The 264,364-nt window shown below is 41.6% G+C and overlaps 13 protein-coding genes, 1 long non-coding RNA gene and 31 other non-coding genes across 61 annotated transcripts in view; 16 read left to right on the top strand and 29 right to left on the bottom strand.

Annotated features, from left to right (window-relative positions):
* The window catches only part of LOC131138174 (L-lactate dehydrogenase C chain-like), a 9,296-nt gene extending 4,092 nt beyond the window's left edge, over positions 1–5,204 (top strand). For 4 of the 8 annotated variants that reach the window (XR_009132063.1, XR_009132065.1, XR_009132059.1 and 1 more), the window contains 6 exons: positions 648–821; positions 893–1,010; positions 1,282–1,405; positions 1,482–2,038; positions 2,812–3,077; positions 4,161–5,204. Coding sequence is in view for 1 of the 8 variants with exons in the window: in XM_058086883.1 (XP_057942866.1) it covers positions 648–821; positions 893–1,010; positions 1,282–1,405; positions 1,482–1,649 (584 nt within the window). In the remaining 7 variants the exon portion in view is untranslated. Of the gene's footprint in view, positions 1–647; positions 822–892; positions 1,011–1,281; positions 1,406–1,481; positions 2,095–2,811; positions 3,078–4,160 lie in introns of those variants that run through there. The other 4 variants (XR_009132062.1, XR_009132061.1, XR_009132060.1 and 1 more) reach the window with 4 other exon arrangements.
* Positions 3,963–6,328, bottom strand: golt1bb (golgi transport 1Bb). Of its 2 annotated transcripts, none has more exons than XM_058086887.1 (5): positions 6,083–6,328; positions 5,089–5,180; positions 4,836–5,014; positions 4,679–4,760; positions 3,963–4,410 (listed from the first exon to the last, which is right to left on the bottom strand). In XM_058086887.1, exons 2-5 carry the CDS (start codon positions 5,170–5,172, stop codon positions 4,372–4,374), a joined length of 384 nt encoding a protein of 127 aa, XP_057942870.1. In that variant the 5' UTR covers positions 5,173–5,180; positions 6,083–6,328; the 3' UTR covers positions 3,963–4,371. The 2 variants fall into 2 exon arrangements, with proteins under 2 accessions (XP_057942870.1, XP_057942868.1); XM_058086885.1 differs by lacking the exon at positions 6,083–6,328 and adding an exon at positions 5,527–5,746.
* On the top strand, positions 6,203–15,035 carry slc35b4 (solute carrier family 35 member B4). Its single transcript, XM_058086884.1, has 10 exons — positions 6,203–6,351; positions 6,665–6,778; positions 6,862–6,964; positions 7,030–7,079; positions 7,157–7,238; positions 9,248–9,308; positions 9,401–9,510; positions 12,064–12,139; positions 14,532–14,607; positions 14,687–15,035. The coding sequence occupies exons 1-10, from the start codon at positions 6,275–6,277 to the stop codon at positions 14,931–14,933; spliced, it is 996 nt and encodes a 331-aa protein (XP_057942867.1). The 5' UTR covers positions 6,203–6,274; the 3' UTR covers positions 14,934–15,035.
* Positions 15,036–30,980: 15,945 nt separating this feature from the next.
* LOC131138629 (neuroepithelial cell-transforming gene 1 protein-like) lies at positions 30,981–36,599 on the top strand. The gene is made up of 12 exons (XM_058087721.1): positions 30,981–31,333; positions 31,636–31,702; positions 31,799–31,858; positions 34,233–34,340; positions 34,426–34,602; positions 34,687–34,749; positions 34,835–34,931; positions 35,000–35,076; positions 35,152–35,409; positions 35,731–35,901; positions 35,981–36,167; positions 36,240–36,599. The coding sequence occupies exons 1-12, from the start codon at positions 31,194–31,196 to the stop codon at positions 36,449–36,451; spliced, it is 1,617 nt and encodes a 538-aa protein (XP_057943704.1). The 5' UTR covers positions 30,981–31,193; the 3' UTR covers positions 36,452–36,599.
* A 1,031-nt stretch (positions 36,600–37,630) lies between these two features.
* Positions 37,631–40,610, top strand: LOC131138630 (kelch repeat and BTB domain-containing protein 13-like). Its single transcript, XM_058087722.1, has one exon. The coding sequence runs from the start codon at positions 38,885–38,887 to the stop codon at positions 40,301–40,303; it is 1,419 nt and encodes a 472-aa protein (XP_057943705.1). The 5' UTR covers positions 37,631–38,884; the 3' UTR covers positions 40,304–40,610.
* A 192-nt stretch (positions 40,611–40,802) lies between these two features.
* LOC131138631 (peroxisomal succinyl-coenzyme A thioesterase-like) lies at positions 40,803–43,522 on the top strand. The gene is made up of 11 exons (XM_058087723.1): positions 40,803–41,128; positions 41,196–41,409; positions 41,478–41,577; positions 41,668–41,858; positions 41,918–42,087; positions 42,179–42,298; positions 42,363–42,445; positions 42,534–42,627; positions 42,697–42,777; positions 42,860–43,001; positions 43,221–43,522. The coding sequence occupies exons 2-11, from the start codon at positions 41,214–41,216 to the stop codon at positions 43,325–43,327; spliced, it is 1,284 nt and encodes a 427-aa protein (XP_057943706.1). The 5' UTR covers positions 40,803–41,128; positions 41,196–41,213; the 3' UTR covers positions 43,328–43,522.
* Positions 43,523–45,590: 2,068 nt separating this feature from the next.
* On the bottom strand, positions 45,591–65,563 carry ctdspl2a (CTD (carboxy-terminal domain, RNA polymerase II, polypeptide A) small phosphatase like 2a). Of its 2 annotated transcripts, XM_058087323.1 has the most exons (13): positions 65,255–65,563; positions 56,291–56,511; positions 55,007–55,142; positions 54,788–54,934; positions 51,127–51,354; positions 50,924–51,017; positions 50,272–50,383; positions 50,113–50,199; positions 49,989–50,051; positions 49,815–49,894; positions 49,269–49,395; positions 49,108–49,203; positions 45,591–46,555 (listed from the first exon to the last, which is right to left on the bottom strand). In XM_058087323.1, exons 2-13 carry the CDS (start codon positions 56,483–56,485, stop codon positions 46,490–46,492), a joined length of 1,431 nt encoding a protein of 476 aa, XP_057943306.1. In that variant the 5' UTR covers positions 56,486–56,511; positions 65,255–65,563; the 3' UTR covers positions 45,591–46,489. The 2 variants fall into 2 exon arrangements, with proteins under 2 accessions (XP_057943306.1, XP_057943305.1); XM_058087322.1 differs by having other exon boundaries at positions 54,788–55,142.
* A 158-nt stretch (positions 65,564–65,721) lies between these two features.
* On the bottom strand, positions 65,722–76,222 carry sqor (sulfide quinone oxidoreductase). 4 transcript variants are annotated; one of them, XM_058087325.1, is made up of 12 exons: positions 76,033–76,190; positions 75,894–75,943; positions 75,086–75,269; positions 71,401–71,571; positions 71,273–71,326; positions 70,993–71,187; positions 69,436–69,645; positions 68,515–68,698; positions 67,012–67,079; positions 66,738–66,916; positions 66,552–66,654; positions 65,722–66,450 (listed from the first exon to the last, which is right to left on the bottom strand). In XM_058087325.1, the coding sequence occupies exons 2-11, from the start codon at positions 75,923–75,925 to the stop codon at positions 66,597–66,599; spliced, it is 1,335 nt and encodes a 444-aa protein (XP_057943308.1). In that variant the 5' UTR covers positions 75,926–75,943; positions 76,033–76,190; the 3' UTR covers positions 65,722–66,450; positions 66,552–66,596. The 4 variants fall into 4 exon arrangements, with proteins under 4 accessions (XP_057943308.1, XP_057943307.1, XP_057943310.1 ...); XM_058087324.1 differs by having other exon boundaries at positions 65,722–66,654; XM_058087327.1 differs by lacking the exon at positions 75,894–75,943 and having other exon boundaries at positions 65,722–66,654; positions 76,100–76,222.
* Positions 76,223–76,515: 293 nt separating this feature from the next.
* galk2 (galactokinase 2) lies at positions 76,516–86,675 on the bottom strand. 2 transcript variants are annotated; one of them, XM_058087353.1, is made up of 10 exons: positions 86,379–86,675; positions 86,223–86,311; positions 85,899–86,022; positions 83,699–83,792; positions 83,442–83,588; positions 83,273–83,371; positions 80,512–80,664; positions 78,908–79,118; positions 78,623–78,824; positions 76,516–77,168 (listed from the first exon to the last, which is right to left on the bottom strand). In XM_058087353.1, the coding sequence occupies exons 1-10, from the start codon at positions 86,426–86,428 to the stop codon at positions 76,961–76,963; spliced, it is 1,377 nt and encodes a 458-aa protein (XP_057943336.1). In that variant the 5' UTR covers positions 86,429–86,675; the 3' UTR covers positions 76,516–76,960. The 2 variants fall into 2 exon arrangements, with proteins under 2 accessions (XP_057943336.1, XP_057943337.1); XM_058087354.1 differs by lacking the exons at positions 83,699–83,792; positions 86,223–86,311; positions 86,379–86,675.
* On the top strand, positions 86,585–139,454 carry cep152 (centrosomal protein 152). Of its 3 annotated transcripts, none has more exons than XM_058087351.1 (27): positions 86,585–86,829; positions 87,448–87,550; positions 92,579–92,688; positions 92,844–92,904; positions 92,983–93,285; positions 96,932–97,070; positions 100,277–100,417; positions 100,591–100,730; positions 103,221–103,421; positions 107,376–107,523; positions 107,621–107,712; positions 109,517–109,671; positions 111,296–111,500; positions 111,581–111,685; positions 116,753–116,883; positions 118,510–118,638; positions 118,712–118,826; positions 122,363–122,548; positions 122,622–122,882; positions 123,372–123,503; positions 124,846–125,160; positions 125,238–125,313; positions 125,379–125,546; positions 125,616–125,700; positions 127,855–127,937; positions 130,588–130,744; positions 137,204–139,454. In XM_058087351.1, the coding sequence occupies exons 2-27, from the start codon at positions 87,464–87,466 to the stop codon at positions 137,913–137,915; spliced, it is 4,437 nt and encodes a 1,478-aa protein (XP_057943334.1). In that variant the 5' UTR covers positions 86,585–86,829; positions 87,448–87,463; the 3' UTR covers positions 137,916–139,454. The 3 variants fall into 3 exon arrangements, with proteins under 3 accessions (XP_057943334.1, XP_057943333.1, XP_057943335.1); XM_058087350.1 differs by having other exon boundaries at positions 86,590–87,092; positions 137,204–139,453; XM_058087352.1 differs by having other exon boundaries at positions 86,599–87,092; positions 130,588–130,728; positions 137,204–137,365.
* A 1,578-nt stretch (positions 139,455–141,032) lies between these two features.
* On the top strand, positions 141,033–151,431 carry LOC131138771 (long-chain fatty acid transport protein 2-like). The gene is made up of 10 exons (XM_058087987.1): positions 141,033–141,567; positions 142,960–143,169; positions 143,243–143,398; positions 144,496–144,620; positions 144,695–144,889; positions 144,950–145,040; positions 148,104–148,302; positions 148,379–148,476; positions 150,479–150,609; positions 150,689–151,431. Exons 1-10 carry the CDS (start codon positions 141,111–141,113, stop codon positions 150,863–150,865), a joined length of 1,839 nt encoding a protein of 612 aa, XP_057943970.1. The 5' UTR covers positions 141,033–141,110; the 3' UTR covers positions 150,866–151,431.
* Positions 151,432–160,987: 9,556 nt separating this feature from the next.
* On the top strand, positions 160,988–161,074 carry trnay-gua (transfer RNA tyrosine (anticodon GUA)). The gene is given in 2 exon segments: positions 160,988–161,024; positions 161,039–161,074. It is a non-coding gene; the product is annotated as a tRNA-Tyr (tRNA).
* Positions 161,075–162,533: 1,459 nt separating this feature from the next.
* trnav-uac (transfer RNA valine (anticodon UAC)) lies at positions 162,534–162,606 on the top strand. The gene has a single exon. It is a non-coding gene; the product is annotated as a tRNA-Val (tRNA).
* A 1,868-nt stretch (positions 162,607–164,474) lies between these two features.
* On the bottom strand, positions 164,475–164,546 carry trnac-gca (transfer RNA cysteine (anticodon GCA)). Its single transcript has one exon. It is a non-coding gene; the product is annotated as a tRNA-Cys (tRNA).
* A 2,783-nt stretch (positions 164,547–167,329) lies between these two features.
* trnaq-cug (transfer RNA glutamine (anticodon CUG)) lies at positions 167,330–167,401 on the bottom strand. Its single transcript has one exon. It is a non-coding gene; the product is annotated as a tRNA-Gln (tRNA).
* Positions 167,402–168,770: 1,369 nt separating this feature from the next.
* On the bottom strand, positions 168,771–168,852 carry trnal-cag (transfer RNA leucine (anticodon CAG)). The gene has a single exon. It is a non-coding gene; the product is annotated as a tRNA-Leu (tRNA).
* Positions 168,853–169,611: 759 nt separating this feature from the next.
* trnav-cac (transfer RNA valine (anticodon CAC)) lies at positions 169,612–169,684 on the bottom strand. Its single transcript has one exon. It is a non-coding gene; the product is annotated as a tRNA-Val (tRNA).
* Positions 169,685–171,784: 2,100 nt separating this feature from the next.
* On the bottom strand, positions 171,785–171,871 carry trnay-gua (transfer RNA tyrosine (anticodon GUA)). The gene is given in 2 exon segments: positions 171,785–171,820; positions 171,835–171,871. It is a non-coding gene; the product is annotated as a tRNA-Tyr (tRNA).
* A 625-nt stretch (positions 171,872–172,496) lies between these two features.
* trnal-cag (transfer RNA leucine (anticodon CAG)) lies at positions 172,497–172,578 on the bottom strand. Its single transcript has one exon. It is a non-coding gene; the product is annotated as a tRNA-Leu (tRNA).
* A 109-nt stretch (positions 172,579–172,687) lies between these two features.
* On the top strand, positions 172,688–172,760 carry trnak-cuu (transfer RNA lysine (anticodon CUU)). The gene has a single exon. It is a non-coding gene; the product is annotated as a tRNA-Lys (tRNA).
* Positions 172,761–173,009: 249 nt separating this feature from the next.
* Positions 173,010–173,082, bottom strand: trnav-uac (transfer RNA valine (anticodon UAC)). The gene has a single exon. It is a non-coding gene; the product is annotated as a tRNA-Val (tRNA).
* A 3,496-nt stretch (positions 173,083–176,578) lies between these two features.
* On the top strand, positions 176,579–176,651 carry trnak-cuu (transfer RNA lysine (anticodon CUU)). The gene has a single exon. It is a non-coding gene; the product is annotated as a tRNA-Lys (tRNA).
* Positions 176,652–176,900: 249 nt separating this feature from the next.
* trnav-uac (transfer RNA valine (anticodon UAC)) lies at positions 176,901–176,973 on the bottom strand. Its single transcript has one exon. It is a non-coding gene; the product is annotated as a tRNA-Val (tRNA).
* A 613-nt stretch (positions 176,974–177,586) lies between these two features.
* Positions 177,587–177,659, bottom strand: trnav-uac (transfer RNA valine (anticodon UAC)). The gene has a single exon. It is a non-coding gene; the product is annotated as a tRNA-Val (tRNA).
* Positions 177,660–179,604: 1,945 nt separating this feature from the next.
* Positions 179,605–179,691, bottom strand: trnay-gua (transfer RNA tyrosine (anticodon GUA)). Its single transcript is given in 2 exon segments — positions 179,605–179,640; positions 179,655–179,691. It is a non-coding gene; the product is annotated as a tRNA-Tyr (tRNA).
* Positions 179,692–180,294: 603 nt separating this feature from the next.
* Positions 180,295–180,376, bottom strand: trnal-cag (transfer RNA leucine (anticodon CAG)). Its single transcript has one exon. It is a non-coding gene; the product is annotated as a tRNA-Leu (tRNA).
* A 119-nt stretch (positions 180,377–180,495) lies between these two features.
* Positions 180,496–180,568, top strand: trnak-cuu (transfer RNA lysine (anticodon CUU)). The gene has a single exon. It is a non-coding gene; the product is annotated as a tRNA-Lys (tRNA).
* A 249-nt stretch (positions 180,569–180,817) lies between these two features.
* trnav-aac (transfer RNA valine (anticodon AAC)) lies at positions 180,818–180,890 on the bottom strand. Its single transcript has one exon. It is a non-coding gene; the product is annotated as a tRNA-Val (tRNA).
* A 3,927-nt stretch (positions 180,891–184,817) lies between these two features.
* trnav-cac (transfer RNA valine (anticodon CAC)) lies at positions 184,818–184,890 on the bottom strand. The gene has a single exon. It is a non-coding gene; the product is annotated as a tRNA-Val (tRNA).
* A 2,101-nt stretch (positions 184,891–186,991) lies between these two features.
* Positions 186,992–187,078, bottom strand: trnay-gua (transfer RNA tyrosine (anticodon GUA)). Its single transcript is given in 2 exon segments — positions 186,992–187,027; positions 187,042–187,078. It is a non-coding gene; the product is annotated as a tRNA-Tyr (tRNA).
* An 814-nt stretch (positions 187,079–187,892) lies between these two features.
* Positions 187,893–187,965, top strand: trnak-cuu (transfer RNA lysine (anticodon CUU)). Its single transcript has one exon. It is a non-coding gene; the product is annotated as a tRNA-Lys (tRNA).
* Positions 187,966–188,897: 932 nt separating this feature from the next.
* Positions 188,898–188,970, bottom strand: trnav-cac (transfer RNA valine (anticodon CAC)). Its single transcript has one exon. It is a non-coding gene; the product is annotated as a tRNA-Val (tRNA).
* A 540-nt stretch (positions 188,971–189,510) lies between these two features.
* LOC131138501 (uncharacterized) lies at positions 189,511–191,557 on the bottom strand. The gene is made up of 3 exons (XR_009132096.1): positions 190,726–191,557; positions 190,591–190,659; positions 189,511–190,516 (listed from the first exon to the last, which is right to left on the bottom strand). It is a non-coding gene; the product is annotated as an uncharacterized LOC131138501 (long non-coding RNA).
* On the bottom strand, positions 191,331–191,404 carry trnan-guu (transfer RNA asparagine (anticodon GUU)). Its single transcript has one exon. It is a non-coding gene; the product is annotated as a tRNA-Asn (tRNA).
* Positions 191,558–191,880: 323 nt separating the features above from the next.
* Positions 191,881–191,953, top strand: trnak-uuu (transfer RNA lysine (anticodon UUU)). Its single transcript has one exon. It is a non-coding gene; the product is annotated as a tRNA-Lys (tRNA).
* A 1,700-nt stretch (positions 191,954–193,653) lies between these two features.
* Positions 193,654–193,727, bottom strand: trnat-agu (transfer RNA threonine (anticodon AGU)). Its single transcript has one exon. It is a non-coding gene; the product is annotated as a tRNA-Thr (tRNA).
* Positions 193,728–193,825: 98 nt separating this feature from the next.
* Positions 193,826–193,899, bottom strand: trnan-guu (transfer RNA asparagine (anticodon GUU)). The gene has a single exon. It is a non-coding gene; the product is annotated as a tRNA-Asn (tRNA).
* Positions 193,900–194,069: 170 nt separating this feature from the next.
* trnag-gcc (transfer RNA glycine (anticodon GCC)) lies at positions 194,070–194,140 on the bottom strand. Its single transcript has one exon. It is a non-coding gene; the product is annotated as a tRNA-Gly (tRNA).
* Positions 194,141–195,328: 1,188 nt separating this feature from the next.
* trnas-uga (transfer RNA serine (anticodon UGA)) lies at positions 195,329–195,410 on the bottom strand. The gene has a single exon. It is a non-coding gene; the product is annotated as a tRNA-Ser (tRNA).
* A 779-nt stretch (positions 195,411–196,189) lies between these two features.
* On the bottom strand, positions 196,190–196,263 carry trnan-guu (transfer RNA asparagine (anticodon GUU)). Its single transcript has one exon. It is a non-coding gene; the product is annotated as a tRNA-Asn (tRNA).
* Positions 196,264–196,766: 503 nt separating this feature from the next.
* On the top strand, positions 196,767–196,839 carry trnak-uuu (transfer RNA lysine (anticodon UUU)). The gene has a single exon. It is a non-coding gene; the product is annotated as a tRNA-Lys (tRNA).
* A 1,692-nt stretch (positions 196,840–198,531) lies between these two features.
* Positions 198,532–198,605, bottom strand: trnat-agu (transfer RNA threonine (anticodon AGU)). Its single transcript has one exon. It is a non-coding gene; the product is annotated as a tRNA-Thr (tRNA).
* Positions 198,606–198,947: 342 nt separating this feature from the next.
* trnag-gcc (transfer RNA glycine (anticodon GCC)) lies at positions 198,948–199,018 on the bottom strand. Its single transcript has one exon. It is a non-coding gene; the product is annotated as a tRNA-Gly (tRNA).
* A 5,899-nt stretch (positions 199,019–204,917) lies between these two features.
* Positions 204,918–237,371, bottom strand: LOC131138406 (mitochondrial 10-formyltetrahydrofolate dehydrogenase-like). Of its 2 annotated transcripts, none has more exons than XM_058087294.1 (23): positions 236,475–236,636; positions 235,069–235,213; positions 232,910–233,144; positions 230,973–231,138; positions 229,534–229,635; positions 227,982–228,071; positions 226,588–226,722; positions 226,388–226,513; positions 226,185–226,276; positions 224,289–224,433; positions 221,909–222,028; positions 221,663–221,790; positions 217,937–218,087; positions 215,546–215,616; positions 215,350–215,455; positions 214,427–214,514; positions 214,242–214,335; positions 214,068–214,167; positions 210,819–210,917; positions 209,490–209,655; positions 208,513–208,618; positions 208,214–208,413; positions 204,918–206,523 (listed from the first exon to the last, which is right to left on the bottom strand). In XM_058087294.1, exons 2-23 carry the CDS (start codon positions 235,205–235,207, stop codon positions 206,468–206,470), a joined length of 2,715 nt encoding a protein of 904 aa, XP_057943277.1. In that variant the 5' UTR covers positions 235,208–235,213; positions 236,475–236,636; the 3' UTR covers positions 204,918–206,467. The 2 variants fall into 2 exon arrangements, with proteins under 2 accessions (XP_057943277.1, XP_057943276.1); XM_058087293.1 differs by lacking the exon at positions 236,475–236,636 and adding an exon at positions 237,203–237,371 and having other exon boundaries at positions 205,136–206,523.
* A 7,286-nt stretch (positions 237,372–244,657) lies between these two features.
* pard6a (par-6 family cell polarity regulator alpha) lies at positions 244,658–261,898 on the top strand. The gene is made up of 6 exons (XM_058087331.1): positions 244,658–244,985; positions 247,441–247,663; positions 250,567–250,856; positions 251,823–251,948; positions 258,538–258,737; positions 260,593–261,898. Exons 1-6 carry the CDS (start codon positions 244,881–244,883, stop codon positions 260,903–260,905), a joined length of 1,257 nt encoding a protein of 418 aa, XP_057943314.1. The 5' UTR covers positions 244,658–244,880; the 3' UTR covers positions 260,906–261,898.
* Positions 261,899–264,364: the final 2,466 nt, after the last annotated feature.

Raw genomic sequence — 264,364 nt, 5'->3', positions numbered from 1 at the left:
TAATAATCATAATAGTTATAATAATAATATAATAATTATTATTTTAATTTTTATTATTATTATGTGCTTGTGTCCCTTTTTTCAGGAGCACTTTGTAAACAACACACCATGTCAAACAACGAAATTGATACAACCATCAAAAGGTTGGCTCAGGCCATGATGCCAGGTTGTATGTTGAGTTTAAATTAAATACTTTTGAAAGATTGGGCGGGCCGTATTCAAACACTTGGCGGGCCGGATGTGGCCCCCGGGCCGTAGTTTGCCCACCCCTGGGCTAAATGTTATAAAAAGGTAAATTGAATAAAAAATAGAGGACATTTCTTTGTTTTTTTTAATGTAGTATAGTAGTGTAGAGACGGGACTTGGTATCAGGCCATATTTAAAAAAAAAACCCTAGTTTTTATGCTTTTATTTTGTATTTTTATATTGAAATTTCATTATTTTGTTCTGTTCATATGTACATTTGTTCTTATGTACATAATTTTATTTTTTTTTCTTTTGAGTGTGTCTGGTATTTTCTATACTGTTAATAGTAGTATTGTCCATATTATATAGTATGTATATATGAGGTATATATTGTCTGTGTTTTTCCAGTGTACCTTGAGGAGCAGTATTCCAAATGTGTGTTATGAAATAATCCTCCACAGTGGACGTGTTGACCTACGTGACCTGGCGGCTTAGCGGCCTCCCCAAGCACCGCATCATCGGCAGCGGCACCAACTTGGACTCGGCCCGATTCCGCTTCCTGATGGCCTCCCAGCTGGGCGTCCACGCCAGCAGCTTCAACGGGTGGATCCTCGGGGAGCACGGCGACACCAGCGGTGGGCTTTCAAAGGGACGGGTTCTGGTGCCGGGGGTGCGCGGAGTGGTGACCCGCTCGTGTCGTTTTCAGTGCCCGTGTGGAGCGGAGCCAACGTGGCCGGGGTCAACCTGCAGGCGTTGAACCCGGACATCGGCACTGACGGCGATGAGGAGAACTGGAGGGAGACGCACAAGATGGTGGTGGACAGGTGACACACGCTCAGACCGTTCCATTATCATCCATTGAAACAGTTCCTTTATACAGTCTTTTTCACTTTAAATTCAATGTTAAAGGGGACATTATGCTCATTGGCCGCCCCTTTGTTATGAGTGATGAGCAGCAGAGATTTTAGTTATTTATTTAGTGTTTGTTTGTGGGCCTTCTAAGCCAGGGATGTCCAAAGTGTGGCCCATAATTTATGGGCCTGCAAAGCTCCCATTGTACTTGTCTCATGTCTTAATGGCGTTTGTGCCTGGCAGCGCCTACGAGGTGATCAGGCTGAAGGGTTACACCAACTGGGCCATCGGCCTGAGCGTGGCCGACCTGACGGAGAGCATCCTGAGGAACTTGAACAGGATCCATCCCGTCTCCACCATGGTGCAGGTGAACATCTCAGCCTCTTTTGTAAAAGTCCCGACCACGAAACGATGATCTAGATGTGTCTGCCGGACATGTTCAGGGCATGTACGGCATCCATGAGCACGTCTACCTCAGCCTGCCGTGCGTGCTGAACGCCGGGGGCGTGGCCAGCGTGGTCAACGTCACGCTGACGGACGACGAGGTTTCCCAGCTGCAGGCCAGCGGTGCCACGCTGTGGGACATCCAGAAGGACCTGCAAGACATCTGAGGGGCCAGCAGGGGGAGCCGCAGCTACACGACACTGTTGTGTGCGAGCAGGAACGCTCACACAGTTCAGGCGCATGCGCCATGCAGTCTAGCTCATTTTAAACGGTAAATATTAGGGCTGTCAAAGTTAACTCGTTAATGGAAGTTCGATTCTTTGAACGTGGGCTCCTCCTGTTTGACCCTCGGCCCCCACCGTAGTTTGCTTGAAGCCACAAGCTGGAACAAATATTGATGGCAAATGGAGAAAGAAAAGAGTATTTAGATTGGTAAAGTTAGCTTCAAAGCCCTGGTAGATGGCTCTTGTGGCAAGACCAAAGTTATTTGGATCTACTGTCGCCGTGTTTGACTTATCCTGGATTCCATGGCCTGCCAGAGACCGGAGCAGTGCAGGTATTGTTTTTATTGTCATATACAGTGCTACCTTGGCATAAAAGTGGCCCAACTAACCAGTGTTTTTCTTATTTTGACATCTTTCTGATGATTTTTGCACTGAACTGCCCGCTAAATGGGAGTTACTGTCTATATTGGCGGGCCGTCAATGTGATGACTTGTAGCTGAAGTCCAGTGTTTTGCTAGCGTTAGCCAATTAGCATGGCCAAATTAGCTAGAGTAAGATACATTATAGCCATGTGGTTGATCCTATTTATGATGTATAAAGCTAGCAGGAACAACATCAAATGAGAAGCACTAAATTAAAACAAAGCCACCATCCCGCTTGGTGGGCTTTGTTTTTCAGAGAGGTTGTGTACCAACCAGAGACGTTGTGTACCGCAATGACGCAGTATTAGCTGTTAGTATTAGCTGCTAGTATTAGCACTCGGTCATCAAATGTGACCTTTTATGCATTCCCATATAGTTTCAGCATTTGGGAGCAAATATGATGTGAAGGAAAAAGGGGGGAAATGCACCCAAATACATGTTTGGGCATCGGAGAATGGTAGCTGGTGCGTTCAATGACCATCAGCCCGTGATTGATATGGTGGCTAAAGCCGTTAGCTAACAATTGCCTCACTGTGTAGTACTTGGTATAGTATTTGATATATGTATGGGCGGATGAAAAGGAAAGCTGTGGGACTAATAAATGCTTATATCATCATTACGTTGCATTAATTACAAATGTGATGTACCATCGTCTGTTTTATTGGGTTTTCATTTTGTTAAAGGGATAGATGGGAGCTTTTTTTGACAACATGACACATCATCAATGCAAGCATTAGAAGATGAGTAGGTCCAGCAAGATGGAGATCAAGTACCTTCCATGGATCATCCCCGCTTTGCTCAATCAGCTCCAGATACAAAGACGCTGATGCTGAAGACCTCCATGACAGTCTGTCGCTGGCCTGCTGGTTGCCGGTGTTGCTGCAGAGGTGAAATGGACGACCAGATAGATGCCAAGCCAAGTCATCTGGATCCTCTCAATGCCAATCAGGTCTGGTGCTTGTGTGTTTGGATACAGCCAAAGATGTATTTTAAAGCAGGGCGATAGTTAAATTGATATGCTTCTAGCTATGGGCTACATGGGCGGCGTTGCCCAGGGGCAATTGGGTCGTGGGTGGAATAAATTAAAACAGGAAATACAGCCGAATAGGTGCAGATTCTGGAAGATCCACAACTCCATACAATTGACATTTTGTTAGATACATTTTTTTGTCATTATTAATATATTTTTATAGTCTTTATTCTTCATTTTGGTAGTACCCTGGAAACCCCCTACACCAGGGGTGGGCAAACTTTTTGACTCGCGGGCCGCATTAATTTAACAAAATTGACGGGGGGGATTATGTAGTATTTTACACGTAACAGTCCATTTTTACACCTATATTTTTACACATATTTTACATGTAAAAGTGTCATGCAATCTGCTATATGTGCACTTTGAAATCATTTATTTGATGTAAAGTGTGTTATAAATGTATTATTATTATTGTTATTTTTATTAGAATTATTATTATTAGTTATAGTAATGTTATTATATTATTATTATTATTATTTTGTTAATAATAATAATATTACTACCATTATTATATTATTATTAACAACAATATTAATATAATAGTAGTATTATTATCATTGACAACATTATTATTATTATTATTATTATTATTATTATTATCAAAAAGTTGGCCCAAGCCACGATGCCAGGTTATGTGTTGAGTTTAAATGAAATACTTTGGAAAAAACAGGCGGGCCATATTGAAACACTTGGCGGGCCGGATGTGGCCCCCGGGCCGTAGTTTGCCCACCCCTGCCCTACACTATATTGCAGAGGGGGAAAGTTTTAAATAAGAGTGAACACAAAATTGTTTAAGTGTACGTGTTTTTTTTTTAAAAAGACAATTTATTTCAAGAATGTACTTAGAAAAATGACAGAGCTTGTTGATGACATGAATTCAACTTAACTTTTTACCACTTTCCAATGAAAAGCAACACAAGTTATTTTTGAACCAAAAATAAAAAAAGGTTTGGTTTTCACTGGCTAGTGTTGTCTCACAGATAATTGTTTTGTGTCCAGGCACAGAACATGGACGCATACAAAGTTCTGGACGTCTTGGTTCCATCAGTCCATTGGTCCCCAGTCCATCAATAGAAGACAGGAAGTCCACAGACAGGTAAAACAAAAAAACAAAACCGTTTCCTCCTCATAGAAAAAAAATGCTGTTCCGGAGTGGCAATGACCACATATGGACAAACGAGATAAATAGGAAAATGAAAGAATGCTGAGGTTATACCATGTTGTTGCTTTCTCCGATTTTATCCACCAGCTGAAAGAGAAGAAAAGGGTCAATAAAGACTAGAAGGGAACAAAACTGTATTCCTTTTTGTGGCTTTTTAAAACAGAGGAAATACAGCTGAATAGGTGCAGATTCTGGAAGATCAACAACTCAATACAATGGACTTTTTCTTGTTAGATACATTTTTTTTGTCATTAGTAATATATATTTTTTTATTCTTCATCTTCAACCCCCTGCACTATTTTGAAATGATTCTAAAACAAACATAACACTAGTTACACTAGTCATCCATACTTACATTTCTGATCCCTGGTAGGCTAAGCAAGGAGCCCAGCACCGGTACCCGTCTGATGAAGCCCACCGCAACCGGGAAGAATCCCCTGTTTTGGGGGAGAACATGACACTAGTTAACACAAACGCAGATTGATTGATTTCTTGTTTCCCCCTGAGCTGACCTAAATAAGAGGAAGAAGCCGTAGATCTCAAGAACGACGCCAATGATGGGCCAGCCGATCAGAACGACAAACACTCCTCCCAGGAAGAAGCTGGTGGCTTTGGCTTTATGCCTCTGGAAGAAGAATCTGAATGTTCTCTCCAGGCCGATGACAAAGGACAAACCCGAGACAAACAGAATCTGCCAAAAAAAGACACAAATGGAGGGGGGATGAGGACCTTGCTTCACTCTCTGACACTGCGAGGTCAGCTCACATTTCCAATGGCCAGGAGAGCTTTGTCGAAGAAGAGCATCATCCCGAAGAAGAGGAAAAACACCCCGAAGCCTGTCAGCCCCATACCAATTTCTGCAGGAAGCAAGGAAACAATATCATCAAAAAAAAGAAAACCTGTGACAAAATGGTAATGAAATCTTGAATACTTGAAAAACATGCTAAACATGTATGTTGTTGCAAAAACTAATGTGTAAAAAATACAGGATATGAACTAATTTTATTATTATTTAATAATATTTTATTATTATTTATTTAAATACAACAGTAACAACGGGATATCCTTTCCGCTTCCGCTTTTTATGAGACGTCACAACGCCTCTCAGCCAATAGCGTTTAAGCAGCTAGCCAAACAACAAATAGCTAAACCGGCTTTTCAGCACAAACACCAAAGAACCGCGTTCGAGGCGGTGGCTCTTACTTTGCGAGTCCGTGAGTGAAATCATGTTGGTGGCGACGCAGGGGCGTAGCTTACGATCCCGGTACCGATAATAACCCTGCAGCTATTTGACGATGGCGCCGGCTAAACTGTTGATTCTTCGGTGGCTGTGGGAGAGACGCTAAGCTAGCAAGCGGCGCTTTCAGTACGCCACGTCCTCCTCCTTGAGATCGTCTATTCTGGCATAAATCGGTGCACCCCACTCTGACGTAAGATCCTTAACTGGTGTTGAATATGTTTAAGATTTGTGTCACCTTGTATGTTTAAATGTATGTTTATAATGTGTTATTAAAAATATTACATCCGTGCAGGGAGTGATTTGGATCATGCTCTGACAAAATACTGCACTAATAGCAAAGTGAGAGGGCTTCGCGGTAATGTGTGGCGCATGCGTAAAAGAGCAGCCAGCATACGGTAAGCCTTATTTGTGCTTTCTCTACGTATGCTACTTCAATATCAGCAGTAGTTTCGCTTCTTTGTAAAAGTGATGTGCTTTATACATGCATTAAAAACACAGAAAACATGAAGTAATACTTGCATTGTTTTCCAAAAGAAACTCCAACTCCCGTCATCAACCGGAAAGGCGACACCAAAGGGACGTGTTTGCCGGAGTCGGTGTTGAAACAGGCAAGTGGATTGAAATAGCAGCTTGTTGTCCGGACACCATGCCATTTACCATCGAGGAAAGCAACATTTCCCAACACTAAATCGGTCCCTGAAGTGAGCAGCCATGAACACGGTATTCGCCGTTCTTCTGGTGTTTGTCGGCTGCTGCTCCAATGTGGTTTCCCTGGAGCTGCTGGTCAGGTGAGTGGCACGCATGCATTTTTATTCTTTGAAAATCACCACTTTTGACATTTTTCAACTGGTCTTAACATTTTCATCTGGAGTAGAAGCATGGGTGACCATTGCAGAACGTTGTACTTGTTCCTCTGCATGAATGCCTTAGTAGAACTACAGCAGTGTTTAGGGTCATTGTGTTGTTGGAAGTATCCACTGATAATTATTATTATTTTTACTTTTCATAAAATAAAAAAAAGGGATTTTATTAACGGCAAAAATTGTGCAAAGCTGTTTTTCTATGAAATAATACAAATTTTTGAATGTGGTGGTTCTCCAGGGACTTCCCAGGATGCGGTAACATTGTGACGTTTGCGCAGTTTGTGTTCATCGCTTTGGAGGGATTCATTTTTGAAGCCCGCTGCGGCAGGAAGAAGCCGGTCATCCCCGTCAGGTAGGAGTTTTCCAGACACCCTCGCTCCTCGAACACAACAGAGAAACACAACAGGGATTTTTTTTTTTATATTTCCCTCCCAGTAACTACGCCATCATGGTGAGCATGTTCTTCACAGTCAGCGTCATCAACAACTACGCTCTCAACTTCAACATCGCCATGCCGCTGCACATGATCTTCAGATCCGTAAGAGACGAACACTCGTGATTGGCGACACCACCGCAGCGTTTTACCTCTTAACCTTCTTGCAGGGGTCCCTCATCGCCAACATGGTCCTGGGGGTCATGCTTCTGAAGAAAAGGTCTCGGCGCTCACAGTTTCTCCTTCCAGCTCCCTTTTCTTGCCATCCTCTTACCTCCTCGTGTCGTCCTCCTGCAGATATTCACCCAGCAAATATTTATCCATCGCTCTAGTTTCATGCGGCATCTTCATCTGCACCATCATGTCAGCCAAGCAAGTGGTAAGTTGCTTTGTCAGCTTTAGGGCAGCCAATCACACCTCCTATCACCACACCTTGTAAAAAAAAAAAAAAAAAACTCCAAAAAGCACCAAGAAGGCTCAATTTCCCTAATGTGAGCTGCATACTAACCAAGCAGCAGCGACATAACTTGTTGCTGGATAAAAAGAGAGACAAATTCTCACTCATACTCCTATTATTATTATTATTATTTGTATTATTATTATGGTGTATGAAGGCCAAAGAAAGTACTTGTGTAACTAGGAAGATGTATGAAGATATGCTTGTGTAACTTGGACAGAAGATGGCACATTTCATTTTATTCAATCATTTTTCTTAACAATTTTTTGGTTTGAGGCGATTCCTTTTTTTGATAAATGTCAACAAGGGCCTCATCCAACTCTTGTTTTCTTGTGGATGATAAAAATATGTGATATTTCATTTGCACAATGAGAAACAGTGAAAATACAGGTTTTTGAAATGCAAACATATCATCTCCTTAATATTGTTGATTTGGCTTACTGATCAAGTCAAAATGTTTCCTCTTTCTAGCTGGCTCCATATCTTGTCTCTCTGACCTCCAAACTAACGTAACCGTAGTAACCAGACCCTCCAAAGCATCCACACTAGGCTGTGAAGCCCCGACACCTCCTCTAACATCGCTGGTTCCAGACCCGACACTGTTAAATCAATGTTTAGAACTGGAGTATTTTCATAATTCATAGCAGAGAAAACCTGTTTATGACTTTCTAAATACGCTTTTTAACATTATTAGAGCCCTGTAGACATGAAATAACACCCCTATAGTTACCTATTATTCTTTGTTTACGTCACATTGCCCAGGTTATGGGACTGCAGGGACATATAAGACAGGCCCTGCTAGCATAGCAAGCTAGTGAGCTAATTTGTTAGCCTCTCCAATGTACTTATTCTAAACTTGAGAAAGTGTTTCAAACAGAGTGGGCAAGAAGGGCAATGGGAGGAGAAGATTTTTTTCACTCTTATCTCGGCCACAGTGTGTCCGTCTTGGCCTTGGCATGTCTGTCTCGACCTTGGCATGTCCGTCTCAGCCACAGTGTGTCCGTCTCGGCCTTGGCACGTCTGTATTGGGCACAGTGTGTCCGTCTTGGCCTTGGCACGTCAGTCTCGGCCACAGTGTGTCCGTCTTGGCCTTGGCACGTACTTCTTGGCCACAGTGTGCCCGTCTCGGCCTTGGCATGTCAGTCTCGGCCACAGTGTGTCCGTCTCGGCCTTGGCACGTCAGTCTCGGCCACAGTGTGTCCGTCTTGGCCTTGGCATGTCCGTCTTGGCCACAGTGTGTCCGTCTCGGCCTTGGCATGTCCGTCTTGGCCTTGGCATGTCCGTCTCGGCCTTGGCATGTCCGTCTTGGCCACAGTGTGTCCGTCTCGGCCTTGGCACGTCCGTCTTGGCCACAGTGTGTCCGTCTCGGCCTTGGCACGTCCGTCTTGGCCACAGTGTGTCCGTCTCGGCCTTGGCACGTCCGTCTTGGCCACAGTGTGTCCGTCTCGGCCTTGGCATGTCCGTCTTGGCCACAGTGTGTCCGTCTCGGCACATCTGTCTCGGCCTTGGCACATCTGTCTCTGCTTTGGCATGTCCGTCTTGGCCACAGTGTGTCAGTCTCGGCCTTGGCACGTCTGTTTCGGCCTTGGCATGTGGGCTGGGCTGACCAGTCTCCATGCAGTGAGAAGGCATCAGTAATGTTATTGACTGAAGCCTGGTGACCACAATACTACAATACTACATAGAACTTGTCTTTGTGTATTTCTGGACTAATAACCGGCTGTAGTCAACCAACAAACAGCTATCGTTTATGAATTGTAATGAAAAAAGAACATGATGTCAGGAAGCGATACAGCGAGGGATGACAATATGAACATAAAGTAGCTCCTCTTAACCTGATTTTCATCATGGTTGATTTTAAATTCATCCATTCATCAGCTGGAAGCTGAGAATGGACGGAAGAAGTACTTTTACTTTCTCTCCTCCTGCAGAACGTGGCCAGGGACGGGTCTGAGGAACAAGGCTTCTACCCTGTCATTCGCTGGCTGGTGGGTGAGTTGATGCTGTGGACGTGCAAACATGAACTACGTGCAAACTACGTCAACTACGTCAACTACCATATTTCATACGCTCTTCTTTTTCAGGAATCGGCATGTTGACCTTCGCTTTGATCATGTCGGCCAGGATGGGAATTTTCCAGGAGACTCTGTACAAGAAGTATGGGAAGCATTCCAAGGAAGCTCTCTTTTATAATGTGAGTCAGTCGACCCCCACCCCCCCCACCCCACTGACCACAAAAGAATGGCTGCACCCATAAAAGCTCACACCTCATTTTACATTCATTCCACATTCATTCCACTTTCATTCCACTTTCATTGTACTTTCATTCCACTTTCATTCCACTTTCATTCTACATTCATTCCACTTTCATTCTACATTCATTCTACTTTCATTGTACATTCATTCCACTTTCATTGTACATTCATTCCACTTTCATTGTACATTCATTCCACTTTCATTGTACATTCATTCCACTTTCATTCCACATTCATTCCACATTCATTCCACTTTCATTCCACTTTCATTCTACTTTCATTCCACTTTCATTCCACTTTCATTCCACATTCATTCCACTTTCATTCTACTTTCATTGTACATTCATTCCACTTTCATTCAACTTTCATTGTACATTTATTCCACTTTCATTCCACTTTCATTCTACTTTCATTCTACTTTCATTGTACATTTATTCCACTTTCATTCTACTTTCATTCTACATTCATTCTAGTACTTTCATTGTACTTTCATTCCACTTTCATTCCACATTCATTCCACTTTCATTGTACATTCATTCCACATTCATTCCACTTTCATTCCATTTTCATTCCACTTTCATTCTACTTTCATTCTACATTCATTCCACTTTCATTCTACATTCATTGTACATTCATTCTACTTTCATTGTACATTCATTCCACATTCATTCCACTTTCATTCCACTTTCATTCCACATTCATTCCACTTTCATTCTACATTCATTGTACATTCATTCTACTTTCATTGTACATTCATTCTACTTTCATTGTACATTCATTCCACTTTCATTGTACATTCATTCCACTTTCATTGTACATTCATTCCACTTTCATTGTACATTCATTCCACTTTCATTCCACTTTCATTCTACATTCATTCCACTTTCATTCTACTTTCATTCTACATTCATTCCACTTTCATTCTACATTCATTGTACATTCATTCTACTTTCATTGTACATTCATTCTACTTTCATTGTACATTCATTCCACATTCATTGTACTTTCATTCCACTTTCATTCCACTTTCATTCCACTTTCATTCTACATTCATTGTACATTCATTCTACTTTCATTGTACATTCATTCCACTTTCATTGTACATTCATTCCACTTTCATTGTACATTCATTCCACTTTCATTGTACATTCATTCCACTTTCATTGTACATTCATTCCACTTTCATTCCACTTTCATTCCACTTTCATTCCACTTTCATTCCACATTCATTCCACTTTCATTCCACATTAATTCTACTTTCATTCCACTTTCATTCCACTTTCATTCTACATTCATTCTACATTCATTCCACATTCATTCTAGTACTTTCATTGTACTTTCATTCCACTTTCATTCCACTTTCATTCCACATTCATTCTACTTTCATTCTACTTTCATTGTACATTCATTCTAGTACTTTCATTCTACTTTCATTCTACATTCATTCTAGTACTTTCATTCTACTTTCATTCCACTTTCATTCTACTTTCATTGTACATTCATTCCACATTCATTCTAGTACTTTCATTCCACTTTCATTCCACTTTCATTCTACTTTCATTCCACTTTCATTCCACTTTCATTCTACTTTCATTCCACTTTCATTCTACATTCATTCCACTTTCATTCTACATTCATTCCACTTTCATTGTACATTCATTCTACTTTCATTGTACATTCATTCCACTTTCATTCCACTTTCATTCTACATTCATACGTTGTAGCTGTGAGGCCTGTGTGCTAACCACTCAACTGCCGTGTAGCCTGCCGCATTCTACAAATGTAATAAAAACTCCATCTATCATCTATCTATTAATATTATTATATTATTAGAAATTAATTTCAAAAATAAATAAATACAAATATTCTGATGTTTTCTTTTGAATTTCTCCAGCTATTTCAACATGATTGTATTTTCTTGTAATTTATTAAAATGTAAAATGTAAATATTAAAGAAAAAAAGATTTGATTTTATTTTTGAAGTGTTAATACTATGAGAAATAAACAAAACAACAAATAAAGTTGTTACATTTTTCTGCCAAATTAGGTTGGGGGAAAAGTTTTAATGTTACACAAATAAAATGATAATTTTATGGGAACAAAGTCATAATTGCGAGGTGAAGAAAGTTGAATTAGTTGGAAAGTAAAAAAAAAAAAACGGCACAAATTGGAGAATATTTTTACAAGAATGAAGTCAAATTATTGTACCCAAAAGGTCTCATTCTAACGAGGAAAAAAGTGTTAATATTATGAGAATAAAGTGGTAATATCAGGAAATTGTATTGTATCAACCGCTGAAGATACAACAGACAAATATTTAAGAACCATGAGAGCCCAAATGAAGGTAGAACAATAAGCCAATGACACCACTGGTCACTTGATCACATGATAATAAATGAACTTTGCCACGCCCCCTGGAGGCCAGTCAATCAAACTGCTCTTCCTTGGCCCGCCTTTCCCACTCACGCCCGTCTCTTTATTCTCCTTTCCAGCACTTCCTGCCTCTGCCGGGCTTCCTGCTGCTGTTCTCGGACATCTATGAGCACTGCGTCCACTTCAGTCAAAGCCGTGAGTGGTTTCCTCTTCCTGTTCCTCACCCGAGGACGCCGTGTCCTCATTCCGCTCCTCCACGCCAACATTGAGTCCTGTAAGCGCCTCAAGAGGACATCAGCAGCCTCCTGGTTATTTACACTTTCTCTAGGAAGTTAAGTCCAGGAATTGGGCTCTCGGAAATGGATCTGACAGGACTTTATCAGACACTTTCATTCCACATTCATTCTACTTTCATTCCACTTTCATTCTACATTTATTCCACTTTCATTCTACTTCCATTCTACATCCATTCCACTTTCATTCCACTTTCATTCTACTTTCATTCTACATTCATTTTACTTTCATTCCACATTCATTTTACATTCATTCTACTTTCATTCCACATTCATTCCACATTCATTGTACATTCATTCTACATTCATTCCACTTTCATTCTACATTCATTCCACTTTCATTCTACATTAATTCCACTTTCATTCTACATTCATTCCACTTTCATTCTACATTAATTCCACATTCATTCTACTTTCATTCCACATTCATTCCACATTCATTGTACATTCATTCCACATTCATTCCACTTTCATTCCACTTTCATTCTACATTCATTCCACTTTCATTCTACATTAATTCCACTTTCATTCTACATTCATTCCACATTCATTCTACTTTCATTCCACATTCATTCTACTTTCATTCCACATTCATTCTACTTTCATTCCACATTCATTCCACTTTCATTCTACTTTCATTTTACTTTCATTTTACATTCATTCCACATTCATTTTACATTCATTCCACATTCATTTTACATTCATTCCACATTCATTTTACATTCATTCCACATTCATTTTACATTCATTCCACTTTCATTTTACATTCATTCCACTTTCATTTTACATTCATTCTACTTTCATTTTACATTCATTCCACTTTCATTCTACATTCATTCCACTTTGATTCTACATTCATTCCACTTTGATTCTACATTCATTCCACTTTGATTCTACATTCATTCTACTTTCATTCCACATTCATTCTACTTTCATTCCACATTCATTCCACATTCATTCCACTTTCATTCTACATTCATTCCACTTTCATTCCACTTTCATTCCACTTTCATTCTACTTTCATTCCACTTTCATTCCACTTTCATTCCACTTTCATTCCACTTTCATTCCACTTTCATTCTACTTTCATTCTACATTCATTCCACTTTCATTCTACTTTCATAGGCAGGACTTTATCAGACACGCAACCATATGGAATGGGAATGGGAATGGTAATGGTTTTATTTCATTTGAACATGCATCAGATTCCAATTGAGTGCATCCCATAATCAGTTCCCAGTTCCACATGTCCAAAAGGAGTAGGAAGAAGCAAAGCTTATTAAATCCTACCCCTCCATCTGGTACTTTTCAGTATCAGTATCAATCGGTAACTGTTACATTTGTTCACTTCTTGCTTTCCTAATATAATTTAAGTTTTTCTTTTTAAGTTAATAATTTTTTTTAATATATTTATTTTATTTATTATATTTATTTATATCACATACCGAACTACAAAGTACTTTTTAGTACCTTTTTCAAGTCAACTACTACCTCATACCCAAAAAAAAGTATTAAAAGTTGGGCTTGAAGTATTCAATCTTAATGTATTTCTAAAACTTCTTCTTAAAGGGCCTGTGTTGGATAATATCATTTCTTAATAACTGGAGTATTTTCATAATTCATAGCGGAGAAAACCTGTGTATTACTGTATATTGTATAAGTATGCTTTTTAACATTATTAAAGCCCTGTAGACATGAAATAACACCCCTACATTACATTATCTATTGTTTACGTCACGCTGCACAGGTTACGGGATCACTGCAGGGACCGATCAGACGCGCCCTGCTAGCATAGCAAGCTAGTTAGCTAATTAGTTAGCCTCTTCAATGTACTTATTCTAAACTTGAGAAAGTGTTCCAAATAGATTGGGCAAGAAGGACATTCAGAGGAGAAGCTTTTTCACTTTCTCGGCCTCAGCGTGTTTGTGTCGGCCTTGGCACGTTCGTCTCGGCCTTGGCGTGTCCGTCTCGGCCTTGGCACGTTCGTCTCGGCCTTGGCACGTTCATCTCGGCCTTGGCGTGTCCGTCTCGGCCTTGGCACGTTCGTCTCGGCCTTGGCGTGTCCGTCTCGGCCTTGGCGTGTCCGTCTCGGCCTTGGCACGTTCATCTCGGCCTTGGCGTGTCCGTCTCGGCCTTGGCGTGTCCGTCTCGGCCTTGGCACGTTCGTCTCGGCCTTGGCGTGTCCGTCTCAGCCTTGGCACGTTCATCTCGGGCTGGGTGCAAAAAGAAGCGCATACTTTTATCATAGTGGTTTGTTTTTCAGGCAGAGATTGAAACCGGTATTGTCTTTCCAGCTCCGGTTCTTCTTCCGCTTGTCGAGCTGAGGGTTCCAAGCATGTGGTTCTACCTGCTCATCAACGTCATCACGCAGTATCCTTTTGTCACGTGATCATTGCACGCCTTGCCCGGTCACTGTCTTCCATGTTTGACCTTAACGCTGCCCTTCAAGGTACGTGTGTATCCGCGGCGTCTTCATCCTGACCACCGAGTGCGCCTCCCTCACAGTCACCCTGGTGGTGACGCTGAGGAAGTTCCTCAGCCTCATCTTCTCCATCATTTACTTCCAGAACCCGTTCACCATGCTGCACTGGGCGGGCACCGCCTTGGTCTTCGTGGGCACGCTGCTCTACACCGAGGTGTGGAACCTGCGGGCGGCGCCGCCGCCTCATCCCGACACCATAAAGAAGGCCCGGTGAGGACGCGTGGCGTCGACTTTTTAATGCACAACCTGAGCAAAGACGGGTCTTTTGAAAATATGAATATTGTTGCTCGTCTTCAGTAAACATCACATTCGTGTTCTCAGGAAGGTTCTTGTGTTCTACTGCAGGGCTTCTCTAATGGTCTCAACCAGAGACCATTGGTGACCAGTTTTAAAAATGGTCACTTTTAAGTCAGACCAAGGAAACTGTATTTTGAAACAAGATATAATTGTACTTTATGTCCACAATGCCTTTGAGTTTTATTCAAGAAATGAGTAAAAATAGGAAGCAAATACAGCATTAAAAAGGGCAGGCCCCAGTACAGAACCCTGGGGGACTCCTCTTTCCCAAAGGAAGCAAATACAGCATAAACCAGGCAGGCCCCAGAACAGAACCTGGGGGACTCCTCTTTCCCAAAGGAAGCAAATACAGCATAAACAGGGCAGGCCCCAGAACAGAACCCTGGGGGACTCCTCTTTCCCAAAGGAAGCAAATACAGCATAAACAGGGGAGGCCCCAGAACAGAACCCTGGGGGACTCCTCTTTCCCAAAGGAAGCAAATACAGCATAAACAGGGGAGGCCCCAGAACAGAACCCTGGGGGACTCCTCTTTCCCAAAGGAAGCAAATACAGCATTAAAAAGGGCAGGCCCCAGAACAGAACCCTGGGGGACTCCTCTTTCCCAAAGGAAGCAAATACAGCATTAAAAAGGGCAGGCCCCAGTACAGAACCCTGGGGGACTCCTCTTTCCCAAAGGAAGCAAATACAGCATTAAAAAGGGCAGGCCCCAGAACAGAACCCTGGGGGACTCCTCTTTCCCAAAGGAAGCAAATACAGCATAAACAGGGCAGGCCCCAGAACAGAACCCTGGGGGACTCCTCTTTCCCAAAGGAAGCAAATACATACAGCATAAACAGGGCAGTCCCCAGTACAGAACCCTGGGGGACTCCTCTTTCCCAAAGGAAGCAAATACAGCATTAAAAAGGGCAGGCCCCAGTACAGAACCCTGGGGGACTCCTCTTTCCCAAAGGAAGCAAATACAGCATAAACCAGGCAGGCCCCAGAACAGAACCTGGGGGACTCCTCTTTCCCAAAGGAAGCAAATACAGCATAAACAGGGCAGGCCCCAGAACAGAACCCTGGGGGACTCCTCTTTCCCAAAGGAAGCAAATACAGCATAAACAGGGGAGGCCCCAGAACAGAACCCTGGGGGACTCCTCTTTCCCAAAGGAAGCAAATACAGCATAAACAGGGGAGGCCCCAGAACAGAACCCTGGGGGACTCCTCTTTCCCAAAGGAAGCAAATACAGCATTAAAAAGGGCAGGCCCCAGAACAGAACCCTGGGGGACTCCTCTTTCCCAAAGGAAGCAAATACAGCATTAAAAAGGGCAGGCCCCAGTACAGAACCCTGGGGGACTCCTCTTTCCCAAAGGAAGCAAATACAGCATTAAAAAGGGCAGGCCCCAGAACAGAACCCTGGGGGACTCCTCTTTCCCAAAGGAAGCAAATACAGCATAAACAGGGCAGGCCCCAGAACAGAACCCTGGGGGACTCCTCTTTCCCAAAGGAAGCAAATACATACAGCATAAACAGGGCAGTCCCCAGTACAGAACCCTGGGGGACTCCTCTTTCCCAAAGGAAGCAAATACAGCATAAACAGGGCAGGCTCCAGAACGGAACCCTGGGGGACTCCTCTTTCCCAAAGGAAGCAAATACATACAGCATAAACAGGGCAGGCCCCAGTACAGAACCCTGGGGGACTCCTCTTTCCCAAAGGAAGCAAATACAGCATTAAAAAGGGCAGGCCCCAGAACAGAACCCTGGGGGACTCCTCTTTCCCAAAGGAAGCAAATACAGCATAAACCAGGCAGGCCCCAGAACAGAACCCTGGGGGACTCCTCTTTCCCAAAGGAAGCAAATACAGCATAAACAGGGCAGGCCCCAGAACAGAACCCTGGGGGACTCCTCTTTCCCAAAGGAAGCAAATACAGCATAAACAGGGGAGGCCCCAGAACAGAACCCTGGGGGACTCCTCTTTCCCAAAGGAAGCAAATACAGCATAAACCAGGCAGGCCCCAGTACAGAACCCTGGGGGACTCCTCTTTCCCAAAGGAAGCAAATACAGCATTAAAAAGGGCAGGCCCCAGTACAGAACCCTGGGGGACTCTTTCCCAAAGGAAGCAAATACAGCATAAACAGGGCAGGCCCCAGAACAGAACCCTGGGGGACTCCTCTTTCCCAAAGGAAGCAAATACAGCATAAACCAGGCAGGCCCCAGTACAGAACCCTGGGGGACTCCTCTTTCCCAAAGGAAGCAAATACAGCATAAAAAAGGGCAGGCCCCAGTACAGAACCCTGGGGGACTCCTCTTTCCCAAAGGAAGCAAATACAGCATTAAAAAGGGCAGGCCCCAGAACAGAACCCTGGGGGACTCCTCTTTCCCAAAGGAAGCAAATACAGCATAAACCAGGCAGGCCCCAGTACAGAACCCTGGGGGACTCCTCTTTCCCAAAGGAAGCAAATACAGCATAAAAAAGGGCAGGCCCCAGTACAGAACCCTGGGGGACTCCTCTTTCCCAAAGGAAGCAAATACAGCATTAAAAAGGGCAGGCCCCAGAACAGAACCCTGGGGGACTCCTCTTTCCCAAAGGAAGCAAATACAGCATAAACAGGGCAGGCCCCAGAACAGAACCCTGGGGGACTCCTCTTTCCCAAAGGAAGCAAATACAGCATTAAAAAGGGCAGGCCCCAGTACAGAACCCTGGGGGACTCCTCTTTCCCAAAGGAAGCAAATACAGCATTAAAAAGGGCAGGCCCCAGTACAGAACCCTGGGGGACTCCCACACAGCTGTTTGCTGAGTCAGACTCTACTTGGTTCGCTGTGACGCTAAAACTTTCCGTGGAGTGAAATTTCCGGACACCAGATTGGAAAAACCTCATCGGTCAAGATAACAACCACCTTTTCTAAGATCTTAGACAAGAACGGGAGCTTGGAAATCTGCTTGAACTTATTGGGGTCAGCCAGGGTATTGGGTAATAGGAGTGTAAAGGTGACCATAGGGGTGTTATTTCATGTCTAGAGAGCTCTAATAATGGTAAAACCCATATTTCTAAGGTGGTAAACAGGATTTATATGTCTTAGGTTTTCTCATGTCAACTAATAACTCCCTATAGGAGTTTGAAGGTGACTATAGGGGTGCTATTTGGCATTTAGAGAGCTCTAATAATGGTAAAGCCCATATTTCTAAGGTGGTAAACATGATTTCTATGTCTTAGGTTTTCTCATGTCAACTAATAACTCCCAATAGGAGTTTGAAGGTGACTATAGGGGTGCTATTTGGCATTTAGAGAGCTCTAATAATGGTAAAGCCCATATTTCTAAGGTGGTAAACATGATTTCTATGTCTTAGGTTTTCTCATGTCAACTAATAACTCCCAATAGGAGTTTGAAGGTGACTATAGGGGTGCTATTTGGCATTTAGAGAGCTCTAATAATGGTAAAGCCCATATTTCTAAGGTGGTAAACATGATTTCTATGTCTTAGGTTTTCTTATGTCAACTAATAACTCCCAATAGGAGTTTGAAGGTGACTATAGGGGTGCTATTTGGCATTTAGAGAGCTCTAATAATGGTAAAGCCCATATTTCTAAGGTGGTAAACATGATTTCTATGTCTTAGGTTTTCTTATGTCAACTAATAACTCCCAATAGGAGTTTGAAGGTGACTATAGGGGTGCTATTTGGCATTTAGAGAGCTCTAATAATGGTAAAACCCATATTTCTAAGGTGGTAAACAGGATTTATATGTCTTAGGTTTTCTCATGTCAACTAATAACTCCCAATAGGAGTTTGAAGGTGACTATAGGGGTGCTATTTGGCATTTAGAGAGCTCTAATAATGGTAAAGCCCATATTTCTAAGGTGGTAAACATGATTTCTATGTCTTAGGTTTTCTCATGTCAACTAATAACTCCCAATAGGAGTTTGAAGGTGACTATAGGGGTGCTATTTGGCATTTAGAAAGCTCTAACAATGGTAAAGCCCATATTTCTAAGGTGGTAAACATGATTTCTATGTCTTAGGTTTTCTTATGTCAACTAATAACTCCCAACAGGAGTGTAAACTGTAAAGGTAACTATAGGGGTGTTATATGACAAAACATATATAAAAAGCACATTATTGGAGCACATCAACATTTATACAGCAAGACTTATTTAAAAACATATGAATACATTTTATGTCCAAAATATATAATATTGAAACGGTTATTAAAGTAATAATATATATTATATATATATATATATCCTCCTGAAGTGCTGTACACAGAAAGGGTGTCAGTGCGATCATCTTTCTACAAATCCACCACATGGTGTCGCTGTTTGAGCCTGATTTGTAAGTGCCGTTATATTATATGCACTACTATGCGTTATTACATGCACTACTTGGTTTGGTCAGTAGAGGCTGCTAAGTACCCTGTTGGATTAGGAGAGATTTAGCAATCCACGGGTCCTTCGTCCTCTCCGCCTTACGCAGGCGCCGTCCTTCCCACGGCCAGCCACCCCAGGTGGGTGCAGGAGTAACATGCAATGCGTGGAAAAGGCCAAGAAAGTATGACTCGTATGCAAATATCTTTGGCTATTATGAGTAATATTCTACAGTAATACCCCCCCCCCCGTTTTACAGAGTAACTAATCACTGTAGGTTAATAATTCTGGAATAATACAGTATGCCGTGTGATTTGTGCCTTAAAAATGTAATAATATAATAATTTATATAATATATATAATATATAATAATATATAATAATATATAATATATTAATAATAATATAATTAATTTAATTTTCCTTTAATAATATAATAATAATATATATAATATAAATAATATATTAAAATAATATATATATATATTGCATTTTAATAGTTGATTCACTGCTCTGTATTGAATATAAAATAAAAAGCTAAGCCAAATGGGTCTTGTTATGGATACACCGTATTCACAAATGTTCATTATTATTGGTGAGAAATGAGAGTACAGAAACCCGTTGTGAGTATGGTAAACCGGATGTAGTTTATTGTGAAGGGCACGCAACAGGATGTGTTTTGTGTCCGCCGTGTTGCCTCATATAAACCTAAAAACATTTACCTTTATGTTGATGCTGCGTTGCAGCGTTCAATAAAAATAGAAATATTTACTTTCAGCAGCGCTTCACGGAAGTGTTTTTTGCCAACATTTTGGTGGCAAAAAACATAACCATCGCTGCTAATGACGTTTTTTAATAGCTTGAAATCCACGCCGACAGTAAGCGACGAAGAACTGGAGTCTGAGGCCGGGTGTTGAACTTAGCAGAGAACTTTATTCTTCGAATAAAGTTTATTCGAATAAAGTTTAATCGTTTAAAGAATAAATATTCTTCGAATATTAACTCACACTCCTCACTACGCGAGACATAACCGCACACCTTGCAACCATAACAGGAAGAGAACCCCTTTCCCTCGCGCCCAGCCCTCCGGGTGGCAACCACTCCACTATCGATGGTTCCGGGGTGAATTATGTACCGCTAACCTAGCACTACACCCTGATTGATTATTCCAAAGGAAAGAACTGAAGCTAGCGGGACGGCTGGCTTGATCCTCGTCTTTCATGGCGCCGGAGGTGGAGTTCTAGAGTGTTCTTGGACGCTTGACAAGTGGACCAAAGTGCATCCGACGTCGGCCGGGTGGGCAGTGAGTCACTTCCTGAGGCGTCCTCGCCAGGCTCCAAGAACAGGAAGAGAGGAGCAAGTCACCATGGCGGTCAGCTGACTCACCACACGGGAACGTGAAGCGGGAAGTGTGCGTGTGTGCACCACGCCCACCGTCCTTACCCTAAGTGTTTTTCATCATGACGGTCAACACTAAAAAATGCCGAGGTAGATTCCTGCTCCGTGAGTCGTGGCATCCGCGAAGGCATACTACTTCCGTCTCGGAATTTCCCGCTCTTGTGGGCGCCTCGTACGTCAATCACACACGAGCAAGCACTAAGCGCGGGAAAAACTCCCCTTCGAGAAGGTTCATGCTCAATGACTGCTGCTCCTCTGTCCTGTAGATGATCTTTGGCTAGTGTTTTTTTCTTGCAGAATATCTGTAAAAACTACAGAGCGCTCCTGTCACGTAAACAATCTTTGACTAGCTTTTTTCAATGCAGTAGATCCTTAAAAAAAGCAGAGCACTCCTTTGTCATTTAGAGGATCTCCGACCAGTGTTTTTTTAAGCATGTCCTAAAAACAACAGTGAGCTCCCGTCATACATAGAGGATCTTTGCCTAGCTTATAGGTTCTTAAAATAGTGGTATCTTGGACTTTCTTTTATTTGCACTATGTCCTTAAAAACAGCAAAGAACTCCTCTGACAAATAGAGGATCTTTGACTCTGATTTTGAGGGGGGTTTTCAGCAGTAGAGCCCTTTATGTCACATAGAGGATCTTTGACCATATCCTGGAAAACTGTGGACAACTACTCTCTCAAATACAGAATCTTTGACTAGCTTTTTTTTCAGAATGTGCCTAAAAATAGCAGAATTGTTTTTTTTGGCTGTTGTTTTTTTTTGCAGTATAGGTCCTTAAAAACAGCAGAGCGCTCCTCTGTCTATATATGATCTTTGGCTAGTGCTTTTTTTTTCTCGCAGAATATCTGTAAAAACAGCAGAGTGCTTCTGTCACGTAAACTATCTTTGACTAGCTCACATTTTGAGTTTTTTTTTTTTTCAGCAAGTTTTTAAAAGCAGCAGAACACTTCTATGTCACATAGAGGATCTTTGACCATATCCTGAAAAACTGCGGACAACTTCTCTGTCAAATACAGAATCTTTGACTAGCTTTTTTTTCAGAATGTCCCTAAAATAGCAATTGTTTTGTTTTTTTTGGTTGTTGTTTTTTTTTGCAGTAGGTGGAGCGCTCCCCTGTCCTATAGATGATCTTTGGATAGAGGATGGATGTTTGGATTTTTTTAATCCAAAAATATTTGTTTATATCAATTTTTTCCACAAAAATGTGTGTCTACATTCTCCTTCTTCATATTATTATTATTATTGTTATTATTGTTAATTTAACAACACGGTAGATGCCCACAAATGTTTATGTCTTTCTTCAAAATGTTTTGAAGTATCAAAGTCATACATTGTAAGTCCAAAATATTATTATTATTATTATGATTATTAATATCACAATCCATAGATCTCCCACATTGATGATTCAGCATGCATATAAATATAGCATATTTTTATGCTAACATGCAAGGACATAGAAGGAGAAGTTGGTGTGGAGCGAAAGGGAAAGTGGGTGTTGACTCACAGGCGGAGTGACAGATGCACACTCGCACCGGTGACGTAAAGATGAAGGAAAGAGGGAGGTAAAAGGGGGCGGTACCACGCCCCCCCACCCCTCCCCTGCCCTCCCCTCCCCTTGCCGTCACGCACACAAGATGAGCAAGAGGTGGCCTCTGCGTTCATTTGGACTTCCGACGTGGGACCTGACCTTCAGGTGGTGAGTGTTTGTCCGTTTCATCTCCAGTTCTGTCCTCTTCATGTGGGCAGGGGTTCCACAGGGCATGGCGTTCGGACCCCTCCGAGACCACCAAACCGACACGGGACAAACGGTATGTGGACCCGACAGACAAGATGGAATCGATCCAGAAGTTCCATGAAGTGATGGTGGAGGCTACACAACGCAGGTTCACTCCTGTCATAGAGAGGATCTTTGATAAGCATTTTCTGTATACGGTTAGCCCAAAAACAGCAAAGCACAATCGTCATACTTCGGATCTTTGACGAGCGCTCTTGCTATAGGTTCTCAAAAATAGCACACTGTCGTACTATAGAGGATCTTTGACCAGCATTGTCGCAGTATTGTCAAACACAGAATCTTTGACTCGCTTTTTTTTTCCACAATGTCCGTAAAAATAGCAGAATTGTTTTTTTGGCTGTTGTTGTTTTTTTGCAGTAGGTCCTTAAAAACAGCAGAGTGCTCCTCTGTCCTGCAGATGAAACGATCTTTGACTTGCTCACAGTTTGAGTTTTGTTTTTTTTTTTCAGTAAGTTTTTAAAAGCAGCAGCGCACTTCTATGTCACATAGAGGATCTTTGACCATATCCTGAAAAACTGCGGACAACTACTCTCTCAAATACAGAATCTTTGACTAGCTTTTTTTTTCCAGAATGTCCCTAAAAATAGCAGAATTGTTTTTTTTGGCTGTTGTTTTTTTGCAGTAGGTCCTTAAAAACAGCAGATCACTTTTATGTCACATAGAGGATCTTTGACCATATCTTGAAAAACTGCGGACAACTACTTTGTCAAATACAGAATCTTTGACTTTTTGTTTTTGTTCAGAATGTCCCTAAAAATAGCAGAATAGTTTTTTTTTGGCTGTTGTTGTTTTTTGCAGTAGGTCCTTAAAAGCAGCGGAGTGCTCCTCTGTCCTATAAATGATCTTTGGCTAGGGCTTTTTTTTCTTGCAGTAAAGACAACAGAGCGCTCCTGTGACGTAAACAATCTTTGATTAGTTGCACTTTATCCATACCCTTGAAAACTGCGGACAACTACTCTGTCAAATACAGAATCTTTGACTAGCTTTTTTTTTTTTTTTTTGCAGAATGTTCCTATTATAGCAGAATTGTTTTTTTGCAGTAGGTCCTTAAAAATAGCAGAGTGCTCCTCTGTCTAATAGATGATCTTTGGCTAGTGCATTTTTTTTCTTGCAGTATATCTGTAAAAACAGCAGAGCGCTCCTGTCACATAAACAATCTTTGAATAGCTTTTTTTGTAGAGGAATATAGAGGATCTTTGACTACTTGTTTTTTTTCACAGTAGGGCCTTCAGAGGATCTTTAACCGGGTTTCATTCATTTTTAAAATGACATTTGTAAAAGTGCGCCCCTGGTGGTGACTTGGAGTAAAAGTAATGCATGAGTTTCATCATCACACAAAGACCACCAGGTCTTTTCTTCTCATGTGCCATCTTCATGCCAGGTCGGCTGGTCTTTCTCTCAGGACATCAATCATCTGTGAGTCATTCTTAGAAAGGTTGCACTCATACCTAAGATCAAATTCTCTCATCTGCACTTCCAGGAAGGGAGATGTCAGATCTGCTTGAGGTTGAACTCCTCAAAGACTTGGAGATTACGAGCTCTCTTTCTTTTTGGCCTGCTTGCTTGCACGTATTCACGGATTCAAACCTGATATGAGCATCCAATGCCATAATGGGTACCATAGTAAGTGTCAATATAGTGATTTATATAGCAGTTTTACAATCAGTAACTGTTACATTTGTTCACTTCCTGCTTTCCTATTTAATTTAATTTAATTTAATTTAATTTTCTTTAATTTAATTTAATTTAATTTTCTTTAATTTAATTTTATTTAGTTTAGTTTAGTTTAGTTTAGTTTAGTTTAGTTTAGTTTAGTTTAGTTTAGTTTAGTTTAGTTTAGTTTAGTTTAGTTTAGTTTAGTTTAGTTTAGTTTTGTTTTGTTTTGTTTTGTTTTGTTTTGTTTTGTTTTGTTTTATTTTATTTTATTTTATTTTATTTTATTTTATTTTATTTTATTTTATTTTATTTTATTTTATTTTATTTTATTTTATTTTATTTTATTTTATTTTATTTTATTTTATTTTATTTTATTTTATTTTATTTTATTTTATTTTATTTTATTTTATTTTATTTTATTTTATTTTATTTTATTTTATTTTATTTTATTTTATTTTATTTTATTTTATTTTATTTTATTTTATTTTATTTTATTTTATTTTATTTTATTTTATTTTATTTTATTTTATTTTATTTTATTTTATTTTATTTTATTTTATTTTATTTTATTTTATTTTATTTTATTTTATTTTATTTTATTTTATTTTATTTTATTTTATTTTATTTTATTTTATTTTATTTTATTTTATTTTATTTTATTTTATTTTATTTTATTTTATTTTATTTTATTTTATTTTATTTTATTTTATTTTATTTTATTTTATTTTATTTTATTTTATTTTATTTTATTTTATTTTATTTTATTTTATTTTATTTTATTTTATTTTATTTTATTTTATTTTATTTTATTTTATTTTATTTTATTTTATTTTATTTTATTGGCTCATCGTTGTGCATTGTTTGACTTCCTTACTCAATCCATCCCATAGTTTGATTCCACATCCTGAAATGCTATGGCTAGCATAACGTAGTCCTAGCATAGAAGTGTTTCAAATGTACTTCTTCCCTGAGATCATATTTCTCCTCTCTTGTAGAGAAGTATTGGATGACATTTTTAGCTAATTGCTTATTTTTAGCCTTATGCATTATTTTAGCTGTTTGAACATGAACTATATCAGCAAGTTGAAGTATTTGTCATTTTACAAATAAGGAGTTAGTATGTTCTCTGTAGGCGCCATTATGAATTATCCTTACTGACCTTTTTTGCAGGACATTTAGCGAGTATTTTAGCGACTATATAACATTTGTTATTGTTCAGGTTCACTTCTGTGCCTGAGCTGAATGGAGGAATTGTCCTTGAAGGGCTGATGACTGTAGTGGATATCTTCCGCGCACTGTATGCACCTGAACGCATCGTGTTTTACCGCACACCAGCATCAATGGTCTCACAAGGACAACGTGATGGGAGTTTAGAGTTTGGAGTCACCAATTAACTTAACATGCATGTTTTTGCTAGCAGTGGGACTCTGAAGAGACGCCATTACAGAAGAAAGAATGTACAACGACAGGACATAATATATGTTAACAAGGATACAAAAAAGCTACAGTACAGCCAAACACACTAAAAGTGGACGTATTATACTTTTTTCCACTTTCCTGACCTTTAAATGTACTTCTAATGTAGTATTCTGGTGTTAAACCACGCCAAAGTTTCACATAATGACGTTTTCGTATTTGGAAGTGAGCCCTTGAAAGAAGTTTGGGATGGCTCAAAACGCTCTGTTTCAGAAGGTTGCGGTAAAAGTGTCCCGTTGTGATGTCACAGAGGAGCGGACTTCCTTATATGGGCGCGATAACGCTTGCCTACAGGGAGAGGGGTTGCTAATAGCCGTTTCCCATCACAATTAGTGGCCACATTAGACGTTACCCGTGCTGTAGAAAACGCTAAAATGCTAAATGCTACTTACCGTTAAGAGACGTCTCGAAGTAACTTTGGACTGTCCGGTTTCGACTTCCGATCGGATTCGGAATCCGACACATGTAGCTGGATGCTAATAGCCGACATTTTTAAAAGATCCGATTATTATCAACTTCTATAGCGTTCAAAGCTCGCGGCGCAAACCAGACGTCCTTCTAAGCCAGGGGTGGGCAAACTACGGCCCGGGGGCCACATCCGGCCCGCCAAGTGTTTCAATATGGCCCGCCTGTTTTTTCCAAAGTATTTCATTTAAACTCAACATGCAACCTGGCATCATGGCTTGGACCAACTTTTTGATGGTTGAGGTAGCTGCTTTATCAATTTCCTTATTTGATGTGGTCTGTTGTTTACAAAATGCATGCAAAGGATGCATGCAAAGGAGCACAAGCACAATAATAATAATAATAATACTAATAATAATACTAATAATAATAATAATAATAATGTTGTCAATAATGATAATAATACTATTATTATATGAATATTGTTGTTAATAATCTTAATATAATAATGGTAGTAATATTATTATTATTAACAAAATAATAATAATATAATAACATTACTATAACTAATAATAATAATAATTCTAATAAAAATAACAATAATAATAATAATAATAATAATAATAATAATAATAATAATGTCAAAAATGATAATAATACTACTATTATATGAATATTGTTGTTAATAATATTAATATAATAATGGTAGTAATATTATTATTATTAACAAAATAATAATAATATAATAACATTACTATAACTAATAATAATAATAATTCTAATAAAAATAACAATAATAATAATAATAATAATAATAATAATGTCAATAATGATAATAATACTACTATTATATGAATATTGTTGTTAATAATATTAATATAATAATGGTAGTAATATTATTATTATTAACAAAATAATAATAATATAATAACATTACTATAACTAATAATAATAATAATTCTAATAAAAATAACAATAATAATAATAATAATAATAATAATAATAATAATACATTGAGAAACACACTTTACATCAAATAAATGATTTCAAAGTGCACATATAGCAGATTGCATGACACTTTTACATGTAAAATATGTGTAAAAATATAGGTGTAAAAATGGACTGTTACGTGTAAAATACTACCGTGTAAAATACTACATAATCCCCCCCCCCCCCCCCCCCCCGTCAATTTTGTTAAATGAATGCGGCCCGCGAGTCAAAAAGTTTGCCCACCCCTGGTCTAAGCCAACCACAGTGGAGTGACACGTCCCTGGAGGCGGGGCAGGAGGTGGAATAAATTAAAACATTTTTTAATTTTTGCAGGAACATTGAAATCCAAAGAAATAGGTGCAGATTCTGGAAGAACTAGAAAGCTTTATGTGTTGGTTATTGTGTGTAGCTGCTCTATAGGACTCCACAACTCAATACAAAAGTTACTGTGCACCATTTAGCCATGGCCAGAACAAATGAAAATCAAATTATTTTTATGACAGGGTTTTGCATATGCAATGCTAATTGCAATGCTAATTAATTAAGCACCAAAACTTACTGTATCATAAACAAAATAAAATAAAATAAATAAATAAAGAGCTACCAGACTGGCAAAGATGTTTTCCATCCTGGACTGCACTCAGAAGCTGATTTCATTTGGCGGCGTAGATGTTGTTCTCCAGTCTCTAGCACCACATGAAATCAGTGTTGTGGGATGCGGACTCTCTCGGACGGTCCATGAACACACCACACCTCACCCCAACATGACCGAGAAGATCTGGTTCTCCTCAAGTGATGCGTTCAAGTGCTGTACGAGCCAACATGCAAGTGAAAAATAAAGAAGTCATCGTCAGGGTTGTGAATGGCGTTGTTTGACTTGATGTCTTCCTGTCCTTTTTCCGCCTAGCAACAGGAGCCCAGGAAACAGTTGCATGTTTGAAATACGGGATGGTCGTGTTTGCGACTACACGCCGCTTGTCACATGTCACATTCATCATGGAACTGACAGCCAACTCAGGTGATCATGAAGGAAGGACGCTGCTGAAGAATCATCATCATCATCATCGCTCTTTGAAGGTCAGTCAGGTCATCCGAGAGGGGAAGTGACAAAAGGCAATAACATCCATGCTGCTTTGTCAAAATAAGAATAAATATTAAACATGAGAAAGGCTGAGTGCGTGGGGTCTTTTTTTACAGCTTTTTTTAACATTATTAGAGCTCTTTAGACATGAAATAACACCCCTATAGTCACCTTTACACTCCTATTACTCAATATAGTAAACATCATGAAAGTCAGATATGGAAAACCTATTTCCCACCTTCTAAATAAACTTTTTAACATAATTAGAGCCCTGAAGAAATGAAATAACACCCCTATAGTCACATTACACTAATTACACAATTTTTTACTCAAACATAACTAAACACAAGAGAAAGTAAGACATAAAAAGCTTGTTTACCACCTTCTAAATACACATTTTTAACATTTTAGAGCTTTCTAGACATGACATAACACCCCTATATTCACCTTTACACTTATATTACTCAATATTGTGAACATAATAAAAAAACAAAGATATGGAAAACCCATTTACCACCTTCTAAATACACTTTTTAACATGATTAGAGCCCTAGAGACATGAAATAACACCCCTATAGTCACCTTTGCACTGCTATTACTCAATATAGTAGACATAAGAGAAAGTAAGACATAAAAAACTTGTTTACCACCTTCTAAATACGCGTTTTTAACATTGTGAGAGCTCTCTAGACCTGAAATAACACCCCTATAGTCACCTTTACACTCGTATTACTCAATATAGTGAACATAATAAAAAAACGAAATATATGGAAAACCTATTTACCACCTTCTAAATACACTTTTTAACAGAATTTGAGCCCTGAAGACATGAAATAACACCCCTATAGTCACCTTTACCCTCCTATTACTCATAGTAAACATAATAAAAACTTGTTTACCACCTTCTAAATACACGTTCTTAACATTGTCAGAGCTCTCTAGACATGAAATAACATCCCTATAGTCACATTACACTAATTTTACTCATAACTAAAGATAACTAAACATAAGAAAAAGTAAGTCATAAAAAGGTTGTTTACCACCTTCTAAATACTCATTTTTAACATTTTAGAGCTCTCTAGACCTGAAATAACACCCCTAGAGTCACATGACACTAATTTTACTCAAACATAACTAAACATAAGAGAAAGTAAGACATAAAAAGGTCGTTTACCACCTTCTAAATACACATTTTTAACATTTTAGAGCTCTCTAGACCTGAAATAACACCCCTAGAGTCACATGACACTAATTTTACTCAAACATAACTAAACATAAGAGAAAATAAGACATAAAAAGGTTGTTTACCACCTTCTAAATACACATTTTTAACACTTTAGAGCTCTCTAGACCTGAAATAACACCCCTAGAGTCACATGACACTAATTTTACTCAAACATAACTAAACATAAGAGAAAATAAGACATAAAAAGGTTGTTTACCACCTTCTAAATACTCATTTTTAACATTTTAGAGCTCCCTAGACCTGAAATAACACCCCTAGAGTCACATGACACTAATTTTACTCAAACATAACTAAACATAAGAGAAAGTAAGACATAAAAAGGTCGTTTACCACCTTCTAAATACACATTTTTAACATTTTAGAGCTCTCTAGACCTGAAATAACACCCCTAGAGTCACATGACACTAATTTTACTCAAACATAACTAAGCATAAGAGAAAGTAAGACATAAAAAGGTCGTTTACCACCTTCTAAATACACATTTTTAACATTTTAGAGCTCTCTAGACCTGAAATAACACCCCTAGAGTCACATGACACTAGTTTTACTCAAACATAACTAAACATAAGAGAAAGTAAGACATAAAAAGGTCGTTTACCACCTTCTAAATACTCATTTTTAACATTTTAGAGCTCTCTAGACCTGAAATAACACCCCTATAGTCACCTTTACAATCAATATAGCACTAATGTACCCAATATAGCAGATATAATCAGATCAAATAGACATATGGCATAGGAAACCTTCATAGGATCACCTTATAAATACATTTTTAACATTATTAGAAGCCTGCAGACTGAAATAGGAAGTAAACATAATAAGAGACAATAAGACATAATTCAGACTGGCACATGTTAGCAAAGGGGGAGTTTGTGTTGTCACGTGAGTGTAAGGTTTACTGACACCTAGTGACCATTGTACAATACTACACATCACAACATAGCCTTGTATTTTACTTCATTTAGCCATTGTTGTGCTTGAAAATGCTTCTCTGAGGCAATAACATACATACGGTTTGCTTAAATATGCATATTTTTATTTTAATTATAGGCCATCATTGACAACAAAACAGCCCGTATTGTAGTTTTTCAGAAAGTAATGAATAAATGATGGCCGTTTGGTGGTAGACTATAGTCTATTATTAGGCCAAACATATGTAAATATAATGTAAATATAAATGGCCACTGGTTGGCAGTAATGACCGAAAACAGCGGGATATTACCTTATATGGCATTACTTTAACACTGCATGAAGTTAATCAATTAAATAGAAATAAAACCGACTGATTAGCTCGCTAACTAGCTAGCTTGCGAGCTCGCTAGCTTGCGTTTGTCTCAACTTCCTGTGACGTAAGAGTTGCAATGTGGCGTAAACAAAAAATAATAGGAGTGCAGAGGTAACTATAGGGGTGTCATTTCATGTATATATGTATCTAATAATATATTTTTTAATGATTTAGAAAGTCATAAACAGGTTTTCTATGCTCTAACTATTCTATATTACGAGTCTGGTAACAAGTAAAGCACATAAATGACAACGGAAGGGGTTCCTTCTTGACCCCGCCCACATTCATTGTCTCCTAGCAGCGAGCCTCGAGCTATTTGCTGATTGGTCCATTTCCAACAATCCGCCATTTTCAAACTTCCGCAGTAGTGTGTTTGTGTGTGTGTGTGAATGTGCTCTGTTGTCATCGAGTGGATTTCTTTTACGATCATCATCGATTCCATAATTGGCCCCGCAAATCTGTCGTCGAGAGCGATTTTAAACTAAAGTCTGCCGGAAAAATGGAAGAAAACGAGGAAGTAAACGGGGGAACGTTGGGAAAGAAACCCAAACTCCGTCGGACGTCATCGAGGTTGTCCACCATCAGTGTCATCAGTGCAGCTTCGTCGCCACAAAGTCTACGGAGAAATAACTCCAAAAAGTACGTATGCACCTTTAAATTAAAAAAAATAAATTAACGCGCAACATGTACCGGGTTATAGAGGCGAACAACTAATACTATTTAGGTAATGGCGGTTTTCACGTTTGCTGAATGGTAAACGATGCGTTCAAGTACGTCCGGAAACTACAAAAAAATGTGATCACATGCTAACTAACGCCTGGGCGTTGCTTCTTTTGAAGTACCTTTGTATACATTTTGCATACATGTACACATTGAAAAGTAGACTTTAAACAGACTACGTTGTACCGTAACTCACAGTAATAACATTTTTTTTACTGTAGACCTCCATTGCAGAGAGGCAGCTCCTTCACCTTTCTCACTCCAGGGACACCTTGGGACTTCAGTATGGTGAGCTCATGTAGAGGATGATAGTAATAAATAAATAATAATAATAAATAATAATGAAATAACCCTCACTGACTAATTGTTGTCATTGTTGGGCAGAAGAGAAAACGCAAAGAGAAGGACGACGACACGGTCAGCTTGTCCAGTTTCGACCTGAAGGTGGGTGTCCAGACATCTCGTCTTTGCCCTTGACGGTGTCGACAAGTCAAATCCTTCCTCCCAAATTATAGCCGCGTTATTCCAGTAATCCCACTCTCCACTATCTCTTATGTCGACTGGCTAATACAAGTGTAAAGGTCACGCCCTTTTATGAAAAGTGAATATTAAAGAAGGATTCTTTATTTATAAATACAATATCTTCATAGTTATAAAAAATAGAAAACCTGTTTACTACATTTACACTCCTATTATTCAAAATAGTCGACATAATAGAAAGGAAGACCTAAAAACTTATTTACCACCTTCTAAATACACATTTTTAACATTTTAGAGCCCTCTAGACATGGAATAGCACCCCTATAGTCACCTTTACACTCACATTACTCAATATAGTGAACATAATAAAAGAACGAAAGATATGGAAAACCTATTTACCATCTTTTAACATGATTAGAGCCCTCTAGACATGGAATAGCACCCCTATAGTCACCTTTACACTCACATTACTCAATATAGTGAACATAATAAAAGAACGAAAGATATGGAAAACCTATTTACCATCTTTTAACATGATTAGAGCCCTCTAGACATGGAATAGCACCCCTATAGTCACCTTTACACTCACATTACTCAATATAGTGAACATAATAAAAGAACGAAAGATATGGAAAACCTATTTACCATCTTTTAACATGATTAGAGCCCTCTAGACATGGAATAGCACCCCTATAGTCACCTTTACACTCACATTACTCAATATAGTGAACATAATAAAAGAACGAAAGATATGGAAAACCTATTTACCACCTTTTAACATGATTAGAGCCCTAGATACATGAAATAACACCCCTATAGTCACCTTTACACTCCTCTTAGCTAATATAGTAGCTATAATAAGACATGGAAAACCTGTCTACCACTTTCAAAATAGTTGTTTAAATTGTTAGAGCCCTTTAGACATGAAATAGCACCCCTATAGTCAGAGTTACACTACTATTACCCAATATAGTAGACATAATAAGAGAAAATGAGACATAAATACACTTTGTAACATTATTAGAGCCATCTAGAATTAATACTCCTCGTACCCAGGAGTACTATTGTACTTCCTGTGGTGGCCATTGTCTCATCAATGTAACATTACTGACACCCGGTGGCCAGTGTAAGGTACTACAGATAAACACAACCTAGTCTGAATGCCTTATATTTGTTTATTACTTCATTTAGCGATTTTTTATATTATATTTATGACAATACAGCTATTTATGATATATATTGTAAAATTAATTATTATTTTTATTTTATTAATTTTATTATTATTAAATTAGTCATTATAAGTATTATTTACAGTATTTTTTTTCAAAATATCTATATATAACGAAAGACATTTGCTAATCTACACAATGTAATATTATTTTAATGAAGTACTAGTGTTCCTTTGGAGGGAAAAGAGTTTTGTTGAAGTATTTTTGTCAAAAATACTTCTTTCTAGAATATTATTTTGCATATTCTAGTCATTAAGGTGAATATTCCGGTTTCTAAAACATTGGGAATAACCCGTTTCCAAGCCTGGGGGTTATAACAATTCCTGTATCCATGGTAACTGTAAACAATGACATGCATTGTTAGCTAGCACATATTAACTCGTTTTCTTGCTTTATTCATGCACACAAAAGTATTTGTCCATGTTTCACATTAGGAATGGGAATAATAATAATAAACATTTATAATAATAATAAACATTTATAATAATAATAATAAACATTTATAATAATAATAAACATTTATAATAATAATAACAAATTATAGTAATAATAATAAACATTTATAATAATAATAAACATTTATAATAATAATAAAAAATTATAATAATAATAATAAACATTTATAATAATAATAATAAACATTTATAATAATAATAATACACATTTATAATAATAATAATAAACATTTATAATAATAATAAACATTTATAATAATAATAAACATTTATAATAATAATAATAAACCTTTATAATAATAATAATAAACCTTTATAATAATAATAATAAACCTTTATAATAATAATAATAAACATTTATAATAATAATAAACATTTATAATAATAATAATAAACATTTATAATAATAATAATAAGCATTTATTATAATAATAATAAACATTTATAATAATAATAATAAACATTTATAATAATAATAAACATTTATAATAATAATAATAAGCATTTATTATAATAATAATAAACATTTATAATAATAATAATAAACATTTATAATAATAATAATAAACATTTATAATAAAATAATAAAACAGTGCACTTCCCCTTTAACTGAAGATATATTTTTTTTCGGGGGGGGGGGCTTGATTTTGTCAGGAACCCACAACCAAGCGAGGAAGACCGCTAGCACGAGTGTCCTCTCTCGTCAACTTCATGTCTCCTTCCAAGAACGGGGCGGTGCGACGTTTCGGTCAGACCATCCAGGTAACGCCCCCCCCCCCCCCCCCCCCCCCCCCCCCCCCCCATCAACCCACCCGGAAGGAGACTTGATGAGGACGTTTATTTGCAGTCCATGTCGCTGCGTAGCGACTCCAAGTCTCCCGGCGCGTCCCTCAAAGGCGGCGGCGGCAGCAGCAAGATGGCCGCCCCGACCCCCACCAAGCGGAGGAGCAGCACCTTGTGGTCCGAGACGCTGGATGTTCACCAGAAGAGGTCCTTCTCCTCCAAGGAGATCAAGAGACAGGAGGTAGCGTGTTTGCGCCGAGGTCAGCAGCTAAGTCTGAGAGGTCACCCCCCCCCCCAACCCCCACCCCTCTTTCTTCTTCTCCAGGCTATTCATGAGCTCTTCAGAGGAGAGCAGGATCTCATCGAAGATCTCCAACTTGCACGAAAGGTTGTTTTTTTTCCCGTGATGTGTTCAAAGCCACCGTACATTGGCCTTTCCGTGTTGTGTTGACGATCTTGGCCGCTTTGTTCAGGCGTACCACGACCCCATGCTCAAGCTCTCCATCATGACGGAGGAGGAACTGGCCCACATCTTTGGAGACCTGGATGCATACATCCCCTTGCATGAAGGTCAGGAACCGCGGGTGAAAAAGTGCAGGAAAACGTTCCATTCTCATGGAAGTCCTTGTCCCTTGTAGATCTTCTGAGGAAGCTAACGGAGGGGACGGGTTCTGACGGGACGGTGGCTGAGATAGGCCAGATGGTGATGGACTGGGTAAGCATGGAAAGCAGCACCTTCTCTCACGTGGCACCCCCCCCCCCCCCCCACATCACATGACGCCGTGTCCAGCTTCCAGGCCTGAACGCCTACAAGAACTACTGCAGCAACCAGCTGGCCGCCAAAGCCCTGCTGGACCAGAAGAAGCAGGACCGGCGGGTCCAGGACTTCCTGCAGCGCTGCCTGGAGTCGCCCTTCAGCAGGAAGTTGGACCTGTGGAGCTTCCTGGACGTCCCGCGCTCGCGTCTGGTCAAATACCCGCTGCTGCTCAGAGAGATCCTCCGACACACTCCTGATGACCACCCCGACTTCGCCGCCCTGGGGCGAGCCGTACGAGCGCTCGCCTTCTCATCGCCTTCCTTCTCATCGCCTTCCTTCTCATCGCCTTCCTTCTCATCGCCTTCCTTCTCATCGCCTTCCTTCTCATCGCCTTCCTTCTCATCGCCTTCCTTCTCATCGCCTTCCTTCTCATCGCCTTCCTTCTCATCACCTTCTCATCACCTTCCTTCTCATCGCCTTCCTTCTCATCGCCTTCCTTCTCCTCTCATCGCCTTCCTTCTCCTTTATATATCCATATATATATATGTTTAAATACATCATAAAATAAATAGAAATAAATGAATCTAATATTTGGATATTTTTGTGATCCAGATGATCATAATCCAGGAGGTTCTGTCGGACATCAACGTGAGGAAGGGCGAGTCCGAGTGCCGCTACTACATCGATAAGCTGGAGTACTTGGACCAAAAGCAGCGGGACCCTTTGATCCATGACTGCAAGAACCTTCTGTGTCACGGGGAGCTGAGGACCAAGAGCGGCTCGGTAAGGACGGCCATCATTGTGTCGTCATCATCATCATCATCATCATCATCGCCACGGTAACGCATGGCGTTCACCACAGAGGCTGCACGTGTTCCTGTTCTCCGAGCTGCTGATTCTGACACGTCCAGTGACTCGGAACGACAGGAGCTGCTTCCAGGTCTACAGGCAGCCCATGCCGGTTCGGGACTTGGAGCTGGAAGACCTGCAGGACGGAGAGATTCGCATGGGGGGCTCCTTTCGGGGGGCTTTTACCAGTGGAGAGAAAGGTGGGCTCATTGGCGGCTATTTCGAAACCGTTTCCATAAAACCAGATTCCAAAATGTTGTTGTTCCCTCCAGCTAGGAATATTTTCCGTGTGCGTTCCACGGATGCTTCCCACACGCTGCACGTCAATGACGTCTACCACAAGCAGCAGTGGCTCAACTGCCTGCGTGCCGCCATCGCTCGCCACCGCTGCTCCGCACCTGGAGATGAAAACTGCCCGCCTGCACCCCAGGGACCGCAACTCAGGCCGCAGACGCTCTCCGAAAGGTCTGACGGAGTTCCCTAACCGGGAAGGTTAGGGAACCTTCCCGGTTCTTTTTTTTCTTTTGATATTGATTTCCGTCCATGATTGTGGAATTAGCTTTTACTTTGTTTTATCAGCAACTTTTGTCCTTCTGCAAATGATTCTTTAAAAAACGTTTCTGGAAAAAAAAGCAGTGATTTGATGTTAAAAGAGGACCAACTCTGACAAAAATAAAACATGTATTTCTTCTTTCAAGAAAGAAACAGCAGTTTGATTGATTTGTAGCGCAGGCCTAGACGAGCATTGGAACCGTGGCGAATGAGAGTAGCATGCTAACACCTAGCACAATAGTTGTTGATATGTATGTGTCGATGAAAATGACTAGAAATGCTGCTATGAAAATGCTATTCATAGCATGCTACCAGCATGCTACCAATTCTAACATTAGCATGCTAACACCTAGCCCAATAGTGCTAAGTGTTGATATGTATGTGTCTCCTATGAAAATGACTAGAAATGCTGCTATGCTAGTGTTAGCATGCTAACACCTAGCATGATAGTGCTAAGTGTTTATAAAATAGTCTATGAAAATGGCTAAACTGCTACTGTGCTAATGTCAGCATGCTACCAATGCTAACACTAGCATGCTAACACCGAGCACAATAGTGCCAAGTGTTGATATATATGTGTCTCCTATGAAAATGACTAGAAATGCTGCTATGCTACTGTTAGCATGCTAACAGCTAGCATGATAGTGCTAAGTGTTTATAAAATAGTGTATGAAAATGGCTACAAATGCTATTGTCAGCATGCCACCAATTCTAACATTAGCATGCTAACACCTAGCCCAATAGTGCCAAGTGTTGATATGTATGTGTCTCTTTGAAAATGACTAGAAATGCTGCTATGCTACTGTTAGCATGCTAACAGCTAGCACGATAGTGCTAAGTGTTTATAAAATAGTGTATGAAAATGGCTAAAAATGCTATTGTCAGCATGCCACCAATTCTAACATTAGCATGCTAACACCTAGCCCAATAGTGCTAAGTGTTGATATGTATGTGTCTCCTGTGAAAATGACTAGAAATGCTGCTATGCTAGTGTTAGCATGCTAACACTAGCATGATAGTGCTAAGTGTTTATAAAATAGTCTATGAAAATGGCTAAACTGCTACTGTGCTAATGTCAGCATGCTACCAATGCTAACGCTAGCATGCTAACACCGAGCACAATAGTGCCAAGTGTTGATATATATGTGTCTCCTATGAAAATGACTAGAAATGCTGCTATGCTACTGTTAGCATGCTAACAGCAAGCATGATAGTGCTAAGTGTTTATAAAATAGTGTATGAAAATGGCTACAAATGCTATTGTCAGCATGCCACCAATTCTAACATTAGCATGCTAACACCTAGCCCAATAGTGCTAAGTGTTGATATGTATGTGTCTCCTATGAAAATGACTAGAAATGCTGCTATGCTAGTGTTAGCATGCTAACACCTAGCATTATAGTGCTAAGTGTTTATAAAATAGTCTATGAAAATGGCTAAACTGCTACTGTGCTAATGTCAGCATGCTACCAATGCTAACACTAGCATGCTAACACCGAGCACAATAGTGCCAAGTGTTGATATGTATGTGTCTCTTTGAAAATGACTAGAAATGCTGCTATGCTACTGTTAGCATACTAACAGCTAGCATGATAGTGCTAAGTGTTTATAAAATAGTGTATGAAAATGGCTAAAAATGCTATTGTCAGCATGCCACCAATGCTAACATTAGCATGCTAACACCTAGCACAATAGTGGTAAGTGTTGATATGTACATATGTGTCTCCTATGAAAATGACTAGAAATGCTGCTGTGCATTGCTAGCATGCTAACAGCTAGCATGGTAGTGCTAAGTGTCTATAAAATAGTGTATGAAAATGGCTAAAAATGCTATTGTCAGCATGCCACCAATGCTAACATTAGCATGCTAACACCTAGCACAATAGTGCTAAGTGTTGATATGTACATATGTGTCTCCTATGAAAATGACTTGAAGGGCTGCTATGCTAATGTCAGGATGCTAACACCTAGCCTAATAGCACTCAGTGTTTGTATATAAGTGTAAGCGGACAGCGTAGTACGTAGCCTAGAGTACACCACGCATGCCGATGTTTTGGTTCTAAGTACTTTTCCAGAAATCCAAGGACACTGTGCGGTAAAAATATAACAACAGGTCACATGGTGTTGAAGGGGGTGTGGTCACAGGGGTGACGGTGACCTCCATGCGTGCCTTGATCTTTGGCGTCAACGAGACTCCACTCAGTTGTGGCGGCCTATCTTTAGCCGCTTCTATTTTAAAGGCGCTGAAAAACATGGAGTCTCCCGTCGGAGCGGAGCGACTCCTCTCCAGCTCCTGTCCAGGATTTAAGGAACGCTTTCGACCGCTGAAAGGATTTCCGTCTGGAATCACAGTGGGAGCGTTTCAATGTCGGAGTCAGAAGACCACATCAGCGGCATGGAGTCGAGGGAGAGTCGGCCGTGTTGTCCCGCCGCCGCGCTCCCAGCCAGACTGACGGTGGTGGTGGAGGACACGCCCTTCTCCGAGGACAAGACGTTCCTGGTGCGGAGCTGCGACTATTTCCGTGCGCTGTACCGCTCCGGAATGAGGGAATGTCGCCAGCAGGAGATCCACCTGAAGTCTCTGCGCGCTCGAGGCTTCTTCATCGCTTTGGCGGTCTTACGAGGCGAGGCGCCGGGCCTGGACGCGGACGACATCGTGGAGGCCATCCAGTGCGCCGCCTTCCTGCAGGTGGCGCCGCTCACAAAGCATCTGGTCAACATCGTGGACTCGGACAACTGCTTGCTCATGTTGCACACGGCTGCGACCTTTGGCCTTTTGGATCTCTACCACGCCGCCGCGTTGTTCATACGAAACATGTACTCAGACCTGGAAGTGGAGGTCAGAAGAACCTTGGCGCCCGACTTGATCTCCTTCGTGGAGTCGCTGACCCCGAGCGCTTTGGTCGCCGTCGGCGCCCACGTGACCTGCAGCGAGAGCGGAAGCGTCCACGCGGCGTCCAGGACCGTGTGCTCCCTGGATGAAAGCGGGAACAGCTGGAAAACGCTGACGGATCTTCCCCTGGAGGCCAGCACCTCCATGGCGGGCGTGGCCGTCCTGGACAACAAGCTCTACATCGTCGGCGGCGTCCACGGCGCCCACAAGGACGTCGTGGATGCCAGTTTCTGCTACGACGTTTCCGAGGACGGCTGGACCAAGCTGGCCGGTCCGCTGCAGCGGCGCTGCAACCTGAGTCTGGTGGGGCAAGATGGCCGCCTGTACGCCATCGGAGGCGAGCACGAGCGGGCGGTGATGTCGTCGGTGGAAATATTAGAACTCAAGTCCGGCCGATGGCGCTTCGCCGCTCACCTGCCTCGGCCGGCGGCGGGGGCGGCGTGCACCAAAACCATGGGAAGAATCTTCGTGTGCTTGTGGAGGCCCATGGAAACCACGGAGATCTACGAGTACGTCCCGCCTCGGGACGAGTGGCGTTTTGTCACCAGTCTGATCCGCCGCCAGAGCTACGGCCACTGCATGGTGGCCCACCGGGACGACCTCTACGTGATGAGGAACGGCCCGTCGGACGACTTCCTGAGGTGCGTGATGGACTGCTACAACCTGGGAACGGGCCAGTGGAGCGCTCTGCCGGGACACTTCGCCAACAGCAGGGGCTCGCTCTTCACCGCCGTCATCCGCGGCGACTCCGTCTTCACGCTCAACAGGAGCTCCACTCTGGAGTACGTCGTCGGCGGGAAGACGTGGAAACCCAGACGCCAGATGAAAGGATTCCCGCGAAGTGGATCGGTGTGGACGTTCCTGCTCCAGATACCGATGCGTCAAAAATGATACATTCACAAACAAACCATAAAAGTTTAACCGGACTCTTTAAGTTTGTTTGATGTTTTCGCCTTTTGATTCATCGTGCACGTGCTCGCTGCAAGCTGAGATGCGCATGCGCCTGTCGCCGATGAATTGTTGCTGCCCTCTAGTGTTCACGTGGTGCTAACGCATCCACGCACGGACGGAAACACAATGATTTTTTTCGGCTCTCTAAAAAGAGCCGGCTCTTTCAAGTCCCTAAATGGTCATATTACTTTTATTCCTTGAATCGATGAAATATTATTTATATGGAGCCAAATGTATTAAAAATGATAAAAACACAGGTTCTCTACATCCGATTGCGTGTATTATTCGTAAATTTCCTACTCTTTACAATGAATCAACAAAACATTCATCCATCCATTTTTTTATGCTGGTCATCCTCATTAAAAGAAGCAAACAGACGACAGATTGTTCACTTCGAAGAGTCGCGTCTAAGAGCCTTCTCGTTCGCGAACGACCCATCGCTCGTCCGAAGCTGAAGTAGAGCTAGCATACTAGCTACTTAGCACTGCAGCGACCAGCAAAGCGGACATTAAACCGCTCATTAAAGAGTTTAAAGGGCGGGTCAGGTGACTTGTTAAACAGGTCAGACTTCACAATGGAAGAATTACCGCTTTCGAAATGAACTTTTATGTCTTTTATGCCCTCGTGTGTAAAAGTAAGCCGTGTCATGGAGTCACGTGACAGGCATTCGCCTTTGTGCAAAGTGACCTTTGACACTTGCTTAATGTGTGACAAAACCGCCAGCGGACTTCACACGGAACCTCACCTGGATTCACCCGGCAGCAGGTAAGACCGGACTAACTTTGGGATCACATCTATTATTTACAAAGTTATTGTTTTTCATATTGATAAGCCGACATAAGACGACATAATGGACCTGAAGCATCATGCGGTCAAGTTGTCGGTCCATCCGTCCAGAGGACTGGTGGACGAGACGTTTGTGGTTGTGGTCCAGAACGGTCCTCCAGGAGTCCAACTCACCATCCACGCCTCCCACCACTGCGAGGACGGACACAGCTGGGAGGCGTTCGCCCACTACGTGGCGGACGCCAGCGGCTCCGTTAAAGGTACCCCCCCCCCCCCGCCCCCCATCCAAGAGACACACCTTGGACACTTTGTTGTGTTTTCTTTCCAGTGTCCCAGGATGCCAGCCTTGGGGGGACGTACTCTGGAGTGGAAGCTATGGGTCTCCTGTGGAGCCTCAGACCAGTTCCAGGCAGCAAACCTGGAATCAGGTAGACCAGCTGCAGAGACCGCAGATCAGCGATCTGTGACCGACCGCATCACATGATCACATCACATGCTTGCTGCATCTTCCTCATCAGGATGAGGAAGATGAACGTGCAGACCCCCATGGTGTTCACCGTCTCGGTGTATCGGGGTCACGGCACTGAGGGGTTCCTGGACCGGGTGGCTCTGGCCTCTCAGGTGGTGGAGCGCTGGTACATGGCGCCCGGCGTCCGCAGGATCCCCGTCACCCAGGACGACCTTTCGGCCACCCTGTTCCTGCCCCCAGGTAGTCCAGACCAGCCGTCGTGGAGGGTTCACATGATCAATAATACAAAGTGTCGCTAGGACCCGGACCGTTCCCGGCCATCGTGGACCTGTGGGGGGGTTCGGGCCAACTCGTGGAGTATCGGGCTGCGCTCCTCGCCTCCAACGGCTTCGCCGCATTAGCTCTCGACTACCTGACCCCTAAAATCACCCAGGAGACGGGCAAGATGGTGGACGACTCGTACATTGAGGTACTTTCAGGTTGTGTTCGTTGGCGGTTGTTGTTTTCAAGCTAGCTAGCTAACACATTGTGTGTGTTGGGGTTGGGGGGGGTGGGGGTAGAAGGCCGTTGGGTTCCTGCAGCAGCACCCGCAGGTCCTCGCCGGCCGCATCGCCATGTTGGGCCTCTCCTTCGGCTGCACCGTCACCCTCAGGATGGCGGCGTATTCGGACGTTGTGAAGGTAGCACATGATCCGCTGATGGCCCGCCGTCCACATGTTGACTGACTGTGTGGGTGTGTCTCAGCTCACCTGCGCGGTGTGCGTCAGTGGAAGTCACGTGCAGCCAATAGGAGCCAAGCAGGAGGACATCCTGGCTTTCTTTGATCAGTAAGATGATCCCAAACCGGAAGACTGATGGCGTCCCATCAAAGATGGCGTGTTGTTGATGTGGGCGTGTCTTCCGTGTACCAATCAGGTACGCAGACAAGATTCAAATCAATGACAAGAACCAGGCTATCATGAAAATGATCTTGCTGCCAATCACCGGTGACCCCGCCCTCAAAGTGGACGTGAGTCTTGCTTCTGGTGCTCGGTTCTCTGTTGGCTTTCACGGCGTCCATGACGGTGTCTCCCTGCAGGTGGGACGTGTGCGGTGCCCTCTGATGCTGGTGGTGGGCGAGGACGATCAGAACTGGCCCGCCCTTGAGTCGGCGCTGGACGTGAGTCGGCATCGCGTCCTGTATTGGACGCCATGGCGATGGCTTGATGGACGCGTCATGCAAATAAAGTTCTCTCCTCCAGATGAAGGAGATGATGGAGCGGGCGGGGAACGACCACCTGCTGAACATCCTGTCTTACCCTGACGCCGGTCACCTGATTGAGCCGCCGTACTCGCCGCACACTCAAGTCAGCACCTTCCGTTCCGTCAACACCCGGCAGAAGAGTAAGTTGTCCATGACAAAACGGTCCCGACACTTTGGGCTGAGGAGCCAAAAAAGAACAAGAGTTATGGGAATGGGGGGCAGGCCAACGGTTTGCTGGTCTGGCAAACACTCAGACATGGGAGGGGTTCCAGGAAGCCACGGAGAACCACTTGGTCCTTGTGGTGTTCCTAGGCTCCCCTTCCGGTGGTGAACTTTGTGGTCATGATGTTTGTTTGCAGTCACGGCTTTGTGGGGAGGACAATGTGTGGCCCACGCGTACGCTCAGGAAGACTCCTGGAAGAAGATGCTGGCCTTCTTCCGCCACAATCTTTACACCAACCACTAGCCCCCCCCGCCCCGCCGCCCCCGGGACCCCGCTCACGGCAGCAGAGGACAAGCATGGAATTGGATCAAGATGGATCAAGCAATAAGATTTTGGTGTAAAATAGATCAAAGCAAATTAAATCCTACCCCTCCTTTTACAATCACTGTTACATTTGTTCACTTCCTGCTTTCATAATATAGTTTAATTTTTTTTATTTATTAGATTAGATTGGACAGATATAACCAGAAGCTCCAAATTGTAAACTTGCCAGATTTCCACAAAAAAAAATGCTAACCCAGGGGTGGGCAAACTACGGCCCGGGGGCCACATCCGGCTCGCCAAGTGTTTCAATATGGCACGCCTGTTTTTTTCCCAAATATTTCATTTGAACTCAACATACAACCTGGCATCGTTTCGTTATTTCATGTGGTCTGTTACAAAATGCTCCTGTAAAAAGGGACACAAGCACATAATAATAATCATAATAATCATAATAATAATGTTGTCAATAATGATAATAATACTACTATTATATTCATATTGTTGTTAATAATATTAATATAATAATGGTAGTAATATCACAAAATGCTCCTGTAAAAAGGGACACAAGCACATAATAATAATCATAATAATAATAATAATAATAATGTTGTCAATAATGATAATACTACTATTATATTAATATTGTTGTTAATAATATTAATATAATAATGGTAGTAATATCACAAAATGCTCCTGTAAAAAGGGACACAAGCACATCATAATAATCATAATAATAATAATAATGTTGTCAATAATGATAATAATACTACTATTATATTAATATTGTTGTTAATAATATTAATATAATAATGGTAGTAATATCACAAAATGCTCCTGTAAAAAGGGACACAAGCACATAATAATAATCATAATAATAATAATAATGTTGTCAATAATGATAATACTACTATTATATTAATATTGTTGTTAATAATATTAATATAATAATGGTAGTAATATCACAAAATGCTCCTGTAAAAAGGGACACAAGCACATAATAATAATCATAATAATAATAATAATGTTGTCAATAATGATAATACTACTATTATATTAATATTGTTGTTAATAATATTAATATAATAATGGTAGTAATATCACAAAATGCTCCTGTAAAAAGGGACACAAGCACATAATAATAATCATAATAATAATAATAATAATAATAATAATGTTGTCAATAATGATAATACTACTATTATATTAATATTGTTGTTAATAATATTAATATAATAATGGTAGTAATATCACAAAATGCTCCTGTAAAAAGGGACACAAGCACATAATAATAATAATAATAATAATAATGTTGTCAATAATGATAATAATACTACTATTATATTAATATTGTTGTTAATAATATTAATATAATAATGGTAGTAATATCACAAAATGCTCCTGTAAAAAGGGACACAAGCACATCATAATAATCATAATAATAATGTTGTCAATAATGATAATAATACTACTATTATATTAATATTGTTGTTAATAATATTAATATAATAATGGTAGTAATATTACAAAATACTCCTGGAAAAAGGAGCACAAGCACAATAATAGTAATACAAATAATGATAATAATACTACTATTATATTAATATTGTTGTTAATATTAATATAATAATGGTAGTAATATTATTATTATAACAAAATAATAATATAATATAATAACATTACTATAACTAATAATAATTCTAATAAAAATAATAATAATAATACATTGAGAAACACACTTTACATCAAATAAATGATTTGAAAGTGCACATATAGCAGATTGCATGACACTTTTACATGTAAAATATGTGTAAAAATATAGGTGTAAAAATGGACTGTTACGTGTAAAATACTACATAATCCCCCCCGTCAATTTTGTTAAATGAATGCGGCCCCTGTGCTAACCCTATGAATCCAGTAATCAGCGCCTCTTACTGGCCATACTGGGATCTACTTCCTACTGTTCCCATCCAAACAGGCCAGAAGATGGAAGAGCGGATACTGGGAACTTAACTACCTTATGAAACAATATATGATACTGTTATCATGAGTGTAGCGTTACTACACACTTGGATATAAAAGCATAAAAACGTACTGCTGAAGATGATGTGTTCAGGGTACATCCAACCGGGGAGGGGCCTCAGGGAAGGAGTCCTATCTCAGGACTCGGTAGGACTGCCGCCACCATGACCCGACCTCAGATAAGCCAAAGAAGAGAATAGATTTAGTGTGAACGCTGCAAAGATTCATATAAAAATGATTTATTTTCAAGGAAACCATTGAAGAACACGGAATACAACAGGATTGATCATTCAATAGTCCAGAAAACTTGAAACATCAGAAAAGATCTCACAAACGTGACGTGTCAGAAACCAGGAATCCAAAACACTGGCTGGTGCTACAAGGGCTTTTTTTTCCCTCCTACGTCCTCAAACTTGAGATGACAACGTAGAAAAGTGACAGGGTTTGACATCGTCTTCCAAAAAGGGCAGGATGTCAATGTGCAAGATGCCTTCAGGTGCCTGAAGCCGCCCCTTCTTCATCTTACCATCATGGACCAGCACGCTTGGCTTTGTATTCATTTAGTCTATTCTAGCTGACATGACAGAACCTTAAAATATTGTTTTAGAAAAAAACCTTTGTTAACGGCACCTTATTACAGACAACTGCATGTAATGGAGTAAAGCATCACAGGAGTAAAGCAGGCATACTGCAAACAAAACACACTAACATATTCCTTTCTTTAAAAAAAAACTAACAATTCATACTAAAATCCCCCAAAATAACATGACTTAAAAAGCTTAAAAAGGAAAAAACCAACCTGTACATACAGTATATTTACAAGAATAGTCACTAATAATAATAATAATAATCCAGGTTTGACTGGCCGTTGTGGAAACGTTCCATAGAACCCAACATTCAGTTTTGTCCACCCAAAGTGGTGGACAAAACACCTTCACAGAGGCCGTGTTCAATCACGTCTGAGTGCTTCTGCACGAAACATCTCATTTTGCATTTTTTTTTATATTAAAAAATGAAGAACGTCAATGTGAAATTTGTGTATCGATCCACGGAATACACCCTTGTGGGAGACCCAGGGGTCTTGCGTTTTCCAACGTTGATCCATCGGCGAGCTCTGCGCGCTCAGTCGGACGGCAAGAGGTCGTGCAAACGAAAGCGCTCTCTGATGTGTGGTCTGACGTCTTCATTCTGATGGCCGGAAAACACGCAGTTCAGCCAATTAGCGTGTGGAAAATATAGTATAAAATATAGTATATACCAACAAAAGCACTCCAAGAGTCAGGCATGCTAACATTCGCATACTAGCACTTAGCATGATAAGTGGCTAACTACAAAAACAGCTAAACATGCTACTATGCTAATATTAGCATGCTAGCAAATCTAACATTAGCATTCTAACTATGTATATGTGTCTACCTATAGGTATATACCTATATATATATACATACATATATATGTATATATATATATATATATATACATACCTATATATACCTACATATATATATATACCTACCTATATATATATATATATATATATATATACACACCTACCTATATATATACATATATATATATACACCTACCTATATATATATACCTACCTATATATATATATATACCTACCTATATATATATACCTACCTATATATATATACCTACCTATATATATACCTACCTATATATACCTACCTATATATATATATACACCTATATATATACCTATATATACGTATATACACACATATATATATATACACCTATATATATATACACCTATATATATATACACCTATATATATATATATATATACACCTATATATATATACTTATATATATATATACCTATACCTATATATATACCTATATATACATATATATATACAGTATGTCACAAAAGTGAGTACACCCCTCACATTTCTGCAAATATTTTATTATATCTTTTCATGGGACAACACTGAAGAAATGAAACTTTGCTACAATGTAAAGTAGTCAGTGTACAGCTTGTATAACAGTGTAAATTTACTGTCCCCTCAAAATAACTCAATACACAGACCTTAATGTCTAAACTGCAGGCAACAAAAGTGAATACACCCCTAAGTGAAAATGTCCAAATTGGGCCAAAAGTGTCAATATTTTGTGTGGCCACCATTATTTTCCAGCACTGCCTTAACCCTCTTGGGCATGGAGTTCACCAGAGCTTCACAGGTTGCCACTGGAATCCTCTTCCACTCCTCCATGACGACATCACGGAACTGGTGGATGTTAGAGACCTTGTGCTCCTTCACCTTCAGTTTGAGGATGCCCCACAGATGCTCAATAGGATTTAGGTCCGGAGACATGCTTGGCCAGTCCATCACATTCACCCTTAACTTCTTTAGCAAAGCAGTGGGTGTCTTGGAGGTGTGTTTGGGGTCGTTGTCATGTTGGAATACTGCCCTGCGGCCCAGTTTCCAAAGGGAGGGGATCATGCTCTGCTTCAGGATGTCACAGTACATGCTGGCATTCATGGTTCCCTCAATGAACTGTAGCTCCCCAGTGCCGGCAGCACTCATGCAGCCCCAGACCATGACACTCCCACCACCATGTTTGACTGTAGGTAAAACACACTCGTCTTTGTACTCCTCACCTGGTTTCCGCCACACACGCTTGACACCATCTGAACCAAATAAGCTTGTCTTGGTCTCATCAGACCACAGGACATGGTTCCAGTAATCCATGTCTTTAGTCTGCTTATCTTCAGCAAACTGTTTGTGGGCTTTCTTATGCATCATCTTTAGAAGAGGCTTCTTTCTGGGATGACAGCCATGCAGACCAATTTGATGCAGAGTGCGCCGTATGGTCTGAGCACTGACAGGTTGACCACCCATCCCTTCAACCTCTGCAGCAATGCTGGCAGCGCTCAGGCGTCTATTTTCCAAAGACAACCCCTGGATATGACGCTGGGCACGTGCACTCAACTTCTTTGGTCGACCATGGCGAGGCCTGTTCTGAGTGGAACCTGTGATGTTAAACCGCTGTATGGTCTTGGCCACCGTGCTGCTGCTCAGTTTCAGAGTGTTGGCAATCTTCTTATAGCCTAAGCCATCTTCGTGTAGCGCAGCAATTCTTTTTTTCAGATCCTCAGAGAGTTCTTTGCCATGAGGTGCCATGTTAAACTTCCAGTGACCAGTATGAGAGAGTGTGAGAGTGATAAAACCAAATTTAACACACATGCTCCCCATTCAGACCTGAGACCTTGTAACACTAATGGGTCACATGACACTGGGGAAAGAAAATGGCTAATTGGGCCCAATTTGGACATTTTCACTTAGGGGTGTATTCACTTTTGTTGCCTGCAGTTTAGACATTAAGGTCTGTGTATTGAGTTATTTTGAGGGGACAGTAAATTTACACTGTTATACAAGCTGTACACTGACTACTTTACATTGTAGCAAAGTTTCATTTCTTCAGTGTTGTCCCATGAAAAGATATAATAAAATATTTGCAGAAATGTGAGGGGTGTACTCACTTTTATGACATACTGTATATATATATATATATAGGTGTATTTTGCATCCAAGATGTTGAGCAACTTGTCGGCATACACCTACACTATATATATATATATATATATATATATATATATATATATATATATATATATATATATATATATATATATATATATATATATGGCATTGGCATGCTGTGATGAAATGGATGGACTTTGTGCTTCGTCATTGGTGTGAACACCTACCAGCTCCACCAGCTTCTCCAGGAAAGGAACCAGCTTGAGAAGCTCGCTGTCATTCCGATCCACAAACCAACTCTCAATAGGGATCCCATTGGACAGCTGGTTAGAAGAACAACCCGCCTATTAAAACAAACATAAAAAGCTCATTAAACAGCACTTCTTACCTGATAGGCGAAGGCTTGTGGCGAGTTGTCGATGATTATCGTCTTGGAAAGATCTCGTCCCAAAATGTTGAGGTCTTTGATGTAATTTCCTTGAATGCAGACACAGTGCTCACGAAAGAGACGATGTCTGAACGACACACAAGAACACGCAGATTAGAAAAGACGTGGATGGTAAGCACCACGACGTATGGGGTTGGTGCCAAACAAACATCTATTATTTGGGGTAAGACGTCGGCCCGGGCGTACGGCACAAAATCTAATCAACTTTATTTGTAGCGCACAAATGAACAGCAATACAACAAGAAGAAGATGTTTGGTTTTGTGGTGGTGTCTTTGCTGAAACTGTTGGACACTCTACGGAGTATTCCTTTCTGCTCATGGTTGGACAGCTTCAATCCCAAGAAAATGATGGATGCTGCACCTTGTTCACTTTCAATGCACTGACGATGGTCCCCAAACTGTGGCTCTCAGTTTTGCGAGCCACACCTTGATGGCGGTCATGGATGCATTGTCTTGAAAGGACAACAAAATAAATATGTGACTGACCTGACCAGCTGCTTTTTTGGATCCAAGATGTTGAGCAACTTGTCGGCATACACCTTCTTGGATGCCGTGAAGAGGATGATCTGTGGCATGAAAGAGGAAGAGAAGATATCAAGCATGACCCCAGTGTGGCGTCAGATAAGCACAGGTCATATTGCAGTCAGTGAAGAAACTCACCTCGTACATTTGAGACATGCGCTCAAGAAACTCTCGGAAAAAGGGCCTCAAGCGCACGTAGACCTGAGACAGGAAGAATAGGAATGTAAAGAGGAAGGGGGAATATGGCCGCCAAAGCCACTACCTGGTATATTACGTCCTGGAAGAGCACAGGAAAGGTCAGTGCGGCGTCTTCCAGCTCATTCAAACTGCAGTGGACCAGAGTTTCATCCTGAGAAGGTAGCAATCAGTCAAATACCAAACATCTACTCAACACCCAGCCGACAAATCCCTGGCTGCTTACCAAATCGAGGACTAGGGAAAACTCCGGCGTGCTGCGGGTTTTCAAAGGTAACGCCGGTTTGCGTGTCAGCTGCTCCTCTGTCAGAGGCGGCACGTGCTTAATGAAGAAGTACCTTCAAAGCACAAACACGCAAACATGGCGACAATCAGTGTGGATTTACAGCGTACTGCAACATGGAGAAGCTAATTGCTGATGCTGGTTAGCCGGGTCCTGTTAAGGCAGGGGTGGGCAAACCTTTTGACTTGTGGGCCGCGTTGAGTTAACAAAATTATGCGGGGGGCCAGAGCATATATTTAACACACACACACTATTTTACGCTCATAATTCTAACAGTCCGCCTTGAATTATTTGTCTAATTTTATTTGTAAAAGTGTCATACTATCAGCGATATGTCCTCATTTCCCTCAAATTACAAAATGTTATTTTACATTTTTTTTTAACTGACCAAGACATATTAAAAGTTCTCTGAAAGTAACTGGCGGGCCGGATTGAAACACTTGGTGGGCCGCATGTGGCCCCCGGGCCGTAGTTTGCCCACCCCTGTGTTAAGGAGATACCATAGGAGATGTTCCACATACTGCTATTGGGTGATTTATTTTACATTCCAGCTCATCAGTCACCGAGGGGACAGTCAGGATTTGGGTCTACTTACGGGTCAAACACCTCCCAGTCTTCCTCGTATGATGGCTCTGCGGGGGCCGAGGGTAAAGAGTTTGGATAGCTGCCATCTGGCAAACAACCAGGATCTGTTCATGGAAAATAATAATAATAATAAATGTGCAATTGTTCAAGTCTCGTGTACATATAAGAGAAGGTTGGAGGTCTGTAGGCCTCAGTGCGGTGAGAGGGTGTTACCTGTTAATGAGGGCATGTCTGTTTCAGTGACAATCTCTGCATCTTCCACGATGGAGTCTGACGTCATCGGCGGCCTCTGTGGGAACACGGGGGCGCCGTGACAAACGGCGATGCCCTCGGAGTAGGTGAGCGTGCTGCTTGGCATCTCCTCTGCTTGCTCCATGTCCAGTTGCTTCATGATCTCCTCCGCCTCCATCGCTTGGCCGGGAGAGTCCGAACCAGGGGTGGCTGAAATGAAGAACACAACATCAACAATAGTCACGTTTACATGACTCTTTTGTCTTTCCGAATGGAATCTTTGACTTTTCCAAAAAACAATGGTATACATGGAAAGGAATATTCCAATATGTGGAATGTGTCCAGTGCTGAATGCATTTTTAAAACGGAGGAACGTCTCCAGCTGTCATGTCACGTCATATCTGAGCATACGCTGAAAGAACCCGGGATACATTTCAACAGGAAAACATTCAATTCAATCTTATTCATTTCACAATTAAACTCGGGATATGTTTTAAGAAAAAGTGGAATTATGAATGAATGATAGGAGGGTTTAGATCAGGGGTGGGCAAACTTTTTGACTTGTGGGCCGCATTGATTTAACAACATTGACGGGGGGGGGGGGGGGGGGGGGCAGACTATATAATATTTTACACGTAACGGTCAATTTTACACATATATTTTACACACGTTTTACATGTAAAAGTGTCATGCAATCTGCTATATGTGCACTTTGAGATTATTTATTTGATATAAAGTGTGTTGTAAATTAAGTGTATAATAATAATGATGATTATTATTGTTATTTAATAATTATTTTTAATTTAATATTATTATTAATATTAATAATAATAATACTAAATAAAAACAATTATTAAATAACAATAATATTAATTAATAATTAATAATTATTTTTAATTTAATATTATTATTAATATTAATAATAATAATACTAAATAAAAATAATTATTAATATCAATAATAATAATACTAAATAAAAATAATTATTAAATAACAATAATAATCATCATTATTATTATTGTTAATTTTTAATTAATTATTTTTAATTTAATATTATTATTAATTATTATTTTAATTTATTATTAGTTAATATTATCAATGACAATAATTAATAATATTATATTGATTATATTATTAATACAATTATTATTTATTTAATATTATTGGAAAAGATATATTTTTTATATTTATTATTATTATTATTATTATGTGCTTGTGTCCCTTTTTTTAGGAGCATTTTGTAAACAACAGACCACATCAAATAACGAAATTGATAAACCAGCTACTTCAACCATCAAATAATGATGATTATTATTGTTATTTAATAATTATTTTTATTTAGTATTATTATTATTAATATTAATAATTGTTTTAATTTAATATTATTATTAATATTAATAATTATTTTAATTTATTATTATTAGTTAATATTATCAATGACAATAATTAATAATATTATATTGATTATATTATTAATACAATTATTATTTATTTAATATTATTGGAAAATATATATTTTTTTATATTTATTATTATTATTATGTGCTTGTGTCCCTTTTTTTAGGAGCATTTTGTAAACAACAGACCACATCAAATAACGAAATTGATAAACCAGCTACTTCAACCATCAAATAATGATGATTATTATTGTTATTTAATAATTATTTTTATTTAGTATTATTATTATTAATATTAATAATTGTTTTAATTTAATATTATTATTAATATTAATAATTATTTTAATTTATTATTATTAGTTAATATTATCAATGACAATAATTAATAATATTATATTGATTATATTATTAATACAATTATTATTTATTTAATATTATTGGAAAATATATATTTTTTTATATTTATTATTATTATTATGTGCTTGTGTCCCTTTTTTTAGGAGCATTTTGTAAACAACAGACCACATCAAATAACGAAATTGATAAACCAGCTACTTCAACCATCAAATAATGATGATTATTATTGTTATTTAATAATTATTTTTATTTAGTATTATTATTATTATTATTAATATTAATAATTGTTTTTAATTTAATATTATTATTAATAATAATTATTTTAATTTATTATTATTAGTTAATATTATCAATGACAATAATTAATAATATTATATTGATTATATTATTAATACAATTATTATTTATTTAATATTATTGGAAAATATATATTTTTTATATTTATTATTATTATTATTATGTGCTTGTGTCCCTTTTTTTAGGAGCATTTTGTAAACAACAGACCACATCAAATAACGAAATTGATAAACCAGCTACTTCAACCATCAAATAATGATGATTATTATTGTTATTTAATAATTATTTTTATTTAGTATTATTATTAATATTAATAATTGTTTTTAATTTAATATTATTATTAATATTAATAATTATTTTAATTTATTATTAGTTAATATTATCAATGACAATAATTAATATTATATTGATTATATTATTAATACAATTATTTATTTAATATTATTGGAAAATATATATTTTTTATATTTATTATTATTATTATGTGCTTGTGTCCCTTTTTTTAGGAGCATTTTGTAAACAACAGACCACATCAAATAACGAAATTGATAAACCAATTGATTCAACCATCAAAAGGTTGGCTCAAGCCATGATGCCAGGTTGTATGTTGAGTTTAAATGAAATACTTTGGAAAGAACAGGCGGGGCGTATTCAAGCACTTGGCGGGCCGGATGTGGCCCCCGGGCCGTAGTTTGCCCACCCCTGGTTTAGATTGTGTTCCACACCCCTGTTCAGAAGGTGGCGCTAATGCACACCGAAATAATCAGAAGAAGAAGAAGAACGCACCCTGACAACTTTCCATTTGAGTGGTTACATGACATGTCAATCGGATTGGGAAAAGGAATATTCCACCCCTGTCAATCCAATGATATGCTCATTCCGATTGGCACTTTTCCTTCAGAATGAGGTGTATACAGAGGTTCCAGTCTTTCCGTTTGAGCAAATAAACCGAATGCAAGCGGAATCTAGTCTCTGCAGCCAAGTTAGCGCCATTAGCGCTTCCATCTCACGTTCCCCGTGATGACAAACTGTAAACATGGTTTTCATTCTTCGCTCCCGCTACTCTGACTTGCAACCTCCATATTTCTGCGGGGATATCTGATCATTGGACGTAGCAAAGGGATGCTAACAGCTTCCCCACGAGTGTCAACAACGGTGCAAGCGGCAAGATACAAACGTAATAAGATGAACATCCATCGCTGCACACTTGCCATCTTCAAACATGAGACCTCCACATCAAATCTATATCAATATGAATATGATATGCTTGTTTTTGATATCGTGCTTAACAGAAATATCATTTTTTTTTTTTTAAATATGAATATATGCCTCCCGGACGCCTCCCTGGGGAGGTGTTCCGGGCATGCCCAGCCGGGAAAAGGCCCCGGGGCAGACCTAGGACATGCTGGAGGGACTATGTCTCACAGCTGGCCTGGGAACGCCTTGGTGTCCTCCCGGTGGAGCTGGAGGAGGTGGCCGGGGACCGGGAAGTCTGGGCTTCCCTTCTAAGACTGCTGCCCCCGCGACCCGGACCCGGATAAGCGGAGGAAAATGGATGGATGGATGAATATATGTCTTCTACATTATTTTACCAGTTTTGGTTGCTGGTGAGAAGAAGTTGAAGACTGGAGAAAAGATGGTTCCCAGCAGGGTGGTGCGGGGCGGACTGCTCGCTGCCTCAACGGGGGCTTCTAGCTTGCCGTTTGGCTTTAAGGGTTTGGCGTTGCAAGTCATCGTATCTAAAGAGACAGACAAAATGGAAGATATGGAAGTATTGCTCCACGAGGTTTCAAAGTTCAAGGAAAATGTACCTTTGACTGGACTCTTTCTGCAAACCCGAGAGACTGACTTGCTGGCAAGGCCTCGTGTTTGTGGTGTTGAAGAGATGAGGTCGCTTTCAGAGCTGCAATCAACACGGCTCCTCTTGGCGGGAATATCTGGCTCCACCTGCCAAATCAAAACTATATCAAAACCGCCTTTTGCTGCCCTTGTAATGAGGGTTAACCCCCCCCCCCACCCAAGGAGAAATTAAACACTCAAAAGGTTGTCGAAGTGGTGCAGGACATGGATGAGGACTGGAAGACAGGGGGAAGATGAGGTTCAAGAGTTCAAGGTGGAGGTGGGACTGCATCAGGGATCAGCTCCGAGCCCCTTCCTGTTTGCTATGGTGATGGACAGGCTGACAGACGAGCCTAGACAAGAATCTCCATGGACTATGATGTTTGCAGATGACATTTGTGGGATTTGGAGTGAGAGTAGGGAACAGGTGGAGGAGATGCTGGAAGAGTGGAGGTTTGCCGTGGAAAGGAGAGGAACGAAGATTAGCCGCAGCACGACGGAGTATATGTGCGGGAATGAGAGGGACCCAAGTGGAAGAGTGAGGTTACAGGGAGAAGAGATACAAAAGGTGGAGAATTTGAAGTACTTGGACGGAGATTGTGAAAAGGAGGTGAAGAAGCTTGTGCAGGCAGGATGGACGGGTGGAGAAAAGTGTCAGTGTCAGTGTCAGTGTGGTGAGACCAGCCATGTTGGTCTAGTTTGGTCGAGAGACAGCGCCACTGAGGGAAAAGTAGCAGAGATGAGGATGCTGAGGTTCACATTGGGAGTGACCAGGATGGATAGGATCAGGAAGGGGTACATCACATGTCAGAGAGGCCAGACTGAGATGGTTGGGACATGTCCAGAGGAGATACTGAGTAGATAGAAGGATGCTGCCAGGTAGGAGGCGTAGAGGAAGACCAAAGAGGAGCTTTATGGATGTAGTGAAGGAGAGAGAGAGACAGATGCAGAAGACAGGGTTGGATGGAGGATATTGATTTGCTGTGGCAAGGTCTGAAGGGAAAAGCCCAAAAGAGGAAGAAGAATTCATTGACACCAGTTCGACTCCCTCAGGGACCTTTGTCCTTTGAACAAATGATTGATGATCTATAAATGAAACCATTACTTAGTTCAATGTTTGATTTTGAACTTTTGAATTTGGTTTGGAGGGGGCAGGTAGGCATTTTCAGGGGTAAAGCTGACCCAAGGCTTGGAACCGCCAACAATCATCTCATTAGGTACGAGTTGTGAATGTGTACGTATCTCCTCAGGCTTACCTTGACAGAACTCCCTCGAATGAATTTCTTGATGGTGGAGACGAGACCCATTTCATTCTTCTGCATTTTGCCTCGTGGTCCTCCTCTCAGTGGTGACACTTCCACCGCACAGTGCTTCCTTTTGGCCTGAGACGTGACGTGGACTTGGCGGCCTAAGGTTGGCTGCTGAGGAGCTTTACGGGCTCTCAGCCGCATCGTGCTCTGGCATCACATAGAAGAATCTGAGGAGCAGACAACAGGTTCACACTTGAATTGAACTGAATTGGAGTGAAGGTGTCTTAAACACAATGACAGACGTTCAACACCAAGCATAATACTCACACTTTGTTTTTATACTGTGCTTTCCTTCTTTATTTAAGGACACAAATGACATTTATACCCCTTTGCAATTTACGACCAATTCTCCGACGGCCACATCTCTCATTACAAAGTCAAACCTCGGTTTTCCAACACCAGTTTTTCCGAGGATTCAAACTGAATCAATATTGCCCCAGTTATGATACAATATTGTACGTAGCAAGTCCGCTTGTCCAGTTAGCATGCTGCTAAGGCCTGTCACTATAATCACTAAATCAGGGGTGGGCAAACTACGGCTCGGGGGCCACATCCGGCCCGCCAAGTGTTTCAATATGGCCCGCCTATTTTTTCAAGTATTTCATTTAAACTCAACACATAACCTGGCATCGTGGCTTGTGCCAACTTTTTGATGGTTGAGGTAGCTGCTTCATCAATTTCGTTATTTGATGTGGTCTGTTGTTTACAAAATACTCCTGGAAAAAGGAGCACAAGCACAATAATAATAATAATAATAATAATAATAATAATAATAATAATAATGTTGTCAATAATGATAATAATACTACTATTATATTAATATTGTTGTTAATAATATTAATATAATAATGGTAGTAATATTATTATTATTAACAAAATAATAATAATAATATAATAACATTACTATAACTAATAATGATAATAATTCTAATAAAAATAACAACAATAATAATAATAATACATTTATAACACACTTTACATCAAATAAATTATTTCAAAGTGCACATATAGCAGATTGCATGACACTTTTACATGTAAAATATGTGTAAAAATATAGGTGTAAAAATGGACTGTTACGTGTAAAATACTACATAATCCCCCCGTCAATTTTGTTAAATTAATGCGGCCCGCGAGTCAAAAAGTTTGCCCACCCCTGCACTAAATCAATGAACTGCTAGGCCTGTCAGCATAAAAAAAAATTTTTTTGTTTTTTTTTTTGGAGACAAATAACTAAATAACTATAAAAGCAATCTTCACTGACTAAATGTCCTGCAAAAAAGGTCAGTAAGGATAATTCATAATGCCGCCTACAGAGAACATACTAACTCCTTATTTGTAAAATGACAAATACTTCAACTTGCTGATATAGTTCATGTTCAAACGGCTCAAATAATGCATAAGGCTAAAAATAAGCAATTAGCTAAAAATGTCATCCAATACTTCTCTACAAGAGAGGAGAAATATGATCTCAGGGAAGAAGTACATTTGAAACACTTCTATGCTAGGACTATGTTATGCTAGCCATAGCATTTCAGTATGTGGAATCAAACTATGGAATGGATTGAGTAAGGAAGTCAAACAATGCAGTTGATGTTTGCTAAATACAAGGATGAAGAGTCACAGCAGATCTTTTTTTGATCCGCATACTAATCTTTGGCTTGAGCCCTTTATATTCCGGATACCGATGATGGTTACTAGTAGAGATTCGAACCCAGGGCATCCGCTCCAAGGTCCAGAACACTAACCACTACACCACGGCGGGCTCAATCAAGTTATCAGGAAAATAATAATGAAGGGTGAGGTGAGTTTGAGGCTGGTGATGTGACCATCCGTCAGGCAGCAGTTATAAAGTAAAATTTGGGGGTGAGATGAGTTCTTGATATTCTCGTTTGTTTTTTTATGGTAGTACCTGTATATGGCTTAAGGCAGGGGTGCTCACACTTTTTCAGCATGCGAGCTACTTTTAAAATGACCGAGTCAAAATGATCTACCCACTACAAAAATGCAAAACATCTATTTATTTTCAAATGTATTGAGGATTATTTGTACGTACAATGTATGTTGATGTACCTTACATAACCAAATGAGCCAATATTGCAAAACACACATAATTAACTATTAACATTTTTTGTAATTACCTGAGTTTACTTTGATGACTTGCACTGAATTGAACCAGCCAGGGATGCATAGTCCGGACAGTAGCTGCTGATAGCCAGCCTCAAGCACACTTCCAAATGTTTATCAGTCATGGATAATATCCGTATCATAATATCCGTATAATATTCCATATCCGTATGGAAGTGATATGTTTTTGCCTTTTTACTTGGTCCAGCTCCTTCACTCATTTTAGTGACCATAAACTTTAGCAAGGGCTTAAAATCTGACGCAATTCGCCGACTAGCTTAGCACTTTGCATCGTTGTTTACGCATGAGCGGTGACCTAAAGGTCAAAATTCAGTTGTCATCTGACTGGTTGTCCTGTATGTCAATCAAGTAACGGGGATGGATGATAGGCTGACATCGTAAGTTCTGCTGCACTTAGAGACGTTGTTTGATTTGATTGGTCGCCCGAAGGGCAACATTCAGTTGTCATCTGAATGGCTGCCCTGTATATCAATCAAGTGACGGCATTGATGCTAGGATGATATTTTTTTAATGTCGATCGCTGGTCGATCGCGGCGTGACCAGTACCACCTCCGCGATCGACCGGTCGCTCGCGATCGACTTAATGAGCACCCCTGGCTTAAGGTTTGTAGCTATTTATACAAACCTCTGCTGAAATTCAATTATATATTGTTTTATATCGTCGTATTGTGATACATCTTAAAAATATTGTGATATAGCTAAGGTCCATATCGCCCAACAATAATACATATAAAGAGCTTGCAACCAAAAGGCACTAAATCCATTTTGGTGACGGTGACAAAAATCATCTCATTCCAAACTCTTTACATTGTATGTTTTTTAGTACAAGTAAAATAATGTTTCTCATGAAAGTTGGAGGTGTCAAGGTAGAGACATGCCTTTTATGGCGTAAAAAAAAACTTCCATGTTACAGAATACTGTAAAAACACAATTTGTGTTCTCCTGAATTGCATAACATACTGTACCTATCATACGTGTACTTAATGTACACAAACAAAACAGGATGCGCACTGATACTGGCTTTCTGTATGTGCAGTGACAATTGTATTCTTCTCTCTGATTGGTCAGATTATCAATAGATGGGAAACTTGGGCCAATCAGGATAAAGAATAAAGAAAGGGATTTAGCTCCTTTTGGTTGAAATCTGAAATGGAAATAGCGCCTTTTGGTTGAAAGCATCACTTTTTTCATATTTTTTAAAATGATTTCAAGACCAAAATATGTGATTTGGATACACATGACAGAGGTCTATTAAACTCATGAAAAACATGCAACTTAGTGGAAAGTGGATTTAGCGCCTTTTGGTTGCAAGCTCTTCATATATATATATTTACATATACATACAGTGCATTCGGAAAGTATTCACAGCCTTGTACCAAAATTGATTAAATTCATATTTTTCTCAAAAATTCTACACACAACACCCCATAGCGGCAATGTTTTTTTATTGTTGCAAATGTATTGCTAATAAAAAAATGAATAATCACATTTAAATAAGTACTCACAGCCTTTGCCGTGAAGCTAAATAAAATGAGCTGGCCACCATCTAAGCTGAGTGATCGGGGAAGGTGACCAATAACCCAGCGGTCACTGTCAGAGCTCCAGCGTTCTTCTGTGGAGAGAGGAGAACCTTCCAGTAGGACAACTACCTCTGCATCCATCCACCAATCAGGCCTGTATGGTAGAGTGGCCAGAAGGAAGCCACTCCTTAGTAAAAAGGAACATGGTAGCCCGTCTCAGACCATGAGAAACAAAGTTCTCTGGTCTGATGAGACAAACTCTTTGAGTGAATGGCAGGCGTTACATTTGGAGAAAACAGGGAACTGCTCATCACCAGGCCAACACCATCCCTACAGTGAAGCCTAGTGGTTGGTTTTCAGCAGCAGGAACTGGGAGACGAGTCAGGATGGAGGGAAAATGAGCTCTTGACCTCAGACCGGGGCAAGGGTTCATCGTTGAGCAGGACAATGACCCTAAACACACAGCTAAAATATCAAAGTGGCTTCAGAAGCACTCTGTGAATGTCCAGACCTGAATCCAATTGAACATTGAACATCTGGAATTGGCTGCGCACCAACGCTTCCCATCCAACCTGATGGAGCTTGAGAGGTACTATAAAGAGGAACGGGCAACACTAGCCAAAGATGGGTGTGCCAAGCTTGTGGCATCAGCTTCAAAACAACCCGAGGCTGTAATTGCAACCATAAGGGCATCAACAAACGCTAAGGCTGTGAATATGTGTTCATGTCATTTGGCACTTTTTTATTTTTAATAAATTGGCAACAATTTATTAAAAAATGACATTGTCGTTACGGGGTAGAATTTTTGACAAAAAAAAATGGAATCCATTTTGGAATACAATCACCCAGCCCTACAATAAAGTCAGAAATTTACTGGAATAAAGTCGGAATATTATGAGAATAAAGTCATAAATCAACAAGAATACATTTATGGTAATGGTTTTATTTCATTTGAACATTCATCAGATTCCAATTGAGTGCATCCCATAATCAGTTCCCAGTTCCACATGTCCAAAAGGAGTAGGAAGAAGCAAAGCTTATTAAATCCTACCCCTCCATCTGGTACTTTTACAATCACTAACTCTTACATTTGTTCACTTCCTGCTTTCCTAATGTAGTTGAAGTTTTTTAAATTTTGTTTACATTTTTTATCACGTACCAAAGTACTAGTAATTGGCTCATCGTTGTGCATTGTTTGATTCCCTTACTCAATCCATTCCATAGTTTGATTCCACATACTGATACTTTATTCTCACAAATTTACAAGAAAATATATTCTACAATTAAAGTCGTAAATTTACGAGACAAAAGTGGTATGATTGCGTATCATATGCGTCGGAGGGAAAATGGAGCATAGTGGTTCAGGATAAAGAAGGGAAACTTTGCTTTTATTTATATAACAGAACAGATGTTGACGCGATAGCTAGCCTTTTAGACAGGAAGTTCTTGTAAACATTAGCTGTATGGAAGTTACGATACCGACTTCCCGCCGAAAAGCGAGCTGAGAAAGAGAAAGGTGAATGAACTAAAATCCCATTTGACAGGACAGCAGTCGTTTTTCACACAACATACTTCAAAAGCGAAGGCGGCCACCAAAGCATCTTTCCGGGTGTGTCACGCCATTGTTAAAAACAAGAAGTCCTTCCAAGACGGAGAGATGGTAAAAGAGGCATTCGTTGAAGCAGCTGACTCATTGGTCCGGGACTTTAAAAATAAGGCAGATATATTATCTTCACCAACAAGCGTTAAGCGCTAAAACGCTCAACATGAAAGAGATCATGGATGTGGCAACGAAGATCGCGTGTTCTATTCGAGCCAGATCTCTTCAAAGACGGTTATTCCGCGCACATCTGGAGAAGGCTGACTGTGAGTTGCGACCACTGTGAGTTGTTGCTACATACTGACGCGAGATGGCTTAGTCGTGGGGAAATTCCTCCAAAGATTTCGAGAGCTCTGTCCGGAGATGAAGGAGTTTTTCCCGTGTATCTGGACATGCAGAATACAAGCAGCTAAATGACGGTCAGTGGCTGTTAGACTTGGCATTTTTAACCGATCTGACAAACTTGTTGAGTGACCTTAATCTTAAGCTGCAAGGAAAAGACCAAACAGTGACAAATATGATCAGCTCAGTTAACGCTTTCCAGGGCTGGACAATAACGTTGTACCGATGGCCCGGGGCAAGTTAAAACAAAATTGGGGCAAGTAAATCCAATCATTAATATTCCCGTAGGGCAAGTGCACTTTAGCATGCCGTACTGCCAAGAGTTTTTTTTAAAGCGGTTCTTGTTGGGTGTTGGTAAAACACGGACTGCGTAATTCCGCTGGTAATTTGCAAACTAATCCTTGCAAATCTTGAAATGGACCAATCAGAATCGTTTATTTAGACCGCGGTCCGTAATCCACAGTCCGCGTTTTACCCACATCCGTTCTTGTTCGCGATCAACCAATCAGTGATCGCTTGGCTACGAAAACATCCGTCATGGCGGCGCTGCCAACATGGTCTAATTCTGAAGCAAACAGCAAAAAGTGATGAAACAGTGCCTCCTAAACAAGTATTTTATTAGCGGTTAGCAAATCAAATGATGGCACAGGTGAGTGAATCACATTGCTGTGACAATTTGAAGTGGTCACAATGAAACACCACCCATTAGATCCAATACCAAGTGCTGATTTTGCACAAGCTACAAAATCTAGCGCTTCCATTTCTCTGTGGATTTTTCTCACCTTTGCTTCACAAATTATTGTTTGACCATTGAGCATTTTTTTCTGGATTAAAAACACTTTACTAGTACACAAATGTGTCAAATGTTTCATTGTGGTGCACAACTTCTAAATATCACTGCTTACTACGACTACCATGTGTGAGGTAGTATGGTAGTACTCTCATTTTATCTTTATTTGAGATTCTCATGTGATGCCACAAAAAATTAGATGATATCATTATGGCAGTCTTTTCATTTTACATGGGGCAAGTTCGGGCAAGTAGTTCTCACCTTAAGGATTCCCCATGGGCAAGTCATTTTGGTTTTTAATGTAGAGCCCTGCACAGGTTGATTCACTCGCATCAAACATTGCATCACTGTTTCACATGAACTCTTCCGGAGTGGAAGATGAGATCTTGACTCTACAAACCGACATTGAGCTGAAGTCGAGAGCTCATGGACAGTTCTGGAACTTAGTCACGGAGGAAAAGTACCCCAACATGAGGAAATGTGCTATCTCTTTGACTGCATTATTCATGTGAGTCAGCCTTTTCTTACATGAAGATCATTAAGTCCAAATACCGTTCCACCGTGACTGATGAACATTTGGAAGTGTGCGTGAGACTGGCTATCAGCAGCTACTGTTCGGACTATGCATCCCTGGCTGGTTCAATTCAGTGCAAGTCATCAAAGTAAACAAAATGTTAATAGTTAATTATGTGTGTTTTACAATATTGGCTCGTTTGGTTATGTAAGGTACATCAACATACATTGTACGTACAAATAATCCTCAATACATTTGACAATAAATAGATCAGGGGTGCTCATTAAGTCGATCGCGAGCTACCGGTCGATCGCGGAGGTGGTACTGGTCGATCGCTGGTCGATCGCGGCGTGACATTAAAAAAATATCATCCCAGCATCAATGCAGTCACTTGATTGACATACAGGGCAGCCATTCAGATGACAACTGAATGTTGCCCTTCGGGCGACCAATCAAATCAAACAACGTCTCTAAGTGCAGCAGAACTTACGATGTCAGCCTATCATCCATCCCCGTTACTTGATTGACATACAGGACAACCAGTCAGATGACAACTGAATTTTGACCTTTAGGTCACCGCTCATGCGTAAACAGCGATGCAAAGTGCTAAGCTAGTCGGCGAATTGCGAGATTTTAAGCCCTCGCTAAAGTTTATGGTCACTAAAATGAGTGAAGGAGCTGGACCAAGTAAAAAGGCAAAAACTGGACCAAGTAAAAAGGCAAAAAACATATCACTTCCATACGGATATGGAATATTATACGGATATTATGATACGGATATTATCCATGACTGATAAACATTTGGAAGTGTGCTTGAGGCTGGCTATCAGCAGCTACTGTCTGGACTATGCATCCCTGGCTGGTTCAATTCAGTGCAAGTCATCAAAGTAAACTCAGGTAATTACAAAAAATGTTAATAGTTAATTATGTGTGTTTTGCAATATTGGCTCATTTGGTTATGTAAGGTACATCAACATACATTGTACGTACAAATAATCCTCAATACATTTGAAAATAAATAGATGTTTTGCATTTTTGTAGTGGGTAGATCATTTTGACTCGGTCATTTTAAAAGTAGCTCGCATGCTGAAAAAGTGTGAGCACCCCTGGTGTAAATCATCACAGTAACCATGAGGATGATGATGATGATATCAGAGTGCTCCTGCGTCTGGGGAGTCAACTCAACAAAATCTAAAAGAAAATGTGTGAAATCTACAAAAAAATGCAGCCATTTCGGTCTGCATTTGTGTGTGTCATGCTGCAAGTGTTGTGCATTATGCCTGCAAAACAACAGTGATCACGTGGCGCCATTCCCGTGTGTGGATTCGGATGCAAAGAAGGTGAGCAGCGGGATGACAACATTCCCTCATATGGCTACCGTTCTCTTAACCGGTGCGTCTCATGCTAACCGCACGCCACGCCACGCCACGCCACGCCACGCCAGCGTGTTGCTTTAAGTTGCGGCCGTGTGACTTACACAACATGTCCAAAAATGTGTGTTCACAACACAACACTCGCCCTGTAACCACAGACAGCGATTGTTGATGTTAGCCCGCTGCTGGCTAACTTGACACAGACATGAACTACTCCTGAAACGGGACGCCGGCACCCGACGGGACTGTGAGTGTGTCATTAAATAGCAGTCAGCGGCTTCTTTTGTCTGCTGTGGATTTAAAAAATTGACACGATTCATTTCGTTGCTAACGTCGGTAGCTAGTTAGCATACAAGCTAACACAACGCGATCCATATAAAAAGAAAAAGTAATATTATCGGTAATATTATATTATCCAATTGAGACACAAGGGAGCCCCAAACACGACAGTAACGATGTCATCCTTTTCTCCAGCTAAGATCCGGTGTTGTTTTAATTCCCTCCATGACTATTTTCAGCCATTAGACTACGCCCCCTTCGTAGGCTAACCGCTAGCTAGCATGGAAGCTAAACGCAGGAGGGGTGAGACCAAACATTTCTTATTCACATGTCGTCCTTTTACTCACATAAAATGGAGGAAGGGCTTCCAAACGTCCGGTGGTCTTTTCAGCTAGCTGGCCGACCCGTGACGACCACCCGCTCCGACAGAGGTCGGGCCGTGCATGTAGCGGCAAGCTGCGGCGTCCGTCGCTGTCGACAGGCAGTCACAGATCCGCCATGTCCGAGGACGCCATTTCCCGCCTCCTCATCACAAACACACGCTGGTGCGCGCGAGAGTGCCGACACGCGCGCGAATCAACGTGGCTTCGTCGACAGGAAAGCACGCGGCTGGACACGCAACTTCCTAGAATGCTCACATTGGAAAGAACACATATTTCATACATTCGTGGGTTTCACGATCAAACAGCTTCGCTGAGATTTACATTATATTATATTATATTTATTACATTACATTTGATTATATTATATTTTATATGATAATAATTACATTATATTGTATTATATTTTATTGTATTGACACACAAGCAACAGATTTGATGTGTTTAACGACAGACTTTTATTATGAATTATGTTGCAATCGGAGTGCAAAGCAATATATCGTCTCAAAATATCGCAGTAGAATAATCATTTGTTGTGGAATGTAAACGCGTCGCTCACCCGTGTAGCGTTCACAGCCGCTCGTCCCGGCCGGTGTGCATGATTTACTACACGATGACGATGGGTTTCGCCAGTGCGGCCGCAGCCTCTCGCTCAGATGTCACCGAGCGACAACATGGGAGCTGCACTACGTGAACAACGAAAGGTTGTACGAGACAAGTAGATTTATATACACATGCACAACAATTTGACTCTACTTTTGTTCACTTTGTGAGGACTTATTTCAGGAGATTCTGGAAGATCTAGAAAGGTTTCTGCGCTGATAGCCGCTCTATAGGAGCAATACGGGCCCAGAATGAGCAACGGTCAATGGTCAGACCTCATGAATCGCATTGCTTCGAAATCGTGCAAAAGCTAGCGTTTGCTAGCCATGACCACAACAGGAGATTATTGACAATGGGCTGGAGACCAGACCAGGGTGTACACCGCCTCTGACCTGAAGACGGCTGGGATAGGCTCCCAGAAATGAATGAACGGTCTGCAGACAGAAGAGAGAGCGAGTCACCGCGGCCTCATTGTAAAGCATAGAACCAAAACACTCATCTTCCCACAATGCAACTCTTCTTAAAAAGGGCCGGGCTCGACCTGTGACAGCGTTCATACGCTGTAAAAACAACAACAACAAAAAAATGAGTGAAAAGTGAACCAGGATAGCGTCCAGGATTACATTCAGCGTTAATTCATTCTTTAGCAACATGAAATCACCATCTTGCACGTCTTCTCGGTTTCCAAAGCAAAATGACCTTTCTGTCATTTCATTCCAAGATGCAGTAGTTTCCTGTAGGGTGCGGGGCCCCCCCACAAGCCCCTGCAGAGGACACAAAGAAAGGAGAATCCAAAAGGTGACCACATTCCAATATCAATACACAGAAGATATCCAAGTGTCCGTACCTGACCAGTCCATGCCAGTAAAGGTGAGGCATCACGTCAGCTTTCATGTGATACATGAGTCTGCTCTCCTTGGCTTGGTTCATGGGGAACGTTTCCAGAGGTTGGCCGTTGTAGTCGAACTCGGCCAGAATGACCGTGTTGTAGCTGGTAACCAGCGGACAGGAAGTGTAGCCGTCATACTAGAAATGAGATGGAGGGCATTAGGGATGCTGTGATGGAGGATGTTGTTGAGGATATGCTTTCATAAGAGATCATTGAAATGATCCCATCACACCTTTTTATCAGGTTTCTCCTTTTTCAATATCCTTTTGATGCTCCGGTGTAGAACAGCAGACTGTGCGGCTGAAACAAGGAAACAAATGTCACATTATTGTTATTGTCAAGAAAATTATGCTACAAATAATAACATATCTTCATGTTCATGGGACAATTATTTGTTATCACAGACATGAGCGACTGGCCGCTTGCCAGTCAGATACACCCCTTGTTGAAAATTAATCATGACCTCTGATTCATTTTTACTTTCAAAAGTAATGGTAATGGTAATGTAATGGTAATTGTAATGGTAATGGTAATGGTAATGTAATGGTAATGGTAATGTAATGGCAATGGTAATGTCATGGTACTGGTAATGGTAATGTAATGTAATGTAATGGTAATGGTAATGGTACTGGTAATGTAATGGTAATGGTAATGGTAATGGTAATGGTAATGTAATGGAATGGTAATGGTAATGGTAATGTAATGGTAATGGTAATGGTAATGGTAATGTAATGGTAATGGCAATGGTAATGGTAATGTAATGGCAATGGTAATGTCATGGTAATGGTAATGGTAATGGTAATGTAATGGTAATGGTAATGGCAATGGCAATGGCAATGGTAATGGTAATGGCAATGGCAATGGCAATGGTAATGTAATGGTAATGTAATGGTAATGGCAATGGCAATGGCAATGGTAATGGCAATGGTAATGGCAATGGCAATGGTAATGGTAATGGTAATGGTAATGGTAATGGTTTGATTTCATTTGAACATGCATCAGATTCCAATTGAGTGCATCCCATAATCAGTTCCCAGTTCCACATGTCCAAAAGGAGTAGGAAGAAGCAAAGCTTATTAAATCCTACCCCTCCATCTGGTACTTTTACAATCACTAACTCTTACATTTGTTCACTTCCTGCTTTCATAATATAGTTTAAGTTTTTTTTTTTTGTTGTTTTTTTTTTTTAAATTTTTGTCCCATACGGAAGTACTGGGTGATATGAGCATCCAATGCCATAATGGGTACCATAGTAAGTGTCAATATAGTGATATATATAGCACATCATGACTGGTTCAAGACAGTTAAAAGCTGTGGTTTTGTGTATACATATATATATATATAAATATATATAAATATATATATATATATATATATATATACACACACACACATATATACATACATACATATATACATTTGTTCACTTCCTGCTTTCATAATATAGTTTTTTAAATTTGTTATATAATTAAAACTATATTTTTCTAATTATAATATTTTTATTATAATATATTATATTTATATAAATATGAAGTTTGTTTTAGTTTAAATGTTTCATTTTTTTTTAATTTAGTTAATATTTTTTTACCACGTACAGAAGTAGTAGGCAAGTAGGAGGTGTTCAAATCCAGGCAAGGCTTTTGGTAAATGGATTCCAAATGCTATGGCTAGCATAACGTAGTCCTAGCATAACGTAGTCCTAGCATAGAAGTAGCAATAAAATAGAAAGACTTACCAACAGCAGCAGCGGTTTTGGCAGTGGGCAGGTTAGTACAGTCCCCGATGCCAAAGACGTCGGGGTACCTCTTATGTTGGAGGTTGTCTTTGTCCACGTCCAACCAGCCGGCCTCGTCCGCTAGCGGGCTGCCTTTAATCACCGGGTTGGGTCCCATTGGTGGGGTGACATGAAGCATGTCGTACTAAAGAGCAGAAGGTGAACAGTTACTCGGGGTGGCCGGTTCCGCTCTAATGGCGTTCCCTGGAAAGAGTTTAGTTGGAAGTTCACTCAAGGACACATTTGGAAGGCAACGTCCGCATTTTAGGGTTGCTCCACCCAGACTGCATACGGTCAGTGAAGTTGCGTCATGCGCGGCTTACGTTATTATTAAACTGTTATTACCAAATGCCCGCAAGGCATGCTGGGTAGCTGCAAAGTGAAATTCGAAGATTAACACATTGGATATGAAGGCTGTTAGCTTGTTCACTTCTCTTCAATGTATTTTGCAATCTGGCAAAAAAAAGCAGGAAAATGTTGGCGAAAGAGTCCCAGCATGCCTTGCGGCAGGGAAATACGGGTGTTTTTTTGGCATGGGTATTGCATGTCGATGTTTGTTTGTATGCCCACATCAACCGACCGCCTTTCCTCCTCTGAACAACTTTGATGCCCCCAAATTAACCTCCACATCTGACAGCCAATGAAAGGCTTGGAGACCCTGATGTGGCCCACCGCTGCTATGGGTGCCTTAATTGCTGACTTCTAATTGGATTTATATTACTCACGTATGTCAATGAATATGCTGTTCAGCTTGTTTCGGTAAGAATAAAACGTTTTTGGACCGTTGCGATATCGTTTAAGCACCATCACTGTACCAAATCAGCACCAGTATCGGCTAACCATCGGTCAACCGTACCGTACCCGACCCTGCGTGCCCGTTACCTCCAACACTGTGGTCTCCTCCGGTTTATCAAGATTTTCAAACACAGCTTCCTGTTTGTCCGCCCGCACTTCAATCAGGTTCTGCCTCAGGTTGACTTTTAGGTCGCGTTCCTTCACGACGTCCCAGAGTGAGTCAGCATATTTCTTGATGCCAAACAGCACCGGCAGAGACGTGTTGTAAATGATGTTGGCCTTTGACCTCTTCCCTGTCTGGAGATAAAACAATAAGCATTCAATCATTCACAGGTGGAATCATCCTTAAATCCACCACCAATTAAAATACGCTGGCACTGCCCAAACCAACAAAGGTCTACATCAGGGCTCTCAAACTCATGGCCCGCGGGCCCCCCGTCTTGATTTGAAAGTTTAATGTTAGTTCCATATGGATGCATTATGGTATCATGTGCCCACAAATGACAGCTTAAAGCTGTTGATTGGGCGAGTTACCACGCTGCTCCCAGATGCTAACAATGCTAACTTGCTAATTGGGTAAAATTTCATTAAGGTTAAATAACTGTTAATACTGTTCATTTCAATCTACCCACCGACTATTTGCTGTTTTATTATTATAATTAGCAATTAGCTAAAAATGTCATCCAATACTTCTCTACAAGAGAGGAGAAATATGATCTCAGGGAAGAAGTACATTTGAAACACTTCTATGCTAGGACTACGTTATGCTAGCCATAGCATTTCAGTATGTGGAATCAAACTATGGAATGTCATCATGTGCTATATATATATATCACTATAAAAATGAAATTATATTAAATTAAAATAAAAAAACTTAAACTATATTATGGAAAGCAGGAAGTGAACAAATGTAAGAGTTAGTGATTGTAAAAGTACCAGATGGAGGGGTAGGATTTAATAAGCTTTGCTTCTTCCTACTCCTTTTGGACATGTGGAACTGGGATTATTATTATTATTTTTATGTATTTATTACTGATTGATTTTTTTTCTTTATTTTTATTGATATAATTTTTCATCTTATTTTGTGTAGTAAATAAAAATGAAGATATTTGAGAACAGTGGAATGTTTTATCAGAGCACTGAAAAAGTATCAAAGAGGCAGAAGCAAAAAAGTTTTTATATTGATTTTTTTTCTGTTTTTAATAAATGCATTTTTTTTTTTGGAAAACCCGATGCGGCCCAGCCCCACCCAGACCCTAGCTCCAGTGGTCCCCGGGTAAAGTGAGTTTGGGCCCCCTGCTGTAAAGTGAAGAATCAGTCCAAAATCTTGCCATGGATTGTGGAAACCCACCCCGGGTATCAGGACAGAAGCACATCCTTGTCTTGGAAACATGCGAGACCTTCAGGTTGGAAGGATTTCCACGCATGACTGAAGACCAGAATGGCAGCCATCAACATATCGGTTTCAACTTAACGAGCGGCAGAGATGTTGGGAAGACAATGAATTTCCTGCATCAAAGCCAGCCTGCTAATCAGATATCACGACAATCACGACGAGAACCGGAGCACAGAGTGGGAGGAGCCACAGCGATGTCTTCCTCGGAACGTGAATATTTCCGAGAAGCTTCCAGGAAAGCAACATACCTTTCTGAGGAACGCGTCTGTGAGGTACATTATCTTCTGCGGAGCTCCAGCACATTTAACTGGAGTGTTTGGGAATGAGAAGACAGCGTTGCCTCTTTCAAAGTTCTGCAGTGCCGTCCATGTTTTCTCCACCGTTTGCACGGAGTAGTTGGATCCAATCTTTGGATGTTCGAATCCCTCAGGCAGCCCTTTGATCTTTTCAATCAGAATACAAAAAAACCTTCAGTGAGATGTTTCTGAAAAGAGCGTAGATGTTCTACCAACACGGCACGGTCCTCACCTTTTCAAAGTGGAGCTGCAAGCCCAGGGCCACAATCAGATACTCATAGGAGATCTGTGATGGGATCATTGAAGACGTTTCAGGGCCATAAAACACACGCAGGATCGGCCGCAGTAAAGCAAACGTACTTTGGTGCCGTCTTCGGTGCGTATGGTCTTTGTCTCCGGGTTGATTTCCTCAACTTTGGATTTCACCCATTTCACACCCGATGGCATCACACTTGATGTGGGCCTTCCCGATGAAGCGACGGTTTTCGCACCGGCACCCACCAGAGTCCAAAGAGGCTGATAGTAGTGCATCTAAAAAGGAGAAGAGTTACTTTGATGCATCACGATCTATGTGTGTGTGTGTGTGTGTGTGTGTGTGGAGAATGTGTTTTCACGGCCAAAAAATAAACATGCTCGTCATACGTGGTGAAAAATGACACGCAACCACACGAACGTGCTAAACTAATGACTAATTACTTGACCGGAAGTCTTGAACTACTGAAATTTCGGAAGCGAGGGTCTCTGTTTTTTATAGTGATATAGTGATATTTTATAGTGATAACAGTGATACTGTTTATAATTTATATAATCTGCAATAACCATACTATACTCTAGTCACTTCACTGCAATACTGTACATATTACTGCTATTATATATTGTCATATCCATACTGTTTATAATCTGTATAATCTACAATAGCCATATTATAGTCATTTCCATACCCTAGTCCAGGGGTGGGCAAACTTTTTGACTCGCGGGCCGCATTGATATAACAACATTTCCGGGGGGGGGGGGGGGGGGCAGACTATATATTTTACACGTAACAGTCCACCTGGTATTATTGTATCTGTAAAATTGTCATGCAATCTGCTATTATTATTTATTATCTTATATTTATATTTAAATATTTTAAAAATAATAAAATTATATAATAATTAAAATAAAATTAAAAGAATAATTATTGTAGTATTATTATGTAAAATATGCAAATATAACAATATTATTATATATATTAATATAATAATTAGCATTAATATAATCAATATAATAATCATAATAGTTCTAATAATAATATAATAATTATTATTTTAATTTTTATTATTATTATGTGCTTGTGTCTCTTTTTTCAGGAGCACTTTGTAAACAACACACCATGTCAAAAAACGAAATTGATACAACCATCAAAAGGTTGGCTCAGGCCATGATGCCAGCTTGTATGTTGACTTTAAATTAAATACTTTTGAAAGATTGGGCGGGCCGTATTCAAACACTTGGCGGGCCGGATGTGGCCCCCGGGCCGTAGTTTGCCCACCCCTGCCCTAGTCACTCCATTGCAATACTGTATATATTACTGTTATTATATATTGTCATACCCATACTGTTTATAATCTGTATAATCTACAATAGCCATATTATAGTCATTTATATCCCTGTACATATCCTCACTGTATTATAGTCATAGCCTGTATAGTTTTATTTACATAGATCCGTCCATACTAATGTACTTATAAAACTGCATTTTGTTGCCCTGTACAAGTGACATGAGCAATAACAATAAAGTTGAATCTAATCTAATCTAATATACAAGTCATTGTGGTAACCATGGCGACCACATCACTGCAGCTCCGGAAACTTAGTCCAAGTTTCATTAACCCTTGTATTATGTTGCGGGTCAATTTGACCCGTTTCAGTTAAGGTTAACAAGGTTAACTAGCATGATTTGTTAACCCTTGTATTATGTTGCGGGTCAATTTGACCCGTTTCAGTTAAGGTTAACAAGGTTAACTAGCATGATTTGTTAACCCTTGTATTATGTTGCGGGTCAATTTGACCCGTTTCAGTTAAGGTTAACAAGGTTAACTAGCATGATTTGTTAACAAATCATGCTAGCATCATGGTAGTTAACCCTTGCATTATGTTACGGGTCAATTTGACCTGTTTCAGTTTTTGTGTTAATGACCCTAGATGAGGAAAAGTCACAAAATTTCGTGAAGAAAAAGAAAGGATAACCAGTACTTTGGTCAACACAAAAACTGAAACGGGTCTAATTGACCCGTAACATAATACAAGGGTTAACAAATCATGCTAGTTAACCTTGTATTATGTTACGGATCAATTTGACCCGTTTCAGTTTTTGTGTTCATGACCCTAGATGAGGAAAAGTCACAAAATTTCATGAAGAAAAAGAAAGGATAACCAGTACTTTGGTCAACACAAAAACTGAAACGGGTCAAATTGACCCGTAAAATAATACAAGGGTTAATGTGACATTTCACTTATGAATTGATGATTCATGTAATTAATCAACAATTATTTTGGGATTTGAGTCATCATTTTATCCTTATTACTGTACTCTGTGTTTTAGGCAAAACCCGTTTTAAAGTGGACCTGTTATGATTTTCCCACTTTTCTGAACTATAAAGATTGTTGAAACGTAGTATTTTGGGCTTAAACCAAAGCCAAAGTTTCAGATAATGAACTTTGTGCATTAGGAAGTGAGCCCTGAAACAAGTTTGGGACGGCCCAAACGCTCCCCTTTCAGAGGGTGTTGGTAAAACTGTTCTTTTGTGATGTCACAAAGGAGCGTGGCTGTAGGCGAGATACGCTTTCTGCCCTCCCCCGAGCTTTGCTTCTCCGTTTACGTGGCAAGCTCGGACAGTCGCTTAGAAGATGCTGACTACCTGTCAACATCGTTTCCCCACAGGACTGTTTTGGTGAACACGAACATGAAATATCCGCCACCGACACCAGCAGTGCATGACAAAGTGTGTCCGAACGAGTGCTCCTTCTCGGGGTAGGGAGGTCGGATGCAGCGCTCCACCACTCCACCGCTCTTTGACTTCATACACGGTCCATCAGGGGTCTTCAGCCAGTAGATCATGAACTGCCGGTTGCTCCTAACCACTTCTGAATGACCCCTCCAAAGGCTTTATTCATTTGTTATGAACTCCTATACCCACTAAATTAGAAAGCGGGATTCGCAGTAGTCAGGAAGTACTTTGGGAGTGTGACCAATCACAGCAGAGTGGGCCTACCTGGAAGCGGAATAGGTGCAGATTCTAGAAGATCTAGGAAGTTTTCCGTTTGGTTATTGTGTGTAGCTGCTCTACAGGAGTCCACAACTCAATACAAAGGGTGGTGGAAAAATGAGCATAAAAGGTTCCCTTTTACTGAGAGTGATAGAAGTTTTATTAGCCACAAATCACTTTCTTGGCTGCATGGCGGTAGAGTGGTTAGCGCACCGGCCACACAGCTAGGAGACCAGAGTTCAATTCCACCCACGGCCATCTCTGTGTGGAGTTTGCATGTTCTTATCTGTTGTTTTTACTATTTAGTACAGCAATTTGGGATCACTCATTCATTTTCTACCGCTTATCCTCACAAGGGTCGTGGGGGGTGCTGGAGGCGGGGTACACCCTGGACTGGTGGCCAGCCAATCCCAGGGCACATATAGACAAACAACCATTCACACTCACGTTCATACCTATGGACAATAGGTAGCTAATTAACCTAGCGTGTTTTTTTTGGAAGGTGGGAGGAAACCGGAAAACCCGGAGAACATGCAAACTCCACACAGAGATGGCCGAGGGTGGAATTGAACCCTGGTCTCCTAGATGTGAGGTCTGCGTGCTAACCACTCGGTCGCCATGCAGCCCCACTTTGGAATCAGTGTTTATAAAATGTGCTATATAAATAAATTGGATTGGATGACCGCCATTCGCTGACGGTCCTGGTTCATAACTAGTTAACTAATAGCCAGGATCTTTTGTGGTTTGATGCCGGTTGCAACCGCGACCATGTTGAGTGTCATCATTGGTGGACTTACCTCACTGGGCTCCACAATAGCCACATTCTCAGCGCCTAGCATCCTTTTCATGCGTGCACCCATTGCCATCCCCCCGCTTCCTCCTCCGAGCACCAGCATTTTGTAATGTTGCGTGGCAGCGGCACGGCTACTTGTGTGGAGACGACAGGCGCCAGAGCCTGCATAGCGACAGAGGGCAGCCATGCTGCGTGCCAGGGAAACAAACAGGGACAAATGATGACTGACAATATTTTGGTGTTTAAACACAAATCTTCTTCAGTATGCTGTTGCTGACTTTGTTTATGCGCGTGGCTAGTGGTGGGCAAACCGTTCATTTCGTTCATTTCTGTCAATAGGTCTTTAGCCTGAGATAGACTCGGTCAGCCGAGTCGAGTCAGTCCGTTCACTCATGTTCAGGTTCGTTCGACTCAACAGCTCAACAACACGTGATGACTAGTTGTGTGTCGGTCATGAACGAACGGGTCAAATGAATTAATTCTTTTCGTGAACGGAATGAACGAGGTCACCGACAGTGTCGGTCAATCTCTCGGTCTTTCGGTCATCTAACCCCACCCACCCACAAAGCGAGGCGCGACGATAGGATAAGGTCAACTGACTTTCCAGCCAATCAAAACAAAAACAAAAAAGCAATTGAAACTGGACAGACCCGAACGGGTATTTTAGGGGCAGTGACTTCGTTCATTCCGTTCACAAAAAAGAACTCGTTATTTTGACTCGTTCGTTCATGACCGACACACCACTCTGTGTGGCTAATTTAAGGGACTGCACTTCCTTCGGCTCCAAAATAAACCAAACCTACAAGACGTACATTTTAACCTTATCTGTTTGCTGGTTCTTCATATGAAACGCCACTCGGAGCTATAACATAACAACATAACCGTACGCATTAATTATTATGTACGCTTTGACACTGTCAAGTCCGCTAAACATGTTTAGAGTACTCTTACCTCGATCGGAAAAACAGGTACTACGGTGTTACAGGACAAATAAGCACTTCCTAAACAACGTAGTTACCCAATATGAACTTGAACCAAGATCTACTAAGGCCAGACGTTCGGAGGCCGCGAAACAGCCGCGAAACAGCCTTGTGAAATCAGACGGCCGAATCACTTCCTGGTTGTGTCACGTGGTCTCGTGTTTACAACAGAAGTACCTTCCTTGAATCGCGAGAGTTAAGTAACAAAGTTATTTAAATGAGGGACGAAATGTTATTCTTCTACAGATCTATCCTCAGCTCGCAGCTAAATTAATAAACAGTAGTAATATTCATTCAATATTCATCCTTAATACATTTTCATCACAAAAATGCTTCCTAAAAAAATCAGACCTAAAAATCATTTGATTCATCGATTATCGCGACAGGGCTATTAATTGTAATGACTGCAACGGTAAAAAGGCACAACCTTGTACAACAGACAAAAACACTTTAATTAAAATGGCTGTTGAGAACTTTATAAAAAAATGCGCAAATATCAGATGATGCTGTTTATTCTACGGCACACGTTAACTCCGTGTGGTTGGTGAATAGCACACCCTTCTGGTGAATATGTGTAATAGCAACTGGTTTATCAATTACCGAAGCATTTACCCCAACAATTGAAAGATAATCCACTTCATTGTACTAATAAAGAGTAGCAAGACGGAGCAAAAAGTGCTCCTGTAAATGAATTATGAAGTTAATATTGGTGCATAAACATGAGACTGGCTGGAGTGCTAGTGCTAGCGCTATAAGGGGTCATGGATTCTGTGCGCTGTTACGAGGACATCTGGGAGAAGAAGACAAGCCTTCATTCATGTATTCTTTTCATACGCATCTTTTTATGAGCGTGAATGAATGTGTAATGTCCTTGGACCACCCGTCTCCAACAATACAGATCATTCTTGAAGATAAATTGCAGCTCCGCCTCCAGGCTTCGATACAAACAAACTGTGTTTCTCCATGGCTGCTCGACATGAATCAGGCAGGTAGTAGGCTTCCCTCACTGCTCGCTGGAAAGACTGGACTTTGTCACTTGGAACCATGGACACAGCACAGCCCCCCCAGCCTGCCCCCGTCAGCCGAGAGCCCACGGCTCCGGACTTCCTGTCAGCGGAATAAAGTGTATATTAGAATACATTGCAAAGGTCTTCATAATACATCATCATCATGATCATGTGTCAGTAGTGATGTGCATTGCGCGTTTGGACGTGAGCCCTGAAAGAAGTTTGGGATGGCTCAAAGGGCGTGGTAAAACTGCCCCTTTGTGACATCACAGATGGGCGGACTTCCCAGAGGAGTGGGCATGCCGTGGGTGGAATACATTTAAACAACCCTTTTGGCAGGAAGCACAAATCAAAAGGAAATGCAGCTGGAATAGGCGCAGATTCTGGAAGATCTAACGCACACACCCATGTTATGTTATGACTTGTTCGGTTGTGCTGTTCGTGCTATAATGGACTTGTGACTCCATTTATTGTTGCGTGACTGAGTGACTAGTGATGTCATTGGCTTCGTTTTTTGTTGTGTTACCTTCATTTCGGCTATGTTATTTTTATGCTTTTTATTTGAACATGCATCAGATTCCAATCGAGTGCATCCCATAATCAGTTCCCAGTTCCACATGTCCAAAAGGAGTAGGAAGAAGCAAAGCTTATTAAATCCTACCCCTCCATCTGGTACTTTTACAATCACTAACTGTTACATTTGTTCACTTCCTGCTTTCATTTTATAGTTGAATTTTTTTTTTTTAATTAATTTATTTTATTATTTATTTGTTTATTTATCTTTGTCATGTACGGAAGTACTGGGTGATATGAGCATCCAATGCCATAATGGGTACTATAGTAAGTGTCAATATAGTGATATATATAGCACATCATGACTGGTTCAAGACAGTTAAAAGCTGTGGTTTTGTATATATATATATATATATATATATATACACACACACACACATATTATTATTATTATTTCTTAAATGGACATAGTACATAGTATGGGTGGTGGCTATGTATATATATATATATATGTATATATATATATATATATATGTATGTATGTATGTATACATAACCACCACCCACACTATGTACTATGTTCATTTAAGAAATAACACACTCCATCATCTCAATCATTCAACCAATTGGTCCTTCATGAACCAAATTTTTTATTTTTTTCTTGAGAATTTATTATTTCTCTAAACAAGCAAAAATCTGTTTTATCCGATTACCCGATTAATCGACAAACATTTCTGTAGGATACTGGATTACTAAAATATTCAATAGTTGCACCCCGACTTCTTCCAATTGCTCATCATGTTTATTTTATTAGGTATTACAAGTACAAAGGTGACTATAGGGGTGTTATTTCATGTCGATAGGGCTCTAATGATTAGAAGGTCGTAAACTGGTTTTCTAAGCTCTACTTCTAACGATATTCAATTGATTCTGGTAGTTATCACGTTTGGGGCTGGAAGCGATTGCGTTAAAGGAGGGACATCAGGATGTATTGTACAACATTGTGTTCCATGGGGAGCTACAATGAGATGTTCCACTCACAGGCAGATTTCCACCAGTTGGTCCAGTTCAGGGCAGCTGCACTCATACAGGTCTCTGCAGCTAGCATGGCTCTGGTTCATCAGGTCTCCCAGGAGCTGGATGGACTCAGCGGGTCCAGAATCACACACTCCCTTGAAGCGCAGAACACGTGCTGCTTCTCCGTAAACGTGCTTAGCTCTCTGGTGCAGCTTGAAATGTTTCACTGCCAGGAAGAACATGAAGAAGTTTTTTTTTTTTTTTTATTGCACGGCTCCCCGATGCGTTTGGATTTGTTTTTGTGCTCACCATCTTGAGTGTTGGCACTCAGCAGCTCGCTGGAAAACTGCTCGGAGGTGATGGCCAGAACCTTGCAGATCTCCTCACGGCTGTACGGCTCAGGATGCAGAACCTCATCCACCAGAGACACCATGTCCTCCAGAGATGCTCGGAGCTCCGTCTGCACCTGCGCCAGCTTCAACAAGCCGTTGGATCTCAACCCCCGCGCATGGGCCAGCATCTGAATGCACACCATGACAGACAAGCCAATGGAACGCTCCGTTGATGCCTTTGTACATAGGACACCACAGGTCACCATAGGACACCATAGGACATCACAGGACACCATAGGACACCATAGGACATCACAGGACACCATAGGACACCATAGGACACCATAGGACACCATAGGACACCATAGGACACCATAGGACACCACAGGTCACCATAGGACACCATAGGACACCATAGGACATCACAGGTCACCATAGGACACCATAGGACACCATAGGACACCATAGGACACCATAGGTCACCATAGGTCACCATAGGACACCATAGGACACCATAGGACACCATAGGACACCATAGGACACCATAGGACACCATAGGACACCATAGGACACCATAGGACATCACAGGTCACCATAGGACACCATAGGACACCATAGGTCACCATAGGACACCATAGGACACCATAGGACACCATAGGACACCATAGGACACCATAGGTCACCATAGGACACCATAGGACACCATAGGACACTATAGGTCACCATAGGACACCATAGGACACCATAGGACACCATAGGTCACCATAGGACGTCATAGGACGTCATAGGACGTCATAGGACGTCATAGGACGCCATAGGTCACCACAGGACACCACAGGACACCACAGGACACCACAGGACACCACAGGACACCACAGGACATCACAGGACACCACAGGACACCACAGGACACCACAGGACGCCACAGGACGCCATAGGACGCCACAGGACGCCACAGGACGCCACAGGACGCCACAGGACGCCATAGGACACCACAGGACACCACAGGTCACCACAGGACACCACAGGACACCACAGGTCACCACAGGACGCCATAGGACACCACAGGACACCACAGGACGCCATAGGACACCATAGGACGCCATAGGACGCCATAGGACGCCACAGGACACCACAGGACGCCATAGGACACCACAGGACGCCATAGGACACCACAGGTCACCACAGGTCACCACAGGTCACCACAGGACACCATAGGTCACCATAGGACACCATAGGACACCATAGGACGTCATAGGACGTCATAGGACGTCATAGGACGTCATAGGACGTCATAGGTCACCACAGGACATCACAGGACACCACAGGACACCACAGGACACCACAGGAAACCACAGGAAACCACAGGACACCATAGGACACCATAGGACACCATAGGACACCACAGGACGCCATAGGACACCATAGGTCACCATAGGACACCATAGGTCACCACAGGACGCCATAGGTCACCATAAGACACCATAGGTCACCATAGGACACCATAGGACACCACAGGACACCATAGGACACCACAGGTCACCATTACAGGAGAACTGTGCCCCCCCTTGCAGTTTGTACCTTAGTCGCTATCCGACACTCGACCACACGGATGTTGTAATGAGAAGAGGCGGCTTTATTCATGTGGACACAGCAGTTGGAAATGACAAACACAGCACCGTCTGGGAGTTTGACATCAGTGGCTCTCAAAGGCTCAAACTCAATCAGCTTTGCCTGTTGGGGACAGAAGACAAATTCACTAGCGATGGCATTTGCTCACTCGATTTACATGAAAAAATGACGATGATAACAAATATTCCAGGTCTCAAGTTGAAACAAATATTTATTGAAATGTAAACACTAGGGATCGACCGATATGGTTTTTTTTTCCAGCCGATACCGATTTTTTTTCCATCACCCTTAGCCGATGGCCGATTTTTGCTTGGGACGATATTTGTGGCCGATACTGCTTTTGATCCTACTGAACACAGTAGGATTCAGCTTTCTTAAACACACATTTCAACGCCATTATCAACTTTAAAAGGAACTAGAAAATTCCTGCGGAAATTTTGATGGACTGGCCACCTGTGCTGTGAACCTCGGGCCCGGTGTGCCAACGGCTACCGCGGTAGCACCTAGCAAGAAAGCCTCAAGTACGGAAAAGGTTGATGCAGTCCCATAGTGTCCCCACATCATGTGTGTATTTGCCTTTAAACTTGAGTAAATTAGCTAAAATGCTAACATGCTAACGGCTACCATGCTAGCACCTAGCAAGATGGCCTCAAGTTTAGAAACTACAAAGGTTGTCCTATAACCTCCCTATATCATGCCATAAGTGTATTTGCCTTTAAACGTGAGTAAATTAGCTTAAATGTTAACATGCTAACAGTTATCATGCTAGCACCTAGCAAGAGAGCCTCAAGTTTAGAAAGTGCCAAGGTTGTCCTATAACCTCCCTATATCATGCCATGTGTGTATTTGCCTTTAAATGTGAGTAAATTAGCTTAAATGCTAACATGCTAACAGTCGTCATGCTAGCATCTAGCAAGAGAGCCTCAAGTTTAGAAAGTGCCAAGGTTGTCCTATAACCTCCCTACATCATGCCATGTGTGTATTTGCCTTTAAATGTAAGTAAATTAGCTTAAATGCTAACATGCTAACAGTCGTCATGCTAGCACCTAGCAAGAGGGCCTCAACTTTAGAAAGTGCCAAGGTTGTCCTATAACCTCCCTATATCATGCCATGTGTGTATTTGCCTTTAAATGTGAGTAAATTAGCTTAAATGCTAACATGCTAACAGTCGTCATGCTAGCACCTAGCAAGAGAGCCTCAAGTTTAGAAAGTGCCAAGGTTGTCCTATAACCTCCCTACATCATGCCATGTGTGTATTTGCCTTTAAATGTAAGTAAATTAGCTTAAATGCTAACATGCTAACAGTCGTCATGCTAGCACCTAGCAAGAGGGCCTCAACTTTAGAAAGTGCCAAGGTTGTCCTATAACCTCCCTACATCATGCCATGTGTGTATTTGCCTTTAAATGTAAGTAAATTAGCTTAAATGCTAACATGCTAACAGTTGTCATGCTAGCACCTAGCAAGAGAGCCTCAAGTTTAGAAAGTGCCAAGGTTGTCCTATAACCTCCCTACATCATGCCATGTGTGTATTTGCCTTTAGACATGAGTAAATTAGCTTAAATGCTAACATGCTAACAGTCGTCATGCTAGCACCTAGCAAGAGAGCCTCAAGTTTAGAAAGTGCCAAGGTTGTCCTATAACCTCCCTACATCATGCCATGTGTGTATTTGCCTTTAAATGTAAGTAAATTAGCTTAAATGCTAACATGCTAACAGTCGTCATGCTAGCACCTAGCAAGAGGGCCTCAACTTTAGAAAGTGCCAAGGTTGTCCTATAACCTCCCTATATCATGCCATGTGTGTATTTGCCTTTAAATGTAAGTAAATTAGCTTAAATGCTAACATGCTAACAGTCGTCATGCTAGCACCTAGCAAGAGGGCGTCAACTTTAGAAAGTGCCAAGGTTGTCCTATAACCTCCCGACATCATGCCATGTGTGTATTTGCCTTTAGACATGAGTAAATTAGCTTAAATGCTAACATGCTAACATGCTAGTAATTAGCATTTAGCCACAGAGAGAGTTCAGACGTTTATCTCAAAAATGAGCCATCAATCACGTTTCTACGTGGCCGTATGGCTGAGCTAAGGCTGTGAAAAGTCTGTAAATTCTCGTTTTCTATGTGCTGTTCTAATAATAGAACAGCGTGTCCCTAATCTAGTGGCCCATTTTTGAACGTTTTCGTTAATAGCGTCGCCAACTTGCGTCGCCTACTTGCAGTAGCAGTCTATGGGCTGGCTACTGAGCCAGTCCATAATAAATATTCAACATGTGCAAAACATTTCTGTCGTAGTTTAGGTTTTATCTAGCATCCATGTGATGACTGCTTCCATGGACATCGGCGAACTCACGTGCTTATCGGCCGATACCGATTCAAGTAACGAAGGCAAATATTGGCCCGAAATATCAGCCGATGTATCAGTCGATCCTTAGTTGTTATGTACATATTACAAGGATATTAGTAAGGATTGTAGGTGGAATATGAACCCACCCGTGCAGAGTTTATTATGAGCTCTGACTTTGTAGGGTTTAATAACATTTTGAGCAATGCAATGTTAATGCTAATGCTAAACGACGGTTCTCATAAAGGGAAAATACCGGGTAATATCGGGTGGATAATATTGTAATAATAGCTCTCATATCAAACTATAAAAATGGGACTATTTGAGTCCAAATAAGGAACTAGAATAAATGAATTATTTGACCACATACACTTCCTTTTTCTGCCAGGAATGATATGGACTGGTCCATTCCTCCTCCCTCTGTTCCGACGTAGCGCTCACTTTTGGCACATATCTCTGCAAGAGCCACCTAAAACAGGAGAGGAACTTGAGAAGTATTTTTTTTAGGGGGGGGGGGAATGATTGACCAGACATTTTACTTTGGAGAGGGACTTCTTATTTGCCTCCATCGTTGCCAGCCCAGCACAACACACTAAGGCACTCGAACTGGACAGGCCGGAGCTTGGTGGAACGTTTCCGTCCACAACACATGACATTCCCGCTAAATGTGGAATGCCAAACTTCTCCTGTACGGAGAACAAAAGAAGGGTAATTCCATAATTCCATAAATGATAGCAATGTGATTTGAATATAAAATATGGAGGCGTGTGCATCCGCCATTGTACCCAAGTCCTACCTGAATGCCTTTAACGCCACAGAGGAAATAATAAAACCACTTTGGGTTAGCTCTATCAATGGCTATATCCCCCGAGCACGACACTGTGGCGTCCCTGCAGGAATAAAAACAGCCATCATCTGCGTACACATGATGAGTACAGCTGGGATAGGCTCCAGCACCCCCGCCATAGAAAGTGAATGAATGACCTTGTATCTGCATTACTGACACCGTTTCTGAAAGGGGACCTACTCATTTTTGGCCCTTTGTATTGAGTTTTTGACTCCTATAGAGCAGCTACACACAATAGTCTAGACCAGGGGTCGGCAACCTTTACTATGAAAAGAGCCATTTCACCCACTTGCCCACTAAAGAAAAATAGCCTGGAGCCGCAAAACGTTGTATGTTTAAAACAACATTGGAGGGAAAAAAAAAAGACGAGTTGGAGTACTCTTGCTAGTACTGGAGATAAACTTTTGTTTTTAAATGAGCTCTAATTTATTTTTTCAGAATTGTCAAATAACTCATTAATAATAATTAATAATTAATAACTCAAATAACTCAAAGTATTACTCATTTCCCTTCATGTTAACCTGTCAGAGAGAATTGGATAGCATCCTGTCTGCTCATTCAGTCACCAGTCAGAACTCAGTCAGGATGCATTCATGGTCTCACACAAAGTTGGATTTTTGTAAACTCATAACGAAGATGTGCATTTTCACCACTCGGGTGCTTAAAAAATATTCAAGCATTGCAAAGGGAGCCGCAACAAAGAGACTGGAGAGCCACATGCGGCTCTGGAGCCGCGGGTTGCTGACCCCTGGTCTAGACCTTCCAGAATCTGCACCTATTCAGCTGGGTTTTGTTGGATTTCATGGTTCCCGCAAAAATGGTCTGTTTGAATGCATTTAATGCATCAATCCACGGCCCGCCTCCAGGCACGCCCACTCTGCTGTGGTTGGTCACGCTGCAGAGTGCATAGAAACACTGTACACGGAGTGGGTGTTGATCATAAACGGTGCCCGGTGCATATAAAGACTTACGGTTTTGTGCCGCTAACTTTAAAGGAGTTAAGTTGACAAAAAAAAAAAAAAAACGTCAATTTATTTTTTTTAACATACAGCCATATGTGTTGGATCCCAAATCCGATCCGGGAGTAGATATCTCAATGGCAAGTAGCTTTAGCATCTTAGCATTAGGTTTTCTAAAGCATCAGTAACGTCCAATGTGTTTTGCAGGACTGCAGGATTGGAGGTACGATTTTTTCACTGCAAGGTGGCATCAAATCCACTCCCAGTTTAACAAGCTAATTAATTCATCATGATTAATAACATGAAAAAATGTGATAGTCACAAAGATTTTTATTAAACCTATCCTAAATTTTGCTAATAATTCATGGAATAAATCAAGCAAGAAAAAAACGTAAAGGCTTAAGGCAGGCTTATTAATAAAAAAGACCAATATTTAGATTTTACTTTTAACAAAAAAGGGAGTCAGAATAAAAATAAATAAAATCTATCAATCAATAAAAAAAGGTAGTGATAAAATAAATACATTTAAAATAATATTTTAAAATTCAATAAATAAATGACAATATACAAAAATGTAATGCAATGAATTAAATAAATACGTTACTGCTATTAACGTGCCATTTTGACAGTCCTGCTTATTATCAATACTTTGTTTACGTTACATTGCTCAACACTGATGCTCAGGCTACGGCATCCCTGCAGGGACATAAGACACGGCTGCTGCTCAAAGCATATGGCAAGCAACCGAGCTAACTGGATAGCCTCCAATGTATTTATTCTAAACTAAAGACACATAGTGGGAAAACGTACCACTTCCACACTAATTGGGAGAACTTTTTTTTCCCCACTCATGTTGAAGATGTCATGGCCATCATTTATTAAGTCGTTTGTTTTTGCAAGGGAGCGATGGTCAAACTGGGATGTAGCGAGGGATGACTGTATGTGGAAAAAGGAGTACACAAGAGCACCTTTTAAGCCACACCCCTACGCAACTCATTAGCTAATTTGCATTAAAGTTACAGGCACACAAAACTGTGTATTCCCAGTACGGCTGAGTAAAGTGATTACATTCCAGCATCCTGGTAATTTTGACCTAACAACTTCTAATACACAAGTGTGGCTTCCTCTGAGACATATTTAAAATGACTGAAAAAATAGCATGGGACTTGTGTAAAGATTCAGGGTCTTACTCGTATGCTGTATTTGTGTTGGTCAGCTGGATTGTCTCCGACTTGTTCATTGAGACGGCCACAAGGATATTCTGTTCAATAGCCATTGGAAGAACAGAGTAGCCGCAGTAATCAATATGCTCGCCTTTAAGATGGGATAAAGACAAAAAACTAAATCAAATGGAGAGACATGTTCACTGCTCAAGCCAGAGTTGCCGCAGAAAAGCAAAATGAGTTTGTTTTTTTTTTTAAATCGCACTGGCGGTATTCATTTATGAGAATGACAGTCTAACACAACCAACCAATGTATCTCTTGTGTCAAATATACGTTACAAATAAAGTTACCTATGAGATTGACTCTTCCTGGTGCACATGCGTAGAAGAGAGGTGCTCCTCCATACTTGAGTTCGAACGTTTCTTTCACGATTTGGAGCCTATAAAGAAGGAATAAGACAATACATTTCTTCATCCGTCAGCATCTCCGTGGTTGTAAATACTCACCGTTTACTATTAATGACCGCAGCTTCTAATTTGGGAGGGTCAGAGGGCATTTTTAAATGTTTAAATAAATGTTAAAACTCTGAAAGCACTAGTTTCCTCAAACAGTAGAGCTCAGAGTTATGAGGACATCCGGGCCGCGAATCACTTGATTGTCACATGATCCCGGATGCTGATTACCTGAATAGGAATCAGCTCTTCACCAGGAATTTAGGATCAATGTGTGTACATTGACATCCGATAAACTGACTCTGGAACAGTGGAAAAGATGATCCGAGCACACACGGAAGCGCGATGAAGGAGTTGGAGGCGGGACCGACCAATCACAAGGAGAAACGTGATACGGTTAAATCACGTGGTCACACAGTACTACAACAATGGTGGTGGACTACACTACCCGACTCGTTGCCATGGGGATGTGGTTTATTTCTCTTAGGACGAAATAAAACATACGGTAACTACAAATATCCTGATTAATATTTGTTTTTTAGTCTAGTATAGAACGAGAGTAGGATTGCGTTAGTAAAATAATGACATTAACGCACTAGTCACTCAAACAGCATTTGGCGCTGTCAATGCGCGCGACTTTTCAAAGTGGGCGAGTCATAAAAGGATACAAGAAGTCGGTTAGCTAGTGCCATGCTAACATGCTTCCTTGTACCGGGACGTAAATCGCTACTCCAAGTGACAACAACAGCTGAGTTCAACTAACAACAGGTCAGTGAATATTCATAATCCACCCAGCCGGATATGCATTTATTAAAACAAGCCTAGTGCTTAACATTTTTTAAAGGCATGCCTTTGATAATGCTAGTTAGCCAGCCTCACTAGCTACCCTGGAAACAACAAAGTGGCTAGCACTTAACAAACGTTAGTAAATAGTCTAGACAGAACTCTTCGAAAAGGTTAGTAATTTGTTTGCAACCACAGTGAAGTGCAGCACTGTCATAGCGAGAACTCACATTGTTTGTTTGTTTATCCGATCGCTTTTAGGCCGCTTCATTGCCGTCATACATTTGCTGCATGCATCATAAATATGAATATAAATATGGTATTCTGCTGTCATTCCCAGCGCTCCCTACACCGTCATGTCTATTGATTTTGACAGTGCTGCTCTTCAAACGCAGCACGATGATGAAGATTACGATGAAGAGGACTATGCAAGAGAGCAAGAGGTAAAACGCATCATGCACAAACCACCAGGTTGTCTGACTTGATGGGTTTTGTTGTACAACAAATCAAATCTATATCAAATGTGACACTTTTGAAAAGTCACTTGACTCCAATGTACTGCAAAAATAATGCAAATAATTGCATTATGCAGTTTGCATTTGAGGAAATGCCTTGTTCACAGTTCAGCAGGTACACATAGTTAGGACTCATCCCAGCAACTTTGTGTAGCCGGTCTGGACTGACACTGCCTGAAATTGAACTCTGCATTGTGTTCTTTTGGTAAATAGACCAGGTGGGAGGCTGCAATTTCTTCGCCGACTAGAAGAGGGCGTTTATCAACGTTTATTTCTGTGCACAACAAACAAAATGTACAGCAGCTTTAGCACACTTGCACAAGTTTCCTCGTCGTCAGCAGTCCAAAAGGTGACCGACGAGACTCTTTGCAAATTAAATGAAACAATAATGGACCTACATACCTGTGCACAACAAACAAAATGTACAGCAGCTTTAGCACACTTGCACAAGTTTCCTACAGAAAAGAAAAGTACATTAAAAAACTAATTCCTTAAACCTAACTCGTACAACAAAGGTGCCTTTACATGCCGTATATAATACAAGCACATACTGGGGGGGGTGAAGCGTGTAACATATTAATATTTTATATACGCATGGGTTACATCTGCACTGTAAGATTGTGTTGCTTGTTATTGGTCTTCTTTCTGGTTGGTCAGGTTGAAACTATGTGCCATGGCATTGGCCTACTTTCACACTATGAATGCGGTTATTTAGTGCACCATGACACTATACTATACAGAAAGCTGAAGAAAAACAACAGGACTGTTTTAATGTTATTGATTGCCGACTGTTGTTTTCCTTCCCTGATGGATCCTGTGCATCGCAGTCTCACCAAATGGAAAATGTGGAATGTTTCTGCTCCATTTAGCTTTGCTATATGTTTTGTCCCAACAATGCTTTTCCTTTTGGAGCAAAATGCACAAGTTCTGAGTGGAGCCGACGACATTCCAGACACTCTTTGGTTGTTTTCCAATTGGATTTCCTGTTGAAGCAGACATTTCCTTGCTCAATGTGTCGATGGCTTAATATGGTTGAGGATACGGTGCAAGATTTTGAGAGCATTCAACAGTCCTTGTGGGAAGTAAGTCCAGCTGGTTTTATTTGTCCAGCAAAGTCATGTAAGTCTGTTACATAGAAAGAAGTTTTGATAGTGTTTTAAATCAGCAAAATACGGCAAGATAATGCAACTATTGTTATCATCAGTGTACATGTTAATGCATGACCACAGAATGTTTATCAAATGATGCAACGTTGTTTATTGTTTTTAGAGGCCTTCATAGTCAAAATAGGTGTATCCCAATGACGAGGGTTTCAATTTAATTCTGATTCTTTTCAGAGGGAGGGTCATAAAAAGGTTGCATGGTTGACCAAAGTTCTTGGATGAAATGTCTGTCATGTTTTTTTTTTTTTAATCATATGACCTTTTTATGAATGACTTATTAATTAGCATGAATTTCTGCAAGGACTATTAATAACGATCATATAAGTATCAAACCATTGAACATGATGTAGCCTATGTAGGTGTACACGCTCACCAATAATGAGTATTTTTAAACAGCTTATGAAAAACCAATGGCACATATGTTGTTGTTTACGTGTTGGAGAATAGACAAAGTGTAACTTAACTTAATGTTAGTTCCTACTAAAGTGTGTTTGAGGAAGTCAGTGCTGTGATTTAGAATATATTGCTTTTTAACGCAATAGTCATTTATTGACTGTCCGGAGTAGGAGCGGGACCTACATAGCAACAGCGCTATCACTGTTGCTAGGGAGCCATATGTCCCAACTGCCAACTGGAATCAACAGTGACAGAGATGAATATGGGCATACCTGGAACACTAACTTCACCATGGTAAACAAGTAAAGTGAATAGAGTTAACGTGCGGTTTGGTCAACTTCCTGGCTAAAGTTAGCATTAACATCAGGTAAAATACACAGCATTAGTTAGGTGGATATTTGAATTAGCCACCTATTCACAGTATAACAAACTTTTTGACTCGCGGGCAACTTTGATTTAACAAAATTGTCCCGGGAGGGGGGGGCAGAATATATATTTAATACACACTATTTTACGCTGATAATTCTGACAGTCCGCATTGAATTATTAGTCTAATTTTATCTGTAAAAGTGTCATACTATCAGCTGTCACTATCAGACCACAGCAAATTACGAAATTTAATTTTACAGTTTTGTTTTTTCTGAATCAAACATCCGACTTGACTTATGTTGCCAGCTGTTGTTAAAATTGTTAAAATTTGAAATATTTAGAAGCAGTTGATGTTTGCTAAATAATCACTAATAAATACAATAAATACAATAAATCATTGACAGTTACTATGGTACCCATTATGCCATGGTATGGTCATATCACCTCATACTTCGGTAGGTGACAAAAAAAAACAAAAAAAACCTTTAACCATATTAGGAAAGCAGGAAGTGATCAAATTATTATGTCATTGTATTATGTCATCGTACTTCGGTACGAGGTACATTGTTAAAAAAAAACAACAAAAAAACCTTAAACTGTAGTATGGAAAGCAGGAAGTGAACAAATGTAACAGTGACTGATTGTAAAAGCACCAGATGGAGGGGTAGGATTTAATAAGATTTGCTTCTTCCTACTCCTTTTGGACATGTGGAACTGGGAACTGATTATGTGATGCATTCAATTGTAATCTGATGCATGTTCAAATGAAATAAAACCATTACCATTACTATAGAAAGCAACTGGCGGGCCGGATTCAAACGCTTAGTGGGCCGCATGTGGCCCCCGGGCCGTAGTTTGCCCACCCCTGGTATAACGTATCATTTGTTTGCTGCTTCAATACTGGCATAGGATCCACCTCATTTATTGTTTTGCGTACCTGATTGGTTGAACGAAGTCCCGCGTAGTCCGTCAAAAATCAAGTGCGGTTGCACGCTGTCAATGGTTGAAATTGATGAACGCAAACATTCACTCACCGGCTCTTTTGGTTTGTTATGCCGCTGGCCAATCACCGATCGTAGGCACCAGAAGTTAAAAACTTGAACGGGAGAATCGGAATGTCAGAACCGGTTCCAAACGATGCTCCAATGACAGCATTGTAAGCTAGCTGAAATGAACTGTTTTTCTCATGTTACAATGCAAAAAAAAGGGAATAAATATGTGTTCGTGTTTCACATTAGGATTGACAATGATGGGCAAAATTCCCAAACAAGTCCAGTTCCCCTTTAAGGTTTGTCGATTTTTATACAGGACTCTGCTGAATTCAAATTTTACATTGTTTTATATTGCCATATCGTGATACATCCTAAAAATATCCATATGGTTTCATACCGCTTAGCCCTAATTTTTAATGTTTGCTAAACTCGGTGCTAACCTGTAGTAGGACAATCACTGTGGATAATGCTACGTAATTGGTTGAAACGCAAGTCAATCAATGAATAGAAATATGAATTAATTGTGTAATGATCTGTATTGCCGTATCTTCCTGACTACTAGTAGTTCAAATCATTCACTCTCTGCGACTGGCTCCAGGACTTTGTCGGGATTGGTAACGGGACATCAGCCAGCATCACCACCGACATAGCAAGTGTTCTTGTTAAGGAAGATGTAGTCACCCATGCAATTCCTACTGCATATATAAGATATATTTTATGACACTCTCATTTTGTTTGGGCAGACCTGGAGCAAATTGCCCTCTTATTTTGAAGGACGGCCAGGACAGGAAGTATGTCCTGTGTGTGTGTGTAGAATGTGCTTGTGGGTCTGTCACAGTCACAAATTTTGCTGGTCGGTATTTGTGCTATTAATTATCAACAATACTTTACTTTATTTAGGGGGTTGAATATCGATATACGATGTATATATCCCGGTATTTTTTTCCCCACTAAGTGAGTTTAGACGAAATCGAACCCAAAATGTGCGTGTCAAATTCAATCCATCCATCTGTTTTCTATGCCGCTTATCATCACTAGAGTTGCTTGAGCCTATCCCAGCTGTCTTTGGGTGGACTGCTGAGTGTACAGCGTGAGAAGCCGCCGGCCGTGGCCACACAGGGTACATTAATACAAGCGGTTAGTGCGCAGACCTCAGAGCTAGGGTTCAATTCCACCCTCGGCCATCTCTGTGTGGAGTTTGCATGTTCTCCCCGTGCATGCGTGGGTTTTCTCCGGGTACTCCGGTTTCCTCCCACATTCCAAAAACATGCTAGGTTAATTAGCCACTCCAAATTGTCCATAGGTATGAATATGAGTGTGAATGGTTGTTTGTCTGTATGTGCCCTGTGATTGGCTGGCCACCAGTCCGGGGTGTACCCTGCCTCTTGCGCGAAGACAGCTGGGATAGGCTCCAGTACCCCCTGCGACCCTCGTGAGGAACAAAGCGGTGGAAAATGAATGAATGAACTAGTGTGTAGTGGCGTCTTACAAAGAACACAAAAGTCATCACACAGCAACTTAACACTCAGATTTGCACCTCAGAAATAGACAATCCAGTATGAGTTTAGGATGGGGGGGAGATACATCATTTTCAAGTTTTCCCATGATGCATTTCATTTGAGAAAAACATTTCATAGAAAGCATAGAACATGGTGGATGGTGCCTCTGACCACCAGAGGGAGGCAGACGTCATTGCAGAGCCCCAATGAATGCATTGCTCAGACACGCAATGCCTTATGGGAAAACTTTAAAATGTTTGTTTGACTTTTCATTTGAAATTCATTCTTTAAATTCTGGTATATGTTTGTATGTTTATCAGGCATACATTTTGATTAAGTTGCTGTGTGATGAGTTCAGTGTTCTTTGTAAGATGACACCGTGGAGTCAGAATGTTGTTGATTTATATTTTGATGACCAAAAATCAGCGCGAAAATGCGCAAGGCTACGCCGTACCGCCATTTTTTTTGTAAAATTGACTTTATTAGCCTGTTGCTGCACAACCATGACGACTCATTGCCATGTGTTGTTTTCATCAGCTCCACAAACTGCTCACCGACCTGCCAGATGACATGCTTGAGGATAGCCGAGACTCCTCCTCTCCAGAGATGGAGACCTCCGGCTGCAGCAACAAAAACATGACAAACAGGTAACACACACACACAAAGCGATGCCATGTTTTTCTGAAAAGGCGGGAAGGGCAAGAGTTGGGGCGGGGGCACGTTGAAAGTATAAGGACCCATGTTGCGTTAACACGACTGGCTTTGCCTAATGGAGTGTTCTATTTCTACATGATCTACACAGCCCACCGCCCGAATGGACTCAGCAGTGGTCAGACCATCCCATACCCACCTCTCATCAGCAGGCACGGTGTTTCTTTTTACTCTTCCATTTTTGGGGGGGAAGAATAATAACAACTACTGTTTATTTTGTGTATTTAAAGGCTTATGATCAAAGCAGTCGTGGGTTTCCTTATGACAATAAAGACGTTCGGATCAATGGTCATCCGCATCACGCTCAAAATCAACCTCTGGCTCTCATGTGGAGCAACAAGCAATTACAAGATCCAGACTTCACCCAGGAAGACTACACAGAAACCGGCACAGTAGCGGTCGAATGCACAGATCTAACCTACGAGTCGACGATGCACCCCGGAGGCGCTAACAATCGTGTGAAATATAACGGCGACGGAGGAGGCGGTGATAATGACTACGGTGACCGCCACAATCCCAGAGTGCATTTTCAAGTAAGTACAATTCTTTGTTTGCGTACAGATCAGCAACAGCAGCCTCACAGCCGAGGTCCTTAACCCTTGTATTATGTTGCGGGTCAATTTGACCCGTTTCAGTTAAGGTTAACAAGGTTAACTAGCATGATTTGTTAACCCTTGTATTATGTTGCGGATCAATTTGACCCGTTTCAGTTAAGGTTAACAAGGTTAACTAGCATGATTTGTTAACAAATCATGCTAGCATCATGGTAGTTAACCCTTGCATTATGTTACGGGTCAATTTGACCTGTTTCAGTTTTTGTGTTAATGACCCTAGATGAGGAAAAGTCACAAAATTCCGTGAAGAAAAAGAAAGGATAACCAGTACTTTGGTCAACACAAAAACTGAAACGGGTCTAATTGACCCGTAACATAATACAAGGGTTAACAAATCATGCTAGTTAACCTTGTATTATGTTACGGATCAATTTGACCCGTTTCAGTTTTTGTGTTCATGACCCTAGATGAGGAAAAGTCACAAAATTTCATGAAGAAAAAGAAAGGATAACCAGTACTTTGGTCAACACAAAAACTGAAACGGGTCAAATTGACCCGTAACATAATACAAGGGTTAAAGGGGAACTGCGCCTTTTTTGGAATTTTGCCCATCATTCACAATCCTTATGTGGAAAAAACAACCAACATTTCTTTCCTTTTTCTTTGCATTATAATGTGAGAAAACAAGTTAATATGAGCTAGCTAAGAATGCACGTCTATTTCGACTATGAAGCCTTCAAAAAAATCAACAACGTTGCATCATTTGATATACATGCTATGTTCGTGTATTAAAGGGGACCTATTATGCTCATTTTTTGGCCCTTTGTATCAAGTCGTGGACTAACACTATAGAGCAGCTACACACAATAACAAGTACACAAAGCATTCTAGTTCTTCCACAATCTGCACCTATACAGCTGTATTTTTTTGCATTTTGGGGTTACCGCGAAAATGGTCTGTTTTAATGTATTGAGTGTATTCCGCCCACGTTCCTGCCTCCAGGCGCCCACTCTGCTGGTCCCAAACATGTAAGGGCACCTATGATGCTTTTTTCCACTTTCCTGACCTGTAAATGTAGTTAGAATGTAGTATTCTGGTGTTAAACCATGCCAAAGTTTCACATAATGAGGTTTGTGCATTTGGAAGTGAGCCCTGAAAGAAGTTTGGGATGGCTCAAAATGCTCCGTTTTAAAAGGCGTGGTTAAACCGTTTCTTTGTGACATCACAGAGGGGCGGACTTCCTTGCCACCATCAGGCACAAGTGCTTGGAGTTCCTGGTTCAGCTTTTACAATCACAGTAAAATTCATTACATAAGGATAATTACATAAGGATCCATACAAGACAATTTCAAGGTAACTTAACCTACGTGTTGCATTAAATGGGCCCGAGAGCCAAAGTTGTCCAAAGCAACATATTAAAATACATGTGAATCAAGTACAATTGTGCAAAAAGAACATTTCACATACCCCAAAATAGTTCTATCATCCTCACTTATCCCAGCTTTTTTTTTTTTTTAATAAAGCAAAAGGCACTCTTAGCTACTGCTAATCAACATGTGCTTTATGCTAATGTACTAACATTTGGACAGCTCAGCAGGGCTTTACGTTAAAAACCAAAATGACTTGCCCATGGGGAATCCTTAAGGTGAGAACTACTTGCCCGAACTTGCCCCATGTAAAATGAAAAGACTGCCATAATGATATCATATATCAATATATGCTGATAATTCATCAGATAATAGTACTGATGCATTGTATTTGGAGGAATGTCTGCAAAATTGTGTAGATGTATGTTAACATGGCAAGCCATGCTACCTTACACATGGTAGTCGTAGTAAGCAGTGATATTTAGAAGTTGTGCACCACAATGAAACATTATTGAATAGACACATTTGTGTACTAGTAAAGTGTTTTTAATCCAGAAAAAAATGCTCAATGGTCAAACAATAATTTGTGAAGCAAAGGTGAGAAAAATACACAGATAAATGAAACCGCTAGGTTTTGTAGCTTGTGCAAAATCAGCACTTGGTATCGGATCTAATGGGTGGTGTTTCATTGTGACCACTTCAAATTGTCACAGCAATGTGATTCACTCACCTGTGCCATCATTTGATTTGCTAACCGCTAATAAAATACTTGTTTAGGAGGCACTGCTTCATCACTTTTTGCTGTTTTCCTTCACAAGTTGTTGAAGAATTAGACCATGTTGGCAGGGACGCCATGATAGATGTTTTCCTAGTAAAACAGGGGTCGGGAACCTTTTTGTATCTGTGAGAGCCATATACATTTTTTTAAACGTTGAATGCAATAAAATGTGTGCATTTTTATGTAAGACCAACAGTTTTAGATATAATGGGCTCTAATTACGTAGACCAGGCACACTACCCCACGCCAATGGGGTGTGGCCAGCACACTTTCGTGAGCAGCGCAGTGTCTAATAATAAATCTAATACTTGTTGCCATTAATACAACTTCTGCTGCTGCATAATTTTGCACCATGCTCTGTATATTTCATTCTTTTGGCCATCTTCGTCAGAAGGCTTGGTTCTGTAGCTTTAGCTATTTGACCAAAGGAGGAAAGTCTACATTTACATGTTGACATCTTAATGACCGAGGTAGACTACCGCATTACCCAGTAATAATCCAGTTTTGGTGTTTGACCTGGAAAATATCTTCAAGAAAGATGGATATGGTCGGCCGTATTGCAGTAGAAAATAGATGGACGGATTAAAATGCATAAGAAAGTTGTTGATTTTTAATATTTTTAACAGTCATTTCTGTGATGTTTACTTTAAAATGTTAGCAAAAATACATTTTTATTGTGGTAAGAAACGCTTGAGAGCCAGATACAGTCATCAAAAGAGCCCTACCTGGCTCCCGAGCCATAGGTTCCCTACCTCTGTAGTCAAACGATCGCTGATTGGTTGATCGCCAACAAGAACGGGTGTGGGTAAAACGCGGATTGTGGATTACGGACCGCGGTCTAAATAAAGGATTCTGATTGGTCCATTTCAAGATTTGCGAGGATTGGTTTGCGAATTACCATCGGAATTACGCAGTCCGTGTTTTACCAACACCCAACAAGAACCGCTTTAAAAAAAACTCTTGGCAGTACGGCATGCTAAAGTGAACTTGCCCGACGGGAATATTAATGATTGGATTTACTTTCCCCAATTTTGTTTTAACTTGCCCCGGGCCATCGGTACATCGTTATTGTCGAGCCCTGGGTTATCTGACTCTTCGAGGGATAGTTCAGATGTTTTGGACGTGAAGTTGTATGACACCTTCATAAAACAGCAACTCACTCCCTGCTTCGTGTCCTGAGCAGAGTTCTGGTCAGATCCAGCTAGTTGCTGGGGACAGTTAAGTAAAAAGTTTGGCTTCTCACCACGATATACGTTCAAAAGCGTAATACATTTGCATCACAAAAATGTGTGAATTTGGATGAAACCAACTTTTTCTAACTTTCTTGCCTCAAACATTATGAAGCAACTGTAGGCTCCAACATTGCCCCCCAGTAACAACAAGCGACATAGAAAATAGATGCATGAGCAGATGTGTACAGTGTAGTCAATAAATACACATACTGTACTTTCTTAATCTCAGCGTTCCCGTATTTGTTTAGAATCCACAGGCTGGAGTGCAAAGTGTGGACAAGTACACAGCCACTTCCAATCCTCCCCATCAGATGTTCAGCTCAACGGCCACACACCAAGATCATGTGTTGGACCATCTACAGAGGGAACTGCTTGACTCAACACAACGTAAGTCTCACAACCATGTTACCATGTTACCATGCCCCCCCCCCGAGTGGAGCACCCCTAGTGAACACATATTTCTTTCCCATTTCTGTGCATTATAACACCAGAAAACAAGTTAATATGAGCTAGATAACAATGCACCTCATTGGGACACACCTATTTCGACTATGAAAAAACCTCTCAGTGTTTTATGGTTTGATATACATGCTGTGGTCATGCAAGAAAAACTACATTGATGATAACATGTCATATTTACAGTGTCTTGCTGTATTTTGATGATTTAAAACATTACCCAAACTTCTTTCCCCGGCGCATTGATTTCATTTAGTGGAAGCATTTAGCTTCCACTTTTCCCGTCAATAACAGCAGCATAGATACAGCAACAACACTTACAATGTCCACTCTCCTTGGGATGGCTGTGTCTTCCAGCACAAGACCTGTGCTCCAGTCCTCGGGTAAAAAAAAACGCTGACAGCAAACGAGCATCTTGTTGAGCCTTTTTGTGTAAATATCGTTTTCCGTGTTAGCTGCTACAATGACAATAGTGCTGTAGCTTTTTAATATACAAGTCTGTTATGAAATAGAACATTGTTGGAGTTTTTGTGTTTTTTTTTTTTTATGAGGGCTTTCCCATTACATCCATTGTTAGCTAGCTCATATTAACTCGTTTTCTTACACCAGAATGCACAGAAAAGGGAAATAATAATTTGTTAATGTTTCACATAAGGATGATGAAATTACGAAAAAAGAGCACTACTCCTTTAAGGCGAGCTGAATTTAGTGAGGAAATCAGATTTGTACGTATAGTTGTGTGTGTGAAAGTCAGGACCCCCCCTCGTTAAAAACAGCATATATATATATATATATATATATATAATTTTAAATAACATTTCTAAAAATATGTTAAAAATTATATATTAAAAAAATATTCATATTTATCGTGCAGACCTACCAACATGTACAAATTTATAGTACCCAACAGACAATTTGTTATATTTTCCAGGTTTCACTTTCAACTTCAGTCTGTACAGTACGGCTAAATGAATACATATTATTAATATTAGGTTCTCTAGTATTTCATATCGCTGGGGGGTGTACCTGGAAAAAAAAATTCTGTCCCATGGCGGGAGGGGGCGCATGACAGGAAATAATTGAGAAGAACTGATGTAATGTGAAAACAGTGTATTCCACACCACATTTGGATTTGCAAACGAGCTACCGTCTGCATTGACACACAATCAATATTCACACAGTAATGAAAGTGACACTGATTCACCATCAGAAATATGGGATTTTTAATTTGTTAATTATTTTAATTTCATTATTTAATTTAATTGTGTTATTTTTGGATCTCAAACTAATAAAATAATATTATCAGCAATAATTTTTAGGACAATTATCACCCAGCAGAATGTGTTATTGTGACAAACCTAGTTATGGTTAGTCATGTGTCAGTCATGGAACAAAAGCGCTCGTCCGTGTACACACTGGTAGTCCTGCAAAAAACATGACATGTTACAGATGCTGTAGAGCAGGGGTGCTCACACTTTTTCAGCATGCGAGCTACTTTTAAAATGACCGAGTCAAAATGATCTACCCACTACAAAAATGCAAAACATCTATTTATTTTCAAATGTATTGAGGATTATTTGTACGTACAATGTATGTTGATGTACCTTACATAACCAAATGAGCCAATATTGCAAAACACACATAATTAACTATTAACATTTTTTGTAATTACCTGAGTTTACTTTGATGACTTGCACTGAATTGAACCAGCCAGGGATGCATAGTCCGGACAGTAGCTGCTGATAGCCAGCCTCAAGCACACTTCCAAATGTTTATCAGTCATGGATAATATCCGTATCATAATATCCGTATAATATTCCATATCCGTATGGAAGTGATATGTTTTTTGCCTTTTTACTTGGTCCAGTTTTTTGCCTTTTTACTTGGTCCAGCTCCTTCACTCATTTTAGTGACCATAAACTTTAGCGAGGGCTTAAAATCTCGCAATTCGCCGACTAGCTTAGCACTTTGCATCGTTGTTTACGCATGAGCGGTGACCTAAAGGTCAAAATTCAGTTGTCATCTGACTGGTTGTCCTGTATGTCAATCAAGTAACGGGGATGGATGATAGGCTGACATCGTAAGTTCTGCTGCACTTAGAGACGTTGTTTGATTTGATTGGTCGCCCGAAGGGCAACATTCAGTTGTCATCTGAATGGCTGCCCTGTATGTCAATCAAGTGACGGCATTGATGCTGGGATGATATTTTTGTAATGTCACGCCGCGATCGACCAGCGATCGACCAGTACCACCTCCGCGATCGACCGGTAGCTCGCGATCGACTTAATGAGCACCCCTGCTGTAGAAAAACGCTAAACTGATAAAGCTACTTACCATTGTCTTTTCTTTAGAAAGTCGGGACTGTACAGTCTCCACTTCCGGATTGGATTCGGGATCCAACACAAACACTGTTTGTTAAAAGCGGACATTTTGAAAAGATAAATGGCCATTTACTGTATTTTCCGGACTATAAGTCGAACTTTTTTTCATAGGTTGGCTGTTCCTGCGACTTATACTCCAGAGCGACTTATAAATGAAAAAAATGTTTATGTTCCATAAACACTGGACACCTTTTGTGTTCATGTGTATTATTGTGTAGCTGAATAAGCGTTGTGTTAGCATATCTTACACCTATTCAGCCTGTTCTCTATTCTTTTATTGTTACAACTTGCCTTCCAAGATGGCGTAATGTCTGTTTTGGTCAAGTAGTTTGGAAAATAAATTACCCTAAAAAAAAACACTTATACTCCAGTGCGACTTAGGCATGTTTTTTTACTACCTAATGATGCATTTTTGGCCTTGTGCGACTTATAGTCCAGAAAATATGGTATTATCCTGTTAGCTGCACCAACTAGAAGTGTTTCTATGCCGTGCCTGGAGGCGAACCGTGGGTGGAATACATTAAAACAGACCGTTTTGGCGGGAAGCACGAAATCCAAAGAAATCCATCTGAATAGGTGCAGGTTCTGGAAGAACTTGAACGCTTTCTGTGTTGGTTATTGTGTGTAGCTGCTCTGTAGGAGTCCACAACTCAATACAAAGGACCGAAAAATGACCATAAAGGTCACCTTTAAAGGAGTCCATGACTGAAGTCTTTTTCTGAAGTTCTGAGGTTTTTTTTTTTTTTGCAATTTTAGAAACTGCTGACAAGGAGCAACTTGCCCAACTACAGATTTTAAACAAGGCTCAACATCGGCAAATTGAGGGCATGGAGCAGAAACTTGAGGACTCAAAGCGCCACGTGAGATCCCTTGAGCATCAGTTAGTCATTCTAAAAGGTATTTTTTCTTTTCAGTACTTTCATTTGAATTTTGTACTGTATATTCATATTGTTGATATAGTGTGTAGCAATCTTGGGCTTGGTTTTAAATGGGAAGACAACACTTTGATGGATTCTGCAGATGTAACGGGGCACTACCCTATGCTGAAGTCCGAGCTCATTTCTGTTTAGATGAGAAGGGTGGCTTTGCAGTGAGCCTTCAGGAGTCAAATCGACTGCTGGGTGAGGCCAACGATCGAGAGGCTGAAATGCAAAGCAAACTGAAGCTGATGGAGCAGCAAATACAGACCTTGAATGAAAGAGACCAGGAGGTGAGATGTGCAGTAGAGGTTTTCGTAAAGCGGTCTTTGCGCTTTACACTTGCACACATTTGCACACGTCTCAAAAGCGTGAAGACTAGTTTGGGCACTGATTGTCTTCTGTTTATGCATAAATTACACACTTGGCATGCAATTTGTGACTGAAAATGCTGTGCATTGGACCAAAATCACCAACTTATTTTCGCCTAAATAAAACTAAAATCATGCTGTTTGCTAACAGCAGAAAGGACACGCACCAGCAAATACAAATAGACGGTGTAGACATTGAAAGGGTGAAGGAAAATACATTTCTGGGGATCACAATAGATGAAAATATGAGCTGGAAACCTCATATTACAAATATACAACATAAGGTGGACAGAAATATTTCAATATTGAACAAAGCTAAATTTGTTCTCAATCAGAAATCACTCCACACTCTTTATTGCTCTCTGCTTCTACCATATCTTACTTATTGTGTGGAAATATGGGATAATAACTATAAAAGCAATCTTCACTGGCTAAATGTACTGCAAAAAAGGCCAGTAAGGATAATTCATAATGCCATAATACAAGGATGAAGAGTCTTGAACCAGTCATGATGTGCTATATATATCACTATATTGACACTTACTATGGTACACATTTTGGCATTGGATGCTCATATCACCGAGTACTTCCGTACGGGACAAAAAATTAAAAAAATTTTAGTAAGTAATTTTTTTTTTTAAATAAACTATATTATGAAAGCAGGAAGTGAACAAATGTAAGAGTTAGTGATTGTAAAAGTACCAGATGGAGGGGTAGGATTTAATAAGCTTTGCTTCTTCCTACTCCTTTTGGACATGTGGAACTGGGAACTGATTATGGGATGCACTCAATTGGAATCTGATGCATGTTCAAATGAAATTAAACCATTACCATTACCATTACCTTGTGGAGTGTTGTTTACGTCTAGTGCGTGACAATTGTTCCTGTTGACCATCATTGGGTCACGCTGAGTCAGCATATCAAATTTAATTTAATTTAATGTTTGTCCCGTACGGAAGTACTGGGTGATATGAGCATCCAATGCCATAATGTGTACCATAGTGCGTGTCAATATAGTGATATATATAGCACATCATGACTGGTTCAAGACTCTTCATCCTTGGATTTAGCAAACATCAACTGCTTGTATTGTTTCTTGAATTGGCTCATCGTTGTGCATTGTTTGATTTCCTTACTCAATCCATTCCATAGTTTGATTCCACATACTGAAATGCTATGGCTTTTTATAAATATAAATAAATCTAGAAAGAGTTGAATATAATGTTCAATCATTACAAGCACGCTGCAGTCACGGTCGTCTCTCTGCAGCCGGGTTAGCACCGTTAGCGCTTCTGTCTTGCGTTCCCCGTGATAACCGATGGTAAATACTGTATAGACCAGGGGTCGGGAACCTTTTTGGCTATAAGAGCCATGAAGGCCAGATATTTTAAAATGTGTATCTGTGAGAGCCATATACATTTTTTTAAATATTGAATGCAATAAAATGTGTGCATTTTTATGTAAGACCAACAGTTTTAGATATAATGGGCTCTAATTACATAGACCAGGCACACTACCCCACGCCAATGGGGTGTGGCCAGCACACTTTCGTGAGCGGTGCAGTGTCTAATAATAAATCTAATACTTGTTGCCATTAATACAACTTCTTCTGCTGCATAGTTTTGCACCATACTTTATTATTTATGTATATTTCATTCTTTTGGCCATCTTCGTCAGAAGGCTTGGTTCTGCAGCTTTAGCTAGGCGACTATTTGACTAAAGGAGGAATGTCTACATTTACATGTTGACATCTCAATGACCGAGGTAGACTACCGCATTATCCAATAATAATCGAGTTTTGGTGTTTGACCTGGAAAATATCATCAGGAAAGATAGATATGGTCAGCCGTATTGCAGTAGAAAATAGATGGACGGATTAAAATGCATAAGAAAGTTGTTAATTTTGAATATTATTTTTAACAGTAATTTCAGTGATGGTTTACTTTAAAATGTTAGCAAAAATAATTTTTTATTGTGGTAAGAAATGCTTGAGAGCCAGATACAGTCATCAAAAGAGCCCTACCTGGCTCCCGAGCCATAGGTTCCCTACCTCTGGTATAGACCAATGTGGTCCGCAAGTAAAAAAAAATGCTGAGTTGGATTCATTTTCGGTACAAAAAATGGCTTAAAATGGTATCAGAACTTTTTTTAATCAATAAAAGTGACCTATTTGGGTGATATTTCTAAAAGAGTTTTTTTTTTTAAATGATGCTATTTGTCACACCTGCAAACTACTAGCCTTCCTTCCCCTCACCCCCTCAGCCAGTGGGGTCCGACACTCACACTGCGGGCTAAAACGTGTGTATACATAAGTATAAACAAGGCTGAAGTTTCTCTTAGCTGTGCTGCATTGCGGTCATCATACAGCGTCCACAGACAGGACTTGAACATGATGTGATGATGTCATTCCAGAACACCAAGAAGCAGAGGGTGGCTGAGGCCGCTGTAGACAGCATGAAGCAGCAGATGTCGGAACTGTGTCGCTCGGACACTCTGTCCAAAACACGGGAGCAGCACGACCGAGACGTGGCGGCCATCAAGGAAAAGCACGAGGCTGCGGTCTTGGCCTTACAACACAAGCTTGATTCCATGTCTCAGGCTCTGAGTGAACAGGTTGGTCGTGTTATTGAGTTATTAATGTCGCGGTCATGTATTTGGGAGATGAGGTGAGGAGTACTCTTCCCCAAATATTCTCTGGTTGAGCTCAGACGGTCTGAAAACCCTTAGAGTGGGGTGTGTTTTTCCACTCACAACAACATTTGGTTCATCCTTTGCTCTGCTTTTTTTAGGACAGAGTTGTTTGTTGTAAAAGTTCTATTGTAAACATCCCAGGTGTCAAAGTCGTAAACATCCCAGGTGTCAAAGTCGTAAACATCCCGGATGTCAAAGTCGTAAACATCCCAGGTGTCAAAGTCGTAAACATCCCGGATGTCAAAGTCGTAAACATCCCAGGTGTCAAAGTCGTAAACATCCCAGGTGTCAAAGTCGTAGACATCCCAGGTGTCAAAGTCGTAAACATCCCGGATGTCAAAGTCGTAAACATCCCGGATGTCAAAGTCGTAGACATCCCAGATGTCAAAGTCGTAGACATCCCGGGTGTCAAAGTCGTAAACATCCCGGGTGTCAAAGTCGTAAACATCCCGGGTGTCAAAGTCGTAAACATCCCGGATGTCAAAGTCGTAAACGTCCCAGGTGTCAAAGTCGTAGACATCCCAGGTGTCAAAGTCGTAAACGTCCCAGGTGTCAAAGTCGTAAACATCCCAGGTGTCAAAGTCGTAAACATCCCAGGTGTCAAAGTCGTAAACATCCCAGGTGTCAAAGTCGTAAACGTCCCAGGTGTCAAAGTCGTAGACATCCCAGGTGTCAAAGTCGTAGACATCCCGGGTGTCAAAGTCGTAAACATCCCGGGTGTCAAAGTCGTAAACATCCCGGGTGTCAAAGTCGTAAACGTCCCGGGTGTCAAAGTCGTAAACGTCCCGGGTGTCAAAGTCGTAAACGTCCCGGGTGTCAAAGTCGTAAACGTCCCAGGTGTCAAAGTCGTAAACGTCCCGGGTGTCAAAGTCGTAAACGTCCCGGGTGTCAAAGTCGTAAACATCCCGGGTGTCAAAGTCGTAAACATCCCGGGTGTCAAAGTCGTAAACATCCCGGGTGTCAAAGTCGTAAACATCCCGGGTGTCAAAGTCGTAAACATCCCGGGTGTCAAAGTCGTAGACGTCCCGGGTGTCAAAGTCGTAGACGTCCCGGGTGTCAAAGTCGTAGACATCCCGGGTGTCAAAGTCGTAGACATCCCGGGTGTCAAAGTCGTAAACATCCCGGGTGTCAAAGTCGTAAACATCCCGGGTGTCAAAGTCGTAAACATCCCGGGTGTCAAAGTCAATCACACACGGGACCAAAACTGACCTGGGTTGTGGGCTGAAGAGGATAAATAAAATGAACGTGCAACATGTAATAGAGTCAATGAATGATCAATATAATCGATATGGACAATTGGCATTATTAAATAAGCTCTGCTTCTTCCAACCCCTTTTTGGACATGTTGAATTGTGTAAATGTAACCACGGAATGTTCCGGGTGATATAGCAATATTTAAAAAATATCAGTACACTTTAATGACACCTATTATGCTCGTTTGTGCCCCCTTGTATTCAGTTTTGGACTCCTATAGAGCAGCTGCACACAATAACCCACACATAAAGCTTTCGAAATCTTCCAGAATCTGCACCTTTTCCAGCGATATTTCCTTAGATTTCCAAAACAAAATGCTTCAGGATACCAAAAAAGTACTCACGCTAACAACTCATCCACCATCATACCATGTTTTTGTAATTTATTCATGCATTTGTGTGTCTTGTTAGCAATAGTAAGAATAAGTAGAATGGTACTGCATGTGTGCAGTTGATGAAGAATACATTCCCAATCATCATACCCTAAGATTGACTAGTGACCAATGCAGGGTGTACCGCATGTTTAACACCATCCATGTTTAACCTTCCTGTTATATCAAGATCCATGAAAACTTGTTTTTTTTTTCAGGATGAAACGTCTTCTGTTTGCCTTAATTAGTGTCATCAACATATAAAATGGAAATGGTTTATCTCCCATATTTGCAACAACCCCCTGCATCTTATGTATATCACATACAGCCCCTGACAAACCAAACCATCCCCAAACCATGATTTTTCCTCCACCAAACTTGACTGTTTTCTGGGTGAATCTTGGGTCCATGCGGGTTCCAACAGGTCTTCTGCAGTATTTGCGGCGATTGGGATGCAGTTCAATGGATGATTCTGCCACTTTTCCACTGTCCATCCTTTCTGCAATCTGTGGGCCTTGGCAAATGCAACACCATTTTTTTGTTGTCTTCTGTTTAATGCTGGTTTCTTAGCACTAATTCGGCCATGGAGACCACCGCGTGAAATAATTCGACAAACAGTTCTAGTAGATACAGGGGTTTCTGGTGACCAGTTCTCATGTAGCTCCGCTGCAGTTGAAAAAGGGCTGGCCCTGGACTGTCGAAGCAACAAACGGTCCTCTCGAACAGTTGTTTTACGGGGTCTGCCTGACCTGGGCTTGTCATGAACATCACCGGTTTCTTCAAATCTTTTTTTTATCCTCTCCCCTTGACGTTTGGACACATTAAAGATGTCTGCCACCTCAGCAGCAGACTTGGTCTTCAGGCTCTTGATGATCAGCACTTTGGTCTGTGGTTGAATCTTTGGCATGTTGTCAGAGGCCAGGTTGCACTTCACATGAAGGTCTGGTGTGCCAGGGATCTTTTTATACACACCTGGGAATGTGTTACTTACAGTATTTGTCACAGGTGAAGCTCTAATCCAGGGGTGTCAAACATACGGCCCGCGGGCCGGATCCGGCCCGTCTGGTGGTTTGGTACGGCCCGGGGAAGAAAGCTGCATTGTATAAAAAAAATATGAATTTAATTTAAAAATTGTAGTTCTTGTATTATCCGCTAGGGGGCGCATTTTCCCTGTTTAAAAGATATGTCCGCAGCAAGCGTTAATTCTGACGTGAAACGGTACAAAGAGAAGATTTCAGGGCTGTTGATGGAGTTTGAGAAAAGATTTCAGGTTTTTAGCGAACTCGAAACAGATTTTGCAGTTTTTCGCTCAACAGTGAAGGTTATTCATTTGTTCAAATTGCTTTCCAGATGTTGAAAAACAGTGTTTTTAAGTTCCACAAGGCTGGTATAAATGTTTTTGGAACATTGTTACTAATTCTGTGATCAGTTTTATGTACAACACACTTTAATATATGTTTAACTGTGTAAAAGTGTTGTTAAAATTGCACATACTTTATTTATGTTCTTATGTTATTCTCTTGTTCATAATATATTGTTCATAATGTAAAAAGAAAATTCTGTTAATAAACATTTTGATAATTTACTCATTCTTTGCACAAATTATTAGTATTAGTGACTAATACAAAGGAAAAAAGTGGGCTTATTGTTAGTTCTATGTCATTTTGCAATGAGTTTACTGGTCCGGCCCGCTTGATCTCAAATTAAGCTGTATTCGGCCCGCAGACCAAAGGGAGTTTGACACCCCTGCTCTAATCTGTGACTGGTTGAATCATTTAAAGATACGACAAGACTTTTGTCCTTGCAAAAACACATGTTATGGGCTTTAACAAGCTGTGAACATCACTACACTCTTTGATGATTTCATTTTTCACCCAGTTATTAATGTGAAAGCCCTTGACATTAAAATGATCCATTTATTGAAACAATTGATTGATTAGAAATAAAGTTATATGCTATTTAAGTTACTATGTCCTTATGCGACAAGACTTTTGTCAGGGACTGTAGACACCGTTGGGGTCAATTTCACTGAGCAGCCAAACTGACACGTAAAAGCGTGTCGGAATATTTATTTCTTTGCAACTGTAAGAGCATTCCATATATACACACAGAAACACGGGTACAGGCGTTATGACTTTGGGATTGGGGCGCCGATTGGCATCTAATTAAAAATGCACATCATTGCTGTTCCTGACAAGTGAACATAACAGGCTTAATTTGTACTTCTTCCTCTTGTCATGCTGTACTTTCAGGTGGATATGGGTCAAAGGTTACGTGAGCAGGTGAAGCATTTGGAGCGGCAACGAGAAGAAGAGCAACTGGAGAGAGCACGAGTGGTCAATGCGCTCACTCGCCAACTGGAGGAGAGTCAGCAGCAGTGTGCCAAGCTGCTGCAGACGGGTCAGCCAAACATCCCATAACCACACGCAGTCATATTCAATGTTGCAATATCTTCCCATTCATTTTTTTTCCGCTGTTGTGTTTGCGTATTCTCCAGGTTGTGTACAGGAAATGGGTCAAATCCAGATCAAATTACAGCACGCTCATGCGGCCAAGGCGCTCAGTGAAGACATGAACAGAGTCCTGCAGGTTTGCTTTTTTTGTCTCAAGATGGAATGCAGACCTGCCAACATGTACACATTTTCACTGCTCTCTGGGGGCCTTATTTATAAAAATATACGTTTATTCCATTGTAACCAGGGGGCTTGGGAGACACTGTTCACAGGATGAGACCATACACAAGATTGGGTCTATGAGAATGAGACAAAACGTCACTTAAAAAATGAATGACAAATATATTGCATATTGGCTTTAAGTGCTAATGTGCATCATTGTGGTAGTTCCATGCTAAATGGCTAACGCTAGCGCAGGGGTCGGGAACCTTTTTGGCTACGAGAGCCATGAAGGCCAGATATTTTAAAATGTGTATCTGTGAGAGCTATATACATTTTTTTAAACATTGAATGCAATAAAATGTGTGCATTTTTATGTAAGACCAACAGTTTTAGATATAATGGGCTCTAATTACGTAGACCAGGCACACTACCCCACGCCAATGGGGTGTGGCCAGCACACTTTCGTGAGCAGCGCAGTGTCTAATAATAAATCAAATACTTGTTGCCATTAATACAACTTCTGCTGCTGCATGGTTTTGCACCATACTTTATTATTTATGTATATTTCATTCTTTTGGCCATCTTCGTCAGAAGGCTTGGTTCTGCAGCTTTAGCTAGGCGACTATTTGACTAAAGGAGGAAAGTTTATATTTACATGTTGACATCTCAATGACCGAGGTAGACTACCGCATTACCCAGTAATAATCCAGTTTTGGTGTTTGACCTGGAAAATATCATCAGGAAAGATTGATATTGTCGGCCGTATTGCAGTAGAAAATAAATCAGGGGTCAGCAACCTACGGCTCCAGAGCCGCATGTGGCTCTTCAGCCTCTTTGTTGTGGCTCCCTTTGCAATGCTCAAATATTTGTTTTAACACCCAAATGAGGAAAATATGCATCTTTGTAATTACTTTTGAAAAAAATGGGACTTTCTGTGAGACCGTATACTAGCAAGAGTACTTGATCAACTCCGCTTTTTCTCCTCTGAACTACTTTGATACCCCAAAATTCCCTCCAAATCTGGCAGTCAATCAAAATCTTGGGAGACTCGCAATTTGCTCTGGATGTGAGCATGTTGCTACACATTTCTTGCACGGGGAGAACATGCAAACTCCACACAGAGATAGCTGAGGGTGGGATTGAACTCGGGTCTCCTAGCTGTGAGGTCTGCGCGCTAATCACTCGACCGCTATGCAGCCCCTATATTCTGCTGTTAAATTATGTTTCGCGGCTCCATTCTATTTTTCTTCAGTGAGCGAGGGGGTAAAATGGCTCTTTTGATAGTAAAGGTTGCCGACCCCTGAAATAAATGGACGCATTAAAATGCATAAGAAAGTTGTTTGATTTTGAATATTATTTTTAACAGTCATTTCCGTGATGTTTACTTTAAAATGTTAGCAAAAATACATTTTTATTGTGGTAAGAAACGCTTGAGAGCCAGATACAGTCATCAAAAGAGCCCCACCTGGCTCCCGAGCCGTAGGTTCCCTACCTCTGCGCTAGCGTAACGCTGGACTTCAGCCACGGTCATCACATTGACAGCCCGTCAATAGCAGCTGGAAGTCCAATTTAGCCAAAATCATCAGAGAAAAGCACTGATTAGTTGGGCCACTCGTATGGAATGGCTGATCCCAACAACCTCCATTTAGAAAGGAACATCTTGCGGAGTACTCGTAGAATTCCTTCAAGGTTGGCGGGTCTGGAAATGCATGTCTACTACCGACAAATAAATAAGCACTTCAACATGTTTTAATCATGCTTTGTTTTTTATCTTGAAGGAGGATCTGGCCGAGTTAAAGGAGCAGATTAATCTGTATGAATCTGCATTAAAACTTGGAGTTATTGCATTTGATGCGACGGGTGACTGGGAGAACCAACTGTCTGAATCCTGTTTGGATTTAGGATTGAAGAAAACCAACCGGAAAAATGTCAGGTACTTGACAGGTACTTCCTCTGAACCCCCCCGGGCTCACGCTGAATCCATCACGGGTCCATTTGGAACACTGCTGATTGACATCCCTGTTGGAGGCTCACACTTAGCGCCGTGCCGTGCAGCTCTGGCTTCGGCGGCCGTATGGCACAACGGAATCTGTTTGGACCGCCGCCGCAAATGATTCAGTGTGAGCCCAGGGAGAAGGAAACTTAGAATTTTGCCCCATCATCCACAATCCTTATAAACGTGAGTAGGGGGTGTGTATTGGCAAGAATCTGGCCATACGATACGTATCGCGATACTAGGCTCATGATACCATATATCACCATACTTTTTTTTTGTTTTTCTTGTAGTTAAAACTGAATGACACCCGCAATATGCACTTACTAAACATATTTTTATTCCATTAGAACAGTATGTTATGCTGTATCACTAACTTTACACTAACACAAGTGTAGCATTTGGATAAATAAAGCTTTAACATCCTGCTTTAAATTGACTAAAAAACTAATAAATGAATAAAATAAAATGCAGAGTATACAGTCCCTGACTTATCCACCATCAGAACAGTATTTGTGTGGAACAAAGTAACTAACATCAGTAAAAAATCATTTTAGCATGCTTGAAATAAGCATTAATTAACTAAATAGTGATATCAATTAGAAAAACAAAATACCTGCAATATCACAGTACTACTTTTGTAGTATACAAAAGGACCTTGGCATTGCTTGCTAGCGGCAGGTCCTCATGGTGTCTCGCTAAGCGGACTCGCAAATTTGTAGTGTTCCCAAATACTTTTATTCGGGAAACATGACACATTTTCCAAACGGCCATGAACGTCAATCTCCTTCAACGTCCTTGCCTGATTGGCTACGGAAGTCCTGCCACCTAACCATCCCAGCTTTACATTCAAATCACAAATCAACCTTTGAATAAATACCATATACAGTCTATGATAAATATCCATATCATACTTTTTAATATCGATGCAGTATCGTGGAACAAAGTATCGCAATATTTCGCCAAAACGATATATTCTTACACCCCATGTGGGCTAATACTACTCCTACTCCTTGTTTTGTCTTGTTTTGGACACGCCTCATGACGCCAGGCATCCATCTTAGCTTCTACAATGACAATATAGCTTGCTTTATATACTGGTCTGTCTGTAAATACAACTTTGTAATGGTAATGGTAATGGTAATGGTTTGATTTCATTTGAACATGCATCCCATAATCAGTTCCCAGTTCCACATGTCCAAAAGGAGTAGGAAGAAGCAAAGCTTATTAAATCCTACCCCTCCATCTGGTACTTTTACAATCACTAACTCTTACATTTGTTCACTTCCTGCTTTCATAATATAGTTAAAAAAAATTGTAATTTTTATATTTTAATTTTATTTAATTATTATTTTTTTTTTATTTAATTACATTTTTGTCACATACTGAACTATATCAGCAAGTTGAAGTATTTGTCATTTTACAAATAAGGAGTAAGCCATTTTTTTTTACGTGTTGTCATGTTTCACATACGGCTTGTGGATTCCAAAATAAGTGCACTTTTCCTTTCAAGTCTCTTTTTAAAATGAATATCCTCTCCAATTGTCTTCTTCTGCATGACCAGCACGGCCATTGCCGACCTCCAGACCGACTCCAAGCCGCCCAGGGATGAAGCTCTGCGACTGCTGCGAGTGGAGATGCAGCGCTGCTTAGGGATGCTGAAGGTGAAACGTGAGAAAATCACTCAACTGCAGGATGAATTGCAACAGCGTCGGGTCCGAGAGAACGAGCTGCAGACCCAATTAGACGACGCCAAGCTCAGCTCATCGGTGAGGCCTGTGACTAGAACCTTCAACGCGGCTCTGAGATGAAGTGGCTCCAGTTTTAATTCAAGCATCGATGTCCACAGGTTAGAGAGTGCAGCCACATCAAACCTCTAAACTTGACTGGAGGGGAACAGAATGAGTTAGTTCAACTACGGGAAGACAAACGACGCTTGCTGGACCAAGTGGAGGTTGGTTATCCACCATTTTAAATGGCTCCTGTTGTGTCCCAAAATTTTTCATACCACTGTACTTAGCTGACTTAGCGGAAGTAATAGGTAAAGCTAGGAGAACACACATCTGCAAGTTTAAATATTACTTGTGGAGTACCCCAGGGGTCAACCTTGGGGGTACTACCAATTAATGACCTCTGGGGTACTACTGGGACCAGAACTGTTCAACTCCATCAAAGTTACAAAAGACTTAAAGCTGGTATTATTTGCAGATGATACCACTGGCTTTTGTTCTGGGGGGAGCACAGAATAAATCTTTAAATAGGTCAGAGATGAAATGCTCATATTAAAATCATGCTTTGATAATAATAGATTGTCCTTGTCCTTGAAGTAAACTAAAATCATGCTGTTTGGTAGCAGTAGAACAGACACCTACCAGCACATACAAATAGACGGGGTACACACAAAATACTAAATATTAATACCAATATTATAAATATACAACATAAGATGGCCAGAAATATTTCAATATTGAACAAAGCAACATTTGTTCTCAATCAGAAATCACTCCACACTCTTTATTGCTCTCTGCTTCTACCATATCTTACTTATTGTGTGGAAATATGTTATAATAACTATAAAAGCAATCTTCACTGGCTAAATGTACTGCAAAAAAGGCCAGTAAGGATAATTCATAATGCCGCCTACAGAGAACATACTAACTCCTTATTTGTAAAATGACAAATACTTCAACTTGCTGATATAGTTCATGTTCAGAAATATGATCTCAGGGAAGAAGTACATTTGAAACGCTTCTATGCTAGGACTACGTTATGCTAGCCATAGCATTTCAGGATGTGGAATCAAACTATGGAATGGATTGAGTAAGGAAGTCGATGAGCCAATTCAAGAAACAATACAAGGGCAGCAGCTATGGAATATTTTAGTCATCAAATATTCGACCAAAATTTTGTCGATTGATGTGAAAAAATATATTTTTGCTTCTTTAATAGAAATAATCGATGCGCAAGAAAAAAATTTCAGTAAGTAATGAGGAGCGATTATTTGAATTATTTAATATTTCATTATATAATTAGAATTAAGAAATAATAATTTATATATATATATATATATTGTTTAGTAATAATAATTATAATAATACATTTTATTTGTATAGCGCTTTTCAGAGTACTCAAAGACGCTTTACAGTAGAGAAAAAAAAATAGAGTTGATTAAAAACAGAGTAGGGCGGCACGGCGGTCTAGTGGTTAGCGCGCAGACCTCACAGCTAGGAGACCAGGGTTCAATTCCACCCTCGGCCATCTCTGTGTGGAGTTTGCATGTTCTCCCCGTGCATGCGTGGGTTTACTACGGGTACTCCGGTTTCCTCCCACATTCCAAAAACATGCTAGGTTAATTAGCCACTCCAAATTGTCCATAGGTATGAATGTGAGTGTGAATGGTTGTTTGTCTATATGTGCCCTGTGATTGGCTGGCCACCAGTCCAGGGTGTACCCCGCCTCTCGCCCGAAGACAGCTGGGATAGGCTCCAGCACCCCCCGCGACCCTCGTGAGGAAAAAGCGGTAGAAAATGAATGAATGAAAAACAGAGTAAAAGATGCATTAAAATACAATAACCATACATTCATTCAGAGCTAAAACAAGGCTAACGGCGGGGCGGGGCAGGGCGGGGCGGAGCGGAGCGGGTGGCCACAGTATAAAAAGTTAGACATTAAAAACAGATTTAAAGAGGTGGATTTTTTAGTTATTTTTTGAAGATGGGAAGGTCAGGGCAAGCACGGAGCGAATGGGGCAAAGAGTTCCGGATTGTGGGGGGCTAGAGGTCGACACGGAGCGGCTGGCCCCACGGCTGGCAGGACTCCTCGGCTAACGGGGCGGGGAGGGCTGAAGAAATCTCAAGAACATGGCACGGCTGTGGCCACGGCTATGGAAAACTAATATAAAAAATATCGATAGCCTCCTGGAGGACGGGGGTAATGTGTTGACGGGAGCGGGTGGAGGTGAGGTTGTGAATATATTTTATTTTGTTGAGGGTTTTGGATGGTGTACCGTAGAGAATACTGTTCCAGTAGTCCATTCTGGATGTGATAAACATGTGGATCAGGGATTCAGCGGCAGAGAATGGAAGTGATGGACAGAGTCGGGCTATGTTCTTAAGATGGAAGAATGCAGTCCGGGTTAACTGTTTGATGAAAGGGTGGGGGTCCAGGAGGATGCCGAGGTTGGAATGAGGGTGGCGCTGTCGAGTTTGAGACAGATGCTGTGATGTTTTTGGACCAGTGATGATAATATCTGTTTTGTCACTATTAACTTTGAGGAAATTGGGTTCCATCCAGGTTTTGATGTCAGTTAAACAGTTGTTATTATTTAGTGCTTTATTTCTGAAATGGACATTGTGTATATATACTATATATCAGGGGTGTCAAACTCGTTTGGCATCGTGGGCCACATACGGCCTAGGGCAGGGGTGGGCAAACTTTTTGACTCGCGGGCCGCATTGATATAACAAATTCTTTTTTTTGGCGGGGGGGGGGCAGACTATATATTTTACACGTAACAGTCCACGTGGTATTATTGTATCTGTAAAATTGTCATGCAATCTGCTATTATTTATTATTTTATATTTATATTTAAATATTTTAAAAATAATAAAATATTATAATAATTAAAATAAAATTAAAATAATTATTATTATATTATTATTATGTAAAATATGCAAATATAACAATATTATTATATATAATTAATATAATAATTAGCATTAATATAATAAATATAATAATCATAATAGTTATAATAATAATATAATAATTATTATTTTAATTTTTATTATTATTATGTGCTTGTGTCTCTTTTTTCAGGAGCACTTTGTAAACAACACACCATGTCAAACAACGAAATTGATACAACCATCAAAAGGTTGGCTCAGGCCATGATGCCAGCTTGTATGTTGACTTTAAATGAAATACTTTGGAAAGATTGGGCGGGCCGTATTCAAACACTTGGCGGGCCGGATGTGGCCCCCGGGCCGTAGTTTGCCCACCCCTGGCCTAGGGAGATGTCAAGTGGGCCGGACCATTAAAATGATACCATACTCTGCTATAAATAACCAAAATATCATGTCTTTCCTTTGTTTTGGTGTAAAGAAGCACAAGAACTTTAGGAAAATATTGAAATGTAATGAACTATCCTTTTACAAAACATTTCATGAAACACCTCATATTTCCTTAGACAAATGTGCAATTTACTTTTATCATTCACAAATATGCATTGAAAATTTGTTCACAAAGGTAGGTTGTCCCAAACATGCACAAAATTTTAGCAGCCAGGGCTGTTAATTTGGGGTACCCTGGTAGTTTTTCGCTGTGATGAGTCAAATATTATATTCCTTCAATACCGAAACTTGTTGCAAACACACCAAGCACAGAGGTTTTCTGTGCATCTCTGTAAATAAATAGGACGTGGTCCATTTTTCTTTGAAAATTCTACACTCCTTATCTACTTTTCTCCGTTTGGATAACGACATTTTGGCTAATGAGGGTGTAGCGGAGAGGTAGAGACCAAGGTAGTAACAACGTCGTAACAAGCAGCAGATGGCGCATTGATACCGTCTGCTGTTTTCAGTCTGTCTCAGTGATGCGGCTTGTCTTCTACTCTCATGGAAAGAGTGCGCCCCTTAGCGGATAATCCATGAATTGCAGCGAATTAAAAATATTAATTCCATGTCTTTTATGCATTTTTTTTCTACTTTCAAATTATCCTGCGGGCCTGATCGAACCTCCTTGGGGGCCGGTTCCGGCCCGCGGGCCATATGTTTGACACCCCTGCTATATATAAAACACAACAAAAAGGTAAGCCAATGACACCACCAGGCACGCAATAATAAATGAACAAACTAGTCAGTGAGAAAAATACATAATCACAAAGCACTTTGATTGCCTTGGAGGTGGAAAAGCACACTTGGACTCTATGTTTTATTCATACTTAAGTGTTGCTTTAAATGCTTAAAGATGCATTATCCAAAAATGCTCTTTTGGAAATATCAATGGATGTAAATGGACTTTCACTATTGTACTTTTATATGTTCAATGTACTCAAACACAATTTGACACTGTTTTATGTATTCATGTTGCAATATCAGGAGCAAATCAGGGTTCAATATCTTTCCCAAGGATAGTTCCACATAGTCATGGGAGGATGGGGAATCGAACCAGCCACCTTCTGGTTGGGGATGACCGCTCTACCACCTGATGATCCATTTCCAATACCATTTATCCTCATTAGTGTCTTGGGTGAGCTTGAGACAATCCCAGCTGCGAGTGGCATGTTAGTATTGTTAATATGTGTTGGTGTTAGCATGCTAACATTAGCTACCATATTAGCATTGTTAGTATGTGTTTGTTTGTTAATGTTACCATGTTAACATTTATGCTATTTTTATAGGTATGAACTTATTAAATACAAGGCTTTATCACACTAGGTGTTAGCATGCTAACATTAACTGGCATATTATCATTGTTAGCATAAACGTTAACATGCTAACATTAACATAGAAACATATACTATCTTTATAGGTATAAACTTATTAAATACAAGGCTTTATCACACTAGGTGTTAGCATGCTAACATTAACTGGCATATTATCATTAGTACATGTTTCTATGTTAATGTTAGCATCTTAATGTTTGTGCTATCTTCATAGGTATAAACTTATTAAATACAAGACTTTATCACACTAGGTGTTAGCATGCTAACCTTAACTAGCATATTAGCATTGTTAGTATGTGTTTCTATGTTAATGTTAGCATGTTAACATTTGTGCTATCTTTATAGGTATAAACTTATTAAATACAAGGTTGTATCACACTCGGTCTTAGCATGCTAACATTAACTGGCATATTATCATTGTTAGTATATGTTTCTATGTTTATGTTAGCATGTTAACGTTTGTGCTATCCTTATAGGTATAAACTTACAAGGCTTTATCACACTAGTTGTTAGCATGCTAAGGACTAGCATTCCATGATTTCTGATTTAAAGTTTATTGTTTTGTCCCAAATCTAGGTGATGGAGAAGAAAATGATGGAGCTAAAGCAGAGTGAGGAGAAAGTCCGCTCCGCCAACTTGGAACTCTGCACTAAAATGAGGGAGATGATCCAGGAGTTGGACCAAGAGAAGCAGGAGGCCGCTGAGCGGTACAATACACCTTTCTAGTAACCACTGTTGGGGTGTGGGGGGGGGCATCCGTACATCCGTACATCCGTACATCCATTTTGGGCGGGTTGCAGACAGCTAGCCAAAAATGACCCAAATACGTTTATAATAAAAACAAAAAAAATTCTAATTTTAAATAATTTAAAAAAGTAAGTACATAGTTAATATGAAGTACAATCAAATTTTTTCGAGGTAAAATGAAGCAATATTTGAATGTATCTTCTTCTATGCTTTATGTACATTGTGCACATTGCAATTTTGAAATGTAAGTTTGCACTATTTGGCTATAAGGCAATATAGGCCAAAGAAGAAAATATCACATTCAATATAATATATAATAAAATGTACTTAAAACATAACAAGATTGGGCTCAAAGCCTGTGACAATAATAAGTAAGTTCATAAAGCACCCAACAAACGAAGTAAATAAATTATCCAACCTTAATATGTATGTGCATGCCGCCAAACACCAGCTAGTGCAGAAGAGTGTAACGTCGTACAAATGATATTAATATATAGATTTTTTTTCCCATTGTACTTTTCTTATTCTCGTTTCGTTCTTATAGGCCTCATCTCTGGTATAAAAGTTAAATAAAAAATAGTATAGTATAATAAATAAATAGTTTCATAAAAGTTGACAGACGATTTAACCCTTGTATTATGTTACGGGTCAATTTGACCCGTTTCAGTTTTTGTGTTGACCAAAGTACTGGTTATCCTTTCTTTTTCTTCATGAAATTTTGTGACTTTTCCTCATCTAGGGTCATGAACACAAAAACTGAAACGGGTCAAATTGATCCGTAACATAATACAAGGTTAACTAGCATGATTTGTTAACCCTTGTATTATGTTACGGGTCAATTAGACCCGTTTCAGTTTTTGTGTTGACCAAAGTACTGGTTATCCTTTCTTTTTCTTCACGAAATTTTGTGACTTTTCCTCATCTAGGGTCATTAACACAAAAACTGAAACAGGTCAAATTGACCCATAACATAATGCAAGGGTTAACTACCATGATGCTAGCATGATTTGTTAACAAATCATGCTAGTCAACCTTGTTAACCTTAACTGAAACGGGTCAAATTGACCCGCAACATAATACAACGGTTAACAAATCATGCTAGTCAACCTTGTTAACCTTAACTGAAACGGGTCAAATTGACCCGCAACATAATACAACGGTTAACAAATCATGCTAGTTAACCTTGTTAACCTTAACTGAAACGGGTCAAATTGACCCGCAACATAATACAAGGGTTAAAAAAAAACAAATACATTTTGCTTTTTTTTTTTTTTACTTAAACAAAATGATTGTTGAAATTCATGTAATGAATGACTATTTGAAATGGTACAACGCTATTATTTCCGTTACTGTTACGTTTGTATGCAATGATATCGACATCAACAGTATGCATGTATCGTTTACTACTACTACCACTACCACCACCACACAGGAAGCTAAATAGCTAGTTTAGAAAAGCACACGTAACTACAAAGCTGAATCCTAATTGTTGTTTTTTATTTTTTATTTAGCTTTTTGGGGAAACTAACTATAAGTCATTGCTTTAAAAAAATAATTGTAGTAACGCTGTCTGTTTCTTGATTGAGATCTGAGCGGATTTACCAGCAGCACCGAGAGGACCTGGTGAAGCGAGTTCGGACGGAGCTCGTGCTGGAACAAAAGACTCAGGTTGAACACCTGACGGCACAACATGAGCAGCACATCCAGCACCTAAAGTAGACGCATGTTGTCTTTATTGTTGAATTTGACCGTTGTGGAACCTGAAACTCAGCTTTACTTCTTATCCAGCACTCGGCTCTCTGAGACCAATGACAAGATGTTGGCTGTGCAGGAGTGTTACATCTCTGTGTGCAAGGAGAAGGACAAGCTGGAGGAAAGCGTCAGAAACCGAGAGCAACAAGAGGTACAATAATCACTGGCTAGAACTGCAAAATTGAATTGGATGCAATACCTGTATACTAGGGTGTTTAGCCCTTATACCAGAGGTAGGGAACCTATGGCTCGGGAGCCAGGTAGGGCTCTCTTGATGACTGTATCTGGCTCTCAAGCATTTCTTACCACAATAAAAAATTATTTTTGCTAACATTTTAAAGTAAACCATCACAGAAATCACTGTTAAAAATAATATTCAAAACTTTCTTATGCATTTTAATCCGTCCATCTATTTTCTACTGCAATACGGCCGACCATATCCATCTTTCTTGAAGATATTTTCCAGGTCAAACACCAAAACTGGATTATTACTGGGTAATGCGGTAGTCTACCTCGGTCATTGAGATGTCAACATGTAAATATAAACTTTCCTCCTTTAGTCAAATAGTCGCCTAGCTAAAGCTGCAGAACCAAGCCTTCTGGCAAAGATGGCCAAAAGAATGAAATATACATAAATAATAAAGTATGGTGCAAAACTATGCAGCAGCAGAAGTTGTATTAATGGCAACAAGTATTTGATTTATTATTAGACACTGCGCTGCTCACGAAAGTGTGCTGGCCACACCCCATTGGCGTGGGGTAGTGTGCCTGGTCTACGTAATTAGAGCCCATTATATCTAAAACTGTTGGTCTTACATAAAAATGCACACATTTTATTGCATTCAATGTTTAAAAAAATGTATATGGCTCTCACAGATACACATTTTAAAATATCTGGCCTTCATGGCTCTCTTAGCCAAAAAGGTTCCCGACCCCTGCCTCATATGGTGATTTTTTTTTCTTTCGGAATTTGAAGCGGCTAAGTGCTGAATCGGTTCCATTTCGTAAAACCATTAACAGAGCAAAATAACAGCTTTTTTCACACACGCATTCCCGTGCCTCACTACACCCAGGTATGTGATAACAACATTGTACCAGTACCAGTCCAGTTTGCTGCCCCTAGGCCAGGGGTCAGCAACCCGCGGCTCCAGAGCCGCATGTGGCTCTTCAGCCTCTTTGTTGTGGCTCCCTTTGCAATGCTTGAATATTTTTTAACACCACAGTGGGGAAAAAGCATGTCTTTGTAATGAGTTTAAAAAAAATCCAACTTTGTGTGAGTCCATGAATGCATCCTGACCGAGTTCTGACTGGTGATTGGATGAGTACAAGGATGAGCAGACAGGATGCTATTCAGTTCTCTCTCACAGGTAAACATTAAGGAAAATACTTTATAAATACTTTTCATACTTTCCCAAAGCTATTTGACAATTCTAAAAAATAAATTAGAGATCATATAAAACAGCGACATTGGAACTTCAGGTATCAGGTAAGTTTACAGTAATTTACACATATATTTATGTAAGTTTATATTTAATATAATACTAGCAAGAGTACTCCAACTTGTTTTTTTTCTTATCTGAACTACTTTGATAGCCCCAAATTCCCTCCAATTTTGTTTTAAACATACTATGTTTTGCGGCTCCAGGCTATTTTTCTTTAGTGAGCAAGGGGGTGAAATGGCTCTTTTCATAGTAAAGGTTGCCGACCCCTGCCCTAGGCGAAAGCTCCTATAGTCCGAGAAGCCGATGCCTTTATTTTCACATTACACATAGGTAGACACCATTACACGCAGCCAATGCCATTACCATGTGTTGCTATACTTTTTCCTTCCCTTTGCCTCTCCATTAATGTGTTTGGACACAGAGGTTTGAGAACAGCCAACCTTTTCAGCAATAACCTTTTGAGTCTTGCCCTCCTTGTGCAATGTGTCAATGGTTGCCTTTTGGACAGCTGTCAAATCTGAAGTCTTCCCCATGTTTGTGTAAGCTTCAGAACTGGACTGAGAGACCATTTCAAGCCCTTTGCAGGTGTTTTGAGTTAATCAGCTGATTAGTGGGTGGCACCAGGTGTCTTCAAAATTGAACCCTTTCACAATATTCTAATTTTCTGACCCACGGAATTTCGGATTTTCATTTGTTGCCACCTATAATCATCAAAATTAAAGAAATAAACATTTGAAATGCATCAGTCTGTGTGCAATGATTAAATATAATGTAAAAGTTATACCTTTTGAACACAATGACTGAAATAAATCAAGTTCAAAATATCAAAATATAATATAAATAAATAAAATATAAAAAAAAATATAAAATATAAAATAAATCAAAATATTCTAATTTTCTGGCCCTTACCTGTAGTGTGAAGGTGCGTTCACTGTACATGCTGTTAATTCGTAAAGTAACTGTTTTGTTTGCGTGTTCTATTTGTTCTCTGTTCAGTATGCACACTCGGCATACTGAACACGGACCAACAAGGCCAGAATGGTGTCACTACAGACCATCGGATCGATTCACAAAGGATTTTTTGGTACGGGACCGTAGGCGTAGAGGTTTTGGAGGCGCATACTCATCGTCGTCGTGATCGTCTTCAGATGAAGTGGCTTGAGATTGCTCACACTCAAGCGCTGATTTGGCCAAAAGTCTGTCGATTTCACTCTTCGACTTCCAGCGACGCCTCTCGAGGTCCTTTTGTTTCTTGTATTTTGCCTTGATTCTCGCCTCGTACTTCGTATCAGATCCACCCGGGCACCGCGTTGATCCCTCAGGAGGTCCCTGTCTTCTTGAATTTCAATGTGGGACATCACGTTCCCTTTGGCGATGTCGAAAAGACCTAGACCAGGGGTGGGCAAACTTTTGGACTCGTGGGCCGCACTGAGTTAACAAAACTGTGCGGGGGGCCAGAATATATATTTTTTATAACACACACACATTATTTTACACTTATAATTATAACAGTCCACCTTGAATTATTTGTCTAATTTTATTTATTTATTATATATTTTGATTAATTATATTATATATATTAATTGTATTATTATATATATTATATTTAATATATGATATTATATTTTTATTATTTATTTATTTATTTTATTTACTTATTTGTATATATTATTTGTATGTATTTGTATAACAGTCCACCTAGAATTATTTGTCTAATTTTATTTATTATATTATATTATATATTTAATCTACATATTATATATATATATAATTTATTATATATATTATAATTATATTATTATTAATTACATTATGTATCAATTATTATATTTTTATACATTTATTATTTATTTTATTTATGTACTTATTTGTATAATTCTATCTGTAAACGTGTCAGATTATTAGCTACATGTTTTAAATATGTTCCATATATCCCTTTTTTCCAGAGCACTTTAAACATCAAACCACATCAAACTTGAATTTTACATTAAAAATAATTTTTTATTATTTTTATTGTTTTTTTTTTTTTTACTGAAGAAGACATCCGACTTGCAAGTCATGTCGCCAGCACAACGAATATCACAAACTTTTATTTTTCTGAACACCCTACTGTATACTAATTGCTATATTTAATATAAATATACATGCCAGTGTACTGTCTCAATTACCCAGACAGATATTTTGTGTAAAATGGTCTTCCATAATAATGGCTTAGTTGTAAGATTTGACTTGTTTCATCGTTTAGCATAACCAAAGGGAAGCGAGCCGCACAAATGTGGACAAAGTGAGAGCCGAGCTTGAAGCTCAACACCAGGAATCTATCAACCAGCTGAAGTCCCTGTGGTCCAAAGAGAAGGAGGCTGAGATCCAGCGAGTGGTGATCTCCCACGTAGCCTCGGCCAAGGCTGCTTGGGAAGAAGATCGCCAGCGGGTATTGTCTCCACAAATCTGCTTTTTAAAGTGATAACAGTAAATACGTACCGGCATCTTCTGATCCCGTGTAGATGGAGAGGAAGTGGACTCTGAAGCTTGAGGAGGCTCGATGTGAAAAGCGCCCTGTGACATCTGACGGGACCTGTCAGACGGATGGCTTTGAAGCAGACCGCTTGATGATCACCGTTGAAGAGCTGAACTCCAAGCTCAGTGCCCAAAGATTGCAGTTGCAGTTGGACGCTGACAAAGTCCAACGCCAAGCTGTGGATGACGCCAGGAACCAAGTCCGGAGGGACACGCAGGACAAACATCTGGAGGATCTGGCCAGTAAGGTAGTGGTCATGGTTTCATTTCATTTCCAACATGCATATCGTTTACACTGGAATACATCACGTTACACTTCACAGTTCCACATGTCCAAAAAGGAGTAGGAAGAAGCAAAGCTCATTTTGTCGTACCCTCTTTTTCCGTTTCACATGAATTGCTAATACCGTCATTTCCGGTGTAAAAGTCATGTTCTAATCACCTGACCTTGCCTATACTTCAGAACAAGGGATCGACCGATGTGGTTTTTTTTTGAGCCGATGCCGATACCGATTTTTTTCCATCACCCTTAGCCGATGGCCAATTTTGCTTCGGAAGATACTGTTTTTGCTCCCTGGATTTACATGAAAAAATGACAATGATAAATATCCATATCATACTTTTTTAATATCGATGCAGCGTCGTGGAACAAAGTATCGCAATATATCCCCGAAATGATATTTTCTTCCACCCCTAACGAACAAGGAGGTAAATGTTAATATGTGAATTTGTCACAGGTTGAAGGTGCTGTGGCCAGGGCTTACAACCACTGGATTGAGGATTTGACCTCATTACCGGAATACCAAGCCTCACTTCAAAGAGAGAAGAAGAAATGGGAAGAGCAGCAGAAATGGCACATCGATCAGCAGGTACAGCAAGCATGTATGTTTGATCCATGCATGGATGACAGACTGCATTTTAGGCAACTATAAGCTAGCTTTTCTAGACGGGGAAAAGCTTTGTAATGCAAAATACTGTTGTACTGTAATACAGTTGGGGTGCATGGATCATTCTGGTTCATTCAGTAAAAAGAGCCGTTCATTTCGGTCAATAGGTCGGTAGCCTGTACATATACCCGGTCAGCCGTGTCGAGTCAGTCCGTTCACTCGTGTTCACGTTGGTTCCGACTCAACAGCACAACAGCACGTGATGACGTACCTTGAAATCTGAAGTACTATTATTGTTTTTTTCATTATATTTTATTATTATTATTATTATTATTATTAATAATAATATCGATTATTATTATTATTATTATTATTATTATTATTATTATTATTATTATTATTATTAATAATCATAATAATAATAATCATAATAACCATAATAATCATAATAATAATCATAATAACCATAATAATCATAATAATAATCATAATAACAATAATAATCATAATAATAATCATAATAATAATCATAATAATAATCATAATAATAATAATAATAATAATAATAATAATAATAATAATAATAATAATAATAATCATAATAATAATCATAATCATAATCATAATCATAATAACCATAATAATAATCATAATAATCATAATAATAATCATAATAATAATCATAATAACCATAATAATCATAATCATAATAATAATAATAATAATAATTAATAATGACAGCCCTCCGGACCCGAGCGTCTCAGCTCCCAGGTACGGTGTTACGAACCCCCACCCCCTTCTGATGCTGTGACCACTGCCCCCCCCACCCCCCCCCCCCCACCCCCCACCCCACCCATCCAATGCTGCAATTGTGCTGCACTCCTTGTAATCTAAAATTATGGTAGGAATAACAAAAAAAAAAAGGTTTTACTGTTTTTTACTATCTTGAGATGTGTTAAAAACAATAATAAAAAGAAGTGCAAATGCGGATTACACATACAAAAAATATTCAAATAAACAATATAAATGTAAAAAGAATGAACGGCCGACGAGCCTCAGTCAATCTCACAAGCTCAAATTTTCAAATTTTTTTTTCAAATTTTCATATCATTTGCATACGTTATTTCAAAAGTTGTAGTGACAAAAGTGAGTAAAAATGACCCTTTGAATGACTGATTACTGGTTTGTTCATTTAAAATTGGCCAAAAAAAAAATAAATATAAAAATAAATTTTAAAACATTTTTTTAACTATATTAGGAAAGCAGGAAGTGAACAAATGTAGCAGTTAGTGTGCACAAGAAACTAGAGCTGGCTTTGCTGCAGGCCAGAGAGGAGGCTGACCACCAAAGGAAGGAGCTGCTGGTCCAGATGGAAGCCAAGCTCCAGCAGACCCTGAGAGCCAGAGAGCATGAGTGGGCATCTCAGCGGGCCGAGAAGGAACACGCTCATAGACTCCAGATGAGGGAGGATTTCCTCGCAGAACTTCAGACCTGCCTGGCCCAGGTCCACACCCAGCAGAGCAATGAGGAGAACAGGAGAGGTGGTCTATCAGAAAACACGATATCACACATGATCCACGCTTCCTGCAAAGACATTGTCGACAGAGCTGTGTCCCAGGCCAAGAAGGACTGGAAGAAAGTATGTTTGCTATTGATTGATGTTTCTCTTTTGGGATGCTGCTGCTTTCCTTCATGTTGATTTTCTCCACCGCACAGATTAGTGAGGCGCAGTTGAGCTGCGTATTACGAGAAACACAACAGCAGCATGAAAGAGAACTCGACGAGATGCAAAGTATGTAACGCCTCCATCGCGTTTCAGTCGATGGACGAGTGAAATGACCCTCCACCCTTTTGTAGGCTCTTTGACCCAGATGAGACAGCAGCCTTGCAGCATGAAGGAGTGTGCAGATGCTGCCAGTAAGCTGCAGAAAAAGAACCAGGAGCTCCAGAAGCACCTGGAGAAAGCCTGCCGTCAGTTCCAGCATAGCGTCCGAGAACACAAAACCACCATGCAGAAACTCAAAGGTAAGGTTTGTTTTGGTTTTGCTATTTTTTTTCCTCAGGTAAAGTGCTAATCATCTGTGGTTCTTGCAGACGAGCATGAAAGCAGATTGCAAAAGACACGGGAGGAGCATTTGTTGCAACTGGACCAAGTGAAAAAAAGCAAGGAAGCTGCTGGGTTTGTGATGTTTTCAAGCTTCTTCAAGCACTTCTCTTTATTGTCGTCGGAAAATGACATACTTGGAACTGAACTGGTTTTGGAATTCTGCCCCCCCATCATCCACGATCCTTATGTGACACATGAACATGGGCTTCGTACAGCCTATTTTTGTTTACCGATGTTCCGTAAAAACATCGGTAAAGCAGCAACTAGGCTCCGTTTCCATCATGTGAGCTGCATATTAATAACGCCACGGCAACATTGTTATTATTATTATTATTATTATTGTTGTTGTCAGAGGGGACTTCTTTTGCTCATTTTTCATCCATTTGTATTGCGTTGTGAACTCCTGTAGAGCAGCTACCCATGATAACCCGCACACAAAGGTCTCTAGATCAGGGGTGGGCAAACTTTTTGACTCGCGGGCCGCATTGATATGACAAAATTTATGGGGGGGTAGACTATATATTTTACACGTAACAGTCCACCTGGTATTATTGTATCTGTAAAATTGTCATGCAATCTGCTATTATTATTTATTATTTTATATTTATATTTAAATATTTTAAAAATAATAAAATATTATAATAATTTAAATAAAATTAAAATAATAATTATTATATTATTATTATGTAAAATATGCAAATATAACAATAATATTATATATAATTAATATAATAATTAGCATTAATATAATAATTATAATAATCATAATAGTTCTAATAATTATTATAATAATCTAATAATAAAAATAATAATAATTATTATTATTATGTGCTTGTGTCCCTTTTTTCAGGAGCACTTTGTAAACAACACACCATGTCAAACAACGAAATTGATACAACCATCAAAAGGTTGGCTCAGGCCATGATGCCAGCTTGTATGTTGACTTTAAATGAAATACTTTGGAAAGATTGGGCGGGCCGTATTCAAACACTTGGCGGGCCGGATGTGGCCCCCGGGCCGTAGTTTGCCCACCCCTGCTCTAGATCTTCCAGAATCTGCGCCTATTCAGCTGCCATACCGCACACTGTTGTCAAAGCTCCTTGTTAGAAAAAAACTCTCTGAAAGCCGGCGATCAGAGGCGTCCAAACTTCATGTCCAAATGCGCAAACCTCATTATCTGAAAGTTTCCATTGTTTTTTTTTTTGGCACTGTTTAACACGAGAATACAACATTCTAACACAACACTCTTTATTGTTCTCTGGTTCTACCATATCTTACTTATTGTGTGGAAATATGGGATAAGAACTATAAAAGCAATCTTCACTAAATGTACCTCGTACTTCGGTACGTGACAAAAAATAAATAAAATGAAAAATTAAAGCTAAAAACTATGGTACCCATTATGGCATTGGATGCTCATATCACCCAGTACTTCCGTATGGGACAAAAAAAAAAAATTAAAAATAATTACAATTTTTTTTCAATTTAAAAAAATTTAACTATATTAGGAAAGCAGGAAGTGAACAAATGTTACAGTTACTGATTGTAAAACTGCTATATATCACTATATTGACACTTACTATGGTACCCATTATCTATTATGTAGTATGTGACAAAAAAAATTAACTAAAACACATTTTTTAAAAAACTATATTATGAAAGCAGGAAGTGAACAAATGTAAGAGTTAGTGATTGTAAAAGCACCAGATGGAGGGGTAGGATTTAATAAGCTTTGCTTCTTCCTACTCCTTTTGGACATGTGGAACTGGGAACTGATTATGGGATGCACTCAATTGGAATCTGATGCATGTTCAAATGAAATCAAACCATTACCATTACCATTACCATTACCATTACCATTACATTTAGATGTCAGAATATTAGGCCCCCTTGAACTACGGTAGTGACTCCACGCCACGCCACACTGGCTTGCTGAGTGGTGGCCCCGCCCAGCATTTAATGTCAACTTTTAACACGACTTGCCGGTCGTCAAAGTCACTCTGAGCCGATGTTTTTGATGGACGCTGATGATTATTAATCAATTCATAAATGTCAATAATCGATTCTGACGGAACAAAAAAATGGAAAGCCAAAGTGCTTCCCGGGCAGTTTATGGTTTATGATGCTACCAAAATGGCTGACCATGACCTCCAGCTGGGCTGTGAATAAACTTCAATGGTTTGTATTGGTTCCAAGGGAATTAAAGGGTATTTTTGTCATTTTTAGGGCCTGTGATTGCCAGCAAAATCTTCAAGAAGGTCTGGAGGAGATGAAGCAGCAATACTTGACGACTGTTAAAAAGATCCGAGGTTAGTCGACTTGTATGTTTCTCTGTGATGCGGCTGTGGACCAGAAACCGACAATACAGTGGTATGAAAACGTTTGGGCACCCCACAGATTGGCAATAATATTTAGGTCTGGGGACTAGGGCTGGGGGCTAGGGCCGGGACCACGCGTCAACGTTATCGACAAAAAATAAGTTGACGCAAGAACCGCATGTCGATGGGCCTTCACCTCGTTGAAACCGTTTTCAGTGAACAGGATCGTTGCGGCTCATTCAGTAAAAAAAGCCGTTCATTTCGGTCAATAGGTTGTTAGCCTGTGATCCCCCCCCCCCCCGTGCATAGACCCGGTCAGTCGTGTGGAGTCGTTCGTTCACTCATGTTCACGTTGGTTCCGACTCAACAGCTCACCAACTAGTGCTGTGTCGGTCATGAACAAAACAGCTGGCAGACTGAACGGGTATTTTAGGGGGTGGTTCATTTGTTCGCCAAAAAAGGAGTAGGAAGAAGCAAAGCTTATTAAATCTTACCCCTCCATCTGGTACTTTTACAATCACTAACTCTTACATTTGTTCACTTCCTGCTTTCCAAATATAGTTTTTAATAAATGCATTTAATAATAATAATAATAATAAATAAATTAATAATAAATTTAATTATTAGTTTGAATTAATTAATTGATAATATACCATTATTAATTAATTAGATCAATAAAGATTAATCAAAAAACTATTTTCTAGACTAATGGATTACAGAAATAATGGTTTAACCCAGCCCTACTGGGGACTGAGATGGCCATTCCGGAATGTTGATATAACGCATTGATATAACAAAATTTCCGGGGGGGGGGGGGGCAGACTATATATTTTACACGTAACAGTCCACCTGGTATTATTGTATCTGTAAAATTGTCATGCAATCTGCTATTATTATTTATTATTTTATATTTATATTTAAATATTTTTAAAATAATAAAATATTATAATAATTTAAATAAAATTAAAATAATAATAATTATATTATTATTATGTAAAATATGCAAATATAACAATATTATTATATATAATTAATATAATAATTAGCATTAATATAATAAATATAATAATCATAATAGTTATTATAATAATAATATAATAATTATTATTTTAATTTTTATTGTTATTATGTGCTTGTTTCCGGGGGCAGACTATATATTTTACACATAACAGTCCACCTGGTATTATTGTATCTGTAAAATTGTCATGCAATCTGCTATTATTATTTATTATTTTATATTTATATTTAAATATTTTAAAAATAATAAAATATTATAATAATTTAAATAAAATTAAAATAATAATTATTATATTATTATTATGTAAAATATGCAAATATAACAATATTATTATATATAATTAATATAATAATTAGCATTAATATAATAAATATAATAATCATAATAGTTATAATAATAATATAATAATTATTATTTTAATTTTTATTATTATTATGTGCTTGTGTCTCTTTTTTCAGGAGCACTTTGTAAACAACAGACCATGTCAAACAACGAAATTGATACAACCATCAAAAGGTTGGCTCAGGCCATGATGCCAGGTTGTATGTTGACTTTAAATTCAATACTTTGGAAAGATTGGGCGGGCCGTATTCAAACACTTGGCGGGCCGGATGTGGCCCCCGGGCCGTAGTTTGCCCACCCCTGGTTTAGGGTCTCCAGGCCTGGACTGGCCCCACAGCCCCACAGCATGATGGAACCACCACCAAATGTTACTGCGGGTAGCAAGTGTTTGCATGTCCAAACAACTCCATTTTAGTTCCATCCGTCCACAGAACCTTCATCCAAAATGAAGCTGGCTTGTCCAAAAGTGTTTGCGTGCATGACTTTCCCGTGCAGCATCCCCTAATAGTTGAAGGATGCACAGTGAGACCATCTGCACCAAGATCAGGTTGTAGGTCTTTGGAGCTGGTCTATGGGTTGACTTTGACACTTCTCACCATCCTTTGCCTCTGCTTATCTGAGATTTTTCCGGGCTTTAACTAGAACTGTCCCAGTTCCTCACTATGGTCCTCAGAGTGGAACCAGACAGCTGAAAATCTCTGAGCTATCTTTTGTATCCTTCCCCTAGACCATGATGTCGAACAATCTTTGCTTTCAGGTGGTTTGCCAGTTGTTTTGAGGCTAGCACGGTGCTACTCTTCAGAGAAGATGCAACTGGAAAATGATCGGCTTCAAATGCGTATGTAGGTCAAGGGTCAGTGAGATTACCAAATCATTCATTTTTTCATTATTTCCAATAATTCATGTTGAAGGTATTCAAATCAATAAAACAACAAGGGTGCCCAAATTGTGGTTAAATAATAATTGTACACTTTCTGTAAATGCATCCATCCATTTTCTATACCGCTTATCCTCCCGAGGGGCGAGGGTACGCTGGAGCCTATCCCAGCTGTCTTGGTCCACAGCCAATCACAGGGCTTCTGTCTTATCTATGGCTGTATGTCTGCTATATGATTTGGTTACCTGAAATTGCCGATTCCAACAACCAGCGATTCATAAAGGAAAATGTAGAAAGTCGTCTAGTCAGGCCGGGTTTTGGTCCTGATCTTTGCTGATCCCTTGTTGCATACGGTATGTAATCTGACGTCAAAGCGAGGCTAATTAGCATGTTTGTCTGGCCAGGAGACATGCTGTGTTACCTCGAGGAGAGTCGCCAGCGAGCGGCAGAGACGATCCGGACGGCGGTGCAGAGGGAGAGGCAGGACACGGCACGCAGGATGCGCCGCCACTACCGGACATGTCTGCAGGAGTTAGCGGAGGACGGTGGGAATACCGCAGGGTAATTCCTTCAATGGTGTTTTGGTGTTGGATCATTGTCCCTGTCGGGTTCAAACTCACTCAAACTCAAAGTTTCTTGCAGCGAGGAGAGTGAAACCACATACCCAGTGACATGCATTCTCTTTCGGGGGTCCCTACTACATGGTTGTGCAACTCTAGGGGGACGGGGGGGGGGTGAAGAAGGTAGTTGCACAAGCTGTATTTGTTTGTCTATGTGTGTGTGTATGTGAGAGTCATTACTTTTAATGTTTTATGAGTTCTTTATCTTGACACATTCTTGCAGGATTAACATTAGCATCCGCAGGGTCCGCTGTTGACCCATCCGGGCACCCTCCAGGTCTCTGATCAGGGTCATGATTCCCTCACCATTCCCTCACCAGCACATTCAAACACTTTCTAGTGTCAAAGCAAATGGTGATAAGGGTGATAACTAATAAAATAATAATTGTATTTACATTTTATTCTAATATTTCCCTCCAGTCGCTCCTTGGGTCTCCTCTCGGTTTTTCACCTAGCTGGTCATCTTTGTCAGAAAATGTGCTTACATCTAAACAACATCAACATCCATATAAGGCGCACAAAAGAAGGGCAACAGCGAGTGCAACAAGCACGGACATCACGTAAGGCAGGGGTGGGCAAACTACGGCCCGGTGGGGCCACATGTGGCCCACTAAGCGTTTGAATCCGGCCCGCCAGTTGCTTTCTAACTTTTAACATATGTACATGCTGGCAACATGACTTACAAGTCGGATGTCTTCTTCAGTAAAAAAAATAACAATAAAAATAATAAAAAAATATTTTTAATGTAAAATTCAAGTTTGATGTGGTTTGATGTTTAAAGTGCTCTGGAAAAAAGGGATATATGGAACATATTTAAAACATATAGCTAATAATCTGACACGATTAGAGATAGAATTATACAAATAAGTACATAAATAAAATAAATAATAAATATATAAAAATATAATATAATTGGTGTAATTAATGTAATTAATAATAATAATATAATTATAATATATATAATAAATTATATATATAATATGTAGATTAAATATAATATATAATATAATAAATAAAATTAGACAAATAATTCTAGGTGGACTGTTAGAATTATAAGCAAATACAAATATATACAAATAATATATACAGATAAGTAAATAAAATAAATAAATAAATAAATAATAAAAATGTAAAAATATAATATACATTAAATATAATATATATAATAATACAATTAATATATGTAATATAATTAATCAAAATATATAATAAATAAATAAAATTAGACAAATAATTCTAGGTGGACTGTTAGAATTATAAGCATATACAAATAATATATACAAATAAGTAAATAAAATAAATAAATAAATAATAAAAATGTAAAAATATAATATATATAATAATACAATTAATATATATAATATAATTAATCAAAATATATAATAAATAAATAAAATTAGACAAATAATTCTAGGTGGACTGTTAGAATTATAAGCATATACAAATAATATATACAAATAAGTAAATAAAATAAATAAATAAATAATAAAAATGTAAAAATATAATATATATAATAATACAATTAATATATATAATATAATTAATCAAAATATATAATAAATAAATAAAATTAGACAAATAATTCAAGGTGGACTGTTAGAATTATAAGCATATACAAATAATATATACAAATAAGTAAATAAAATAAATAAATAAATAATAAAAATGTAAAAATATATATAATAATACAATTAATATATATAATATAATTAATCAAAATATATAATAAATAAATAAAATTAGACAAATAATTCAAGGTGGACTGTTATAATTATAAGTGTAAAATAATGTGTGTGTGTTATAAAAAATATATATTCTGGCCCCTCGGACAGTTTTGTTAACTCAGTGCGGCCCACAAGTCCAAAAGTTTGCCCACCCCTGACGTAAGGGGACCATTGTCCCCAAAATGCTCTCCACCAGTCACCAAACATCTCAGTGTCAACACCAGTGTTCTTCATCTTGGTGTTTTAGCGCCTTTAAACCAGAGATAGCACGCATCAGCATTCCTGTGGAATCTGTATTGTTGGGGATGGACATGCATTATGGTCGCCGAACATGGCGCACACTCCTTGCTGATGTGCCAGCAGTCCATCCAAGGCGATGTGATTCTGACGTGGCATGGAGTTGTTCTTCATTTGCTGTGAGTCCGGCCTCGGTGTAGTTCCCAAGCTTCTGTATGTCATAGTGGAGGTAGTTCATGCTATCCACATTCTTGTTAATTGTTATCCATGGGATAATACTTTGGGATAAAACCCGCTGCAATCTGATTTTACTACTTTGTATTCTGGTGGTACCCCTCGTGGCACGCTGATGGCATCGATGTAAGTGGGATTGTCTCGCTGTCAGGAACCTGCCTTTTGGTTTGGAAGTAGTTTGGGATGTGATGTTCATCTGCTTCAATGATAGCATTTAGTAACATGTCAACATTCATAGGGTAGATAGATACTGGAATCAGTAATGTCACTACTGCACATGTTCCGCTCACGTTATATACAATGTCATAGACCAGGGGTGCTCACACTTTTTCAGCATGCGAGCTACTTTTAAAATGACCGAGTCAAAATGATCTACCCACTACAAAAATGCAAAACATCTATTTATTTTCAAATGTATTGAGGATTATTTGTACGTACAATGTATGTTGATGTACCTTACATAACCAAATGAGCCAATATTGCGAAACACACATAATTAACTATTAACATTTTTTCTAATTACCTGAGTTTACTTTGATGACTTGCACTGAATTGAACCAGCCAGGGATGCATAGTCCGGACAGTAGCTGCTGATAGCCAGCCTCAAGCACACTTCCAAATGTTTATCAGTCATGGATAATATCCGTATCATAATATCCGTATAATATTCCATATCCGTATGGAAGTGATATGTTTTTTGCCTTTTTACTTGGTCCAGTTTTTGCCTTTTTACTTGGTCCAGCTCCTTCACTCATTTTAGTGACCATAAACTTTAGCGAGGGCTTTAAAATCTAACGCAATTCGCCGACTAGCTTAGCACTTTGCATCGTTGTTTACGCATGAGCGGTGACCTAAAGGTCAAAATTCAGTTGTCATCTGACTGGTTGTCCTGTATGTCAATCAAGTAACGGGGATGGATGATAGGCTGACATCGTAAGTTCTGCTGCACTTAGAGACGTTGTTTGATTTGATTGGTCGCCCGAAGGGCAACATTCAGTTGTCATCTGAATGGCTGCCCTGTATGTCAATCAAGTGACGGCATTGATGCTGGGTACCTCTATCATTGGAAACGCATCGGTTTCCGGTGAAACCCTAGGTGGTGATTTAGGAGAAGATACTTCTCCCATCTGTTTTGACCACTCAACAGAAAAAGGTTTAGCTCTTGTTTGTGGTGGGTATGGTGCTAATGGTCTGACATGGTGGTTGTCATAATGTGGGGGTTCAGGGAACTGTGGATACAATCGTGATTGTCCACTTACTACACCAGGGGTGGGCAAACTACGGCCCGGGGGCCACATGCGGCCCACCAAACGTTTGAATCCGGCCCGCCAGTTGCTTTTAAGTATTTCAACTTTTAACATACCAGCTGGCAACATGACTTTCAAGTCGGATGTCTTATTCGGTAAAAAAAAAAAAAATCGTAGTTTGATGTGGTCTGATGTTTAAAGTGCTCCTGAAAAAAGGAAACAAGAACATATAGCTGATAGTATGACAATTAAAATTAGACAAATAATTCAAGGCGTAAAATTATAAAAAATTATAAAAATTATTAAAAAATTATTAAAAAAATTATTAAAAAATATTAAAAAATATTAAAAAATTATTAAAAAATTATTAAAAAATTATTAAAAATTATTAAAAATTATTAAAAATTATTAAAAATTATTAAAAACTATTAAAAATTATTAAAAATTATTAAAAAATATTAAAAAATATTAAAAATTATTAAAAATATTTTTAAAAATATTTTTAAAAATATTTTTAAAATATTAAAAATCATTAAAATTATTAAAATTATTAAAATTATAAGCGTAAAATCATGTGTGTTAAATATATATTCTGGCCCCCCGCACAATTTTGTTAACTCAATGCGGCCCATGAGTCAAAAAGTTTGCCCACCCCTGTACTACACCATCATTTTGACTACTATTGCTCACTCCTTTAGTTGGCATAAAACTACTTTCGTTATCTTCCTTTCGTGTAAAAAATGTGTCCGAGTCTTTCTCCTCACTTACTTTTCCTTCATCTTTTTGATACTCATGAAGTAAAACTTCCTTATCATACCCTTCCTTTTGTATTTTATTGGTTTTATTCTTGTTCCTTTTTGCAATATCCTGTTGCAATTGTATTAATTTAGGGATTGATAATTGTCCGTCAATACCATACTTGTTAATCCATATTTCTAGATGTTTTATTTTGGTTGGTTGGTTGGTTGGCGGTGAAACACGTAACACCAATCCTTGCACTTTAGTACTTCCTTTTTGACTTGTGGTTTTCCACTTTTATTTCCCATCTTGGGAATAATTTGGTCCCTGTTGTGATGAACTTCCTTGGGAAAACCAACAACAGGTTTTTTTTGTCAGTGAGAGAGTAATGAACTTTTCTTTGAGGTAATTCTCAAGCTTCTACCCTAGAATTCTTGCCTCTGCTTCCTCAAAGACTTACTCTTTTTCTCACCGTTTAATATGACGGTCTAGTGACAAAATCTCCCATTCACACACTCATTCGTACTTTGGAAACGTTTTCACATTCAAACCCCGAAAAGGCCTTTCACCGCGGAGGCTCTCCTTTTCTAGCTTCTAACAAGACCGCCAACTCCGTCTTTGTACAAAAAACTACCAACTCTGTCTTATTGTGAAAGACGGCCAACTTAATACAAAAAACTACCAACTGTCTTATTGTGAAAGACGGCCAACTTAATACAAAAAACGACCAACTGTCTTATTGTGAAAGACGGCCAACTTAATACAAAAAACGACCAACTGTCTTATTGTGAAAGACGGCCAACTTAATACAAAAAACGACCAACTGTCTTATTGTGAAAGACGGCCAACTTAATACAAAAAACGACCAACTGTCTTATTGTGAAAGACGGCCAACTTAATACAAAAAACGACCAACTGTCTTATTGTGAAAGACGGCCAACTTAATACAAAAAACTACCAACTGTCTTATTGTGAAAGACGGCCAACTTAATACAAAAAACTACCAACTGTCTTATTGTGAAAGACGGCCAACTTAATACAAAAAACTACCAACTGTCTTATTGTGAAAGACGGCCAACTTAATACAAAAAACTACCAACTGTCTTATTGTGAAAGACGGCCAACTTAATACAAAAAACTACCAACTGTCTTATTGTGAAAGACGGCCAACTTAATACAAAAAACTACCAACTGTCTTATTGTGAAAGACGGCCAACTTAATACAAAAAACTGCCAACTCCGTCTGATCACACAAGACAACTCCTTTCTATGGCAGGAACACTGTGGGTCCGTCTTATTGCCAAAAGACTGCAAGTCCGTCTTACTGAAAAGACTGCCAAGTCCGCCTTATCACAAAAGACTGCCAGCTCGTCTTCCTACAGAAGACTGTCGAGTCCGTCTCTTAGCTTGCCAGCGACTAGTATACACAAGGCTTTTAGCACCGGGTGACAAACCTTATTGACTCGCGGGCCGCACTCAGTTTTAGGGGTCAAGAACCCTTCTGGCCTCCCTGCATTGGTTGCCTGTTGGCTTTAGGATTCATTCTGAGATTTTATTGTGTGTTTTTAAGGCGTTGATTGGGCTGGCCCCCCAAACACATCTCGGACCTCATCCAAATTTACTCTCCAGCACGGTCACTGAGGTCCGAGGGCCAGCTCCAACTTGTGGTTCCCAAGATGAGACTTAAGACCAGGGGAGACCGAGTCTTTTCTGTGGTTGGGCCCCAAGCTATGGAACTCTCTCCCCTCCCAAGTAAAAAAAAAAGGCCCCCAACATCGAAAGCTTTAAGTCTCGTCTTGCCCACCCCTGCTTTACTTTTAGCACCGGGTGACAAACCTTATTGACTCATGGGCCGCACTCAGTTATTGGATTAGTGGACTGCATGCGGCCCGCAGGTCTCAGTTTGCCCACCCCTGCTTTAACACAAAGGGACGGCGTCCTTCTACTCAAAGTGTCTTACTGTTTGTTGTCTTCTCTTCCGTCGGTATCCCGTCAACCTTCAGCTTCCAGTTGTTGAGCTGAGAAGACAGCCCATCGAAGGGTTTTGTCTGCCGACCCTGGGGGTCACTGGGGGTCTCTGATCAGGGTCACGGGAACCTTCTTCAGCACATTCAAACACTTTCTATTGTCTAAGTAAATGGATATAAGGGTGATAACTAACAAAATAATAATTGTATCTACATTTGATGCTAACAGTCCCCATCTTTCTATCATCTGCAGGGCTGAAAAGAAAATAATGAACGCTGCTAGCAAACTGGCGGCCATGGCTAAAGTGCTGGAGACGCCCATTAAAAGGAAATCTGGAAAGAACCACAGTTTAGCAGCAACTAAGCCAGATTTCCTCAAGAGACCAACCACTCTGTTGTGTGATGTCAGAACCCACGGAGATAAGACCTCGGATTCGGAACGGACTCCGCTTGCGAGTAAGCAGGACGTTGCATCAGCAGACACCCATCCCTATCCTCAAAAAGCTCCACAGGCGACGTCTTCGGCCTTTGCCTCCTGGAGAAGCAAGAGCAAAGAGGTTTACCTGCAGGCCGGAGAACCCGGCATCCACATCCGGTTGGATCTGCATAGCAAACCCTGCCTTGCCCAGGAAGTTCCAGTCAGAGACCAGAAACGGACCAACTGCAGCGACTCGGACAGCCTCCACATTCCGCATCTGGGCCACTCCGTAAGGAACGTCGCTGCCGACTTGGGAGACTTTGGCGCTTTGATCCCGGACGCCTCGGACTTGACGGTTTATGATGAGATGGCTCAGAAGGCTCGCGAGAACCAAAGCGTCCCCAACAAAGCCAAGATGAGAGAACCCACCCCAGGCTCGGAGGCCGGGGTGGGGGAGACGCCGGGGGCGTGTCACGGGCCTCTCTTCTCCGAGTTGAGACCGCATCAGGACAGCGGCTTTGACAGCCCCTTTTACCGACCTAAATGATACCTCACCAAGTGGTCTTCTACTGCTCCCACTTGGCAGCACCCAGTCCACAACGCCATTGTGTGCTGGTTCTATTGCATCCTGGGATATGTATGCTGTGCATATGTTAGACAGGTTTTATATTTCACTTTAATAAAGGCTTCTTTTACCGCAAGCTTTTTAAGGAGCTGAGTGGCCGTTTAAGTCGCCGCTTAGGTCTGGACGCCCGTCGATATTTGCGTTCTTTACTTGAATCGGTATCGGCCGATATGCGCGTGGGTTCGCCGATGTATTTTTCCGCCGCATGATTTCCAGACAGGCATCCGCCGGGCAGCTTTGTCTTGCCGGAGGACCCTGCAACACACGCAGTCGCGGTACCCCTCCCCCGCCGCAACAGTGGTGAATCCCAACAAGGGTAAGTTTTCAACCTTGAATTATCCTCCAACAGTTCAACTTAGTTGGAATATTCCACCTGCTTTGGAGTAGGAAACATGAACGCCAAGTGTATGTAATATACACGCTTGAAAATATCGTTATAACAATACAGGTAGGTGGTCCAGGTAGGGGGTCCAGGTCGGGGGTCCTCTGCTTATAAAGGATTCCATTCCCAGACTGTGGTGTACCATAGGATGCTTAGTTCATATTCCTTATTCCTACTCCTAATATTCTGAATCAGGGTTGCACGGTGGGGAGTGGTTAGCATGTTGACCTGGGTTCGAATCTTCTCTAGGAGGACAAATCCCAACATTCATCCAATGACCGTCCAGTGACGTGATGGTAATGGTAATGGTAATGGTAATGGTAATGGTTTAATTTCATTTGAACATGCATCAGATTCCAATTGAGTGCATCCCATAATCAGTTCCCAGTTCCACATGTCCAAAAGGAGTAGGAAGAAGCAAAACTTATTAAATCCTACCCCTCTATCTGGTACTTTGTTTGAGGGTCTTACTCAATCCATTCCATAGTTTGATTCCACATACTGAAATGCTATGGCTAGCATAACGTAGTCCTAGCATAGAAGTGTTTCAAATGTACTTCTTCCCTGAGATCATATTTCTCCTCTCTTGTAGAGAAGTATTGGATGACATTTTTAGCTAATTGCTTATTTTTAGCTTTATGCATTATTGTAGCTGTATGAACATGAACTATATCAGCAAGTTGAAGTATTTGTCATTTTACAAATAAGGAGTTAGTATGTTCTCTGTAGGCGCCATTATGAATTATCCTTACTGGCCTTTTTTGCAGTACATTTAGCCAGTGAAGATTGCTTTTATAGTTATTAGCCCATATTTCCACACAATAAAAAGTGAAATATGATTAAAATAAGCAATAATGAAATGAATATGCAGTATCCCGACACTGACTGATCTTGATAAGCCCAAATGAATCTTCCAGGTAGGCCAAAAAGTCTTCGGAAAAAAAGTCTAGTGCTTCCAGGAATATCTTAACCAGGGGTCTCAAACTCAATTTACCTGGGGGCCACTGGAGCTAGGGTCTGGGCGAGGCTGGGCCGCATCAGGTTTTCCAAAAAAAAACGCATTTATTAAAAACAGAAAAATGAATAAACTTTGCTTTGGTTTCCGATTTTCTACAAGAAAAGCTCTGATAAAACATTCCACTGTTCTCAAATATCTTACTTTTTTATTTTTCTACACAAAATAAGATCAAGAATAAAGAAAATATAATAATAATAATAATAATAATAATAAAAGGGCAAATAATAAAAAGTTAAGAAATCACATATAGTTGGTGGGTAGACAAATTATTTTTTCATATTAAAATGAACAAAGCATTATTAGAGCCCTGTAGACATGACAAAACACGACTATAGTCATATTTATACTCTTTTTATTTACAACATATTGCGCAACTGCAGGGTCTTGAGACACATGCTAACTCGCAAACTAGAGAGCTAGCGACCTAAACGGTAGCCTTCAAGTTATTTCCTTTCAACTTAAATAGCCAAAAAACTTACCACTTCCACACGGATAGGGAGGATAACTATTAACAGTTATTTAACCTTTAACATGAACATGAATCAAATGTAATAATTTTTTCTGGGTACATGATACCATACAGCAGGGGTGGGCAAACTTTTTGACTCATGGGCCGCATTGAGTTAACAAAATTGTGCGGGGGGCCAGAATATATATTTAACACACATGATTTTACGCTTATAATTTTAATAATTTTAATGATTTTTAATATTTTAAAAATATTTTTAAAAATATTTTGAATAATTTTGAATAATTTTTTAATAATTTTTAATAATTCTTAATAATTTTTTAATATTTTTTAAAATAATTTTTAATAATTTTTAATAATTGTTAATAATTTTTTAATAATTTTTAATAATTTTACACCTTGAATTATTTGTCTAATTTTAATTGTCATACTATCAGCTATATGTTCTTGTTTCCTTTTTTCAGGAGCACTTTAAACATCAGACCACATCAAACTACGATTTTTTTTTTTTTTTTTTTACTGAATAAGACATCCGACTTGAAAGTCATGTTGCCAGCTGGTATGTTAAAAGTTGAAATACTTAAAAGCAACTGGCGGGCCGGATTCAAACGTTTGGTGGGCCGCATGTGGCCCCCGGGCCGTAGTTTGCCCACCCCTGCCATACAGCATCCATATCAAACTTGCGTGGGCCGCACTAACATTAAACTTTCATATCAAGGCGGGGGCCTCAAACTAATGTCCCACGGGCTGCGTGTTTGAGACCCCTGATCTTAACTCATGCTGTTAAAATCCCACAAAGAAGTGCTCATTTGCTAAGACGGTAAACGGTCTTTGACTCGGTGCTTTTCCACCTCCAACGCACCCAAAGCGCTTTGACACCGTTAGCACCTTTACCTACGAATGACGCAGCATCAGGACCGACTGGGGCTTCACAATCTTGCCCAAAGACACTGATCACTGGAGGATCAAACCCGCAACTTTCAGATTGGGCTTGAAATAAGCTATGAAAAAAAAAAACATTACAAAAATGAGTAGCTTTTAGCAATTTTCGTTTTGTAAAAGTAGCTCTTGTTCACGGCTGAGACCGGACTTACAGTACTGTAAATAATTGACTGGTAGTTCTACTCCCCCTGCACCCCCCTCCAGACTGTCCAGGTTAAGCGCTCCAGATCATGTTGCAACGTTTGGATGAGGTGAGTTGAAAGTTCACACTTCATTCACTTCCAGCTGGCTTTGCCTTCGAGCAACATGTTCTTCTTGTTGATCTGTGCCGCCTTTGCGCTTAGCCTTTTATTGGGCTTCGTTTACCTCTACCAGGACATCAAACATATCTTAACAAAAGTGAAAATAGGTCGCAGGGTCTTCCAGTACATGCAGAGGAACTACACTCTTCTGGACCACTTTTTGGAGATGGCCAAGACTCAGCCACACAAGCCGCTGATTCTCTTCAAAGATGACATCTTCACCTACCAGGACGTGGATCGGCTCAGCAGCCAGGCCGCCAGAGTCTTGCTGCACAGCGGCGTCGTGCGACCAGGCGACACGGTGGCTTTGTTCGTGGGGAACGAGCCCATGTTTGTGTGGACCTGGTTGGCTCTCTTCAAGCTGGGATGTTCAGCCGCTTTGCTCAACTCCAACATCAGGTCCAAGTCTCTGCTGCACTGCTTCGAGTGCAGCGGGGCTAAAGTCCTGCTGGTGGCTCAAGGTACTGGAGATATCAAACATTGTTTCCCTTTCAAAATGAGGCCAAAGAGCGCAATGATTCCATGTGAGCGAAGAATTCCTACATTCTGTCATTCAGTAACTTGGAAATGGAGCAAGGTCACCTTGTCGATTCTCCATTTATGGAAGCTGTTTTTATGAACTGTAGTTTCATGTAGTGTGGCTTCACAGGACAGACACGACTAATCTTAGTCCCTCCTTGCTAGTTTACAGCTTTTTCGCAACAGATGGATGGATTTTATTATTAGAACTCATATAAGACTGAAATCATAATCCTAGCAGAGCATGGTCAAACCGTGCAGTGGTCATTTGGCCCAGCACGCCACTGCTTAGTGACTTTGGTACTTTGGTAGACTGGGCTGTGCCAAGATGGGCGTTTCGTGTATTCTTGGCGCAGGCGAAGCACACCTTGCGCAGTGGTCAATTAGCTGAGAGGCGCACAGCGCAGAAACGTCAACAAAACCTCACAGGCAGGTTTTTCAGAGTGTAAGGCACATTTCAATGCAATAAACAATCACAGCAACAACTATTTCATGTAACCGTCCGAACCATTGTCAGTCATACAGTCGCGATGCTGTACCTCCGACCGGTTCTATTCTTGGCGCAGGCAAAGCGCACCCTGCGCAGTGGTCAATTAGCTGAGAGGCGCACAGCGCAGAAACGTCAACAAAACCTCACAGGCAGGTTTTTCAGAGTGTAAGGCACATTTCAATGCAATAAACAATCACAGCAACCACTATTTAATGTAACTGTCCAAACCTTTTTGTCAGTCATACAGTCACGATGCTGGACCTACCGGTGGTCCTGTTGTGTCTCCGTTCCCCAGACTTGCAGAGTGCAGTGGAGGAGGAGCTGGCAGAGCTCGGCACAGTGAACATTTCATGAAAAAAAAGAAAATTTTGTGACAAAACAGCTCATCAAAGGAAGTCTTAAAAGCTCGCCAGGTCCAACCAGTTGTATTCTTGGCGCAGGCGAAGCACACCTCGCGCAGTGGTCAATTAGCTGAGAGGCGCACAGCGCAGAAACGTCAACAAAACCTCACAGGCAGGTTTTTCAGAGTGTAAGGCACATTTCAATGCAATAAACAATCACAGCAACCACTATTTAATGTAACTGTCCAAACCAATGTCAGTCATACAGTCGCGATGCTGTACCTCCGACCGGTTCTATTCTTGGCGCAGGCAAAGCGCACCTTGCGCAGTGGTCAATTAGCTGAGAGGCGCACAGCGCAGAAACGTCAACAAAACCTCACAGGCAGGTTTTTCAGAGTGTAAGGCACATTTCAATGCAATAAACAATCACAGCAACCACTACTTAATGTAACCGTTCAGTCACGATCCTGGACCGGTGGTCCTGTTGTGTCTCCGTTCCCCAGACTTGCAGAGTGCAGTGGAGGAGGTGCAGCCAGAGCTCCGGGAGCAGCAGGTGTCCGTATTGATTATGGGGGACGCATGTACAACTGAAGGTGGGCTCAGCTTCACAGACAAGATGAGGCAGATGTCCTCTGAGCCTCTGGACGAAGACCTAAGATCACATGTAACGCTGCAGGATCCTGCAGTGTACGTGTACACATCAGGGACTACAGGTGGGCTCCACGAGGGAGGGAACAATCTTCATCACCTCCCACACCTTCTTCTTCTGCATCTTGTGTTTAACAGGTCTCCCCAAAGCAGCCCTGCTCACTCATTCCAAACTGTGGGGCATGACGATGATCCTCCGATCCACCGGGTTGAGCCCCAATAATGTGATTTACATCAGCCTTCCTCTGTATCACACGTCTGGGCTGGTTGGATTCGCAGCAGCCATTGAGATGGGTCAGTGCTATTTTACACAATATTACACATTAACAAAAATATATAATCACATTTTTAAACAATTCATATTCAAAAGGAGAGATATTCTATATGTCTATGTACTAATTTGATATGTCAAAGTGTGTCCATACGTTTTCTAGACAGAGTAAATGCAAAAAAGGTCAGTAAGGATAATTCATAATGCCGCCTACAGAGAACATACTAACTCCTTATTTGTAAAATGACAAATACTTCAACTTGCTGATATAGTTCATGTTCAAACAGCTAAAATAATGCATAAGGCTAAAAATAAGCAATTAGCTAAAAATGTCATCCAATACTTCTCTAGCCATAGCATTTCAGTATGTGGAATCAAACTATGGAATGGATTGAGTAAGGAAATCAAACAATGCACAACGATGAGCCAATTCAAGAAACAATACAAGCAGTTGATGTTTGCTAAATCCAAGGATGAAGAGTCTTGAACCAGTCATGATGTGCTATATATATCACTATATTGACACGCACTATGGTACACATTATGGCATTGGATGCTCATATCACCCAGTACTTCCGTATGGGACAAAAAAAAAAAAAATTAAAAATAATTACAATTTTTTTTCAATTTAATTTTTTTTTAACTATATTAGGAAAGCAGGAAGTGAACAAATGTTACAGTTACTGATTGTAAAACTGCTATATATCACTATATTGACAGTTACTATGGTACCCATTATCTATTATGTAGTATGTGACAAAAAAAAATTAACTAAAACACATTTTTTAAAAAACTATATTAGGAAAGCAGGAAGTGAACAAATGTAAGAGTTAGTGATTGTAAAAGTACCAGATGGAGGGGTAGGATTTAATAAGCTTTGCTTCTTCCTACTCCTTTTGGACATGTGGAACTGGGAACTGATTATGGGATGCACTCAATTGGAATCTGATGCATGTTCAAATGAAATCAAACCATTACCATTACCATTACCATTACCATTACAATTGATGTACTGTATCTATAGTAGGGGTGTCGTAGAAAACTCAACTGTTTGGAATCCATTTACCAAAAGGTCAGGATTTGAACAACAAGTTTTATTGTCTTTTGTCGTCATTTCCAGGTATCACAGTCGCCCTGAGGAATAAATTTTCTGCATCTCAGTTCTGGGACGACTGCAGAAGATACAACGTGACCGTCATCCAGTACATCGGTGAAATTATGCGTTACGTCTGCAATACGCCAAAGGTTGATCTCCTCATTCCATCATCAATATTAACAAACGAACACAAACATGGCATATCCTTTTTCACTCGTCACAGAAACCCAACGAGCAAAACCACAACGTGAAACTGGCAATTGGAAATGGAATCAGAGCAAATGTTTGGAGAGATTTCCAAATGCGCTTTGGGAACATTCGGATTGTGGAGCTTTATGGAGCAACAGAAGGGAACTTCTTTTTGATGAATTACAGCGGAAAGATGGGAGCAGTCGGACGGGCGAGCTTCCTGTACAAGGTAGGACTCAACTTCAACTCCACAATTCTTCATTGAACATCTACTTCCTGTTTGGTGCAGTGGTGTTTTCCCTTCGCTCTGATCAAGTATGACGTCGACAAGGGAGAACCTGTGAGGGATTCTTCTGGTCTCTGCATCCAGGTTCCCAAAGGTGAGTGTCAGCATTGTCACGGATCAAAACTGTAGAAGCTTGGTTACCGTCATGAATCCCTTCCGGAAGGTCGGTTTCAAAGTGAAACGTACTCCAATTAGGGATGCTCCGATCCATCGGCCACAGATTATTATCGGACTGTCGGTATCGACATTGGCCGATACTTGCTTAAAAAGGCAGATCCCCTCCACTGTTCCCCTCCACGGATCAGGTCCGCCCCCCGCCGCAACAATCAGAACAAGCATGTTTGCCGTCTTTCAGTCTTTGTGAGAGTTAAACGTTTCTACTCGGGTAGCAGCTCTAATGTCAGAAGGTACGGCGTTCCACAAAGTTGGAACCACAATAGAAAAGACTCTAGAACCCGTATACTTCTTTCTGGCTCTCAGGATTGTCAAAAGACCGGCGTGTTGTGAGCGTAGGTTTCTGGTTCGAGCATTGGGTACTAGGTACTATACCAGGTCAACCAAATAGGAAGGTGCCAACCCTTGGAATATTTCATAGCCAAGTAGCAGGACCTTAAAGTCGCATCTCGAATAAACTGGGAGCCGGTTCGGGTTGGCTAGAACTGGAGAACCGGAGAAATGTCCAGAAATCAGCACTTTACAGTAATTAAGGTACGGCGTTCCACAAAGTTGGAACCCCAATAGAAAAGACTCTAGAACCCGTATACTTCTTTCTGGCTCTCAGGATTGTCAAAAGACCGGCGTGTTGTGAGCGTAGGTTTCTGGTTCGAGCATTGGGTACTAGGTACTATACCAGGTCAACCAAATAGGAAGGTGCCAACCCTTGGAATATTTCATAGCCAAGTAGCAGGACCTTAAAGTCGCATCTCGAATAAACTGGGAGCCGGTTCGGGTTGGCTAGAACTGGAGAACCGGAGAAATGTCCAGAAATCAGCACTTTACAGTAATTAAGGTACGGCGTTCCACAAAGTTGGAACCCCAATAGAAAAGACTCTAGAACCCGTATACTTCTTTCTGGCTCTCAGGATTGTCAAAAGACCGGCGTGTTGTGAGCGTAGGTTTCTGGTTCGAGCATTGGGTACTAGGTACTATACCAGGTCAACCAAATAGGAAGGTGCCAACCCTTGGAATATTTCATAGCCAAGTAGCAGGACCTTAAAGTCGCATCTCGAATAAACTGGGAGCCGGTTCAGGTTGGCTAGAACTGGAGAACTGGAGAAATGTCCAGAAATCAGCACTTTACAGTAATTAAGGCCAGACCTGACAAAAGAATGGACCAGGGTTTCTGGGTCAGTAGTGGATAGACGAGGTGGTACCTTGGCCATGTTGCCATTATGGAAAAATGTTGTTTTGGTAGTTCAGTCTCTCGCAAGACCACCTGGCCTTCAGTCACCATGATCCGGTTTTCAGTTGCTTTCAGGACGTAAATGCCAACAGTGGATGTTTGTTTTGGTCTGCAGCTTTAGAAACACACCATGACAAAGATTAGGTTCAGGATAGCCCAGATAGAAATATTAGTCAAATCAATCTAGTCATCATCGGTATCACGTACGGAACTACAATGACTAGCCACGTATACGTGGACCCAAATATTCCATTAGCCACGTATACGTGGACCCAAATATTCCATTAGCCACGTATACGTGGACCCAAATATTCGGGTTATTTGCTCAAACGGAAAGAATGTAACCTTTGTATACGCCTCATTCCCAAAGAAAAGTGCCAATCCCAATGAATATATAATGGGATTCCCAGGGGTGGAATATTCCTTTCCCCAATCCGATTGAGGTATCTTGTACCCGCTCAAACGGAAAGTTGTCAGACTGCGTTCTTCTTCTTCTGTTGTTTATTGGCGGTTGGCAAGCAGCTTTGGTGTGCATTAGCGCTATCTGTGGAACACAATCTAAACCCTTCTATACGCCATTCATAAGTCCACTTTTATTAAAAAAGAAAATATATATCTATATAAAACATGTGCCCAGCTTAATTATAAAATATTAGCAAGATTGAACTATATCTTTCTTCTTCTTCGTTCTTTCAGCAAATGCTGAGATATGACGTAACACGCAGCTCCAGACGTTCTTCCATTTCAAAAAATGGAGGCCAGCAATCGGCACTGGACTGATACGGAAAGTTTGTTTTTGATTCAAATTAAATTTCAAGACTGGACAAACGAAAAACTGGCAATACGGAATTATTCCAACTAGTGAAAGAAAAACAACGTGATGTTGGTGTTTAGGTTTTACTGGGCATGCCCCATTGACTATTCTGGTTGATTATAGCGACGCATGTAGACAAGAGATTGGAATATTCCTTTCCATGGATACCATTGTTTTCGGAAAGGTCATTCGGAAAGAGAAAAACTCCTCATGTAAACATGGCTAATGATGCATTGACACTTGTTTCTTACCTTGTTTCTTGTAGTATCTTGTAAAAAAAACACGAGCAAAAGTACGCCAAATGCCATAATTTGCAAATATATGAATTTGGAACAAGGAAAGTGGATTTCACAAGTTTGAGTCGCTGTTTGACATAACAATAATTATATAAACGCTAATGACCGATTAGCTCGTCGTATCACAGCTAGCTAGCTAGCTGGCTAAAAATATTCAAATACAAAAATATTTAATTACACAGAACCAACCACACGCAGAAAAAAAGATGAAGTTTCATTCTCTCCAATATAAGTTTAGAAAAATTGTGGTGGAGTGGTTAGTGCGCAGCTCGGAGACCAGAGTTCAATTCCACTCTCGGCCATCTCTGTGTGGAGTTTGCATGTTCTCCCCGTGCATGCGTGGGTTTTCTCCGGGTACTCCGGTTTCCTCCCACATTCCAAAAACATGCTAGGTTAATTGGCCACTCCAAATTGTCCATAGGTATGAATGTGAGTGTGAATGGTTGTTTGTCTATATGTGCCCTGGGATTGGCTGGCCACCAGTATTGAGAGATACTTACCTTTTTACAGTAACCTTAAAAAAACAGAGTATTTGTCCTCTCCCAGATATGATGAATATGATTATATTTTTATTATATATATTACACTATTATATCCCACTATTATTTTTGCCTCCAAGCTAAGTCATGACAACAATTGCCTTAGGCGAGCCGGGACTTCTGGTGTCGGAAATCTCTGCGAGAGCTCCATTTCTCGGCTATGCCGGAGACCTGCAGCAGACTGAGAAGAAGAAGCTTCACCACGTCTTAAAGAAAGGAGACGTGTTCTTCAACACGGGCGACCTGATGCTCGTCGACCGAGATGGCTTCATTTACTTCCACGATCGAGTGGGTGACACCTTCAGGTGACTTCAAGTCAACTCAGATGTTTAGAACTTCAATAAATCGCCAAAACTAATTGCCAAACTTCCTTGTCAACAGATGGAAGGGAGAGAATGTTTCGACCAATGAGGTGGCAGACGTCCTCACCCGGGCTGACTGCATCGCTGAGGCCAACGTGTACGGTGTGGAAGTTCCAGGTAGCGTGGCTCACCGCACATTCGCCCTCGGGTGTTCCCAGTGTAGAACATCAGATGCAACCAGTGATGGGAATAACGCCGTTACTTTTTTCAGTGACGGGTAACCTAACGAATTATTCTAATTCTACATCAGGCAAGATCCCGAGTGTGCCATTTATTTGTCCAAATACAAACCGTTTCCTATTTGGTTCAGACGAATTCGGCCAAACTTAAGCTAGCCGAAGTGAGCAATGCACTTCTGGTTATTTTCACAAAATAAAACACCCCCTTACTTTTCTCATCCAATAAAACCATAGTGATAAATCACTGCTTTTACTTTGAAAACAAGAAGCAAAACCAACTCCTAATATATCCTGCTTGTAGGTAACCCTAACCCTAAACCCTAACCCTAACCCTAAACCCTAACCCTAACCCTAACCCTAACCCTAACCCTAGTAGGTAGTAGGTAAGTATGTGGTTTTGCCAAATGGAAGTACAGTCACTAATTTAACCTCGTTGAGGTCAAAATGTCAAAATGTACACATCAAATGTCCCTGAAAAAAAAACTTTGTCCATAAAGAAATAATAATAATAATTAATAATAATAATAATTTCTGTAATGCATTTCCAATAAAAATTCATTGCATATATCGGATTTTTTATAACGGATTTCGCCTATTTCGGACAAAATCTCCAGTCCCGTTCCAATGCATTTCCATGAAATTTCCCTGGCATATATCGGATGGCCGCATCGTGGCGCTCCGATTCGCCGAATCGTGACAGGCCGCTATACGACGTCGTTTGCAGCGTTTGCAGCGTTGCCTGCGCGTCCAGGTACATTGGAAACATAGTCAAGGAAGTGCCTTTTTATAACGGATAAAATCCGATCTACGCATATACCGGATATAAATCCGATATATGCGTAAAACGGACATTTTCTGGTATACGCATATAACGGATTTCGCTTATATCGGACAAAACCAGTGGGAACAATTGAATCCGATATATCCGAGGTTTACTGTAGTTACCTTTTGTAGTGGAGTAACTCGATACTTTTTTGGAGGAGCAACTATAACTATTGACTTTTTAAAGTAACATGTAGTACAAGTATGTAAGTACAGTTCTGCTAGAGGAACGTAGTTGCTGTGGTATCTCTTCAAAAAAGTTGTTTTTGTCCCTTTTCTAGTTGGGAACCGATATTTTCCTGAAACTTCCTGAAATCTATAGGAAGATTGTATTGTATTGCTGATTACTAAAGAATGAAGAAAGGTAGAAACATTCTTTATTTTTATTTTTTTTTAACTAAAGAACACAATAATCTGTGTACCTTGAAAAATGAGTCTAAATTGTCCGTTCACTCATGTTCACATTCGTTCCGACTCAACGGTGCAACAACACGTGATGACGAACCTTGAAATCTGAAGTATGATGACAGCCCTCCGAGCGCCTCAGAACCACCCCTGTCCGATTCTGTGACCGCTGCACCCCCCCCCCACACTTGGTCTGACGCTGCAACTAGTCCCGCCCTGCACAAGGAACGCTGAACTGACTCTCCAGCCAATCAAAAAAAAAAAAAAAGCATTTGCAACTGAACACACTGAACGGCTATTTTAGTAGCGGTGACCTCGTTCATTCCGTTCACAAAAAAGAACGAGTTCTTTTGACACGTTCGTTCACGACCGACACACCACTAGTCGGAAAAGGGTGGATTGCTCACTCCGGGTTGGGAATGAGGACCCCGGGGTCTTGATCACCAGTGAGGGAAGGTTGGAGCGAGAGGTGGACAGGTGGATCGGTGCAACGTCGGCAGTAAATATTAAACAACACAGCGCAAAATGGTTCAGTGTTGCGTGCCGCATTGCAAGAAATGTAAGCTTTCAATAAAAACAACACAATGTTTCTAAATCTCTAAATCGCCTACTGTATTGCTACGTTCTTAGTTGCTATGATATGAGCCCACCAGAAGGGTGCGCTACTCACCATGATTTTAATTGATCTTCACCGATTTCTTTGCTATCCGCAGGCAACGAGGGCAGAGTAGGAATGGCTGCTGTCGCTCTCAAAGACGGACAAACATTTGATTGTGTCGGCTTGTTCAAGCACCTGGAAAGCTTCTTGCCGGCCTATGCCAGGCCACGTTTCATCAGGATTCAGGTACTCGTCGGGAAATGAAGCTTTCATTTTCAGAAGAATACTATTAACTATGAATATGTGAATATGACTTTGGATGCAGAGCTCCTTGGATGTCACCGTCACATTCAAGACGGTGAAGACCAAACTGGTCAAGGAAGGCTTCGACCCCACGACCATTAAAGACCCGCTCTATTTTCTGAATGATAAGGAGAAGAAATACATCCCATTTACAATTGATTTATTCCATGCGCTGATGTCAGGCAACATGAGAATATAATCCATACTTTTATTGCCTCCGCGGGAACACCACCATAAACGTTGTTACTAAACATGTAGGATCAATCAAAACAAAATAAACATCTTTCATTATTAAAAGGAATGGTTGCAATGCGATGGTTCACACATAAGTAACACACCAGTAAGTAACACACCAGTAAGTAACACACCAGTAGGTAACACACCAGTAGGTAACACACCAGTAAGTAACACACCAGTAAGTAACACTGATTTGGCTGATAGTAGTGATGTTAGGATATTTCGACGAATCAACAGGTACGCTTGGTCAAATCATAATTTACCATTTTTTCATCAGGGGTCTACTCAAAAGACTTATCTCACTTATGTGATATTCTGTACAATACATATGTAGTACATACAGTATATACTATGGATGTTCCAATGGACATTTTTTGTTTTCCAATCTAAATAAGAAAATATTTTGTTACCTGTTACCTGGTATAATTTTAAGATGATGTAACCATATCTGAGACAATGGTAACCATGGCAACCATGATAACCAACAAAACAGTGATATATAATAACAATAAAGACATCATGACTGGTTCAAGACTCTTCATCCTTGTATTTAGCAAACATCAACTGCTTGTATTGTTTCTTCATCGTTGTGCATTGTTTGACTTCCTTACTCAATCCATTCCATAGTTTGATTCCACATACTGAAATGCTATGGCTAGCATAACGTAGTCCTCTGCGTAGTCTCTGCCTTTCTGAGTGCAGACCTAAAACAGTCCCTGGTGGTCTAGTGGCTAGGATTCGCAGCTCTCACCGCCGCGGCATTGGTTCGATTCCCGGTCAGGGAATTGACATTTGGCTAGGTTTTGACTGGAGATAGAGTCGCCAGATGGTCAACCTCCCACCTGGAGGCGAACTCATCGACCACAGTACCGAGGCCATGTCGGCGAAGACGGCAGTACATGGCACAGACACAGCTTCACCCTTCCCCCACTTTAGGCCCCGACTGAAAAAGCAGAACCCCCCCATCGCAGCTGAAATAGCCCACTTGGGAGAGCGTTGGACTGAAGTTCTAAATGTCCTCACAATAAACGTCACTCCTCCTGATGGTCGTTACGTCTTTCAATAATGGGGCGTTAAAATGTGGATTTTCAAAAGGAACAAAGACAATCCATCTGCAACCTGGTCAACGGACACGTAAACAGTGCAGGTACCCTGCTTTGTGCGGCTCCTTTTCAGTGTCCTCAAGGTCACAGTTTTCTCCTGATCAGGGCACCGTTTTAGGTTGTGTGGATGAGTGGTCTAAAGCACCAGATTAAGGCTCCTTTTGCTCAGGGGGCACTAGTTGAAATCCCACAGCTGGCATTTTCCTGGTCAGGTCCATTATCCACGACTGGAATGATTTGGCAGCAAAGGACTGTCAGATGTTACAACACACCCAAGCACCTCATGAAGAGCAGAGTTATCCTTTTCCGGGCAAGAACCAAAAACTCTGACTCGAAGGTGCTGATTGCTGCTCCCAGTTGCTTCTAATTCGTCTGCGAGCAAAACTTGAATTTTAGAGTCAGGTTAATTGAAAAGATTTGCTAGCTAGCCAGGAATTGAAACTTGAATCTTCTAGTCAAGTCAAGTTTATTTATATAGCCCTTAATCACAAAAGAGCCTCAAAGGGCTTAACAAGCAGGCAACAGTAGAAGACAGACAATAGACGACAAACGACATCCCCTGATCTGAACCCCCATCACGGCAAGGAAAAACTCAAAACCCATTAGGGAAAAAGAAACCTTGAGAAGGGACCGCAGATGGGGGAATCCCCCTTCTAGGATGACCAGGCTGCAATGGATGTGGAGAGGTTTACATGTGACAGTTAAATATAAACATAGAGTATAATAGTCCAGGTCCAAGATGTGATGCCATTAGGACAGTTGGGCAGCCACGGGTCTTGAGATGATCACTATCCCTCTGCTGCAGCGCCTCCAAGGTAGGCCACGTCCGATGTCCAGTTTCGTCAAGGCAAACTTCCAAAACAGCCTCTCCTGGACCCCCCCCCCCCCCCTCAGCCGGGGGGGGGGGGGGGGGGGGGGTCAAAACAGGCAGGGAATATTTTTAACTAAACGCTAAAGTATAGAAATGAGTCTTAAGTCGGGACTTGAACATTTCTACTGAGGTAGCAGCTCTAATATTAACAGGTAGATCATTCCACAACGTTGGGGCCCGAATGGAAAAGGCTCTAGAGCCCGCATACTTCTTTCTGGCTCTCGGGATAGTCAAAAGACCGGCGTGTTGTGAGCGTAGGTTTCTAGACGGAGCATAGGGTACAATTAGGTCCACCAGATAAAAAGGTGCCAACCCGTGTAATATTTTGTAAACCAGAAGCAGTACCTTAAAGTCACATCTTAGATGAACTGGGAGCCAGTGCAGGTTGGCTAGTATTGGTGAAATATGGTCACACTTACTGAGATGAGTTATCCTTTGCTACACTATTCGTACAACCAAAGGACTTGTCATTTAAGGTTAGCTTCTGGATTGTCACTGTTTCGCCAAGACTACAATTGGGTTGAGAGAAAAGTACTTTTTAGACAAGACAATAACAAAAGCAACACACCTGCCATGACCCAGGGTTGGTGCAGACACAACAATGAGTACGAACCACGATACGATTACAGCTGTCTAACCCGTAGACAACACGTCATCCACTGCGCCACTAGCCATTCAACAAAATAACCTGGAGTTTAAGGTTGGGTTCTAACTTGGCTACCACAGTTTCTGCATTACCAAACACTAATTCAGATGTTGGGACTCATTTTCAGTCAACAAGACCATGTCAACAAAGGTCCTGCAGGAGATGAGGTGACCGAGAGGTTAAGGTGCTGGACTGCTAATCCATTGTGTTCTGCATGCATGGGTTTGAATCCCATCCTCATGGGTCTATACCAATGCAATAGTTTTGACACCACCTGTGTTTTTAGGAAACATCATTAGAATGCAATTAATCAAAGTATCAGGTACGATGTTGGAGATGGAGAACGTTTTTTTTTTTAGCAGGAAAAGGCATAATATACCATTTGGAGACTGCAGGCATCGATTCCACTTCATCAATGAAATGTTTTCCGCATGTTGCACAATTTTCCACAGGAAAGAAATCTTGACGATGTATCACCAACAGTGCTGAACCGCCCAATGTGGGGCTGAAACTAGCGCACAAGGAATAACTTGTTTAAGTAAACCTTTTGGACCTCGATGACCCATCAAGAAGTCAACCTTTGTTGGTTCAGTTCTCCCAGTCACCATGAGGATGTGTGCTGGTTTAGTGCATATGCAGAAGTTAGTTCCCATCGTGTAACCATGTTTGGTGTGTTTGAGGGGTGTAGCTCAGTGGTACATCATTTGACTGCAGATCAAGAGGTCTCCGGTTCAAGTCCGGGTGCCCCCTGATGCACTCCTTTGGTTTAAGAATAGTCTAAGAGTACATGAATGCATGGCTCATAATAGCAACAACTTCAGTGTAATATTACTCGAGATTGTTTTTTGCATGGCTCCTTTCTACATTCTTCACACTGACATGAAATTTCGGCAGTGGCTTTTGTCCAATTTCCTTGCGGATGACACAGCCCCCCCCCCCATGTCTAAGAGAAAGTCCAGCCGCACCACAAAACAAAGTCATTTCAGCTGCTTTTACCCACGATCTTATCCTTTCCGTGCTGACTCAAAGCTCAGGATCATCAGATCAGAGCTCTGCCTTTGGGTTCAGCTCCCACATCACCATGGCGGACCAGTGGAGCATCCAACGTAGATCGATTGGTAAACTGTCATGTTAGATGTATCACGTTCTGACCGTGTGGCGGAGAGGGTGGATCCCAAGATGCAGGACACAGCAAGCTCAGGTAAGGTCAAGCTGCTTTAATAGTTCAGGTGAGGAGACCCAATAAACAAAAGGCGCCGGAGCACAAAAAAAGGGAGCTCCGTGGAAGGGTGCACGCAGGCACAACACAAAATACAAGGAAGAGCAGAGCAGTCTTAGAGGCCAGCGGGCTACCGGACGGGTAGGAGGGTGCGTGGCCGAGGCGTGTGTAACGCTAAAGGAGGTACAGGAGTTAGTCTGTCACGTCCACAAAGGAATAATCCAGCACCCTCCTGCCGCAGCTCAGTGCCTAAAGAAGGGAACTGGAAATTAGCTTGATTGTCAGCAGCTGCGCCCGTCAGGTAGCTCCGCCCAACTCCAAGGAGGTCCACATCTGTAGATGCACACAGAGAGCAGTAAGAGTCCTAATAACCACATGAACTGGGCGTACCCCTAAACCGACACACAAGGTAACATATGTCACTGTGCAGCGTGACAAGATGCCAAGAACAAGACGCCAAGGTACCTTGAACTCCTCCAGTGGGGGTCGGATCTCTTCCCCAACACATAGACAATTTCATTGAAATGTCAAGACAACCTCTTTTGTCCTGCTAATGTGGTCTGTTTTGTTAGCCCAAATGTCCAAAATCACAAGAGTTTTGCCTTTGTGGGGAGCATTGTAGTACATGTCACATGTGTACTACACATGACATTAGAAAGGATGGGAATTTCTTCAACACAACAAGACTTCTGATTCAAAAACATTTTGTTGAAGAAAAGCCCGTTATTTCTGGAACATCTTATATGAACTACGATTCTCCCTACAAAGGAGAGATCTTCAATCGTCAATCTGCCCCCACTTTGGACACATCATCATGTTTCATTGTTTGGCCACTGCTTTCTGAGTTTCGCCAGTACTCTTATAACGCCCCCCCGTCCCTCCACTCCGGGTTTCCATAGTGTAATGGTTTGCCTCACACGCAAAAGGCCCCCTGTTTAAAACTGGGTGGAAACATGGGCTTTCTATTCCCTCTTTTACAAAATAACAGTTGGTCTAGTGGCTAGCATTCAATGCTTTCAGCGCCGCGGCCCGGTTTCGATTCCCAGTCACGTAATTGACATTTGGATAGGTTTTTACTGGAGAGAGGATTTGTCTTCGGCCTCGGTGGAATAGTTGGGCTCATCTTGAAGCGCTACTTGGGAACAATAAATCACAGACTTGGTTTCTTCACTATTCCATGACAGGAGACTGGTCTAGAGAACGCGGCCAGGATTAGGTTTGGGGTATTTGTCTGATGCTGATGGATAGATCCTGGACTCATTTCCGATCCCACACCTCTTTTACAAAATACAAAGGATTCCTTGGAGAATGTGAGTATCAATTCTGCCACTTCTCGCATGCTAAGCAAGCACTTTACCATTTGAGGTAATTCCCCTGGTTTGGGGTATTTGTCGGATGCTAAGGGGTAGATCCAATCCCAACAGCTCTTCTACAAAAGGCAAAGAACTCCTTGGAGACTGTGGGCATTGATCCCACAACAAGACAAGACAAGGTGCTAGACAGGAGAATGCAGTTATGACTGGATTTAGGTTAGGACTGGGTTTAGGGTGATACCTATGGCTGTATTTGGCCTAGATATCGGGATTGGGGCCCGGATTAGTGTTTGGTACTTGGAACATTTAATCACAAAAAACAAAAGACATTTTGGAGAATGCGGGCATTGATCCCGCTACCTCTCACATGCGAAGTAAAAGCTCTACCATTTGAGCTAATTCCCCTGCTGTTGCAGAGAAGGTCCAGTCTCAGAACTATTTTGGTTCCTTTGCTGGAGTACGTCAAAGCGACACAGTCTCTGCCTTTCAGAGTGCAGCCATGAGGCAGTGCCTGGTGGTCTCGTGGCGGATTTGGGTTTGTCCTCGGTTGAACAGTTCGGGTCATCTTGTAGCGCTATCTGTGAACTGCTGTCATCCTGAAGCTGTGGTCCAGTGGTAAGGACTTGATGCTCTCACCACTGCGGCCCCGGTACGATTCTCGGTCACAGAATTGACATTTGGATAGGTTTTGACTGGAGATGGGATTTGTCTTGGTCCTTGGTCGAATGGTTGAGGTCATCTTGAAGCGCTGTCTGTGAACTGCTCTCATCCGGAAGCGACTGATGGCAGAAATACGAATAAAACATCAATAAATGATAGAAAGCATCACAGTTAAGTTAAAAACGCTGCACTGTTTACGTGTCCTTTGACGAGGTTGTAGATTTATTGTTCCTTTTGAAAATCCAAATTCTAACGGAACCGTCTTGCCCTGCAGCAATCAAGTTGTGAACAGTTCCCTCACAAATGAGGTCGGCTGTAGAAATTCTTAACCATCTATCAGGGATGGCAACTGAATGAAGAATCAATGCCAGAAACCGGCTTTGATGCAGACTGGTCATGATGCCTCTGAAGTTCACCAAAGCAGTCCTGACTTAAGGTGACTCCACGAAGTTCTCAGCGATGACTGAACGTCTCGCTCCTTCTGTTCCCTGAGAAACTCGGTCAGCTGTGGAATTGATCAAACATCAGGATGGCCACATCAATAAAAGCAAAACAAAAAATGATGTTTAGAGCAGAAAAAGGCCCGATTAGCTCAGTCGGTAGAGCATGAGACTCTAAATCTCAGGGTCGTTTGTTCGAGCCCCACATTGGGCGATTCAGCACTTCTATTGATCCATATTGTTTTCGTTTATTATACTCATCTCACAGTTTGGCTTGATACTCCCACATGCCCGGATAGAGACAACACTTAGTGGAACACATCAGACTGATTACTTTATTATGACCCGTTTACTGACTTAGTTACACACAGATATGGAACAAAGAGATACGCACCCCCATGAGTTCCGGGATAGGGGGAGATATCTATTGCAGTTTCCTTGCAGGTCAGGAGGTCACCATCCACCTACAGGAGGATTTGGTGGTCCTTCTCCAACTGGACAACATCTGCCACAGTCCAGGGCAGTGGCAACTTCTGATTGGCCGGCCGATGCCATATCTGCACAATCTGAAATATGTAAAAACAACCGGGCAACACACCTGAGCACCTCATGAAGAGCAGAGCTGTCCTCTTCCGGCCGAAACCCATAAACTCGGACTCGAAGGTGCAGTTTGTCAATTTCAGCTGCTTCAAATTTGTCTGCAGGCAAAACTTTCATTTTAGACTCAAGTCAATTGGAAAGTTTGCCAAGCCGGCCAGATGTTGAACCTGGAATCTTCTGATCCGTACTCAGATGCGTTATCCATTGCCCCACTAGCCCTCCAACAGAAGCACCTGCAGTTTAGGGCTAGGTTCTGGGTTGTCACTGGTTCACCAAGAGTAAAATGGGGCCCAGAGAGAGAAGTCCTTTTTGACAAAACAACAAAAGCAGCATACACTTGCCATGACCGGGGTTTGAACCTGCGTTTCTTCGGCCGAGTACAGCAGTGTTTTTCAACCTTTTTTGAGCCACGGCACGTTTACATTGGAAAAAGCTCACCACTAACCAAAAATGTTACAAAATGTCACAATGATCTCACACGTGCATCACTAAGTCTATAGGAGGAAGGAGCCAGGTGTTGCCACACGGACCGGTATTACATTGCTCTGCCAGTCTTTACACCACAGACACTCCACAGTAGCCATGTTTACATGAGGAGTTTTTCTCTTTCCAAATGACCTTTCGGGAAACAATGGTATCCATGGAAAGGAATATTCCAATCTCTTGTCTACATGCGCCGTGAAAATCAACCAGAATAGTCAATAGGGCATGCCCAGTAAAGTGTAAACACCAACATCACGTGATACCGACTTCCCCAAGTTTTTCTTTCACTTGTTGGAATAACTCCATCTTGTCCGTTTTTCGTTTGTCCAGTCTTGAAATTTAGTTTGAATCAAAAACAAACTTTGCTTAGTCCAGTGCCGATTGCTGGCCTCCATTTTTAAAAGTGAAGAACGTCTGGATCTGCGTGTTACATCATATCTGAGCATGCTCTGAAAGAACGCACCCGGGAACAGGAAAAGATATAGTTCAATCTTGCTAATATTTTATAATTAAGCCTGGCACATGTTTTATATAGATATGTATTTTCTTTTTGAATAAAAGTGGACTTATGAATGGCGTATAGAAGGGTTTAGATTCTTTTCCACAGATGGCGCTAATGCACACCAAAGCTGCTTGCCAACCGCCAATAAACAACAGAAGAAGAAAAACACCAGGAAGGACAACTTTCCGTTTGAGCGGGTACAAGATACCTCAATGGGATTGGTTAAAGGAATATTCCACCCTTGTTCAATTCTTTCCGTTTGAGCAAATAAACCAAATGCAATTGGAATATTTGGGTCCATGTATACTATTGACATAATGGCTATTGACATAATATTTGCAAATGATGATTAATCAATGTTAACTATGAAAAGTGATAATGGATAATTCCTCACGGCACATCTGACGGTTTCTCAAGGTACACTAGTGTGAAAATAGTACAGTAGAGTACAGTATGCCAGTCCAATAAACCAACAGAGGCTCGTGTTTAGACCTGCTGAGATCAAGTCCATATCCTTGTTCCCATTTGTCACCTTGGTTATTTTGTAAAAGAGAGAATAGAAAGCCCATGTTCCCACCCAGTTTTAAACAGGGGGCCTTTTGCGTGTGTAGCAAACGTGATAACCACTACACTATGGTGTCATGGGCCACGAGCCTGTTCTGAATTCCGCTTTGGCCAATGGACACCACATCAACTCAGCAGCAGGCCTCATTAGCATAATGGACAATATCTCCGCCTGTCACGTGGAAGGCCGGGGTTCGATTCCCCGACGAGGAGTTCCAAGTGCTCAGCTGTGTTGTACAATCTGACAGTCCTTTGCTGCCAAATCATTCCAGTCGTGGATAATGGACCTGACCAGGAAAATGCCAGCTGTGGGATTTCAATTTCAACCAGTGCCCCCTGAGCAAAAGGAGCCTTAATCTGGTGCTTTAGACCACTCATCCACACAACCTAAAACAGTGCCCTGATCAGGAAAAAACTGTGACCTTGTGAGGTTCGATGAAAATGGAGGACACTGAAATGGAGCCGCACAAAGCCGGGTACCTGCACTGGTGTCAGCAGAGGACGCGTGCTGGGCCCATAACCCAGAGGTGGATGGATGGCGACAGACCTGTTCCAGAACTTCAACCTGCGATTGCAGGAAAGTTGGATGACGAACGTGGATGGACAAAGAAAGCTTCTGTCCTTGAAAAGGTCATACTTGGCTCAGACGGACACATGTGTACTTGGCAGGAACCGTCGTCACCTGAGACCCATACTTGGTGAACCCAAAGCTTCAGAGAGAGATGCGAGATTCACTGGCTAAATATACTGCAAAAAAGGTCAGTAAGGATAATTCATAATGCCGCCTACAGAGAACATACTAACTCCTTATTTGTAAAATGACAAATACTTCAACTTGCTGATATAGTTCATGTTCAAACAGCTAAAATAATGCATAAGGCTAAAAATAAGCAATTAGCTAAAAATGTCATCCAATACTTCTCTACAAGAGAGGAGAAATATGATCTCAGGGAAGAAGTACATTTGAAACACGTCTATGCTAGGAAAGCAAAGGAACCAGGAAAAGGAACCAAAATAGTTATAAGACTGGACCTTCTCTGCCAATGCTGTAAAAGCAGCGGAATTAGCTCAAACGGTAGAGCGCTCGCTTAGCATGTGAGAGGTAGCCGGATCAATGCCTGCATTCTCCAAAATCTCTTTTGTTTTTTGTGATTAAATGTTCCCAAGTACCAAACACTAATCCGGGCCCCAATCCCGATATCTAGGCCAAATACAGCCATAGGTATCATCTTGTCTTGTCTTGTTGTGGGATCAATGCCTGCAGTCTTCTGGGAGTTCTTTGCCTTTTGTAAAAGAGATGTTAGGATCGGAAATGAGTCCAGGATCGATCCACATGGTAGACCCAGGTCCGATTCCCGGCCAATGCAGCAGGGCTGTTTTCATACCTTTCATCGTGAAAAAAAAGTGCCAAGACCGTTTTCAGGACCAACTGATGACCTCGGAATTCGATCAGAAACGTCACACCTCTCCACCTCAGACTTTCCACCTGAGACTCTCCACGTGAGACTCTCCAACTGAGACTCTCCACGTGAGACTCTCCAACTGAGACTCTCCACCGGAGACTCTCCACCACAAGACTTGATTATCTAATCCAAATTCTGTCAATAGGGGCATTCTCAGCCACAACCTCAATGATACGCCGTCGAACGCTCGGCCGTACTCACTAGCCTCAAAACAACAAGACCTTCAATAGCTCAGTTGGAAGAGCGGAGGACCGTAGTTGTTCAAGCTGGCATCCTTAGGTCGCTGGTTCAAGTCCGGCTTGAAGGACAAGCCCTTTGCGTATGTTATGTCTGCCAGGAAAGAATGGCAATACCGTCTTGTCTGAAGGACCTCCGCTTCCCTGTCGATGGAGTTGGACTTGAGACTTTGTCACGCAGTCTGAAATTGGCAAACTGACAAATTCTGATCAATGAGTGATCGATGCAGTCTGTCTATTTGAATAAGTTTCATCTCAACTCCTGTTGGAAAAGGACAGCCATGTCCGTTACAGCACAAGACCCCTGGATTGTACCCCAAAATACTTGCGCTCATCAAAGAGTAAAGCTGGTGTCCTGGTTTGCAATGCCTCGATTGTTACACCAGAAGGTGCGAGTCACATCCAAAACAAAGGGCATGCTGGAAGCATAGCATGCGTTAGCATGGCTTCAACTCAACAGAAGTGGCCGGCGGTGAGTCGCTGTGGCACATTGGTCAGCGTTAGGCTGTTAACCAGGAGGCTGGTGGTTCGAGCCCCCCCAGGGAGGTTCTCTGAAAGCGTCCGTGTCACTCGTTTAAGTTTGCGCTCCACTTTTGCACAACACTTGTGTGGTTCCCAATTGGCAAACTGTGTGTCCATGACTTTTCAAAAGCACATTGCAGCTTCCATGGTCTTACATATTTGATCAGAAGTTTGGTTGATCATGTCACAGATTTCGGTTAGTTTCTGCGCAGAAGGTCTGCTTGAAAATCTAGGCTTTTGCAAAAGCGCCAGCCAGGATTATCGATCAAGAGATGACAGAATGCTTTTATGGGACAAGGAATCAAGTCAAACCCCATCAACTGGTAACAAGGGGCCCAGAAGACACTGTTGTGATTTTTAGATGGACATGAATTAGGAACCAAATGGTCATTCGAGCCGAATATCTTCCCAGTGACCTGCAACGCAAATTCCACTGTGCCTATACTGAACAGATGTTGCCAGGGTGGGAGTCTCTGTGGTGCAATCGGTCGGCGCGCTCGGCTGTTGACATTAACAATTGATCAGAAGTTAGGTTGATCAAGTCACAGATTTCGGTTTTCCTGAGCGAAAGCCTTCATCTGGAGCTTTAGACCGATCATAATAATAATTCAGAAAAATAAGAAGGCCCACAACCCCTAAGGCATTTAAAAACCATTAAGAGAACCTTCAAATGGATCCTGAAACATACAGGGAGCCAATGCAGTGATTTTAGAAGCGGTGTAATATGCGCCTGCCTTCTGGTCCTCGTCAGCACACGTGCAGCAAAAGTTGTTCTGTAAAAGTTGTAGACTTGTGATGTTTCTTTTAGGAAGACCAGAAAGCAGGGCATTGCAATAGTCAATACGACTGGAAATAAAAGCATGCATCAGCATCTCTCTATTTGCCCGAGAGAGGAACGGCCGGACTCTGGCTGTATTCTTTAAATGAAAAATAAAATCCTGTTTTTGTAACATTTTTAATGTGTGGAATAAAATTGAACCCAATGCCCTTAAAAGCCCCATCCTTCAGGTTTCCATAGTGTAGCGGTTATCACGTTTGCCTTACACGCAAAAGGTCCCCAGTTCCAAACTGGGTGGAAACATGGCCATTCAAGTCCTACTTTTACAAAAAAAGTCAAGGTGACAAATAGGAACAAGGACATGTGCTTGTTCTCTGAAGGGACTTGAACTCTTGACACTCAGATTTAAAGTCTGATGCCCTACGAAGTGAGCCCCCAGGCCTTTGGTCAAAAGACTTGTTTTTGTGTATTTGGAATGAAATGTTTTCTGCATGTTGAACAGTTTTCAACAGGAAAGATATCTTTCAAATGTATCAATAAAACTGTTGAATCGCCCAATATGGGGCTCGAACCCACGACCATGAGATTAAGAGTCTCATATTCTACCAACTGAGCTAATCGGGCCTTTTGCTGCTCTAGATATCATTTTTTTCTGCTTTTATTGATGTGGCCATCCCGAGTTGTTATGTTTGATCAATTCCACAGCGGTCCTGGTTTCTCAGGGAACAGAAGGCGCGAGACCTGGAGGGTCAGGATGGCCGAGCGGTCGAAGGCGCTGCGTTCAGGTTGCAGTCTCTCATGAGGCGTGGGTTCAAAACTCTGACAGTGCGGGCCCCCAAGTCTTTCCAGTTCCAGTTAAAATCCCGGCTCCTCAAGTAGTTTCCATAAAGTACAAAGGTATCGTCCTTGTTTTTTTTATAGCAAAAGGAGGCGTTTGCAAGTGGACCTCAGACCTGGTCACCTGAACAGGGACTTGAATCCGGGACACTCAGATCAGAAGTTTAATGTTCAGGTGACCGGCTCAACCTTTGTCTTGTCTGACCATGAACTCTTTTTGTCCAGAAGATAATTGGCTTGTCCATGTGGGCAGTTTAAGACCTCAGTCCATCTTGGAGGTGGACATTTCGGGACCGGGGCTTCTTCATCTCTGCAAGGACAAGTACAGTCGGCCAGAAGATTTTGTCTTCATTTTGTCTTCATTGAGTTGTCCTCATTTATCAATGGCCTGGATAGCTCAGTTGGTAGAGCATCAGACTTCAATGTTAAACCAACCTCTTTTATCCTCCTCCTGTGGTCAAGTCCAAAATGCCAGAAGACTTCTGCTCCCTCAACCTCAACACCAAGAAGGCCAAAGAGAAGCGACACAGTCTCTGCCTTTCTGAGTGTAGGCCAAAAGCAGTCCCTGGTGGTCTAGTGGCTAGGATTCGGTGCTCTCACCGCTGCAGCGGGGAATTGACATTTGGATAGGTTTTTACTGGAAAGAGGATTTGTCTTCGGCCTCAGTGGAATGGTTGGGGTCATCTTGAAATGTGAGAGGTTGTGGGATCAATACCTGCATACTCCAAAAGCTCTTTTGTTTTTTGTGATTAAATGTTCCCAAGTACCGAATACTAATCTGGGCCCCAATCCCGATATCTAGGCCAAATACAGGCATAGGTATCACCCTAAACCCAGTCCCAACTTATAAGAGTACTGGCGAAACTCAGAAAGCAGTTGCCAAACAATGAAACATGACGATGTGTCCAAAGTGGGGGCAGATTGACAATTGTCCAAATGGACAAAGATTTCTCCTTGGCAAGGAAAATTGTAGTTCATATAACATGTTCCAGAAATAATGGGCTTTTCTTCAACAAAATGTTTTTGAATCAGAAGTCTTGTTGTGTTGAAGAAATTCCCATCCTTTCTAATGTCATGTGTAGTACACATGTCACACATGTACTACAATGCTCCCTACAAAGGAGAACAAAACGGAACAAAAATGGATACAATCTGGGATTACAACAGTAACTTTCCCATAACTTTATGGAATCAAACCAAAACCAACCTCACTTGAGTTGGCTTGACCAAAGGAGCCATGCAAAAAACTTGAGGTATATTACACCAAAGTTGTTGCTATTGTGAGCCATGCATTCATTTACTCTTAGACTATTCTTAAACCAAGGGAGTGCATCAGGGGGTATCCGGATTTGAACCGGAGACCTCTTGATCTGCCGTCAAATGCTCTACCACTGAGCTATACCCCCTCAAGCACACCCAACATGGTGACATGATGGGAACTAAGTTCTGCATATGCACTGGGTGGTTCAGCACTTTTGTTGAATGGCGAGTGGCGCAGTGGATGACGTGTTGTCGACAGGTTAGACAGCCTTAATGGTATAGTGGTTCATACTCATTGTTGTGTCTGCACCAACCCCGGGTCATGGCAGGTGTGTGTTGCTTTTGTTATTGTCTTGTCTGAAAAGTACTTTTCTCTAAACCCAATTGTAGTATTGGTGAAACAGTGACAATCCAGAAGCTAACCTTAAATGACAGGTCCTTTTGTTGTACGAATAGTGTGGCAAAGGATAACGCATCTGACTGCAGATCAGAAGATTCAACTTTCAACTCCTGGCTAGCTTGCCAACCTTTTCAATGAACCTGACTCTAAAATTCCAGTTTTGCTCACAGACGAATTAGAAGCAACTGGGAGCAGCAATCAGCACCTCCAAGTCAGAGTTTTCGGTTCTTGCCCGGAAAAGGAAGCTGTGTCTGTGCCACCTACTGTCGTCGTCGCCGACATGGCCTCGGTACTGTGGGCGACGAGTCCGCCTACAGGTGGGAGGTTGACCATCTGACGACTGCCCGGGAATCGAACCCTGCCGCAGCAGTGAAAGCGCTGAATCCTTGCCACTAGACCACCAGGGACTGCTTTAAGGCTGCACCCAGAAAGGCAAAGACTGTGTCGCTTTGATGTACTCCAGCAGGGGAATTAGCTCAAATGGTAGAGCGCTCGCTTCGCATGTGAGAGGTAGCGGGATCAATGCCCGCATTCTCCAAGGCACCCTTTTCCTTAATCCGTTTTTTGTCGAAGAGATGACAGAATTGAGATCAGGATCTATCCAACAGCGTCAGACAAATACCCCAATTTATTGTTCCCAATTTATTGTTATTGTTCCCAAGTACCAAACACTAATCTGAGCCCCAATACTGATTTCTATGCCAAATACAGCCTTAAGCCTAACCCTAAACCCAGTCCTAACTGCCTTCTCCAGTTCAGCACCTTATCTAGTTGTGTAGTACTTACCAGAAACTCAAGTCTATCATTTATTGACGTGTTTTATTTGTATTTCTGTCATCAGTCGCTTCAGGATGACAGCAGTTCACAGATAGCGCTTAAAGATGACCCGAACTGTTCGACTGAGGACCAACCCAAATCCGCCACTAGACCACCAGGCACTGCATCATGGCTGCACTCTGAAAGGCAGAGACTGTGTCGCTTTGACGTACTCCAGCAAAGGAACCAAAATAGTTCTGAGACTGGACCTTCTCTGCCCACGCTGCATCAGCAGGGGAATTAGCTCAGATGGTAGAGCGCTTGCTTAGCATGTGAGAGGTAGCGGGCGTTAGCATGCGTTAGCATGTCTTCAACTGAACAGAAGTGGCCGGAGATTTGAGCCCACCCAGGGAGGTTGTCTAGATGAGTCTGTGTCACTGTTCATTTAAGTTTGCGCTCCACTTTTGCACAGCACCTGTTGTTCCCAATTGGCAAACTGTGTGTCAATGACTTTTTAAAAGCACACTGCAACTTCCATGGTCTTACATATTTGATCAGAAGTTAGGTTGATCAAGTCACAGATTTCGGTTAGTTTCTGCGCAGGTCTGGTGAAACACAGAAGCTCCGCTTGAAAATCTAGGCTTTTGCAAAAGCGCCAGCCAGGATTATCGATCAAGAGATGACAGAATGCTTTTATGGGACGAGGAATCAAGTCAAACGTTGGGATCGGAAATGAGTCCACGATCGATCCCTCAGCATCAGACAAATACCCCAAACCTAATCCTGGCCATGTTCTGTAGACTAGTCTCTTGTCATGGCATAATGAAGAATCCCAGTCCGTGATTTATTGTTCTCAAGTAGCGCTTCAAGGTGACCCCAACCATTCCACCGAGGCCGAAGACAAATCCTATCTCCAGGAAAAACCAATCCAGCCGCAGCAGTGAGAGCACCGAATCCTAGCCACTAGACCACCAGGGACTGCTTTTGGTCTGCACTCAGAAAGGCAGAGACTGTGTCGCTTCTCTTTGGCCTTTTCGGTGTTGAGGGAGCAGAAGTCTTCTGGCATTCTGGACTTGACCACAGGAGGAAGATAAAAGAGATTGGTTTCACATTTAATACTTCTCCTCACTGCCTGAACAAGGACTTGAACCCTGGACCCTCAGATTAAAAGTCTGATGCTGTACCAACTTAACTATCCAGGCCCTTGATAAACAAGGACAACTCAATGAAGACAAAATCTGGCATACTGTACTTGTCCTTGCAGAGATGAAGAAGCCCCGGTCCCGAAATGTCCACCTCCAAGATGGACGGAGGTCTTAAACTGCCCACATGGACAAGCCAAATATCTTTTGGACAAAAAGAGTTCATGGTCAGACAAGAGAAAGGTTGAGCCTGTCACCTGAACATGAAACGTTTGATCTGAGTGTCCGGGATTCAAGTCCCTGTTCAGGTACCAGGTCTGAGGTCCACTTGCAAATGCCTCCGTTTTGCCCTCAAAATACGAGGGCAACAGGACAATCCCTTGGTACTTTATGGAAACTACATGAGTAGCCTGGCTTTTAACTGGAACTGGAAAGACTTGTGGCCCTGCACACAAACCAAGTATCTTCTGATCAGCTGATCCTTGACATCAGCTGTCACAGACATTGGCGTCGTTTGGGGACCTCATCCTGATCCACGGTTACCACTGATTTGTAGAGTAAATCAATAAGTCATCATATTCTTACTGTTAAGGAAGACACAGTCCAAACACTCGATTGCTGCAGGGCAAGTCGGTTCCACCAAGACTTGAACTTGGATCACTGGATTCAGAGTCCAGAGTGCTAACCATTACACCATGGAACCCATTTCCGATCCCAACATCTCTTCTACAAAAGGCAAAGAACTCCCAAGAGACTGCGGACATTGATCCCACAACAAGACAAGACAAGGTGCTAGACAGGAGAATGCTAGACAGGACAATGCTAGACAGGACTGGGTTTAGGGTGATACCTATAGCTGTATTTGGCCTCGATATCGGGATTGGGGCCCGGATTAGTGTTCGGTACTTGGGAACATTTAATCACAAAAAACAAAAGTGCTTTTTGAGAATGCGGGCATTGATCCCGCTACCTCTCACATGCTAAGCAAGCGCTCTACCCTGCTGATGCATTGTTGGCAGAGAAGGTCCAGTCTCATACCTATTTTGGTTCCTTTGCTGGAGTACGTCAACGCGACACAGTCTCTGCCTTTCAGACTGCAGCCACGATGCAGTCCCTGGTGCTCTAGTGGCGGATTTGGGTTGGTCCTTGGTCGAACAGTTCGGGTAATCTTGAAGCGCTATCTGTGAACTGCTGTCATCCTGAGGCGACTGAATAAAACATCAATAAATGATGGACTTGAGTTTCTGGTAAGTACTACACAACAAGATAAGGTGCTGGACTGGAGAAGGCAGTTAGGACTGGGTTTAGGGTTAGGCCTAAGGCTGTATTTGGCATAGAAATTGGTATTGGGGCTCAGATTAGTGTTTGGTACATGGGAACAATAAATCACGGACTGGGTTTCTTCACTATTACATGACAAGACACTGGTCTAGAGAACACGGCCAGGATTAGGTTTGGGGTATTCGTCTGATGCTGATGGATAGATCCTGAAATCAATTCTGTCATCTCTTCTACAAAAAACAGATTTCGGAAAAGGATTCCTTGGCGAATGCGGGTATCAATTCTGTAGGGTTACGATTCGGGTGGAGCAAACCCGTCTCACTAGAACAAGACCTCTCTCAATCTTTTTCTCCAAGTGCTCAGCTGTGTTGTACAATCTGACAGTCCTTTGATGCCAAGTCATTCCAGTCGTGGATAATGGACCTGACCAGGAAAATGCCAGCTGTGGGATTTCAACCAGTGATACAACTAATTTCACTAATTGATGTCCCCGTGAGAACAGCCACCTACATTCAGTGGACACTCAGCAGAGGAGGGGAAAAGATAGTTGGTCAAATTACAAGCCTAGCAAAGAGGGGCTTGTTTGTTCACTTCCTGCAGTCCTCTTCTGGTATTTCCATGACTCTGGTTTTCATACTTTTCATCCGAGGTCATGTTGAAGTACAAAGAGTTTTCCGGAGAAACGCAAGACCCCAGGATGCAATAGGTCTGCTTTGTACACTTTTCAGCAGCGGTCATGTTGAAAAGCACCCCTGGTTTACTGGGTGACGCCACTTCAAGATGCAAGAAGTTGTCAGAAGTGGGATTCGAACCCACGCCTCATTAGAGACTGCAACCTGAATGCAGCGCCTTCGACCGCTCGGCCATCCTGACCCTCCAGGTTTTGCTCCTTCTGTCCCCTGAGAAACTAGGTCAGTTGTGGAATTGATCAACCATCAGGATGGCCACATCAATAAAAACAGAGCAAAAAATCATATATAGAGCAGAAAAATGACAGTGATAACCGCTACACTATGGAAACCTGAAGGAAGGGGCTTTTAAGGGGACTGAGCTCAATTTTATTCCACACATTAATAATGTTACAAAAACAGGATTTTATTTTTCATTTAAAGAATACAGCCAGAGTCCGCCCGTTCCTCTCTCGGGCAAATAGAGAGATGCTGACGCATGCTTTTATTTCCAGTCGTATTGACTATTGCAATGCCCTGCTTTCTGGTCTTCCTAAAAGAAACATCACAAGTCTACAACTTTTACAGAACAACTTTTGCTGCACGCGTGCTGACGAGGACCAGAAGGCAGGCGCATATTACACCGCTTCTAAAATCACTGCATTGGCTCCCTGTATGTTTCAGGATCCATTTGAAGGTTCTCTTAATGGTTTTTAAATGCCTTGGGGGTTGTGGGCCTTCTTATTTTTTCTGAATTTCTTTTACGTTATGAACCCTCGCGGTCCATCAGGTCCTCCAACACCGACCTGTTATGTATTCCCAGCCCATCAGTCATCCGGGAAATATGGATTGTGTGTCCAAACTGGGGATGGATGCTCGTGTACACACCTTCAGACATCAAGCAAATATCCTTGTTCCCATTTGTCATCTTGATTTTTTTGTAAAAGGAGGTCTTGAAAGGCCATGTTTCCACCCAGTTTCGAACTGGGGACCTTTTGCGTGTGAGGCAAACGTGATAACCACTACACTATGGAAACCTGAAGGATGGGGCTTTTAAGGGGACTGGTGAAGTCACAAAGCAGTTGCCAAACAATGAAACACGACGATGTGTCCAAAGTGGGGGCAGATTGACAATTGTCCAAATGGACAAAGATTTCTCCTTTGTAGGGAAAATTGTTCCAGAAATAATGGGCTTTTCTTCAACAAAACAAGACATCACAATCGCGGCTTGAAAGAAACACCTTAGCCACCCTCGGGGTCACTTTGATATCTCGGTGGACTCAACTTGTGCCCTTGGAGTCAATGGTTTGTAACCTCCTCTAACATTGTCTGGATGGCTGGATGTCTGGCCTTTTGAAGAATGAAGCTAAGGTCCTTTCAGCCAGCCAAGAAGCCTTTTCAAACTATTTGCCAAGTCACAACATAAACAGGGATTTTTCTGAAAACCGGTCTTGAACCAGGGACCTTTAGAACTTCAGTCTAACGTTCTCCCAAGTGAGTATTTCAGCTTCTAAGGTGGTGTTCTGCTTTTTCAGTCGTGGGTAAAAGTGGGGGCAGGGTGAAGCTGTGTCTGTGCCACGTGTGTTGCTGTGTACCTGGTCCAGTGTGTTCTCAACTTGGGTTGGAATGTCCCCATGCCGGTAACGGGTGGGGAATACAGTCCGCTGATGAGGATAAGAGCTACAGAAAATAGGAAGGATTTCACTGGTTGAAGTCTCCAGCTACCATAAAAACGGTCATGGGCCACAAGCCTGTTCTGAATTCCGCTTTGGCCAATTGACACTACATCAAGTCAGCAGCAGTCCTTGTTAGTATAGTGGCCAGTATCTCCGCCTGTCACATGGAAGATTACGCGGTTCGATTCCCAGACGGGGAGTTCCTGTTTTGTGTGTCACGTTGAACCTTGAGCAGGGTTGCGGTTGCAACAACCAGTCCGGGAGAACAAGACCTCTATTCATCTTCTTCCCCAAGTGCTCAGCTGTGTTGTACAATCTGACAGTCCTTTGCTACCAAATCATTCCAGTCGTGGATAATGGACCTGACAAGGAAAATGACAGCTGTGGGATTTCAACCAGTGGCTCCTGAGCGAAAGGAGCCTTAATCTGGTGCTTCAGACACTCATCCGCACAACCCAAAACGGTGCCCTGATCAGGAAAAAACTGTGACCTTGTGAGGTTCGCTGACAACGGAGGACACTGAAATGGAGCCGCACAAAGGAGGGTACCTGCACTGTTTACGTGTCCGTCGACCAGGTAGACCGGGATTCGATTGGCGGACTTGGAATTGTTTTTATGTGCAGTGACAGCAGTTCACAGACAGCGCTGAAAGATGACCCGAACTGTTCGACCGAGGACCAAGACAAATCCTATCTCCAGTCAAAACCTAACCAAATGTCAGTTCCCTGACCGGGAATCGAACAACGGCCGCGGTGGTGAGAGCACCAAGTCCCAGCCACTAGACAACCAGGGACTGCATCATGTCTGCACTCTGAAAGGCAGAGACTGTGTCGCTTTGACGTACTCCAGCAAAGGAACCAAAATAGTTCTGAGACTGGACCTTCTCTGCCAACACTGCATCAGCAGGGGAATTTGCTCAAATGGTAGAGCGCTCGCTTAGCATGTGAGAGGTAGCGGGATCAACGCCCGCATTCTCCATAAACTCCTTTGTTTTTTGATGAAATGTTCCCAAGTAGTGAATACTAATCCGGGCCCCACTCCCGATATCTAGGCCAAATACAGCCATAGGTATCACCCTAAACTGGATTCAGAGTCCAGAGTGCTAACCATTACACCATGGAACCCTTTGTTTTGGATGTGACTGGCACCTTCTGGCGTAACAATGGAGGCTTTGCAAACCAGGACAACAACTTTACTCTCTGATGAGCGCAAAGTATTTTCGGGTACAATCCAGGGGTCTTGTGCTCTCATGGAAATGGCTGTTCTTTTCCAACAGGAGTTGAGATGAAACGTATTCAAATAGACACTCAAATGATCACTCAATCAGAATTACTCCGTTTGCCAATTTCAGACTGCGTGACAAAGACTCAAGTCCAACTCCATTGACAGGGAAGCGGAGGTCCTTCAGACAAGACGGTATTGCCATTCTTTGCCGGCAGACATAACACAAGAAACAGCTTGTCCTTCGAGCCGGATTTGAACCAGCGACCTAAGGATGCCAGCTTGAACCACTACAGTCCTCCGCTCTTGCAACTGAGCTATCGAAGGTCTTGTTGTTTTGGTGTGAATGAGTACAGCCAAGCGTTTGACAGCGTCTTCACTGTGTACTGCTTTCCTTTCCTGAGACGCCGGATCCAGAATCTCTTCGAAGCCGTCCGGAAGTCCTTCTCCATGGCTTCTCGAAACTCCTCCCATGTCAGAGTTTTTGGCTCAGCGAATGCCAAAGCCGCGGACCGCTTGGCCTGTCGGTTCCTGTCAGCTGAAGTCCCATGAGCCAAAAAGGCCCAATAGAACTCCTTCAGCTTGACGGCATCCCTCACCAATGGTATCCGCCAACGGGTTCTAGGATTACCGCCACGATAGGCCCTGACCACCTTAGGGCCACTGCCGCCTCGACAATGGAGGCACAGAACATCCCTGCCTCCCTCTGGATCTTGCAGGTCACTGGGAAGATATTCGGCTCGAAGGACCATTTGGTCCCGAACATGAAACATTTGATCTGAGTGTCCTGGATTCAAGTCCCTGTTCAGGTGACCAGGTCTGAGGTCCTCTTGCAAACGCCTCCTTTTGCCCTCAAAATACAAGGACAACAGGACAATACCTTGGTACTTTATGGAAACTACATGAGGAGCCCGGCTTTTAACTGGAACTGGAAAGACTTGCGGCCCCGAACTGTCAGAAGCGGGATTTGAACCCACGCCTCATTAGAGACTGCAACCTGAATGCAGCGCCTTCGACCGCTCGGCCATCCTGACCCACCAGGTCTTGCTCCTTCTGTTTCCTGAGAAACTGTGGACTTGATCAAACACCAGGATGGCCACATCAATAAAAACAGAACAAAAATGATATCTAAAGCAGCAAAAGGCCTGATTAGCTCAGTCGGTAGAGCATGAGACTCTTAATCTCATGGTCGTGGGTTCGAGCCCCATATTGGGCGATTCAGCACTTTTATTGATACATCTGAAATATATCTTTCCTGTTGAAAACTGTTCAACATGCAGAAAACATTTCATTCCAAATACACAAAAACAAGTCTTTTGACCAAAGGCCTGGGGGCTCACTTCGTAGGGCATCAGACTTTAAATCTGAGTGTCAAGAGTTCAAGTCCCTTCAGAGAACAAGCACATGTCCTTGTTCCTATTTGTCATCTTAACTTTTTTTTGTAAAAGAAGGACTTGAATGGCCATGTTTCCACCCAGTTTCGAACTGGGGACCTTTTGCGTGTAAGGCAAACGTGATAACCGCTACACTATGGAAACCTGAAGGAAGGGGCTTTTAAGGGGACTGAGCTCAATTTTATTCCACACATTAAAAATGTTACAAAAACAGGATTTTATTTTTCATTTAAAGAATACAGCCAGAGTCCGCCCGTTCCTCTCTCGGGCAAATAGAGAGATGCTGATGCATGCTTTTATTTCCAGTCGTATTGACTATTGCAATGCCCTGCTTTCTGGTCTTCCTAAAAGAAACATCACAAGTCTACAACTTTTACAGAACAACTTTTGCTGCACGTGTGCTGACGAGGACCAGAAGGCAGGCGCATATTACACCGCTTCTAAAATCACTGCATTGGCTCCCTGTATGTTTCAGGATCCATTTGAAGGTTCTCTTAATGGTTTTTAAATGCCTTGGGGGTTGTGGGCCTTCTTATTTTTTCTGAATTTCTTTTACGTTATGAACCCTCGCGGTCCATCAGGTCCTCCAACACCGACCTGTTATGTATTCCCAGCCCATCAGTCATCCGGGAAATATGGATTGTGTGTCCAAACTGGGGATGGATGCTCGTGTACACACCTTCAGACATCAAGCAAATATCCTTGTTCCCATTTGTCATCTTGATTTTTTTGTAAAAGGAGGTCTTGAAAGGCCATGTTTCCACCCAGTTTCCAACTGGGGACCTTTTGCGTGTGAGGCAAACGTGATGACCAATACACTATGGAAACCTGAAGGATGGGGCTTTTAAGGGGACTGGTGAAGTCACATAGCAGTTGCCAAACAATGAAACACGACGATGTGTCCAAAGTGGGGGCAGATTGACAATTGTCCAAATGGACAAAGATTTCTCCTTTGTAGGGAAAATTGTTCCAGAAATAATGGGCTTTTCATCAACAAAACAAGACATCACAATCGCGGCTTGAAAGAAACACCTTAGCCACCCTCGGGGTCACTTTGATATCTCGGTGGACTCAACTTGTGCCCTTGGAGTCAATGGTTTGTAACCTCCTCTAACATTGTCTGGATGGCTGGATGGCTGGCCTTTTGAAGAATGAAGTTAAGGTCCTTTCAGCCAGCCAAGAAGCCTTTTCAAATTATTTGCCAAGTCACAACATAAACAGGGATTGTTCTGAAAACCGGTCTTGAACCAGGGACCTTTAGAACTTCAGTCTAACGTTCTCCTAAGTGAGTATTTCAGCTTCTAAGGTGGTGTTCTGCTTTTTCAGTCGTGGGTAAAAGTGGGGGCAGGGTGAAGCTGTGTCTGTGCCACGTATGTTGCTGTGTACCTGGTCCAGTGTGTTCTCAACTTGGGTTGGAATGTCCCCATGCCGGTAACGGGTGGGGAATACAGTCCGTTGATGAGGATAAGAGCTACAGAAAATAGGAAGGATTTCACTGGTTGAAGTCTCCAGCTACCATAAAAACGGTCATGGGCCACAAGCCTGTTCTGAATTCCGCTTTGGCCAATTGACACTACATCAAGTCAGCAGCAGTCCTTGTTAGTATAGTGGCCAGTATCTCCGCCTGTCACATGGAAGATTACGCGGTTCGATTCCCAGACGGGGAGTTCCTGTTTTGTGTGTCACGTTGAACCTTGAGCAGGGTTGCGGTTGCAACAACCAGTCCGGGAGAACAAGACCTCTATTCATCTTCTTCTCCAAGTGCTCAGCTGTGTTGTACAATCTGACAGTCCTTTGCTACCAAATCATTCCAGTCGTGGATAATGGACATGCCAAGGAAAATGACAGCTGTGGGATTTCAACCAGTGGCTCCTGAGCGAAAGGAGCCTTAATCTGGTGCTTCAGACCACTCATCCGCACAACCCAAAACGGTGCCCTGATCAGTAAAAAACTGTGACCTTGTGAGGTTCGCTGACAACGGAGGACACTGAAATGGAGCCGCACAAAAGAGGGTACCTGCACTGTTTACGTGTCCGTTGACCAGGTAGACCGGGATTCGATTGGCGGACTTGGAATTGTTTTTATGTGCAGTGACAGCAGTTCACAGACAGCGCTGAAAGATGACCCGAACCGTTCGACCGAGGACCAAGACAAATCCTATCTCCAGTCAAAACCTAACCAAATGTCAGTTCCCTGACCGGGAATCGAACAACGGCCGCGGTGGTGAGAGCACCTAGTCCCACCCACTAGACAACCAGGGACTGCATCATGTCTGCACTCTGAAAGGCAGAGACTGTGTCGCTTTGACGTACTCCAGCAAAGGAACCAAAATAGTTCTGAGACTGGACCTTCTCTGCCAACACTGCATCAGCAGGGGAATTAGCTCAAATGGTAGAGCGCTCGCTTAGCATGTGAGAGGTAGCGGGATCAACGCCCGCATTCTCCATAAACTCCTTTGTTTTTTGATGAAATGTTCCCAAGTAGCGAATACTAATCCGGGCCCCAATCCCGATATCTAGGCCAAATACAGCCATAGGTATCACCCTAAACTGGATTCAGAGTCCAGAGTGCTAACCATTACACCATGGAACCCTTTGTTTTGGATGTGACTGGCACCTTCTGGCATAACAATGGAGGCTTTGCAAACCAGGACAACAACTTTACTCTCTGATGAGCGCAAAGTATTTTCGGGTACAATCCAGGGGTCTTGTGCTCTCATGGAAATGGCTGTTCTTTTCCAACAGGAGTTGAGATGAAATGTATTCAAATAGACACACAAATGATCACTCAATCAGAATTACTCCGTTTGCCAATTTCAGACTGTGTGACAAAGTCTCAAGTCCAACTCCATTGCCAGGGAAGCGGAGGTCCTTCAGACAAGACGGTATTGCCATTCTTTGCCGGCAGACATAACACAAGAAACAGCTTGTCCTTCGAGCCGGACTTGAACCAGCGACCTAAGGATGCCAGCATGTCAGAGTTTTTGGCTCAGCGAATGCCAAAGCCGCGGACCGCTTGGCCTGTCGGTTCCTGTCAGCTGAAGTCCCATGAGCCAAAAAGGCCCAATAGAACTCCTTCAGCTTGACGGCATCCCTCACCAATGGTATCCGCCAACGGGTTCTAGGATTACCGCCACGACAGGCCCTGACCACCTTAGGGCCACTGCCGCCTCGAGGATGGAGGCACAGAACATCCCTGCCTCCCTCTGGATCTTGCAGGTCACTGGGAAGATATTCGGCTCGAAGGACCATTTGGTCCCGAACATGAAACTTTTGATCTGAGTGTCCCGGATTCAAGTCCCTGTTCAGGTGACCAGGTCTGAGGTCCTCTTGCAAACGCCTCCTTTTGCCCTCAAAATACAAGGACAACAGGACAATACCTTGGTACTTTATGGAAACTACATGAGGAGCCCGGCTTTTAACTGGAACTGGAAAGACTTGCGGCCCCGAACTGTCAGAAGTGGGATTTCATTAGAGACTGCAACCTGAATGCAGCGCCTTCGACCGCTCGGCCATCCTGACCCTCCAGGTCTCGCTCCTTCTGTTCCCTGAGAAACTAGGTCAGCTGTGGAATTGATCAAACACCAGGATGGCCACATCAATAAAAACAGAACAAAAAATGATATCTAAAGCAGCAAAAGGCCTGATTAGCTCAGTCGGTAGAGCATGAGACTCTTAATCTCATGGTCGTGGGTTCGAGCCCCATATTGGGCGATTCAGCACTTTTATTGATACATCTGAAAGATATCTTTCCTGTTGAAAACTGTTCAACATGCAGAAAACATTTCATTCCAAATACACAAAAACAAGTCTTTTGACCAAAGGCCTGGGGGCTCACTTCGTAGGGCATCAGACTTTAAATCTGAGTGTCAAGAGTTCAAGTCCCTTCAGAGAACAAGCACATGTCCTTGTTCCTATTTGTCACCTTAACTTTTATTTGTAAAAGAAGGACTTGAATGGCCATGTTTCCACCCAGTTTCGAACTGGGGACCTTTCGCGTGTAAGGCAAACGTGATAACTGCTACACTATGGAAACCTGAAGGAAGGGGCTTTTAAGGGGACTGAGCTCAATTTTATTCCACACATTAAAAATGTTACAAAAACAGGATTTTATTTTTCATTTAAAGAATACAGCCAGAGTCCGCCCGTTCCTCTCTCGGGCAAATAGAGAGATGCTGATGCATGCTTTTATTTCCAGTCGTATTGACTATTGCAATGCCCTGCTTTCTGGTCTTCCTAAAAGAAACATCACAAGTCTACAACTTTTACAGAACAACTTTTGCTGCACGTGTGCTGACGAGGACCAGAAGGCAGGCGCATATTACACCGCTTCTTAAATCACTGCATTGGCTCCCTGTATGTTTCAGGATCCATTTGAAGGTTCTCTTAATGGTTTTTAAATGCCTTGGGGGTTGTGGGCCTTCTTATTTTTTCTGAATTTCTTTTACGTTATGAACCCTCGCGGTCCATCAGGTCCTCCAACACCGACCTGTTATGTATTCCCAGCCCATCAGTCATCCGGGAAATATGGATTGTGTGTCCAAACTGGGGATGGATGCTCGTGTACACACCTTCAGACATCAAGCACATGTCCTTGTTCCTATTTGTCACCTTAACTTTTTTTTGTAAAAGAAGGACTTGAATGGCCATGTTTCCACCCAGTTTCGAACTGGGGACCTTTTGCGTGTAAGGCAAACGTGATAACCAATACACTATGGAAACCTGAAGGAAGGGGCTTTTAAGGGGACTGGTGAAGTCACAAAGCAGTTGCCAAACAATGAAACACGACGATGTGTCCAAAGTGGGGGCAGATTGACAATTGTCCAAATGGACAAAGATTTCTCCTTTGTAGGGAAAATTGTTCCAGAAATAATGGGCTTTTCTTCAACAAAACAAGACATCACAATCGCGGCTTGAAAGAAACACCTTAGCCACCCTCACAAGTCACAACATAAACAGGGATTGTTCTGAAAACCGGTCTTGAACCAGGGACCTTTAGAACTTCAGTCTAACGTTCTCCTAAGTGAGTATTTCAGCTTCTCAGGTGGTGTTCTGCTTTTTCAGTCGTGGGTAAAAGTGGGGGCAGGGTGAAGCCGTGTCTGTGCCACGTATGTTGCTGTGTACCTGGTCCAGTGTGTTCTCAACTTGGGTTGGAATGTCCCCATGCCGGTAACGGGTGGGGAATACAGTCCGTTGATGAGGATAAGAGCTACAGAAAATAGGAAGGATTTCACTGGTTGAAGTCTCCAGCTACCATAAAAACGGTCATGGGCCACAAGCCTGTTCTGAATTCCGCTTTGGCCAATCGACACTACATCAAGTCAGCAGCAGTCCTTGTTAGTATAGTGGCCAGTATCTCCGCCTGTCACATGGAAGATTACGCGGTTCGATTCCCAGACGGGGAGTTCCTGTTTTGTGTGTCACGTTGAACCTTGAGCAGGGTTGCGGTTGCAACAACCAGTCCGGGAGAACAAGACCTCTATTCATCTTCTTCTCCAAGTGCTCAGCTGTGTTGTACAATCTGACAGTCCTTCGCTACCAAATCATTCCAGTCGTGGATAATGGACCTGACAAGGAAAATGACAGCTGTGGGATTTCAACCAGTGGCTCCTGAGCGAAAGGAGCCTTAATCTGGTGCTTCAGACACTCATCCACACAACCCAAAACGGTGCCCTGATCAGGAAAAAACTGTGACCTTGTGAGGTTCGCTGACAACGGAGGACACTGAAATGGAGCCGCACAAAGGAGGGTACCTGCACTGTTTACGTTTCCGTCGACCAGGTAGACCGGGATTCGATTGGCGGACTTGGAATTGTTTTTATGTGCAGTGACAGCAGTTCACAGACAGCGCTGAAAGATGACCCGAACCGTTCGACCGAGGACCAAGACAAATCCTATCTCCAGTCAAAACCTAACCAAATGTCAGTTCCCTGACCGGGAATCGAACAACGGCCGCGGTGGTGAGAGCACCAAGTCCCAGCCACTAGACAACCAGGGACTGCATCATGTCTGCACTCTGAAAGGCAGAGACTGTGTCGCTTTGACGTACTCCAGCAAAGGAACCAAAATAGTTCTGAGACTGGACCTTCTCTGCCAACACTGCATCAGCAGGGGAATTAGCTCAAATGGTAGAGCGCTTGCTTACCATGTGAGAGGTAGCGGGATCAACGCCCGCATTCTCCATAAACTCCTTTGTTTTTTTGATGAAATGTTCCCAAGTAGCGAATACTAATCCGGGCCCCACTCCCGATATCTAGGCCAAATACAGCCATAGGTATCACCCTAAACTGGATTCAGAGTCCAGAGTGCTAACCATTACACCATGGAACCCTTTGTTTTGGATGTGACTGGCACCTTCTGGCGTAACAATGGAGGCTTTGCAAACCAGGACAACAACTTTGCTCTCTGATGAGCGCAAAGTATTTTCGGGTACAATCCAGGGGTCTTGTGCTCTCATGGAAATGGCTGTTCTTTTCCAACAGGAGTTGAGATGAAACGTATTCACATAGACACTCAAATGATCACTCAATCAGAATTACTCCGTTTGCCAATTTCAGACTGCGTGACAAAGACTCAAGTCCAACTCCATTGACAGGGAAGCGGAGGTCCTTCAGACAAGACGGTATTGCCATTCTTTGCCGGCAGACATAACACAAGAAGCAGCTTGTCCTTCGAGCCGGACTTGAACCAGCAACCTAAGGATGCCAGCTTGAACCACTACAGTCCTCCGCTCTTCCAACTGAGCTATCGAAGGTCTTGTTGTTTTGGTGCGAATGAGTACAGCCAAGCGTTTGACAGCGTCTTCACTGTGTACTGCTTTCCTTTCCTGAGACGCCGGATCCAGAATCTCTTCGAAGCCGTCCGGAAGTCCTTCTCCATGGCTTCTCCAAACTCCTCCCATGTCAGAGTTTTTGGCTCAGCGAATGCCAAAGCCTGTCGGTTCCTGTCAGCTGAAGTCCCATGAGCCAAAAAGGCCCAATAGAACTCCTTCAGCTTGACGGCATCCCTCACCAATGGTATCCACCAACGGGTTCTAGGATTACCGCCACGACAGGCCCTGACCACCTTAGGGCCACTGCCGCCTCGACAATGGAGGCACAGAACATCCCTGCCTCCCTCTGGATCTTGCAGGTCACTGGGAAGATATTCGGCTCGAAGGACCATTTGGTCCCGAACATGAAACTTTTGATCTGAGTGTCCCGGATTCAAGTCCCTGTTCAGGTGACCAGGTCTGAGGTCCTCTTGCAAACGCCTCCTTTGCCCTCAAAATACAAGGACAACAGGACAACACCTTGGCACTTCATGGAAACTACATGAGGAGCCGGGCTTTTAACTGGAAAGACTTGCGGCCCCGCACTGTCAGAAGTGGGATTTGAACCCACGCCTCATTAGAGACTGCAACCTGAATGCAGCGCCTTCGACCGCTCGGCCATCCTGACCCTCCAGGTCTCGCTCCGTCTGTTCCCTGAGAAACTAGGTCAGCTGTGGAATTGATCAAACATCAGGATGGCCACATCAATAAAAACAGAACAAAAAATGATATCGAGAGCAGCAAAAGGCCTGATTAGCTCAGTTGGTAGAGCATGAGACTCTTAATCTCATGGTCGTGGGTTAGAGCCCCATATTGGGCGATTCAGCACTTTTATTGATACATCTGAAAGATATCTTTCCTGTTGAAAACTGTTCAACATGAAGAAAACATTTCATTCCAAATACACAAAAACAAGGCTTTTGACCAAAGGCCTGGGGGCTCACTTCGTAGGGCATCAGACTTTAAATCTGAGTGTCAAGAGTTCAAGTCCCTTCAGAGAACAAGCACATGTCCTTGTTCCTATTTGTCACCTTAACTTTTTTTTGTAAAAGAAGGACTTGAATGGCCATGTTTCCACCCAGTTTCGAACTGGGGACCTTTTGCGTGTTAGGCAAACGTGATAACCACTACACTATGGAAACCTGAAGGAAGGGGCTTTTAAGGGGACTGAGCTCAATTTTATTCCACACATTAAAAATGTTACAAAAACAGGATTTTATTTTTCATTTAAAGAATACAGCCAGAGTCCGCCCGTTCCTCTCTCGGGCAAATAGAGAGATGCTGATGCATGCTTTTATTTCCAGTCGTATTGACTATTGCAATGCCCTGCTTTCTGGTCTTCCTAAAAGAAACATCACAAGTCTACAACTTTTACATAACAACTTTTGCTGCACGTGTGCTGACGAGGACCAGAAGGCAGGCACATATTACACCGCTTCTAAAATCACTGCATTGGCTCCCTGTATGTTTCAGGATCCATTTGAAGGTTCTCTTAATGGTTTTTAAATGCCTTGGGGGTTGTGGGCCTTCTTATTTTTTCTGAATTTCTTTTACGTTATGAACCCTCGCGGTCCATCAGGTCCTCCAACACCGACCTGTTATGTATTCCCAGCCCATCAGAATCAGAATCAGAATCAGAATCAGAAAAGGTTTATTGCCAAGTATGATCAAACACATACTAGGAATTTTTTTTGGTGTAGTAGGTGCATACACATCTATTAAAAAAGAATGAGGATACAAAATATGAAATACAAAATATGAAAATACAAAATATACAGAATAACAGTATAAATATATGTACACAGTCTGTTTTTGTTTGTTATTCCGGAAGTGCAGTCTGATTGTCTTTCCTAAGAGTCCAAACTGAGCGTTAATGTAACGTATACAATGAAAGTGTCAAAGTGGCAGGATGAGGCAGAGGTGGGGTGTGAAGAGTGTCAGGTGGGGTTCCGGGCCTTGTTGATGAGGCTGACAGCAGACGGGAAGAAACTGTTCTTGTGGCGTGAGGTTTTGGTCCTGATGGACCGCAGCCTCCTGCCAGAGGGGAGCGTCTCGAAGAGTCTATGTCCGGGGTGAGAGGGATCGGCCACAATCCTTTCTGCACGCCTCAGGGTCCTGGAGGCGTACAGATCCTGGAGGGACGGGAGATTGCAGCCAATCACCTTCTCTGCAGACCGAATGACACGCTGCAGCCTGCCTTTGTCCTTAGCAGTGGCAGCAGCGTACCAGATGGTGATGGAGTAGGTGAGGATGGACTCAATGATGGAGGTGTAGAAGTGCACCATCATTGTCTTTGGCAGGCTGAATTTCTTCAGCTGCCGTAGGAAGTACATCCTCTGCTGAGCCTTCTTGATGAGGGAGCTGATGTTCGGCTCCCACTTGAGGTCCTGGGAGATGATGGTACCCAGGAAGCGGGAGGACTCCACAATGTCAATTGTGGAGTCACAGAGGGTGATGGGGACAGGAGAGGCTGATTTCTTCCTGTTGTCCACAACCATCTCCACTGTTTTTAGGGCGTTGAGCTCCAGGTTGTTCAGGTTGCACCAAGTCGCCAGATGGTCAACCTCCCACCTGTAGGCGGACTCGTCACCGTCAGAGATGAGTCCGATGAGGGTGGTGTTGTCCGCAAACTTCAGGAGCTTGACAGACTGGTGACTGGAGGTACAACCGTTCGTGTACAGGGAGAAGAGCAGAGGAGAAAGAACGCAGCCCTGGGGGGATCCGGTGCTGATGGTTCTTGTATCGGAGAAGTGTTTCCCCAGCTTCACACACTGTTTCCTGTCAGACAGGAAGTCTGTAATCCACCTGCAGGTGGAGTCAGGCACGCTCAGCTGGGAGAGCTTCTCCTGGAGCAGAGATGGGAGGATGGTGTTGAATGCAGAGCTGAAGTCCACGAACAGGATCCTAGCGTAGGTTCCTGCGGAGTCCAGGTGCTGGAGGATGTAGTGGAGGGCCAAGTTGACTGCATCGTCTACAGACCTGTTGGCTCTGTAGGCAAACTGCAGGGGGTCTAGGAGAGGGTCGGTGATGACTTTGAGGTGAGAGAGCACAAGGCGCTCAAAGGACTTCATGACCACGGAGGTCAGGGCGACGGGTCTGAAGTCATTAAGTTCTGTGGTCCTTGGCTTTTTGGGAACAGGGATGATGGTTGCGGTCTTGAAGCAGGCAGGCACGTGGCATGTCTCCAGTGAGGTGTTGAAAATCTCTGTGAACACTGGAGACAGCTGGTCAGCGCAGTGCTTCAAGGCGGACGGAGACACAGAGTCCGGTCCAGCTGCTTTCCGGGGGTTCTGTCTCCTGAAGAGTTTGTTTACGTCTCTCTCGTGGATGGAAAGAGTCGTCACTGAGGTGGGTGAGGAGGGGGAAGGGAGGGCCATTAAGGCAGGTCTTGGTGGAGATGGCTGGAGCTGGAGCTGTTGGAAGGTGTCGAGGGGGATGGTTGCTGGACTGTCCGTTTGTCTTTCAAAGCGGCAGTAGAACTCGTTCAGGTCGTTGGCTAGGCGTCGATCGTTGATGGAGTGGGGGGCTTTAGGCTTGTAGTTGGTGATCTGCCTGAGCCCTTACCAGACAGACGCAGAGTCGTTAGCTGAGAATTGGTGTTGGAGCTTCTCAGAGTACAGTCGTTTAGCCTCTTTCACCGCCTTGCTAAACTTGTACTTCGACTCTTTGTATTTGTTTATGTCCCCACTCCTGAAGGTCTCCTCCTTCGCCAACCTTAAATGTTTGAGTTTGGCTGTGAACCAGGGTTTGTCGTTGTTGTAACTCACCCTGGTGCGTGATGGAACGCAGCAGTCCTCACAGAAGCTGATGTAGGACGTCACAGCCTCTGTGTACTCATCCAGACTGTTGGTAGCAGTCCTGAACACATCCCAGTCAGTGGAGTCCAAACACGCCTGGAGATCCTCCACAGCCTCACTGGTCCACTTCCTTGATGTCCTCACTACAGGTTTGCAGAGCTTTAGTTTCTGCCTGTACGCAGGAATCAGGTGGACCATGATGTGGTCAGAGAGTCCCAGAGCAGCACGGGGGACGGCGTGATAAGCATCCCTGACTGTAGTGTAACAATGATCCAGAATATTCTCCTCTCTGGTCGGGCATTTGATAAACTGTTTGTATTTAGGGAGTTCGTGGGTGAGGTTGCCTTTGTTAAAGTCACCAAGGACAATAACTAAGAAGTCCGGGTAGGTCCGCTCCACACACAGTATCTGGTCGGCGAGCATGCGCTGTGCGTCCTGCACGTTGGCCTGCGGCGGGATGTAGACGCCAACCAGAATGAATGAAGCGAACTCACGGGGTGAATAAAAAGGCTTGCAGTTAATGGTGAAAGATTCCAGGTCAGGAGAACAGTGCTGCTGGATCACTGTCACATCGTTGCACCAACCACTGTTGATATAGAAACAGATTCCTCCACCTTTGGTTTTGCCAGAAAGTTCCGTGTCTCTGTCCGCGCGATGGAGTTGGAAGCCAGCCAGCTCCAGCGCAGAGTCCGGTATTAATCCACAGAGCCACGTCTCAATAAAGCACAAAACCGCAGATGAAGAGAAGTCCCTGTTTTTTCCCAACAGCAGTTGTAGTTCATCTAGTTTGTTGGGAAGTGAACGCACGTTAGAGAGAAATATCCCGGGTAGCGACGTGCGTAATCCCCGCTGACGAAGGCGCACGAGCGCGCCGGCCCGTTTTCCTCTCCTCCGGCGTTTCGCTGCGTGTGCAAGGGTGAGCGCACCTTTGACCAATATATCCAAAATTTCCGCTGTTGGAAGCAGGAATTTAGGAAATAAATCCTCTGGTGTTGCTCCCCTGATGTTCATGAGCTCTTCCCTGGTGAAAGAGCTCCCGGTACCGGCGCAAAAAACAGTTTTATAACATAAAACAAAGCAAAACAATGCGCACCAACACACCGAGGCAGCCGTCCGCGGCGCCATCTTGGGTAGATCAGTCATCCGGGAAATATGGATTGTGTGTCCAAACTGGGGATGGATGCTCGTGTACACACCTTCAGACATCAAGCACATATCCTTGTTCCCATTTGTCATCTTGATTTTTTTGTAAAAGGAGGTCTTGAAAGGCCATGTTTCCACCCAGTTTCGAACTGGGGACCTTTTGCGTGTGAGGCAAACGTGATAACCACTACACTATGGAAACCTGAAGGATGGGGCTTTTAAGGGGACTGGTGAAGTCACAAAGCAGTTGCCAAACAATGAAACACGACGATGTGTCCAAAGTGGGGGCAGATTGACAATTGTCCAAATGGACAAAGATTTCTCCTTTGTAGGGAAAATTGTTCCAGAAATAATGGGCTTTTCTTCAACAAAACAAGACATCACAATCGCGGCTTGAAAGAAACACCTTAGCCACCCTCGGGGTCACTTTGATATCTCGGTGGACTCAACTTGTGCCCTTGGAGTCAATGGTTTGTAACCTCCTCTAACATTGTCTGGATGGCTGGATGTCTGGCCTTTTGAAGAATGAAGTTAAGGTCCTTTCAGCCAGCCAATAAGCCTTTTCAAATTATTTGCCAAGTCACAACATAAACAGGGATTGTTCTGAAAACCGGTCTTGAACCAGGGACCTTTAGAACTTCAGTCTAACGTTCTCCTAAGTGAGTTTTTCAGCTTCTCAGGTGGTGTTCTGCTTTTTCAGTCGTGGGTAAAAGTGGGGGCAGGGTGAAGCTGTGTCTGTGCCACGTATGTTGCTGTGTACCTGGTCCAGTGTGTTCTCAACTTGGGTTGGAATGTCCCCATGCCGGTAACGGGTGGGGAATACAGTCCGTTGATGAGGATAAGAGCTACAGAAAATAGGAAGGATTTCACTGGTTGAAGTCTCCAGCTACCATAAAAACGGTCATGGGCCACAAGCCTGTTCTGAATTCCGCTTTGGCCAATCGACACTACATCAAGTCAGCAGCAGTCCTTGTTAGTATAGTGGCCAGTATCTCCGCCTGTCACATGGAAGATTACGCGGTTCGATTCCCAGACGGGGAGTTCCTGTTTTGTGTGTCACGTTGAACCTTGAGCAGGGTTGCGGTTGCAACAACCAGTCCGGGAGAACAAGACCTCTATTCATCTTCTTCTCCAAGTGCTCAGCTGTGTTGTACAATCTGACAGTCCTTTGCTACCAAATCATTCCAGTCGTGGATAATGGACCTGACAAGGAAAATGCCAGCTGTGGGATTTCAACCAGTGGCTCCTGAGCGAAAGGAGCCTTAATCTGGTGCTTCAGACACTCATCCGCACAACCCAAAACGGTGCCCTGATCAGGAAAAAACTGTGACCTTGTGAGGTTCGCTGACAACGGAGGACACTGAAATGGAGCCGCACAAAGGAGGGTACCTGCACTGTTTACGTGTCCGTCGACCAGGTAGACCGGGATTCGATTGGCGGACTTGGAATTGTTTTTATGTGCAGTGACAGCAGTTCACAGACAGCGCTGAAAGATGACCCGAACCGTTCGACCGAGGACCAAGACAAATCCTATCTCCAGTCAAAACCTAACCAAATGTCAGTTCCCTGACCGGGAATCGAACAACGGCCGCGGTGGTGAGAGCACCAAGTCCCAGCCACTAGACAACCAGGGACTGCATCATGTCTGCACTCTGAAAGGCAGAGACTGTGTCGCTTTGACGTACTCCAGCAAAGGAACCAAAATAGTTCTGAGACTGGACCTTCTCTGCCAACACTGCATCAGCAGGGGAATTAGCTCAAATGGTAGAGCGCTCGCTTAGCATGTGAGAGGTAGCGAGATCAACGCCCGCATTCTCCATAAACTCCTTTGTTTTTTTGATGAAATGTTCCCAAGTAGCGAATACTAATCCGGGCCCCAATCCCGATATCTAGGCCAAATACAGCCATAGGTATCACCCTAAACTGGATTCAGAGTCCAGAGTGCTAACCATTACACCATGGAACCCTTTGTTTTGGATGTGACTGGCACCTTCTGGCGTAACAATGGAGGCTTTGCAAACCAGGACAACAACTTTGCTCTCTGATGAACGCAAAGTATTTTCGGGTACAATCCAGGGGTCTTGTGCTCTCATGGAAATGGCTGTTCTTTTCCAACAGGGGTTGAGATGAAACGTATTCACATAGACACTCAAATGATCGCTCAATCAGAATTACTCCGTTTGCCAATTTCAGACTGCGTGACAAAGACTCAAGTCCAACTCCATTGACAGGGAAGCGGAGGTCCTTCAGACAAGACGGTATTGCCATTCTTTGCCGGCAGACATAACACAAGAAGCAGCTTGTCCTTCGAGCCGGACTTGAACCGGCGACCTAAGGATGCCAGCTTGAACCACTACAGTCCTCCGCTCTTCCAACTGAGCTATCGAAGGTCTTGTTGGTTTGGTGCGAATGAGTACAGCCAAGCGTTTGACAGCGTCTTCACTGTGTACTGCTTTCCTTTCCTGAGACGCCCGATCCAGAATCTCTTCGAAGCCGTCCGGAAGTCCTTCTCCATGGCTTCTCGAAACTCCTCCCATGTCAGAGTTTTTGGCTCAGCGAATGCCAAAGCCGCGGACCGCTTGGCCTGTCGGTTCCTGTCAGCTGAAGTCCCATGAGCCAAAAAGGCCCAATAGAACTCCTTCAGCTTGAAGGCATCCCTCACCAATGGTATCCACCAACGGGTTCTAGGATTACCGCCACGATAGGCCCTGACCACCTTAGGGCCACTGCCGCCTCGACAATGGAGGCACAGAACATCCCTGCCTCCCTCTGGATCTTGCAGGTCACTGGGAAGATATTCGGCTCGAAGGACCATTTGGTCCCGAACATGAAACTTTTGATCTGAGTGTCCCGGATTCAAGTCCCTGTTCAGGTGACCAGGTCTGAGGTCCTCTTGCAAACGCCTCCTTTTGCCCTCAAAATACAAGGACAACAGGACAATACCTTGGTACTTTATGGAAACTACATGAGGAGCCCGGCTTTTAACTGGAACTGGAAAGACTTGCGGCCTCGAACTGTCAGAAGTGGGATTTCATTAGAGACTGCAACCTGAATGCAGCGCCTTCGACCGCTCGGCCATCCTGACCCTCCAGGTCTCGCTCCTTCTGTTCCCTGAGAAACTAGGTCAGCTGTGGAATTGATCAAACACCAGGATGGCCACATCAATAAAAACAGAACAAAAAATGATATCTAAAGCAGCAAAAGGCCTGATTAGCTCAGTCGGTAGAGCATGAGACTCTTAATCTCATGGTCGTGGGTTCGAGCCCCATATTGGGCGATTCAGCACTTTTATTGATACATCTGAAAGATATCTTTCCTGTTGAAAACTGTTCAACATGCAGAAAACATTTCATTCCAAATACACAAAAACAAGTCTTTTGACCAAAGGCCTGGGGGCTCACTTCGTAGGGCATCAGACTTTAAATCTGAGTGTCAAGAGTTCAAGTCCCTTCAGAGAACAAGCACATGTCCTTGTTCCTATTTGTCACCTTAACTTTTATTTGTAAAAGAAGGACTTGAATGGCCATGGTTCCACCCAGTTTCGAACAGGGGACCTTTTGCGTGTTTGGCAAATGTGATAACCACTACACTATGGAAACCTGAAGGATGGGACGTTTCAGGGGACTGAGCTCAATTTTATTCCACACATTAAAAATGTTACAAAAACAGGATTTTATTTTTCATTTAAAGAATACAGCCAGAGTCCGCCCGTTCCTCTCTCGGGCAAATAGAGAGATGCTGATGCATGCTTTTATTTCCAGTCGTATTGACTATTGCCATGCCCTGCTTTCTGGTCTTCCTAAAAGAAACATCACAAGTCTACAACTTTTACAGAACAACTTTTGCTGCACGTGTGCTGACGAGGACCAGAAGGCAGGCGCATATTACACCGCTTCTAAAATCACTGCATTGGCTCCCTGTATGTTTCAGGATCCATTTGAAGGTTCTCTTAATGGTTTTTAAATGCCTTGGGGGTTGTGGGCCTTCTTATTTTTTCTGAATTTCTTTTACGTTATGAACCCTCGCGGCCCATCAGGTCCTCCAACACCGACCTGTTATGTATTCCCAGCCCATCAGTCATCCTGGAAATATGGATTGTGTGTCCAAACTGGGGATGGATGCTGTGTACACACCTTCAGACATCAAGCACATATCCTTGTTCCCATTTGTCATCTTGATTTTTTTGTAAAAGGAGGTCTTGAAAGGCCATGTTTCCACCCAGTTTCGAACTGGGGACCTTTTGCGTGTGAGGCAAACGTGATAACCACTACACTATGGAAACCTGAAGGATGGGGCTTTTAAGGGGACTGGTGAAGTCACAAAGCAGTTGCCAAACAATGAAACACGACGATGTGTCCAAAGTGGGGGCAGATTGACAATTGTCCAAATGGATAAAGATTTCTCTTTTGTAGGGAAAATTGTTCCAGAAATAATGGGCTTTCCTTCAACAAAACAAGACATCACAATCGCGGCTTGAAAGAAACACCTTAGTAGAGCATCAGACTTTTAATCTGAGGGTCCAGGGTTCAAGTCCCTGTACAGGCGGGTGAAGGGAGAACTATTTTGGTTCCTTTGGTGGAGTACGTCAATTCCGTCTGGCAGTGGTAGGGAGTGGAAGAATACTGGCTCACACTAGAGATTTTCAAGGACCAGACAACGCCACCCTGGGAATTTCACCCAGAGAGTCAATTTCTTTTTTTTCTTTTCCCTCTTAAGGCATACACAGGTTCATTATACTCATGAGGCTGGAGACATGGTTCACATTATAAAAAAATAATAGATTTTATTAACAAATTTTAACATCTTTTTAAAATACCACACACACAAGAAGGGGAAGAGGGAAACCTAATCAGGTGCTGAGGCTTACCAGGTGGACAATGGGCTAGTGAAGGGGGGAGGGATCTACCCAAAAAGCACCCAGTCACACGTGGCACACACAGGGATGTGCAAAGAAAACCAAATCCCAGAGGAGCACTGCACACAGAAGGAGGGGATCCCGCCACCCAGACCACCACCGATCCTCAGCAACTGAAAAGGGAATAAAACAATTAGTTGGGTCAAAAACAAAATAATAAAGCAATTAAACAAAAATAACAAAATGATACTAACTAAATTGAAGGTTGATCCACTAAACACACAAATTAAACAAGCAAAACAACATATGATAAACAAAAGGAGGAACTACTCAAGGAAAACCCACCCAATTCCCAAAATCAAATAAAGCAACTAGGCTAGAAAATATAACTAAGTCAAAATAATCCTAAAACAAAAAGGTAAACCTATAGAAATAATGTAAACAAAAGCAAAAGAAAAACCTATGCAATTGTAACTAAACAAAAAGGGATCTACAACCCCACCACTAAAACACACACAATAGAAGCGGAACTCTAAAATAATAAGAAGAATTGCACGTAGTGTCTGTCTGTCAGGAGAGGCCGAGCGGCCTGGCAAGTCAGTCACAGTCCCGCCCGCGGGCTGATCACAGCAGGCAGAGCAGTCCAGAGCGCAGACAGAGGCTACCAGCGCTAAGCTCCCAGCTAGGTGAAGCCACAAGACCGAGCAGTAGCAGAACAGGCCAGTAGCAAGCCGTAGCACAGCAGCGGGAGAGCAGTCAGTCAAGGCAAGCAGCGACAGCGCAGACGAAGCAGCGGAAGCAACCACAGAGACAGAACAGCGGAGACAAAGAGCGGAGACAAAGAGCGGAGACAAAGCAGCGGCGACAAAGCAGCGGCGACAAAGCAGCGGCGACAAAGCAGCGGCGTTCTCAGACGGCTGGCGATGACATCACATGCGGCGGCAGTGTTAGCTGGCATTCAGGCAGATTACACCTATCGCAGATGTTAAAATTAATGATATGGCCGACAATGATGCGGTTACGACCTATGTTAATAACTCTACATACCTTCTAAGCAGACACAGGCGTGAGAGGAGCGAGGGAGGGACTAAACCCAGGCGGCTACGGGCGTCTCACCTATGACCACACTAGCATTAGCAAGCTACGAACATGCACAGCAACGGAGAGAGAGATAACACTCACCACAATAGGACGCCGAAAGACACGTATGCCCTAGCAGCACACCGATCACTCTGTCTCAGTCGAACACTTGACCCGGAAGTACACAGACGGAAGTGCAACGGAAGAAGCAGTGAGAGGAGCGCTGCTTAAATACTCTCCACCTACACAATGATTGGCCAGCAGTGAGGTCTGTTTAACGGTACACGCTGCATAGGGAGATATGGATATACTCCTATGCTGCTACATTCAGCATGCTGTATGCTGCTACAAGATTGTTGAAGGGATTGTCCTGTTGCCCTTGTATTTTGTGGGCAAAAAGGAGGCGTTTGCAAGTGGACCTCAGACCCTATCACTGGTCACCTGAACAGGGACTTGAATCCCGGACACTCAGATCAAAAGTCTAATGTTCAGGTGACTGGCTCAAACTTTGTCTTGTCTGACCACTCTTTTGTCCAGAAGATATTTGGCTAAAGTGGTCTCTTTTTCTTAAACCTGCAAATGTCCAAATGCACAAGGCTCTTTGTAGGGAGCCTTGACACAGAGTTTGCCAATTGGGAACCACACAAGTGCTGTGCAAGAGAGGAGCGCAAACATGAATAAACAGTGACACTGATGCATCCAGAGAACGTCCCTGGGTGGGCTCGAACCACCAGCCTCCCGGTTAACAGCCGAGCGCGCTGACCGATTGCGCCACAGAGACTCACAACCTGCTAACTTCTGTTCAGTTGAAGCCATACTAACGCATGCCCTTTGTTTTGGATGTGACTCGCACCTTCTGGTGTAACCATCGAGGCATTGCAAACCAGGACACCAGCTTCTTTGATGAACGCAAAGTATTTTTGGGTACAATCCAGGGGTCTTGTGCTCTCACGGAAATGGCTCTGTCCTTTTTCAACATGAGTTGAGATGAAATGTATTAAAATAGACAGACTGCATTGGTCACTCAATCATAATTTCTCAGTTTGCCAATTTCAGACTGCATGACAAAGAATCAAGTCAAACTCCATCGACAGGATGGACAGGGGACAACAAAGCAGGGAAGATAAGGGATAGGGAGGAGAGGGGAAAGATGCGACCGCCTTTGTTGAGAGCCAGAGAAGAAGCTCTCCTCTCTGCAAGGTCAAGTACAATATGCCAGAAGATTTGACCTTGTGAGTTGTCCGCATTCATACAAAGGCCTGGATAGCTCGGTTGGTAGAGCATCAGACTTTTAATCTGAGGGTCCAGGGTTCAAGTCCCTGTTCAGGCGGGTGAAGGGAGGCCCCTTCCCTGAAATGTTAAACCTACTTCCTTTATCCTCCTTCTGTGGTCAAGTACAGTATGCCAGAAGATTTCTGCTCCTTCATCCTCAACACCGAGAAGGCCAAGGAGATGACCGTGCACACAAGGAATGACTTGTTTAAGCAAACCTTTTCGACCTAGCACCTTTGCGATCTTCCAGGACTGTGGATAAACGCCATTGTCAATAATTAAATTGAAGATATGGCATATCGGCTCCTGAATCAACTTTGCTGCCGCCCTCAGTAACCTACCATCCAAATTATCAATACCACATGGCTTATCGCTTTTAATAGAATGCAACAGTTTTCCTACCTCATCTACACTTATCCTCTTAAATTGAAAACTACACAGTTTATCCTACATAATATTGTTCTTTATAATAGAATCTGACAGTCTACCATCAACATCTACCATCTGATCTCTAATCAAATTTATTTTATTAATAAAAATATATTGGTGCTCCCAGTCAGGTAACTGACATTTGGACAGGTTTTGAGTGGAGATGGGATTTGTCTTGGTCCTCGGTCGAACGGTTAGGGTCATTCATAAGCGCTATCTGCCAACTGCTGTCATTCTGAAGCGACTGACGACAGAAATACGAATAAAACCCGTCAATAAATGATAGACTTGAGTTTCTGGCAAGTACTACACAACAAGATAAGGTGCTCAACTGGAGAAGGGAGTTCAGACTGGGTTTAGGGTTAGACCAATACTGTATTTGGCATAGAAATTGGGGCTCAGATTAGTGTTTGGTACTTGGGAACAATAAATCAAGGACTGGGTTTCTTCACTATTACATGACAAGAGACTAGTCGAGAGAACGTAGCCAGGATTAGGTTTGGGGTATTTGTCTGATGCTGAGGGACAGATCCTGGACTCATTTCCGATCCCAACATCTCTTCTACAAAAAAAGCATATGACTTCTTGGAGAATGTGGGCATCGATCCCGCTCCCTCTCGCATGCAAAGCGAGCGCTCTACCATTTGAGCTAATTCCCCTGCCATCACAGCGTTGACAGAGAAGGTTCAGTCTCATAACTATTTTGGTTCCTTTGCCGGAGTACGTCAATTCCGCAGCTGACCGAGTTTCTCGGGGAACACAAGGAGCGAGAGGTTCAGTCATCACTGGGAACTTTGGAAGTGTAGTCACCTTAAGTCAGGTCTGCTTTGGTGAACTTCAGAGGCATCATGACCAGTCTGCATCAAAACATTATCTGAAATCATGTGGCAGGTTTCTGGCATTGATTCTTAATTCAGTTGCCATCCCTGATAGATGGTAATGGTAATCATGCCCGCGTGGCAGGCGAGTCTCTTTGCTTGTCTGACGTCTGTGTCGCATCCTGATTGGCTGGCAGCAAATGTCAACAACACGCGCGCGGCCCCCGCTTGGCAAGTGAGAATTCTACCACTGAACCACCAATGCCACGTGGGGACACACTGTAAGAGAAAAATAATCAACTGTCAAGTGGATGAGCCTCTGCAAAGTGGCGCTGAATGACAACACATCACAATGTCATACTCTTTGGATTCAAGCACCTTCTGGCGTAATGGGATCCACAACAATCATGTCAGCTGTGGATGCAACGTCAATTCGTTCTTGAAGGGCAAGTGACAAAAAGAAGTACATGGTTCAGAAATCAGCTGCCAAAGTTCCACTGACCAAGCACCCAGGCACTGCTGGGATTTGAACCCAGGATCTCCTGTTTACTAGACAGGCACTTTGACCAGCTTAGCCACAGTGCCAGCAGTGCATCTGGCACCAACACAAAAACAGTTCGCCAATGGGGAAAAATGTTCATACAAGGGAGGGAGTCCAAAGTCCAACACATGTGTGAATTGAGAGTCCCTGGGTGGGCTCGAACCACCAACCTCTCAGTTAACAGCCAAACGTGCTGACCAATTGCACGACAGAGACTACAACAGCATGACTGCAGTAAGGTTTCACTAAGCGCTGTCCACCTTAACTCTCGGGTGGTCCGGTCTGTTACGTTTCAGGTGTCATTCTGAATACTGTCCTTTCGCAGGAAAAGAGCATTTGTACTTTTTCAACATGAGCTCTAAAGAAAGGTATAAGCTGAGATATACTGCATTGGCCGGGAATCGGACCCGGGCCTCCCGCTTGGCAAGCGAGAATTCTACCACTGAACCACCAATGCCACGTTGGGAAACACTGTCGGAGAACAAATTAAATTGTCGAGTGGATGTGCCTCTGCAAAGTGGCGCTGAATGACAAAACATCACAACACACGCACGGGATGCCAGGGGAGGCCGAGTACTAACAGAGCTGAGCGAGAGGGCATAAGAAAAAAATTAGTGACCTTGTGGTGGTTACCCACCACAGCACCAAGGATATGGTGCACGTCTGATGCGTAATGCATGCCAGGTGATGTTCATCTAGCGAGCAGACATTCTTGTGGGGGACAAGCTCAACAGTAGGAATGTTAAGAGAACTGACCAGTCCGCTATCAATGAAGTTCTCGTCCGCTCCAGAGTCAATTAATGCTGTGGTAGGAGAAGCTTCCCCCGCCCAGGATATCGTTCGTACCTTCCACCTGAAGTCGGCCCACCAAAGCGGATGACGCAGCCGGTGTGGTTGGAGCGGGCAGTGCCAGCAGCTGGGGAATATCCCTGGTGGAGGAAGAGCGTTGGCGTGCTGGGCGAACTGGACAGCGGGGAATTGTGTGTAGGACTCCCACAGTACAGGCACAGCCACTGGCGTAGCCGGTGACTCCTCTCCGCTGACGAAAGGCGACTGGCTCCCAGTTGGATGGGGACGACACTCCTGACGTCGTCAGACGGCGCTCCGCCGCTGGAGCAGGGAGGGAGGAGTGGTGCCGGAAGAGCCCCGGGAGGTGGGATTTGGAGCCGACGTGTGGGTCGGAGCGGCGCCGCACGATACGCGTTTCGTAGCGCCTTGTCATTCCAGCAGCTCTCCGCCGCTATCCCGGTTAGCTCAGTTGGTCAGTGTGTGGTGCTAATAACGCCAAGGTCATGGGTTCAGCCCCCCGTACTGGCCACTCTTCTTTATGTGCTCCAGGAACAACAAAACGGTGACAACCCACTGGCCCCCATATCCAACATCACACCACCCACCCACCTGTGAAACACCCTCGACAAGGCCGCTGAAAACAGCATGTCAAAAGCAGAGTGGCAACAAACCTCTCGGCCACCGAGACAGCAAGAAGCAGATCAATGGGGACAGTGGACCCCATTATCCTCTACCCACAATTTAGACCACCAGTGTAGCGATTGCGGACTGTGAAAGGCCAACACCCCGGCCCTCATAACCAACAGTACTCCACCACAAGGTAAACAGCATGGCGGCAACAAATGCCCAACCGAAGCGTCACAGACAGGATTCGAACCTGTGCGGGGAAACCCCATTGGATTTCAAGTCCAACGCCTTAACCTCTCGGCCACCGTGACTGCTTGGAAAAGACCAATGGGGGATTGTTGAAGGGATTGTCCTGTTGCCCTTGTATTTTGTGGGCAAAAAGGAGGCGTTTGCAAGTGGACCTCAGACCCTATCACTGGTCACCTGAACAGGGACTTGAATCCCGGACACTCAGATCAAAAGTCTAATGTTCAGGTGACTGGCTCAAACTTTGTCTTGTCTGACCACTCTTTTGTCCAGAAGATATTTGGCTGAAGTGGTCTCTTTTTCTTAAACCTGCAAATGTCCAAATGCACAAGGCTCTTTGTAGGGAGCCTTGACACAGAGTTTGCCAATTGGGAACCACACAAGTGCTGTGGTCTTGGTCTGGTCTGTGGTCACGTTTCAGGTGTCATTCTGAATACTGTCCTTTCGCAGGAAAAGAGCCTTTGTACTTTTTCAAAAGACCAATGGGGGATTGTTGAAGGGATTGTCCTGTTGCCCTTGTATTTTGTGGGCAAAAAGGAGGCGTTTGCAAGTGGACCTCAGACCCTATCACTAATCACCTGAACAGGGACTTGAATCCCGGACACTCAGATCAAAAGTCTAATGTTCAGGTGACTGGCTCAAACTTTGTCTTGTCTGACCACTCTTTTGTCCAGAAGATATTTGGCTAAAGTGGTCTCTTTTTCTTAAACCTGCAAATGTCCAAATACACAACGCTCTTTGTAGGGAGCCTTGACACAGAGTTTGCCAATTGGGAACCACACAAGTGCTGTGCAAGAGAGGAGCGCAAACATGAATAAACAGTGACACTGATGCATCCAGAGAACGTCCCTGGGTGGGCTCGAACCACCAGCCTCCCGGTTAACAGCCGAGCGCGCTGACCGATTGCGCCACAGAGACTCACACCCTGCCGACTTCTGTTCGCTTGTTCAGTTTAAGCCATACTAACGCATGCTGTGCTTCCAGCATGCCCTTTGTTTTGGATGTGACTCGCACCTTCTGGTGTAACAATCGAGGCATTGCAAAGCAGGACACCAGCTTTACTCTTTGATGAACGCAAAGTATTTTTGGGTACAATCCAGGGGTCTTGTGCTCTCACGGAAATGGCTCTGTCCTTTTTCAACATGAGTTGAGATGAAATGTATTAAAATAGACAGACTGCATTGGTCACTCAATCATAATTTCTCAGTTTGCCAATTTCAGACTGCATGACAAAGAATCAAGTCAAACTCCATCGACAGGATGGACAGGGGACAACAAAGCAGGGAAGATAAGGGATAGGGAGGAGAGGGGAAAGATGCGACCGCCTTTGTTGAGAGCCAGAGAAGAAGCTCTCCTCTCTGCAAGGTCAAGTACAGTATGCCAGAAGATTTGACCTTGTGAGTTGTCCGCGTTCAACAAAGGCCTGGATAGCTCAGTTGGTAGAGCGTCAGACTTTTTATCTGAGGGTCCAGGGTTCAAGTCCCTGTTCAGGCGGGTGAAGGGAGGCCCCTTCCCTGAAATGTTAAATGTTCCCTTTATCCTCCTTCTGTGGTCAAGTACAGTATGCCAGAAGATTTCTGCTCCTTCTTCCTCAACACCGAGATGACCGTGCACGCAAGGAATAACTTGTTTAAGTAAACCTTTTCGACCTAGCACCTTTGCGATCTTCCAGGACTGTGGATAAACGCCATTGTCAATAACTAAATTGAAGATATGGCATATCGGCTCCTGAATCAACTTTGCTGCCGCCCTCAGTAACCTACCATCCAAATTATCAATACCACATGGCTTATCACTTTTAATGGAATGCAACAGTTTTCCTACCTCATCTACACTTATCCTCTTAAATTGAAAACTACACAGTTTATCCTACATAATATTGTTCTTTATAATAGAATCTGACAGTCTACCATCAACATCTAACATCTGATCTCTAATCCAATTTTTTTTATTAATAAAAAGATATTGGTGCTCCCAGTCAGGTAACTGACATTTGGACAGGTTTTGAGTGGAGATGGGATTTGTCTTGGTCCTCGGTCGAACGGTTAGGGTCATTCATAAGCGCTATCTGCCAACTGCTGTCATTCTGAAGCGACTGACGACAGAAATACGAATAAAACCCGTCAATAAATGATAGACTTGAGTTTCTGGTAAGTACTACACAACAAGTTAAGGTGCTCAACTGGAGAAGGGAGTTAGGACTGGGTTTAGGGTTAGACCAATACTGTATTTGGCATAGAAATTGGGGCTCAGATTAGTGTTTGGTACTTGGGAACAATAAATCAAGGACTGGGTTTCTTCACTATTACATGACAAGAGACCAGTCGAGAGAACGTAGCCAGGATTAGGTTTGGGGTATTTGTCTGATGCTGAGGGACAGATCCTGGACTCATTTTCGATCCCAACATCTCTTCTACAAAAAAAGCATATGACTTCTTGGAGAATGTGGGCATCGATCCCGCTCCCTCTCGCATGCAAAGCGAGCGCTCTACCATTTGAGCTAATTCCCCTGCCATCACAGCGTTGACAGAGAAGGTTCAGTCTCATAACTATTTTGGTTCCTTTGCTGGAGTACGTCAATTCCGCAGCTGACCGAGTTTCTCGGGGAACACAAGGAGCGAGAGGTTCAGTCATCACTGGGAACTTTGGAAGTGTAGTCACCTTAAGTCAGGTCTGCTTTGGTGAACTTCAGAGGCATCATGACCAGTCTGCATCAAAACATTATCTGAAATCATGTGGCAGGTTTCTGGCATTGATTCTTAATTCAGTTGCCATCCCTGATCGATGGTAATGGTAATGGTAATCATGCCCGCGTGGCAGGCGAGTCTCTTTGCCTGTCTGACGTCTGTGTCGCATCCTGATTGGCTGGCAGCAAATGTCAACAACACGCGCGCGGCCCCCGCTTGGCAAGTGAGAATTTTACCACTGAACCACCAATGCCACGTGGGGACACACTGTAAGAGAAAAATAATCAACTGTCAAGTGGATGAGCCTCTGCAAAGTGGCGCTGAATGACAACACATCACAATGTCATACTCTTTGGATTCAAGCACCTTCTGGCGTAATGGGATCCACAACAATCATGTCAGCTGTGGATGCAACGTCAATTCGTTCTTGAAGGGCAAGTGACAAAAAGAAGTACATGGTTCAGAAATCAGCTGCCAAAGTTTCACTGACCAAGCACCCAGGCACTGCTGGGATTTGAACCCAGGATCTCCTGTTTACTAGACAGGCACTTTGACCAGCTTAGCCACAGTGCCAGCAGTGCATCTGGCACCAACACAAAAACAGTTCGCCAATGGGGAAAAATGTTCATACAAGGGAGGGAGTCCAAAGTCCAACACATGTGTGAATTGAGAGTCCCTGGGTGGGCTCGAACCACCAACCTCTCAGTTAACAGCCAAACGTGCTGACCAATTGCGCGACAGAGACTACAACAGCATGACTGCAGTAAGGTTTCACTAAGCGCTGTCCACCTTAACTCTCGGGTGGTCCGGTCTGTTACGTTTCAGGTGTCATTCTGAATACTGTCCTTTCGCAGGAAAAGAGCCTTTGTACTTTTTCAACATGAGCTCTAAAGAAAGGTATAAGCTGAGATATACTGCATTGGCCGGGAATCGGACCCGGGCCTCCCGCTTGGCAAGCGAGAATTCTACCACTGAACCACCAATGCCACGTTGGGAAACACTGTCGGAGAAACAAATTAAATTGTCGAGTGGATGTGCCTCTGCAAAGTGGCGCTGAATGACAAAACATCACAACACACGCACGGGATGCCAGGGGAGGCCGAGTACTAACAGAGCTGAGCGAGAGGGCATAAGAAAAAAATGAGTGACCTTGTGGTGGTTACCCGACAGCACCAAGGATATGGTGCACGTCTGATGCGTAATGCATGCCAGGTGATGTTCATCTAGCGAGCAGACATTCTTGTGGGGGACAAGCTCAACAGTAGGAATGTTAAGAGAACTGACCAGTCCGCTATCAATGAAGTTCTCGTCCGCTCCAGAGTCAATTAATGCTGTGGTAGGAGAAGCTTCCCCCGCCCAGGATATCGTACCTTTCACCTGAAGTCGGCCCACCAAAGCGGATGACACAGCCGGTGTGGTTGGAGCGGGCAGTGCCAGCAGCTGGGGAATATCCCTGGTGGAGGAAGAGCGTTGGCGTGCTGGGCGAACTGGACAGCGGGGAATTGTGTGTAGGACTCCCACAGTACAGGCACAGCCACTGGCGTAGCCGGTGACTCCTCTCCGCTGACGAAAGGCGACTGGCTCCCAGTTGGATGGGGACGACACTCCCGACGTCGTCAGACGGCGCTCCGCCGCTGGAGCAGGGAGGGAGGAGTGGTGCCGGAAGAGCCCCGGGAGACTCACAACCTTCTAACTTCTGTTCAGTTGAAGCCATACTAACGCATGCTATGCTTCCAGCATGCCCTTTGTTTTGGATGTGACTCGCACCTTCTGGTGTAACAATCGAGGCATTGCAAACCAGGACACCAGCTTCTTTGATGAACGCAAAGTATTTTTGGGTACAATCCAGGGGTCTTGTGCTCTCACGGAAATGGCTCTGTCCTTTTTCAACATGAGTTGAGATGAAATGTATTAAAATAGACAGACTGCATTGGTCACTCAATCATTATTTCTCAGTTTGCCAATTTCAGACTGCATGACAAAGAATCAAGTCAATCCAATCCAATCCAATCCACTTTATTTATATAGCATATTTTATAAACAGAGTTTCCAAAGTGCTGCACAGACAAGTAAAAATAAAAAGTAATAATCCAAAACTAAAAGAGCATTTAAGAAATAAAATAATAAAATAGATATTAAAATATTAAAAACAAGAAACAAAGCAATAAAAGTATAAAAAATAGAACCAATTACAATAAAAACAAAGAACTAAAAGACACAGGACCATACGACTCACTCTGAGTTAAAAGCCAGAGAATAAAAGTGGGTTTTAAGACGAGACTTAAAGCTTTCGATATTGGGGGCCTTTTTTACTTGGGGGGGCAGAGAGTTCCATAGTATGGGGCCGACCACAGAAAAGGCTCGGTCCCCCCTGGTCTTAAGTCTCGTCTTGGGCACCACAAGTTGGAGCTGGCCCTCGGACCTCAGTGACCGAGCTGGAGAGTAAACTTGGATGAGGTCCGAGATGTATTTGGGGGCCAGCCCATTCAACGCCTTAAAAACAAACAATAAAATCTTAAAATCAATCCTAAAACCAACAGGCAACCAATGAAGGGAGGCCAGAATTGGGGTGATGTGCTCCCCCTTTTTGGTTCCTGTTAAAAGCCGTGCCGCAGAGTTCTGGACTAACTGTAAGCGGGAGAGAGACTTTTGGCTAATTCCAGAGTAAAGTGCATTACAGTAGTCCAGACGTGATGAAATAAAAGCGTGCATGACTTGCTCAAAGTGTTGCAAAGATAAAAAAAGACTTAATTTTAGATAAAAGCCGAAGATGATAAAAACAGGATTTTATAACTGCATTAATTTGTTTGTTGAGTTTAAAATCACTGTCTATTATGACGCCAAGGCTGGTGGCTGAGGGACGAATGTTGTTTTGGAGGGGACCGAAGTCTATAGGGGGGCCTTTATAGTTGAGGAGGATAGCTTCGGTCTTCTCCTCGTTAAGCATTAAAAAGTTGTGAGCCAACCAGGCCTTGACATCCCTTAAGCACTCAAGAAGGGGTGTCAGGGGGGCATGATTATTTTTTGCGAGTGGCAAGTACAGCTGGCAGTCGTCCGCATACAAGTGATAGGAGATGCCATGCTTTTTAAGTACTGCGCCAAGTGGGACCAGGTAGAGGGCAAATAAAATGGGCCCAAGAATTGATCCTTGCGGAACTCCACAGTCAAGCGGAGCAGTGGAGGAGTAAGATCCCCCAAGTCCCACGGCAAGGCATCTCCCTGACAGGTACGACCTAAACCACTCAAGAGCAGACCCCCTGACACCCACACAGTTCTCCAGGCGAGATAAAAGAATGGTATGGTCCACTGTGTCAAAAGCAGCAGTCAGGTCTAAAAGCACTAAAATGGCTGAACCACCAGAGTCAGTTATTAAAAATAGGTCGTTAAAAACCTTTAAAAGTGCAGACTCAGTGCTATGAAAAGCCCTGTAACCTGACTGAAAAGTGTCTAAAATCCCATTCTCATCTAAAAAAGGTTGCATCTGTGCAAGAACACTTCTTTCTAAAATCTTTGAGATAAAAGGCAGTTTAGAGATTGGCCGATAATTTGATAAAATTAAAGGATCCAGACTAGTTTTTTTCAACAAAGGTTCAACAGTAGCCTTTTTACAGAAAGATGGCACGGTACCAGAGGCCAGGCTACTGTTGATGATGGCACACACAGAAGGACCCACGGTTGGCCACACCTCCCTAAAAAAGCGAGGTGGGACTGGGTCGATGGGGGAAGAAGAAGGCTTAAGACCCTTTACCATCTCCGTGATAAAAGCCAGTGACACCGGTTCAAACTGATAAAAACCTTTAGAGCACTGTGTCAATGTGGGCATATTAAAAGAGGGGGGTGATATATTACTTCGTACAGATGCAACCTTGTCCTTAAAAAACTGCATAAAGTTTTCACACGTTTGAGCTGTCCCTTTAAGGCTAGAGCTTTAAGGCTGGCCCTTCAAGGCTGGCCCTTTAATGCCAGAAACAGGTATTAACATGTCAGTCCACTTTACAAAATGTACCGGTAAATAATCCAACACTTATACATCCAATTCAAGATGGCCATCCTTCATAATGACAGTAAAAGTTCACTTGTGGCATTCATCCCACTTTACTGTCGAGCAATGAGTTTAGCAGTTGAAATATATATATACATACAGATAATAATATATAATATATATACATAATATATCCATTCAGATGTAGCGGCCACAGACATGGCCGGTGAAATGGAAAGGCTTACCGCAAAGTTGTTTTCTGTAGGTATGGATATCAAAGAGGGTTGTGAGCATGCAGCTTGTTGACCAACCACAGCAGGAGCCACTGATGACCTGCACCTGCTGGCCCTTTACTGCTTCCTTGCAGAAAGGACAGCCAATCAGGAGGGGACCTACCGTCAGCTGACCAAGTCATATGGCTGCTCATGATTAGGCTGGTGGGAAGACATGGGTTACACTGGCCCTCTAAAGCTGGCCCATTAAGGCTGGCCCTTTAAGCCGGCCCTCTAAAGCTGGCCCTCCAAGGCTGGCCCTCTAAGCTGACCCTTTAAGGCTGCCCTCTAAGGCTGGCCCTCTAAGACTGGCCCTTTAAGGCTGCCCTCTAAGGCTGGCCCTCTAAGACTGACCCTTTAAGGCTGGCACTTTAAGCTAACCCTTTAAGGCTGGCCCTCGCTGGCCTTCTGAGGCTGGCCCTCTAAGGCTGGCCCTCTAAGACTGGCCCTTTAAGGCTGGCACTTTAAGCTAACCCTTTAAGGCTGGCCCTCGCTGGCCTTCTAAGGCTGGCCCTCTCAGGCTGGCCCTTTAAGGCTGGCCCTTTAAGGCTGGCCCTCTAAGGCTGGCCCTCTAAGGCTGGCCCTCTAAGGCTGGCCCTTTAAGCTGGCCCTTTAAGCTGGCCCTTTAAGGCTGGCCCTCTAAGGCTGGCCCTCTAAGGCTGGCCCTCTAAGGCTGGCCCTTTAAGCTGGCCCTTTAAGCTGGCCCTTTAAGGCTGGCCCTCTAAGGTCGGCCCTTTAAGCTGGCCCTGTAAGGCTGGCCCTCTAAGGCTGGCCCTTTAAGCTGGCCCTTAAAGCTGGCCCTTTAAGGCTGGCCCTCTAAGGTCGGCCCTGTAAGGCTGGCCCTCTAAGGCTGGCCGTCTAAGGCTGGCCCTTTCAGGATGGCCCTTTATGGCTGGCCCTTTAAGGCTGGCCCTCTAATGCTGGCCCTCTAAGGCTGGCCCTCTAAGGCTGGCCCTTTAAGGCTGGCCCTCTAAAGTCGGCCCTCTAAAGTCGGCCCTTTAAGGCTGGCCCTTTAAGCTGGCCCTGTAAGGCTGGCCCTCTAAGGCTGGCCCTCTAAGGCTGGCTCTTTAAGGCTGGCCCTCTAAGGCTGGCCCTCTAAGGCTGGCCCTTTAAGGCTGGCCCTTTAAGGATGGCCCTTTAAGGATGGCCCTTTAAGGCTGGCCGCCCCGGCCAGGACAGAAGAGGCCCAGGGCCACTGCCCCATGGAGGACCGGGCGGCAGAGATGGAACACCCTGCGCCAGACCCCCGCAGAGCCCACCCCCCGTATATCTATATAGCCATACACACACACATATATATATATATATATATATATATATATATATATATATATATATATATATATATATATATATATATATATATATATATATATAATTGTAATAAAACTAATAATTATTTAGTATTTAGTAAGTATTTAAAACAATAAATACATAAAATCAGCTCAGACACACGCGCACACCCCATCCACTCAATATGCACACACGCAAGCACACACCGTGGACGTCCCCGGGTGGGGAGTCCGGGGCGCCATAGGGAGCCCAGGGAGATACGGACCACCAAGGGATAGCACCCCCAGATCCCCTCGACCACGGCATCGGGGCTACGGTAGTCTGGAAGACAAAGGAGCGGGCGAGGGGAGGAGGCCCGCACATGAGCAAGCGGAGGGAGCGTGCAGGCAAGTAGTAAGGCGCCCCACCGCTCCGGCCGACACCTGCCGGGAAGCTCACCCCCATGAGGAAGAGCCATAGCTCCAAGCCATGGGGAGGCCAAGCACCAGAGCCGAGGAGTCAAGACCAGCGCAAGGCCACCAACGGACCTCACCATCAATCGGGAGGCCCGACCTCCCCCCCGCCCCGAGAACCAGCAGCGCACCACCCACGTACCGGAGAATCATCCCCGACGAGCCCTAAGGCAAGACTGGGGATGGGCAAAGACAGAGACAGCGATGCAGCAGAGCATAGGACCAGTGGTAGCAGACACCCAAACGCCCGGGAGAGCACCGTCCCCCCAGCAGGCCCGACTCCGAGGTGCATGCCCCCCATCCCCACACGTGAGTGGCACGTTTCAAGGACGGAAGCTGTCTTTGCCCATCCACGTTCGTCTTCCAACTTTCCTGATGTTCTGGAAGAGGTCTGGCATCACGTCTGTGGCGTTGCTTGATCCTCTCATCAGCCTGTCTCGTTTGCTGTAGATCTGGCCGTGTGGTTTGCAGGTTTGTGGATAGAATCGGAATTGTTGGATGCGGATCTGCCTACCAAGCAAAAGCTGGGCTGGACTAGCACCGTGGCTTGCAAGTGAAAACAGTCTCCAACTGATTGCTGAAAAAACAGATTGCCCCATGTTCAATCCCTATGACAGCATTTAGGTCATCTGAGCTTCACGTCACTAGACATCATTTTAGTCAGCTAGGAAAGAACCGTTTCCTTCAGTTGCACAATACTGCTAAGCTTAGGTCCATGGCAAAATGAGATGATTCTTCATGTTTTCAAGCGAGGCCCACGCTTCTTCGGATGTTGTTGCGGGGTCTTTTGTGACCTCTTGGATGAGTTCTTGCTGTGCTCTTGGGGTCATTTTGGCTGGGAAGGTTCACCGCTGTTCCGTGTTTTGGCCATTTATGGATACAGATGGGTGGGTCTCTTTCATGAAGGTCCAACTTCATCATTACTTCATTAACGACCTCCTCAACTGGTGCTTTGATTAAAGGACACATGACCTTCCAGTGTCTGGTCTTGTGCACTTCAATCCCCTTTTCATTTTCACTTTATTTTCCCTTTCTTTCCTGGTGCTCTCCTGTTTTAATACGGGGTGGGTGAAAAGTACCTACAGGCATTCAAATTGGTAAACAAAAACAACTAACAAACATATTTCTATTACAAATTTAATGCAACAAATGATGCATGTTCTTTATTACATGGGAAAATCAAAATGTTATGATGCTTGTTTCAGTATTTTTGTTCCGCTGGAGATGGGGGGTGGAGACAGGGAAGACTGGGCTTCCTTATTAAAACATATCAATCAGATAACGTAAACACCGAGCCAAGAAAAAGTGTGATGATGCAGATATTCTTCAAAAGTCAACCCTCCTGTTTTCCTGGCGCCCTCTTGGTTTTTATAGGTTTGCATATCTAAAAAATAATAATAATAATAATAAAAAATCCCTTTCTGGAAAACCAGTTTCTGATCCACTTGACCTAATGTATCCAGTAGCTGCTAATGTCACGCCGTCAAAATAACCTTTTTCACGAATTTTCCAGAAAATTTCCCGTATTTTCAAACGTTGACATGTGTGGAGAAATGGTCAGTGACTTATATTTCCCACACATGGTAAATAGTAAATAGTTGCATCCAGACGGGAACAGATGACCGGGTGGAAAGGATGTAGTACACAAGGTACACCTGCGTGTGGCGCTGTGGAAAGACACGCAGACGGAACCGCGTGACACGTCAAATGACTTCCACAAGTCATTTTGGAGAATAAGACAAAATATCATTAAAATATTATATTGGCTTGTGGTCAAAGCTTACTTCTGGTCAGGTGACAGTGACATCACCGTTTTGGACAAAACAGCCGTTGAGCTGCGTTTAGAAAAACGACGTTCAGAAATGTTCCCACTCCGGAAGCCATTTTCCAGAAGTCGCACCCAGAACTCTGCGGATGAGAGGCTGAAACCAGGGATGCTCCGATCAGGGGTGCCGGATAAGGGAAAAGTCAGGACAATTCCAAGGTCCTTGACTGCCAGGGGGTCTAAAAATAGCTACTTACTAATCAAATGAGTAATTAGTAAAGGCCTGCACCCCTGCTACTGGCTATGAGATATAAAAAGAGGAAGCATAAAATCATTTCGACAATATGTATCACTCTGAAACTTACAGAGGATGAGACGCCTTCTTGGAGGAGACGTTGGCCAAGCCGATGTCTTCCACGGTTGAAAAAGGCGGCTCATGTCATCTCCATGAGTCTGTACCAAATGAGTTAATAAGAGCCCCACCAGTAGGGGTGCAAGTGTCGTGTGCAGCCCCCCAGGGGCAGAAGACTGTATATCAGTGGAATAGCAGTTGATTGTGTTTTGATGAAATACTAAATCAGTAGGCTTGGACTTGCATTGTTTGGATGGAACAACAATAATGCTGCAGAATATTCCTTTTGATCAAGTTGTGGTGTGAAATATCAATATTGTCAATATTCCACAGTCACTGCTTTGGTCTTGAGGTATTCCAGGAGTGCATCCTCTCCTGTCAAAGACAAGCACACACTATGATTTAGTATGATTTAGTATAATACACTATTGTGTCATATAGCATGTCACTAATTGCCACCCGTCTGACAATGACATTGGATGGTGGTACTGCATATTTACAACAGACAAAAAGAACCTAGTATTGAATTGAATTAAATTAAATTAAATTAAATTAAATTAAATTAAATTAAATTAAATTAAATTAAATTAAATTAAATTAAATTAAATTAAATTAAATTAAATTAAATTAAATTAAATTAAATTAAATTAAATTAAATTAAATTAAATTAAATTAAATTAAATTAAATTAAATTAAATTAAATTAAATTAAATTAAATTAAATTAAATACCAAAGTACTGGGTGATATGAGCATCCAATGCCATAATGTGTACCATAGTGCGTGTCAATATAGTGATATATATAGCACATCATGACTGGTTCAGGACTCTTCATCCTTGGATTTAGCAAACATCAACTGCTTGTATTGTTTCTTGAATTGGCTCATCGTTGTGCATTGTTTGATTTCCTTACTCAATCCATTCCATAGTTTGATTCCACATACTGAAATGCTATGGCTAGCATAACGTAGTCCTAGCATAGAAGTGTTTCAAATGTACTTCTTCCCTGAGATCATATTTCTCCTCTCTTGTAGAGAAGTATTGGATGACATTTTTAGCTAATTGCTTATTTTTAGCCTTATGCATTATTTTAGCTGTTTGAAGATGAACTATATCAGCAAGTTGAAGTATTTGTCATTTTACAAATAAGGAGTTAGTATGTTCTCTGTAGGCGGCATTATGAATTATCCTTACTGACCTTTTTTGCAGTACATTTAGTACAGCTGTGTGGAAAACGTGTATTTTGCATGTTTATCACATGTTTATGTTTCAGATCATCAGGCAAATGTAAATACTAGTCATCAACATACAACTGAATACAAAATGCAGTTTTTAAAAATCCAAACCAACATGGCCGGATTACTGCCATACCTGCTCTCAATCAGGAAATCACTTAAAGGGCCCGCCTGACAAACTGAAGTTGACTAAAAAATCAACTTGAGATCTAAATACTGTATGAATGTAATTGAGATCTATCAGTGTGGAAAAGGTAAAGCTAAAGCCATTTCTAAAGCTTTGGGACTACAGCCAACCACAGTGAGAGCCATCATCCACAAAGGGCCAAAACATGGAACGGCGGTCAACCTTCCCCAAAATGACCCCAAGAGCACAGCGACGGCTCATCCAAGAGGTCACAAAAGACCCCACAACAACAGCCAAAGAAGTGCAGGCCTCACCTGCCTCAGTTAAGGTCAGTGTTCAAGACTCCACCATGAGAAAGAAGAAGAAAAAATGAGTTGCAAGACCAAACCCACTGCTGAAAAATAAAATGTTGCTGCTTCAGAACCTGGAAGACTTGAAAAAAATCCTCAAGCTGAAACCAACTTGGGTTCTACAGCAGGACAATGATCCAAAACACACCAGCAAGTCCACGACATTCAGTCCAAAAATTTTGGACTGGCCTAGTCAAAGCCCTGACCTGAATCCTACTGAGATGCCGTGGCTTGGCTTCGTGCTGGAAAGGACTCCAATGTGGCCCAGAAGACCCAGAACCCTTTCAACTGAATTTGAGCTTTTGGGACCAGTAGAAGAAAAAAAACGGACACATTTTGTCCGTTACAACTCACCAAGATCTTTTCCAAAGCCCGACTGCTTGAAGCCTCCAAAAGGTGAAGCTACATCCGTCTTGTTGTAGGTGTTGATGAACACGGTTCCAGCCTCCAAGTGTTCGCTCACATACATGGCCTTGTTAATGTCAGCCGTAAACACGCCTGACGCCAGCCCATATTCGGTGTCGTTGGCCCTCTGCAGCACACCGTCCACATCCCTGTTATGGAAGAAGACTATTTATTGACTTTATTGTTTTACATACAGTACACTACCAGAGTGCACAGCCCCAAAAGGGTACGTTGGCGTGACTATTTACCCGTCTTTAAATTTGGACACAACCATGACAGGGCCAAAGGACTCCTCTTTGGCAATGAACATGTGATCCTCCACATCGGTGAACACAGTCGGTTCCATGAAGAAACCTGTCAGAAAAAAAACATCATGTTTTAAGATTTTAAATATCTGACGATATTGGTATATGGTCTAAAATCCCTATGTTGTCTAAAATCCATATATGGTCTAAAATCCCTATGTGTTCTAAAATCCAGAAATGGTCTAAAATCCATATTTGGTCTAAAATCCATATGTGGTCTAAAATCCCAAATGGTCTAAAATCCCTATATGGTCTAAAATCCATTTGTGGTCTGAAATCCCTATGTGGTCTAAAATCCCTTTGTGGTCTAAATTCCCTATGTGGTCTACAATCCCTATATAGTCTAAAATCCATATGTGGTCTAAAATCCATATATGGTGTAAAATCCTTATATGGTCTATATATATATATATATATATATGAATATACATATATATGTGTGCAAATATGTATGCAATATACCCTGCAGCCTCTTGTGGTGAGGATGTATAGCACAATATAATCTTTGGCATACAACACATTCTCAGAACACGTTTCATCTACAGTATTTCTTTAAACGGCGGAGTGGGCATGCATGGAGGCGGGGCCATGGGTGGAATCAATTCAAACAGGAAGCACAAATGAAAGGAAATACAGCTGGAATAGGTGCAGATTCTGCCAAATGTAAAAAGTTTTTTTTTTATGTTAAGAGTTATTGTGTGTAGCTGCTCTACAGGAGAAGCATGCTCCACTAAACTAGGCTAACCCAGCTAGCTTTCATTGGCTTCATTGACAGTTTGTTTGTGAACTCGCCAATGGTGGCTGCCTTGACATGTTTAGTGCAGGAGGGGAGTGGTTGGTGCTTCTGGTTGGTGTTTCTGGGGGTGGGGGGTAAAGCAAAAACCACTGCATTCGGGTATGGAGTGATTGATTTGTTTTACCTGGTCGGTCAACCTGTTTGCCTCCATACACCAACGTGGCCCCTTCCTTTACGCCGACCTCACAGTACTCCAGCAGTTTGTCCAAATGGGCTTTGTGATTTTGCGGACCGTGGTCTGTGGATCGATCCAGTGGGTCTCCAATCTTCATCTTCTTTATCTCCTCTACCTTGGAGTTAAGAAACACAAGCAATGCGGTGCCTTTATCCCCCCCCCTCAATCTTATTTTTCTTTGTTGTCCAAAAAAGATACACTACAGAAGGTCCGTCTCTGACCAAAACAGACACCAACCGAAACTAGTTCATAATTATGGACTGGCTCAGTAGCCAGCCCATAGACTGCTACTGCAAGTCTAAAGGCAAATACACACATGGTATGATGTAGGGAGGTTATAGGACAACTTTTGTAGTTTCTAAACTTGAGGCCATCTTGCTAGGTGCTAGCAGGGTAGCCGTTAGCATGTTAGCATTTAAGCTAATTTACTCATGTCTAAAGGATAATACACACATGGCATGATTTGGGGAGGTTACAGGACAACCCAGGCACTTTTTTAACATAAGGCTCTCTTGCTAAGTGCTAGCATGATGACTGTTAGCATGTTAGCATTTAAGCTAATTTACTCATGCCTAAAGGCTACTAAGCACATGTCATGATGTGGGGAGGTTATAGGACAACCTTGGTACTTTCTAAACTTGAGGCCCTCTTGCTAGGTGCTAGCATGATGACTGTTAGCATGTTAGCATTTTACCTAATTTACTCATGTCTAAAGGAAAATACACACATGTCATGATGTGGGGACACTGTAGGACTGCCCCAAACTTTTCAGGACCTGAGGCTGTTTTGCTACGTGTTAGCACGGTAGCCGTTATCATGTTAGCATTTTAGCTAATTTACTCAAGTTTAAAGGCAAATACACACTTGGCATGATGTGGGGACACTATGGGACTGCATCAACCTTTTCCGTACTTGAGGCTTTCTTGCTAGGTGCTACCGCGGTAGCCGTTGGCACACCGGGCCCGAGGTTCACAGCACCGGTGGCCAGTCCATCAAAATTTCCGCGGGAATTTTCTAGTTAAAATTGTTCCTTAACTGGCGTGTATTGGCAAATATTTTTCTTCCATCACTCTTGGTTTTATTGTATTGTTATAAAGTTCCTGTTTTTTTGTGTTGCCCTGTACATACAATTGGAATTGTGGTGTTGGAATTGAGCGCTGCTGTTGGTGTTTTAAGTGTGTGAAAGCACCCTTAGATGACTTTTACAGCCTGGTTTTCCACAACATTCCTGTTTCCAACCTTTTCTGCCAATACTCATCAAACGGGTTCATAACTCACCACACGGCTGATGAATTCATCATGAATGGATTCTTCCACAAAAAGACGCCCAGCAGCAATGCAGTTCTCTCCTTTGTTGAAATACACAGAGCTCATGCCCTAGTAGGGAAAGCAGAACAATTTTGTGATGTATGACGGATTCATATCTTCACTCCAGTGGCGAAACATATGTGAATAATAGACTAATTAACTAGTTATCAAGACACAGTGCAACCAAAACACAAGTAACAAATTTTGACCGAACAAACCAAGGTCGTGTATCGGATCCTATCATATCATATTGAAGTGAGTGTCTATTGACAAACAACTTCTCAGGCGGTTAGCGACGTGTTGTGTTAGTCCATGAGATAAACATGTTAGCTGATGTTAGCTGCTACAATAATAATATCTTATCATGGCTTTTCCCATGATGCCCGTCGTGAGCCAGCTGATATTAACTCGAGAACACGAGAAAATCGTGTTATAACGCACAGAAAAGGGAAAGAATATGTGTTCATGTTTCACATAAGGATTGGGAATGATGGGTAAAATTCCTAAAAAGTTCAGTTCCCCTTTAATATGGAAAATGTTTTTTTTCCCATTCAATTCAATTTTCCTGTGGCAGGATGAATATCATGTTTTTTTATTTCCATAATTCCATTCAAAAAGTTCAACTTTCATATGATATAAATTATAGGCCCCACAATTTGAACAATGTCAAGTATTCAGGTTTTGGTGCTTTGGTCTGGTGAGTATGAGCAGGGGCCAGGTTGGGCTTAGGGTTGGGTTTAGGCTTTGGGCTTAGGGTTGGGTTTAGGCTTAGGGCTCAGAGTTGGGTTTAGGCTTACGACTAAGTGGTTAGTGTTGGGTTTAGGGTTTGTGGTTAAGGCTGAGTTTAGGGTTAGTTTTTAGAACTGAGTTTAAGATTAGATTTAAGTTTAGAAGTTAGTGTTGGGTTAAGGAATTGTGGTTAAGGTTAAGGTTGAGTTTAGGGTTAGTTTTAGAACTGCGTTTAGGATTATGTTTAAATTTAGAGGTAGTGGTTAGTGTTGGGTTAAGGGTTAATGGTTAAGGTTGAGTTTAGGGTTAGTTTTTAGAACTGAGTTTATAATTATGTTTAAATTTAGAGGTAGTGGTGAGTGTTGGGTTAAGGGTTAGTGGTTAAGGTTGAGTTTAGGGTTAATGTTAGACTTGAGTTTAGGATTAGGGTTGAGTTTAGGGTTAGATGTACGTAGTAGTAGTAGTAGTAGTAGTAGTAGTGGTTAGTGTTGGGTTAAGGGTTAAATAGCAGGGCTGCGGCCAGGTGGTCTGTGGAACCCCTCACTCCTTTTTTCACCTTCATGAAGGCACCAATAAAGGCCAATAGCACCCATCCTGAGGCATCTTCTCACCACCTAAGATCCTATTGAACAACCCAGTCAGGAACTCAACTGCTAGCTCTCCTAGACACTTCCATACCTCCACAGGTAAACCATCAGGACCAAGGGCCTTCCCACTCTTCATCCTTTTCAACGCTCTTCTCGTTTCCTGTTTACCAATCTTTTCTACTTCCTGGTCCACAGCAGACCTCTCTTCTACTCTTCCTTCTCCCTCCTTTTCCTTTAAAATACTCATTCCATCTTCCCATCCCACTACCGGTATCCGTCAGTACACTTCCATTCCTATGCATGACCACCCTAACCTGCTGTAAGTCCTTCCCATCTCCGTCTCTCTGCCTTGCCAACCTGTAGAGATCCATCTCTCCATCCTTAATGTTCAACCTAGCGTACAAGTCATCATAGACCTCTTGTTTGGTCTTTGCCTCCTCTACTTTCACCTAGCATTCATCTCTCTGTACTCCCGTCTACTCTCCTCAGTCCTCTCCATGTCCCACTTCTTCTTAGCTAACCTTTTTTGCTGCTCTTAGTCTGCTTTCTTTCCAGATGACACACCAAGTACTCCCTCATCCTATTTGCTGTAGTTGTCCATTCATCTGGAAGCACCTCCTGACCATCCAGAGCCTGTATCAACTCCTGCCTCAAAATCCTACAACACTCTTCTTGTTTCAGCTTCCATCCACCATTTGGTCCTCTTCATCTTCCTCACCATGAGGGTCCTTCTACACCCCCACCATCCTATGCTATCTGGCTACACTTTCACCTAGCACTACTTTGCAGTCACTCATCTCCTTCAGATGACAGCGTCTACACAAGATGTAGTCTACCTGTGGACTCCTACCTCCACTCTTATAGGTCACCCTATGTTCCTCTCTCTTCTGGAAGAACGTAGTCACTACAGCCATTTCCATCCTTTTGGCAAAGTCAACCACCATCTGTCCTTCTGTGTTCCTCTCCTGAATACCAAACCTTCCCATCACCTCTTCATCATCTCTATTTCCTGCACCAACACGCCCATTTAAGTCTTCCCCAGTGACAACTCTTTCCCTTCTAGGGATGCTCTGCATCGCTTCATCAAGGTCCTTTTTCCTCCAACTCCCATCCTACTTGTGGGGCATACCCACGAACAACATTGAACAACACACCTTCAATTTCTAGCTTCAGACTCATCACTCATCATCTAACACTCTTTTTACCTCCAGGACATTCTTTACCAAGTCCTCCTCCTCCATTCCTCTTCCCATCTCCACCATGATAGAAGAAGTTGAACCCTGCTCCTAAACTTCTCGCCTTGCTACCTTTCCATCTGGTCTCCTGGACACACAGTATGTGTACCTTCCTCCTCTGCATCATCATCGTCAACCATCTCTCTACCTTTGATGTCATAGTTCCTACATTCAAAGTCCCTGCTGTCAGTTCTAGGTTCTTGGCGCTCCTCCTCTGTCTCTTCTGAGGGACACATCTTCCTCCTCTCCTTCTCTGACCAACAGTTACCCAATTTCCACCGCCCCCCTGTAGGTGAACAGCACCGATGGCGGTCGTTAACCCGGGCTTCGACCCATCAGGTTGGTTGGACACTGGCTTGTACCCCATCGAGGTACATTTTTGGACTTTTCAAGTCATTTGATGACTTAAAAAATATATTGCAATATGTATCGCAGGGTTAGCAACTGTGAATATTTATGTGCACTGAACACACTGAACTCTAAAGCGAAACCAGGAAAATGCAACCAAATGGAGAGCTGTGAAGCATCGAATAGAAGCGTATTCAAGCGTTGCAGGTTCAATACCATAAATGTGTACATGCTGGTTGGCCTGCACAAACAGTGAAAGTACTCCCTGCCCTGTTCCACTATTTACCTGTTGTTTAATGACAAAAAGGGGCCCCTCTTACCATGCGAACAGCCTTGTCCATATCACAGTCGCTAAAGATGATGAGCGGCGACTTCCCTCCCAGCTCCAAAGAAACTTTCTTTAAGTTGCTGAGTGCACAGCTTCAGGACAGGAGAACGTATCGTAGTCAAAGATTCTTGTCAGGAAGAAGAAATCATGCTGAATCAAGTCATACCTTTTCATGATTTGTTTGCCAATGGGTGTTGAACCAGTGAAACCCAGCTTGCGGATGTCTGGGTGATCAGCCAATCGTTGACCCACCATTCCTCCTGGAAAAGGAGAGCATATTTCATTCGGGAATTGTCAAAATCCAAACCACTGCAGCGATAATGTCTTTGGTGTGGCTGTGGTGTGCAATACCTGAGCCCGGTGCTATGTTGATGACTCCTTTTGGAATACCAGCTTTCACTGATAACTCTGCAAATTTTAACGCCGTCAGTGGCGTTACCTGGATACACGAGACATCGTGAATGCTTGGCAAACTCAACTGACATTGTTTCCTCGCTACATCGCGGTTCACCTTTCACAGACTCGCAGTTTGTTTTTGTTTTTTTTACAGCATATGAACATGCCTTGTGTTCTGCGTCCTTGTGGTGCATTAGAGCAATCAATCAGTGCTCTGTATGTGTGTTATTGTATTTACCACTGTTCCCAGTAGTATGTTGTATAGTCATGTGACCTCCACCTTGTCTTCGTATGTGCAGCCGGCTAAATGTACGTAGAACCACAACAGTGCTGATTGGCTAAGAGAGACCTCTTGCACTAAAATACTCATATTATTTATACTTATTTATACTTTATTATTTGTGAGCGTGTACTCCTACATAAAGAGTCTTCTAAATATTTATATTCATGTACAACGGTTTGATACTAATATACTGGTTATTAATAGTCCTGGGAGAAATTCATGGTAATTAAGTAATTCATAAAAATATCATATCCCCCCCAAAAAATCCAAGAACTTTGGTCAGCGCCCTCTGAAAAGAATTGGAATCGACAATCATTAAGAATCCAAACAAGGAATCGGAACCGGAATCGCTCAAATTCAAACGATGCCCAACCCTAGCTATATGGGTGTTCATTCGACTCACATTTTTATGCCGATATCAGGCCAATGATATCGGTGGGGCCATATTATCGGACATCTCTAATAATAACAGTAAAAATAATGAGTTGCCTACTTTGCAGATTTCACTTATTGCGGGCTATTTTGGGAACCTCTTCTCCGCGATAACGAGGAAAAACTGCATTGTCAAAATAGTCCGAGTAAAATGTCTGGTTACCTGTGCCGGTTTCAGAACCAGAGTGTTTCCAGCTGCAAGGCAGGCAGCACTTTTCCATGCCAACATCATGAGGGGGTAGTTCCAAGGGATAATGATGGCACAGACACTGGAACACAAACGTACAGTCACTGGATAACAACAGCGAGTACAAATAGAAACATTCAATCAAATGTAAATTCTACTCTATAAATCTTACCCGATTGGTTCTTTTTTGGTAAAGGTGAGATTGCGGTTTGGCCTGGCCTGGTTAATGGGGACCGTCTTGCCCTGCAAACAATGGTGTCTTGTTCAAGCATTCTGATTGACGGTGCAGTCAAACCTCGGTTTGCCGTGGGATTTCTTTCGTTGGCCCAGTTTTCGTAACAACATGTGTGACCTATACTGTATCATTTTGCTGAGAACAAGTGCGCTGGACGCCTTGGTATGACTGCTCAATAACGAGCCGTCAAAGATGGCATCCCCTCCCATCAACAAGAGTCAAGTCATTGTCAACGTCATTGATAATTATTATTATTGTTGACTGTAAAACCACAACCATATTTGTGGGTGTCTGGAACGGATACATTGGATTTACACCATTTCCTGTGGAAAATGGATTTGGTTTTGGGATGTTTTGTTTTTTATCGAACTTTTTGGAACGCACGCATGGGGAAGCTGGACACCATTGTGTCATCATCATTGGTCAATTCATCTAATCACTTGTAAAAATGTTACATGCATGCCCTATTGTTATTATTATTATTCATAAACTATTATTTTAATAATATAATAATGTAATAACAATTTAATAATAATAATTTATTATCCGTTTTTATTCAATAATAAATTCAATAATAAATTTATTATTAATAATTTATTTATTAATATTAATTTTAATTAATTAATATTGGTAATTGGTAATTATTAATATTAATTTATTAATAATTTATTATTAAATAAAAAACATTTATAATAAATTATTATTATTAAATAATAATTTATTATCAATGTTTTTTATTTAATAATAAATTATTATTTAATAATAATAATTTATTATCAATATATTATTATTATTAAATATTATTACAACTACTATGCAGTGGTGACTTGACCCCCTTTGCTTTTTTTCCACAGTTATTACATGCACTGGTAATTATTAATTATTAATATTAATTTATTAATAATTTATTATTAAATAAAAAACATTGATAATAAATTATTATTGTTAAATAATAATTTATTATCAATGTTTTTTATTTAATAATAAATTATTATTTAATAATAATAATTTATTATCAATATATTATTATTATTAAATATTATTACAACTACTATGCAGTGGTGACTTGACCCCCTTTGCTTTTTTTCCACAGTTATTACATGCACTAACGTGTAGAGTGGCCAAGAAGTGCAAAACATTACAATTACAGCAGTTGGAGGGGGAATTGACCAAATCCCAGAGTTATAGGAAGTTATGCAATGTTTGGACCAATCAGCTCCTGGGAGTTGCTACATTCTTTTAGTAGTTAATGGTGATGGCCAAGAAATACAAAACATTTGAACAAAAAACACAACAATTTACAATAACATCAGCTGGAAGTGGATAATACGTTGTTAATTTTTTGGATGGCCTCCTATAGAACATCTGTCCCCGTCTGCTCCTTGGCATCCTTCCGTCAATGTTGATGATCGTCAGTTGGTCAATTGTCGTTACGCCGGCAAACATGGCGTTTCCTATTATGATTGAAAAGTCCAATCCGAGAGTGACAGTCCTTGGAGGAATTGATGCAAATGAATGTCCGTGCTCTAACTTGACGCGCTTTTCTCTTCTCTGTCTTCTATCTCAAATACCATTTAACAACTACAGCGACCCGTCACGTGTAGAACAAAATCGCGAGAAGAAAGTCAAGACACAAGACATGTCACAAGTCGTGACTCAAAACGAGAAGAGAGAGAAGGAAGGAGAATGTTTAACACAGACGAGTCTAATCTTAAGCCATCAAGTGAACGCCTCTCAGGGCCTGCTGGACTGCACATCAGAGGCCTCAAAAAGACCAGCTCCTGGGACACATGCCATCTGTTCCTGACAGGTACATTAAACACAGCAGCAGGCTAATCTAGGCATCGTGCTTGTGATCCACCTGCATTCCTTGAACCTTGGATGCTATATTCTCGCTATCTCCTCCTCATGAAAATGAAGAATCCTACAGACGGATTTTAACAACCAACGTTATATTCATCTTTGATTTTCGGGGGAGGGGAGGGGAAGGAGGGACATACATGCAGCACAGCCATGGAGATGAGCGATGAGCTGTCTTGTGCTTTTCACTTTTAAAATGTTGGGGGGGGCGGGGGGGCATTTAATATAGGGGCGCATGGTGGTGGAGCGTCATTTTGTCCAGCGCACCACTGTGTGCAGCCCATTTGGTAATTAATAACTGTGAATTGAATGATGTGAAGTATTTTGTTGTTGTTCATATAACATAATACCATTACCATTACCATTACCATTACTACGTTTGGGCAGTTTTAAGCCATATAAACGTCCACAAAGTTGTGCATGCATCTTATATCCCATATAACTATGTAGGAAATGGAACTACTCTACCTGTATTTTGTCACACCAGCCAGCAAAGTAGCGGAATGTCTGGATAGACATTCCCACATGGGTCTTCAGGGCCAGAGTGTACACGGCTCCTGAGTCCATTGCTTCAATAGTGGCGAGTTCCTCCTGGTGCTGCTCCATCAGGTCAGCAAGCCTACACAGCAAGCAAAAAAGTCCAACGTGGAAAGTCTTCTTCATTTGGAAAAACATAAACATATTCACACCTGATTTACACACCTGGTACTCAACTAAATCCATACGTATGACCTTTGATTACCCTTCTGATTATTACCTCAAAAATCTGAGCTCAATTTTATTCCACACATTAAAAAGGCCTCTTCTGAAGAAGAAAAACCAGCATTCTTAATAACTACAGACCTGAATCCAACTTTGCATTTTGAAGTAAAAATTTAGAAAAAATTGTTTTTACTCAGCTGAATAACTTTTTAATTAACCATTCAATCTTTGACAAGTTTCAGTCTGGTTTTAGGATGAATCCCTGTACAGAGACTGCACTGTTGAAAATTGTTAACGACCTGGACACACATAAGCTTCCAGTCCTTGGATCTGCTACTGGATCTAAGCGCTGCTTTCCATACAGTAGATCCCACTATTCTTTTAAATAGACTCGGACCCCTGGTTGGCCTCTCTGGCACTGTTCCTAAGTGGTTCACTTCCTATCTCACTGCCACAAAATCCATGGTAAGCTTGGATACATGAGATCAAATGTGGTGTGCCCCAAGGATCAATTTTAGGCCCCATTCTTTTTCATTGATTTATGCTCCCACTTGGCAGTGTCATCAGGAGACACGGGATCAATTTTCACAGCTGTATATTTCCATGTCACCAAAATGACAAACACTGTCTTTAAACCCATCCAATCACGTCAAAAATCCGGGCGTCATTTTTGACTCTGAGCTCAATTTTATTCCACACATTAAAAATGTTACAAAAACAGCCAGAGTCCGCCCGTTCCTCTCTCGGGCAAATAGAGAGATGCTGACGCATGCTTTTATTTCCAGTCGTATTGACTATTGCAATGCCCTGCTTTCTGGTCTTCCGAAAAGAAACATCACAAGTCTATATTTTACACCGCTTCTAAAATGACTGCATTGGCTCCCTGTATGTTTCAGGATCCATTTGAAGGTTCTCGTAATGGTTTTTAAATGTCTTAGGGGTTGTGGGCCTTATCTTTCTGAATTGCTTTTAAGTTACGAACCCTCGGGGACCCTCAGGTTTTCCGACACCGGCCTGTTATGTATTCCCAGAGTTAAAACACGGACACACGGTGAGGCATCTTTCCAGTTTTATGGCCCCGTTTGTGGAACAGCCAGGGCTGTAGAGAATGTTGAGATTTTTGCAAATAGGCTCAAGACCCACCTATTTAATTTGGATTTTAACTCTTAGTTGCTCTTAGTATACTCTTCTTTTTTAACCTTTGAACTTTACTTTTATCTAATGGTTATTTTATATTTTGGATCTTAACCAAATGTTTTTATATTTTTACTTTAGTTTTTAATAATGTTCTTAAATATTTTACTTTATATGTCATTATTTCTATATATACTTTCTATATTCTTATTTTTTATGTTTTTATATTTTTTATCCCATATATCCAGTGTTTCCTCAGTGGGGGCTCTCTGCCCTGGGGTGTCTCCTTTCGTGGGGCTTACCGACTGGGGTGGCTGGTGCCCCCACTGCAGCGCCGTGGGTCGCCACAGATGTATTTTCCCCCTTTTTCTTTCACCTCATATTTGCTCCCAAATGCTGATACGATGTGGGAATGCATAAAGGTAAGATTTATGGCATTAGATGGCTAACGCTAGCACAACACTGGACTTCAGCCACGTTCATCACATTGACAGCCCGTCAATAGAGAGAGATGTAAAAATGTGAAAAGCACTGGTTAGTTGGGCCACTCTTATGCCAAGGTAGCACTGTATATGACAATAAAAACAATACCTGCACTGCTCCGGTCTCTGGCAGGCCATGGAATCCAGGATAAGTCAAACACAGCCACAGTAGATACAAATAACCTTGGTCTTGCTACAAGAGCCATCTACCAGGGCTTTGAAGCTAACTTTACCAATCTAAATACTCTTTTCTTTCTCCATTTGCCATCAATATTTGTTCCAGCGTGTGGCTACAGAGTTACTGTGCTTCAACCAAACTACGGTGGGGGCCGAGGGTCAAACAGGAGGAGTGCAGGTTAATTTGCATTAACATAATGACATCAAGGACACGTCGGTGGGTTGTGCACAAAAGCACAAAAAAGCAAGTACTGTGAGTGTGCATGCAGATGTGTGTATTTCTGTTGCCGTGTGTATACATATGTGTACTTATGTGTACTTGTCAGTGAGTGAGAACGTATGAAAGGGGACGGACTTCCTTTTACCACCCACTAAACTTCACCCCACGCAGCAAGGTCCAGCTCCCATCCTCAGAGAAGCACCGGCCCCACGGGGGTGGGCAGAGCCGAGGCCGGCCCCCCAAGACCCTGCCCCCCGAAGCGCCACATTGTGGGGTGCAACAGGGCAGGGGAGCCAGGGGTCCCACAACCCAAGCCCTGAGCCGAGGGAGACATGGACCGCGAAGGGACAACACCCCTGATTTTATTCACAAAATGTATTATGGTTGATTCCGTACTGCCAAATGGGAACCATGAACACTTTTTAAGGTGAAATATCACAGTAAACAAAGCGGATAATACTCCCCTAAACTCTGCCCTTTGGAAGTGATATTATTTGCTATTTGGGCAATGCCTGTCATTTTCAGTTCACAATTTTTCTCCGCCTCTCCGTGAATCACCACCTTATCGTGGTGGAGGGGTTTGAGTGCCCGAGTGATCCGAGGAGCTATGTTGTCTGGGGCTATATGCCCCTGGTAGGGTCTCCCAAGGCAAACAGGTCCGAGGTGACGGGTCAGACCAAGAGTGATTCAGAAGACCCATATGAGCAAGAACGAGAGGAGAAAGCGTACCTCGCCCGGATGTGGGATACCGGGGCCTCACCCTGGAGCCAGGCCCGGGGGAGGGGCTCGCAGGCGAGCGCCTGGTGGTCGGGCCTTCACCCGTGGAGCCCGGCCGGGCCCAGCCCGAAGAAGCCACACGGGATCTCCCCCTCGTAGACCCACCACCTACGGGGGCAAGCATAAGGGTCCGGTGCAATGTGTGTTGGGAGGCGGTCAAGGGCGGGTGCGTAGGCGACCTGGTCTTCGGCGGCCAAATCTGGTAGGGTGAGGAGCTCAGCCATCCGGGAGGGGCTCAGAGTAGAGCCGCTTCTCCTTCACATCGAGAGGAGTCAGTTGAGGTGGCTCGGGCATCTAGTCCGGATGCCTCCCGGACGCCTCCCTGGGGAGGTGTTCCGGGCATGCCCAGCCGGGAAAAGGCCCCGGGGCAGACCTAGGACACGCTGGAGGGACTATGTCTCACAGCTGGCCTGGGAACGCCTTGGTGTCCTCCCGGTGGAGCTGGAGGAGGTGGCCGGGGACCGGGAAGTCTGGGCTTCCCTTCTAAGACTGCTGCCCCCGCGACCCGGACCCGGATAAGCGGAGGAAAATGGATGGATGGATGGAATTTTTCTCCGATTATTTTAATACTCCACTGTAAAAGTTAGGAAAACGGGGGACTTATGTGACCTTTGGCCTTGGTCAAAGCTAATATTACCACTTTTTTTATTCTCAAAATGTCCGATTTGTTCTCATTGTGGCCATAATACTTTGGCAACTCACTTGTAAAGTAGATTTCCTCTGTCTCTGGGGTTCATCCTTCCCCAGGGCCCATGAACAAAAGCTTGTTTGGCAGCCGCCACCGCACGATCCACATCCCCCACTGAGGCGTAAGACACCTTACAGATGACCTGGAAAAGAATGCAACATATGGAAACGACGGCAACGATGACGAGCTTTGACGCTGACGCAAAAGCATCCTGGCATCAATTACCGTTGGATTCACGGTATCGTCTCGACTTCACTTACCGATCCGTCAGTTGGATTGACGGTATCGTAGGTCTTGCCATTCTCGGCATCCACAAAACAGCCATCGATGAAACACTGGTGTGGCATTTTCACGGTCATGTTGTTGACTTCTTGGATTGCCTGGTAGCGCACAAAACAACGTTTCATGGTATCAGTCACAAATCGCCCACAAAGATCAAGTACCGGTCATAAGCTGACATACAAGGATGACGAAATGATTATTTCATTTTTTCCATGACTTCCGTGACGAGCTAAACAATCTAATCTTTGGTGACTAAAATGTGATGAAAGTGTTAGAAGGTGGCCTATCAAAAACATGACTTTTCTGCCTAGTATTGTGTGTATATTTAATCTGTCACATTTGTGAGAGATGATTAATTAAAAATATGCTGAGTGTATTGTTCAATAGTAGAATAAAGTTCAACTAAACTCACTGTTGCCTTTTGCCGTGCAGAAATAGACACCGGAATTGAGACTTTGCCTTATAATCTGGTGCACCTTGTAGTATGAATTATTTCTATAAGGGGTGTAATTCACATTTGAACCAGTAGATGGTGCTCAAGTATGGTCAATTGATGCCATACCTGCCATATAACCGTAGAGACTGTGAGCACGCACTATTTTTGCACTATTTTGTTTATACTCTATTTACAGTTGTCTTTGTTGTCTTTGTTCTTGCTCTCATCTTGCTCATTCTGTTGAAAAACAGAAAGCATCACCTTACAAACCTTCACTTCTATGCCTTCATTCATGTTAGCATATTATTTCTGTGGTGCTAGCACTCTGGCCACTCATAATTAGCAACCTATTTTTTGAAATTGTTTTATTAATTTTTTTTTTTTTTTTTTCCCTTTATTTGGGCAAATATGTGAATCATTACAGTGCATTTCTTACATCAATCAAAATATAACTTTCCATTATTTACATATATATATTCAACTATCTGATCCCAAGCCCAAAAGGAGTAGGCTGAAGCAAAAGCTTATAAATGCCTACCCCTTTTTGCAAGATATAATCATGTTCATGCCACTGTCTTGTTTCCCCTGTTATTATTTTCATTGTAATATTATTATTATTATTATTATCATTGTTGTTATAATCTTTATCATTATTACCATCATTATAATCATCATTAATATTACCATTTTCATCATTATAGTTAAAAATTTTGTGATTTTTTTTATTTTTAATTATTTAATTTTACAGACTTCATTGCTTCTTGTAGAGTGTAGAGATTTCTTCTGTTATTTTCTGAAATCTGCAGTCTTTGTGTGTCAATTTATTAGCCCACTTTTTTTGTGACATTTACTTATTTACTGTATTGCATGTGTCTAATCTTATGCATTAAAAAACAAGAAGTTGAGACTGTGTCTGGACAGGTGACCAACCCAAACATCAGTTTCTTCTTGTTAAACCCTACCTGAGGTTTTTAGACGTGTTTATTAGTTTGTGTGTGTCTAGTCTTGTGCATTAGGAAGCAAGGTTTTAGGTCTGTGCTCAAACCAATTTTTGAAGCAATGGTGTCTTGCTGTCCATTATTACTATTTTTTGTAAAGTAATAATTAATAATAATTAATGATAATAATAATGATAATCCCTACCTCTATATTTATGCATGTTAGCCTGGGTACCTCTAACAATTTAGTATAGTTACAAAGGTATTAAGGTAATATTCTTACATTTCTCATATCAGTCAATCAGAGATTCCAGCAGAGATGACAAGACAGTAGAATGATCACTATTAAAATACCATATCACTATTAAAATACCATTTGATTTATCGATTATCGTGACAGGCCTACTCATCACACTGGTATTCTTTATACCTACCATCTCTATAGCTACATTTGATTTGGTATTCATCACATCACATATGGATAAAATGTGACTAAAATAAGAAGCATTTTCATCAAGAACACTGAAACTAAGATAAAAATGGCTGCCAAAAACAACACTGGTGAGAACTAGGTCTGCCACGATAACACATTTTGTTCAAACGTGTACTTTCCATCCATTTACAAAAACTGGGAAACACTAAAAAGATCATCTCTGTTAAGAAAAAAACACCTAAATAAAACTATTCATATTTGAGCTGTGGGAAATATGACACTTTTTTTACGTCACAATGTGCTTGAGTACAACACTGCACAACTTGACCGCACTTACACACACAATACATGGCAAGCTGAGTGGGCTAAAATGTATGTATATGTAATGTAATGTATAACGTATATATATATATGTATAATGTATATATGTAATGTATAACCCGCATCGCCGCCTTTTCACTTCCTGCTTGCAGAGGAGCGTGTGTGTATTTCAAACAGAAAAGATGCAGGTTGCGCCTTTAAAACGGCAAGAAAGTGTTGCCCAAACTCACATAGTCAATGACCAGATCGCTCTCGTCTTCTTCACCTCTCATCTTACGGACCAGCATCTGAGTGAAGTCCTGGAAGGTGGTAGCCATGTAGACATCCTCATTCTGAAGGACAACACCGGCCCGCTGCTTTACCTCCTCCACCAACCTGGATGGATGGACATGCCAATGGTTGATAGCGCTCCGTGCTTTTGTCATCAGTCACAATATTCAAATCATGTCAAACGGCATTGGTGTTGTGCTCATTTTTATAGTAAACGTCATAGAGAGACGGAGTGTGGAGAGAGGGAATGAATTATTGATTATTTCTATTTACTAATAAGAGTAAATGCAGTAGCGGTCCTGGCGTCTGCAGATCTGGAAGTGGGAAGTTACACATTTCTACACAAATACAAGTTCATAACATGACGGATGGGTAGTCCTGACATGATACGTTTTGCTGATCGATAAATTGCTAATGGTAATGGTAATGGTAATGGTAATGGTTTAATTTCATTTGAACATGCATCAGATTACAATTGAATGCATCCCATAATCAGTTCCCAGTTCCACATGTCCAAAAGGAGTAGGAAGAAGCAAAGCTTATTAAATCCTACCCCTCCATCTGGTACTTTTACAATCACTAACTGTTACATTTGTTCACTTCCTGCTTTCTATAATACAGTTTAAGGTTATTTTTTTAATAATTAAAATTAAATTAAATTAAATTAAATTAAATTAAATTAAATTAAATTAAATTAAATTAAATTAAATTAAATTAAATTAAATTAAATTAAATTAAATTAAATTAAATTAAATTAAATTAAATTAAATTAAATTAAATTAAATTAAATTAAATTAAATTAAATTAATTCAGTCATTCATTCATGAATGAATGAATGAATAAATTGCCACAAAACAATTTATTCATTCATGAATGAATGACTGATTAAATTAAATTAAATTAAATTAAATTAAATTAAATTAAATTAAATTAAATTAAATTAAATTAAATTAAATTAAATTAAATTAAATTAAATTAAATTAAATTAAATTAAATTAAGTTAAATTAAATTAAATTAAATTAAATTAAATTAAATTAAATTAAATTAAATTAAATTAAATTAAATTAAATTTAATTAAATTTAATTAAATTTAATTAAATTAAATTTAATGAATGAATAAATTGCCACAAAACAATTTATTCATTCATGAATGAATGACTGATTAAATTAAATTAAATTAAATTAAATTAAATTAAATTAAATTAAATTAAATTAAATTAAATTAAATTAAATTAAATTAAATTAAATTAAATTAAATTAAATTAAATTAAATTAAATTAAATTAAATTAAATTAATGAATAAATTGCCACAAAACAATTTATTCATTCATGAATGAATGACTGATTAAATTAAATTAAATTAAATTAAATTAAATTAAATTAAATTAAATTAAATTAAATTAAATTAAATTAAATTAAATTAAATTAAATTAAATTAAATTAAATTAAATTAAATTAAATTAAATTAAATTAAATGTAATTTAATTTAATTTAATTTAAACAAAAAAAACTTAAAAAAAATTAGGAAACTATATTAGGAAAGCAGGAAGTGAACAAATGTAAGAGTTAGTGATTGTAAAAGTACCAGATGGAGGGTTAGGATTTAATAAGCTTTGCTTCTTCCTACTCCTTTTGGACATGTGGAACTGGGAACTGATTATGGGATGCACTCAATTGGAATCTGATGCATGTTCAAATGAAATAAAACCATTACCATTACCATTACCATTACCATTACCATTACCATTACCATTACCATTACCATTACCATTACCATTACCATGATGTATTATTAGGACTGGGCTTGGATTGGTGCAGCACTAGACTTCCTTTAAGCAAACGTGTGTTTCTTCACCTGACCACGTCCATGGAAGCGGCTCCAGACTTGAAAAAGTCCGTGTTGTCCTCAATGGCTAGAACGTTGCTGAGGATGCCCTTCCAGATATTCTATAATCAGTAACAGAAAAGTCAATCATTCTGAGGTTATGTGGCAAAAAGAGGTGGATCGGTGGAGAACATTGAAGATCAAGAACACAAGAACATTGACTTGCAACTTGCCCTAATCTCCTCCACAACGGTTTTCTCGTTGTCGGTTAATTCCACACTCTGAGTTTCACCGGATGAAAAGTAATTTGAAGCGGCAATCATTCTTCCGTCTTCAAACTGCAGGTTCTTGACAAGGACCTGGAATAAAAACAGGTAAAGGTGCCTTCATGACCGCCTGGGTAATTCCGTGACATAGACTTTGTGGTACTCACTGCTTTGCCATCATTCCCGTGTAGGACAAGCCCGTTCTTTGCCACCAGGCTTTGTTTAGATGCTCCCTCCACTTCCAGTGGCTGGCCGGGTGGAACGGATCCTTGCAGCACCGATGACCCGTAGAGGGTAACTGGCTGGGTGTCGACAGTTAGGGAAACAAACATCATCAAACATCCTCTAGTCTCGTTTACTGTAGTGTTTGCAGTATCGGAGTTATACTGGAAGTACAGTAAGTACAGACAATGAGAGACATACGGATGACCACCTGGACTTCATATCGCTGATGACACAAAAATGCAGTATGAAAAGGGACGCTGTTCCTGATGCAGTACACGATGCATACCCAATGCAGGTCGCCGGTACTACTGCTGTATGCTAGTAATGAGTAATGTGGATGGAGCACAAATGGCGTGCGACTAAACTTGAGGTCTCGTTGCGGTAAAAATAAGTATTTTTCTAAATCAGGGGTCGGCAACCTTTACTATGAAAAGAGCCATTTGGATTTTTAACTCAATACAAAGACATGTAAAAAATATATTTGAGCATTGCAAAGGGAGACACAACGAATGCGACTCTGGAGCCACAGGTTGCTGACCCCTGACCTCATGCTCTGTGCGGCAAGCCGGTCTTTGGACAATCCCGATTCTTCTATTCCATTTATTGCTGCTACCTCAGTAGAAATACTGAAGTCCCGACTCAATACTTATTTTTACTAGGGTGCTCCCATCGATCGGCCACAGATCTGTATCGGATTATAATGAAAAAGGACGGTATCGACATCAACACTTCCTCGCTTGCCATGTGATCATCCGCCAGGCAGCGAATGGAGCCCGGATGCAAAATTTGGGGATGGGTACCACCATTCATTCATTTTCTACCGCTTATCCTCACGAGGGTCGCGGTGGGTGCTGGAGCCTATCCCAGCTGTCTTTGAGCGAGAGGCGGGGTCCACCCTGGACTGGTGGCCAGCCAATCACAGGGCACATATAGACAAACAACCATTCACACTCACATTCATACCTATGGACAATTTGGAGTCGCCAATTAACCTAGCATTAACCCGGAGAACATGCAAACTCCACACAGAGATGGCCGAGGATGGAATTGAACCCTGGTGTCATAGCTGTGAGGTCTGTGCCTAACCACTCCACCGCTGTGCAGCCCCGCTGTCAATTATTATTTTTTAAATTGGTATCGGCCAATATCAAAATCGGCAGAAATTTGTAATCGGTGCACTCTATTTTTGGAATAAAAACGCATCAAAAGACAAAATAATCCATCCAGTTCCGTACGTGACATGCTTGCACATTCAAAAGAAAAGCAAAAAACGAAGGCTGTTTCTTTTTAAAACGAAAAAAAAGTGCAGAAATGTGATGTGTGCCAAGAAACACACCTGGCCATCAATGAGCGTCCAGGCTCCTGGGATTTTGTCATGGCCCCGGATCCAGTTGTGGATGGCCTGAGCTGGCTGAGCAAGGTTGATCTGAGTGGGAGAAAAAAACCCTGGTGAACATTCACTAGCTTTTTCTACCTTTCACAAAACAAAGCATTATTAGAGCCCTGTAGACATGACAAAACACGACTATAGTCACATTTATACTCTTTTTATTTACAACATATTGCGCAACTGCAGGGTCTTGAGACACATGCTAACTCGCAAACTAGAGAGCTAGCGACCTAAACGGTAGCCTTCAAGTTATTTCCTTTCAACTTAAATATCCAAAAACTTACCACTTCCACACGGATAGGGAGGATAACTATTAACAGTTATTTAACCTTTAACATGAACATTAATCAAACGTAATCATTTTTTATTTTTCGGGGCCTCAAACTAGTGTCCCGCGGGCCGCGTGTTTGAGACCCCTGCCTTAAGGAGCCATAAATCCCATCTGTAGACTCTGGAAGTCTTGCTAATGTTTATCTCTGCTAACTAGCTGTAGGTTTATTTTCACGAGATATCTGATGTGTCATTAGGACCCTGATTGACGGGGATGAGAAAGCTGGCTTCACGGTGTTCTGGGCCGACGACGGCCTGGATACTGGACCAATCTTGCTGCAGAGGGAATGTACCGTTGAACCCAACGACACCGTGGATACGCTCTACAACCGCTTCCTGTTCCCTGAGGGCATCAAGGCAATGGTAACAATTGATGCCAAAAACATCTTGTGAGCCAAAAACGTACCACTTCCACACGGATAGTGAGGATAACTATTAACAGTTATTTAACCTTTAACATGAACATGAATCAAACGTAATAATTTTTTCTGGGTACATGAAACTTTCATATCAAGGCGGGGGCCTCAAACTAGTGTCCTGCGGGCCACATTTGGCCCGCGGGGTGCGTGTTTGAGACCCCTGTTTTAGAACGAATGAATAACAAAAACCACTGGTGGGTTTTTTTTTCTAAATGACATCGCAAACTCCTGGCCCCTCCTTCCTTTACAGTTCGGGATTTGTAGGAGTGGTTTAGCATGTAGGGGCGGCGTCGATGGGGAAACGTGCCCCCCCCAACGTGCATTTTGTTTGTACCACAAATAGAAAGCACATTTAGGATGTTGCCTCATTCACATAATCCATGAATGATTCAGGGAAGGAAAGTTAATGGATCACTGATTAACTGATAACGGACCATCAGGTGTGGAGCGGTTCTGTGGATGCCATTGCAAGTTGATAGGTGATACTTGATAGGTATTGTTTCTTCTTACTGGTTTTCCCTCTCCTCATTGAAGTAGTGTTACTAAATATGGAATTTTTCATGTGATCACACTGGAAATAATCTTTTCAAATCAAGGGGAACCTCTTATGCTTTTCCATTCTTCTGACCTGTACATGGAGTTCAAATGAGCCCAGTACACTGTATATATATATATCATATATCATTTTACACAAATTGACTTCCACTGATGCTTTTTTTATTTGGAGAGTACTTGACTTGAAATCTCACCTTGGCATTGGATTTCTTCTGGATGCCTTCGTAGCTTGCACCTTTCTCCGACTGTGGGATTCGTGGTGCCTTTCCATCAGCAATGAGCTGCACCGACTCCACCTACATCGGAAAACCAACTGTGAGGATTTGGATGCATCGATTTTCTTTACGGATAACAGCACTTGACAAATGTTTTTACTGTTAAATACATAATTATTACTATTATACAGATGATCTCAGCCAATCAAATGGATGACTTCCCTTGCTACATCACCTTTCATCTTGTTTTGCAGAATTTTCATACAATTTAGCATTTTTTTTTTACAGCATTTGAATGAATTGTGGTCTGCATCCGCATGTCTCCTGTTGTGTTCATTGCTAGAAAACAGCTGGCAGTGTGACTCTGAACTCTGCATGTTTGCAAATTCCCCCCCCCCCCCCAAAAAAAAAAAAAACAAAAATCCACAATGTTGACAAAACATACTGCACCCACACGACACACGAAGATGCTAAAAATCACATACAAAGTTGGATATCTGGACATGCTAACGCGGCTGTAGGACGGCATTACGTACAAAATTCATCTTCAGTTTGTTACATCAAGAAAAATATCGTAATATGTGTTAACAAGGATGCTAAAATGCTACAGCGGGGATCAGAGGAATTGTGAAATACATGTTCGTTCACTACCAGACATTTTTCAAAACACATCCCTTCGATAAGTGACAAACGTTGGGTTATACTCGTGACTTTTCTCATTTATAGAACATATTCATCTTGAACCATCTTCAATCTACAACCCTTTTAAAATAGTCGTAGCAAAACTGAATATTTTCTTGAAAAAAAAACCTCTGGCGCCTGAAGAGATTACAATGAAAAGCGTTCACGTCCCTTTCCGCAAGGATATCCGATCATTGGACATTAGCGAAGGGATGCTAACAGCTGCTAACAGCTGCTCCTGAGTGTCAACAACGGTGCTAGCGGCCAGCTACAAACGTAACAAGATGAACATCCATTGCCGCACACTTGCTTAAGGGTTCGGCCTGGCACCAAAACAATAAAGAAGTAATAAATAAAAATTACGATTAAACACTAAAAACGCTGCAGGAGAAACGGAGCTGTCGTAACTAGCTTGCGCTCCAACGGCGCCATCTTGAAACATGAGACCTCTGCATCAAATCCAGTCTATATCTACAATTTATATGAACCATATGCTTGGTTTTGATATCGTGCTTAACGGAAATATAGATTTTTTTTTCATTTCGACATATCACCCAGACCTGCACTGGCTTTTTGGTATTCGGGGTGGCGGGACATGTTGGGTTCTCACGGTGAGCGGAGTAGTGAGAATGTAAAAAAAAAACACAGAAATGACAATAAAAAAAAAAAGTAGTGAATCCAACAACAAAAAGCGTAAAATAATGAGATGAACCACAATGACGTTCATCAATTGTTACCATTGCCTTGATGCCCTCAGGGAACAGGAAGCGGTTGTAGAGCGTATCCACGGTGTCGTTGGGTTCAACGGTACATTCCCTCTGCAGCAAGATTGGTCCAGTATCCAGGCCGTCGTCGGCCCAGAACACCGTGAAGCCAGCTTTCTCATCCCCGTCAATCAGGGTCCTAATGACACACCAGATATCTCGTGAAAATAAACCTACAGCTAGTTAGCAGAGATAAACATTAGCAAGACTTCCAGAGTCTACAGATGGGATTTATGGCTCCTTAAGGCAGGGGTCTCAAACACGCGGCCCGCGGGACACTAGTTTGAGGCCCCGAAAAATAAAAAATTATTACGTTTGATTAATGTTCATGTTAAAGGTTAAATAACTGTTAATAGTTATCCTCCCTATCCGTGTGGAAGTGGTAAGTTTTTGGCTATTTAAGTTTAAAGGAAATAACTTGAAGGCTACCGTTTAGGTCGCTAGCTCTCTAGTTTGCGAGTTAGCATGTGTCTCAAGACCCTGCAGTTGCGCAATATGTTGTAAATAAAAAGAGTATAAATGTGACTATAGTCGTGTTTTGTCATGTCTACAGGGCTCTAATAATGCTTTGTTCATTTTCATCTGAAAAAAATCATTTGTCTACCCACCAACTATATGTGCTTTCTTAACTTTTTATTATTATTATTATATTTATTTATTACTGATTGATTGATTTTCTTTATTCTTGATTTGTTTATTTATTTTTCATCTTATTTTGTGTAGAAAAATAAAAAGTAAGATATTTGAGAACAGTGGAATGTTTTATCAGAGCTTTTATTGTAGAAAATGGAACCAAAGCAAAGTTTATTCATTTTTCTGTTTTTAATAAATGCGTTTTTTGGTTGTTTTTTTTTTTTTAAACCTGATGCGGCCCAGTCTCACCCAGACCCTAGCTCTAGTGGCCCCCAGGTAAATTGAGTTTGAGACCCCTGCCTTAAGGGGATCTGGATCTAGGTGAGCCGTTCAAAAATCGGGCTCATGTTTTGAGGGGAACTGCACTTTGCTTACAATTTTGCCCATCATTCATAAACCTCTCCCTTTTTTTTTTGCATTGTAAGACAAGAAAATAAGTTAATTTCAGCTAGCTTACAGTGCAGGCCAATCGCAAAGCCAGAAATATTATATTTTGTGGTAGCAGCTACAAAAACAATATCGCTGTAGCACTGTAGTTAATAAACAGGTCAGTTATGCTTTTTGAAAAAAAGTTTTTTTGTTAAGACTAAAGTGTCAAAATCACTGTGTCCCAATGATGTGCCTTCTTGGCTAGCTCATATTAACTTGTTTTCTCGTGTTGTAATGCAGAGAAAAGGGAAAGAAATGTTTGTAAATAAATTGTAAATGATGATTAAAATTAAATTAAATTAAATTAAATTAAATTAAATTAAATTAATTATTTTTTAAATAACTATTAACAGTTATTTAATTTAATTTAATTAATTAAATTAATTTTTAAATAACTATTAACAGTAATTTAATTTAATTTAATTTAATTTAATTTAATTTAATTTAATTTAATTTAATTTAATTTAATTTAATTTAATTTAATTTAATTTAATTTAATTTAATTTAATTTAATTTAATTTAATTTAATTTAATTTAATTTAGCAGGAAGTGAACAAATGTAAGAGTTAGTGATTGTAAAAGTACCAGATGGAGGGGTAGGATTTAATAAGCTTTGCTTCTTCCTACTCCTTTTGGACATGTGGAACTGTGAACTGTTTATGGGATGCACTCAATTGGAATCTGATGCATGTTCAAATGAAAAAAAAAATAAAACCATAACCATTACCATTACCAATATAAAAAAAAAACCCGCTGCTAAGCCTGATACAGTAGCACGATGACTACGACCCGGCTCAGAAGACCTGAGTCTACACCCACGTTTACAAAACACAGGACCGATTCCTCACCAGTTGATGGCTGAGGCTCCTCTGTGCCGCGGGAGGATGGAGGGGTGGTAGATGATGGAGCCGTGTTTGGGGTGATCGATGATGTTCATGGGGATGAACTGAGAGCAAAAGGGCATGACATTGATGTCGGCATCCACCGCCATGTAGGCCTCCACCACCTCCGGGATGGCTTTTCCTTTAACGCGCCACCTGGGGAACTTGAACACAGGTGTGCCATCCTTCTCGGCTGCCAAGGCTGAAAAAAGCAGAGGAAGGAACAGATTAGCCGTCCATTTATTATTCTCATTCTCATCATCTATTACAGATGCTGATGCGGGGCTAAGAGGTGGACTACACCCTAAAACAGGGATGACTTTGGTTAGTCAGTGTCACCGTGACATGACTGCAGCTCAACGTGAAAAACAACAATTGACACAAAAACTCCAACTTGACTGCAAATCATCACAACAACAGTCCATGCAGACTAGAAAAACAAGTCATAGTCCCCCCATATTGTGATTGGCAACACCATTGTGATGGCGGACTCCTATAGAGCAGGTACACACAATAACCCACACGGAAAACTTTTGACATTTTCCAGAATCTGCGCCTATTCCGGCTGCATTTCCTTTGATTTGTGCTTCCTGACAAAACAATTTTGATTTCATGTTTTAATTTGGGTTGGTCACCTGTCAGTCTCAAGTTCTTGTTTTTTAATGCACAAGATTAGACACATGCAATAAATTCCTTAGGGGGAAAAAGTGGGCTAATAAATTGACAATAAAAGCACAAATACTGCGGATTTCAGAAAACAACAGATGGAATTAAATACAGCACTCTACGAGAAGCAATGAAGTCTGGAAAATTAAATAATTTAAAAAAAAATTGTTACAACTATAATGATGAAAATGGTAATATTAATGATGCTTATAATGGCGATAATAATAATGGTAATCATGATAAAGATTATTACAATAATGACAATAATGATAATCACAATGATAATATTACAATAATAATAATAATAACAGGGGAAAACAAAACTAATAAACAATAACTAACAAAAACTAACAAAAATAATGGAAAGTTATATTTTGATTGATGTAAGAAATGCACTGTAATGTTTCATATATTTGCCCAAATAAAATTAAAAATTATTAATTATTCCACCCACGGCCCACCTCCCGGGATGCCCACTCTGGTTGTGTTTGAAGTCGGGGTCAGAGGGAAGATTCCAGCATCAAAACTAGCAAAGCGCTACTCTGGCGTTCTCTAAAACGGTGCATTCAGGTTCATCACTTCAACGCCTCGGACACTAGCTCCCGTTGCATTCACAGACACTCGTAAATAACAGCAAACACACCCACACATGACATGCAAGTACATGATACAGTATTTACAAAAGCAACCATTTGTTGCTCATACAATACTTACAATACAGTAGTATTGCATTCAAGGACTGTCAAACAAAGTGGGACATTTCCAACCGTATATTAATTTTTCGAATACAAAAATAGCCAGTACTTCCAAAATGTATATACAATTTGATGTAGATATCGTAGTTGCATATGGAACCGTTTACCACAAAGAGATTTAAATCCCTACTCACTAGAGATCAAATCTTCTAATTCTTAATCTATCTGTGATTAAATGCAATCAATTATGAGTTAGCATTAATCAGGGTGTAAATGTAGTAAATGTGTTCATCCATTGACAGCCCTAGTACCAATATAATACTAGCTATAGTACTATATTCATTCATTTTCTACCGCTTTTCCTCACGAGGGGCGAGAGGCGGGGTACACCCTGGACTGGTGGCCAGCCAATCCCAGGGCACATATAGACAAACAACCATTCACACTCACATTCATACCTATGGACAATTTGGAGTGGCTAATTAACCTAGCATGTTTTTGGAATGTTGGAGGAAACCGGAGTACTCGGAGAAAACCCACGCACGCACGAGGAGAACATGCAAACTCCACACAGAGATGGCCCAGGGTGGAATTGAACCCTTGTCTCCTAGCTGTGAGGCCTGCGTGCTAACCACTCGACCACCGTGCAGCCTGTTAATAGTATAGTATAGTATAGTGAATTGGTATAATAGTATAAGTACAGCCAAATACTAATTTGTGCAACAGGAGATGAATAATGCAAGTGATTTAAAAGTCAGTACTCACCAAGGGGGTCAGCCTTGCCATCCTTATCAGGTACCGTGAACACGCCCACCACCTTGTGACCCTTTTTCCTCAGGTTGCTGTACACCTCCTTACCAAACAGGCTCTGGCCAATTATAGCCAGTTTGAGCTTATTCTGCATATGATACTGTAATGAGAGGGAGGGAACAGGACATTATTATGCTTTAATGCTTGACAATGTTACGTACTTATAGATGGGAGGGGGGGGGCAATAGGGTTTTTTTTTAACCTTCCTCTTTAATGTAAAATTTATTATGAGGAAAAACTCAATTTAAAACTAATTAAACTAATTAAAAATTAAAATGAAAAACTAAAATGAGAAAATAAATAAAAGTAATTGATTTAAGACAGGGGTGCTCATTAAGTCGATCGCGAGCTACCGGTCGATCGCGGAGGTGGTACTGGTCGATCGCTGGTCGATCGCGGCGTGACATTACAAAAATATCATCCCAGCATCAATGCCGTCACTTGATTGACATACAGGGCAGCCATTCAGATGACAACTGAATGTTGCCCTTCGGGCGACCAATCAAATCAAACAACGTCTCTAAGTGCAGCAGAACTTACGATGTCAACCTATCATCCATCCCCGTTACTTGATTGACATACAGGACAACCAGTCAGATGACAACTGAATTTTGACCTTTAGGTCACCGCTCATGCGTAAACAACGATGCAAAGTGCTAAGCTAGTCGGCGAATTGCGAGATTTGAAAGCCCTCGCTAAAGTTTATGGTCACTAAAATGAGTGAAGGAGCTGGACCAAGTAAAAAGGCAAAAACATATCACTTCCATACGGATATGGAATATTATACGGATATTATGATACGGATATTATCCATGACTGATAAACATTTGGAAGTGTGCTTGAGGCTGGCTATCAGCAGCTACTGTCCGGACTATGCATCCCTGGCTGGTTCAATTCAGTGCAAGTCATCAAAGTAAACTCAGGTAATTACAAAAAATGTTAATAGTTAATTATGTGTGTTTTGCAATATTGGCTCATTTGGTTATGTAAGGTACATCAACATACATTGTACGTACAAATAATCCTCAATACATTTGAAAATAAATAGATGTTTTGCATTTTTGTAGTGGGTAGATCATTTTGACTCGGTTATTTTAAAAGTAGCTCGCATGCTGAAAAAGTGTGAGCACCCCTGATTTAAGAGATATGTTCTATATCCCTCAGTAATAGCCAGGTAACAAATTTATGAATATGATTCTTTTGAGGTTCATTTGACCATTTTTGGAAATTGAAATCAGGGGTGTAGTGACAAAAAAAATGCCTCCATGCCCACACCAAAAGTATTAAAAGCAACATTTTCATGGATGAGGAAGCCTAAGACGGTAACCAAGACATGAGAAGCAAATATGATGGTAACTTACTGTTTTTAGTGTATTTTATAGCTGATTTAATACACGGGTCAAAACCGACCCGTTAAAATAAGAAATTATACCAGAAAGCTACCACCAGAGGAAGGTTAATGGAGCCTAGAATTCCTGGCTGCACCCCTGCTAGTCCCTCCAGCCAGCCTACTCTGGTTCTCCTTCAATTCCGAGAAGAAATCTGTTTGCGTTACACATGGCCACTTGTGTGCTTAGCCCCGCCCTTAGCCTTATCATTAAGCGCTGCCATTGGCTGAACGCACATGTGAGAACAGCCATTGGCTGGATCCTAACCACGCCCAGCCCCGTCCCATATCTGTCCCCTACATGTGTCAGGGAAAAACGGGTGTAGAGTTTCCCAAGCCGCTGGAAGTTGCTGCTGTCAAGTGCATTTTCACCGCTTTGACGACTATCAAGCATTGTTGATTGTTGGACATTTATGCTGTAGTGGCGCCAAAAAGCGATTATTTCATATATATATAATAATTGCTCCAACCAATATCGTAATCCGTGTAAAGAGATTGAAGCTGATGCAACACGGCTCGGTTTTACACAGTATGCAACACAATAAAAACAATTCCCATCGTATTCTTAAAGGATTGAATCATTCACACTCCAATGGAAGAGTGGTCGTGGTCGTGGTTTTGTCCCTTCGTGTTTTCAAACGCATAAACGTGGCATCGTTCATTTAATAATGCAGTAAAAATCATTGAAGACGTTTTACTCACAGAAGTGGAGGAAAATGTCCGGATGACGTGGCTCGCTGTCCACAACATGGTGACGTTATTGTGTGCAACGGTAATGAACGGAATATGACTGTGAAATTGTGCGAGCTTGTGTGTGAAATCCCAATCTTTGACGTGTCGGAGTCACACAACCTCCAGCCAGTCACAGGCAGCACGCAGCCGGGGCGGCCCGGGTCGATGCGGGTGTCGACGACGTCGATATGACGGGTCGTGTCCGTGTCGATGATCATTTTCAGTTTTCGGGTTTTTTTTTTTATTTTTTACAAATATCTGTGTACGCTGTTGATACAGTTATATTTACCAACAAAACATGTTTTTGTGAGCAAAAAAGCCATAATAACATAATAACAGATCACATAAAATAGCATTAACTAACATTAACTAATACTATTTAACAATAACATTACTAATTAATTATTGTTTCCCGGGTAACAGGTAATTTCATCAACTACAACTTCAAACACTACAATATGTTTACTGAGAGTACAATGTACTACGTTATTGTGCACTATATCAATGACCTGGATGTCACTTCAGTTCACTTCGACGACTACAGGAAGCTACACAGGTAATCAACAAGAATTTGTTTACATTATTTGAACCCTGTGGAAAATAACACTGCAATAGTCACTTCTTTTTTTCCGTCACATTGCACAGGCAACTCATAAGGGATGGCCACAGTTAGCATAGCAAACTACCTAGCTTAATAGTTAGCCTTGCTAATTGACTTATTCTACATTTAAAGGGATAGTTCAGATTTTTTGGCATGAACTTGTATGACATGCCCATAAGCAGCGAAGCCCGTCAACGACGACTTAATTAGTAAGTAATGAGTTTGGCTTCTCCAAACAATACGCCAGGGGTCTCAAACACGTGGCCCGTGGGCCAAATGTGGCCCGCAGGACACTAGTTTGAGGCCCCCGCTTTGATATGAAAGTTTAATGTTAGTGCGGCCCGCACAAGTTTGATATGGATGCTGTATGGTATCATGTACCCAGAAAAAATGATTACGTTTGATTCATGTTCATGTTAAAGGTTAAATAACTGTTAATAGTTATCCTCCCTATCCGTGTGGAAGTGGTAAGTTTTTGGCTATTTAAGTTGAACGGAAATAACTTGAAGGCTACCGTTTAGGTCGCTAGCTCTCTAGCTTGCGAGTTAGCATGTGTCTCAAGACCCTGCAGTTGCGCAATATGTTGTAAATAAAAAGATTGATTTTCTTTATTCTTGATTTGTTTATTTATTTTTCATCTTATTTTGTGTGGAAAAATAAAAAGTAAGAAATTTGAGAACAGTGGAATGTTTTATCAGAGCTTTTATTGTAGAAAATTGGAACCAAAGCGAAATTTTAAAAAATATTTTGTTTTTAATAAATGTATTAAATAATTAAATAATAATAATAAATAATAAATTAAATAAATAAATTAATAATTTTTTTTTTTTTTTGGAAAACCTGATGCGACCCAGTCTCACCCAGACCCGAGCTCCAGTGGCCCGAAATAAATTGAGTTTGAGACCCCTGCAATGCGCGTTTAAAAGCATAATACATTTGCATCACAAAAAATGCCAACTAGAAGAAATCTGACTTCCCAAATCACTCAGCGTTATTTTCTCTGCCGTCGTATCACTTTGCGCGATCCCTTTAAGAAAGGGAACGGAGGACAAAGATGACAAAAAGTTACCACTTCCACATGGAATGAGAGGACAGCCTTTTTTCCACTGAGTAGCCCGTCTCCAGGTAGTGTGAAAGTTAATGTCATCTAACATTATATATTATTATTATTAATAATAGGCCATAGCCAAACACCGAACGGCCAACATTTATGAAATAATTACTCTTGAAAAACCAAAACATAGTGAAGAATTACTGTATTATTTTCTTGCTGTTGTCTTCCACTGCTTTACTCACTAATAATATTGTTTAGTTTTTTTTGTTTTTGTTTCAGCAGTTTGACTTTCTTTATTTCGCTTCTTCAGTAAAGCGAAACAATTCAATATGAAATACAACAGTACTTATCTATATACAGTACTTAAAAATACAACTTAGTTCAGCTTCTGTACTTTTAATTTGTCTCCTTGTTGGTGTAAACATTGCCCCGTCCCTCTGGCTTCGTCTTCTTCTCCCGTGAATTGAATGTCGCTCGAGGCGGCGCCACGACACTGCTGTTTGGGTACCGAAAAACATGGTACCTTTTGAATTGGTGCTCAATAGTACGCTAGTGACGAAATTGGGTCACTGCCTATAAAAGTACCCATCCCTACTTCTTTCTGATGAATACTATCCTGCTGACATACACCAAAGTCATGTGACAGCACCTTTTCTTTACTAACTCACTTACTTCTTTACTTGCCAACTTGCTTTAATTGTGACAAAAAATTGACATACTACTTTATACTATAAATAGTATTTCCCAAATACTTTATTCATGTACATTCTGTGTGCCTTATTCAGTAAAAACCTGGAAAATGATGTTGTGTATTTTTTTCCCCACTAATAATATTGTTAATAAAAACAATCCTGAACTGGTTGTCCCGTGGACTGGTTTAGGAAGGGAGTGTTCCAGTGGAGTTGGCACCTACCAAGGGAACCCGCCGACTGAGACGAGCCATTCCGGAAAATGGTAACGGTGCCAAGGGGCCAAGACTGGACCAAGAGACATTGTTTGTTGTTTTGGGGGTTTGGTACCCCCAAAAGGGGGGAATATATTGTAAAACGACTACTACAACTCCTGTTGAACTTAAGAGGGCTACGTGACTTGGGGGGGGGGGGGGGGGGGGGGCAACGTGACCTGATTGTCACATAAGATGTTTTCGAATGTGTTTGGAGTCCAAGATGTTCAGGTCCAGTCAGGAAGCAGGACCAGATAAGGACTGAATTCCGGAAATCCACGTCATTGCTCTTGTTCATGAGGTATATACATATATATACATATATATATATATATATATACATATATATATATATATATATATATATAAGCGCTGTATTAAATATATAAAATATACACGGGGACCCGTTTAATTAGTTTTATTTGCCAACAATTTATTATGATTTGACTCACAAAATCATTGAATAAGCTCGACAAACATTGAAGTCAAAGGATCGGCTCTGCATTGACGTGATATTAGATCGATACCAAAATGTGCAGTATCGCCCATCCCCCAGCACGCACCACAAAGGAGTACGTAATGTTTAGCTGGCAGTGTGCGTGCGCGCTCTCGCGCTTGTTTTACTCCGCCTCCTCCTTCAGGCACGCGCACGTCTACCCCTGGTACGGTAGCCATAGTGTAGATAGTCGTATATTATACGTATTACGGTAGGGGTTGCTTGTGCGGCTTCATGTGATGAGTTCATGAACCTAAGGAGATATTCCGTAGCGGTCCCCGGTCGGGAGAAAGCCGTCTTTTTTTGGTCTTTTTTAAGCTCCGATGCCGACAGCAGTGCTCAGTTAGCACCGCATTCAGGTCTTTGGAAGGGCTTTGTAAAGCGACGAGAACAATCGGAGCGGCTGGTTCTGATATTTGTACCGTCTTGAAACGTGCAGTTCCAGATGGCATCGTTACCGGTGCTATTTAATTGGATTCTGATTAGTCAATTTATACAAAATGTCTTAAAAACAATAATGATACTATGATGATATATGTTATTTTACTTGACAAATGATCATGACTTTTTAATCACTATTTTGTCGGAGCAAATGTTTAAAATACTTGTACAAATGACATCGCATATTGCAGTATTTGTTTTGGTTGGCACAAACAGTGTTTATTGTGCCATCTAGCGGTGTCACGGCGAAAGGCTCATCACGTGTTCATTCAATAGCGTCAACATTTGATTGATTTGACATTTTTACACAAGCCCTGCCGCTTCAGTTTTTAGAATGGGACACATTAGTTTGTACTGCTGAACACAAGAGGGCAATTTTGGCTCTACCATTGGGGGTATTTACTTTTACACTGTGATACTTTTACTGTGATATACTTGGCATTGTTGCAGGTGTGTACTTTACTATTTGTAAAGGCAGACTGTGGCAGCTTCCACTCAGTTTCAATTTTGTGTTTTTGTCAACAAGCTTAGTTCATGTTGAAATGGTGACAGCCTGATTAAAAACGAATCAATTAAAAGTGACATCAAAGCATAATTGAAGGACATTTTTTTGAAGGCTGTGGTGTTATTTGATCAGTAAAATACCTTCACCACTGACAAGATATTTGATGTGGAAAACAGCGACCTTACGGTCACTCAACTGAGAAATGTCGTCAAACTCGTAACGCCGAACAGAGAACATCAGAACATCCCCGACACTCTTTGGCTTCACCTTATAGGACTCTGGCAATCCGACGACTAGCTTGCCAACTCATCACCTAACTTAACAATACCGGTATTTACCTCTTTTTGGTCAGGATTTGTTCTTTTTTTATTAGGTTTATGACCGACAAGAATGAAAAATTGTTCTGGTGTCTCTATCCATGCCAAACATACAGCAAATAATGGCGATAAAGCCATTAAATATGATACTGTATTGCTGGCAAAATGATAGAAATAAAATCAACAAGATCTGAGAAATGAGCACAAATGAGCAGAGCGCCATGAAAGTAGAGCCCCAGGAGTGTAGAGGTGAACATGGGGGTGTTATTTCATGTCTACAGGGCTCTAATAATGTTAAAACCCTTATTTCGGAAGTCGTAAAAAGTTTTTCTATGCTCTGAAAATATTGTTTATCATAGAAATGCATCGCGGTCGGATCTGGATCCAGCAAACTAGGCAACCCCAAGCCAACGGAGCCTCAAAGCTGCATGTTCAGCCTCGTCTATGGTAATGGTTTCATTTTATTGGAACATGGAATACATCAAATTGCCAAATAAGCCCCTCTACCTTACTTACATTATTATTATTTATTTTAATTATTTAAATTACTTGGGCAATTTACTGTTCACGCTGCACTTTACATTATGTTGTTCATATTTGGTGTCTATTCTATCTATTTATTCTTCACATTATTATTATTATTATTTGTTTTTACTTATCTTCTTTTGTGTCTGTTGTTATATGGGAGCCAGGCAACGACATTTCGTTGGCAATTTCACTGCTGTGTTTTTGTCCAATGACAATAAAGGGAGTCTATCTATCTATCTATCTATCTATCTAGTATCTATCTATCTATCTATCTATCTATCTATCTATCTATCTATCTATCTATCTATCTATCACATAATTCAATTGACAGTTCTACATGTCCATACAAAAAATCTGGGATTTTTGGGTGAGACTAGTTGAAATAAAATTGCACCCACGCAGTGCCGGATTCATAAATAGTTGCATCCAGATGGGTTTTAGTGTGGATTTTAGGCCCAATGTGTTATACATGGTATTAAAATGAAAAATAAACGACTATACAGTCATATACGCAAGATTGTACAAAAAAAAAATTCTCATTATTGGTAATTGACAGAACCGTCACACCAATCGTTTGCCATTCAATCGTGTCGAGTGTGAAACTGTGAGCGAGATCCACTCTGGCACGAGTTTGACCAGAAGCCGGAATGGAATGAACAAAGTCACCTGACATAGTTGAGAACCTGTTCTTCAGCATCAGCACCTGTCACACCCTGACACCGAAACATGCCACTCGGGGTGAATGGAACATTTAACATATCTAACATAACACGCATACAGTACATGAGGTAAACGTGACATAATCATAATGCGCCATGTTGTGGAGAAGACCGAGTTGAGGAGAACCAAAACATGAACGCTGACAAGCTAGGTCGTACAGGAAATCGTACAGGTGCCATCTGTAGCTTGCACAAAAAGGCCATCCAAACATCAACACACTTGACTCACAATCTAACCTACCTACTGCACCATCTAATCAGACCAAAAGTCCTGCCACAAGGCATGCTGGGCATGCTTTTTGCTTGACTGAAAAATATAGTGAGAGGTTATCAGGGAAGTAAGCAAGGTCTTCATATCCATTTTATTGCTCATACATAGCCCATATATTTATTGTCACCAGACGACCCAGCATACCTTGCGGGCACTTGTGAATAATAGATGAACTTGTTGTATTTACCACTTAGCTATTCATGTAGTAGTAGTGGCTACCATTTCAGTTGACGACGTCATGAAGTTCATTGAGAGAACACCAAGGGTTTGAAACGCTATCAAAAAAAGACATATATAAATATGAATATATTGGATATATACGACAATACAATGTAATACATATTTAGTTATTTCGCATTTTTTTGTTAAGTACATAATTTCACTTATTCGTTCATTTAGAGCGGGGGTCTCAAACTCAATTTACTTGGGGGCCACTGGAGCTAGGGTCTGGGTGAGACTGGGCCGCATCAGGTTTTCCAAAAAAAAAACAAAAAAAAAAAACGCATTTATTAAAAACTAAAAATTTTTAAAACTTCGTTTTGGTTCCGATTTTCTACAAGAAAAGCTCTGATAAAACATTCCACTGTTCTCAAATATCTTACTTTTTATTTTTCTACACAAAATAAGATGAAAAATAAATAAACAAATCAAGAATAAAGAAAATCAATCAGTAATAAATAAATATAATAATAATAATAAAAACTTAAGAAAGCACATATAGTTGGTGGGTAGACAAATGATTTTTTTCATATGAAAATGAACAAAGCATTATTAGAGCCCTGTAGACATGACAAAACACGACTATAGTCACATTTATACTCTTTTTATTTACAACATATTGCGCAACTGCAGGGTCTTGAGACACATGCTAACTCGCAAACTAGAGAGCTAGCGACCTAAACGGTAGCCTTCAAGTTATTTCCTTTCAACTTAAATAGCCAAAAACTTACCACTTCCACAGGGATAGGGAGGATAACTATTAACAGTTATTTAGCCTTTAACATGAACATTAATCAAACGTAATCTTTTTTTCTGGGTACATGATACCATACAGCATCCATATCAAACTTGCGCGGGCCGCACTAACATTAAACTTTTATATCAAGGCGGGGGCCTCAAACTAGTGTCCTGCGGGCCACATTTGGCGTGTTTGAGACCCCTGATTTAGAGGATCTACAATGTAAATACTCCTAGAAAGAAAACAACACACTGAATGAGAAGGTGTGTCCAAGCGTTTGGCCTGGACTGTATGAGCCCTGTGATTGGCTGGTGACCAACAAGGGGGCGGGGGCGAGATGAGATGGTCTCTACGCTTTATGACAATAAGCATTATAGAAAGTGGATGGTGGTTTTGCCTCTGGTGGAAAAAGAGCTTTAAAAGTAACACGAGTCACACGACTGTCACCCTAAAATGTTTCCCATTCGTCATTCCAGAACATAAAGGTAATCACAAAGCTGTATCGGACACATTGCTTGGCTTCGCTATTCTGCCTGTTTTGTTTCGGGGGCTGGATCTCAACCTGTCAGTCATATCGGAGCCCCGCCCTCCTCGGGCAGCCTCCCGCAGTCGGAGGCGGATGTTCCACATCGCCGACATAATGTACGCACACTGGATGGAATTGACAACATCCCACCTGTCTCGAAGGCGGCGGATTTTAGCCGCGCGTCTGTTGACAAGCGGCGGCCACCGATAAGGTCCCGAGCGAGGGCGTTTCGCCGACGATCCAGACTCCGGCGGTGCCGGTTTGGAAACAAGAAGTGCCCTTGGACCCGATGATTGCAGCCGCAGTGCCACAGTTGATCATCCGACGGGAGGGCAGAATGTCACGGCAGCAGCAGCAGAAAGCCATCGGCGGCGTCGTGGAGGTCAAAAGTAAAGTGAGTGCTGTCGGATGGCCGATGACGTTGAAGGATGGATTTCACCCAAATATGCTGAAATTCCGATGACTTGACTGTTTACAATCCGCTCCCTTATTTGTAAACACCCACAGATGGGTCGTTTTAGCGTTTGACGCAGGTGTGCCTCCATAATTGACATCATTTCCGCATTGAATCGTTTTGCGTACTGCGGTTGTAATACAGTCATTACATGCTGTCATATAACTCCACAATACCAAGGTTAGCCAAAGTGGTTGTTTTTATTTTTACAGAGAATATTCTATACTGTTCAATTAAACATGTAACATAATCAAATATTATTATATGGCCAAAACAATAACAATAATCCTTCCATCTGGAGCCTATCCCAGCTGACTTTGGGCGAGAAGCAGCATACACCCTGGAATGGTCGGCAATTAATCGCACATCTCATAATAATAATTATTATTAGGGTTGTCAAATTGTGATTAAAAAAAAAATCATAATATTAATCACAGGTTCAAAACAAATTAATCCTGATTAAATACTATAAGAGCGGCACGGTGGTCGAGTGGTTAGCGTGCAGACCTCACAGCTAGGAGACCAGGGTTCAATTCCACCCTCGGCCATCTCTGTGTGGAGTTTGCATGTTCTCCCCCGTGCATGCGTGGGTTTTCTCCGGGTACTCCGGTTTCCTCCCACATTCCAAAAACATGCTAGGTTAATTAGCCACTCCAAATTGTCCATAGGTATGAATGTGAGTGTGAATGGTTGTTTGTCTATATGTGACCTGTGATTGGGGTGTACCCCGCCTCTCGCCCGAAGACAGCTGGGATAGGCTCCAGCACCAGTAATGCGCTGTACCCAACCGCTCAGCCAGAAGGCAAAGCTCTGGATTTACCCATAGTCCCTTGCTCCCACCCTCCCCATGGTCCTGACCCAAAGAAGGAGATAGGAAACAAGCGGCTGAGATGAGTTTCCTCTGTCATCTGTAGAACCGCTTCTCCTTCACATCGAGAGGAGCCGGTTGAGGTGGCTCGGGCATCCCCATCTGGGAGAAGGCCCCGGGCAGACCTCGGACCCGCTGGAGGGATGATCTCTCACAGCTGGCCTGGGAATGCCTTGTTGTCCTCCCGCTTAGAGCTGGACGGGGTGGTTGGGGACCAGGAGGAAGTCTGGGCTTCCCTACTGAGACTGCTGTCCCTGCAACCCTGGACCCAGATAAGCATAGGAGAATGGAATGGAATTTTAAAAATGGCATGAACAGCTGTGGCTGTAGGCAACCTCTTTTTAAAAAAATCTTCTTAATATGTGTATTTATGTTGATTAATTGCATTGGCGGATGTGTGGTTAGCACGCGGCGGCACGGCGGTCTGGTGGTTAGTGCGCAGACCTCACAGCTAGGAGACCAGGGTTCGGTCCCCGCCCTCGGCCATCTCTGTGTGGAGTTTGCATGTTCTCCCCGTGCATGCGTGGGTTTTCTCCGGGTACTCCGGTTTCCTCCCACATTCCAAAAACATGCTAGGTTAATTAGCCACTCCAAATTGTCCATAGGTATGAATGTGAGTGTGAATGGTTGTTTGTCTATATGTGCCCTGTGATTGGCTGGCGACCAGTCCAGGGTGTGCCCCGCCTCTTGCCCGAAGACAGCTGGGATGGGCTCCAGCACCCCCCGCGACCCTCGTGAGGAAAAAGCGGTAGAAAATGAATGAATGAATGAATGGTTAGCACGCAGGTCTCACAGCTAGGAGACCAGGGTTCAATTCCACCCTCGGCCATCTCTGTGTGGAGTTTGCATGTTCTCCCTGTGCATGCGTGGGTTTTCTCCGGGTACTCCGGTTTCCTCCCACATTCCAAAAACATGCTAGGTTAATTAGCCACTCCAAATTGTCCATAGGTATGAATGTGAGTGTGAATGGTTGTTTGTCTATATGTGCCCTGTGATTGGCACTGTTGGTAAATGCCTATGTATAATAGTGTCATGTATAATGTGTAATGCAATATGTCCAACAGAACGTTGACTTGAGTAACCTGTGTACGGAAAGCTAAGATAAAGCTTGCGATCCCTTTGGTTGAAGCCTTTGGTTTAACACCAACGCTCAATGTCAGACAATGACAAAGCTTATTCTTTCAACTGGTTGCTCAGGCAAACCCGCTGGTTCACATTTTCAGATGAGAGTACAGACTAAGACTCTTGTTTCGTAAAACGTGGCTTACAGGAAACAATCTCTGACAAGGCACGGCTGACGCAGATGTTGTCAGGCTGATAACCGAGACAATGTAAGAAAACCGAGGCTGCATTTGAGTAATTTAGTGTGATCCCCATAAAAAGTTCCGAGCCCCCCTGTAATTCTAGCCTACTTGATGAGGCTTGTACTGAACACAACCAGGTATAATTGGATCTAGCATGTACAGTATGTGTGAAGTGGAATCCTAAAACTGAATGTACCGATCATGGTCCTTGTTCTGTTTGCAGTTTGAAGCGGAATATCGTCGCTTTGCTTTCAAGAGGAACTGCCAAGGTGGTTTCCAGGAGTTCTATAGCCTCCTCCAAATTATCCATCACATCCCCGATGCGGACATGTTATTGGGCTACACGGACGACTCCGGCGACCTCCTTCCAATCAACAATGACGACAACTTTCACAAAGCCGTCTCATCAGCAAATCCCTTGCTTCGCATTATCATAACCAAGAAAGGTAAGACTAACATTAGTTAGCTTGGGAGGTAAGGATCTCATTTATTGCAAATGTGAGTTTCAGAAAGTCATATCCTGATACTTTTTGGATAAATATATCGATATCAATATATTGTGTCTACGGGCATCATCGGCATCATTTAAAACAGCATGTTGAATACTGCTGCTTTCTAGGAAATGACAGCGCAACATGGGCGCCTTCGTGCAGGAGGTCCAAGTTTTGAGAGTAGCGAACACAAGAGTTACAGAGGAGTAATGCAGTACTGAGGGCCACCATCAAAAAAAGACAAAATCATTGAGGAACTAAAAATCACCATCAATGACACGGATCAGTCATTAATGTTTGAAGATTGGATCAAAACAACCGTTTTGGCTAATAATCCAAAAACAGATTTTCAGATATGGAGACTTCAATGCTGATATTCTAAATCCACACAAGAACAATCCATTTCCCAAAATCACCAGACCAAGTAGAATAACACACCATTTTTCATCGATAACTTTGATCACAAAACCACTAGTGGCCTGCTAATTAATGACATCAGCGATCATATTCCAGTCTTCACAATTTATGACCATTATTATAACAAAGGACCGACGGAGGCTACAAAGACCGTCCAAAGACTGCGTTCAGAGGACAGAGTCAACGCTTTCAAGAAGGAGATTGTAGAATCACTGGCGTATATCAGTAATTTATCATTTCATACTGGAAAATTCCCAAATGCTGTTTGGAAACCTCATATTACAAATATACAACATAAGATAGTGAGAAATATTTCAATATTAAACAAAGCAAAATTTGTTCTCAATCATCATCAAATCACTCTATTGTTCTCTGGTTCTACCATATCTTACTTATTGTGTGGAAATATGGGCTAATAACTATGAACGCGGCGGCACGGCGGTCTGGTGGTTAGTGCGCAGACCTCACAGCTAGGAGACCAGGGTTCGGTCCCCGCCCTCGGCCATCTCTGTGTGGAGTTTGCATGTTCTCCCCGTGCGTGCGTGGGTTTTCTCCGGGTACTCCGGTTTCCTCCCACATTCCAAAAACATGCTAGGTTAATTAGCCACTCCAAATTGTCCATAGGTATGAATGTGAGTGTGAATGGTTGTTTGTCTATATGTGCCCTGGGATTGGCTGGCCACCAGTCCAGGGTGTACCCCGCCTCTCGCCCGAAGACAGCTGGGATAGGCTCCAGCACCCCCCGCGACCCTCGTGAGGAAAAGCGGTAGAAAATGAATGAATGAATGAACTATGAACGCAATCTTCACTGGCTAAATGTACTGCAAAAAAGGCCAGTAAGGATAATTCATAATGCCGCCTACAGAGAACATACTAACTCCTTATTTCTAAAATCACAAATCCTAAAATATGCTGATATAGTTCATTTTCAAACATCTAAAATAATGCATAAAGCTAACAATAACCTATAATGCTGTCCGGATGTGGGAGTTAGCCTCCTTGTTTAGTTTCCTCATATGCCTTAGTTCCTGTTTCCATGCCCTTATTTTGTAGCCACTTCCTTTGTTGTTCCGTTCTGTTTGCTCACACCTTTACTTGTTTCACGCACCTGCCTCTAATTTTCTGTTCCCCGTTTAATTCAGGTACGTACTTCTCCCTTCGTTGGTTCCTTGTCATGTTTGGTTTGGCCAATTGCTGTTTTTCTGCTGCTGCACAGAAAAAAAACTTTTATTCAACAAAGACTTTTTACTTGCATTTGGGTCCAGCTCTCTGTGTCCGGAGAATAATCCAAGAGAGGGGAAATATGATCTCAGGGAAGAACTAAATTTGAAACACTTCTATGCTAGGACTACGTTAAAAGCCATAGCATGTGGAATCAAACTCTGCAGGATTGCATAAGGATACGATGCAGAACTATACGGATTGAGTAAGGAACTGAAACAATGCACAACGATGAGCAAATTCAAGAAACAATACAAGGAGTTGATGTTTCACAGTCACGGTATGGTTCCATCACCTTATACTTCTGCGTGGAGGAGTGTAGCATGTAGAAGGTTACGCATTGAAGGGAATTCAATGCGTAACAATTCCATTCCAAATGTCCATCCATCCATCCATTTTCCTCCGCTTATCCGGGTCCGGGTCGCGGGGGCAGCAGTCTTAGAAGGGAAGCCCAGACTTCCCGGTCCCCGGCCACCTCCTCCAGCTCCACCGGGAGGACACCAAGGCGTTCCCAGGCCAGCTGTGAGACATAGTCCCTCCAGCGTGTCCTAGGTCTGCCCCGGGGCCTTTTCCCGGCTGGGCATGCCCGGAACACCTCCCCAGGGAGGCGTCCGGGAGGCATCCGGACTAGATGCCCGAGCCACCTCAATCCATTCCAAATGTGAAAATTGGAAGTAGTTTGTGTTGTTATATTTGTAAATAGTTATTTTGAAGTCAAATAATTGTGGTATAGTTGTTTGGATATTTTCACCAAATACGTATATATGGCTAAATTTGTGTAGAAGTGAATGTTTTGCTTTTCAGGAAAAGCTTTTTTCTCCTTTTTCTGTTGAACGGATATTTTGTTGAAACGTACCTATGTTCTACTGCTGATTGCTACAGAATGGAAAAAGGTAGAAATTGACTTTTTCTGATGGAAGCGTCACCAAAATAACAGCGCCGTACATACAGGAAGTGACAACTCGGAACGGAACATGACAGAAAAAAAACGAGAGTCTAATCTGTAAACTTTGTTTTGGTAGGTTCCAGCTGTAGAACACAATATACGTGCCTTAAATATCAGTCCAAATCCTCTCAAATGACCGGTACTGGTCGGGGTGTCTTTTGTGGTCGGGAATAACTGCATTGGAAGACACGGTTAGAATTGAATTTTTTTTTTTTTTGAAAAACTGACTTTTTATCCGTCTCTTATTTGTCCACCTCACTCTGACTACTTAAAGAGGATGAGCGTGTAGGTTTTCCAAACAACTCCCTCCAGAGGCGTAAAAAAGGCCCAGGACTGCCAGGACTTCGGAACCCCGGCTCATTGTCCATCCACTCAAAGAACAAAGTGTCTCTCATGATCGGCCAACCACAGAACTTCCGTCAGATCTCGTCAATCATCGACGTGGATATCTTACCCGAGACACATCGACGTGTACGGCTGCACAAGCATGGCACCAAGAAACCACTGGGCTTCTACATCCGAGATGGGGTCAGTGTACGGGTGACGCCCCAGGGTGTGGAAAAGGTAAGATTCGTCATTTCATATTAACGTTGTTCACATTAACTTCAAAACATATTCCAAAATAGTTAGCATTAGAAGTGGGACCTTAAAGGAAAAGTGCATTTTTGAGGAGAATTTTGCCTGTGAGACATGACCGCACATCTTTTGTTTTTGTGTGCATTCTAAAGGCTAGCATGCGGGAGCTAGCACGACACACAACGGGACACACCCTAAAAAAAAAACTTTAAAAAATGCCAACCGTGTAGTTTTTACATAACTGACCCGTATATAAACCAAGCTACAGACAAATGTTTATGATTGGTGTAATGAAGTTTGTTACGCCGCTCGAACTACTACTACGTTACTGGCGTATTGACGTGACTAGCTTCACCACACTCGCCTGCAGCACAGGGCACATATAGACAAACAACCATTCACACTCGCATTCATACCTATGGACAATTTGGAGTCGCCAATTAACCTAGCGTGGAATCGAACTCGGGTCTCCTAGCTGCGTGGCCTCCATGCTAACCACTTGTTCACCATGCAGCCCACACATGATGTGTTTTTAACATGATTGATGGTTTGGATCACCAAATGCAGCGCCCGCCAATGATGTACAGATCAACTTTGGTCCGAGTATTGATCCCTGGGGTACGCCGTGAGATCAATTTCAAGATCATTGATGACCTATGTTTTGTTTATATCGCAAAAACGTAGCTTTTCACATTGTACTGTGTGATTTATTTATTAACATAGTGTGACTATTTGTATCAAATTTGTCACCTCGATAAATAATCTATTGTGTTGTCGTTCGGATTAATGCCATTTTTAGATGTGTGCTCTGTATCGGTATTGGCTATTGTAACTTTTATGTATGACTGTATCTTACCTGTTTCTCAGTCATATTTCTCAAAATGGCGTCTGTACTGTAAATGTGTTGCAGTGATGTAACGTTGGACTGGTGTCTTTCTGACTGTCTGGCCGTAGGTTCCAGGAGTGTTCATATCCCGCCTTGTGCGTGGCGGTCTTGCAGAGAGCACGGGGCTCCTGGGGCTTAATGATGAAATTCTGGAGGTCAACGGCATTGATGTTACTGGAAAATCTTTGGATCAGGTAACTACAATACGATACAACAACTACAATAATTCATAACACGTGGCTACTTTGTTCAGGTTTGATTGCACCTCAACAATTATTTTTGCAGCCTGTGCCAATGGTTCTTTGTAGCTGCACGTTTTACCCTATTTCAGTGATTTTCTGAAGGAAGGACGACAAATTTCCATCCACCCAGCCTAACTTCACCGTGCCAAAAAAGTAACACAGTGGCTTATTACAAAATGACTAATCGGTAGGGGTACAACGATTGTTACATATTGGAATGTCGATGTTTTGCTTCGGACATGGGCATTTCCCACACTGGACACCAAAAGAGAATCCACAGCCTAGATAAGCCTCTTTTGTTGCCTCACCCGCACGTCAGGGGCGGTGCCCCTTATTCAAACGCTTGCTATTATGTTTCCTCAGAAATAACACTGTGACCAAGGGGGTCATTTTTCTTCTTAAGAAAATATATTACTAGTAGGGCTGTCACATGATTACAAATTTTAATCAGATTAATCATTAAAAAAATGAATTAATTCTGATTAGGGCTGTCAAATGATAAAAAAAAAAATTCAGATTAATCATTAAAAACCCTAATTAATTCTGATTAGGGCTGTTAAATGATTAAAAAATAATCAGATTAATCATTAAAAACCCTAATTAATTCTGATTAGGGCTGTTAAATGATTAAAAAATAATCAGATTAACCATTTAAAAACCTAATTAATTCTGATTAGGGCTGACAAATGATTAAAAATAATCAGATTAATCATTAAAAACCCTAATTAATTCTGATTAGGGCTGTCAAATGATAAAAAATAATCAGATTAATCATTAAAAACCCTAATTAATTCTGATTAGGGCTGTTAAATGATTAAAAAATAATCAGATTAACCATTTAAAAACCTAATTAATTCTGATTAGGGCTGACAAATGATTAAAAATAATCAGATTAATCATTAAAAACCCTAATTAATTCTGATTAGGGCTGTCAAATGATAAAAAATAATCAGATTAATCATTAAAAACCCTAATTAATTCTGATTAGGGCTGTTAAATGATTAAAAAATAATCAGATTAACCATTTAAAAACCTAATTAATTCTGATTAGGGCTGACAAATGATTAAAAATAATCAGATTAATCATTAAAAACCCTAATTAATTCTGATTAGGGCTGTTAAATGATAAAAAAAAAATAATCAGATTAACCATTTAAAAACCTAATTAATTCTGATTAGGGCTGACAAATGATTAAAAATAATCAGATTAATCATTAAAAACCCTAATTAATTCTGATTAGGGCTGTTAAATGATTAAAAAATAATCAGATTAACCATTTAAAAACCTAATTTATTCTGATTAGGGCTGACAAATGATTAAAAAATAATCAGATTAATCACAGTTTGATTTATTAAAAACAAATTAATCTGATTAATCACCATTAATTATTATGTCTGAAATATGCCCATTTTTATTGTATTTGATGGATATAAAAATAAATGATATATATTTCTATGTATTAAAAGCTCCAAATGAACCTAATGTGTCAATCAAGCTAAAAGATAGCACGCATGTCTAAAACTGGTCTCTTTAATAGTAATAGAACGCGTAATCTCACTTTAAGCCGTGTTATTATGAGGAATGAGGGGATGCGTTCACAGACGTCACGTAGTTTAAGGTCGGTGTCATTTTTATGAATTTCCATGTCATTTCCAGCATACTTAAATTTAGCAGTGAGGTTTTTTTTTCCAGAAAATATTCATTTTTAATATTACTAATAGTATTACCACTACTAACGATTGTAGCTTGAGAATGGTTAGAAATAAAGGCATACTGGAAATGACAAAAAATCACCAGTTTGACTGTCAAGTTTATGATGTGCTAGTTTGTCAACTGTCATGGCGGACAGCTGTGCTGTCGCTAATAGCTAATAGCGACCATGAGCTTCTGTGAAGTGACACTGCAATCTCATGAATGTCCTTACGAGGAAGTTAGAGTTACCAAGAGAGTGATAAGAATATCCAATTCATGTTTTTCTTGATCTTCCTGTTTCTGCATACACGGACATGTGCATTATTAAGCTATTTTTGTGACGTTCGGAGTGTCCCTGAAAGCATCCTGTGTTCTGGTAATGAGAATGAGAGTGCATGAATGTGCTAGCTAGAGACGTGAGTTGAAGTATACAGTACGTGGTGTTGGAATTGCACTGCTGTGTGTGCTCAGGTTAGAATTACGTAATAAAACGTGGTGTCAGGCTAGGGATGCTCCACTGCTTCATCCTGCGTCACTGCATGGATGACGTTGGAGGTGAAGCGTGCTTGCTCTGGTGGACATGCATTCATTAACACGTTAACGTCCAGATGTACCAAACCACTTTCAATGCTAATCTTAATGCTAATGGTTTTATTTCATTTGAACATGCATCAGATTACAATTAATCAGTTCCCAGTTCCACATGTCCAAAAGGAGTAGGAAGAAGCAAAGCTTATTAAATCCTACCCCTCCATCTGGTACTTTTACAATCACTAACTCTTACATTTGTTCACTTCCTGCTTTCCTAATATAGTTTCCTAATAAGTTTTTTTTGTTTAAATTAAATTAAATTAAATTAAATTAAATTAAATTAAATTAAATTAAATTTAATTTAATTTAATTTAATTTAATTTAATTTAATTTAATCAGTCATTCATTCATGAATGAATAAATTGTTTTGTGGCAATTTATTCATTCATTAAATTTAATTTAATTTAATTTAATTTAATTTAATTTAATTTAATTTAATTTAATTTAATTTAATTTAATTTAATTTAATTTAATTTAATTTAATTTAATTTAATTTAAGTCATTCATTCATGAATGAATAAATTGTTTTGTGGCAATTTATTCATTCATTCATTCATGAATGAATGACTGAATAAATTTAATTTAATTTAATTTCACTAACTCTTACATTTGTTCACTTCCTGCTTTCCTAATATCATTTCTGTTTTTTTTTAAATAATGTACCTCGTACCAAAGTACTCTGTGATATGAGCATCCAATGCCATAATGTGTACCATAGTGCGTGTCAATATAGTGATATATATAGCACATCATGACTGGTTCAAGACTCTTCATCCTTGTATTATGGCATTATGAATTATCCTTACTGGCCTTTTTTGCAGTACATTTAGCCAGTGAAGATTGCTTTTATAGTTATTATCCCATATTTCCACACAATAAGTAAGATATGGTAGAATCAGAGAGCAATAAAGAGTGTGGAGTGATTTCTGATTGAGAACAAATTTAGCTTTGTTCAATACTGAAATATTTCTGTCCACCTTATGTTGTATATTTGTAATATGAGGTTTCCAGCTCATATTTTCATCTATTATGATTCCCAGAAATGTATTTTCCTTCACCCTTTCAATGTCTACACCGTCTATTTGTATTTGCTGGTGCGTGTCCTTTCTGCTGTTAGCAAACAGCATGATTTTAGTTTTATTTAGGTTCAAGGACAATCTATTATCATCAAAGCATCTTTTTAGTGGGACCATTTCTTCTCTGACCTTTCTAATGATTTCATCTGTACTCCCTCCGGAACAAAAAACAGTGGTATCATCAGCAAATAATACCAGTTTTAAGTCTTTCGTGACTTTGGCGATATCATTGATGTACAAGTTGAACCGTTTTGGTCCCAGTATTGACCCCTGGGGTACTCCACATGTAATATTTAAATTTGCAGATATTTGTGTATTCTCCCAGCTGTATGTATTGCTTCCTGTCATCTAAGTAGGAAGAACTAATCCTCTTATTCCGTACCTTTCTAATGTAGTTATTAGGATGTCATGATTGATTGTATCAAAGGCTTTTGTCAGATCCATGAATACTGCGGCTGCACACTTCCTATGATCTATAGCAGAAGTGCTCACACTTTTTCAGCATGCGAGCTACTTTTAAAATGACCGAGTCAAAATGATCTACCCACTACAAAAATGCAAAACATCTATTTATTTTCAAATGTATTGAGGATTATTTGTACGTACAATGTATGTTGATGTACCTTACATAACCAAATGAGCCAATATTGCAAAACACACATAATTAACTATTAACATTTTTTGTAATTACCTGAGTTTACTTTGATGACTTGCACTGAATTGAACCAGCCAGGGATGCATAGTCCGGACAGTAGCTGCTGATAGCCAGCCTCAAGCACACTTCCAAATGTTTATCAGTCATGGATAATATCCGTATCATAATATCCGTATAATATTCCATATCCGTATGGAAGTGATATGTTTTTTGCCTTTTTACTTGGTCCAGTTTTTGCCTTTTTACTTGGTCCAGCTCCTTCACTCATTTTAGTGACCATAAACTTTAGCGAGGGCTTTAAAATCTCGCAATTCGCCGACTAGCTTAGCACTTTGCATCGTTGTTTACGCATGAGCGGTGACCTAAAGGTCAAAATTCAGTTGTCATCTGACTGGTTGTCCTGTATGTCAATCAAGTAACGGGGATGGATGATAGGCTGACATCGTAAGTTCTGCTGCACTTAGAGACGTTGTTTGATTTGATTGGTCGCCCGAAGGGCAACATTCAGTTGTCATCTGAATGGCTGCCCTGTATGTCAATCAAGTGACGGCATTGATGCTGGGATGATATTTTTGTAATGTCACGCCGCGATCGACCAGCGATCGACCAGTACCACCCCCGCGATCGACCGGTAGCTCGCGATCGACTTAATGAGCACCCCTGATCTATAGCGTTAGTCATTTCCTCCCTAATTTTGATCAGTGGCATGGAAGTAGAAATATTAGCTCTGTATCCATACTGACATTCTGATAGTAATTTAGGAGAATTGTGGTAGAAAGGAGACTGGCCGATAAATAAGTTTGTAAATTGGTGTTTGCCAACCATAGTGGTTGTGTAAAAAATGTGTTACATCGGATGGAAGTCACTGTAATTGAATCACTGCCACCTATCAACTATTTACCAGCAATGGTGAAATGGAGAAGACAGTAAACTAACCATAAAAAAATAACTTTATGGATTGCAAAGGCACACGACTACGTTCTTAAAGGGGAACCGCACTTTTTTCGGAATTTTGCCCATCATTCGCAATCCTTATGTGAAACCCATCCATCCTTTTTCTGACGCTTCCTCACGAAGGTCGCGGGGGGTGCTGGAGCCTATCCCAGCTGTCTTCAGGCGAGAGGCGGGGTTTACGTTGGACTGATCACCAGCCAATTGCAGCCTTATGCGAAACATGAATATATGTTTCTTTCCCTTTTTTGTGTATTCTCGAGCGAGGACAGGCGTTAATATGAGATAGCTAACAATGGATGTCATGGGAAATAGCTATTTTGATGTTAAATCCCTCACAAAGTCTGACGCAGCCCAGCACGCAACGAATGTTCCTCTGCACTAAAAATGCTACATAGCACACCCAAATCCGTAATGAGATTTTGCCCACACTCTTGGAACCGGGGCTTTATATCCGCTGCCTGACGGATGATCACATCGAGCCTCAAACTCACCACACCCGGACCAAGTCTTCGGCCCCAAACGCTGCACCAATCCAAGCTTTTTAAAGCGCCACCCCAGTGAGACATTTTTTAGGCACGTTTTGAGGCCGGGTGCGGAATGTTTTTGCTTTCCGATTATTGACATTTCAATGAGAAACATGGATTTCGGATTCTTATCTATGCTTTCATCCATTTCCTCCATTGGTCAAAGTTTTACAATTTATTCTTGTAGTTCTGGTCCAATATTGACAAAGTCATTGTTCAACTTTTTCAACTATCTAATTCAGGGGTGGGCAAACTACGGCCCGGGGGCCACATCCGGCCCGCCAAGTGTTTGAATACGGCCCGCCCAATCTTTCCAAAGTATTGAATTTAAACTCAACATACAAGCTGGCATCATGGCCTGAGCCAACCTTTTGATGGTTGTATCAATTTCGTTGTTTGACATGGTCTGTTGTTTACAAAGTGCTCCTGAATAATAATAAAAAATTAAAATAATAATTATTATAACTATTATGATTATTATATTTATTATATTAATGCTGATTATTATATTAATTATATATAATAATATTGTTATATTTGCATATTTTACATAATAATAATATAATAATTATTATTTTAATTTTATTTTAATTATTATAATATTTTATTATTTTTAAAATATTTAAATATAAATATAAAATAATACATAATAATAGCAGATTGCATGACAATTTTACAGATACAATAATACCAGGTGGACTATTACGTGTAAAATATATAGTCTGCCCCCCCCGGAAATTTTGTTATATCAATGCGGCCCGCGAGTCAAAATGTTTGCCCACCCCTGATCTAATTAATATAATCATTATTGGTGTTTCCCATCGTCATAAAACAATGAGGCTAGTCTGCTTTCTTAGTACGGATCCTAATTACGGAGTCGCCACAGCGCATTCTGATTTTTGGCTTGAGCCCTTTACGTTCCAGATGCCCTTCCTGACGAATGTCAATTATGCTAAAACTAGTGGGGATTGGAGCTCGTATTAAATATAATTCTAATGGTTATAATATGCTATGATGAAATGAAAGACCTGCATTGATGACTTTTCAGGTGACAGACATGATGGTAGCCAACAGCCATAACCTCATCGTGACGGTGAAGCCAGCCAACCAGAGGAACAATGTCATTCATCGCGGGAGTCGAACCTCGGAGGGAGTTTCTGTTTCTTCCGGCTTAAATGGATCAACGGGCTCCGCTCGATCCCGTGATTCTTCAAGTCCTGCTTCCCAGAGCACCCCCATCACTGCAAGGTCTGACATTTATTATGTGGAACCTGTGCACTGCGAGCATTACCGTATGTCCCGCCTTCTTCCTGCTACAAACACGTAAAACCGCGGGTTTTCACCGTAATGCGTGTTTTACTGTGGCTTTTTATTTGTTTCTTTGTATTCAAAATAACTTGAAAAGTTCCGAATTGATTTGAAGGAAATATTTAGGAATTGTCGAACCGATTACATTTTCTGATCCGGATCTCAGTCTGGATCCAAGATAGGACCGTTGTCAGCATTTGTGAATATATTTTCTTTTGGAATTTTGCCCATCATTCACAAGCCTTTTATGAAACATGAACACATATTTCTTTTGCTGTGCATTTTAGTGCGCGGAAACTAGTTTTTGTATTAGCTTGCTAGCAACGGATGTCTAAAGCCATCATCACAAGCGCTCACAAAACAAACGCCAGCGATATTATTATTGTAGCAGCTAACATGAAAAACTTTTGGTATCTCATGTACTAACACCACGCGTCGCTAATCAACGCTAATTTATTTAAAAAAAATTGTACTTATTTATGTATATTATACATGTATATCATGGCTATGTGCACTTTTTCTGCATGCAAATCACAATTCAAAATGATCTAGCTCTTTATATAAAACATATATCATATATAGTAAAACCTAACCGGTAAACTTTGAAATACTTTTGTAAATATTCAAGGGGACCTATTATGCTTTTCCCACTTTTTTTGACTGATAACTGTTGTTAAAATGTAGCATTCTCATGTTAAACCATGCCAAAGTTTCAGATAATACTGAGAAAAACACTGAGTTTTTTTACTTCCTTATATGGGCGTGCCCGGGTACAAGCTCGAGGCATGCCCTCCCCTCCTTGCCTTGGGAATGTGACCAATCACAGCGGAGTTGAATCAATGAAAACAGCCCATTTTGCAAATCCAAGGAAATACAGCTGGAATAAGTGCAGATTGTGGAAGATCTTGAAAGCTTTCTGTGCTTAGCTTAAGGAACCTTCTGAGACCAACTCTGAGCAAGCGAGGGACAGAAATGTTTATGTCAGTGAGGAGGTGCGGTCGACCTTGTTGCTAGGTATGAAGGTCTGATCAGTTCCACGCCAAATATTTCAATGTTACAACAGCAGGAAGATCACACAGCACAAAATCGCAAATACCTCAATAGAAAAAAATTAACAATTACTATAAACGTGAACTTTATACTTGATTCAGTGAGGTGCAAGGCACAGCACAGCACAGCTGAAAATATTCAAATAAAATCAAAATTTGTGCCATGTTGTATAACCAAACATTTACATTGCCAAACATAATTTTTTTATGCTAACGATTGATTGATTGTATTTGTTTATTTATATTTAAAATGTTGTATTGCACTTGCCTTTTAGACTTTACATCATGCTTGTTTTAGCAGATTGTGTCCCATCAAATTATTATTATTATCAATTATCAAGTATTATTTTAACAAACATTCCAGTTTAAACAAGCATATTAAATGTGCAAAAGAAATGTGCATAAATGATATTCATTTGACCCGCTAAACCGGCTACTCGGGTCAATTAGGACCAATGAAATAAACAACCGCAAACCGCCATTCTAGATCTCATATTTTAATCAATTGCAGCAAGCTAACGCTTTCAACTGGGTCACTTTTATAATAACTCAAACAATGAGTTGCGCGTCATCGACGGCCCGTTGGATCAAAGAAAAGTCACGCACCAAGGGCGCACCAAGCCACAGCGATAATAAAAATTAAAAAAATTTTTTGTCCCATATGAAAGTACTCGGTGATATGAGCATCCAATGCCATAATGGGTACCATAGTAAGTGTTAACATTTGACCATGTTATATGTTCCAGCAACAGCATTGCAGAGGGTGACAGTGATGAAGATGACGACGACGACGATGGCGATCTCATCCTGGAAAATGATCATTTGACATTTCCGGAATCGCATCGGGTGGCCAACAACAACAACAACGGCAACAGCCTGCACCGCAACAGTGAAAGATTGCGCGACAGTCCCGTGATCCGGGCCCTTCAACAGAGCATCTCCATGCCCGAGAGCATGGCCTCTTCCATGGTGACGTCCGGTCAAAACGGACAACCGCATCCATCGGCCGGCAACACTCAGCAGAGCGTGAGAAACGGTGGCGACATGCTAACGCTGTAACCACACGCCGTTGCCGACGGTGGATGGGAAAGAGAATATTCTTTATTGGTGCCTGCAGATTCATCTCTAATATTTACAATTTGACTCAAACGCAATCAGCATTGAATTTGACTTTTTATTTTCATGCTGGTTAATGTTTTTCAACTGCTCGGGGCCGCTGGGTTGTGTCTGTGTTGCCATTGTCGTTGTTGAATATCAATAAACATGTAACCAGATACACATGATGATCTGCCATTCCATCAGTGGAGCAGGACAGTGATAGTAATCTGCCACTGAAACTCATCTTCTGTCAGGAGATGATGGTGTGCATAGCATGATGCTAGCGTCCTTCCTTCTGCCACAGATGCCAGCCAATCGCCGGGCACGTATAGACCCACATTCATAGCTACGGACAATTTGGAGTCGCTAATTAACCTAGCATGTTTTTGGAATGTGGGAGGAAGCCGGAGTACCCGGAGAAAGAGAGATGCCAAAGCGGAGTATCGAACTCAGGTCTTCCCGACCGCCTGATTGTGTGGCCGACATGCTAACTAATAAGTGTGAATATATAAAGAAAATCAATAAGACAAAATAATATTTTCATTTGCTTTGTCGGATCCGTGTTGTCGCTCTGCTGCCGCCTTCTGCCCTTCTTGTCCTTTCAGTGCACCTCTGGCTGGAAGGAGGTGTGAGGTGCTCACTCCCGCCGCCAATCTTGTTCCTGACCTTCTCGAGCACGGAAGCAGGTGTACCTCGTCGCCAGATCGTGCCCACAACCTTCCCGGTCCTCCACACCTTCCGCTTGCTCAGCAACGCTGATTTTTATTTGCTGCTTTGCGTCTTTTGCCCGTGTGACGTTTGGTCCGCAATGTTTTTGGTTGTACTTTGCTCTCCGTGTTTCCTGCAGTATTTTTTATTCTCTGTTGTACGTTTTGGTCTCTGTAGCGGTTTACTTTGGCCCTGGGTTGTCATTTCCCCAACCTTTGGTAATAAAGCATTTTTTCTTAGACAAAAGGGTCTCTGCATTTGGGTTCCAGACCGGCTATCGCCACCCCCTTCACGACAGAACCATCTGGCCAAACATGAAACTTGAGCTTGCTGTCGGACTCGGTTGCCGCCTGGGCTTTGGCGCTGAGCGAATCCAAGCCCACCATCCATACCGCCGTACCGTTGTTCCTTAGCGAGATGAAGGTTTTTGACCATTCGGGGTAGAGAGGCAGGGCGTCGCCTACCCGACCCCAGACAAAATGGCCTCTAAGTCGCCTTGTTCGCCATCAAGTTTCAGTTCTGGGCGCTGAGAGCGGCTACAACGGTGCTCTGCAGGATTTTTCGCAAGGCTCTTAGTGTACGTGTCGGGGACAAAGTAACTTAGTAAAAGTAAAAGTAACAAAGTAACTGTTCAGGACGATACCACGTCCTTTGACAGCCTAATTGACTTTGCTTTCCGGTTGGACGATCGCCTGGGAGAACAGGATCAGGAGCACACAGAGGACCGCTTGCTGCTGCATCTCCCGACCAAAGGCCGTTACCCATCCTTGGCAAGGAGGACATGGACGCCGCCTGCACCAATTGTGACCTTGACCTCACGGAGGTGCCAATGCAGCTGGGGGGTCATCACCTCACGTCTGCCGAGAAAGTTTGTAGCCGACCACCACATGGCCAAGTGGTCTTCCAGACCCTCTTGTCGCAGAGGAACTCCCTCTAAGGTCGACGCGGTATCAGGCAGGGACCGTCTCCGGTGCTCAGAGCTGGCACCTACTGCTGTCTGGGAGTAAGGAGTCAACAAGGGAGACTGCACCGCCTCCTCAGAAGCTACAAATGAAGGGGACTATTTCAGGGGAGGCCATGATATTCCTAATACAGCCCTAATGGACTCTGGGGCGGATGACAGTTTCTTGGATTGGGACTTTGTTGGGTCTCAGAGTATCGCTAAGGTTCAGCTGCGGGTTCCTGAAGAACCTCACTCTCTAGATGGCTGTAGTCAACCACCAGACTCAGAAGTTGTCAGTGCGCCTTTACCAAAGTCAAGTCATGTTTCACTTCTGCTCCCGTACTTACCCACCCTGACCCCCACTGACATTTGTTGTGTTTTCAGAGAATTCCATCTCCTGTTAGAATTTGCATGCAGTGCAATAAGGTGGACTGAATTTGCAGACATTTTATGTGGTGACCCCGCCCACCTCATGATGGAAACAATTCACCCACTTGGCCCTGCAACATTTTGGAGCCAGAGTTGAGGCAAAAAAAAAAAGCTCCAGTTTGGCACCACTGTGGAACCATGGGAACGGAAAAGCACAGCCCAGAGCGCCGGCTCTGAACCAGGTCCAGGGGAAAAGGGCTATTTGAGAACGGTGCCACCCTGACACGGCTCAATGTGGTATGTTTTATATTTAACATCCTGGTGGGAGTCGGCCTTGGCTTTGCCCGCACCCATGGGGCTGCTGGATCTCTGGCGGTGGGGGCTTGACCTGGCTGCGCGGGGCGGGGTTTGCTGGGTGGTAGAAGGCAGTCTCTCTCCTTTTGTCATTCTCAGTGACAATTACACATTCACACACACGAGCACACTTACGTGAATATATACACAGAAGTACACACCTGTGTTTCTTCTTGCTCCGGTCCGGTCGCCCCAAATGGCATAACAAAAACATCAAATAACGGCAAATAAAGTTTCATGGTACAGGGAAGTTGTAGCCAACACCTTTCCTGACACAGAGCAAATCTGTCTAGCATGTAAGGGCATTTAGATCAACAATACTATCTGCCCCAATAGCTGGACGGGACAACAACAAAAAACAAACATCCTGTTGTGGAGCTGTTACTGACCCTTATGTTGACACCAGTGGGGGAGCTACTAGGTGGCCATAGCCACCCTTGGTCACACCATAACAACCCCCACGGCTGGGGGGCAACGTGGTGCAGAACATTAGTTCAGCTTAACCACATTTTTTCACTATGTTTGACCTTGATTGTGTTGACCTTGACCTTGTTGACATTGACTTCAATTCTGATGCGTGATTCAGCTCATCAATCTGTTAAGATTGGAATTGCTCTGTGGAAGCATGAGTTAAAAAACAGTTAAGTTAGAGTTAAAACAGCTTGCCAATCAGCATCCATTTTCTTAACCCCCCCCCCCTTGCCTTGCAAGTGAATATAACCTATTCCCATTCTGCCCCCCCCCCCTCCAGTTTGTTTCTGCAAAGGTTGAAGGATACTTTGACACAATCACTTTTGCTATTTCCTCACAGGCTGCCTTATTTGGGTTTGGACGGTTCTCTTCATGCTCTTCTGCAAACTCGCAAACTAGAGAGCTAGCGACCTAAACGGTAGCCTTCGAGTTATTTCCTTTCAACTTAAATAGCCAAAAACGTACCACTTCCACACGGATAGGGAGGATAACTATTAACAGTTATTTAACCTTTAACATGAATATTAATCAAACGTAATAATTTTTTCTGGGTACATGATACCATACAGCATCCA

Source organism: Doryrhamphus excisus, chromosome 11 (assembly GCF_030265055.1).
Source record: "Doryrhamphus excisus isolate RoL2022-K1 chromosome 11, RoL_Dexc_1.0, whole genome shotgun sequence".
In the NCBI taxonomy this organism is placed as follows: Eukaryota; Metazoa; Chordata; class Actinopteri; order Syngnathiformes; family Syngnathidae; genus Doryrhamphus; species Doryrhamphus excisus.
This window is presented reverse-complemented; position numbering and strand designations above follow the sequence as displayed.

What these genes read in the sequence shown, in the direction of transcription:
- golt1bb (XM_058086885.1), bottom strand. Translation starts at nt 5,551, where the DNA reads ATGATTTCACTCACGGACTCGCAAA. An exon ending in GGCTTCTTCCTCTTATTTAG is followed by an intron (nt 4,761 to 4,835) that starts GTCAGCTCAGGG and finishes CCCCCAAAACAG; the next exon opens with GGGATTCTTCCCGGTTGCGG. An exon ending in GCCTACCAGGGATCAGAAAT is followed by an intron (nt 4,411 to 4,678) that starts GTAAGTATGGAT and finishes CTTCTCTTTCAG; the next exon opens with CTGGTGGATAAAATCGGAGA.
- slc35b4 (XM_058086884.1), top strand. Translation starts at nt 6,275, where the DNA reads ATGAACACGGTATTCGCCGTTCTTCTGGTGTTTGTCGGCTGCTGCTCC. An exon ending in TCATGTCAGCCAAGCAAGTG is followed by an intron (nt 7,239 to 9,247) that starts GTAAGTTGCTTT and finishes CTCCTCCTGCAG; the next exon opens with AACGTGGCCAGGGACGGGTC. An exon ending in CGTCCACTTCAGTCAAAGCC is followed by an intron (nt 12,140 to 14,531) that starts GTGAGTGGTTTC and finishes TTGTCTTTCCAG; the next exon opens with CTCCGGTTCTTCTTCCGCTT.
- LOC131138629 (XM_058087721.1), top strand. Translation starts at nt 31,194, where the DNA reads ATGGAAGAAAACGAGGAAGTAAACGGGGGAACGTTGGGAAAGAAACCC. An exon ending in CGGAGAAATAACTCCAAAAA is followed by an intron (nt 31,334 to 31,635) that starts GTACGTATGCAC and finishes TTTTTACTGTAG; the next exon opens with ACCTCCATTGCAGAGAGGCA. An exon ending in ATCTCCAACTTGCACGAAAG is followed by an intron (nt 34,750 to 34,834) that starts GTTGTTTTTTTT and finishes CGCTTTGTTCAG; the next exon opens with GCGTACCACGACCCCATGCT.
- LOC131138630 (XM_058087722.1), top strand. Translation starts at nt 38,885, where the DNA reads ATGTCGGAGTCAGAAGACCACATCAGCGGCATGGAGTCGAGGGAGAGT.
- LOC131138631 (XM_058087723.1), top strand. Translation starts at nt 41,214, where the DNA reads ATGGACCTGAAGCATCATGCGGTCAAGTTGTCGGTCCATCCGTCCAGA. An exon ending in CGCCAGCGGCTCCGTTAAAG is followed by an intron (nt 41,410 to 41,477) that starts GTACCCCCCCCC and finishes TTTTCTTTCCAG; the next exon opens with TGTCCCAGGATGCCAGCCTT. An exon ending in CGTCAACACCCGGCAGAAGA is followed by an intron (nt 43,002 to 43,220) that starts GTAAGTTGTCCA and finishes GTTTGTTTGCAG; the next exon opens with TCACGGCTTTGTGGGGAGGA.
- ctdspl2a (XM_058087322.1), bottom strand. Translation starts at nt 56,485, where the DNA reads ATGCGGCTGAGAGCCCGTAAAGCTCCTCAGCAGCCAACCTTAGGCCGC. An exon ending in AGACATGCCCTCATTAACAG is followed by an intron (nt 51,018 to 51,126) that starts GTAACACCCTCT and finishes TTCCATGAACAG; the next exon opens with ATCCTGGTTGTTTGCCAGAT. An exon ending in CACAAGCCTTCGCCTATCAG is followed by an intron (nt 49,204 to 49,268) that starts GTAAGAAGTGCT and finishes TCTTCTAACCAG; the next exon opens with CTGTCCAATGGGATCCCTAT.
- sqor (XM_058087324.1), bottom strand. Translation starts at nt 75,925, where the DNA reads ATGAAGAACCAGCAAACAGATAAGGTTAAAAT. An exon ending in CAGACGCGTTCCTCAGAAAG is followed by an intron (nt 69,646 to 70,992) that starts GTATGTTGCTTT and finishes TTTTATCTCCAG; the next exon opens with ACAGGGAAGAGGTCAAAGGC. An exon ending in TACTGGCATGGACTGGTCAG is followed by an intron (nt 66,655 to 66,737) that starts GTACGGACACTT and finishes TGTCCTCTGCAG; the next exon opens with GGGCTTGTGGGGGGGCCCCG.
- galk2 (XM_058087353.1), bottom strand. Translation starts at nt 86,428, where the DNA reads ATGCCCTCTGACCCTCCCAAATTAGAAGCTGCGGTCATTAATAGTAAA. An exon ending in GTGGCGTTAAAGGCATTCAG is followed by an intron (nt 83,589 to 83,698) that starts GTAGGACTTGGG and finishes TTCTCCGTACAG; the next exon opens with GAGAAGTTTGGCATTCCACA. An exon ending in ATAAGAAGTCCCTCTCCAAA is followed by an intron (nt 83,372 to 83,441) that starts GTAAAATGTCTG and finishes CTCCTGTTTTAG; the next exon opens with GTGGCTCTTGCAGAGATATG.
- cep152 (XM_058087351.1), top strand. Translation starts at nt 87,464, where the DNA reads ATGTCTATTGATTTTGACAGTGCTGCTCTTCAAACGCAGCACGATGAT. An exon ending in GCTTGCTGGACCAAGTGGAG is followed by an intron (nt 111,686 to 116,752) that starts GTTGGTTATCCA and finishes TCCCAAATCTAG; the next exon opens with GTGATGGAGAAGAAAATGAT. An exon ending in GACGGTGGGAATACCGCAGG is followed by an intron (nt 130,745 to 137,203) that starts GTAATTCCTTCA and finishes TATCATCTGCAG; the next exon opens with GGCTGAAAAGAAAATAATGA.
- LOC131138771 (XM_058087987.1), top strand. Translation starts at nt 141,111, where the DNA reads ATGTTCTTCTTGTTGATCTGTGCCGCCTTTGCGCTTAGCCTTTTATTG. An exon ending in CGCAGCAGCCATTGAGATGG is followed by an intron (nt 143,399 to 144,495) that starts GTCAGTGCTATT and finishes CGTCATTTCCAG; the next exon opens with GTATCACAGTCGCCCTGAGG. An exon ending in CGAGTGGGTGACACCTTCAG is followed by an intron (nt 148,303 to 148,378) that starts GTGACTTCAAGT and finishes CCTTGTCAACAG; the next exon opens with ATGGAAGGGAGAGAATGTTT.
- LOC131138406 (XM_058087293.1), bottom strand. Translation starts at nt 237,250, where the DNA reads ATGTTGTGGACAGCGAGCCACGTCATCCGGACATTTTCCTCCACTTCT. An exon ending in GGACGCTCATTGATGGCCAG is followed by an intron (nt 226,723 to 227,981) that starts GTGTGTTTCTTG and finishes GTCGACACCCAG; the next exon opens with CCAGTTACCCTCTACGGGTC. An exon ending in ACCAAAAAAGAACCAATCGG is followed by an intron (nt 215,456 to 215,545) that starts GTAAGATTTATA and finishes TTTGTGTTCCAG; the next exon opens with TGTCTGTGCCATCATTATCC.
- pard6a (XM_058087331.1), top strand. Translation starts at nt 244,881, where the DNA reads ATGATTGCAGCCGCAGTGCCACAGTTGATCATCCGACGGGAGGGCAGA. An exon ending in TCGTGGAGGTCAAAAGTAAA is followed by an intron (nt 244,986 to 247,440) that starts GTGAGTGCTGTC and finishes TTCTGTTTGCAG; the next exon opens with TTTGAAGCGGAATATCGTCG. An exon ending in CATTATCATAACCAAGAAAG is followed by an intron (nt 247,664 to 250,566) that starts GTAAGACTAACA and finishes GACTACTTAAAG; the next exon opens with AGGATGAGCGTGTAGGTTTT.